Source organism: Erythrolamprus reginae, chromosome 8 (genome assembly GCF_031021105.1).
Source record: "Erythrolamprus reginae isolate rEryReg1 chromosome 8, rEryReg1.hap1, whole genome shotgun sequence".
Classification (NCBI taxonomy): Eukaryota; Metazoa; Chordata; class Lepidosauria; order Squamata; family Dipsadidae; genus Erythrolamprus; species Erythrolamprus reginae.
The window spans coordinates 11,008,095-11,243,155 of record NC_091957.1 but is presented as its reverse complement, the minus strand read 5'-3'; the positions used below and the strand labels follow the sequence as shown (position 1 = coordinate 11,243,155).

The 235,061-nt window shown below is 44.4% G+C and overlaps 8 protein-coding genes across 13 annotated transcripts in view; 5 read left to right on the top strand and 3 right to left on the bottom strand.

The window, feature by feature from the left end:
- Positions 1–28,112, top strand: part of STRBP (spermatid perinuclear RNA binding protein) — a 104,279-nt gene extending 76,167 nt beyond the window's left edge. Inside the window, 12 exon segments of the mRNA XM_070758858.1 lie at positions 86–217; positions 2,758–2,869; positions 8,774–8,871; positions 9,086–9,197; positions 10,574–10,666; positions 11,824–12,023; positions 12,146–12,307; positions 14,970–15,104; positions 15,185–15,325; positions 17,091–17,208; positions 20,364–20,417; positions 27,554–28,112. Coding sequence (XP_070614959.1) covers positions 86–217; positions 2,758–2,869; positions 8,774–8,871; positions 9,086–9,197; positions 10,574–10,666; positions 11,824–12,023; positions 12,146–12,307; positions 14,970–15,104; positions 15,185–15,325; positions 17,091–17,208; positions 20,364–20,417; positions 27,554–27,630 — 1,434 coding nt within the window. The 3' untranslated portion in view covers positions 27,631–28,112.
- A 14,909-nt stretch (positions 28,113–43,021) lies between these two features.
- RABGAP1 (RAB GTPase activating protein 1) lies at positions 43,022–137,877 on the bottom strand. The gene is made up of 26 exons (XM_070758842.1): positions 137,713–137,877; positions 131,293–131,497; positions 117,300–117,537; positions 116,384–116,588; positions 113,797–113,971; positions 112,970–113,127; positions 109,352–109,462; positions 108,908–108,974; positions 108,673–108,775; positions 105,565–105,734; positions 102,783–102,957; positions 100,764–100,857; positions 98,719–98,869; positions 69,536–69,649; positions 65,729–65,803; positions 59,944–60,069; positions 59,478–59,621; positions 58,354–58,395; positions 56,304–56,432; positions 52,815–52,907; positions 51,485–51,595; positions 49,079–49,183; positions 47,661–47,744; positions 47,377–47,448; positions 45,952–46,149; positions 43,022–45,409 (listed from the first exon to the last, which is right to left on the bottom strand). Exons 2-26 carry the CDS (start codon positions 131,440–131,442, stop codon positions 45,287–45,289), a joined length of 3,213 nt encoding a protein of 1,070 aa, XP_070614943.1. The 5' UTR covers positions 131,443–131,497; positions 137,713–137,877; the 3' UTR covers positions 43,022–45,286.
- GPR21 (G protein-coupled receptor 21) lies at positions 88,570–90,364 on the bottom strand. The gene is made up of 2 exons (XM_070758202.1): positions 90,323–90,364; positions 88,570–90,096 (listed from the first exon to the last, which is right to left on the bottom strand). The coding sequence occupies exon 2, from the start codon at positions 89,732–89,734 to the stop codon at positions 88,646–88,648; it is 1,089 nt and encodes a 362-aa protein (XP_070614303.1). The 5' UTR covers positions 89,735–90,096; positions 90,323–90,364; the 3' UTR covers positions 88,570–88,645.
- A 43-nt stretch (positions 137,878–137,920) lies between the features above and the next one.
- ZBTB26 (zinc finger and BTB domain containing 26) lies at positions 137,921–145,624 on the top strand. Its single transcript, XM_070758849.1, has 2 exons — positions 137,921–138,174; positions 141,291–145,624. The coding sequence occupies exon 2, from the start codon at positions 141,314–141,316 to the stop codon at positions 142,661–142,663; it is 1,350 nt and encodes a 449-aa protein (XP_070614950.1). The 5' UTR covers positions 137,921–138,174; positions 141,291–141,313; the 3' UTR covers positions 142,664–145,624.
- Positions 145,625–148,419: 2,795 nt separating this feature from the next.
- ZBTB6 (zinc finger and BTB domain containing 6) lies at positions 148,420–152,798 on the top strand. Of its 2 annotated transcripts, none has more exons than XM_070758759.1 (2): positions 148,420–148,584; positions 150,671–152,798. In XM_070758759.1, the coding sequence occupies exon 2, from the start codon at positions 150,685–150,687 to the stop codon at positions 151,945–151,947; it is 1,263 nt and encodes a 420-aa protein (XP_070614860.1). In that variant the 5' UTR covers positions 148,420–148,584; positions 150,671–150,684; the 3' UTR covers positions 151,948–152,798. The 2 variants fall into 2 exon arrangements, with proteins under 2 accessions (XP_070614860.1, XP_070614861.1); XM_070758760.1 differs by having other exon boundaries at positions 148,464–148,674.
- A 6,862-nt stretch (positions 152,799–159,660) lies between these two features.
- RC3H2 (ring finger and CCCH-type domains 2) lies at positions 159,661–207,853 on the top strand. Of its 5 annotated transcripts, XM_070758753.1 has the most exons (23): positions 159,661–159,762; positions 168,788–169,085; positions 171,142–171,259; positions 173,666–173,899; positions 177,232–177,407; positions 179,759–179,959; positions 181,165–181,297; positions 184,824–184,942; positions 186,640–186,752; positions 187,752–188,066; positions 190,472–190,722; positions 191,902–192,329; positions 193,441–193,614; positions 194,700–194,846; positions 196,131–196,347; positions 197,002–197,089; positions 198,813–198,894; positions 200,563–200,697; positions 201,137–201,244; positions 202,882–203,030; positions 205,183–205,372; positions 206,674–206,921; positions 207,551–207,853. In XM_070758753.1, the coding sequence occupies exons 2-22, from the start codon at positions 168,855–168,857 to the stop codon at positions 206,704–206,706; spliced, it is 3,642 nt and encodes a 1,213-aa protein (XP_070614854.1). In that variant the 5' UTR covers positions 159,661–159,762; positions 168,788–168,854; the 3' UTR covers positions 206,707–206,921; positions 207,551–207,853. The 5 variants fall into 5 exon arrangements, with proteins under 5 accessions (XP_070614854.1, XP_070614859.1, XP_070614856.1 ...); XM_070758758.1 differs by lacking the exon at positions 200,563–200,697; XM_070758755.1 differs by lacking the exons at positions 206,674–206,921; positions 207,551–207,853 and having other exon boundaries at positions 186,646–186,752; positions 205,183–205,471.
- Positions 207,854–213,759: 5,906 nt separating this feature from the next.
- PDCL (phosducin like) lies at positions 213,760–222,882 on the top strand. Its single transcript, XM_070758840.1, has 4 exons — positions 213,760–213,925; positions 216,395–216,578; positions 219,612–219,793; positions 221,422–222,882. Exons 2-4 carry the CDS (start codon positions 216,404–216,406, stop codon positions 221,953–221,955), a joined length of 891 nt encoding a protein of 296 aa, XP_070614941.1. The 5' UTR covers positions 213,760–213,925; positions 216,395–216,403; the 3' UTR covers positions 221,956–222,882.
- A 5,337-nt stretch (positions 222,883–228,219) lies between these two features.
- The window catches only part of PTGS1 (prostaglandin-endoperoxide synthase 1), a 46,944-nt gene continuing 40,102 nt past the window's right edge, over positions 228,220–235,061 (bottom strand). Inside the window, exons 10-11 of the mRNA XM_070759606.1 lie at positions 234,147–234,294; positions 228,220–231,064 (exon numbers count right to left, since the gene is read on the bottom strand). Coding sequence (XP_070615707.1) covers positions 230,706–231,064; positions 234,147–234,294 — 507 coding nt within the window. The 3' untranslated portion in view covers positions 228,220–230,705. The remainder of the gene's footprint in view (positions 231,065–234,146; positions 234,295–235,061) is intronic.

Here is a 235,061-nt window from a genome sequence, read left to right as displayed (position 1 = left end):
TAGCCTTTCAAAAGTATCTCTTTTTAAAATAACTGTAATAATAATAAAACAAACCGTAGTCATTTTAGGTTGGACAACACTGCAGGCAAGAACGGGACAATTCTGGGGTGTTTTCTTTTAGGCCAGAGCGAACGGGCTAAAATCGTGCGTGATTGTGCTGCGAATCCTGAGAGATTTATGCAACAGACTTCCTACCTGGGCGCCTTTGAAAGGTTGGGTGAGTGTTGCTTTCGTTGACTTTTTTTTTTTTGCAAAAATTTTGCTTAGGAGAAATGCCGTCCGCATTTTTCAGAGAATAAGATACGCCTTAGTACAGTGATACCTTGTCTTACGAACTTAATTGGTTCCGGGACGAGGTTCTTAAGGTGAAAAGTTTGTAAGATGAAACAATGTTTCCCATAGGAATCAATGGAAAAGCGATTAATGTGTGCAAGCCCAAAATTCACCCCTTTTGCCAGCCGAAGCCCCCGTTTTTGTGCTGCTGGGATTTCCCTGAGGCTCCCCTCCATGGGAAACCCCACCTCTGGACTTCTGTGTTTTTGTGATGCTGCAAGAGAATCCCAGCAGAGGAATCCCAGCATCGCAAAAACGAGCTTTTCGCTGGCGACGGAAGTCTGGAGGTGGGGTTTCCCAGCGAAGGGAGCATCAGTGAAATCGCAGCATCGCAAAAACATTGAAGTCCTCGAAACCCCACCTCCGGACCTCTGTGTTTTTGTGATGCTGTGATTTCACTGAGGCTCCCCTCGCTGGGAAATTCCACCTCCAAACTTCCTTTGCCAGCGAAGCGCCCATTTTTTCCGCTGCTGGGATTTCCCTGCAGCATCACAAAAACACGGAAGTCCGGAGGGGGTGTTTCCCATGGAGGGGAGCATAAGGGGAATCCCAGCAGCGCAAAAACAGGTGCTTCGCTGGCAACGGAAGTCCGGAGGTGGGGCATCCCAGTGACGGCGGTGGGTTTATAAGGTGAAAATAGTTTGTAAGAAGAGGCAAAAAAATCTTAAACCCTGGGTTTGTATCTCGAAAAGTTTGTATGACGAGGTATCACTGTATTTGGAGAAGAGAATCTGCTTACCAGTTATTCATCTGGCTATCGTCCTTAGTCTATCAGCTTCAGCACATTATTTTATCCCCTAGTTAGGGCTTTAAAAAACTTATTTGGAGAGAGTAACAATGAAAGAGCTTGCAACCCAGTAAGAGCTGGGAACATCATTAGCACCTGGAAAGAAAAAGTTGGAGCAAGTAGAGAGTGAAAAAAAAAAAATCTACAAAGACAGGGTTTGGAAACTATTCTTTGCAGAGAGTAACAATGAAAGAGCTTGCAAGCAGCTTAAAAGCTGGGAACATCATTAGTACCTGGTTAGGTCTGGAAAGAAACTTATTCGGAGCAAGTTAGAGCAGTGAAAAAAAGCCCTGCAAAATGTAAAATTAAACCTATAAGTAAAGAAGATAAAGAAATGTTAAACAAAGAAATAACTAAAGAAGAACTAGAAAAAATAATCATGAAACGAAAAAAACCCTGCAAAGACTTAGGGCTTGGAAAACATTCTTTGCAGAGAGAAACAATGAAAGAGCCTGCAAGGTAAGAGCCGGGAAGATCGTTAGTTAGGGCTTACATTCAGAGTGTGTAAGACGCACCCAAATTATCAACCTCTTTTAGGGAGGAAAAAGGGGCATCTTATACTCCAAAAAGCCTCTTCTAATTTCTCCTCCTCAGCACTTCAGATATCAGATAAACCGCCCTCAAACCCAGTTGTTTCCTTTTTGTAAAAAACAACTAAAAAAACCTAAAATTGCAGATTTTAGTACTTTCTGTGGAATGCAGATTAGGTTACCTGTTCGTAAAATTGAATCTTCAGGGAGGGGCAAGCACCCAGTTGGATAACCTTAAATTATCTACTGTTGACCTCTCCCCTTTGCTAAGAGGTCTGTAAGGGACGTGCATAAGCGCACTATTGTGCCTACTGTCCCTGTCCTTCTGTCCTACTATCATTTTTATCACTTCTTTATACTTTGTTATGTTAATACAAACTATAATTCTATACAGTGGTACCTCTACCTACGAACGCCACTACTTACAAACTTCTCTAGATAAGAACCGGGTGTTCAAGATTTTTTTGCCTCTTCTCAAGAACCATTTTCCACTTACAAACCCGAGCCTCCGAAACTGTAACCGGAAAAGGCGGGGAGAAGCCTCCGTGGGGCCTTTCTAGGGATCTCCTGGGAGGAAACGGGGCCGGAAAAGGCGGGGAGAAGCCTCTGTGGGGCCTTTCTAGGGATCTCCTGGGAGGAAACGGGGCCAGAAAAGGCGGGGAGAAGCCTCTGTGGGGCCTTTCTAGGGATCTCCTGGGAGGAAACAGGGCCTCCACCTTCCCTATGGTTTCCCCAATTGCACGCATTATTTGCTTTTACATTGATTCCTATGGGAAAAATTGCTTCTTCTTTTAAACGTTTCTACTTAAGAACCTGGTCACGGAACAAATTAAGTTCATAAATAGAGGTACCACTGTACTTGTATGACAAATATAATAAATGCAATAAATAAATAAGTCGCCAGAAGGGGATACGGTTCTCCTTTGGTGGAGCCAAACGTTCATATACATCCAAGGAGAAGGGCTGGATTTCGAACCACAGCTATGATGGATGGAAATTATTTGGTGCCTTTCTGACCTCGTGGATTGGGCTTGCCTTGCCTGCCCGTCCGTCTTTCTGTGATAATGTTTTATACCCCGAGCACTGACACCATTCAGTTTCTTCCAGCCCTTGGAGCTGCTGTGCGAGAAAGCCATTGGCACCTGCAACAGGCCGTTGGGTGCAGGGGAAGCGCTCCGGCGAGTGTTGGAGTGTTTGGCCTCGGGCATCCTGTTGCCAGGTAAGGTCCACAAGCTTTTCCTCAAAGGTTGACCTGTTGTGCGTTGATGGACCACTCTAGCGCAGTGAGGGCGGGCCTTTCCTTGGATCGCGTGCCGAAAGGATGTGTGGGGGTGTGCTAGCATGAGAGCACATGTCCACATGCCCTTCCCTGCCCCCCCCCATGCATGGGGGCACCCCACACAATGCCACTGCGCATACACACAATCACACACACACCCTCTGTGCATACGCACAGGCCTCACTGAAGCTTGGAACTGTGGAAAAAACAGCCAAACGGCCAAACCAGAAGTTTGAAAAAACAGGCTTCTGGTTTACTGTTATTTATTTATTTTATTTTATTTTATTTTATTTTATTTTATTTTATTTTATTTTATTTTATTTTATTTTATTTTATATATATATATATATGCCGCCCTTCTCCTTAGACTCAGGGCGGCTTACAACATGTTAGCAATAGCACTTTTTAATAGAGACAGTCTATTGCCCCACAATCTGGGTCCTCATTATACCCACCTCGGAAGGATGGAAGGCTGAGTCAACCTTGAGCCGGTGATGAGATTTGAACCGCTGACCTGCAGATCTATGTTAAGCTTCGGTGGCCTGCAGTACAGCACTCTACCTGCTGTGCCACTCCGGAAGCTCTCCTGAACCCTCCACGGTGCAAAAAAACCAGCACAATGGGCAAACGGAAGTGCATTTTCTGAACTTCTGGTTTGTCTGTTGGGCTATTTTTTGCATTCCGTGGCTTCAGGAAGCTTCCCTGACGCATTTGGAGGGTGAAACGGCCTTCCCCGAGGCTGAAAAAATCAACTGGAGCTGGCATAGCGCAACGTCTCGCATGCCCTCCGATATGGCTCCACGTGTTACCTGTGGCACCCGTGCCACAGGTTTGCCCTCGCGGCTCTTAGCATTGCTCAACAGTGAGGGATCTTGGAGTCCTGGTGGACAACCATTTAAACAGGAGCCAGCTATGTGCAGCAGCAGCTGCCAAAAAAGCCAACACAGTTCTAGGCTGCATTAACAGAGGGATAGAATCAAGATCACATGAAGTGTTAATACCACTTTATAAGGCCTTGGTAAGGCCACACTTGGAATACCGCATTCAGTTTTGGTCAGCACGATGCAAAAAGGATGTTGGGACTCAACTTGCAGAGAAGAGCGACAAAGATTATTAAGAGACTGGAGGCTAAAACGTATGAAGAACGGTTGCAGGAACTGGGCATGGCTAATGTAATGAAAAGAAGGACCAGGGGAGACATGATAGCAGTCTTATATAGAAATATAAAAGTCTGACGGCAGAAAAAGACCTCATGGTCCATCTAATCTGCCCTTATACTATTTCCTGTATTTTATCTTAGGATGGATATATGTTTATCCCAGGCATGTTTAAATTCAGTTACTGTGGATTTATTTACCACGTCTGCTGGAAGTTTGTTCCAATGTCTCAGGGGTTGCTGCAAAGAAGAAGGAGTCAAGCTATTCTCCAAAGCACTTGAGTGTAGAACAAGAAGCAATGGGTGGAAACTAAAAGAGAGAAGCAACTCAGAACTAAAGAGAAATTTCCTGATAGTTGGAACGGTTGATCAATGGAACAGCTTGCCTCCAGATGTTGTGAATGCCCCAACACTGGAAGTTTTTAAGCAGATGTCTGTCTGAAGTAGCGTAGGGTTTCCTGCCTAAGCAGGGGGTTGGACTAGAAGACCTCCAAGGTCCCTTCCAACTCTGTTGTTGAGTCTATGGAGAGGGGCGGCATACAAATTTAATAAATAAATAAATAAGTCAGTCAGTCAGTCCAATTTGGATGACCATCTTCTGGTTTGCTTGATCCTGTGTGTTTAGAAGACATCTCACCAAAGGGTGGTCTTCTCTAAGTCGGGGAATGAAACGGATTGTCTATCCTTCTTGAGAGCAGACAGAGGTCTTCTTCTAAGATCTCTTCTTGTGGGGTGAAGACACCAACATAAAACACAGTGCAGTTCTTCATGGCTGTTCAGCTTTCAGAAAACACGATCTCGTTTTTGAGGTTGGCTTAATGAACCTTGACTGCGTTGTAGCCTGCCAGAAGAGCTGGCGGCAGACTCAGACAGCGAGGAGGTTAGAGAGGAATATGGGTCAGTCCTGGAGTCTGGGGAAGGCTCTCATCGGAGCTCTACATCCGAGGCAGAGACAGGGCCAGGGCTGTCTGATAGTTATCAGCTACCTTCGGAGTCGGAGATAAGTGGGGCTGAAGAATAGCTGGAGCCTGTTCCCGATATACACATGCACAGAGCTCTCGGGATAAGGGAACAATTAAGAAACAGAGGTCGACTCTAGAGTAATGGCACAAGGGGACACTGAATGGGAAATAAATAGGAGCGAAAGAGGAGTGGTGTTTGCAGGAGACAATTAGTTCATTATTAATATGAAGGTTGGCTTATCTGAGACTCCTTACCAGGTATTTCCTTGTTCATCGTTGCACCTGGAAGCTATTTACCTGGCAACTCTACAAGGGCTAATAAGGTCTGTGTTTCCAACTCACCCTTTCAGTATGATTGTTTTTTTAAAAATTCTCCACCATAAAATAAAACAATACATAGTTACAAACACAACAACAATGCTTATAATCGTTCATATTTATTTATTTATTTATTTAATTGATTTATTTATTAGATTTGTATGCCGCCCCTCTCCGTAGACTCGGGGCGGCTAACAACAACAATAGAAAACAGTTCATAACAAATCTAATAATTTTAACGATTAAAAAAGAAAACATTAAAATCCCCGTTATTAAAACATACATACACACAGACATACCATACTTAAATTGTATAGGCCCGGGGGAGATGATTCAATTCCCCCATGTCTGACGGGAAAGGTGGGTTTTAAGGAGTTTACGAAAGGCAGGGAGGGTGGGGGCAGTTCTAATCTCCGGGGGGAGCTGGTTCCAGAGGGTTGGGGCCGCCACAGAGAAGACTCTTCTCCTGGGGCCCACCAAACGACATTGTTTAGTCGACGGGACCCAGAGAAGGCCAACTCTGTGGGACCTAATCGGTCGCTGGGATTCGTGCGGTAGAAGGCGGTCCCGGAGATATTCTCGTCCAATGCCATGAAGGGCTTTATAGGTCATAACCAACACTTTGAACTGTGACCGGAAATTGATCGGCAACCAATGCAGACTGCGGAATGTTGGAGAAACATGGGGGAGCCCATGATTGCTCTCGCAGCTGCATTCTGCACAATCTGAAGTTTCCGAACACTTTTCAAAGGTAGCCCCATATATAAAACTTTTCTTGTTACTCAGTCAATGGAGGCTCTTACCTCTCCTCATCTAAAAAAAATGTATATGAATTTTATACGGGATTATCAATTCTTAAACCTCTAAATAAAAATTATTTTTCTCCACCTTACTATGAAAGGTTACATTACACCAGTGTTTCCCAACCTTGGCAACTTGAAGATATCTGGACTTCAACTCCCAGAATTCCCCAGCCAGCATTTGCTGGCTGGGGAATTCTGGGAGTCGAAGTCCAAATATCTTCAAATTGCCAAGGTTGGGAAACACTGCATTACATCAATGTGAACATTAACAAAATCTCTTTATATTTTAAAACGGTATCATATAACTAAAAAAGATTCTATATGTATCTATAATAAATGAACTCACCCTTGAAAGACTCTTTGCCATGACTTTGCTGGATGTGAATGCTCGGAATTCACATTAGCCAAATAAAAAGGGTTTTTTTCCGGGACAAGAAGTCTTGTTTTAACCTATAAATGCTTTAATCCTTTTAATCCTTATCTAGAACTGAACTTTTATAGCAGCTAAAGAAAATTGAGCCACTTGCCTAACCAGTTACCATGCTGAACCTTGTGGGTTCAGGACAAAACCTTAAAATGTTACCATGCTCCACAACCAATAATGCTGTCTATCATTTGTCCCTTTTTGTGGCTATTCAAATAATGTGACTTAATCGACTGAAAAAGAATCCAAGCCCCTATTTGAAAACTTATCTTGGTCGGTAAGCCACTCCCACCCAGTCACATGACCTTTAAGCCAGCCCCCTGGTCACATGATTGTCAAGCCACTCCCACCCAGTCACATGGCCATCAAGCCACACCCACAAAACAAATGTGGGAAATGGCTAATTAAGAGATGGGCATCTCTTACAGAATGTGATCTTGTATCAGTTTTGCAGATGAATTTCAAAGGGAAGTCTAAAGCAGTGATTGTCTCCCTTTTTTTCTTAAAATAATTTTTAGTGACTTATATATATATTAAAACAAACAATAGAAAAAGAAAATAAGCAAAAGCAAACACAACAAAAACATAACAACAGCAAACAAAAAGGCATAAAATTTAAAAAAAAACATACATCCCTTAATTGATGGATCAATATTTTACATTTTACCCCATAAGGTTTTTTACAGCTATTTCTATCGACATATTAATTGTGTTGGTTATTTATATTATACCTAATATTGTTCTACTTTCACCACCTTTCTGTTATCATTTCCCAATAATTCCATTTAATACAAATCATATATTCTATCAAATACCATTTTTAAACAAAGTTATTCTTTAAACGAGATTAATTTCTATACTTCTATAATTATTCCATTAGTATGCTCTAATTTTGTATTTTCCTTGTTTCCAACCATAAAATATGTGATTCTCAACCTGGGGGTCGGGATCCCTTTGGGGGGGTCAAACAACTGTTTCACAGGGGTCGCCTAAGACAGACCACTTGGGAAAAGAGAAATTTCCCCCAGTGCTAGGAACTAAAGCTTCTATTCTGGCGCCTTGGAACATATTTTTACAATCCGACCAATCAGGCGTTGACAGTGGGGGTGTCCCTCTGATCTTCCTGCCAATCAGCTTCAAGCTCTGTTGGGAGAACTGGCGCTAGACTTATGGTTGGGGGTCACCACAACATGAGGAACTGTATTAAAGGGCCATGGCATTAGAAAGGTTGAGAACCAGTGGTCTAAAGAGAAAAGTTTTGTGGAGGCAGCCGGGAATGAAAATTTAAAGACTACTCCAACCATCCTTAACTTGTACCAGCCTGATCTAAGCTGGGCGTCACCAAATCACAAAACATACTATTTAACGATTCCCTATTTTAAAAATAATTAAGGATCATACTATGGTACTAGAGAAGGAAGGACAATAAAAAATTATTAAGTATTCAATAAATAGTACATAAACTTACTATCCCCACTGTGTTGTGTGTCGTCCTCCCCAATAAATAATAATAATAATAATAATAATAATAATAATAATAATAATAATAATGGGTCGATTTCTACAACTGGGTTAACGTCAGGGAGAGAGAGAAGGAAAACCCGAAATGAACAAAAAAAACAAATTTGGATACACAAAAACATCACAAACAGAGAAAAAGTAATATTTTATTCATTTGTTGACTCCTTTTTAGAGATTAAAATTAATTATAATTGTGACAATAATAATATAAAATGTAATACTTAGAAAAGAAAAACTGAGATAAACAATTGTATAAATGTATAGATAGAGAACCTCGCTGTTACACAACACCGGGAAAATAAATTTAAAGCATAGCTGCAAACTGGCAGCCGGGGGAGGGAGGGGGGAGGAAGGGTGTTAGTTTGATGTAACTAAAAACAACGATTGTACTCACACTCCTTGAAAAATCTGTTATGTCAGTGTATTGTTTTATACCGTGTAAATACTCAATAAATATTATTTTTTTAAAATAATAATAATAATAATAATAATAATAATAATTATTATTATTATTATTATTTATTTATTGGATTTGTATGCCGCCCCTCTCCATAGACCCGTAGCTTTTTTGGTGGTTGTTGTTGGTCCGTGGCATCAGGATGATGGTTTTGGGGATCCATTGGGAGAGGGTCGAGAGTTGAACTCCTTCCTTGTGCCTAGGTGGGCCCGGCGTGCATGACCCCTGCGAGCGAGAGCCAACGGATGCCTTGTCTAGCGTGACTGTTTCACAAAGGGAAGCCATAACCCATAGTGCCCAGGTAAAAGCATGCCAGCCACCTAGGTGCGTCTCCTTTCCCCTCGGGCAGTGGAGAAGGGGATTAAATGTTCATGGGTTCAAGGCATGCCACCGCTTGGGTGATGGGTTGAAAGCTGCCCAACCTCTGGAGCAGAGTTCCCTTTGGCGTCGGAGTGGGGTTGACTCACCAAACAATTGTCCTTTTGTCTCCGACCAATTTTCATGCTTATCCGCAGCATGCCCTGAGACTGTCGGCTTTCGGCCAAATCTACAAGGTGCTGGAGATGGATCCTCTCCCTTCCAATAAGTCGTTCCAGAAATATTCGTGGCTGGGGGCCGACAGAGAAGGTACGTGGTTTCCGCTCCCTACTGGTTCGCATTACGTCGGACGTGTGTGCATTTTGCCCATGTCACGTCGGGGAAATAGCATTTAGCAATTCATTGACATCCTTCAGTCTCGAAAGACCATGGCCACAGAGTGTTGTAGAAAAGTGGGCGAATCTAGGAAGCCCCACGATAGCTCTTGCGGCCACATTCTGCACGATCTGAAGTTTCCGAACACTTTTCAAAGGTAGCCCCATGTAGAGAGCGTTGCAGTAGTCGAGCCTCGAGGTGATAAGGGCATGAGCAACTGTGAGCAATGACTCCCTGTCCAAATAGGGCCACAACTGGTGCACCAGGCGAACCTGGACACATACAAATGTTCCATCATTTTTCTATGTTATACATATCCATGTTTAACCTATCACTTAACCATACATTGCATTGCTTTCATGAAACCACAATTCATACATTGTAATTTACAATTTCATATTTTCTGTAGTGATATTTCTATCTTACCGTCATTTAATATTTCTAGTAGTATGCACATTTTATTTTACATAGGTCTTACATCGGTATCTCTTCTATTCCTATATTCAACCGATCCTCTTTTCTCTGTTATTTAAGTTAGTTGACTATTTCATTAGTTGCCTTTATTTTATTTTTAGTTTTTCCTGACTTTTTTTATCCTTTTTTTTTCATGGCTCAGCTGCATCGTATTTATTTATTTATTCATTCATTCATTCATTCATTCATTCATTCATTCATTCATTTATTTATTTATTTATTGGATTTGTATGCCGCCCTCTCCGTGGACTCGGGGCAGCTAACAACAGTAATAAAAACAATATGTAGTAATACAATAATAAAACAACTAAAAACCCTTATTATAAAAACCAGACATACATACTGACATACCATGCATAAACTGTAGAGGCCCAGGGGGAAAGAATATCTCAGTTCCCTGACGGCAGAGGTGGGTTTTAAGGAGCTTACGAAAGGCGAGGAAGGTGGGGGCAATTCTGATCTCTGGAGGGAGTTGGTTCCAGAGGACCGGGGCCGCCACAGAGAAGGCTCTTCCCCTGGGTCCCGCCAAACGACATTGTTTAGTTGACGGGACCCGGAGAAGGCCCACTCTGTGGGACCTAATCGGTCGCTGGGATTCGTGCGGCAAAAGGCGGTCCTGGAGATAATCTGGTCTGGTGCCATGAAGGGCTTTATAGGTCATAACCAACACTTTGAATTGTGACCGGAAACTGATCGGCAACCAATGCAGACTGCGGAGTGTTGGTGTGACATGGGCATTTTTGGGAAAGCCCATGATTGCTCTCGTATACATCAGCGATGCTCACCTCTTCCTTTTATGCAATTTTAAAATATGTATATATATATTTTCTTTCTAGGTGCAGGTTCCTCTGCCTTAAAGAGGCCTTTTGAAGATGGGCTGGGGGATGACAAAGATCCCAGTAAGAAAATGAAGAGGAATTTGAGGAAAAGTAAGGATGCTTGCTTGCTTCTTCTTCGCTTTCTCTTTTTTTTTTAGTTTTAATCTTTATTGAGTTTTTTTAGTTATAAACAAATCACATATAAACAAGATATACCAAAAATACATGAAATATAAACAAATAAAGTAAATAGAAACATAGAAGTCTGACGGCAGAAAAAGACCTCATGGTCCATCTAGTCTGCCCTATACTATTTTCTGCATTTTATCCTAGGATGGATCTATGCTTATCCCAGGCATGTTTAAATTCAGTTACTGTGGATTTATCTACCACGTCTGCTGGAAGTTTGTTCCAAGGATCTACTACTCTTTCAGTAAAATAATATTTTCTCATGTTGCTTTTGATCTTTCCCCCAACTAATACTAACCACTTTTGCAACTATTTCATTTCCAGATATATGCTCAAAAATAAAGGGAACATTCAAAAAATATCTGAATGAATGAAACATTCTCATTGAATACTTGGTTCTGTACAAAGTTGAATGTGCAATTGGAATCAATGTAAAAGCAAATAATGCGTGCAATTGGGGAAACCACAGGGAGGGTGGAGGCCCTGTTTCCTCCCAGGAGATTACTAGAGAGGCCCCATGGAGGCTTCTCCCCGCCTTTTCCAGCCCTGTTTCCTCCCAGGAGATTACTAGACAGGCCCCATGGAGGCTTCTCCCTGCCTTTTCTGGCCCTTTTCCTCCCAGGAGATTCCTAGAGAGTCCCCACAGAGGCTTCTCCCCACCTTTTCCGGACCGTTTCCTTCCAGGAGATTCCTAGAGAGGCCCCACGGAGGCTTCTCCCTGCCTTTTCCGGCCCGTTTTCTCCCAGGAGATTCCTAGAGAGGCCCCACGGAGGCTTCTCCCTGCCTTTTCCGGCCCGTTTTCTCCCAGGAGATTCCTAGAGAGGCCCCACGGAGGCTTCTCCCTGCCTTTTCCGGCCCTTTTCCTTCCAGGAGATTCCTAGAGAGGCCCTACGGAGGCTTCTCCCTGCCTTTTCCAGTTACAGTTTCAGAGGCTCGGGTTTGTAAGTAGAAAACGGTCCTTAAGAAAAGGCAAAAAAATCTTGAACACCCAGTTCTTATCTAGAAAAGTTCATAAGTAGAGGCATTCATAGGTAGAGGTGCCACTGTATCGCTCTTTTCTTTGGCTTCTTTCCTGACAGTCCTCGATAGCAAAGCAATAGATCTTATGAATGCCTTGATGCGGTTGAATCAGATCCGGCCTGGCCTGCAGTATAAGCTGCTCTCTCAGTCGGGGCCCGTCCACGCTCCGGTCTTCACCATGTCGGTCGACGTGGACGGGACGACCTACGAAGCCTCAGGACCTTCCAAGAAGACGGCCAAGCTTCACGTGGCCGTGAAGGTGAGCTGGGTGCCTCCTCCCCTTCTCTCTGCCAGGCCTTGGACGTCCGTGGGAAGGGTTGGGGGGCCGGGTGGAATCCCTGGCCGAAAGAAAAGGTCTCCTGATCATGCCCATCTATACAGGTGTTGCAAGCGATGGGTTACCCCACCGGCTTCGACGCCGACATGGAATGTACGAGCTCCGATGAGAAGTCGGACACCGAAGGCAAAAACGAGACTCTCTCGTCAAACACGAGCAATAATAATAATGGAAATTCCACAGTTGATACCTCTGCAACCTTAGAGGTGGGTCTCCTGCCTATCTCCCTCCCATTCTCTTCCTTCCTTCCTTCCTTCCTTCCTTCCTTCCTTCCTTCCTTCCTTCCTTTCCTTCCTTCCTCTCATTCTCAACTCCTTCCTCCCTCCCTCATTCCCTTCCTTCCTTCTCTCCCTCTCTCCCATTTTCATTCTTCCTTCTCTCCCTCCCTCCTTCCTTCCTTCTTTCTTTTCCTTCCATCCTTCCTCTCATTTTCAACTCCTTCCTTCCTTCCTTCCTTCCTTCCTTCCTTCCTTATCTTTTATGTGTAAACTGAGAGCATGTGCCCCAAGATTAATTCCTTATGTGTCCATGATTAACTCCTTGTGTGTCTACTTAGCCAATAAAATTCTATTCTGTTCTGTTTCTATTCTATACTGTACTGTACTATACTATACTATTCCTTCCTTCCTTCCTTTCTTTCTCTCATTCTCCTTAATTCATTCCATTTTCTTTCCTTCCTCCCTCTCTCCCTTCTTTCCTCATTCTCATCTGCTTCCTTCCTCTCATTCTACTCCCCTACTTTCCTCTTTTCCTGCCTTCCTGCCTTCCTCTCATTCATCTTAATTCCTTCCATCTTCCTTTCTTTTCCTTCCTCTCATTCTCCTCTCCTACTTTTCCTTCCTCCCTTCCCCTCATTCCCCTCTCCTCCCTCCCTCTCTGCCTCCCTCTTTGCATTTATTGTTTATTCTCTTTTGTGATCGAATTGTTTTTCCTTTTTGAAAAACCAAACGTGCCCTGCCAAGTTCTGGGCCCGGAGAGAAAGCCCAGGGAGGCCACCATTTCGGCCCCTCTAGGCACCAATGACCGACACTCAAAACCGAGTTGTTGTCGTTTCTTTCCACCTGAGACCTGCAAAGGTCTGTTTTCTACTCCCATCCCTTTTTCTGCCATTCTCTTTTTTCCTTTCCCTCTGTCCTTTTCCAAAAAGGAATAGAAATAAGCTGAATCAGGGGCTAGGTCGGACCAGAACGATTGCACCCACCCTAGATTTTGCGTGAGACCGTTTCGGTGGGTCGAGGGACAATCTCCCTGGGACGGCCGGCAGGTTACGTGACCTTCCTCTCATTCAGCATCCGAGCAGGCGCCTCCGAGTAACTGGAAACTTGGGCCTTGAGTATTTCTGGCCCAGGCGGGCAGAAAGGGTGGTGGTGTGAAAGATGCCAAGCTAGTCAGGCATTTGGGCAGCAGCCATGAAGGAGCCTCGGGCATCGCAGCCTGCACAGCCCCCCATACCAGTTGCCGTTTCCTGAAAATAGGTGGGGTGGGGAGAGAGAGAATCAGGTGTGAAACCATGCAGGAGGGGAAGGTTGGTGGGGGTGACTGCCTGCCCTTCTTGTATTAATTTCGCCAGAGCACTTTCTGTTCGGCTGATAGACAGATCTGGAGCTGTCCCTTCCTTCCTTCCTTCCTTCCTTCCTTCCTTCCTTCCTTCCTTCTTTTCCTCCTTCCTTCCTTCCTTCTTCATCTCTCTATCCATACATCTCTTTATCATCTCTATTTGCCTGTCTTCCTTCCTTCTGTCTATTCATCTTCACTTTTTGTTTATCTGTCCAGATCTCTCTCTCCTCCCCATCGCTCTTCTTCATCATCTCTTCCCTCTATCCATATTCTTTTCCTCCTTTCCTTCCTTCCTTCCTTCCTCTTCATCTCTCTATCCGTACATCTCTTTATCATCTCTATTTTCCTGTCTTCCTTCTTTCTTTCTGTCTATTCATCTTCCCTTTTTGTTTGTCTGTCCAGATCTCTCTCTCCTCCCCATTGCTCTTCTTCATCTCTTCCCTCTATCCATATTCTTTTTCTCCCTTCCTTCCTTCCTTCCTTCCTTCCTTCCTTCCTTCCTTCCTTCCTTCCTTCATCCAATTATTGCTGTATCACTCCCTCTCTATATCTCTTTATCTCTCTATCTACTTATATCTCTCTCTCGCCCTCTCTCTCTCTCTACCCTTTCATCCATCTATCCCCATATGTCTGTCTATCTACTGTTTTTCTTTTGACCTCTGAAATATATGGCTTTGGCTTTATTTTTTTTGGGGGGCATGCATATTATTTTGGGGGTGCAGTAGGTGAGTGTGGGACTGTATGTCCTATCGCCGCCACCTCCCTTCCCTTTTCTTGCTGCTGGCCAAGCGGCTGGCCTAACTATCTGGTCTGTCTGTCTGTCTGTCTACCTATCTTATCTATCTATCTATCTATCTTATTTATATCTGTCAATCTATCTCTAATCTACCTATCTATCTATCTATCTATCTATCTATCTATCTATCTATCTATCTATCTATCTTATCTATATCTGTCAATTTATCTATCTCTAATCTACCTACCTATCTATCTATCTTTCTATCTATCTATCTATCTATCTATCTATCTATCTATCTATCTATCTATATCTCTCTAATCTATCTATTTATCTATCATCCATCTATCTGTCAATCTGTCTATCTATCTCTTATCTATCTATCTATCTATCTATCTATCTATCTATCTATCTATCTATTTATCAATCAATCAATCACCTACCAACACACCTACCTATTTCCCTTCTGATTCACACCAATTGCGGGAGAAGAGAGTAGCCCTTCTCACCCAATGTTGCTGGGGATGAAACCAAGGCCCCTGGGCCTCCCCTCAAGCCCACTTTCCTCCTCCTAGGTCCGAACTCAGGGTCCCATCCTCACAGCCAGCGGCAAGAATCCGGTGATGGAGCTTAACGAGAAGCGGCGAGGCCTGAAATACGAGTTGATCTCCGAGACGGGCGGAAGCCATGACAAGCGGTTTGTGATGGAGGTGAGGAGGGAGGGTCCCCACCGGGCGTGGGGACTTCCCTCTGGCCCAGCCAAGGGGCCAATTGCCAATCTCGCTTCCAGGTAGAAGTCGACGGGCAGAGGTTTCGAGGGGCTGGCCCCAACAAAAAGGTAGCCAAGGCCAGTGCTGCCTTGGCGGCTCTCGAGAAGCTCTTTTCGGGTCCCAACGCGGCTGCCAATAAGAAGAAGAAGATTCTCCCACAGGTGAGAGGGAAGCCGTTCCCGTTTTAGGTATGGTTTGTATGAGACGTATGATTGTTTTTTATATTAAGGATTTTAAATTGTTTTTAACTATTGGATTTGTATTATTCTGTTGCTGTGAGCCGCCCCGAGTCTTCGAAGAGGGGCGGCATACAAATCTAATTCAAGATAGATTAGATAGATTAGATAGATTAGATAGATGGATGGATGGATACATAGATTAGATTAGATAGATAGATAGATAGATAGATAGATAGATAGATAGATAGATAGATAGATAGATTAGATAGATAGATGATAGATATATAACTAAATAGATAGATGATAGATAGATAGATAGATAGATAGATAGATAGATAACTAGATAGATAGATGATAGATAGATAGACACATAGATAGATAGATTAGATAGATAGATAGACAGACACATAGATAGATAGATAGATAGATAGATAGATAGATAGATAGATTGATTAGATAGATAGATAGATAGATAGATAGATAGATAGATAGATAGATAGATAAGATGGATAGATTGGATGGATGGATGGATAGATAGATAGATAGATAGATAGATAGATAGATAGATAGATAGATAGATAGATTGCGTCAGATGGAGCCGTGTCCCTGTGTACGCTTCCGAAATCAGCAGGAACCGAGAAGAATTGGGTGGGCGGGGGGGGGGGGGATTTGAGATGGAGAAGAAGGGAAGGAAGTTGAGTGGTGGCGGTGGCCTTGGGGTGGAGCTCTTGCTGCACGTTCAGGAGGCTGTGAGTTCAATAATAATAATAATAATAATAATTTATTAGATTTGCATGCCGCCCTTCTCCGAAGACTCGGGGCGGCTCACAATAATAATAAAAACAATGTTGCAGTGGAACAAATCTAATATTAAAAGGGAAAAAAACATAAAAAACCCCATCATTTAAAACCAAACAACACATACATATCAAACATAAAATATAAAAGCCTGGGGGAGGTGTCTCAGTTCCCCCATGCCTGGCGATACAGGTGGGTCTTGAGTAATTTATGAAAGACAAGGAGGGTGGGGAAAGTTCTAATCACTGGGGGGAGTTGATTCCAGAGGGCCGGGACCGCCACAGAGAAGACTCTTCCCCTGTGGCCCGCCAAACGATATTGTTTGGTCGACGGGACCCGGAGAAGGCCAATGACGAACTATGAATCAGATAAACTTCCACGAGGCTAAACCAGCACACTGCTCTTTTTATCTGTAGCACTAATTACAGCAGCCCCACCCAACCACAGGTGGCCTCACTTATCTCCTGTAATAATCCTTCAGTTGTTCTCTCCTATGCATCACTCTACACATGCGTGGATCTGTCATAAGTTCTTGTTCAGAATCCAGGGATGATAAGGATGATTGATCTCCTCCTGGGCTGTCTGCCAAACTCCCCTCTTCCCTGCCACTCACGCTTCCTTCGTCAGAGGAGCCTTCGTCGGTAGATTCTATCGGGAGCAAAACAGGCCTGTGGCATGTGGAGGTTTCCCCCACATCCACCTCCACATTCCTTGGGGCAGGAGCTGGGCCAGAGCCAACCACCAAATAGGACTGAGCTGGTCGCTCTGCTCTTGGAACAATCTCATTCTTCTGAATTGCAGCCCAATCGGTCCTGACCCTCCCCTACCTGCCTTCCTCAGGACCAGAATCCCCCCCCCCCTTTGAAGATTACAAAACGAAAGGAAGAGAGTCAACAGCAGTTAGGACCCTACTTTGTTGGGCTTCATCCTTCTTCGCCTCTCTCCACAGACCAAAGGAGGGATCGTCAATACAGCCATGTCTGCAGCGGCGCGAGGAAGAGGACGAGGGTCTCACATGCGGGGGGCGTTTGTCGGGGCAGCAGCGGCCACCAGTTACCTGGCACCAGGTAGAACCAGTCTGGGTTGTCCTGTGGTTGTAAGAGGGGAACAACAAGCTGACCTTCCGGGAATGAAAAGACTTTCATGAGTTGTCATGGCTGGTCCATATCTTCTGCTGAGATCTTCTAGAGCAGTGTTTTTCAACCAGAGTGCCGTGGCACACTAGTGTGCCGCGAGACATGGTCAGGTGTGCCGCGAAGTTCAGAGAAAGAAAACGAGAGAGAAAGAAAGAGAAAGCAAGCAAGAGAAAGAAAACAAGAGAGAAAGCAAGCAAGAGAGAGAAAGAGAACAAGAGAGAAAGCAAGAGAGAGAGCAAGAGAGAGAAAGAAAGCAAGCAAGAGATAGAGCGAGAAAGAGGGAGGGAAGGTGGGAGAGAGAAAGACGGAGGGAGGGAAGGAGAGAGAAAGAGAGCAAAAAAGAAAAGAAGGAAGAGAGAAAGAAAGAGGGATGGAGAGAGAGAAAAAAAGAGGGAGAGAAAGAGGGAGAAATAGAGCGAAAGGGAGGGATAATTTTTTTGTCCAATCTTTTTTTAGCTGTCCCCCCTCCCCAATGTGCCCCATGGTTTTGTAAATGTAAAAAATGTGCCGCGGCTCAAAAAAGGTTGAAAATCACTGTTCTAGAGAGCTGGAGTCCCATTTTTACCATATTTGGCATAGAAGACACATTTCCCCCCCACCCTAAAAGAGGGTGGAAATGTTAGTGTGTCTCATACAGCCGTTTTTTGTCCCCCAAATCCCCATCCCTCATGTCTTGTTTTTGCAAAAAATGGGCCAGTTTTTCACAAAAATAGGGTGCGCAGAGAGTTTGTGAGGCCTGCAAAGTGTTCCTGGGGGCTAGGGAGGGCAAAAACACGATGCGTGGGTGGTTTGGGAGGCCAAAAACTGGCAAAACTTTTCACAAAAACAGGACTTTCAGAAGGTTTTGGAGGCCCTTGGGAGCTAGAGAAGGCAAAATTGAGTGAAAAATGGGCCCAATTTTTTTTGCAAAAATGGGACGTGCAGAAAATTTCGGAGGCCTGTAGAGTCACCCTGGGGGCTGTGGAGGGCAAAAACGAGTGAAAAACGGGCCATATTTTGCAGAAGTGGGACGCGCGGAGGATTTGGGAGGCCTGCAAAGTGATCCTGGAGGCCAAGGAAAGCAAACCCTTTTATTTTTGGTTACCTCTTCAAAATCTTGGTGCTTCTTACATAGTCCAAACAATTAAATTGAGGTGCCCAAATTCCTCTGATCACACAAACACACACACACACACATCTTTTGTGCATTGGTCACACACTCAGGTCTCTTCGTACACGAGACAGCCCACACCCTTCTTGGAAAACAGCACAATTTTGGGGAGCTGACAGCACCCTTCATACTTGAGTTTATTGCAAGTATTTGTTGATGTTGGATGGTGTTGGGAATTGCTTCGTGTTTCATGCCAGGGGTGTCAAACTCAATTTTATTGAGGGCCGCATCTGGGCTGGGTTTGATCTTGGGGCCCAGGATGGGTGTGGCCAGTTTGGTGTCACTTGTGTCGGGAGCGCCTGTGGCGATCTGAGCACTCTACCAAAGAAAACAGGCTCCCAAGCTCCGATTTTCGCTGCGGTGGCCTCCTGCAACCCTCTGCCGGCAAAAACAGAGCTCCGGAGGGCCGCCCTCAGCCCTCCCAACCTCCGTTTTCAGTAGCAGTGGCACTGCAGCCCGGCCCTTCATTAAAGTCCCCAAATCTTAAAAGTTGCCAAATTTGGAGACCCCCCACTATATACAGTGATACCTTGTCTTACAAACGCCTCGTCATACAAACTTTTCGAGATACAAACCTGGGGTTTAAGATTTTTTTGCCTCTTCTTACAAACTATTTTCACCTTACAAACCCACCACCACCGCTGGGATGCCCCGCCTCCGGACTTCCGTTGCCACCGAAGCACCCGTTTTTGCACTGCTGGGATTCCCCCGAGGCTCCCCTCCATGGGAAACCCCACCTCCGGACTTCCGTGTTTTTGTGATGCTGCAGGGGAATCCCAGCAGGGGATTCCCAGCAGCGCAAAATTGGGCACTTCGCTGGCAACGGAAGTCCGGAGGTGGGGTTTCCCATGGAGGCGAGCCTCAGGGAAATCCCAGCAGCGCAAAAATGGGCGCTTCGGCTGGCAAAAGGGCTTGCACGCATTAATCGCTTTTCCATTGATTCCTATGGGGAAAATTGTTTCGTCTTACAAACTTTTCACCTTAATAACCTCATCCCGGAACCAATTAAGTTTGTAAGACAAGGTATCACTGTACTTCATCTGACCGAGAGCTACTACTAGTAAGTCCTTGGACTTATGATGATATAAGTCGCTAAACAATGTGTTCATTCAGCGAGCCATCACATGAACGGACCTGATTTTTCAACCACGTTTACAGCGTTCGTTCAATGAATCATGCATTTGTTAAATGAATCCTCTTGATTTTTAATGGTTGAAAGCTGGCTTGGATAGTGGTGGGATCCCACCGGGTCGGTAATCGTGCGCTTGGTGAACCGGTTTGCTCCCAACCGATCGTCAGAGCATCCGGTTGGCCCGAAGCAGCCCAAACCGGTAGAATCCCACTCCTGGGATTGGATGACCACAGGATGCTGGTAGCCTCCTAAAATATGACCGGTGGGCATCTCTGCCATGCCCGTTTTCATTTCATTTTCATTTTATTGGATTTGTATGCTGCCCCTGTCCGTAGACTCGGGGCGGCTAACAACAGTGGTAAAAACAACATGCGACAATCCAATACTCAAGAAGCTAAAAACCCTTATTTTAAAACCAATCATACATACAAACGTACCATACATAAAGTGTAAGAAGCCTAGGGGGAAAGAATATCTTAATTCCCCCATGCCTGACGACAGAGGTGGGTTTTAAGAAGCTTGCGAAAGGCAAGAAGGGCGGGGGGCTATTCTAATCTCTGGGGGGAGTTGGTTCCAGAGGGCCGGGGCCACCACAGAGAAGGCTCTTCCCCTGGGTCCCGCCAAACGACATTGTTTAGTTGACGGGACCCGGAGAAGGCCCACTCTGTGGGACCTAATTGGTCGCTGGGATTCGTGTGGCAGAAGGCGGTCCCGGAGATAACCTGGCCCGGTGCCATGAAGGTTTTTGTCCTCCCTGTCCACTTGGGAGGATCTGTCACCGTGTCTCGTCTGCTTCCCTTGTAGGGTACGCAGCACCGTATGGATACAACGCGGCAGCCGCCGCTGCACCAGCTTACGGTACGTCCTTCCCTTTTCCTTGTCTACGTGTATCTTCCCATTTTAAGGCCAGCTTTTTGGGGGGGGGGGAAGGGGAGGCCTAGCAGGGTCCTCTCTAGACGGCCATCAGCCAAGCTGTCCTTCTCGCCGTGGCTTGTTCCTCCCTGATTTGCTTCTGCCTGACTGCGAAAGAGCTGCTCGACCTAACTGCCTGCTCCCTCGTTCCCCTGTGCCACAACCCATAGAACCGTCCCCTTCCTGCCTTCTGAACGGCCACCTTGCGCGCCATTCAAAGCTGCTCAAAGGGCCAAATCTTCCTCCCATCTCAGAGTTGTTGGTGTTCTGACCCAGCTCTCCAAACACAACAACCCTTCAAAGATTCCTTTATCAGGAGCACCGACAACCCCGGCCAAAAGGTTTCTCTCTCAATGCAGGCTAAAAAGTCGGTTTGTTCGTCCGGGAGATGAATACTGTATTTTTCGGAGTATGAGACACATTGGAGTATAAGAGGCAGATTAATTTTGGGGGGAGGAAAATAGGGAAAAGAATCTGCTTCCCAGGTATTCATCTGGCTAGTGTCCTTAGTCTGGTCAAACTTCAGCACATTATTTTATCCCCTGGTTAGGGCTTTAAAAAAAACTTATTTGGTGAGAGTAACAATGAAAGAGCTTGCAAGCCAGTAAGAGATGGAAAGAAACATTTGGAGAAAGTAGAGCAATGAAAAAAAAAACCCTGCAAAGACTTAGGGCTTGGAAAACATTCTTTGCAGAGAGTAACAGTGAAAGAGCTTGCAAGCCGATAAAAGCTGGGAAGATCGTTAGCACCTGGTTAGGGCTGGAAAGAAACCTATTCAGAGCAAGTTAGAGTAATGAAAAAAAAAACCTGCAAAGACTTAGGGCTTGGAAAACATTCTTTGCAGAGAGTAGCAGTGAAAGAGCTTGCAAGCCGATAAAAGCTGGGAAGATCGTTAGCACCTGGTTAGGGCTGGAAAGAAACCTATTCAGAGCAAGTAGAGCAATGAAAAGAAAACCCTGCAAAGACTTAGGGCTTGGAAAACATTCTTTGCAGAGAGTAGCAGTGAAAGAGCTTGCAAGCCGGTAAGAGTTGGGAACATTGTGAGCACCTGGTTAGGGCTGGAAAGAAACCTATTCAGAGCAAGTTAGAGCAATGAAAAAAAACCCTGCAAAGACTTAGGGCTTGGAAAACATTCTTTGCAGAGAGTAACTATGAAAGAGCTTGCAAGGTAAGAGCTGGGAAGATCATTAGCAGCTAGTTAGAGCTGGGGGGGGGAGCTACATTCAGAGTATAAGACGCACCCAAATTATCAGCCTCTTTTAGGGAAGAAAAAGTTGGGTCTTATACTCCAAAAAATATGGTAGTTGTCCACCACATCTATTCATCTCCGTCCCCTGCCTTCTATCCCCAGAGCTTCGCTAGCAGTGGTGGCTCTTCCGTCCCAAGGTCCAGCCCATAGATTTCCACTGCTCTCCTCTCCTCTGCCTTCCGTGCATCAGGCACAGGACCCAGCTGTTCTTCTTTATCATCACCCACCTCAGATCTCACTCTTCATCCAAGAGTTGACAGACAGACCCAGGCTCCGCCTCTTTCTACCAGCTCCATGCCCTCTTCCCTCTCGGAGCTCCCAGGTTGCCTTGATGCTGGTCCTGACTGCCACGCCACTTCCTTGTTGGGGCCGGCAGTCCACAGGCCACAGCAGTTGGCTTCTCTCCCGCCTCCCCTCTGTAGTCCTGGCTTGCAAAGGGCAGGGTCACCTCTTGGACTGAAGTCCCGAGATACTGCAGGCTACCCTTTGGCCATCTGGCACCTCCTCTGCAGGGCTGGGCCTTCCATTGCATTTCCTATTGTCCACCAATTTGTCTGGGGATGGATGGGAATTCTCCACCATCCCGCCTGGAGAGGCACCAGATTGAAGAAACATAGCCAGTGCAGTCCTTGATATTTGTGCCTCTACCCCCCCCCCCTGCAAGGAGAGTAGAGGAGGGGCTGTTAGTTGCTGCTCAGCCTAATTCTGCAGAGTCCAGAGCCCCCAAAATTTTTCAGCTACAAGGCACCAACTGGCTTTGCTTTTGTTTCAAGAGTCAGCGAACCAACTTTTGAATTTGTAGAAGCCAATGTTTTCTAACTCGGAATTCTCTTTAAGAATTCCCCTGCGCCTCGGACTTTTGTCCATGATGGAGCCCCAGAATTTCTCCTGCTAAGTGAAACGTTTGTTAAGTGAGTTCCCCCCCCCTTTTACGATCTTGGCTTGCCATTATTGTTAAGAGAATCCCTGCAAGCTGTTAAGTTAGCATCACCGTAGTTAGGCGAATCTGACTTCTCTGCGGATTTTGCTTGTCAGAATTGACCCTGGGACGCTGTGACCACCATAACTATTGAGTCAGTTGCCCAGCAGTCTGACCATGGGGGGAAAAATGGCCGTAAGATTGAAAAATGGCCGTAAGTCCCTGTTTTCCAGTGATGTTACTTTGAACGGTCACTAAATTTATTATTTATTTATTGATTTGATTTGATTTGATTTGATTTGATTTGATTTGTATGCCGCCCCTCTTCGTAGACTCGGGGCGGCTAACAACAGTAAAAAGACAATATGAACAAATCTAATATTAAAAGTAATGTAAAAAACCCCAATTTAAGAAACCAATCATACATACGGACATACCTAATTTTATAAGCCTAGAGGAAGGGAATATCTCAGTTCCCCCATGCCTGACGACAGAGGTGGGTTTTAAGGAGCTTACGAAAGGCAAGGAGGGTGGGGGCAACTCTGATATCTGGGGGAAGTTGGTTCCAGAGGGTCGGGGCCGCCACAGAGAAGGCTCTTCCCCTGGGTCCCGCCAAATGAACTATTGCAAGTTGAGGACTACTGTCCTGACTCCACCATTGTTGGAAAACCCACCCGTTGCAATGCCCAGGAGCCCCCACCCCTATCGTTTTCTCCTCCCCAAGCCAGGGGAGGAAATGTTCTTACTCCCAACCTCAACAGATATTTCACTGCCACCCTCCTGGCAATCCTCGGTTTAAAAAAAACAACAAAAAACTTTGAATAATTTGGGTGGGTGGGGATGAAAACAAGCAAGAATTGGCTCTTTGATGACTTTGAATGTAGTTTTATGCAGCAAAGGGGGGGGGGTGGATAGGCTTTGGAGTCAGCGATGGCCGGTCTCGCGTCCAGTCGCTGGGCGCTTTGGTGGGCCCATGGGAGACGGGGAGCTGCCCGTTGTGGTCTGTGCGTGGTCTGTGCTTTGATGGGTTTGTGTGCCAGATTTGAAGCGCGACAGCATTGCCCCGAACTCCTCCGGAAGTGGAGCTTTGAATCTCCCTCTTCTTGGGAGTTCTTTAGCCCGGGGACACCCCGCCAAAATCTAGAACACTGTTGGCAAACCTTATCAGGATTGAGTGCCGAAATGGGAGCGTGCGCATGTACAGGAGAGCACCGGGAACCAAAAGAGCAGCTCCCCAGCGTACACACGCGGTGGCGCAGAAAAACCGGAAGGGGAACTGGAAGACCAGTTCTCCGTGACGCATGTGTGCGCTGGAAAGCTGAGTTTCCGGTTTCCGCTGCACGAAGACTAGCGGGCTAGCATGCCAGAAACTCAGCTTTCCGGTGTGCGCATGCACGACGGGGATCTGCTCTTTGGTTGGTTGGTTTGTTTATTATTTAATTTTGTATGCCGCCCAATCCCGAAGGACTCTGGGCAGCTTGCAATAAAAGTTTTAGAGGCTGTCCAGGCTGAAAATAAAATGCAAGGGCCTGTGTGCAGCCCCCATGCCCCATTTTGGCCAGCAGGGTGCTGCAGGAGGCTGTCCAGGCTGAAAATAGAACACAAGGGTCCGTATGTAGCCCCCACGCCCCAATTTGGCAAACAGGGTGCTGCAGAAGGCTGGAAATAAAACATGAGGGCCCGTGTGCAGTCCCCGCACCCCATTTTGGCCAGCAGAGTGCTGCAGGAGGCTGTCCAACCTGAAAATAGAACACAAGGGCACGTGTGCAGCCCCCACGCCCCATTTTGGCCAGCAGGGTGCTGCAGGAGGCTGTCCAGGCCGAAAATAGAACACAAGGGCCCGTGTGCAGTCCCCACACCCCATTTTGGCCAGCAGGGTGCTGCAGGAGGTTGTCCAGGCTGAAAATAGAACACAAGGGCCCGTATGTAGCCCCCACGCCCCATTTTGGCAAACAGGGTGCTGCAGAAGGCTAGAAATAGAACATGAGGGCCCGTGTGCAGTCCCCGCACCCCATTTTGGCCAGCAGGGTGCTGCAGGAGGCTGTCCAAGCTGAAAATAGAACACAAGGGCCCGTATGTAGCCCCCACGCCCCATTTTGGCAAACAGGGTGGTGCAGAAGGCTGGAAATAGAACATGAGGGCCCGTGTGCAGTCCCCGTACCCCATTTTGGCCAGCAGGGTGCTGCAGGAGGCTGTCCAAGCTGAAAATAGAACGCAAGAGCCAGTGTGCAGTCCCCACGCCCCATTTTGGCCAGCAGGGTGCTGCAGGAGGCTGTCCAGGCCGAAAATAGAACGCAAGGGCCTGTGTGCAGCCCCCACGCCCCATTTTGGCCAGCAGGGGGTTGTAGGAGGCTATCCAGACCGAAAATAGAACGCAAGAGCCAGTGTGCAGCCCCCACGCCCCATTTTGGCCAGCAGGGAGCTGCAGGAGGCTGTCCAGGCTGAAAATAGAACACAAGGGCCTGTGTGCAGCCCCCACGCCCCATTTTAGCAGGGCCCTGCAGAAGGCACCTGTCTCATCTGCCATCCGTTCCATCTGTCCCACCCCCACCCCCGTCGGCCCACGGAGGACAACTCCAATTTCGATTCAGCCCGGGAAGAAATCCACTTTGATACCCCCTGTTTTAAATGCTATTGCTAAAATATATTGAGCCAGTGAGAAGGGGCGCTTGTGGATCGGAAGGTCAGCAATTCAACTGTTTGTATCTCTAGTGTCGCATAACGGGGGGGGGGGGGGGGAGGAATGCCTCAAAATGGCCAGAGGTCCAACTTTGGGTGGGGGACTGACATGCAGCTGTTTTCCTCTGCAGCTTCCCCACCCCTGCTAACTCAGGCGGCCCATGGCTGACTCCAACAGGCTTACGTAGAGAAAAGCTGCCCTCCTTTACTGCATAAACATTTCCCATGGGTCCCTCCGTTGGTTTGGTTTCTGTCCTTTGGAGAAATGCCTGCCTGGTTGGTTGTGGTGCTGAGTTTTTGGGGCTGTGGGGCTGATCCTTGATTTTGCAAAACCTTCCTTTCCTTTTCCCCCCCCCCCCTCTCTCTTCTTCTTCTCTGCCTGCGTGAAGCTGTTTTTGCATGTCGGGGATGGGTGTGGGTGGGAAAAATTTCACTCGGACCATGTCGTTCCTTTTGGAAAACCTTGCTGTTGCTGCTTTCTGATTTCTAAAATAAAAAATAAATCCCCAGACACGTTAGATGGGGGGGGGGGAGGGAACACGATTCAGAGAGATCATCCAACAGAGGGAGGGGGAAAGCTTCTCGTTTTGGGACTTTAAATCCGAACCCGAGCATCTCCCAAAGATTCTCGCGAGGCCACAAGAATTTTTTTTTTTTTTAAAAGAAATATTTAGGCAAAAGAAAACCTTCAAAGTCCCCTGCCCCTCCCTCTCCTCCTGCCCTTGATCCATCCGAGGAAAGAATCGGTCACCCTGGGTTGGAAGTCAGGCTGTGCCGTATGGGTTTGCTTGTCCGCAGCTTCAGAGGTGGGCTGCTAAGGTGGAACATAGAAACTTAGAAGACTTGACGGCAGAAAAAGACCTCCTGGTCCATCTAGTCTGCCCTTATACTATTTCCTGTATTTTATCTTACAATGGATATATGTTTATCCCAGGCATGTTTAAATTCGGTTCCTGTGGATTTACCAACCACGCTTGCTGGAAATTTGTTCCAAGCCTCTACTACTCTTTCAGTCAAATAATATTTTCTCACGTTGCTTCTGATCTTTCCCCCAACGAACCTCAGATTGTGCCCCCTTGTTCTTGTGTTCACTTTCCTATTGAAAACACTCCCCTCCTGAACCTCTTATTTAACCCTTTAACATATTTAAATGTTTCGATCATGCTCCCCCTTTCCCTTCTGTCCTCCAGACTATGGTGGTCACAGGAACAGTGATGTGTGCTGCCCCCCCCCCCCGTGGCTCTGAGTGCTAGCTGAGTCCAGCACAATTACGCTACTGCACCTGGGCAGGTAGCAAAATCGCGCATGGACCTGCAGGGGCGCCCACGGCTCCGCTAGCACTCAGAGCCATGGAGACGAGCACCCGTCACCGTTCCACCTTAGCAGCCCACCTCTACGCAGCTTAGGAATCAGGATTGGGGATGGGGGACATGCCAAGCTCTTGAATTGGAAACTCGTTGGATCCTTTTCCTTATGAAGAGTCCGTGGGGAAGGAATGGACCACTTTGGTTTTTGGGAATGGTGGCGGATGGGACTAACTGACCCATAGACTAGGGGTCAAATGCTTCCGGTTCGCTCGTGCTTGTCGATCATTGAAGAGCCGGTCGCGAAGAGCTGCAAATTTTTTTACTACCACACTGTGGCCGTGGCTTATTGTGTGGGTGTGGCTTAAAGGTCATGTGACTGGGTGGGAGTGGCTTATCAACCAAGATAAGTTTTCCAATAGGGGCTCGGACTCTTTTTCAGTTTATTTATTTGAATAGCCACAAAAAAGACAAATGATAGCGTTATTTGTTGAGGAGCAGTCACATTTGAAGGTTTTGTCCTGAATCCTCAAAGTTCACAGATTAGGCCTGGTAGGGGGCAATATCCCATTACTGGAAGACAGCGCGAGACTCCGCCCACCTGCCCAGACACCGCCATTTGGGCTCTTCCACAGAACACTTTGCACATGTGCAGAGGGTAAAAGAACCCAAATGGCGGCATCCGGGCAAGTGGGCGGAGCCTCACAGTGCCTTCGCGAGTGGCTCTCTGATCATCGACAGGCACGAGCGAACCAGGAGCAATTCATTCGCTCTACAGCCCCATCTGTCGTCTGATGGTGAGATGAATTAGGGGACCAAACCCATTTGCTTTCCTTCCCCTCCTCCTCTTCCTCCTCCTCCTCCTTCTTCTAGCTTACCTTTCTCGGATACTTAGATTTACCCAAGTGCTCTCGGTTTCTTCCTTCCCTAGGTCTTCCCAAGAGAATGCTCCTGTTACCAGTTATGAAATTCCCAACTTTTCCAATGCCCCATTATTCGTTCTTTTAGCCTTCGGCTGAGACCAACTCTCTCTCGACCGGCTTCCATAAACCTAAGACAGGATGTTAGAAGGAGATGGGAAACAGGACACTCAAGCTAGCCTAACCTACCTTTTAATCCTGGTTTTCTTGGAAACACACGACACACTTGAGCAAAAAGCATTTGTAAACAATCCACCTTTTTTCCAGTCTTTTTTTAATTTTAACGGAACGCGAGCTTAGTTCTATCTTTAAAAACTTGAAGAAAAGAAAAACAAACCAACATACATGAAACTATGGTCTGTGAAAATGGTTACCTCATTTTTTTCCCCCTCCCTCTTCACCTCCAAAATAACTTATATATATATATCTCAACCTTCTGTGATAGGGAATAAATTTAGATGCTCTGTTTTTAACTGAACGGAATCCGAATTATGTAAAACCTTAAAACTTGTGAAGGATGTATAGAATATATATAAAAAAGATCACAAAATAAAACCAGTTTTTGTTGTACAGTAATAGAGTTTTTTTTTTAAAAAAAACCTGTTTCCTAATACTAAGCCCTGGACCCACATTTTACAATTTTAGGGTTATGTGATGCATTGCGTTTTGTTTCGGGGTTCTTTTGGTGGTGTTCTTTTTTTTAAAAGAAACTGACATGCCAATAAATTACTATTTAAGAAATGAAAGGAACCTAAAGGGTTAGTTTTATAATCAAGGAAATTTGTCTTAAGCAGTGCATAAGACCTCCTAGGATGCCTGTCTTCAAATCAAGAATATCTTTCTTTGCACATATCTGGCATATGAGCCACGGTGGCGCAGTGGTTAGAGTGCAGTACTGCAGGCTACTTTCTGCTAACTGCAGGCTGGCTGCAATTCGGCAGTTCGATTCTCACCATCTCAAAGTTGACTCAGCCTCCTGTCCTTCCATCCAAGGTGGTTGAAATGAGGACCCCAGATTGTTGAGGGCAAGAGGCTGACTCTGTAAACCGCGTAGAGAGGACTGTAAAAGCACTGTGAAGCCGGATATAATAAGCGTTAAGTGCTATCGCTATAAGTAGGACTGCCTATCTGTGTTCTGTACCTGGCCATCCATACCTGTGGCTTTCTCCTAAGCCAGTGATGGCGAACCTAGGCCACAGGTGGCACGCAGAGCCATATCTGCTGGCACGTGAGCTGTTGCCCTAGCTCAGCTCCAATGTGCTTCTGTGTGCCAGTCAGCTGATTTTTGGCTCACACAGAGGCTCTGGAGGGCATTTTTTGCTTCCAGAGAGCCTCCAGGAGGATGGGAGAGAGCGTTTTTATCCTCCCACAACTCCAAGGAAGCCTTTGAACCTGGGGAGGGCGAAACATGAGCCTACTGGGCCCACCAGAAGTTGGGAAACAGGCTGTTTCCAGCCTCCAGAGGGCCTCTGAGGAGTGGAGGAAGCTGTTTTCGCCCTCCCCAGGCATTGAATTATAGGTGTGGGCACACACATGTGTGATAGCACACGCCCACATTCTTTCGGCACCTGGGGAAAAAAAGGTTCGCCATCAATGTCCTAAGCCCTTTTGAATCGGTTTTTTTTAAAAAAAAATTGGGATTCTCGGTTCTGATTTCTTTTTGACTTGGAACCAAAAACAAGGGCTTGGAATCCATCGAGGGTTTCTATTCATCAGTTCCAAAAATTTCATGAAAGCCGCTTTGCATTAAGCCAGCCAGAATATTTGACGGAAAACCAATTGCAGAGATCAAGGTCGCCTCCAGACCATTAGATTGCATCGTGTAATGCAAGGATTCCAATTGCTCAGACTTTTTTTAAAAAATCAGACCTTTTAGTTCAAAAGCTGTTAAAAGAAACCCACCTCGAGTAAATCAAAACGGTTCTTGTGGCCTCTTTTTAATAGCCCGTCAATGCGTTTCTCCCCATCCACCAGGGCTTAAAATAAAAACACCATGGTTTCACTGCTCGGCAGCCTTGTTCAATTCTAAGAATCTGAAGCAGCAACAGCCCCCATGAAAACTCGCTATTTTAATTGTCCGGTCTCGTCCAGCACTGCTGTGAATAGTTCAGTGTTTCAGCCATAGGCCGGTATCGTGCCTCCACCTCCTCCTCCTCCTCCTCCTCGAATTTCCATACTCAAAAACGCTCGTTCACGCAACAGGGCAACCCCCAAAAAACATCTTTCCCTTCTTCCCAGCAAGGTCCCCGACTGTCCTTGGGGGTGCCCTACCGATATTAGCGGCCGTGAACGAGGGAAGGATGATTGGTTATTAAGGCATCACCTCCCCACCCGAACGCAAGCGACCCGTTGTGGCTCTTTTCAAAAGTCACCCAACTGTGGTTCCTCTCCCCTTTCAAAGCATGTTGACTTTCCAAGGATACGATGGACAGACTTTCTGGGCAGCGGGGGGTTACGGAACGGAACCGGGGTGGGGGAATGGAGAGAACAGGAGCGGTCCGTCCTCTGAGCGAGTCGAGGTGACGGAGAACCTCGGGGCCAAAAGAAAGGAACCACAGCTGGTTTTTGGAAAGGAGAAAGGAAAACGCAGCATAAGCTGCCCATGTTGGCTGTGCTTCTCGGAATGTGCTCCATTTATTGTCCCCCCCACTCCCCCGTCCTCCTTGGTGGTGTAGTTCCTTCTCGCTTGCCGTTTGGGGTGGCGATGCTTTTAATCCAACCTAGGAATCCTTCTGTTCCTTCCTTCAAAGGGGAAGGGTGGAAGACGGGGAGGGCCGAGACCCTAACCCTCCCTCGGGAGGGTTGTCTTTTCCACACATTGGTTAAAGAAACACGGACTGCCTGCTGGCCTATGGATGAAAAGGCGCCCATCGTGGAGCTTGGAAAAGCATGGCGGTCGATCGGAGGATCCCCAGGTCAATTCGTTCCTTTGCAATTTGGCGGTTGCATTGATTCCCGGAGGGGCGGCCGTTCTGTGAAAGGCCACCAAATTCTTCCCGCCCACTTTTCTAAATCGTTTCCCCAAGCGCAAAAGTTCTGGAGAAGTTGGTTCCTGGAGTGGTCCTCTCGTGGCAGCCGGTGGCTCTTTTGAGCGCTCTGCTTTTTCCAACGCAATGGCCGTCATTTCCAATAATTGACATGAAGTCATTTTCCCCCCTCATCCCCCCCCCCTTCCTCTCCATTTATTTATCGATTGATTTGTCATGTTGGGAGTTTTTACTAACCACATCGTAACTTTTGCCGAGTTGCTGCATATTTTACATTTCTCTGCTTTAAATCGGGATGGGGAGGAACAAATCCATTATTCCTAAGTTACTTTAGTTGTGGTGTTTGTGTGTGTGTGTGTGGTGTGTTTCAAATCCAGAACAATCTTTGCCTAGAAAAGGGAGGGGGTGTGGGCATTTGGGAAGTGGCAAGAATTGTATTTCCCGCATACTCTGTTGCAATGGAAACTCCACCCACAGCTGGAAAGAGCAGAGAAATTGAAGGAGCGCTGTCCCATTTTTTAAAATTAACCTTCCTTTTTTTCTTCTTCTTCTTCCTCCTTTCCTCCCCCTTTCCTGCCTCTCTGCTCTTTCTTGTGCCGTAGGTGGCTGTTTCATTGACAGTCCTTACTGCCAGCCACTTGATGTAACACCTTTTATAATTCACTTGGGGCCTCAGGAATTCTTCTCTGACTTCTAAAGCAAAGAGGTTTGCCCACCTCCAAAGGTGCTTTTCCCACCCGCGAATTGCTAACGGACACTTGGAGGGAGGGGAGGGAGGGAGGGGCGGTTTGTATTGGAATCTTTTAAAAATCCTCAGACTTCCTCCAGCACCCCGATAGCAATAGGCCACCTTCACCTCTCCACAACCCTGGCTCTTGAAAATCACAGCAATAGTAGATAAGATAAGAGTGGCGTCTTCCGACGGCCTTTTTTAATGCTTTGCACTACGGATCAGGTCTTGGTTCAGCGGTAAGCCTCTCCCGTCCAGTCGAATCTAGCTAGCTGAGCTCAGGAGGACGCGAGCGGATATTTTCAAAGGCAGAACACAGGACGTTTCGGGGAAACCGAAAATAGCCGCCGTATTCCTGGCTGGTGGGAAGTCGCTGGAATGGTGGCGGTCCTGCGGAACCTGAAAATAGCCGCCACATTCCTGGCTGGTGGGAAGTTGCTGGAACGGTGGCGGTCCTGCAACTCGGAATTTGCTCCGGAAGGTGACATGGGCTTCGTTGAGCGATTAGATGACGTTCAACCCAGCAGAATGGACTTAAAAGGAAGCCCAACTGCCCCGAGAAAAAGTTGAGAGGAGGATTTTGCTATAACGAAAAGGCTACCCGGAGCTCGCAACCGGAGCGATGGGCTCAGGGAAGGTAGAGAGGGCGAATTGAGAAGGTGAAGTCCTTGTGATGGGCTCCTTCGTTGACTCTGGCGGGAGAAGTTGCCCCTGGATTGTGCCTTCACTACCAAAAGAGAGGTAGACTTCTACCTGTGAATCTTTTTTTTTTGAAGCAGTTCCTTTTTCCATTCGCCCGGAGCCATTCGTATGATGAAAATAAGCCGAAAGGTAGAAACCGTAAAACTAAAGTCACAGAGAATTAGAAAGGGTGAGCAGCTTAAAAACACTAGAGATTTATTTATTTTCCTGCATTTTTGCTATCTCGCAACTTCTTCGTACCCAACGCCAATGTTTCCCCCCTCCATGTCCTTCTCAATGAAATGTGATGTAAATATTTACAGGGGACATGCTGGATTCTAAAACAAAACAAGCTTACTCAGATATTTTTATGAGGTGGGGGGAGGAGGGAGGGGAGAATATATTTATTTATTGGGATAAAGACCAAACAGAGTTGTATCTTGACTTTCCAACTGTTAGTTAGCAAGTCTAACAGGGATTACCTGGGCAGGAATGGGCTTTACGGTGGCATACAATGCTCCCTGGTTGAGTTAGGGTAGGACTTAAGTGGTTTGAGTTGCACCCAGAAGGGATTTGCTTGGTGCTTTCTGCAGGCGGCTGCCTGAGTTCTCAGCTATCGCGGCAAAGGTTGTGGGAGATTTGAAGCAGGAACAGAAGGCCCAGTTTGCATCCGTCAGTCAGGGGTCTACTACTACAGTGGTACCTCTACTTACGAATTTAATTCGTTCCATGGCCGGGTTCTTAAGTAGAAAAGTTCGTAAGAAGAAGCAATTTTCCCCATAGGAATCAATGTAAAAGCAAATAATGTGTGCGATTGGGGAAACCACAGGGAGGGTGGAGGCCCTGTTCCCTCCCAGGAGATTCCTAGAGAGACCCCACAGAGGCTTTTCCCTGCCTTTTCCGGCCCTGTTTCCTCCCAGGAGATTCCTTGAGAGGCCCCACAGAGGCTTCTCCCTGCCTTTTCCGGCCCTGTTTCCTCTCAGGAGATTCCTTGAGAGGCCCCACAGAGGCTTCTCCCTGCCTTTTCCAGCCCTATTTCTTCCCAGGAGATTCCTTGAGAGGCCCCACGGAGGCTTCTCCGTGCCTTTTCCGGCCCTGTTTCCTCCCAGGAGATTCCTTGAGCAGCCCCACGGAGACTTCTCCCCGCCTTTTCCGGCCCTGTTTCCTCCCAGAAGATTCCTAGACAGGCCCCAGGGAGGCTTCTCCCTGCCTTTTCCGGTTACAGTTTCAGAGGCTCGGGTTCGTAAGCGGAAAATGGTTTGTGAGAAGAGGCAAAAAAAAATCTTGAACACCTAGTTTGTGTCTAGAAAAGTCCATTAGTAAAGGCCTTTGTAGGTAGAGGTACCACTGTACTTGTCTTTGGTTCATGTTGAGATGCCTTCTTTGGCTAACGGGAGCGAATGCGGGAGGGAGAAAAGGTTTTTTTACGAAGGTGGTGGTGCCAGCTGTCCAGCCGAACACCCAACGTTGCCGACGGCCTGCCAACATTGTTAGCTTGAAGAACAGAAGAGGACAACCCATTATAATATATGCTTCCAACTAAGACATTCATATTTTCACTATCAGTCATTAAAAAATGGATCTCCCAAACTCTGATAGGCTGACCTGTTTTCTTTCTTTCAAAGATCTACCTTAAAGCTTAAAAATCGATGGGCCCATCCGGCTGTAAATAGAACCAGTTAATTCTCGGGGGCTGATTTGAAACCAATTCATTCTCGGGGTTGATTCTTCGAACGAGTCTTTTAGTGCCACGTTGACAAGTAGCAGTTGAGAAAGCACACTGCAGGGAACGGGTTTTTAATTAACCCAGAAGGAGAAGAAACCAGTGTTGGATTGGGGTTCAGACTTAAAAACTAGGGAACAATTTCACATCCAGGACAACACAGGTGAGTTTCTAGCCATTCGGGGAAGGAAATGATAGATGGATGGTTCATTAAGAATGTCTAAAAATGGAGCAAAGGTCACCGCCATTTGGTAGTGTCCGCAATCAACATTGGTCCACATCTGCCCGAGAAGGACGAACATCACGTGCTGTGGGAAACCACATGTCCCGCCCCCTTCAATTTATCACTTGTTGCTTGCATGTACACCGAGAGCTTATGCACCAAAGACGAAATCTTTCTATGTCCAATCATACTTGGCCAATGAAGAATGCAGACATTATATAAGGAATGCACTAGGGGAAAAGGAATCCTCAATCTGAGTATTGTATTGTGTTAGCAAAAACTTCAGAAGAAAAGGATTTAGGGGTTGTGATTTCCGACAGTCTCCAAATGGGTGAACAGTGCAGTCAGGCGGTAGGGAACGCAAGTAGAAACATAGAAGTCTGACGGCAGAAAAAGACCTCATGGTCCATCTAGTCTGCCCTTATACTATTTTCTGTATTTTATTTTAGGATGGATATATGTTTATCCCAGGCATGTTTAAATTCAGTTACTGTGGATTTATCAACCTGTCTGCTGGAAGTTTGTTCCAAGGATCTACTACTCTTTCAGTAAAATAATAGTAGGATGCTTGGCTGCATAGCTAGAGGTATAACAAGCAGGAAGAGAGAGATTATAATCCCGCTGTATAAAGTGCTGGTGAGACCACATTTGGAATACTGTGTTCAGTTCTGGAGACCTCACCTACAAAAAGATATTGACAAAATTGAATGGGTCCAAAGACGGGCTACAAGAATGGTGGAAGGTCTTAAGCATAAAACGTATCAGGAAAGACTTCATGAACTCAATCTGGATAGTCTGGAGGACAGAAGGAAAAGGGGGGACATGATCGAAACATTTAAATATGTTAAAGGGTTAAATAAGGTCCAGGAGGGAAGTGTTTTTAGTAGGAAAGTGAACACAAGAACAAGGGGACACAATCTGAAGTTAGTTGGGGGAAAGGTCAAAAGCAACATGAGAAAATATTATTTTACTGAAAGAGGAGTAGATCCTTGGAACAAACTTCCAGCAGACGTGGTAGATAAATCCACAGTAACTGAATTTAAACATGCCTGGGATAAACATGTATCCATCCTAAGATAAAATACAGAAAATAGTATAAGGGCAGACTAGATGGCCCATGAGGTCTTTTTCTGCCGTCAGACTTCTATATTTCTATGAATGCAATAATAATAATAATAATTAGATTTGTATGCCGCCCCTCTCCGAAGACTCGGGATGGCTCACAACAATAGTGAACAGTATGAACAAATCCAATGCTTAAAAACACTTATCTAAAACCCCTATCATTAAAAATAACCACACAACCCAGTCATACTATACATAAACCTTATTAGCAGGGGGATGTATCAGTTTCCCCATGCCTGGTGACACAGGTGGGTTTTCAGCAATTTACAAAAGGCAAGGAGGGTGGGGGCAGTTCTAATCTCTGGAGGGAGTTGATTCCAGAAGGTTGGGGCCACCACAGAGAAGGCTCTTCCGCTGGGTCCCTCCAGACAACATTGTTTAGTCAAGATGACCTGGAGAAGGCCGACTGTGGGACCTAATCGGCCACTGGGATTCATGCAATATTTTTAATGTGGGAGAAAATTAGAGAACAACATTGCCTAAGGATACCGGTTTGACTTTCAACAATAGAAACATTGATTCGTCCAAATGTTATTAACGTGGGAAATATTGTTAAGATATTTTGAATGAAAAGGGGCAACTCAAAACTAAATCAGCGATCAAGGGATCAACACAGCATGGTATGTGCAGGTGCAGATACATTCTAGATACGAGAAAGATGTCAAATTATATGGTTTCTATAAAGAATACAGAATTAGATATTTACTGGGACAGAAGAAAGATTGATTTTTTAAAACAAGCTATACGATGACTTACTAGCTATTAAATTGGAAGATGAACAAGTGAAGGAGACGATAGCATGGAGAAAAAATGTTTGGTTATATAATAGAATTAGACAAATGGCAGAAGTTATGGGACCGGAATCGCCAATGTTAATATCAACTGCATATAAAGAAAATTTGTATGAAATGTTTTGTAGATGGCATTTTGCACCGGCAAGGTGGAAAAAAATGTTTAAAGAAAAAATCTGCTAAAGGTTGAAAATGCCACAAGAATAAAGAACGAACTTACTGAAGAATGTCAGCTAAGGAAATGCTGCTTTGTTGTGGCCTACAGACAAAAAATTATTCTTGAAGGCAGTTTAGGTTAGATTGTAACCATTTTGCCAGTCAACAGACAGTAGACTGTTTAGACTGGCAAAATTGTACCCAAATTTACCCTTTAAACTGTTGGAAATGTGGCTACAATAATGGAACTTACTTTCATATGTGGTGGACTTGTCCTTGTATTTTTTAAAAATGGTGTAAAATTCAGACCTGGTTAAGTGAAATCACAAAACAAAAGCCTGAAACCTGAAGTTTTCTTACTAGGAATTATTGAACAAAGAATGGGGAAAGAACACTTATTACATTGTACCGCATATTTTAACTGGTGCAAGAATCTGTCTCGCACAATACTGGAAGCGAGAAGAGATACCAATTAACAGTATTGTAATTTTCAAAAAATTGAATGTAGAGCATGATAAGATGACTAGAATTGAATGAGAACTCAAGATTCTATAAAGTGTGGAATGTATTTTTACGACTGATTAGCAAAGAGGAAATAATAGGAAGCTACTGTATATAGTGAATGTAAACATTTTAAATACTCAAATTGATAAAGGAATAGATACAGGATTGTATTATAAAGAAAATAAGTAAATATTTGACATAAGATTGAGGATAATTATAGGTTTAAGGTTATACAGTGTTCCCTCGATTTTCACGGGGGATGCGTTCCGAGACCACCCGCGAAAGTCGAATTTCTGCGAAGTAGAGATGCGGAAGTAAATACACAATTTTGGGCTATGGACAGTATCACAAGCCTCCCCTTAACACTTTAAACCCCTAAAGTGCAATTTCCCATTCCCTTAACAACAATTTACTCACCATTATTACTCGTACTCACCACTGAATAAGACTCTTAGTGATCCTGATATTTATAAACATAATTATTTATTAACAATAATTATTTTTTTGTTATTTATTTGCAAAAATTATTAGTTTGGCGATGACATATGACATCATCGGGTGGAAAAAACTGGTATAGGAAAAAAACTGCAAAGTATTTTTTAATTAATATTTTTTGAAAAACCGTGGTATAGGCTATTCGCGAAGTTTGAACCCGTGAAAATCGAGGGAACACTGTATAAATAAAGTAGAGAAAAGGGAATAGGAGCACTATCTACAAGATATGTTTTATATAAAAACTGACCGTTGTTATTTAGCATTGTACGATTAACCAAGAGGGAAAGGTTGAATTGTCACTATAGGCAGCACTTTTTTGTGTGTACAGTGATACCTTGTCTTACAAACTTAATTGGTTCCGGGACGAGGTTCTTAAGGTGAAAAGTTTGTAAGATGAAACAATGTTTCCCATAGGAATCAATGGAAAAGCAATTAATGCGTGTAAGCCCAAAATTCACCCCTTTTGCCAGCCGACGTGCCCGTTTTGCGCTGCTGGGATTTCCCTGAAGCTCCCCTCCATGGGAAACCCCACCTCTGGACTTCCGTGTTTTTGTGATGCTGCAGAGGAATCCCAGCAGGGGAATCCCAGCATCGCAAAAACGGGTGCTTCGTTGGCAACGGAAGTCCGGAGGTGGGGTTTCCCAGCGAAGGGAGCATCAGTGAAATCGCAGCATCGCAAAAACACCAAAGTCCTCGAAATCCCCCTCCGGACCTCTGTGTTTTTGCGATGCTGCAATTTTGCTGAGGCTCCCCTTGCTGGGAAACCCCACCTCCAGACTTCCGTTGCCAGTGAAGTGCCCGTTTTTGCGCTGCTGGGATTCCCCTACAGCATCACAAAAACACGGAAGCCAGGAGGTGGGGCTTCCCATGGAGGGGAGCCTCAGGGGAATCCCAGCAGTGCAAAAACAGATGCTTCGCTGGCAACGGAAGTCCGGAGGCGGGGCATCCCAGTGGAGGCGGCTTGGGTTTGTAAGGTGAAAATAGTTTGTAAGAAGAGGCAAAAAAATCTTAAACCCCAGGTTTGTATCTCGAAAAGTTTGTATGACGAGGCGTTTGTAAGACGAGGTATCACTATTGTCTTATTTTTTCTTTTTCCCTGTATTGTCTATTTTTTCTTCTTGGGTTGGTATATTGTATATGCCAGTTTGCTTATGTTTTTTGTTTCTTGTTTGTGTATGGTCTTTTAAACGTATATAAATTTAATTAATTAAAAAAAAAAGAGTAGGGCTGTCCAACCTTTGCCGTGAAGACGTGGACTTCACCTCCCAGAATGGGTTGAATTTGTTCCTTAAAGTTGGCAAGGTTGGACACCCCTTGGTTTAGGACAGGGGTCGGCAACCTTAAACACTCAAGAAAGCCATTTGGACCCATTTCCCACAGAAAAAAGAACACAGGGAGCCACAAAACCTTTCCCGTGTGTGACTACTTCCTGAGTGGACACAAGACTAGCATATGTCGTTGAATTAAAGGTTCTGCTTTCTTCTTAAACTTTTCTTGGATTTATCCATGGTTAGCTTACTGAGGATCAAAAAGCTCAATAAATTGCGGTGCCAGTGGGTATCGCACATTGGTAGTTGTGATGCATATTTTGATCGATGGAACTGCAGCAGAGGGATGAAAGATGAAAGAGCCACATGTGGCTCCAGAGTCGCGAGTTGCTAACTTCTGGTTTAGGAGAAAATTCAGAAGGCTGTTCGGTTTCCAAAGAACGTCTTCCCCACATCCATCCGTTCCTGGAGCATCTCCCCCCCACCAACAGAGCCATGCTGCAATCTTGGCTCAGGTGCTTTGCTGAAAAGTGGCCCAGATGTAAGACTCATCAAAAAAGTCTTTTATTTCCTCCAACACGTTACGCTCAAAAGTCCGTTTTCCTTTCTCATTCACCAGGAGTGGGAGAGTGCTGGCATTTCTGGCTGTCCTGCTTTCCTTTCCCCTCCTTCTCTATAAAACAACAGAGGGAAATATATATATATATATATTGTATATATTTTGCTTTTCAGATCCAGGCATTGGAAAATAAAAATGGGAAAGAGGCGGGAGGTTTTCCATTCTGGGGGGTGGAGGCAGCCCAAGTGAAAATAGAAAGGATGGCCACTCTCAAAAGCCAAATGGAATTGTTTTGGATTTCAAATACCTGCAATTCACACCTTTCTTGGGTAAGTAGATAAGCTGCAAAGGAATTGTGCAGAAAGCTGGTAGAAGAGGGCATTTTAGGACACACACAATAGAATGTTTTCTATTTCCTTAATGTTTCAAAATGTAAAATAATGCACTTGGGGAAAAAGAATCCTCAATCTGAGTATTGTATCGGCAGTTCTGTGTTAGCAAAAACTTCAGAAGAGAAAGATTTAGGGGTAGTGATTTCTGACTCAAAATGGGTGAGCAGTGCGGTCGGGTGGTAAGAAAAGCAAGTAGGATGCTTGGCTGCATAGCTAGAGGCATAACAAGCAGGAAGAGGGAGATTGTGATCCCTCTGTATAGAGCGCTGGTGAGACCACATTTGGAATACAGTAGTACCTCTAGATACGAGCTGCTCTACATGCGAGTATTTCAAGATACGAGCCACGAGGGGAGAGACATTTCTGTTCCATTCCCGAGCTGAAATTCGGGTTACGAGCCGAGCGTCCACTAGGTGGCGCAAGAATCCTTGCTTTTGGTTATCTCCGAGGGGAAAAACAACTTGTTCCAGATACGAGTTGCCTCGAGATACAAGCTCCCTTATGGAACAAATTATGCTCGTATCTAGGGGTACTACTGTACTGTGTCCCGTTCTGGAGACCTCACCTACAAAAAGATATTGACAAAATTGAACGGGTCCAAAGACGGGCTACAAGAATGGTGGAAGGTCTTAAGCATAAAACTTATCAGGAAAGACTTAGTGAACTCAATCTGTATAGTCTGGAGGACAGAAGGAAAAGGGGGCACATGATCGAAACATTTAAATATGTTAAAGGGTTAAATAAGGTCCAGGAGGGAAGTGTTTTTAATAGGAAAGTGAACACAAGAACAAGGGGACACAATCTGAAGTTAGTTGGGGGAAAGATCAAAAGCAACATGAGAAAATATTATTTTACTGAAAGAGTAGTAGATCCTTGGAACAAACTTCCAGCAGACGTGGTTGGTAAATCCACAGTAACTGAATTTAAACATGCCTGGGGTAAACATATATCCATCCTAAGATAAAAATACAGGAAATAGTATAAGGGCAGACTAGATGGACCATGAGGTCTTTTTCTGACCTCAGTCTTCTATGTTTCTATGAATGGACGTGGTGGCTCAGTGGCTAAGACGTCGAGCTTGTCAATCAGAAAGGTTGGCAGTTTGGCAGTTCGAATCCCTAGTGCCTCGTAATGGGGCGAGCTCCCGTTACTTGTCCCGCCTTTGGCCAACTTAGCAATTCAAAAGCACGTAAAAAATGCAAGTAGAAAAATAGGCACCACCCTCGGTGGGAAGGCAACAGCGCTCTGCGCGCCTGTGGCGTTGAGTCGTGCCGGCAATATGACCACGAAAATGTCTTTGGACAGCGCTGGCTCTTCAACTTAGAAACAGATGAGCACCACCTCCGTAGAGTTGGGAACGACTAGCACTTATGCGTGTAGGGAACTTTTACTTACAGAACAAAGGAGCTGAGCCCTATGGAGAAAGAGACACCCCCTCCTCGTCATCACCATACAGAAAAAGAAAACGCCAGGCGTATTTAGCGCATGTCGGGAAGGGGGAGAATGCATTTCCACCTGGGACCAGGTTTGCACCAGACTCCTTGAAGATTCCACACACCTTGACCTGTTTTAGGGGGGTGGGCTGCAAGTTCAGAAGTATTGCACGACTCTCACTTTGTTGTTTGGCGGGCAGGAGAAAAGGTTTACCTGGCTTTAAATCCTCCGTGCACACGTAGTCTAAAACCCGGAGCCAATTTTGACAGCTGTTCCTTGCATCTGGTGGAAGTTACGCTTAGAATTCCTCTTTTCCCAGTGAATTCCAAAGTGCTGACAACTCCTGGGTTATTTATGACCCGAGCAGGCAGCAAAGTGTAAGAGGAGTAGTAACGAGAGTGTTGTATTAAGCATCTGTATGCTATTAAAAAGAGAAGTTTGCTGCCTAGCTTCTCGTTAATGGAATTGGCGCCCTGGGACCAAAAAGACACCGTTGATTTTCCTCTGTAGCCAGAAAGCATGTTTGGTTTGCAAATATCCTGTCCCGCTCCTTGGAAATGTTTTTCCTCCAACTCTGGCAATGGCAGGACTCTGGTGAATGCCAGGCGGAGGAACAGCTTGCCAGGAGGGGGACTCGGTTGAGAAAGAGACACTCTTGCCTGTAGGAACGTCTTATCTGCAATCCCAAAAGCCGCTGGGCACTCCTTCACACGTCACCCGCCCCATCTCCCAACCTGTTCTGACCTAGGATCTGTATCGGGCTGCCCCCAGTAGGGCTGGGATTGCCCGATACGTTAGCGGAAACAGCAATGCATGCGCATCTGTGCATCCCCGATGTGCCCCCATGCAAGAATTTGCTTCTGTGCATGCGTGGAAGCAAAGAAATCGGCGATTTTTGGCCTTTGTCCATGCACGGAAGCAAAGAAATCTGATTTTCGGCCTTTATGCATGCACGGAAGCAAAGAAATTTGTGATTTTTGGCCTTTGTCCATGCGCGGAATCAAAGAAAATGGTGGTTTTCGGCCTTTATGCGTGCATGGAAGCAAAGAAATCGGTGGGTTTTGGCCTTTGTCCATGCGCGGAAGCAAAGAAATCTGTGATTTTTGAGCTTTGTCCATGTGCGGAAGCAAAGAAACCAGTGATTTACGACCTTTGTGCATACGCAGAAGCAAAGAAATTATGACAAGCAGCATTCCAGCAATACTCGGAGTCAGAACTGTCCGCGTGTAATTTACGTGCTCCCACGATCTCGTCTCCCCTCTCCTCCCTGGCCATATCGTAAATCACATTCTCCAAGGATGGACGTTGTTAGGCTGTGACATCTACAGCCCTCCTGCTGACTCTGGTATTATTATTATTATTATTATTATTATTATTATTATTATTATTATTATTATTATTATTATTAGATTTGTATGCCGCCCCTCTCCGTAGACTCGGGGCGGCTTACAGCAATGTTAAAAACAATATATAATGACAAATCTAATAGTTAGAATCTAAAATAACAATAATACATTTAAAAAGTCTAAAAAACAAGAAACCCCAATATATATATATATTTAAAAACATACATACAGTCATATCATATACAAAGAACTACATAGGCAGGGGGAGATGTTTCAGTTCCCCCATGCCTGACGACAGAGGTGGGTTTTAAGAAGTTTACGAAAGGCAAGGAGGGTGGGGGCAGTTCTAATTTCTGGAGGGAGCCAATTCCAGAGGGTCGGAGCCGCCACAGAGAAGGCTCTTCCTCTGGGTCCCGCCAAACGACATTGTTTAGTTGATGGGACCCGGAGGAGACCAACTCTGTGGTCGCTGGGATTCGTGCGGCAGAAGGCCGTCTCGTAGATACCCTGGTCCGGTGCCATGAAGGGCTTTATAGGTGATGACCAACACTTTGAATTGTGACCGGAAACTGATCGGCAACCAATGCAAACTGCGGAGTGTTGGAGTAACATGGGCATATTTTGGAAAGCCCATGATTGCTCTCGCAGCTGCATTCGGGGAACCTGTAGAAAGGCCTTTGAGGAATGTAGTTTAGGTTACAGCAACTAGTGTCAATGTTCCAGGTAGCATCCAAGCTAAATCGGAGTCCGAGTCAATCTCACTCATGCGATCATCCTCACAAGATTTAACCTGCTACACATGTGCAGAAGCCAAATCTTGTGCCTACAGGGGCGCCCGTGCCCGCCAGACACACACCCCGGGAAGCGCTGACGATGAGCAGCCCTTCACTGGGTGGGATCATCGAATAGTTGGAGCCCCAGCAGAGCGGCTGATGAGCCGTATTCAGCTCTGGAGCCGAAGGTTGCCGACACCCATTTTAATTCAAAGCAAGGCTACCTCCTGCCGTTTCCTGGGGGATGGGGGGGTGGGAAGGCTGGTCGAGTGAAATAAAAGACCACCAGAGGTAACAATACCGTTTTACTAAGTTTATAGATCAATCCAAAATGCTACACACGGCAAACTATTCTACCACAAGGTCCACACTTTTTTTGTTTTGGTTTTTATTATCAATGGAGTTACAGTAATATTGTAGTAAGGTTTTGTGTTTTTATTATTTTTCTTCTTTTCCCCCCACCCCTCATTATTAAAACAAGAAAGCTATTCATGTATACAAGTTTTTAAGGGGAGAGAAATCGTGAATGCTCGGGGATGGCGCTCTCACCTCTTAATCTCAGTTTGCGTCAGCTAGCGTTAAGTCTGGTCGAGGAGGGAAAGAAAACTCGAAAATAAAAAAAAATGATCTTTATATACAAACACTGCCTCTGAGGGGTTAACGGCCTACGCTCACACACACTGCAAACGGTTAGGTTCATCTGCTGGTTTAAACAGACAAAAAAAGCTATTCCATCGTAGGATAAATCGGTATAAATAGAAAGGTGCGCCCCCATTCCAAAAGGGAAAAAAAATAATTTAAAAAACTTTGTTCTTCAACTTTTTTGGTGTGAGGTTTTTGGCTACTCCATCCTTGACAACTTTCAGCGCCTTGTGGACTTCAACTCCCAGGATTCCTCGGATGAGAATTCTGGGAGTTGAAGTCCACAAGTGTTTACAAAGTTGCCAAGGATGGAGAACAGCGAGGGGCTGCCTGCCGCTGGCGCTACCGCAGAAGTGAAATCTCACGTGAGGACGCGCGAACGTGTGAGATTTCGGCGATTTTTGCCAATTTAGACAAAAGTCTAAAAATCACAAAATCTCACGTGTGCAAGCATCCTTGTGTGAGATTTAGCTTGCTGTGCATGCGCAGAAGCGGAATTTCACACGGGGGCGAGACGCGCACACACCGCCATTTCCGCTACCGGAACGGCGATCCCGAGCGTTTCAGTAGCGGCCCATTACTGATCGAGAACCCTGCTCTAAGCCCTCAGACACCTTAAGTAGCGTTATCACCTACTTGTAGTAGTTACAAAAACTAGGGAGTGTTGAGTGGGGAAGGGGGAACGGAGTGTGCCTGGCCCTCAATGAAAGGCGAGTTTAGCAGCAGCAACAGTGGTCAAAAACGAAGCTCCCTCCATTTCCTGGGGGCCGCGGGGGAAAACTCACCAAAAACGGAGATAAAAGCAAAATGGAAGCCAACACAAAGGGGACGCGACTTCCACGGAAGCCAAGCGGAGCTCAGAGCAAGCCCCCGAGGAGGTTGGTTGCAAACTCACAAACACGAGCCACGCCCGACCGCGCATGTGTGTGTATAAAACGGACCCTGGTGAAAAAAAGGCTGTCGTTGAATCTCAGCTTTTGTTCAGGGGGCGGAGGGGAAGGACTTGCCTCGAGAAGCCCCTCCCAGGCCCCGCTCAGTTGCATAGAAGTTTATTTCATGATGAAAAACTAAGTGCTGGACAGAGCGACAAAGAAAGAGACCTGGCCGAGGGGGGGGGCAAGAGGGGAGGACAAAGCATACACACAAATATTGGGGGGCGGGGAGCACAAGTCCCATTTCCAAACCATGCAAGCCCCTACTTTGGAAGGCATGTGTGTGTTTGGTGGGGAGGGGGAGAAGCTTTCTTTCGCTCGCTCTCCGGCGAGAAGAGTTGGAACTATTTTTTTTTTTCATTAAAAAAAGAGCGGTGCGGAGAGGGTCAGTTGGCGGTTTGGGTTCTGCTTTTGTTCCTCTCGAGCGCAATCTCTGTTTAAAAAGTTGTTAACTGTAAAAGCAAAAAAAGAAAGGAAAGAAAGCACTCGTTTGTAAACTCGGTTAAGTTAGAAGAAGGCGGCGGTCCATCCTTCGTACCTAGCGCTTTGCGGAATGGAGCGGATCGTCCTTCTCTGAGAGGGAGAAAGAAAGAAAGAAAGGAAAAAGAAAGAAGGAAAGAAAGAGAAAGAAAGAAAGAGAAAGGAAGGAAGGAAGGAAGGAAGGAAGGAAGGAAGGAAGGAAGGAAGGAAGGAAGGAAGGAAAGGGGAAAATAAAAGTGTCGGTCTACAGCTACATCCCCCTGGTTAAATAATCAGTAGTATGAAGATCCCTCGTCTCGTTATGAGCCGCGTGTCCGGCTTGGGTCTCCGGCCTGTAGGGGGGGAAATAATCCCACCGCCACGCGGTGTGTTTCGGAAGTCCTATGTACATCTGGTCCTCTCTCTCCTGCAGGCAGCCGGCCCAAGGCAAGCTCTGAAGGCAGAAGGTATCTCAGGGGAGGCCCCCGGGAGCTGTCCCTCTCCGAGGATGCTGCCCGGCTCCTTCAGCACGTCTCTTTCCCTTGGACACCGGTCACTGTCTTTATAGAGCTCAGCGTTCGGTTGAACCAGGTTTTGCGCGAGGCCTGCACCTCATTCAGCGCCTGTCCCAGGTCGTGCTCCAGGTCCTGCAAGGGAACAAGACGGGATTAGAGTTGGAAGGGACCTGGTAGGTCATCTAGAAAGTCCCTAGATGACCTACCGGGTCCCTTCCAACTCTAACGGAGTTAGATTTTGGATTGGATGGAGGATTTAAAACAGGAGTGTACTTGACTCAGCCTTCCATCCTTCCGAGGTGGGTAAAATGAGGACCTGGATTGTGGGGGAAGAGGCTGGTTCTGTTAAAAAGTGCTACTGGTAACATGTCGTAAGCCGCCCTGTGTCTAAGGAGAAGGACAGCATAAAAATTGAATGAATGAATGAATGAATGAATGAGCAAGCCAAACCGAGGATGGTCTCCATCAGCCTGCATCCTCCTGCGGGTACCCAGGAAACACATTTCCCCACACACAAAAATTTCAAACCCAGCTATCCCATTCTGAGAAACTAGCCGACTCAGGAACTCTGTCGGGAAAGAGAGCTCTGACCTGCGCCTGTCTACAATTCCCAAGGGGGCAGGGGCAGAATCCCTGGCTGAGCCTTAGCCCCCGGCTGCTCTCCTCCTCCTCACCTGGATTTTGCATTCGGCCTCCACCAATTGCAACTTGGTCTGGGCCAGTTCCAGCTCCATTTCTCGTAACTGGTTCTTCAGCCCCTCCTTCTCCTCGTCGGTGTCTTCGTCGGAACCCTCTCTGGCCACGCTGGCGACTTTCAACCGCCCTTCTTTGTTGAAGAACTGCCGGCAGTGTTCACAGTCGTCGACTTTTTGCTACGGCCAAGAATGGTATATAGTGAGATGGGGGCGGGGGTGTCTTCTCCTCCTCCTCCTCTCGGATGGACAGGTGGGCTGGTTTTGGATCCAACCCGGGCGGCTGGCAACAGATGACAAGGCCTCAAACTTGCTTGCCAACCCCCCCCCCCCCCAGCAATCTCTTTTCTCCCTCCTCTCTTCTCTCTTTCTTTGTCTTCCATCTCTTTTCTCTCCTCTCTTCTCTTTTTCTCTTTCATCTCTCTCTCTCTCTCTCTCTCCTTTTTCCTTTTATTTTGTCTCTCATTTATATTCTATTTCCTCTTCTCTCTCCTCAATCTCTCCTCTCTTCTTTCGCTCCTCTTCTCTTTCTCTTTTTCTCTTCTCTTTCTCTCCTCTCTTCTTTCTCTCATCTGTTCTCACTCCTTTCCTCTCCTCTCCCCTTTCTCTCTCTCCTCTTTTTCCTTTTATTTTGTCTCTCATTTATATTCTCTTTCCTCTTCTCTCTCTTCTCAATCTCTCCTCTCTCTTCTTTCACTCCTCTTCTCTTTCTCTTTTTCTCTTCTCTCTCTTCTTTCTCTTCTCTCTCATGTCTTCTCACTCGTTTCCTCTCCTCTCCCCTTTCTCTCTCTTCTCTTTCTCTCTCCTCTCTCTCTCCTTTTTCCTTTTATTTTCGCTTTCTTTCATCTCTTCTCTCTTCTCAATCTCGTATATCTTCTCTCTTTTTTCTTTTTCTGTCTCCTCTTTTCTCTCTTCTTTCTCTCCTCTCTTCTCTCTCTTCTCACTCTCATCTCTTCTCCCTCCTTTCCTCTCTCCTTTCGTCTCTTCCCCTTTTCTCTTTTTCTTTGTCTCTCCTCTCTCCTTTTTTTTTCTTTTGTCTCTCATCTTTCTCCCCTTCTCTCTCACCCATCTCTTCTCTCTCCTCGCTTTTTCTCTCATTTCTCTTCTCTCTCTCATTTCTCTCTTCTCACTCTCATCTCTTCTCTCTCTTTCTTCTCTCTCATTTCCCTCTTTTCACTCTCTCCTCTCTAATCTCTTCTCTCTCTCTCTCTTTGTGCAATCTGAATTCTTCCACCTTCCATTAGCCAAACAGGGACCAGGGTGGGTCTTCCACACAAACATGAGGTTGGAAAGAGTTGAGATGTCCTGGAATCTATCCCCAAGTCGGTGAATCGGAAAAGTTGCCCACCAGGTGATGCTAAGATCAGCCCCTTCCTTCCCACCCCGTTCTTCTGTGCCTCTACTTACCTGGATTTTCTCAATTTCAGCTTTGTTGGCTATCTGCTGCTTCTCCAGCCTGTCACTCAGTTGGGAACAGATCTGCAAGGCAAACCGGAGCAGTCAGCACAGGGCCAGATAGAGGCTCTCATCCCTCGCCCAGATTCCCATGTTGGCCACGTTTCCTTGCCACCAAATCTTCTCTTTTTGAGATGTTGGTTTTGTGTAAAAAAGAAGGCAAGGTGGTGAAGTTTTTCCCGGCCCAAGAGAGGCCTGATGCCAGGGTTGCTTCGGAGCAGCCCCGTCCTGCGTACCTGCTTGTAGTCCCCAATGATGGAGCTGTTCTTCTTAATCTCCGACTCGGCCTTGTCCAGTTCCCTCCGGCACATCTCCTTCAGCTAGAAGAGAAAAAGGCCAGTCGTTCATCTATCTCTCCCTCCGCCAGAGCCCCCTTTTCTCTCGCTAACCCACCAAAAGCCCTCTGGGGGGGGGGGAGAAGACACAAGTCACAAGGAAGCAGAGAGACCAGTCCTGTCGACCTGAGCAACTTGGGGCAAGAAGATACCATTTTGGGACACGGCTGCTCTCTTTCTAACAGGGACCGCCTTCTGCCGCATGAATCCCAGTGACCGGTAAGGTCCCACAGAGTTGGCCTTCTCCGGGTCCCGTCGACGAAACAATGTCGTCTGGAGGGACCCAGGGGAAGAGCCTTCTCTGTGGTGGCCCCGGCCCTTTAGAACCAACTCCCTCCAGAGATTCACACTCTCCCCCCCCAAGAGTCTAAAGACCCATCTTTGCCGATAGGCTTGGGGCCACTAAAACCAACATCTAGCCCCGGCCGACCAATGGATTCATGTTTGACTGCCTGACTATGAGTGACTGGTTTTTGGGGTTTTAGTATGTTTTTAAATTTTAGATTTCTACATGTTATGTGTTCTTTTGTTGTGAGCCACCCTGCGTCCGAGGAATTGGGTGGCATAGAAATCTAATCAATCAATCAATCAATCAATCAGAAGCTTCTTGGATGAAGAGCAAAACATCTTCAAAAAGAAAAAAATACAAGAATGTCCAGTTGCCTCCTGAGAGGGGGAGAAAAAACCACCTTGGGGACGACCACGATCTGGATGACTGAGAATCTCCATAGACATTTAAGGAGAGCTGAAGAAGCTTCTTGGATACGAAGCGAAAAAGGGAAAAAGAAAGAAAAAGCCCAGTGGCCTGGATGACCCAGGACCTCCATAGAAACATAGAAGTCTGACGGCAGAAAAAGACCTCATGGTCCATCTAGTCTGCCCTTATACTATTTTCTGTATTTTATCTTAGGATGGATCTATGTTTATCCCAGGCATGTTTAAATTCAGTTCCTGTGGATTTATCTACCACATCTGCTGGAAGTTTGTTCCAAGCATCTACTACTCTTTCAGTAAAATAATATTTTCTCATGTTGCTTTTGATCTTTCCCCCAACTAACTTCAGATTGCGTCCCCTTGTTCTTGTGTTCACTTTCCTATTAGAAACACTTCCCTCCTGGACCTTATTTAACCCTTTAATATATTTAAATGTTTCGATCATGTCCCCCCTTTTCCTTCTGTCCTCCAGACTATACAGATTGAGTTCATGGTCTTTCCACATGCTCAACTGCAGGAAGGATGGCCTTACAACTCCAGAACTGACTGTAGTCCCTTCCACCTCCTGCCTGCCCAACTTCCCTCCGGCCCCATCCTGTCCTGACCTGAGCCGATTCCTCCTCCAGCCTCCTCTTCTCATCCTCCGCGTCTATCAGCTTCTGCTTGGTCATCAGGAGCTCCTTGTTCAACGCATCGGCTTTCTCTTCCGCCTGGAAAGGGAAACAACGGTGGTCAAAGGACCAGAACGAGAGTTTACGGTTTGAAGAGAAGAGAATTCTGAATAGAATAGAATAGGATTCTGAATAGAATAGAATTAATAGAAGAGAATTCTGAATAGAATAGAACTGAATAGAATAAAATTAATAGAATAATATAGAATTCTGAATAGAATAGAATTCTTAAAAGAATAGAATAGGATTCTTAATAGAATAGAATAGGATTCTTAATAGAATAGAATTAATAGAATAGAATAGAATTCTTAAAAGAATAGAATAGAATTCTGAATAGAATAGAATTCTTAAAAGAATAGAATAGAATTCTGAATAGAATAGAATTCTAAATAGAATAGAATTCTGAATAGAATAAAATTAATGGAATATAGAATTCTGAATAGAATAGAATAGAATTCTTAAAAGAATAGAATAGGATTCTTAATAGAATAGAATTAATAGAATAGAATAGAATTCTTAAAAGAATAGAATATAATTCTTAATAGAATAAAATAGAATTCTGAATAGAATAGAATTCTAAATAGGATAGAATTCTGAATAGAATAGAATTAATAGAATAATATAGAATTCTGAATAGAATAACATTCTTAATAGAATAGAATAGAATTCTTGATAGAATAGAATTCGGAATAGAATAGAATAAAATAGAATACTTTATTGGCCAAGTGTGATGGGATACATCTGCTCTCAGTGTACATAAAAGAAAAGATACATTCGTCAAGAAGCATGAGGTATGACACTTAATGATTGTCATGGGGTCAAATAAGCAATCAGGAAACAATTGATATATATAAGGATACAAGCAACAAGTGACAGTTATGCAGCCCTAGGTTTGCCATCATGGGGATTATGAGGTCATTAAACGACAAAGGAGAGAGTGGCGATAGCAGCAGAGTCCATCCTTGGGAGAAGAAAGAAGACACCCCCAGGAAACAAGCGACAACCATGTCACAATGACCCGAAATCTGTGAATGCTCCAGTTGGTTCTGTGGGCGTTATGAGGATGACAAGACACCAAGCTTAAATCTTGCCCAAGATTAATCCTTGTCAGAATTGCAAAGCATGAGGGTTTATTTATTTTGTAGACCTCACCTACAAAAAGATATGGATCAAATTGAAGGGGTCCACAGACGGGCTACAAAAATGGTGGAAGGTCTTAAGCACATCAGGAAAGACTTAATGAACTCCATCTGTATAGTCTGGAGGACAGAAGGGAAAGGGGGGACATTTAAATACTTGAAAGGGTTAAATAAGGTTCAGGAGGGAAGTGTTTTTAATAGGAAAGTGAACCCAAGAACAAGGGGCCACAATCTGAGGTTAGATGGGGGAAAGGTCAGAAGCAACATGAGAAAATATTATTTTACTGAAAGAGTAGTAGATCCTTGGAACAAACTTCCAGCAGACGTGGTTGGTAAATCCACAGTCACTGAATTTAAATATGCCTGGGATAAACATAGATCCATCCTAAGATAAAATACAGGAAATGGTATAAGGGCAGACTAGATGGACCATGAGGTCTTTTTCTGCCGTCGATAAAGTACCTGAGAGTAAAACAAGAAGCTATGGGTGGAAACTAAGCAAGGAGCGAAGTAACTTAGAACTAATGAGAAATTTCCTGACAGTTAGAACAATTCATCAGGGGAACAGCTTGCCTCCAGAAGCTGTGAATGCTCCAACACTAGAAGTTTTTAAGAAGATGTTGGATAACCACCTGTCTGAAGCAGTATAGAGGGTCCTGCCTAAGTAGGGGGTTGGACCAGAAGACCTCCAAGGTCCCTTCCAACTCTGTTGTTGTTGTTATTGTTATTATTATTAAGTCATACACATAATAAGTCAGAATAACAATCCAAATATTACCAAGTACATACTTTTTTTAACTAGTTGTCTTTGTCATAATCATTAAACAACAATATCAAGACCTCCAACATTTCCAAGAGCAGTGGGGGGTTGGACTAGATGACCTCCAAGGTCCCTTTCAACTCTAGTAATCTAAATCTATTTTTTTCTAAATCTAAGGAGAAGGAAGAAGAAGAGGACGGGGAGAAGTTGGAGAATGGAACATGGAGATGTTGATAAGTGCATAGAACAGTGTTTCCCAACCTTGGCAACTTGAAGATATCTGGACTTGAAGTCCAGATATTTTCAAGTTACCAAAGTTGGGAAACACTGAGCTAGAAGATGCCCAGGAAAATTTCACTTCTCTAACAAGCAGTCAAGTTATACTAAGAATGTTGACCATGCAGAGGAGGGAAGGGGAGAGAGAGAGAGAGACAGGCTTACGTTGTCCAAGTCCTTTCGCAGGGCGATCTTGCTAGTCACCAGCTCGTGGGCCAGGTCGTCGTTCTCCTGCTCCAATCGCATGTTCGCTTCCTGCAAGCGTCGGTTTTCTCTCTGCAAGGATGCCAAAAAGGGGCAGGCGTGAACCCTGTTAGTACATGGTACTCGCCTGTACTTGGGGTTGCCATGTATTAAACTACCATTAGTAGTTTGTAGCTCTAAATGGGGTAATATGTCTTTAAGAGCTATGGCTGGTTTGGCCATAAGAGGGCGCCAGCACTCTCTCCCTTGGCCAGCACTCATTCTTTGCCTTTTACCTTTTGGGGGGGAGTGTACTTTGCTTCCTGCTGCTATATTATCTATTTCTGCTTTGTGCTTGTATATATGTAAATAATACTTGTTAGCATACTAAGTCTGTGTCTTTTACTGGCTGGATCTACACCCTTGCCTTTAACTCTGCTCTGCGTATGTCGAAGGTCTCGTAGCAAGCTGCACAGAGACATGCTAACAAACCCCAAACCCAAGAGAGAGAGAGAGAAAGACAGAGAGATAGAGAGAGAGATAGAGAGAGTTAGAGATAGAGAGAGACAGAGAGAGAGAGAGAGACAGAGAGAGATAGAGAGAGAGATATAGAGAGTTAGAGATAGAGAGAGACAGAGAGAGAGAGAGAGAGAGACAGAGAGATAGATAGATAGAGAGAGAGAGAGACAGAGAGAGATAGAGAGAGACAGAGAGTTAGAGATAGAGAGAGACAGAGAGAGAGAGAGAGATAGAGAGACAGAGAGATAGATAGATAGAGAGAGAGACAGACAGACAGACAGAGAGAGACAGAGACAGATAGAGAGAGACAGAGACAGAGAGAGAGAGATAGAGAGACAGAGAGATAGATAGATAGATAGAGAGAGAGAGAGACAGAGAGAGAGAGAGACAGAGAGAGAGAGAGACAGAGAGAGAGAGATAGAGAGAGAGAGAGAGACAGATAGAGAGAGAGAGAGACAGAGAGAGATAGAGACAGAGAGAGACAGAGACACAGAGAGAGAGAGACAGAGAGAGACAGAGACACAGAGAGAGACAGACAGAGACAAGGTGAGAGAGAGAGACAGAGGGAGAGACAGAGGGAGAGAGAGAGAAAAGCAAGGTCAGAAAGAGAAGATGAGAAGAGACTAGCAGGGAACTAAAGAATGATTCAAGGTCAGACTCTTGATTCTTTTTTTGTGGGTAAGAAATTGGTTTATTTTGTGTGTGGGGGCGCTAGTGAGACAGTCTGCATCCGGGTTTCTCTCTTTGTGCTACACCTTGTTTAGTCTATGCACAAGGGGGGGGAGAGCCTCACCTCGAACCTTTCGATGGGATCTTCCTGCTGAGCCTGCTGCTCCCGCATCGTATGATATTCTCGCTCGTATTTCTTCAACTTCTTTTGGCTAATCTTAAAAAAAAAAAACATATTAGAGCTCCATCAACAGAAGAATAGAATAGAACAGAAAATAGAATATAGAATAGAAAACAGAATAGAATAGAATAGACTAGAATAAAGAAGAGAAGAGCAGAGAATATAGCACAGAAAATAGGCTAGAATAGAAAATACTAGTATACAGTATAGTAGAATAGAATATAGAATAAAAACAGAATAGAATAGAAAATAGAATAGACTAGAATAGAAAATAGAATAGAATAGAAAATAGACTAGTATAGAAAATAGACTAGAATAGAAAATAGACTAGAATAGAAAATAGATTAGAATAGAAAATAGACTAGACTAGAATAAAGAAGAAAAGAGAATAGCAGATAACATAGAATAGAAAATAGACTAGAATAGAAAATAGATTAGAATAGAAAATAGACTAGACTAGAATAAAGAAGAAAAGAGAATAACAGATAATATAGAATCGAAAATAGACTAGAATCGAAAATAGACTAGAATAGAAAATAGATTAGAATCGAAAATAGACTAGAATAGAAAATAGATTAGAATAGAAAATAGACTAGACTAGAATAAAGAAGAAAAGAGAATAGCAGATAATATAGAATAGAAAATAGATTAGAATAGAAAATAGACTAGAATAGAAAATAGACTAGACTTGAATAAAGAAGAAAAGAGAATAGCAGATAACATAGAATAGAAAATAGACTAGAATAGAAAATAGATTAGACTAGAATAAAGAAGAAAAGAGAATAACAGATAATATAGAATCGAAAATAGACTAGAATAGAAAATAGACTAGAATAGAAAATAGACTAGAATAGAAAATAGATTAGAATAGAAAATAGACTAGACTAGAATAAAGAAGAGAACAGAATAGCAGATAATATAGAATAGAAAATAGAATAGAATAGAATATAGAATAGAATATAGTAGAATAGAATATAGGTTAGAAAATAGACTAGAATAGAACATATTAGAATAGAATAGAAAATAGAATAGAGAAGAGAAGAGAAATCAGAATAGAATAGAAAATAGAATATAATATAGAAGAGAAGAGAATTCGGAATAGGACGGAATGGAATGGAATAGAATTCTTCATTGGCCAAGCATCATCGGACACACAAGGAATTTGTCTCCAGCGTAGAAGCTCTCACTGTACAAGCAGCGTTTTTAAATCATGATCAGAATCCCAAAATACAATCATCATAAATCACAAGAGACAACACTCAAGTCATAGTCATCCGACATACCAAATGAGCAATCAACTAAAATCATGAGATACAAACCATAAAGTTACAGTCATAAGAAGCTCTTGAAGCAGATAATAGGAAAGGCGAAACGGATACTACTAACACAGCCATACTACATGGCTTAACATCACAGGGCACAAGACAGTGTTGTGCCTATTAGCTGTTTAGCAGGGTGGTTTTTTGCGTGCTTTTGAACTGTAGGTTGGCCAAAGCTGGGACAAGTAACGGCAGGGCTAGGGATTCGAACCACCGAACTTCTCTACTGTTGACAGGGTGGTTGTCTAGTATTGTGTAAGAGGTGATAGAATAGGAGGGCTTCTCTTAAAATCTTTTTGCTGTTGAAGATTTGAAAGTAAAGAACAGAACTGCTGGATTGGGCCCCTCTGTTGTGATTCCGTCTGAGGCCCCTCAGGGAACGGCTGACCCTCTGCCGGCTCTCTGCTCAGAGGGGGAGGATGAGGAACAGGAGGGAGAGGAGGAGGAGGTTCAGGCAGACGAGGAGGAGGAATCTCAGCCCGAGGGGGAGCTCTCCCCAGCAAGCAGCCTGGATTCTTTAGATGACCAGGCACAAGGAATAATAGATTTCCGGCAGAGAAGGGCAACCCAACGAAGGGGACAATTAGCCAGGTACTTCAAGCACTGAATGGGCAACAGCTGGGTTTGGGTGTGGTGCTCTCCGGAAAGGCTAAAAAGGCAGACCCACCCTTCCTGGTTTGTGGAGAATTATCTTTGGGAGTCGTGAGACCTGGCTGTGATCTTTGGCGTCGTGGAATTCTGGCTTGTGACTTTGAATACTGAAACCTTGAGGGGAAAAGGTGGGTGTGCCAGCAAGAGGTCTGCTGTGAAGGCTCATAGCCTGCCTGTGGGGAAGAACAGGTTTTCCTCTGTGTTTATTTTCAAATTATAAAGTGCTTTTGTTTCTACCAGCGTGTCTGGCTGCTTTTTCCAGTTGGTGCTGAAGTCTGGGGGCACCCAGACAGAACACCCTCTTGGCTGTAGAGATGTCAAAATTGGGTCAGAAAAAAAAGGTTGTGTGCATTTTGCTAAGCTTGTCTTGGTGCTCCCTCTAGTGACCCTGAGGTAGAAGAGCTACTCGGGAGTGTGTGTGTGTGTGTGTGTGTGTGTGTGTGTGTGTGTGAATTCCTCATTTTGGTCTTCCAGTGTAAGGCAGCCCGAAAGGACCGATCAGATAGACAGACCAGCGTTTTTAAACCGTGGGAACTTTAAATCCTGGTGGACGTCAGCTCCCAGAATTCCCCAGTTAAAGTTAAAGTTAACAAGGTTGACAAACACCAAGAGACAGTCTCCAAGGGAAGGCAAGCAGCTCCCCAGGAGGGAAATTAAGATCTCATTAGGGGCTTTAAAAAACAACAACAGTCATCCCAAAAGCACACTACATCAGAGTGAAACAGAAGGTATGAGGGAGCGAGGAAGGTAGGTAGCTAGGTAGGTACGTAGGAAGGAAGGAAGGTAAATAAGTAGGAAGCAAGAAAAGGAGAAGCAGGGAGGAAGGAGGAAGAGAGGGAGGGAGGGAAGGAAGGAAGGAAAGAAAGACAGGAAGGAAGAAATAGGAAGAAGGAAGGAAAGGAAGGAAGGATGGAGGAGGGAAGGAAGGAAGGAAAGAAAGAAATAGGAAGAAGGAAGGAAGAAATAGGAAGAAGGAAGGAAGAAATAGGAAGAAGGAAGGAAAAGAAGGATGGATGGATGGATGGAAAGAAAAAAGAAAGAGAAAGATGGAGGGAAGGAGGGAAGGAAGGAAATAAAGAAGGAAAGAAAGAAAGAAAGAAAGAGGAAAGAAGAAGGGCTGGTGAAACAGACCTCCTTGAGAGACTCAGGTATCCCCAGATGCCCTCGGCCCTCCTTTCCTAGTTTCGCATTCACATTCACATGGCGTTTTTTTGCCAAGCGGGGCCATGCCTGCCTTTGCCTTGCCCATCTTGGTTTTCTTTTCAGACGTGACCCAAGGCAGGTGGCTCGGTCCCCCCAACACCCATCTCTCAAGAAAGCCTTCCAAGACAAGAGAGAGGCGGTGTGTGTGTGTGTGAAGAATCCCGAGATGCCGGGGAATCCAAACTGCAGCCCCCTCCTCGGAAGTGATGGACATCGCCCGCCTCTCCCTCCGCTTGGTTCTCCCCCCCCCCCAAGTTACCTTCATACTACATGCCAGCTCCATCAGTTTCTTGGCGTTCTCCTCCGAGCGGTACCTCTTGGGGAGCTGCACTCGGAAGAATTTTAAAGCCCCCTCAAAGTCTGTCAGCAGCAAGTCATCCCTGTTGGTCTAGGAACATGCCGGGAGGGGGGGGGGCAGGAGAGAGAGAGAGGAGAAATTACTGGTTGGCAAATCTTTCGGCTCCCCCACCTCAAACCCCCAAACTAGGCAATGTGTGTCACTTCACAGATTAACAAATTAACAGAGTTTAGTCCAAACCGCCACCCTGAGTCTACGGAGAGGGGGCGGCATACAAATCTAATAGATAGATAGATAGATAGATAGATAGGTAGGTAGGTAGGTAGGTAGGTAGGTAGATACGTAGATAGATAGGTAAATAGATAGGTAGATAGATAGATAGGTAGGTAGATAGGTAGGTAGATAGGTAGGTAGATAGATAGGTAGGTAGGTAGATAGGTAGATAGGTAGGTAGGTAGATATAGATAGATAGGTAGGTAGGTAGATAGATAGATAGGTAGATAGATATGTAGGTAGGTAGATAGATAGATAGGTAGGTAGGTAGGTAGGTAGGTAGATAGGTAGATAGATAGATAGGTAGGTAGGTAGGTAGGTAGGTAGAGAGGTAGATAGATAGATAGATAGATAGATAGATAGATAGATAGATAGATAGATAGATTAGAGAGGTAGAGAGATAGAGAGAGATATTATATAGAGAGAGATAGAGAGATAGATAGAGAGATAGAGAGAGATAGAGAGAGAGAGAGAGATACATGCATACATACATACATGAATACATAAATAAACCAACCCACCAACCAACCAACTCCCACTCTACACCATTTCTGACAGATGGCAGTTCCAATCTCTTCTCAGAAACCTCCAGTGAGGAAGCTCCCACAACTTCCAAAGGCAACTTCCGTTCCATTGGTTGTTGTCACTATCAGAAAATTCCTCCTTATTTCCAGGTTAAATCTCTCCTTCATCAGTTTCCATCCATTATTCCTTGTCTGGCCTTCGGCTGCACTAAAGAAATAGCTTGAGCCCCGCTCCTTTCTTTGGCAACCCCCCCAAATATTGGAACACTTCTATCCTGTCTCCCCTGGTCCTTCTCCTCACTAGACAAGCCATGCCCAGTTCCTGCAACCGTTCATCGTATGTTTTAGCCTCCAGTCCTTTAAACATCTTGGTTGCTCTTCTCTGCACTCTTTCTAGAGTTCTCAACATCCTTTTTTATAACGTGGTGACCAAAACCTGGATGCATTATTTGACATCCCTCCTCAAGGTGGACAATCACTGGCCCTTTTTCAGGTAGTCAGAATAACAGACCAGAGTAACAGAGTTGGAAGGGACCTTGGAGGTCTTCTAGTCTAACCCCCTGCTTAGGTAGGAAACCCTACAACACTTCAGACAAAGGGTTATGCAACATCTTCTTATAAACTTCCAGTGTTGGAGCATTCACAACTTCTGGAGGGAACTGGTTAATTGTTCTCATTGTCAGAAAATTTCTCCTTAGTTCTAAGTCGCTTCTCTCCTGGTTTAGTTTCCACCCACTGCTTCTTGTCCTGCCCTCAGGTGCTTTGTAGAATAGGTTGACTCCTTCTTCTTTGTGGCAACCCCTGAGATATTGGAACGTTGCTATCATGTCTCCCTTCTTTACATTAAACTAGCCATGCCCAGTTTCTGCAAGCGTTCTTCATATGTTTTAGCCTCCAATCCCCTAATCATCTTGGTTGCTCTTCCCTGCGTTCTGTCTGTAAGTCCTCAACTTACAAGCACAATTGAGCCCCAACAATTTACGTTGCTAAGCAAGACATTTGTTCAGTGAGTTTTGGATCCCCTTTACGACTTCTCCCACCATGGTTGTTAAACAAATCTAGCTTTCCCCATGGACTTTGCTGGAATATCAGCTACCCATGCTTCCCAAAAAGGATTCCAATCCCCAGGAAATCCGAATCCCAGCCGTCTCCAGCTCTGCCTGCCTTGTGGCTGAAGAGCCCGGCAGGAATGGGGCAGAAATGGCAATGCTCACCTTCAACAATCCAAGGGCGACATTAAAAATAACACTGATACCCTGTAAAAGAAAAGAGAAGATATTTTTTTTAAACACACCCTACATGTCCAAAGGTTTAACAGATTAACTGAGTGGGAAGGGACCTTGGAGGTCCATTATGACGAACCTATGGCTCCTCTGCCACAGGTGGCACGCGGAGCCATATCTGAGGGCAGGTGAGGCTTTGCCCTATATCAGCTCCAGTGAGCAATGGCCATGTGATTTTTGGCATTCAGGAGGGCAGGGGAAGGCCGTGGACACCCTTCCCAGGCTTCAGGAAAGCCTCTGGAGCCTGTAGATGGCAAAGAACAGACCCAACGGGTCTATCGGAAGGAAGGAAGGAAGGAAGGAAGGAAGGAAGGAAGGAAGGAAGGAAGGAAGGAAGGAAGGAAGGAAGGAAGGAAGGAAGGAAGGAAGGAAGGAAGGAAGGAAGGAAGGAAGGAAGAATAGGTGGGTGGATGGGAAGGAAGGGAGGGAGGGAGAAAGATAGGTAGATAGGTTGGTGGGTGGGTGGAAGGAAGGAAGGAACAGAGAAAGAGAGAGAGAGAAGGAAAGAAAGAAAGAAAAGGAGAAATAGCTAAGGAAGGAGAAAGGTAGAGGTAGGAGGGAGGGAGGAAGGAGAAAAAAGAGAAAGAAAGAAAGAAAAAAGAAAGAAAGAAAAACAGCTAAGAAGGAAAGAAATGTAGAGATAGGAAGGAAGGAGGAAGGAACGAAAGATAGGGAGGAAGGAAGGGGAAAGGTAGATAGGTAGGAGGGAGGAATGAAGGAAAGAAGGAGGAATGAATGAATGAATAAACAAAGAAAGAAAAAGGAAAGGAAGACAAATAGAAAGAAAGGAAGGAAGAAAGAAGACATGACGGACAACAGAAGGAAGGAAGGAAGGAAGGAAGGAAGGAAGGAAGGAAGGAAGGAAGGAAGGAAGGAAGGAAGGAAGGAAGGAAGGGCAGGTGAAACAGACAGAGGTCCCCAGATGCCCTCAACCCTCCTTTCCCAATTCCGCTTCTGGTCACAAGCACGAAACTTTTCCCAGGCCGCCGGGTTTTCTGTTTTTTGGGGGAGCTGAGGCCAGCTTCGGACAAGTTTGGGTGGGCGGGCCCACGTACCTCGCACAGCAACAGGTCGATGATGTGGAAGACCATGTAGAGGGGGAATTTCGCAGTAAAAAGGGTGAGGAACCACTGGGAGGCATACATGTGAGCTTCTAAGTTGATGTCAAGGAAGTGGCTGTAGAGATCAGGGATGTACTCCTGAAACAGAAACAGGGAAGACACGGAAAAACCTTCATCCGAATGCTGACGAGATAACGACGTATGGAAAGTCCTCGACTTGCAGCCGCTAACGGAGCCCGCCCCAACCTTTCTGTGGCTAATATTTCGGCGAGTTGTATAAGCAGCATCCTGAATAATGGGAAGTGATCTTCCTATAATCTTCTCCATTGTCCTCGTCACTCTCTGTAGGGACTTTCTATCTGAGGTGCTGCTGCCACTGGCTGGGGAATTCTGGGAGTTGAAGTCCAAATATCTTCAAGTTGCCAAGGTTGGGAAACACTGGCCTAAGGGACACCCTTACCTGCATGAGGCGTTCCAGCTGATAAAATTTGCAGTGCAGATCCTCAAAATTCTGTTTGAAAAGTTCCCTGAGTCCGTAGTCGAACATGATTTTGACCAGAACACTGAAGGCCTGTTCTTCAGGCATCTGTCAAAAGACGGGAGAATCAAACCTGTCAGGCGTTGTGGTTTTTTTAAAACAAACAGATCCTGAATCTAAACATCTGAGGGGGAAAAAAACCACGGCCTAGCTTTGAAACGGGCCAAGCAGATGGACAGCCAGATTTATCGGCAGGAAATCTCTATTTCTCCTCAGCAAGGAGCCCCTTCCTTCTTTTGGGCACCCCAGAAACTAATGTTTTGGCTTTCTTTTCTGAGAAGAACCTGGTCCTATAGGCTGGCAAACAGGCGGAACCCAAACCGGCCATTTTGGTTTTGAAACAGAGGTGAAGGAGCCATTTTGAAATGGATGGGATGCCCAACAACACGAGCCTCTAAAGTATCACGTACGGCCGAAAACCGTCCAACTTTTCCAAAAGGGGAATTTTTTGGGGGGGGATATAAATTGTGTAAACCAGGGGAGAATTTCTTTTCTTTTAGTCTTTCAGTTTTCCCATTAAAAAAAAGGACACCCTATAAAACAAACAAAACAATCTATAAACCTGCCGCACAAATCCCAGCGACCAGTTAGGTACCACAGAGTTGGCCTTCTCCGGGTCCCGTCAACTAAACTAAACAATGTTGTTTGGCGGGACCCAGGGGAAGAGCCTTCTCTGTGGCGGCCCCGACCCTTTGGAACCAACTCCCCCCAGATATCAGAGTTGCCCCCACCCTCCTAGCCTTTCGCAAGCTCCTTAAAACCCACCTCTGTCGTCAGGCATGAGGGAATTGACACTTTCCCTCCCCCTAGGCTTATAAAATTTATGCATGGTATGCTAGTATGTATGATTGGTTTCTAAATTGGGTTTTTTTAATTAACTTAAATATTGGATTTGTTTACATTGTATTATTATTGCTGTGAGCCGCCCCGAGTCTGCGGAGAGGGGCGGCATACAAATCTGATTAATAAAATAAAATTAAAATAAAAGAAATAAAATACAACAAAAGATACACACATCAAAATGAACACGAAGAATGATTACTCACTCTTACAGCTTTCTCAAGAGATTTCTAGATCTAATTTCATATTATAATATTATTTTGGGTTTCTTTTAACCTTCAGCCATATTTATTTAAAACTCATGCTATATTTTCCACAGGGGAGAATTTCATTAACTTTATTTTTTAAACAGTTTTGCTTATTAATTTTTCCAAATTTTTAAAAAACAGCATTGCTATAATTTAATACAGATCTATGCCCGTTTCTTATCTTTGTTACATTTCTTATAATTACCTCTTAATGAAAACATATATTACATTGCGTGTTTATATATTTTTTCGTTTTTTGTACGTCCTTTCACACTTTCTCCCAGTCTTTTGCCTTTATTGCTAATCCAATTACTTTCAATCCTGGGCCTAGAAAGTTTAGAACTAAGACGCCTTAAACAAGATCTAAGTATTGCCCACAAGATCATATGCTGCAACATCCTGCCTGTCGGCGACTACTTCAGCTTCAGCCACAACAACACAAGAGCACACAACAGATTTAAACTTAACATTAACCGCTCCAAACTTGACTGTAAAAAATATGACTTCAGTAACCGAGTTGTCGAAGCGTGGAACTCATTACCGGACTCCATAGTGTCATCCCCAAACCCCAAACACTTTACCCTTAGATTATCTACGGTTGACCTATCCAGATTCCTAAGAGGTCAGTAAGGGGAGAGTACAAGTGCACTAGAGTGCCTTCCGTCCCCTGTCCTGTTACTCTCCTATATCTCCTATACCTTTTTTCTATTCCTATATCTCTTCTTCTATTCTTTCATTGATATGTTCTATTACTTTATCTTCTTTTCTATTATTTCTTAGATATATTTTACTATGAGTATCTCCTCTATAACCTTCATCATGTATTTTACTATGTGTATATAGATATATATCACCACTAAAACCCTCATTGTGTATTGGACAAAATAAATAAATAAATAAATAAATAAATATATATATATATATATATATATATATATATATATATATATATATATATATATATATATATATTCTGAGTCACTAGTTCCCTTAATCTCTATAGTCATCCTATCAATTGCTGCACATCTGTATATTTTGTCTAGGATATTATTCTCTGGCGGGGACTCTTTATTTTTCCAAAATTGTGCGTAGGATATTCTTGCAGCTAAGTGTTAAGTGAATCTGGTTTCCCGCCGTTACCTCTGCTTGTCGGAAGGTCGTAAAAGGGGATTGTGGGCTGCTACAGCCTTCATAAATGTGAGTCAGCCGCCAAGCACCCGAATGTCAATCACGTGATCCATGGGGAATGCTGCAACGGTCGTTGTGTGTGAAACATGGTCGCTTTTTCCTCTGTGCCTGTTGTTAAGTTCAAACGGTCATTAAGTGGACCGTTGTAAGTTGAGAACTGCCTATGTTTTGAGTGATCAAAGGATCCATTTCTATCCCCAACTCAAGGAAGGTACCTGGGCTGGTCTAGAGAAGCCCAATCATGGTCTGGAGACAAACCGGCATTGCAGCGCAACCACCGAGGAGAAGCAGCTTGTGAGAACTGCCTTAAACGTGGTTCTCTCTCACACACACACACAAATCTCTTCTCTGCTTCAAACTGGCTTTGTGAGCCGGTTGGTGCAAAGCCCATCCTGTCCCTTAAATTTTGGATATGTTTGAATAACTTGACATGCAATTTTTGTGTGTGTGTTAGCGGGAGGGGGAGGGGAGAGGAATGCGCTCCTGTCAATCCAGCAGGAAGTCTGGTTTTTCACAGAAGCCTGGGTCTATTTCTGTTTAGCTGTCAAGGACGTATAGCCATTGTTCAAAAGAGATGAAGGGTGAGAGAGAAAGAAAAACAGAAAGAGAGAGAGAGGCAGAGAGAGACAGGAAGGAAGGAAAGAAGGAAAGAAGGAAGGAAGGAAGGAGGGAAGGAGAGAGAAGGAGGGAGGGAGAGAGAAAGAAAGAAAGGCAGAGACAGAAAGAAAAAGAGAGAAAGAAAGAAAAAGAAAGAAAGAGAGAGCTAACAAAAAGGAAAGGAGAGAAAGAAAGAATTAAAAAAGTGAAAGGAGAGAAAGAAAGAATTAAAAAAGTGAAAGGAGAGAAAGAAAAAGGAGAGTGAGAAAGAGAGAGAGAGAGAGAAAGAGGAGTGTGTGTGAGAGAGAAAGAGAGAAAGAAAAAGGACAGAGAGAAAGAAAGAGAAAGAGGAGTGTGTGTGAGAAAGAGAGAAAGAAAAGGAGAGAGAGAAAGAAAGAGAGAGAGAGAGAAAAAGAGGAGTGTGTGTGAGAGAGAGAGAAAGAAAGAAAAAGGATGGAAGGAAGGAAGGAAGGAGGGAGGGAGGGAGAGAGGGAGGGACGAAGGAAGGAAGGAAGGAAGGAAGGAAGGAAGAAAGAAAGAAAGAAAGAAAGAAAGAAAGAAAGAAAGAAAGAAAGAAAGAAAGAAAGAAAGAAAGAAAGAGGCATCCCACTGGGTGAGGAAGGAGCTGGAAGCCCTGGGAAGTCTCACTTGATATCTGACAGCAGAGGCAGGAGGGCGTTCTCGGGTGGGGGGAAAATCCACCCAATTTTGTGAAAGAGTTTAAAAATAACTCGGAAAGGCCGGAAGGGGGAAAAATATTTCAGGAATCCAATGGAAAGACCATGGAAAGTCGGATAGGAAGGGGACCGGACCTCCTTTCCAGCCAAAGAACCTCTCAACCTGGAAGCGCTGGAAGAGAAATTGTGGACTAGCCCCTTGCAAAGGATTCAAAGTCCCGAGGAAACCTGGCTGCTTTGGCCAATGAGACACCCACCACGCACAGCTACAACAGAAGCTGTTGCAAGGACATGCAACCTGTGAGAGGCAGGCGGGAGGGACGCACAGTGGGAAGGGTCTACAGGTTGTTCCAGAGTCAAAACCGTTCGCACTTACAACGGCGACTGAAAAAAACAGCAACTTGTGATCATTTTTCACACTTATGACCGTTTCAGCATCCTTACATTCGGATGTCTTGACACTTGACTCACATTTAAGACAGTCGCAGTGACCTTCTGACCAGACAAGTCAGCAGGCAAGCTAAATTCACTTAACAAACGGGTTATACTCGTTGAACAAAAGCACTGATTTGCTTAACAGCCATGGCAAGAGAAGTCATAAAAATTGCTCAAAACATCCCTTAACCAATGTCAATTTTGGGTTCCACTCTGGTCGTATGTCGAGGACTCTACTGGCCTTTGAGCCAAGCGGGATTGTCTGATTTTTCCTGGATTTGGGGAGCAGGCATGGTTTGATTTTTCTCATCTCTCTCTCTCACCTATCTATCTATCTATCTATCTATCTATCTATCTATCTATCTATCTATCTATCTATCTATCTATCTACCTACCTACCTACCTACCTACCTACCTACCTACCTACCAACCATCAGTCTATCATCTATGTATCTATCCATCCATCATCTCTCTCTCTCTCATCTATCTATCTATCTATCTATCTATCTATCTATCTATCTATCTACCTACCTACCTACCTACCATCACTCTATCATCTATGTATCTATCCATCCATTATCTCTCTCATCTATCTATCTATCTATCTATCTATCTATCTATCTATCTATCTATCTATCTATCATCTACCATCATTTATGCATCTATCCATCATCTCTCTCTCCCACTCTCTAATCCATCCATCCATCCATCCATCCATCCATCCACTGCAGAAAAAGCAATTGCTGCCAACCTGCCTTCCATTGAGGACCTGTATACTGCACGAGTCAAAAAGAGGGTGCGGAAAATATTTACTGACCCCTCACATCCTGGACACAAACTGTTTCAACCCCTACCCTCAAAACGTCGCTACAGAGCACTGCACACCAAGACAACTAGACACAGGAACAGTTTTTTTCCAAATGCCATCACTCTACTAAACAAATAATTCCCTCAACACTGTCAGACTTTCTACTAAATCTGCACTTCTCTTCTACTAGTTTTTCTCATCATTCCTATCACCCATTTCCTCCCATGTTGACTGTATGACTGTAACTTGTTGCTTATATCCTAAGATTTTTATTAATATTGCTTCTTCATTGCTTATTGACCCCTATGATAATCATTAAGTGTCGTACCACATGATTCTTGACAAATGTATATTTTATTTTATGTACGCTGAGAGCATATGCACCAAGACAAAAATTCCTTGTGTGTCCAATCACACTTGGCCAATAAAATTTATTCTATCCATCCATCCATCCATCTCTATCATCTATCATCTATGTATCTATCCATCCATCATCTCTCTTTGTCTCTCATAGCAAGAACTAATTGCATTGCTTTTGAGTTAAGACCGCTTGAACTTACGCCAGCTGCTAATCAAAATTAATTAGCAGCTGACTTTTTTTGCAAGAAAGGATTGCTTTTTGATTTGTGTGTGTATCTCCATTGCTAAGCCACTTATTAGCAGTGGGTCACCGATTAGATTTAGTTCATTCAAATGGTGTTTTGATACCTTGGCAACTGGAGGGGCAGAACAGGCTGCCATTCTGGGCAAACTGACAGAGATGCGGAGATGCTCTTTGCCTGAAGGCTTCCCTGTTTCAGGATTGAAGGTGGCTTTCACCCCAGCATTCCTGGGGTGTCCCTGGAGGGCAAGCCCCCATCCCCCCCACTCCCTTCTTGGAGCGGCCCTTTTAAAAGGGCTCGAGCGAGACTTACATGTAGAAGCAGCACCGCAGCCAGGAAAGACTGCCCTTGGCAGTAGCCGATCTCTTCGTCGTAGACAGAATAAGCCTGGGGAAGAAATGGAGAGAACATAGAAACATAGAAGATGGACGACAGAAAAAGACCTCCTGGTCCATCTAGTCTGCCCTTATACTATTTCCTGTATTTTCTCTTAGGATGGATATATGTTTATCCCAGGCATGTTTAAATTCAGTTACTGTGGATTTATCTACCACGTCTGCTGGAAGTTTGTTCCAAGGATCTACTACTCTTTCAGTAAAATAATATTTTCTCACGTTGCTTTTGATCTTTCCCCCAACTAACTTCAGATTGTGTCCCCTTGTTCTTGTGTTCACTTTCCTATTAAAAACGCTTCCCTCCTGGGCCTTATTTAACCCTTTAACATATTTAAATGTTTCGATCATGTCCCCCCCTTTTCCTTCTGTCCTCCAGACTATACAGATCTGTCAGGCAAAGTTGGGACTGGCCCACCAGTTGTGTCGCCTAGGCTACGCTCTGCAACTGATTATACAGATGAGTTGGAAGGGGCCTTGGTGGTCATCTAGTCCAACCCCCCAATCAATCAGACCCTACAGATGGCAGTCCAGTCTCTTCCTGAAAACCTCCAGGGATGAAGCTCCCACAACTTCTGAAGGCAACTTCTGTTCCATGGCTTGATTGTTCTCACGGTCAGAAAATCCCTCCTTATTTCTAGGTTGAATCTCTCCTTGTTCAGTTTCCATCCATTATTCTTTGTCTGGCCTTCAGGTGCTTTGGGGAAGAGCTCGACCCCCTCCTGTCTGTGACAGCCTTTCAAATATTGGAAGACTGCTATCCCATCTCCCTTGGTCCTTCTCTTCACTGGACTTGCCATGGCCAATTCCTGCAACTGTTCATCGTATGTTTTAGCCTCCAGTCCCTTAATCATCTTTGTTGCTCTTCTCTGCACTCTTTCTAGAGTCTCAGCCTCTTTTTTATAGCGTGGTGACCAAAACTGGATGCAGGATTCTAGGTGTGGTCTGACTAAGACTTTACAGAGTGGTATTAACACTTCGTGTGATCTTGATTCTATCCTTCTGTTAATGCAACTTCGGATTCCGCTGCCACTGCAAACTGGTGGCTCCTATTTAACTCGTTGTCCACTAAGACTCCAGCCACCGACTGGACTCGTTGGTTGAAAGAAGAGAAAGGGGTCTTGGGAGCCAAGTTCCTAGAAGTCAGAATTGTAGCTTTTGCCAAGGAAGGTGGGCATCAGCCTTGGCCACTGTGCCCTTTAAGCCTCTTGCCCAAAGCTCCGCCACTTTCTTCAAAGACAAATCAAAAGCTTTGACTGGCATCTGTCGGGCAGGGCTCATCTCCGCTAATGGCTCTTTTTGACAAAGGGCTTTGGAGGGGGCCAGGAAGATGAATGCCCCCCCCACTCCCCAGGGAAGGCAGAAAAGGCAGCTTGGGAAAGGCCAAATTCAAAGAGCTGGCCAGATGAAGGGAAGCTATCGAAAGAGAAGCCAGCCGGGCTTTCTACTTGCTAATTACCTCTACCTGCTAATTACCTCCGGCCTTCATTCCATCCACCGGCTGCTACCTTATAATGCAAATTTTTAAAAAATCTTTATTTATTTATTTGTTTGTCAAGCATATACAGTGTTCCCTTGATTTTCGCGGGTTTGAACTTCGCAAAAAGTCTATACCACGGTTTTTCAAAAATATTAATTAAAAAATACTTCACGGATTTTCCCCCTATACCACGGTTTTTCCCGCCTGATGACGTCATATGTCATCGTCAAACTTTCATCTGCCTTTAATAAATATTTTTTAATAAACTTTAATAAATAAACATGGTGAGTAATAATCTAAATAGTTGCTAAGGGAATGGGAAATTGCAATTTAGGGGTTTAAAGTGTTAAGGGAAGGCTTGTGATACTGCTCATAGCCAAAAATAGTGTATTTACTTCCGCATCTCTACTTCGCGGAAATTCGACTTTCGCGGGCGGTCTCGGAACGCATCCCCTACGAAAATCGAGGGAACACCGTACTGTATTTTTTGGTATTTATTTATTTGTTTGTTTGTCAAGCATATACCGTATTTTTTGGTATTTATTTATTTGTTTGTTAAGCATATACCATATTTTTGGACTATAAGACGCACGGTGTATAAGATGCACCAAGAGGTAAGTACCGTAAGTAAAAAAAGCCGTTGACCTTCCCGGACCCCAGAACTACTCGGCAAACCTTGCAAACCCTTTGCGCGCCCCATTTTTTGCAAAAACAGACCTGTTTTTGCAAACAGGGTATGCAGAGAGCTCCTTGGGGGCTGGGGGAAGGCATAAACGCCCCCATTTTTGTTGCGTTAACAGAGGGATACAATTATTTGCAAAAATGGGATGTACAGAGGGTCTAAGAAGGCTACAGAGAGCTCTTGGAGGCAAGGCATAGCTGCCCCTCTTTTAGCAAAAAAAGTCCCGGTTTTGCCCATTTTTTCCACAAAAACAGGAATGTTTTTGCTTTCCCCCAGCCCCCAGTAGCACTCTGCAGGCCTCCCAAACCCTCTGCGCACCCCATTTTTGCAAAAAGCAGGCCCATATTTTGCAAAAATGGGCCTTAGGGGTGGGGCTTCAGAAAGCCAAAAAGGGCTGTATTTGGTGTATATAAGACGCACCGACATTTCCAACCTCTTTTTAGGAGGGAAAAGGGTGCGTCTTATACTCCGAAAAATACAGTATAAGATGATAGATATTAGTATAAACGAGAACTGCAGAAAAAAACAATTGCTGCCAACCTGACTTCCTTTGAGGACCTGTTTACTGCACGAGTCAAAAAAGAGGGCAGGGAAAATATTGACTGACCCCTTGCATCCTGGACACAAATTGTTTCAACTCCTACCTTCAAAACGTCGCTACAGAGCACTGCACACCAAGACAACTAGACACAAGAACAGTTTTTTCCCGAACGCCATCACTCTACTAATTCCCTCAATACTGTCAGACCTTTTACTAAATCTGCACTTCTATTTCTACTAGTTTTTTCTCATCATTCCTATCATCCTTTTCCTCCCACTTAGGACTGTATGACTGTAACTTGTTGCTTGTATCCTAAGATTTTTATTAATATTGTTTCTTCATTGCTTATTTGACCCCCTGTGACAATCATTAAGAGTTGTACCACATGATTCTTGACAAATATATCTTTTTCTTTTATGTACGCTGAGAGCATTTGCACCAAAGAGAAATGCATTGTGTGTCCAATCACACTTGGCCAATAAAGAATTCTATTCTATTCTCTTTCTATTGGTTAGCCACAGATAAAACAACTCCCATGTTAAACAGTACAGTATTCAGTTTCTTCCTTTTCCTTAACTTTAAGTGTCCATTTCTGCACATTCTAGTATTTTATTTCAATTACTGAAATACTGTATTTTTCAGAGTATAAAACACACCCTAAAAGAGGCTGAAGATTTAGGTGTGTCTGAATGTAGCACCAAGACAAATTCCTTGTGTTTCCAATCATACTTGGCCAAAAAAATTCTATTCTGTTATGAATAAAGGGATGAAGGAAGGTGAGTTTTATCTCTGGATCCTCTCTGGGCCGAAGGAAGCATCCGGTCACAGCTGAGTTCTATCCCCAAAGCTCTCTGGGTCAAAGCTGGCTGGGGCTTCTCTTGGTGCTGCAGTCCCTGGAAGGCACACCAGGGGCAGCACCTGCTTTTCCATACGACTCTCTCACACTCACTATTCCCGAATCCCGTCCGAGAGAGACAAAGCGCCCCGTGTCCGTCCCCCCCGCCCCCTCTCCATGGATTGGTACCTTGCATATTTTATACAGAGAGTCCTGCCCATCTCCTCCGGTGTCCTTGAAGTAGTCGTGAGCAGGGAAGGTCCGGTTGATGTCCCGAGTGATGGCGCTGTCCTGGGGAGACTCCTGCAAAGCCGAAGGAGGAGAAGGAATAACAGAATGATAACAGAGCGGGAAGGGACCTTAGAGGTCTTCTAGTCCAGCCCACTGCTCAGGCAGGAAACCCTACAACAACTTCAGACAACTGCTTAGAAACATAGAAAGATAGAAGACTGGCGGCAGAAAAAGACCCTATGGTCCATCTAGTCTGCCCTTATACTATTTCCTGCATTTTATCTTACAATGGATCTATGTTTATCCCAGGCATGTTTAAATTCAGTGACTGTGGATTTACCAACCACGTCTGCTGGAAGTTTGTTCCAAGGATCTACTACTCTTTCAATAAAATAATATTTTCTCATGTTGCTTTTGATCTTTCCCCCAACTAACTTCAGATTGTGTCCCCTTGTTCTTGTGTTCACTTTCCTATTAAAAACATTTCCCTCCTGAACCTTATTTAACCCTTTAACATATTTAAATGTTTCGATCGTGTCCCCCCTTTTCCTTCTGTCCTCCAGACTATACAGATTGAGTTCATGAAGTCTTTCCTGATACGTTTTATGCTTAAGACCTTCCACCATTCTTGTAGCCTGTAAAAAGATGTTGGAGTTCCAGTATTGGAAGCATTCACAACTTCTGGAGAATAATTGTTCCGCTGATTAATTGTTCTAACTGTCAGGAAATTCCTCCTTAGTTCTAAGTTGCTTCTCTCCTTGTTTAGTTTCCACCCATTGCTTTTTGTCCTGCCCTCAGGTGCTTTGGAGAATAGCTTGACTCCCTCTTCTTTGTGGCAGCCCCTCAAATAATGGAATACCAGCATTATGTCACCCCCTCTACTCCTGGAGTAATGACTCACTGTCCAAATATTAATTAATTAATTAATTAATTAATTATTTGTTTATTGGATTTGTATGCCTCCTCTCTCCGGGGGCTCGGGGCGGTTCACAACCTATCAAAGAAAACATAACAGTACATCTAGATCCAATTAATATACACTTAAACCCTAAAAGTTCTAATGTAATTAAAACAGACACAGACTTCAGAGGAGAATCAGAACTGCAGAAAAAACAATGGCTGCCAACCTGCCTTCCATTGAGGACCTGTATACTGCACGAGTCAAAAAGAGGGCGGGGAAAATATTTACTGACCCCTCACAGCCTGGACACAAATTGTTTCAACTCCTACCCTCAAAACGTCGCTACAGAGCACTGCACATCAAGACAACTAGACACAAGAACAGTTTTTTTCCAAACGCCATCACTCTACTAAACAAATCATTCCCTCAACACTGTCAGACTTTCTACTACATCTGCACTTCTATTCTACTAGTTTTTCTCATCATTCCTATCACCCATTTCCTCCCATGTTGACTGTATGACTGTAACTTGTTGCTTATATCCTAAGATTTTTATTAATATTGCTTCTTCATTGCTTATTTGACCCCTATGACAATCATTAAGTGTTGCACCACATGATTCTTGACAAATGTATATTTTATTTTATGTACGCTGAGAGCATCTGCACCAAGACAAATTCCTTGTGTGTCCAATCACACTTGGCCAATAAAATTCTATTCTATTCTATTCTATTCTATTCTATTCTAGTCCTGCCCTCCAGATAATAATTTGACCCGCCCTCCCCTCTTCATGCAACTTATCTTGATCCTAGCCCTTTATTAGTGTAGAAAGGGTGGAGGGCAAATTTGGGGCCTTGGCAGCAGCCCGAAGATCATCCCACCCGATCGAAGGCCAGCTTTCTGAGCAACAGGTAAGAACATAAGAACCTAAGAAGAGCCCTGCTGAATCGGGTCAAAGCCCATCGAGTCCAGCATTCTGTGTCCCACAGTGGCCCCCCAATTGTCCATGGGGATCTTGAGCAGAAAGAGAAGGCAAGACCCTCCCTTTCCCTTGATCCCCAACAAATGGGACCCAAGGAAACCCTGCCTGCCTCAACCAACATAGAGGCAGCACTCGGATATCCCTTTCAATAATCACCGATGCACTTGGCATCCATGAATCTGTCTAATCCTGCCTTGGCATCCATGAAATCTGTCTAATCCAGGCTGACAGTTGTCACGACTCTTCTGGAAGTGAATTCCATAAACCAACAACCCTCTGGGGGAAAGAAATATTTCCCTTTATTTGTCCTCACTTTCTTACCTAGGAGGTTTAGCGAGTGCCCTCTCGTCTTAGTATTGTGGGATAGAGAAAATATTTTTTCCCTATCCACCTTTTCTATCCCATGCATGATTTTATACACTTCGATCAAGTCCCCTCTTATAAACGCCGTCTTTCAATGCTGAAGAGACCAAGGCGTTGCAACCTGGTTTCATAAGGGAGGGGCTCCATTTCCTTGATCATTCTTGTTGCCCTTTTTTGCACCTTTTCCAGTTCCATTATATCCTTCTTGAGGGGCAGTGGCCAGAACTGTACACAGTGCTCCAAGTGTGGTCTCACCATCGATTTGTTCAGAGGCAATGCAACACTTGGGTGACCATGATGGAAAGGATGAAGTTGAAATGCTCTGAACATGGTCATTTTGGATGGTTAGCAGTGGACTTGGAAACGGGCATCAATGCTACACACACACACACACAAACACACACACGCACACACACATACACGTTCTTGCTATTGGAACATGCTGTTTAGTGGCAAGAGAAAGTGACCGGAAAAGATAAACTTTAAAAAATAAATAAATAGCCAGCTGGGATTCAATAGTACAAACAAGGCCAACTCAACCCATTGTGTGCCTAGGAATCCTATTTTTATAGCTAGCTGGGAGAATGGTCCCTGCCAGGCCAGCTCAGGTTTCTAGGACTGAAGAAAGGAAGGGAAGGGAAGAAAGGGAGAGGGGAGGGGAGGGGAGGGGAAGAGGAGAGAAGGGCAAGGAAAAAAAAGAGGAAGGAAGGAGAAGGGAGGAAAGGAAAGGAAGAAAGGAAAGGAGGATGGTAGGAAAGGGGGAAGGGAACAAATAGAAGGAAAGAAAAGGAAAAAGAGGAAAGGGAAGTGAAGGAAAAAGGGAAGGGAACAGAGAAAAATAGAAGGAAAGAAAGGAAGGTATGAGGAAAGAAGGAAAGGGAAGGGAAGGAAAGGAAAGGAAGAAGAGGAAAGGGAACAGGGAAGGGAACGGAGAAAAATAAAAGGAAGGAAAGAAAGAAGGAAAGAAAGAAAGAAAGAAAGAAAGAAAGAAAGAAAGAAAGAAAGAAAGGAAGGTATTGGGGATTTATTTTACATATTTTCCCCTGACTTTTAAACATTTTAATACAATTTGGTTTCCCCCCCCTGATTTATTGTGTTTTTTTTCACGATTTCCCTGATATTTCCTGAACCGCCGATTTCCCTGATAATTGATATACCTCTCAGCTATTATGGTTTATGTATGGTTTGTTTGGGTTGTATGATTGCTTTTTACTACAAGGGTTTTTAAAACTGCTTTTTAAACATTGGATTTGTACACTGTATATTGTTTGTTGTGAGCCGCTCTGAGTCTTCGGGCAGCATACAAATCTAATAAATAATAATAATAATAATAATAATAATAATAATAATAATAATAATAATAATAATTCACCATGCACTGTTTTGTGTTGTGTGTATTTTATATTATAAAAATCAATAAAAAATTATTTTAAAAACCAGATTGATTGATTGATTGATTGATTGATTTGTTTGATTTATATGCCGCCCCTCTCCGAAGACTCGGGGCGGCTAACAGTAATCATAAAACAGCGTACAATAATAATCCAATACTAAAAACGATTAAAAAACCCTTAATATCAAAAACCAAACATACATACAAACATACCATGCATAAAATTGTAAAGGCCTAGGGGGAAAGGGAATCTTAATTCCCCCATGCCTGGCAGCAGAGGTGGGTTTTAAGTAGCTTACGAAAGGCAAGGAGGGTGGGGGTAATTCTAATCTCTGGGGGGAGTTGGTTCCAGAGGGCCGGGGCCGCCACAGAGAAGGCTCTTCCCCTGGGTCCCGCCAAGCGACATTGTTTAGTTGACAGGACCCAGAGAAGACCCACTCATTGATTCGTGCAGCAGAAGGCGGTCCCTGAGATAATCTGGTCCGGGGCCATGAAGGACTTTATAGGTCATAGATGAACCTGAGGGCACAGATCAACCTCCAAGCGTCCTCAACGACTCTCTAAAAAAGGAAGCAAACGGCCAGCTGCCTGCAAGGAGTATAAACCCTTCCGTTCCCCACCAACCATCCAGTCAGAACTGAAGAAGCTTCTGAGATGAGGAGCGAAACATCTTCAGGGAGAAAAAAACCCCAGAAAGTCCAGTTGTCTACCACGACCCCGAAAGACACAGGCTTTTTTTCAGCGATTTCCTTCTGATCGGGAATTGGACTGATTTCATCTGCAGCCTTTATTCTCTCTTTAAGAAACCCACACAGGAAATTTAGTATTCTTAAGATATGGAATTAGTCACTGTGGAAAAGGGGAAAAAAAAACCCCCTGGCCTTTCACACACACACACAAACGTTGGTTGGCCGGTTGGATCTCGCCAACAAAAGTGAGAGCAGGTGGGAAGGAACCGGGCCCCAGGCCGGGTGTTGTTGAGAACAATAAAGTCACAATAAGCCATTGTTTCAGGCCAAAAATGGCCATAAACCCCGTTCTAAAAATAAGAGGAAACCCTCAAGTTGATGCCAGCCTTTTCAGCTGCGCTCCGTTCCTTGTAGGGCTCAAGTTTCCCACAAGAAACTGGGCGAAAAACCCTCCTGGCCTGGTGGGAGGCAGGCAGAAGGCAGCTGTGGAAGGATCAGCCCAAGACAGCGGGAGGGTGGGTGTATGGGGGTCTCTTTATGGGTGCAGGCAGTGATGGGCTGATGCCCTTATGGGGTGGGTGGGGACAGTGGGGGTAGTAAGTTTATGCACTATTTAATAATAATAATAATAATAATAATAATAATAATAATAATAATAATAATAATAATAATAGAAACATAGAAGACTGACGGCAGAAAAAGACCTCATGGTCCATCTAGTCTGCCCTTATACTATTTCCTGTATTTTACCTTACAATGGATCTATGTTTATCCCAGGCATGTTTAAATTCAGTGACTGTGGATTTACCAACCACGTCTGCTGGAAGTTTGTTCCAAGGATCTACTACTCTTTCAGTAAAATAATATTTTATCACGTTGCCTTGTTTCCCCCAACTAACTTCAGATTGTGTCCCCTTGTTCTTGTGTTCACTTTCCTATTAAAAACACTTCCCTCCTGAACCTTATTTAACCCTTTAACATATTTAAATGTTTCGATCATGTCCCCCCCTTTTCCTTCTGTCCTCCAGACTATACAGATTGAGTTCATGAAGTCTTTCCTGATACGTTTTATGCTTAAGACCTTCCACCATTCTTCTAGCCCGTCTTTGGACCCGTTCGATTTTGTCAATATCATTTTGTAGGTGAGGTCTCCAGAACTGAACACAGTATTCCAAATGTGCTCTCAGCAGCGCTCTATATAAGGGGATCACAATCTCCCTCTTCCTGCTTGTTATGCCTCTAGCTATGCAGCCAAGCATCCTACTGCCCGACCACACTGCTCACCCATTTTGAGGCTGTCAGAAATCACTACCCCTAAATCCTTCTCTTCTGAAGTTTTTGCTAACACAGAACTGCCAATGCAATACTCAGATTGAGGATTCCTTTTCCCCAAGTGCATTATTTTACATTTGGAAACATTAAACTGCAGTTTCCATTGCTTTGACCATTTATCTAGTAAAGCTAAATCATTTACCATATTACAGACCCCTCCAGGAATATCAACCCTATTGCACACTTTAGAGTCATCGGCAAATAGGCAAACCTTCCCTACCAAACCTTCCCCTATGTCACTCACAAACATATTAAAAAAAATTATTGCCCTTACTTCGCTTAGCATGATCCCTACTTACTTTTAAAATAGGAAATAATTCAGCAGTATGTTTTTACCCCTAAGTGCTTTAATCATTGTAATCATCTAGAACTGAACTTTAACAGCAATTCAAGAAAATTCAAAATCCGTACGCTTGGCCACTTATTTATGACAGTCGAAGAATCCTGGGAGGCAGATGGGAAATCCCCTTTTGCGACCTTCCAATGAGCAGTGTCAACGTGGGTATGGGGGGAACCCCGATTCATTTAATGGTGGCATTACTGACGTTGCAACCCCAGCGATTCGCTTAACAAATACGGCAAAGAAGGTTGCAAAACGGGCGGAGGGGGGAGAAGGACTCGCTTAAGGGGCGTCTCGCTTAGCGATGGGGACGTTGTGCTAAATTGCGGTTATAAGCCGAGGAGTGCTTAAAGTTTAAAGAATAAAGAGTCACAACTGCAGCAGCGTCTGCCTTGCGTTTAAAGCAGCAAGCGCCCTTCACGCTTTAGACCCATAAAAGAAATTTACACACTACTCCCGAAAGGCTCCTTGACGGGAAGGCCGGGAATGATTTAAACCATGGTTTAACGACTGTTCTTCAGCTACCATGTGCTCCCCAGACACCCGTATTGAGCTCTTCCACCTGAGGAGAATATGCCTGCAATGTTAAGTGAGACATTATTTAGACCGCCATCTTAAAATGGAGAGGCCTTGATAGCTTTTTGGCTCTGGCTCTATCCTCTGAGGTAAAGCGCCTGCCATCTTTTTCTCCCTCAGGGCGTGAAGCCTTTTTGGAGACTTAGGCACAGCTGAGCAGTATTGGGATTTCTCTGAGGTAAAAGTCTGCCATGAAAATCTATGAGGGATTAGGAAAAGATGGAAAGGGGAAAAGGGAATTTATGGAGTCTTTTTTTAAAAAAAGTTGTCCCTCCTGAGCTGAATACTGGTCTCTGAGCTTGGTGGGTTTCCTTGTAGACGTTTCATTACCTAACCAGGTAACATCATCAGTGGGAGTGGGAGGAGGAGGAAGACTGGGGGGGTCCTTGGTGCTGTCTGAGCTTGGCGGGTTTCTTGTAGATATTGCATTTGCCAAACTAGGTAATATCATTAGTGGGTTGTGAAATATCTGCAAGAAAACCACCAGACTCAGAGAACACAAAGGACCCCACGGTCCTCCTCCCACTGATGACGTTACCTGGCTAGGTAAGGAAACGTCTGTAAAAAACCCTACAAAGCTCAGAGAGCACCAAGGACTCCACAGTCCTCCTCCTCCCATTGATGATGTTACCTGGCTCGGTTAGGAAACGTCTATTATTATTATTATTATTATTATTATTATTATTATTATTATTAATTAGATTTGTATGCTGCCCCTCTCTGAAGACTCCGAAGACCCCTCTCTGAAGCCTACAAAGCTCAGAGAGTATTTTTTTAAAAAAATTAGATTTGTATGCCGCCCCTCTCCGAAAACTCGGGGCGGCTCACAACAATAAAAAAAACAACATTCCAGCAAAAACAAATCTAATATTAAAAAGCACATAAAACCCTATCATATTTTAAAAAGCAAACAACATATACATACCCAAACATAGATATAAAAAAAAAGCCTGGGGGAAAAGTGTCTCAACCCCCCCATGCCTGGCGGTATAGATGGGTCTTAAGTAATTTACGAAAGACAAGGAGTGTGGGGGCAGTTCTAATCTCCGGGGGGAGTTGATTCCAGAGGGCCGGGGCTGCCACAGAGAAGGCTCCACAGTCTTCCTCCTCCTCCCACTGATGACGTTACCTGCCTAGGTTAGGAAACGTCTGTAAAAAAGCCTACAAAGCTCAGAGAGCACCAAGAACTCCACAGTCCTCCTCCTCCTCCCAGTGCAGATTGTATACTAGAACCTGCCTTTATACTTATTAATCATGTAACAGATACATTGTAAGAGGTTAAATTTGTAAAATATATTTAATTTCTAAGACATATTAGAATTCCCAGATGAGATAGAATTAGCAATTGTAAATAGAATATACTTAAAGTCCAGTTATGTTTGGTTGTGCCTGTTAGATATTTGGGAACTTTCTTTAGACATTTCATGACGTTACCTGGCTAGGTTAGGAAACGTCTATAATGGAAACAGCAGTTTAATGTTTCCAAATGTAAAATGATGCACTTGGGGAAAAGGAATCCTCAATCTGAGTATTGCATTGGCAGTTCTGTGTTAGCAAAAACTTCAGAAGAGAAGGATTTAGGGGTAGTGATTTCTGACAGTCTCAAAATGGGTGAGCAGTGTGGTCGGGTAGTAGGAAAAGCAAGTAGGATGCTTGGCTGCATAGCTAGAGGTATAACAAGCAGAAAGAGGGAGATTGTGATCCCCTTATATAGAGCGCTGGTGAGACCACATTTGGAATACAGTACAGTACTGTGTTCAGTTCTGGAGACCTCACCTACAAAAAGATATTGACAAAATTGAACGGGTCCAAAGACGGGCTACAAGAATGGTGGAAGGTCTTAAGCATAAAACGTATCAGGAAAGACTTCATGAACTCAACCTGTATAGTCTGGAGGACAGAAGGAAAAGGGGGGACATGATCGAAACATTTAAATATGTTAAAGGGTTAAATAAGGTTCAGGAGGGAAGTGTTTTTAATAGGAAAGTGAACACAAGAACAAGGGGACACAATCTGAAGTTAGTTGGGGGAAAGATCAAAAGCAACGTGAGAAAATATTATTTCACTGAAAGAGTAGTAGATCCTTGGAACAAACTTCCAGCAGACGTGGTAGATAAATCCACAGTAACTGAATTTAAACATGCCTGGGATAAACATAGCGTTCACAATCACTATTCCAGTGATTCATTGTTCTAACTGCCAGGAAATTTCTCCTTAGTTCTAAGTTGCTTCTCTCCTTGTTTAGTTTCCACCCATAGGCTTCTTGTTCTATAACTAGGACAGACTATAATTAGGGCAGAGCCCCAAAACACATAGCAGTTTCGGACTCAAGGCCGTCCCAATCCAGAGCAAAAGCCGAGAAGAGAAAATACAGGATTTTTCTGGGGTGTAGCATGGGGCTAATTGTGGGGTTAGCGCCGATAATCAAACCGAACAATGGGATCCACCAGGAGGGGACACAATCTGAAGTTAGTTGGGGGAAAGATCAAAAGCAACGTGAGAAAATATTATTTTACTGAAAGAGTAGTAGATCCTTGGAACAAACTTCCAGCAGACGTGGTTGGTAAATCCACAGTAACTGAATTTAAACATGCCTGGGATAAACTTATATGCATCCTAAGATAAAATACAGGAAATAGTATAAGGGCCGACTAGATGGACCATGAGGTCTTTTTCTGCCGTCAGTCTTCTATGTTTCTATGTTTCTATGTTTCTAAAAAACCCTACAAAGCTCAGAGAGCATCAAGGACTCCACAGTCCTCCTCCTCCAATTGAGAATGTTACTTGGCTAGGTAAGGAAACGTCTGTAAGAAAGCCTACAAAGCTCAGAGAGTACCAAGGACTCCACAATTCTCCTCCTCCCACTGATGATGTTACCTGGCTAGGTAAGGAAACGTCTGTAAAAAAAGCCTACAAAGCTCAAAGAGTACCAAGGACCTCTCATCTCGATCCTCAGTTTCAAATACCATCCTTTATTGGTAGGTAAGTACACTTTTTTCTTCCTTGCGCCCAAAACCGAAAGCTGGAGACCAAAGCAAGCCGAAGTCCCGGGGAGTATCCCACAGCCTAACCAGAGGAAGGACCAAGGGCCATGCAAGCATTTCGCATTCCAGACGCCCCTGCCAAGCAAAACACACACAAGTCCTTTTGGGGACAAAGCGCCGGATCTTTTCCTGCCAGTATGAATGGGGTGGCATTTAAGAGAGGTCTCCAGGGAGCTGAGAGCTGGGGTGGGAATAAAGCAATTTTTTTTTCCGTTTTGTTTTTACACTGAAACCTCCCAAGTCCTGCTAAGCTGGACTCTGAGAGACGACAAAAATCGATGCATCATTGTTGCCCCAAGAAACTGTGTCATAAAAAGTATGTATACCTGTTGTGGTTAGCTCTGGCCCTGCTCCTGCCCCAAGGACTGTGGATGTGGGGGAGACATCCACATGCTGCAGGCCTGTTTTGCCCCCGGTGGAATCTGCTGATGAAGGCTCCTCTGACCAAGAAGACATGAGTGACAGGGAGGAGGAGAGTGGGGCAGACAGCTCAGAAGGAGATCAATTATCTAGCTCCTCCTTGGAGTCAGAACAAGAGTTAATGATACAGCCACGCATGCGGAGAGCGATGCATAGGCAACAACAACTGAGAGATTATTATCAAAGAAAATGAGGCCACCTGTGGTTGGGTGGGGCTGTGGTAATTAGTGAGGCTGCTATAAATAGCAGTCTGTTGGGTTTGGCCATTGTGGAGGATTATCTGATCTTTGTGTTTCGTGACTGCTTTACTGACTTTGACTTTTTGTGTGCTGATTTTTCCCCGCTTTGAAACTAAACCAGAGCAAAGTGTGTTTCACTTTGTGAACGAAGAAGGACTGTGAATTGCTTCACAGCTGCAAGATAAGTATCACAGAACTGATAAGGGACTTGTACAAATTACCAGTTTGTTTGGAGATGAGTGCTCTTTGCTGTACCAAAAGAGGGCTTGGTTTAAGTGAATTTTCATTATAAAGAACATTGCTTTGAATTTTCAAACGTGTGTGTGTCTGAAATTTGTACCTGTGAATTTTTGGGAGGATTCTACCAGAGAGCCCGACAGAAACAAAATAGATATAAATTAAGAATTTTAATTAAGAATTTGGTGATTGATACTATACTGCTCAAAAATAAATAAATAAAGGGAACACTCAAATAACACACCCTAGATCTGAATGAATGAAAGAAATATTCTCATTGAATATTCCATTTGCACAACTATTCCATTTGCACAACAGCATGTGAAATTGACTGTCAATCAGTGTTGCTTCCTAAATGGACAGTTTGATTTCACAGAAGTTTGATTTACTTGGAGTTATATTCTGTTGTTTAAGTTTTCTCTTTATTTTATTTTTTTGAGCAGTGAATATTGTATTGTATTGAAATTTGAAGGTATGTGATTTTGTATGTTTATTTATTTATTTTATTTATTTATTTATTGGATTTGTATGCCACCCCTCTCCGTGGACTCGGGGCGGCTAACAACAGTGATAAAAACAGCATGTAACAATTCAATACTAAAACAACTAAAAAAACCTTATTATAAAACCAGACATACATACAGACATACCATGCATAAATTGTAGAGGCCTAGGGGGAAAGAGTATCTCAGTCCCCCCATGCCTGATGGCAGAGGTGGGTTTTAAGAAGCTTACGAAAGGTGAGGAGGGTGGGGGCAATTCTAATCTCTGGGGGGAGTTGGTTCCAGAGGGTTGGAGCCGCCACAGAGAAGGCTCTTCCCCTGGGTCCCGCCAACTGACATTGTTTAGTTGATGGGACCCGGAGAAGGCCCACTCGGTGCGGTCTAATCGGTCGCTCAGATTCGTGCGGCAGAAGGCGATCCCAGAGATAATGTTTGTAAGGATGGAGGGGAAAAAATTAAAAATTTATACACACAAAAAATCAATGCATCTTTATTGCTCCAAGAACCTGCTTCGTAAAAAGTTCCTACGCTATAAAGGCAGGAATTGGGTTTATTTATTTTACTACTTTGGGCCCTTTCAGTTGTTAGCAACGCAGCAAATGGATTTCTCCCTAGGAAATAAAAATCAGGACGACGAATGGTCGAAATGGCTCTGTTACCTGTCCAAGACGAATAAGCATTGCCTGGTTATTCTCCCCCACAGTTAGATAAACTTAGATATTTTTTTTTTCTTTCCCTTTTTAAAGGCTGGAGACTTCCGATGTCATGACAGGTATAAAAACAGCACATCCGGAACAGTTCTATTGCACAACTATAAATTCTGCATCAAGGCTTGTTAATCCATCCCCACCAAAAATGCAAAATACACACACACACACACACACACACCCCAAAAACCCACACAGACATCTTCAGGGACCTGGTTCACAGAAACATAGAAGTCTGACGGCAGAAAAAGACCTCATGGTCCATCTAGTCTGCCCTTATACTATTTTCTGTATTTTATCTTAGAATGGATATATGTTTATCCCAGGCATGTTTCAATTCAGTTCCTGTGGATTTACCAACCACGTCTGCTGGAAGTTTGTTCCAAGCATCTACTACTCTTTCAGTAAAATAATATTTTCTCATGTTGCTTTTGATCTTTCCCCCAACTAACTTCAGATTGTGTCCCCTCCTGGTGGATCCCATTGTTCGGTTTGATTATCGGCGCTAACCCCACAATTAGCCCCATGCTATACCCCAGAAAAATCCTGTATTTTCTCTTCTCGGCTTTTGCTCTGGATCGGGATGGCCTTGAGTCCGAAACTGCTGCCGTATGTGTTTTGTGGCTCTGCCCTAGTTATAGTCTGCCCTAGTTATAGAACAAGAAACAATGGGTGGAAATTAAACAAGGAGAGAAGCAACTTAGAAATAAGGAGAAATTTCCTGGCAGTTAGAACAATGAATCACTGGAATAGCTTGCCTCCAGAAGTTGTGAACGCTCCAACACGGGACGTTTTTTAAGAAGATGTTGGATAACCATCGGTCTGAAGTAGTGTAGTGCTTAAGCAAGGAGTTGGACTAGAAGACCTCCAAGGTCCTTCTAACTTCATTGTTGTTGTTATCATCATCATCATTACTTGTGAAGCTTGGAGGGATATTTCAGCCTCTCCCATCGAGAGAGAGGAAGATACTCTGAACTACTGCAAGCAGCGAGGTAGAGACTCGGTGACGCAGTGGTTAGAGTGTAGTTTGGCAGATCAAATCTCAATAGGCTCAAGGTTGACTCAGCCTTCGTCGGTAAAATGAGGACCCAGATTGTTGGGAGCAATAGGCTTACTCTTTGCAAACCGCTTCGAGAGGGCTGTAAAGCACTGGGAAGCGGTAGATAAATCTAAATGCTATTGCTATTCCATAGGAAGATACCCCGAGCTTCAAGCCTGGCATCGGGGTATCTTCCTGCCACCCCCCCAAAAAATAACGGGGGTGCTTTTGCATATTTCTTGCAATCGCTCTGTGATTCTGAATTTGAATTGGATCAAATAAGTCATAGATATTACTCGGTCTGTCATGTCGATGGTTGAGTGGTTCAGGATGGGGAATTTGTAGTGGGTGGGACATTTTATTCTATTTTTTATTCCATTTTTTATTCCATTTTTAAATTTATCTATTCTGATTTTAGGTATGATGGGACTGGTCTCTGGGTGTCACACAACTTTTGTTGCCAATGACAATTTGTTGTTTTGTCAATGACAATAATTTTATTATTATTATTATTATTATTATTATTATTATTATTATTATTATTATTATCCCCAATAAGGCGAAACATCAGCCTCTGCCAAGGTGTGCTGGTTAGAAAACTCCGCAGAAGGGAGAGAGATTTTTGGGACCCCATTGTCTTTTCTCTGCTCCCCAGGGCAGCCAGGAGAGCGAAGGGGCTATTTACGAAGCCCCCAGATCCAGAGAGAAGGTTCCTCTCTCATGTCTACCGTAAACACAGGCTAACCTTCTGGTGTTGGATCCAGCACAGCCTTGGACTCTGCTAAGTTCTCAAACTTAATGGGTAAAGAAATAAATAAATTACACCAGAAAGTGTCCCTGTAACAGGCAAACAAGGTTAACGCAAGATGCAAATGGCAGAAACTGGTTCCGAACTGCAGGACAAAAACCATCATGCCTTTTCCCCGTTTTTAGCTTATTGAAGCAACATTAATTAAGCAATTGCTAGAAACATAGAAACATAAAAGACTGACGGCAGAAAATGACCTCACGGTCCATCTAGTCTGCCCTTATATTATTTCCTGTATTTTATCTTAGGATGGATCTATGTTTATCCCAGGCATGTTTAAATTCAGTTAATAGTAATAATAATTTAATAATAATTTATTAGATTTGTATGCCGCCCCACTCCGAAGACTCGGGGCGGCTCACAACAACGATAAAAACAATATTATACTGGCACAAATCTAATATTAAAAAAAAGCTAAAAACCCTATCATAATTAAACACGAAACAGCACATACATACCAAACATAAATTATAATAAGCCTGGGGGAAAAGGTGTCTCAAATCCCCCATGCCTGGCGGTATAGGTGGGTCTTAAGTAGTTTACGGAAGACAAGGAGGGTGGGAGCAGTTCTAATCTCCGGGGGGAGTTGATTCCAGAGGGCCGGGGCCACCACAGAGAAGGCTCTTCTCCTGGGGCCCGCCAGACGACATTGTTTAGTCGACGAGACCCGGAGAAGGCCAACTCTGTGGGACCTTATCGGCCGCTGGGATTCGTGCGGTAGCAGGTGGTTCCGGAGGTACTCTGGTCCAATGCCATGTAGGGCTTTAAAGGTCATGACCAACACTTTGAATTGTGACCGGAAACTGATCGGCAGCTAATGCAGGCCACGGAGTGTTGTAGATACGTGGGCGAATCTGGGAAGCCCTACGATGGCTCTCTCTCCTGTGGATTTACCAACCATGTCTGCTGGAAGTTTGTTCCAAGGATCTACTACTCTTTCAGTAAAATATTTTCTCATGTTGCTTTTGATCTTTCCCCCAACTAACTTCAGATTGTGTCCCCTTGTTCTTGTGTTCACTTTCCTATTAAAAACACTTCCCTCCTATTTTTCATATTTTGTAGAATGTGAAAGTTCAAAGGTGTTGTGTGGGTTTTATAGGGTGAATGTTCTCACTCAAAAGAATTACATTTAAAGCTAAAATAAAATATTATCGCTCTGCCAGTTCATAAACCATAATTCCCATGGGAAAATCCATTAAATGGAAAGGAAAAGAGTCACCCATATTTATTCTTCTCTCTCTCTCTCCCTCATTTCCTCATCCGTGGAATTCTACATTATTCTTTTTTTCCCTTTGGCCTGCCACCTCCTGTTCTTAGATTGGATTCTACAGGAATTAATATTTAAGCAAACTTCTCAGTGGTATCAGTGAAAGCTGTTAAAAATCCTATTTGATAGCTACATGTAAGGGGGCGTGCATAAGTGCACCAGCGTGCCTTCCGTCCCGTCCTCATGTTTCTCTCTTACTAGTATCATGTATATAAACATTGTTACGTCTTTGTATACTACCAATACATACTTAACAAACACAAATAAATACCGGTAAATAAAGCTGGCCAATTATGTAGCTTTGAAAGGTCTTCACAGGCATGTAAAATATCTTTCCCCCTTGCCCAACCCCAAATCCCCTTCTTTCTCTGCCCATCTCGCATAAATCCCCGTCAACTAAACAATGCTGTTTGGCAGGACCCAGGGGAAGAGCCTTCTCTGTGGCGGCCCCGACCCTCTGGAACCAGCTCCCCCCAGAGATTAGAACTGCCCCCACCCTCCTCGCCTTTCGTAAACTCCTTAAAACCCACCTTTGCCGTCAGGCATTGGGGAATGGAAACATCTCCCCCGGGCCTATACAGTTTATGTATGGTACGTTTGTGTATATGTTTGCTTTTAATAATGGGGGTTTTAGTGTTTCTCTTAAATTATTAGATTTGTTATACATTGTTTATTATTGCTGTGAGCCGCGCCGAGTCTACGGAGAGGGGCGGCATACAAATCTAATAAATAAATAAATAAATAAAAGTTCATTTCTTCAAGCATGAGCTTGTCCTGTGATTTAAAGCCCCCCCCATTGGGAAGCAAGCCATTAAAACATCCCTCCATTTTGCACCCAGGATCTGTTTGGGTTTTTTAAAAAGATTTAGCGAGATGTCCAATGGTTGGTAGATGGGGGAAAAGACAGAGGAAACAGGTGAGGTTAAAGTTTGCTTGTATAAAGGAGGGTTGGCTTTTAAAATGGCAAGTTTAAAAACGGAAAAGAAAAGAAAAACTTTTTAGAAACATAGAAACATAGAAGACTGACGGCAGAAAAAGACCTCATGGTCCATCTAGTCTGCCCTTATACTATTTCCTGTATTTTATCTTAGGATGGATCTATGTTTATCCCAGGCATGCTTAAATTCAGTTCCTGTGGATTTACCAACCACGTCTGCTGGAAGTTTGTTCCAAGGATCTACTACTCTTTAAGTAAAATAATATTTTCTCACGTTGCTTCTGATCTTTCCCCCAACTAACTTCAGATTGTGTCCCCTTGTTCTTGCGTTCACTTTCCTATTAAAAACACTTCCCTCCTGAACCTTATTTAATCCTTTAACATATTTAAATGTTTCGATCATGTCCCCCCTTTTCCTTCTGTCCTCCAGACTATACAGATTGAGTTCATGAAGTCTTTCCTGATACGTTTTATGCTTAAGACCTTCCACCATTATTCTTGTAGCCCGTCTTTGGACCCGTTCAATTTTGTCAATATCTTTTTGTAGGTGAGGTCTCCAGAACTGAACACAGTATTCCAAATGTGGTCTCACCAGCGCTCTATATAAGGGGATCACAATCTCCCTCTTCCTGCTTGTTATACCTCTAGCTAAGCAGCCAAGCATCCTACTTGCTTTTCCTACTGCCCAACCACACTGCTCACCCATTTTGAGACTGTCAGAAATCACTACCCCTATATCCTTCTGTTCTGAAGTTTTTGCTAACACAGAACTGCCAATACAATACTCAGATTGAGGACTCCTTTTCCCCCAAGTGCATTATTTTACATTTGGAAACATTAAACTGCAGTTTCCATTGCTTTGACCATTTATCTAGTATTTATCCAATTTTTAAAATTGGAATTCCCCCATTTGGCACAGCATCCTGTTTCTAACAAATGCCATGCAAAAGGACACCCTCCGGCCATTATTCAGAGGTAGACTGCTCCTGTTCCTAGCAGTTCCATATAACCTTATGGACTAGCTCCCCTCCGTGTAGTTTTTTCAGCTGTAGTAAGTCGTCGTTACTGCACCTGGCAAATTCTCAGCCAGACACAGCAGCCTCAATCTTTCTGGGCCGGTTTCTCTCTAGATAAAAAAAAATGGGTATTTTGCAGAGATGGTTCGGTTGATTAACCACAGCAACGTAGGCTGAATACAAAAAAAACATATTTCCCACCACCACCACCACTCCAATGCAGAGGCAGCGTCTGAGTCGTATCCTTACTAGAATGCGAATCAGGTTGAATCACCTGGCTGCTTTGTTCAAAGGGACAGGTGAGTTGCACTCAAACACGCCCATCTGCATTCCACCGTTATCAAAATTAAGAAGTATTTTCAACAGATTTTCAAACTTCCGGGGTTTCAATCATGAACATAAATGTCTCCTAACTCGGCTTTTCCCAAAGTTCTCTCCTTCCCTATCACAGCAATCATGGAACTTAGAAATATTAATCTATCTATCTATCTATCTATCTATCTATCTATCTATCTATCTATCTATCTATCTATTTGTCTACCCCCCCTCTCTCTCATCTATCTCTCATCCATCCATCCATCCCTGTCTGTCTGTCTGTCTGTCTATTTATCTATCCATCTATCCATCCGTCTGTCTATCTAATTATTTATCCATACATACATATATACATACATACATGCATCTGTCTGTCTATCTATTTATCTATCCATCTATCCATCAATCTGTCTGTCTGTCTATCTATCTATCCATCTATCCATCAATCTGTCTGTCTATCTATCTATTTATCCATACATACATACATCTGTCTATCTATTTATCTATCCATCTATCCATCTGTCTGCCTGTCTATCTATTTATCTATCCATCTATCCATCCATCTGTCTGTCTATCTATTTATACATACATACATACATACATACATACATACATCTATCTATTTATCTATCCATCCATCCATCTGTCTGCCTGATTATCTATTTATCTATCCATCTATCCATCCATCTATCCATCCATCTGTCTGTCTGTCTATCTATCTATCTATTTATCCATCCATCCATCCGTCTGCCTGTCTATCTATTTATCTATCCATCTATCCATCTGTCTGTCTGTCTATCTATCTATTTATCCATCCATCCGTCTGTCTGTCCATCTATTTATTTATCTATCCATCCATCCATCTGTCTGTCTGTCTACCTATCTATTTATCCATCCATCCATCCATCCCTCATCCATCCATCAATCCATATCTATCCATCTATTTATCTATCTATTTTAAAAGAGAAATCTGTTTTGAGAAACTTCCACAAGACCAGCCAAAAAAAGCCAAGCCGTCCCAAGGAACAAGTGACTCCATTCCCAAGCGGCTCCCCTTACAAAATCAAAAGCAAGGAAAAGGGGACAATATAAATCTCCCCCCCCCACCCTTCCGCTAGCTTAAATAAATAAATAAATTAACAGTGGGGGGAGGAGAAGGGAGGGGAAAGGAAACACTTTTATTCATTTGCTAATTTTGGTCTGCTCCAAAGTCATTCCTTTTAACTACACAGACATTTCAATTATTTTTTCTTTTTTTTTTCTTTTTCTTTTTTTTTAAGAAAAAATGCAAATACGGTAACTTTTTAAATCACAAGGGAACAACCTTGGTGAGACAGAGGGAGAGGTGGGGTTGGGAAGAGCCCCCAAAAAGAGATATTGGAGAGAGAGAGGAATAACCACGTCTTTTTATAAAAAGCCTAAGAGAAATTATTGGCTACGGGCATGGGTGGGGGGATGTGTGAGGTGTAGGGGGGGAGAGAGAGAGAGGAGTTGGAGGGGGTGGGTGGCAGAGGGGTGGGGACAATCATTATTTGGACCCATAAAGATTTCGAAACAGACTTTGGCATATGCACAAAAACAAATCAGGAAAAAAAAAGAATACATTATATTTAAACCACACTCCTGCACTGTGAGACAAAAAGAGCACAGATCTCCAAACACAAGAGGGCGAGAGGAAGGGTCTTTTGGCCAGCGTTGGAGACCATCCTTTGAGTCAATCCAGGAAAGAGACCCTCCCCTCTTTCCCTCCATCCTTCCCTCCCCCCCTCCTGGTCAAAGCAGACGGTTTTCCTGAGGGACTCGAACCCAGAATCTCGGCCGCTGGAAATCCTTGGAAAATCCTTTTGAGATCAGTAGCATGGGGGGGAGGAAGATGTAGGTCTCTTTTTCTTTCTTTTTGCACATCTGGACATCCTGAGTTCGGGCACGGTGGGGGGGAAATAGGGGGGGGAGAGTCCCGTCAGGCGTGGCACCCGTTGGAAGGTCTTTTGCTGCGGGAGGCGGAGGAGTCCTTGGCCGCCCGGTGCCGAGCGCAAGGGGTGCACAGGGCGCCCGAGAGGTGCTTCAACCCTTTCTGAAAGACACTGTTGGACAGGCTGTAGATGATACAGTTGCAGAAGCTATTGCTGATGGCCAGCCAGGTGGTGAGGAAGGCGGCCAGGCGGTTGCGATAAACCGCCGAGCTCTCCAGGAGGAAGTAGACGATGTACGGGAGCCAGAGGATGTAGAAGACGCTGGTGATGCGCAGGAGGACCATGGCGTAGCGCTTGTCCGGGCACGGCTGCCCCTCGCAGGCCTCCCCTTCCTGGGAGCTGAAGCGCACCCGCCTCTCGTTGATCTCCCGCGTGTGCTGCTGGCAGATACGGAAGATGCTGAAGTAGGTGAAGCAAACCACCAAGGCCGCCGGGGCGTACAGCATGACCACGATGAAGAGGGTGAAGGCGGCCCGGGTGTCCCAGAAGTCGGCGCACCACCGGAAGATGTCGCCGTGGTAGCCGGGCTTCCCCCACTCGAAGAAGGCCGGCAGGAAGACGGCGCCCGAGTAGAGCCACAGGAGCAGGATGCAGGCCCGCAGGCGGCACGGGGTGACCAGCGTGCTGTAGGTGAGGGGCTTGGTGATGGCGATGTAGCGGTCCAGGCTGATGCAGGCCAGAGAGGTCATGGAGACGCTCTTCAGCACCGAGACCACGTAGCCGAAGGCCTTGCAGACCAGCGCCTCAGGCAGAAAGGCCAGCGGACGGTGGAGCAGCGAGAGGGACGGCACCAGGCAGCTCACCCCCACCAACAGGTCGGCGTAGGCCATGGTCTGGATGAAGTAGCTGGTGGTGTGGTGGTTCAGCAGCGGCGCGCAGTGGAAGACGAAGATGACCACCAGGTTGCCCGAGATGATGAGGACGGTGAGGAAGACGACGATGATGGCCTCCAGCAGGCAGACGTCCAGGCTGTCCGGGTAGCCGGACGATGCCAGGAGGCAGAAGGGCCTCCCGACGCTGTTGCCGCCACCGCCGCTTGCGTTGCCGGGGCTGCCGCCATCCAGGGAGGCATTCATCTCGCAAGGACGCCCACGGCCTCCCCCTCACACCGGCGGCCGCCGCCCGGCTGTCATTGCGGCAGCTCCTGCTTGCGCGACAGCGGCTGCTGCGGCTGCTCCTCCTCGGGAAAAGGCGAGGAGGATTGTATCAGCCCCCCGGGCATTGTCCGCAATGCTCCCTTTGCTTGGCTTGCTGCTGCTGCTGCTGCCAGCAGCCACCGCCCCCCTTCTCCGGGCTGGCAGAAGGCGGCTGGCTGCCGCTGGGGAGGGGGAGCAGAGGAGCAGAGGTGCGCTGCTGGCTGGGCTGGTTTCTGGCTAGAAGAGGAGGAGGCTGGCAGGAGGGGAGGAAGACCAGGGGAGCCACGTGGAGGCGGTTCCTCCTGGCAGCAGCCGAGGGAGGAAGAAAGAAGGGGGCGTTTTACAGCATCCCTCCCTTCCTCCCCGGATGAGCCAGGCGGCCTCCCTGCCCCCAACACTGCAGGAGAGGGGGGGGGGGGAGGAGAGGGGGGCCGGCTGCCCACCAGCTTCCCGGGATCTGGAGGAGGGATGCTCTGGAGACTGGCCGCCCTCTCTTCCTCCACCTCCTCCTCCCCCTCCGCAGCCTACCTGCCGTGTGCTGCTCCGGGAGGACAAAGACTTGAGCTCTCGTGGCCGGCTAAACAGCCAACCGTGTGTCGGGCTGGTGGAGGCAAGGCAGCTGCCCGCTCGCTGCAGGTTCAGGAGAGGAGGGGGGGAAAAAAGGCAGCGCAGCTCCTGGGCTGGTTTCTCTCCACCCAGCTGGCTCTGCAGATTCGGTGGGCGCCCGCCTGTGCACGCCTGCGTTGCGTGCGCGCCCAGCTCCTCCTGCCCGCTTAGCTTGCTTGCTCCCTTCTCCTCTGCATCGCCAAGCCCACTGCCCCTGCAGGACGGGGAGGGCTGGGTGGGAGGGAGCGTCGGCCAAACCCACCGCCTCTCGGCTCTGCCCAGGCTGGCAGGAGTTACAGAGGCAGCTGGGAGGTTCGAAATCTCAAAACAGCCCCAGGAAGCAGCCTGGCCCTTTGGATGGAGGGGAAGGGGAGGGATGCTAAGCCCCACTGTCGGGAGGGCTGCTGAAAGACCCTCCCTCTCCGCCCCCTCTCTCTGAGGCATTTTGGCAGTCAGCCAGAGAGGAATCCCGTAGAGCTGATCTTTCCCCCTGACCCTTCCCCCCCCCCCTCAAAAGAGGGAAAGCCAAAACATGGCATTCCCTTCCCCACCCACCCCCGAGGACATTGCAAAGAAGACAAAGGTGCTAGTCCTTTTGATGATAGTCAATGTGACTGAGAGCGACCCTTGCAGGACTGAAATCTGGACAGGCGCCTGATCCAAAGGGAGCCTTCACAGAAGTAAAAGCAGAAACTCTATCTTGGTCTCTTTTGAGGGAAGCCTCTGGATTAAACCAGGATTCAGTTGTGCTGCCAAATCCTTTTAGCCCCAATGGTTGCTGTTCCTGATGGATGGATGGATGGATGCATAGATGGATAGATAGATAGATAGATAGATAGATAGATAGATAGATAGATAGATAGGAGAGAGAGAGAGGTATAGATGAGAGAGATGATAGATAGATGAGAGAGAGAGATGGGTAGGTAGATAGATGGATGCTAGATAGATAGATAGATAGATAGATAGATAGATAGATAGATAGATAGATAGATAGATAGGAGAGAGAGAGAGGTATAGATGAGAGAGATGATAGATAGATGAGAGAGAGAGATGGGTAGGTAGATAGATGGATGCTAGATAGATAGATAGATAGATAGATAGATAGATAGATAGATAGATAGATAGATAGATAGATAGGAGAGAGAGAGAGGTATAGATGAGAGAGATGATAGATAGATGAGAGAGAGATGATAGATAGATGAGAGAGAGAGAGATGGGTAGGTAGATAGATGGATGCTAGATAGATAGATAGATAGATAGATAGATAGATAGATAGATAGATAGGAGAGAGAGAGGTATAGATGAGAGAGATGATAGATAGATGAGAGAGAGAGATGGATAGGTAGATAGATGGATGATAGATAGATAGATAGATAGATAGATAGATAGATAGATAGATAGATAGATGATAGAAGGATGAGAGATGGATGGGAGATAGATGAGAGAGGGATGACAGATAAATGACAGAGAGAGATAGGTAGGTAGATAGATGGATGGATGATAGATAGATATGAGAGAGAGAGAGAGAGATAGGTGGACAGACAGATAGATCTATATCCCCCCACCCTCCGCTGGCCCCTTTGACAGGAACCCAGGAGAAAGACTGTGCTTTGAATAACCATCCTGAGGGGATAAAATCTCAAGATTCGAACAGCAGGAGCTCAGATTTAAGGTCAGCCGAGAAGGGAGGGAAGGAGGGAAGGAGAGCTAACTGGACATCAAGAGCGAAGCAACTCAGGTGATTCCTTAGTCACTGAAGAGACGGGCTCCTTCTGAGCATCTCCCCTCCATCTTGCTCCTTCGGTTGCCATAGAAACTGGCTCTCTCTCTCTTTCTCGCTCTATTTTTCTCCTCAGAAGGCCTCCCTCGGATCCGGAGGATGTTAAGGCCACCTCGTTCCTGGCCGCTTTTCGGTCAAGAAATCCTCACGGGCCTCCGTCGACTGGATGCGGGTCGGGCGGGCCTTGCAAAAGCGAACCCGCCTTGAATTTAATCGAAAAAAGCTCAAAAAAATAAATAAAAACCGATCAATTTCAAGGAGGTCTAGATTGATGATTCCAAGGACGTTCTACAAACTGTGCGGCGAAAGACTCTTCATGTGTGTGTGTGTGTAACATTTTTGCTGATAATGAAAATGCATATTATATACAGTGATACCTTGCCTTACAAACTTAATTGGTTCCGGGACGAGGTTCTTAAGGTGAAAAGTTTGTAAGATGAAACAAATGTTTCCCATAGGAATCAATGGAAAAGCGATGAATGCGTGCAAGCCCAAAATTCACCCCTTTTGCCAGCCGAAGCCCCCGTTTTTGCACTGCTGGGATTCCCCCGAGGCTCCCGTCCATGGGAAACCCCACCTCCGGACTTCTGTGTTTTTGCGATGCTGCGATTTCACTGAGACTCCCCTCGCTGGGAAACCCCACATCCGCACTTCCGTTGCCAGCGAAGCACCCGTTTTTGCGCTGCTGGGATTCCCCTGCTGGGATTCCCCTGCAGCATCAGAAAAACAGGGAAGTCTGGAGGTGGGGTTTCCCATGGAGGGGAGCCTCGGGGTAATCCCAGTAGCGCAAAAACGGGTGCTTCGGTGGCAACGGAAGTCCGGAGGAGGGGCATCCCAGTGGTGGCGGTGGGTTTGTAAGGTGAAAATAGTTTGTAAGAAGAGGCAAAAAAATCTTAAACCCTGGGTTTGTATCTCGAAAAGTTTGTATGACGAGGCGTTTGTAAGACGAGGTATTACTGTATATATAAAGTAAGTTGACTCCTCCTCTTCTTTGTGTCAGCCCCTCAAATACTGGAAGGCTGCCGTCATGTCAACCCTAAAACTTCTTTTCGTAATCATCGGAATGGCATCACAAGCAGAATAGGGAATCCGAGTGGGAAGGGACCTTGGGGGTCTTCTAGTCTGACCCCCTCGTTCATGCAGGAGCCTGTATACCATTTCAGTCAAGTGGCTTTCCAGTCTCTTCTTAAAAACCTCCAGGGATGGAGCACTCACGTCTTGTGGCAAGCTGTTCCACTGGTTAATTGTCCTCACTGTCAGGAGGTTTCTCCTCAATTCCGGGTTTCCCTCCTTGATTAGTTTCCATCCGTTGTTTCTTGTGTTGCCTTCTGGTGCTTTGGAAAATAAATCGACCCCCTTCTTTGGGGAAGCTCCTCCAATACTGTCATGTATTCCTTAGTCCTGCATTCACATATTTTAATCTCCAGATGTTTCGTCATCTTAGCTGCTCTTCTTTGCATTTTTTTTTCCAAAGTAGGAGTGCCATTTTCAGGAACGTGGCTTGCCTGTTCCTTTCCAGATAAGTCCAGTCTCTTCTTTAAAAAACCTCCAGTGAGGAAGCACCCACCACCACCTCTGGTGGCAAGCTGTTCCACTGATTAACTGTCATATTTTGCGATCATGTCACCCTTGGTCCTTCTTTCCTCCAGATTAACCAAACCCAAATCTTGCAGCCGCTCTTCACATGTTTCAGTCTCCAGGCCTTTCATCATCTTAGTTGCTCTTCTCTGCATTCCCCCCCCCCCAAAAAAAAAAGTCTCAACATTTTTGTTGAGGCATTGGATGAACGCACACTGTAGAGCCCCCATTTTTTCTTTTTTTCACGGAAAACACTGGAGATCTATCTCCTGCCTCTTCCTATAGCAGGTTTAAGTCCATCCTTCCCAAAAGCAAGGAAGCCAAATTTGCCAAATGGTTTTTACGGTGGCTGGAAAGGTCTTAAAACGGGGCAAACCCCAAAAAATCTCCGTGATTCCAGAACGTCTGGAACCATTTTGGAGATGGTGCGAAGCTGCTTCCAGGATTCCTGCGAGGTGCATCATGCTGTTTGTCCAGGGAGCATGGCTGGATGACAGGGGTAGCGGCTTGGAGCAAAGCAGCAGCTGTTAAGACCACGGCACGTGTTGTTCACACAAAGGCCCCTCTGTCAAGGGAGGCAATGGGGAAGGACGACTTTCCAGACAAGAAGCCCCTTCCCATTGGAAGTCACAGGAATGCGCCGCTTAACAACTGTCCATTTGTAATCGAAATTGCTTATTTGTACCTGGACTATCATTAAGTGTTGTATCTTATGATTGTTGATGAACTTATCTTTTATTTTATGAACACTGAGAGCATCTGCACCAAGGCAAGTTCCTTGTGTGTCCATCACTCTTGGCCCATAAAGAATTCTATTCTATTCTATTCTACTCTAAATTCATATCTTATTTCTATTCCTATTCCCTTCTATTCTTCTTATTCTTCTTTATTTATTATTAGATTTGCATGCTGCCCCTCTCCCAGGACTCAGAGTGGCTCACAACAACTAAAACATCATATACAAATCCAATGTTAAAACAGTCTTTTTAAAAAAAAACCCTATTAAAAACAGTCATACAACCCAAACACACCATCCATAAATTCAAAGGCAGCTAAGGATATATCAGTTCCTCCATGCCTGGTGACATCCTATTCCTTTCTATATTCTATTCTATTCTATTCTATTCTAAATTCATATCTTATTTCCATTCCTATTCCCTTCTATTCTTATTCCTATTCCTTTCTATATTCTATTCTATTCTATTCTACTCTAAATTCATATCTTATTTCCATTCCTATTCCCTTCTATTCTTATTCCTATTCCTTTCTATATTCTATTCTATTCTATTCTACTCTAAATTCATATCTTATTTCCATTCCTATTCCCTTCTATTCTTATTCCTATTCCTTTCTATATTCTATTCTATTCTATTCTACTCTAAATTCATATCTTATTTCCATTCCTATTCCCTTCTATTCTTATTCCTATTCCTTTCTATATTCTATTCTATTCCATTCTACTCTAAATTCATATCTTATTTCCATTCCTATTCCCTTCTATTCTTATTCCTATTCCTTTCTATATTCTATTCTATTCTATTCTATTCTACTCTAAATTCATATCTTATTTCCATTCCTATTCCCTTCTATTCTTATTCCTATTCCTTTCTATATTCTATTCTATTCTATTCTACTCTAAATTCATATCTTATTTCCATTCCTATTCCCTTCTATTCTTATTCCTATTCCTTTCTATATTCTATTCTATTCTATTCTACTCTAAATTCATATCTTATTTCCATTCCTATTCCCTTCTATTCTTATTCCTATTCCTTTCTATATTCTATTCTATTCTATTCTAAATTCATATCTTATTTCCATTCCTATTCCCTTCTATTCTTATTCCTATTCCTTTCTATATTCTATTCTATTCTATTCTAAATTCATATCTTATTTCCATTCCTATTCCCTTCTATTCTTATTCCTATTCCTTTCTATATTCTATTCTATTTTATTCTACTCTAAATTCATATCTTATTTCCATTCCTATTCCCTTCTATTCTTATTCCTATTCCTTTCTATATTCTATTCTATTCTATTCTAAATTCATATCTTATTTCCATTCCTATTCCCTTCTATTCTTATTCCTATTCCTTTCTATATTTTATTCTATTCTATTCCATTCTACTCTAAATTCATATCCTATTCCTATTCTCATTCCATTCCATTCTACCCTTTCGCAAACTCCTGAAAACCCATCTATGTCGCCAGGCATGGGGAAATTGACATACCCCTAGCTGTTCCGATTTATGTATGGTTTGTCTGGACTGTATGGTTGTTTTTTATAAGGGTTTTTAAAAATTGTTTCTTTAATATTGGATTTGTTGGTTGTTGTGAGCTGCTCCGAGTCCTCGGAGAGGGGCGGCATACAAATCTAATAAATTATTATTATTATTATTATTAATTATTATTATCTATATCTCTAGCTGTGGCTAGGGGGGCTTTCGCACAGGTTCGACTTGTCCACCAGTTGCGGCCCTACCTTGACCAGGAGGCGCTCCACACAGCCACTCATGCCCTCATCACCTCTTGTCTTGACTACTGCAATGCGCTCTACATGGGACCAACCTTGAAGAACGTTCGGAGACTTCAGTTGGCGCAAAATGCAGCGGCGGGTGCAATAATGGGTGTACCTAGAAATGCCCGTGTCACTCCATCTTTACATGAGTTGCATTGGTTGGCCCCACCCTCACCTGGATCTCTGCCATGCACCTGCATGTGGGAGGTCTCGCCGTCTAAACCCCTACAAGGGGATAGAAATGGGCGGGACCCAAAGACGGGTTCCCCCCAAATGGTCAGATCGAGCTAAAGGCACCATGACCTTTGGAGAGAACCTGTCAATCATCCCCAAAGATGCCCAACGGAGAACACGCAGTCGCTAAACACCACCCAGTTTTCCGCCCCTAACCTGCCACGGAGTGGGGGTCAGATCTCTATCTTGGCCCCCCGACTCCCCCCTCTAACTGCACCAACTCGCGCAGTGACCTCTGCAGGTCTTGTAAGAAGATGGTGTTCCCCTGTTCTGACAGGTGAACGCCGTCAGCGCGGTAAAGCCACGGCTGATCCATGGTGATTTTGGGATGGGAAACCAGTACCCCACCCAACTCTCTAACCAACCGGACGCAATTCAAGGTGTTGGTTCTCACCTTTAAAGCCCTAAATGGCTCAGGGCCAGACTATTTACGGGCCTCCAACCTCATTACGGCCAGTAAGGGCCCACAGATTCAGCCTTCTCCAGGTCCCTTCCGCCAAGCAATGCTGATTGGTAGGACCTCGGGGAAGAGCCTTCTCTGTGGCCGCTCCAACCCTCTTGCAAGATTTTGCTTCCGCGCACAAAGCCAAAAATACACTGGGAGGTGTGTGCCCACATGCAAGAGTGCGCAGCGCACTGTTCACTACCGGTGCATCATCCTCTACTGTACTGGTAGCAACCCACTACTGCTACTGGAAGTTCAGGAAGGCCGCAGCCTCTGGAGCTTAGGGAGGCTGTTTTTGCCCTGCCGGAGGCTCGAGGAAAGCCGCCGGAGCCCAGGGAGAACAAAAACACCCCGCCCAACGGGTCATGGGGCAGGAAGCCAACTACGCCACACCCACCCTGGCCATACCCACCCAGCAACTGGGTAGAAAATCCCTTGTTAAAATTTTTGAAGCCCACCCCTGACTGTGTCCCGAGAGCATGTAATTGCTTAGAGCCGAGTACAGTGGTACCTCTACTTAGGAACTTAATTTGTTCCGTGACCAGGTTCTGTAGAAATGTTTATAAGAAGAAGCAATTTTTCCCATAGGAATCAATGTAAAAGCAAATAATGTGTGCGATTGGGGAAACCACAGGGAGGGTGGAGGCCCTGTTTCTTCCCAAGGAGATTCCTAGAGAGGCCCCATGAAGGCTTCTCCCTGCCTTTTCTGGCCCTATTTCTTTCCAGAAGATTCCAAAGAGGCCCCACAGAGGCTTCTCCCTGATTTTTCGGGCCCTGTTTCTTCCCAAGGAAATTCCTAGAGAGGCCCCACAGAGGCTTCTCCCTGATTTTTCCGGCCCTGTTTCTTCCCAAGGAGATTCCTAGAGAGGCCCCACAGAGGCTTCTTCCTGCTTTTTCCGGCCCTATTTCCTCCCAGGAGATTCCTAGAGAGGCCCCACGGAGGCTTCTCCCTGCTTTTTCCGGCCCTGTTTCTTCCCAAGGAGATTTCTAGAGAGGCCCCACGGAGGCTTCTCCCTGCCTTTTCCGGCCCTGTTTCTTCCCAAGGAGATTTCTAGAGAGGCCCCACGGAGGCTTCTCCCTGATTTTTCCGGCCCTGTTTCTTCCCAAGGAGATTCCTAGAGAGGCCCCACGGAGGCTTCTCCCTGATTTTTCCGGCCCTGTTTCTTCCCAAGGAGATTCCTAGAGAGGCCCCACGGAGGCTTCTCCCTGCCTTTTCCGGCCCTGTTTCTTCCCAAGGAGATTTCTAGAGAGGCCCCACGGAGGCTTCTTCCTGCTTTTTCCAGCCCTATTTCCTCCCAGGAGATTCCTAGAGAGGCCCCACGGAGGCTTCTCCCTGCTTTTTCCGGCCCTGTTTCCTCTCAGGAGATTCCTAGAGGGGCCCCATGTAGGCTTCTCTCCACCTTTTCCGTCCCTGTTTCCTCCCAGGAGATTCCTAAAGAGGCCCCACAGAGGCTTCTCCCTGCCTTTTCCGGTTACAGTTTCGGAGGCTCGGGTTTGTAAGTGGAAAATGGTTCTTGAGAAGAGGCAAAAAAACCTTGAACACCCAGTTCTTATCTAGAAAAGTTCCTAAGTAAGGCGTTTGTAGGTAGAGGAACCACTGTAATTGAAATTCTGCCTTAAAATGCCTCCAAAATTGTATTGCGCACTCTGTCTCTCTCTCTCTCCAAGGGGTTCCAGAAGCCCACCAACCCGAACAGCATACCCAAAGGCCGTCGTTGAAAGTATCTTCTTCGCCCAGCACCTCCGTTCGGAAACCAACCCACCTTGGTGATGAGAATGCGGTATTTCTCCACCAGGAAGTCGTTGTTGTGACATCCCGCCAGGAGCTGCCACACCTCTCCCCGGAGAGCTTCGGGGACGCCGCTCCTCACCAACGAAGACAAGGCTTTGGGCCGCACGCTCAGGTTCAAGTGCCTGCAAAGGAGGGAGGGAGCAAGAGCTCAGCTGGGGTATGGCACATAGGAAGGCACGTCCCGGCACACTTCTTGCCTCCACCAATCAGATAAACAGATTAACAGGGTTGGAAGGGACCTTGTAGGTCATGTTGTCCAGTTTTTCTCAACCTTGAAGATATCTGGACATAGTTGGCCTTGAAGATATCTGGACAGAGTTGGCCTTCTACGGGTCCCGTTGACCAAACCAGTGTTTCCCAACCTTGGCAACTTGAAGATATCTGGACTTCAACTCCCAGAATTTCCCAGCCAGCTGGAGAATTCTGGGAGTTGAAGTCCAAATATCTTCAAGTTGCCACGGCTGGAAAACATTGATGTAGTCCAACTCCCCCCACCCCTGCCCTACACCACTGATGCTGAACTTCTTTTGGCTCGGGTGCCAAAAGGATGTGCACACACACAATATTATTATTATTATTATTATTATTATTATTATTATTATTATTATTATTTATTTTTAATTAGATTTGTATGCCGCCCCTCTGCGTAGACTCGGGGAGGCTCACAACACAGTAAAAACAGTTCCTGACAAATCTAATAATTTACAATTTAAAATTTAAAATAGTTTAAATAACCCATTTTTAAGCAGACATACCTACAAGCATACCATACATAAATTATATAGGCCCGGGGGAGATATCTCAGTTCCCCATGCCTGACGACAAAGGTGGGTTTTAAGGAGTTTACGAAAGGCAAGGAGGGTAGGGGCAGTTCTAATCTCTGGGGGGAGCTGGTTCCAGAGAGTCGGGGCAGCCACAGAGAAGGCTCTTCCCTTGGGGCCCGCCAACCGACATTGTTTAGTTGACGGGACCCGGAGAAGGCCAACTCTGTGGGACCAACTGGTCGCTGGGATTCGTGCGGCAGAAGGCGGTCTCGGAGATATTCTGGTCCGATGCCATGAAGGGCTTTATAGGTCATAACCAACACTTTGAATTGTGACCGGAAATTGATCGGCAACCAATGCAGACTGCGGAGTGATGGTGTAACATGGGCATGTTTGGAAAAGCCCATGATTGGTCTCGCATAGCATGCATGTGCGTGCCCTCCCCCAAAATGCAATGCCCTCCCCCATGAATACACACAAGCCCTGCACTGCCCCATGCATGTGCACAACCCCCCCCTCCCGGTATTCCCCTCCCCACTCTCCGTACAAATCGATGGTGAGACCACACTTGGAGCACTGTGTACAGTTCTGGTCACTGCACCTCAAGGAGGATATAATGGAATTGGAAAAGGTGCAAAAAAGGGCAACAAGAATGATCAAGGGAATGGAGCCCCTCCCTTATGAAACCAGGTTGCAACGCCTTGAAAGACAGCGTTTAAGGGGTGACTTGATCAAAGTGTATAAAATCATGCATGGGATAGAAAAGGTGGATAGAGAAAAAAAAATTTCTCTATCACACAATGCTAGGATGAGGGGGCCCTCCCTAAAGCTCATAGGTAAGAAAGTGAGGACAAATCAAGGGAAATATTTCTTTACCCAGAGGGTCCTTGGTTTGTGGAATTCCCTTCCAGAAGAGGTCGTGACAGTTGTCAGCCTTGATAGCTTCAAGGCAGGATTAGACAGATTCATGGATGCCAAGTGTATCATAGGTGGTTATTGAAACGGATGTCCAAGTGCCGCCTCTATGTTGGTTGAGGCAGGCAGGACTCCCTTGGGTCCCATTTGTTGGGGGGACAGGGGAAAGGGAGGGTCTTGCCTTCTCTTTCTGCTCAAGATCCCCATGGACAATTGGTGGGCTCAATCAACAAGGCTTGGAGGGTGGAAAGGATTTTGGCCTCCTCCATGCCTCCCTTCCCCTGACTGGATAATCCGAATGAGGACAATTCCTGGAGCATGGACGCAGGATGCTTACCACTTGGAAAGTAGGTCTCCCCAGGTCTCCAGGATCTTTTCCGCACACTCTTTAGAGACGTCCCCCGAGCCACTGAGCAGAGGCTCGTCGTTATCTGCAAAAAAAGACGAGGAGAGGGTCAAGAAAGGGTGCAAAACACCAAAACGCCCCATCAGAATTTTCCCGAACTGAAATAAGGCATAGTCACAAGATCGGCCAATGAATAAGCATAGCCAATGGGTACTGTTTGGAAACTGAAACAGTATTTGAGGGAGGCAATGGGCGTAGCTTAGCAAACAAGTCTGTCCGCTGAATTGAAACCGAAAGTTTTCTCTAATCTGCCTGTACAGTGGTATCTCTACCTAAGAACGCCTTTACTTACGAACATTTCTAGATAACGACACTACTTGTGAACTGTTTTAGATAAGAACCGGGGGTTAAAGATTCTTTTGCCTCTTCTCAAGAACCATTTTCCACTTACAAACCTGAGCTTCCGAAACTGTAACCGCAAAAGACGGGGAGAAGCCTCCTTGGAGCCTCTCTAGGAATCTCCTGGGAGGAAATAGGGGCGGAAAGGGCGAGAAGAAGCCTCTGTGGGGCCTCTCTAGCAATCTCCTGGGAGGAAACAGAGCCAGAAAAGGCAGGGAGAAGCCTCCACCCTCCCTGTGGTTTCCCAAATCGCACGCATTACAGTGGTCTCTAATTACAAACTTAATTCGTTCTGTGACCAGGTTCTTAAGTAGAAAAGTTTGTAAGTAGAAGCAATTCTTCCCCATATGAATCAATGTAAAAGCAAATAATGTGTGCAAACGCATTAGGAAAGAAATAAAAGCTCGGAATTTGGATGGGAGGAGGAGGAGGAGGAAGAAGAGGAGGAGGACAGTCGCTGCCAAAAGAAAAAGGTAAGGTGAGGGGAATAAAAAAAAATCCAAAACTTTAAGACTTAAAAAAAAAAGAAGGACTCTAAGGCGGCGAGGAAGAGCACGCGCCTCCATATACCCGGCGCAAGACTGCCTCCCGTACACTGCGCCAGAGAGAGAAACCCAGAGGGAATGGCAGGAAACTCGTGCGGGGAAACCCCGATTCGGCTCCTCGCTGCTGCTGCGCTACCAAGCAGATCAGCTGCTGGGCGGCCGAAGGAACCTTCCCTGGGTCTTCCCGTCCGCCCACGCAAAGGGGAAACCCCGGCTCCTCGCTGATGCCCGCCGCTCGCCCGCCCGCCAGCAAGAGGGGGAAGACCCAGGGAAGGTTCCTTCGGCCGCCCAGCAGCTGATCTGCTCGGCGCAGCAGCAGCGAGCAGACGAAGATCGGGGTTTCCCAGCCGCCCACGCAAAGGGGAAACCCCGGCTCCTCGCTGATGCCCCCGCTCGCCCGCCCGCCGCCCGCCAGCAAGAGGGGGAGAGATAGAGAAAGAGAGAGAAGGAAAGAAAGAGATGAGAGAGGGAGGAAGAGAGTGTGAGAGAGGAAGAAGCAAGATAGAGAAAGAGAGAGAGAAAGATGAGAAAGGAAGGAAGAGAGTGACGTCATCGGGTGGAAAAATCGCGATATAGCGTTTCGCAAAGATCAAGATCGCGAAACTCGAGGGATCACTGTAGTCTGGAGGACAGAAGGAAAAGGGGGGACATGATCGAAACATTTAAATATGTTCAAGGGTTAAATAAGGTCCAGGAGGGAAGTGTTTTTAATAGGAAAGTGAACACAAGAACAAGGGGACACAATCTGAGGTTAGTTGGGGGAATGATCAAAAGCAACGTGAGAAAATATTATTTCACTGAAAGAGTAGTAGATCCTTGGAACAAACTTCCAGCAGACGTGGCTGGTAAATCCACAGTAACTGAATTTAAACATGCCTGGGATAAACATATATCCATTGTGAGATAAAATACAGGAAATAGTATAAGGGCAGACTAGATGGACCATGAGGTCTTTTTCTGCCGTCAGTCTTCTATGTTTCTATGTTTCTTATCAAAGGCTACAGCTATCCCACAGCCTGCCGATGACTCCTTGCAGGAGACCACCTGCCTTTCCGGTTCTCCTTACCTTCCTCTTCATCATCCTCGGGAGGGGAAGGGATCATCGATCCTTGGGAGCCGGACTGGGGGAGGCGGATGGCGGGGCTAGCGGTGGTTTTCTTCCTTTCCCTTTGGGACTCGCTCTCCAGGCACACCACTTCATAAAGAGTGTCGGTGCTGGTCTTTCGGTCCTTCTGCTTGATCTGGGCAACACAACAACACCCCGTCGTGAGTCGGGTTCAAAGCTTAACAGAAATGTCTCAAGGACCCAAGAGTGGCCCACTTTATTTTTTGTTTTTTTTCAGTATAAATTTTTATTTTTTTCCACCATAGAATAAAACACTAATTTTATTACATAATTACAATATATAATGAAACGCATATAAAACTTTTATTTTCCATGTTAAACCTTCAATGGAGGCTCTTATCTCTCAATACCCTTCTAGACAAAAAGTTCTGTAAAATTCCTACATTATCAATTATTAAACCTCTAACTAAAAAATCTTTTACTCCACCTTACTATAAAAACTTACATTGCATCCATATGAACATTGACAAAATCTCTTCTCTCTAAATCTTAATAAAATATCCTAAGGTATTGTTGTGGTTAGCTCTGCCCCAGCTCCTGCCCCAAGGACTGTGGATGTGGGGGAGACATCCACATGCTGCAGGCCTGTTTTGCCCCCAGTGGAATCTGCTGATGAAGGCTCCTCTGACCAAGAAGACATGAGTGACAGGGAGGAGGAGAGTGGGGCAGACAGCTCAGAAGGAGATCAATTATCTAGCTCCTCCTTGGATTCAGAACAAGAGTTAATGATACAGCCACGCATGCGGAGAGCGATGCATAGGCAACAACAATTGAGAGATTATTATCAAAGAAAATGAGGCCACCTGTGGTTGGATGGGGCTGGGGTAATTAATGAGGCTGCTATAAATAGCAGCCTGTGGGTTTGGCCATTGTGGAGGATTATCTGATCGTTGTGTTTCGTGACTGCTTTACTGACTTCGACTTTTTGTGTGCTGATTTTTCTCCGCTTTGAAACTAAACCAGAGCAAAGTGTGTTTCACTTTGTGAAAGAAGAAGGACTGTGAATTGCCTCACAGCTGCAAGCTAAGTATCACAGAACTGATAAGGGACTTGTACAAATTACCAGTTTTTTTGGAGACGAGTGCTCTTTGCTATACAAACAGAGGGCTTAGTTTAAGTGAATTTTCATTATAAAGAACATTGTTTTGAATTTTCAAACGTGTGTGTGTGTGTCTGAAATTTGTACCTGTGCATTTTTGGGAGGAGTCTACCCGAGAGCCCAACAGAACAGGTATATAGGTAATAGAGATTCTATATATATGAAAAATAAAAATCTCTCTTAAATACATCATATTTATTTATTTATTTATTAGATTTGTACGCCGCCCCTCTCTGTAGACTCCATAATATACTCCATTATATACTCCATTAAATACAATTCTATATATACTGCTCAAAAAAATAAAGTGTATATTGTTTATTGAAGTATAGAAATAACTCCGGAATAATTAATAATAATAATAATAATTTATTAGATTTGTATGCCGCCCCTCTCCGAAGACTCGGAGCGGCTCACAACAGTGATAAACAATGCAACAAATCCAATACTTAAAAACATCTAAAAACCCAAATCATTAAAAACATACAACTCAGTCATACCATACGTAAACTATATTAGCCTGAGGATACCTCAATTATCCCATGCCTGGCGACATAGGTGGGTCTTCAGTAACTTAAGAAAGGCAAGGAGGGTGGGGGCGGTTGTAATCTCCAGGGGGAGTTGATTCCAGAGGGTTGGGGCCACCACAGAGAAGGCTCTTCCCCTAGGCCCCGCCAGACGACCTTGTTTAGTCCAGTGTTTCCCAAACTTGGCAACTTGAAGATATCTGGACTTCAACTCCCAGAATTTCCCAGCCAGCAAATGCTGGCTGGGGAATTCTGGGAGTTGAAGTCCAGATATCTTCAAGTTGCCAAGGTTGGGAAACATTGGTTTAGTCGACGGGACCCGGATAAGGCCAACTCTGTGGGACCTTATTAGCCGCTGGGATTCGTGCGGCAGAAGACGGAATGAAAGTATTGTGACGAAATATAGATATGTGACTGTTTATTGTTCTTTCTTGGTAATGAACCAATGCAGAGTTACTAAAAGCATAATTATGTCATTGATTTTAAAGAAAATGTTTTTAAAAACCAATACAGTGTTCCCTCGAGTTTCGCGGGTTCGAACTTCGCGAAAAGTCTATACCACGGTTTTTCAAAAATATTAATTAAAAAATACTTCACGGTTTTTTTCCCTATACCATGGTTTTTCCCGCCCGATGACATCATATGTCATCGTCAAACTTTCGTATGCCTTTAATAAATATTTTTTTAAATAAGCTTTAATAAATAAACATGGTGAGTAATAATCTAAATGGTTGCTAAGGGAATGGGAAATTGCAATTTAGGGGCTTAAAGTGTTACGGAAGGGCTTGTGATACTGTTCATAGCCAAAAACAGTGTATTTACTTCCGCATCCCTACTTCGCGGAAATTCGACTTTAGGGGGCAGTCTCGGAACGCATCCCCCGCGAAAATCGAGGGAACACTGCAATAGAGAAAACCTAATAAGAGAAAATTCTGACTTTTTCTCCATTTCCTCATTCATAATTTCTTTCAGCCACTTCCCTATCGTGTCCCTGTAAGTTCTCGCTTTTGAACGCATCCACCATAGGTGATAAAACAGGTGTTTAAGGTTGCCGATCCTTTGGGCTGGGAGGAGGGAAGGGGCACCGATCTCTCACCTGCTTCAATTTCAGGAAGAAGTTTTCCGTCGAGCTCCTCTTGCTGAAGGGCCAGTACAGCCTCTCATTCGGGGGACAGACACGAACTTTACTCTCCAGCAGGAAGCGGACGGGCTCCTGCACCTCTGTAATCACCAAATCCACAGCTGTGGTCAGGAAGAGCACCTTGTCTGCAGAGGAGGAAGAAGGCAAGACCTAAGGTCTTAAGCATAAAACGTATCAGGAAAGACTTCATGAACTCAATCTGTATAGTCTGGAGGACAGAAGGAAAAGGGGGGACATGATCGAAACATTTAAATATGTTTAAGGGTTAAATAAGGTTCAGGAGGGAAGTGTTTTTAATAGGAAAGTGAACACAAGAACAAGGGGACACAATCTGAAGTTAGTTGGGGCAAAGATCAAAAGCAACCTGAGAAAATATTATTTTATTGAAAGAGTAGTAGATGCTTGGAACAAACTTCCAGCAGACGTAGTAGATAAATCCACAGTAACGGAATTTAAACATGCCTGGGATAAACATATATCCATTGTAAGATAAAACACAGGAAATAGTATAAGGGCAGACTAGATGGACCATGAGGTCTTTTTCTGCCGTCAGTCTTCTATGTTTCTATGTGACGCAAAGGGCACAAGAGCGCTTGTCCACAGGAGCATCTCCGGGCAGGGCAGGAAAACTCCTAAATCTCACCCAGAATATTCCACAGGGACAGGATGAATGGATGGATGGATTCCCCAGGCCTGTATTCTTCTGCTGGCAGTGGTTCCCAACCTTTATAACGCCGTGACCCCTAAATAGAGTTCCTCATGTTGTGGTGACCCCCAACCATAAGTCTAGCGCCGGTTCTCCCAACAGAGCTTGAAGCTGATTGGCAGGAAGGTCAGAGGGACATTCCCACTGTCAACACCTGATTGGTCGGATTGTAAAAATAGGTTCCAAGGTGCCAGAATAGAAGCTTTAGTTCCTATCCTGTTTCCCCGAAAATACGTCACCCCTGAAAGTAAGACACAGGAGAGGTTTCATAGAACTGCCTAATATAAGGCATCCCCCGAAAGTAAGACATCGGAGACCTTTCGTTTCGCAGCATTCCCGAACAGAATATATATAACACTGCTGTCCATAAATTGCATCCCCAAATGCTGCATCAATTAGTTTTAAAACACATCCAATACGCATCCAACATGTGGCTGCGTGTTTGGATGCATTTTTGCTGTAGCAGGATACAGGATACAATTAACTGGGGGGAAAATAAGACATCCCCTGAAAGTAAGATGTAGCACAACTTTGGGAGCAAAAATTAATATAAGAGGCTGTCTTATTTTTGGAAAAACACGGTAACACCGGGGGAAATTGGTCTTTTCCCATTTGGTCTTAAGTGACCCCTGTGAAACAGTCATTAGACACCACCACCCCAAAACGGGTCCCCCAGTTTGAGAACCAGTGTGTTTAGGTCACTGTTTTTCAACCAGTGTGCCGTGGCACACTAGTGTGCCGCGAGACATGGTCAGGTGTGCCGCGAAGCTCAGCAAGAGATAGAGAGAGAGAGAAAGAAAGCAAGACAGAGAGAGAAAGAGAGAGAGAGAGAAAGAAAGCAAGAGAGAAAGAGAGAGAAAGAAAGCAAGAGAGAGAGAAAGAAAGCAAGAGAGAGAAAGAGAGGCAGGGAAGGAGGGAGAGATAGAAAGAGCAAAAAAGAGAGGAAGGAAGGAAGAGGGATGGGCAGAGAGGGGAAGGAAGGAAGAGAGAGAAAGAGGGAGAGAAATAGAGCGAAAGAGAGGAAGAGAGATAATTTTTTTGTCCACACTTTTTTTAGCCCCCCCACTCCCCTCCCCCACTCAATGTGCCCCATAATTTTGTATATGTAAAAAATGTGCCGCAGCTCAAAAAAGGTTGAAAATCACTACCTTAGGTGACCTGGAGCATCCAACCTCCACTCTGGGAGCCCAAGGGGATTAAGGGGTCCTATTTATTTCAACGTCTCCCCATCAGGAGGCCGCTTATAGAGCGTTGCATATGCCAAAACAACCTGGCAGAGTTTTTTTTTCCACTGTGTCATCACACTGCCAACACTTACAGCATTGTCTCATTTCTCATCTTCTCCTACTGGTTTCTTACGATTTGGTCAATGGTTGTTTGTAATTTATGGTTAATGACTGTAACGATGATTTATGGCCTAGGACTTATTACTTGCTGTTTATAGGTATGCTGTGAGCTTCTGTGCCGGAAACAAGTTCTTTGTGTGTCCAATCACAGTTGGCCAATAAAAAAAATGTATTCTACTCTATTCTACTCTACTCTACTGTATTCCAGTAATCTGTTTTATTCTATAACCTGTGTTCTGTTCTGTTCTATTCTATTGCTGTAATCTATTTTATTCTGTAACTTCTATTCTATTCTATTCTATTAGTTTCTATATTCTATTCTATTCCTGTAATCTATTTTATTCTGTAACTTCTATTCTATTCTATTCTATTCTATATTCTATTCTATTCCTGTAATCTATTTTATTCTGTAACTTCTATTCTATTCTATTAGATTCTATATTCTATTCTATTCCTGTAATCTATTTTATTCTGTAACTTCTATTGTATTCTATTAGATTCTATATTCTATTCTATTCCTGTAATCTATTTTATTCTGTAACTTCTATTCTATTCTATCCTATCCTATTTCTATTCTATTCTTATATTTTATTGTATTCTATTCCTATAACCTATTTTATTCTGTAACCTCTGTTCTGTTATAGTCTAGTCTACTCCTGTAATCTATTTTATTCTGTAACCTCTGTTCTGTTATAGTCTAGTCTACTCCTGTAATCAATTTTATTCTGTAACCTGTTCTGTTATATTCTATTCATGTAATCTATTTTATTCTGTAACATGTGTTCTGTTATTCTGTAATATGTGTTCTGTTCTATTCTATTCCATTCCAGTAATCTATTTTATTCTATAACCTGTCTTCTGTTCTTTTCTATTTCTGCAATCTATTTTATTCTGTAACTTCTATTCTATTCTACTCTACTCTTCCACTCTATCCTGTAATTCTATTCCATTCCCATCCTTCACCACCGCTCCATGGATTGGGGTGGCACTATTACCCAGACCCTCACGAACCTTTGGGCGTTTCCTCATTCACTATTTGGAAGTGCGGAGACTTGCTGTTCCAACTCCCAGTGATGATGTACGATTTCCCATCCGAGCTTTTCCCCATCGACTCCTAAGAGAGCAGCAGCAGAGAGAGAGAGACCGGCATGAAAAACACAGCACGCCCCCATAGCACGCGGTTGGGGAGGGAGGAAGGGGGCACTTTCGGAGGGAGCCCGAGGGCAGGAACAGAAGGGCCGCTTACCAAATCCAGCAAGTGCATGTCTCCGCTCTGCACGTCTTTTCCGGGACTGAGAAGGAGGCCGAAACATCTGCAAACATGAAAGAAGGAGAAGCAGATTGGAGAGAGATGGCAAACATTGATAGGGTCCTCCCACGCCCTGATCAAATCCATAGGAAGCAAAGGGAGCCCACATACACACACACACACATTTTGAGACTCTACTCTGAAAACCCACAGTTCTTTATATACGAGGGTTATCCGGAAAGTAAGTTTACAAGGCACGTAGCTCTCGCGGGGAGTGTTCGTGGGGGAAGTTGGTTTTCCTTTCGTGTAGCGGGAAGCCAGCGGAAGAGAACGAGCAGTGCCAGGGGTCAGTAGATCATCATGTAGCACCAAAAGAGGCGAAGAAAAACAAAGAGCTCATTCTCTGACCTGGCCAGGCCTTATGCGCCAGTGCTGCCTTACCTCTCGATGGCCAATTCTTTGTTAGTGGTCTGTTGCACATAGATGACAATCTTCTTGTCGATCCCTTGCCGTAACTTGAAGCACTGCCTGTCTTTGTCTTTTGGAACAGCACTAGGAGAGGGAAGGAAAACCCAGGAGGTTACGTTCAAAGGGTGTCAAAGTTGAAGCACCCCAAGATGACTTCTAGACGGGTCTCCCCACTTGTTCATCATCCTCTTCTATGATCCCATAATCCCTTGCATTGGGGTGGAGTCTTGGGCAACTAAATGGAGCTGAGCGTTTACTTTTTTTTTTTCCTAATAATTTTTATTAATTTTTTAAAATATAAAACAAGACAAGACAAACAACATTTAACATGTAAAGGAGCTACCATTGCTCCGCTCAACATAGAAGTCTTATTAATATAGAAAAAAATGACTAGTTATAATATAGATCCATACAGAAAAGTAAAAGTTGTTAACATATTTCTTAACATACTACTGTAATGTAAAATCTGAATACTTCCGTATTTTCGTTATAGGATTGTAATTAAAATAATTAAAATCAGTTAATAAAGCTAAATTTTTTCCCGAACGCAATCACTCTACTAAACAAATAATTCCCTCAACACTGTCAGACTTTCTACTAAATCTGCACTTCTATTCTACTAGTTTTTCTCATCATTCTTATCACCCATTTCCTCCCATGTTGACTGTATGACTGTAACTTGTTGCGTATATCCTAAGATTTTTATTAATATTGCTTCTTCATTGCTTATTTGACCCCTATGACAATCATTAAGTGTTGTACCACATGATTCTTGACAAATGTATATTTTATTTTATGTACGTTGAGAGCATATGCACCAAGACAAATTCCTTGTGTGTCCAATCACACTTGGCCAATAAAATTCTATTCTATTCTATTCTAAATCTTATCCATTAAGTTACCGTATACAATTTATTCAATTTGGTAAATTTAAATTTTCTATAGTTTGTTTTTGTATCATTGATAATCTTTTTTTACATTCCACCAATTATATACTTTCTCCCAAGTTTTATAAAACTCTGTTTCCATTTGATTGTTTAACCGTCTCGTCATCATATCTAATTCTGCACATTCCATAATTTTCTTAAAGACGTCTTTGTCTTTTGGGATTTCCTTTCCTTTCCATTTTTGTGCAAAGGTAATTCTTGCCGCTACTAATATATGGATTATCAAATAATATATTTCTTTTTTGTATTTAATATCAGTAATACCTAATAAGACGAATTCTGGGGTCTTCTTAATCTCCTTATTTGTGATTTCCTTTAACCATTTTTCTACCTTATTCCAATAGATCTTAGCTTTTGGGCAAGTCCACCATGCATGAAAATATGTACCAATTTCTTTTTTACATTTCCAGCAAATAGGAGAAGCATTTGGAAACATCTTTGAAATCCTATACAGTGGAAGGTGTCATCTATAAAACATCTTAATTTGATTTTCCTTGAAAGAGATTGATTTAGTTATTTTCCATACTTTTTCCCATGTGTCTAAGTTTATTTCTTTTCCAAAATTTTTACACCAACTAATCATATTATCTTTCAATATCCAACCTATCGTTTTATAATTTATTAAATATTTATATAACTTCCCAATCAATTTCCCTTGGTTTTGATTCAAAACCAAGGAGCTGAGCGTTTACTGACCAGATGCTCGTCCTATTGCCAATGCAGCAGATTGTTCAGCAGATACCGTATTTTTCGGAGTATAAAATGCACTTAGTTTTTGGGGAGGAAAATAGGGAAAAGAATCTGCTTACCAGGTATTCATCTGGCTAGCGTCCTTAAACTGGTCAGCTTCAGTACATTATTTTATTCCCTTTTTAGGGCTTTTTAAAAAACCTTATTTAGCAAGAGTAACAATGAAAGAGCTTGCAAGTCAGTGGGAAGATCGCTAGCATCAGGTTAGGGCTGGAAAGAAACATTCGGAGCAAGTAGAGCAATGAAAAAAACCTGCAAAGACTTAGGGCTTGGAAAATATTCTTAGCATAGAGGAACAATGAAAGAGATTGCAAACCAGTGGGAAGATCGCTAGCACTTGGTTAGGGCTGAAAGAAACTTATGCAGAGCAAGTTAGAGCAATGAAAAAAACCCTGCACAGACTTAGGGCTTGGAAAATATTATTTGCAGAGAGTAACAATGAAAGAGATTGCAAGCCAGTGGGAAGAGCACAAGCACTTGGTTAGGGCTGAAAGAAACTTATGCGGAGCAAGTTAGAGCAATGAGAAAAACCCTGCAGAGACTTAGGGCTTGGAAAATATTATTCGCAGAGAGTAACAATGAAAGAGCTTGCAAGCTGGTAAGAGCTGGGAACATTGTTAGCACCTGGTTAGGGCTGAAAGAAACTTATGCGGAGCAAGTTAGAGCAATGAGAAAAACCCTGCAGAGACTTAGGGCTTGGAAAATATTATTCGCAGAGAGTAACAATGAAAGAGATTGCAAGCCAGTGGGAAGAGCACAAGCACCTGGTTAAGGCTGAAAGAAACTTATGCGGAGCAAGTTAGAGCAATGAGAAAAACCCTGCAGAGACTTAGGGCTTGGAAAATATTATTCGCAGAGAGTAACAATGAAAGAGGTTGCAAGCTGGTAAGAGCTGGGAACATTGTTAGCACCTGGTTAGGGCTGGAAAGAAACTTATGCGGAGCAAGTTAGAGCAATGAAAAAAAACCCTGCACAGACTTAGGGCTTGGAAAACATTCTTCGCAGAGAGAAACAATGAAACAGCCTACAAGGTAAGAGCTGGGAGGATCATTGGCAGCTAGTTAGGGCTGTAGGGGGGATGGGGACTACATTCAGAGTATAAGACACACCCAAATTATCAGCATCTTTTAGGGAAGAAAAAGGTGTGTCTTATACTCCAAAAAATACGGTATATACAGTGTTCCCTCGATTTTCGCGGGGGATGCGTTCCGAGACCGCCCGCGAAAGTTGAATTTCCGCGAAGTAGAGATGCGGAAGTAAATATACTATTTTTGGCTATGAACAGTATCACAAGCCTTCCCTTAACACTTTAAACCCCTAAATTGCAATTTCCCATTCCCTTAGCAACCATTTAGATTATTACTCACCATGTTTATTTATTAAAGCTTATTTTAAAAAATATTTATTAAAGGCGGATGAAAGTTTGGCGATGACATATGACGCCATCAGGTGGGAAAAACTGTGGTATAGGGGGGGAAACCGCGATGTATTTTTTTAATTAATATTTTTGAAAAAACGTGGTATAGCCTTTTCGCGAAGTTCAAATCTGCGAAAATCGAGGGAACACTGTATTCTCATTGTGCCGAGAGCAGTGATGGCGAACCTTTTTTCCCTTGGGTGCCAAAAGTGTATGCGCATGCACACTGTTGCATGTGTGTGAGTTCCGACATCCATAGTGCAATGCCCCCTTGCATGCCCTGCCCCCTCCACATGCCTGCGCAAGACCCCACCCCACCCCCGTTTTGGCTTCACATCCCAAAACAGTGATGGTAGAGGGGGGAAGCGTCCCATCTCCAAAACTATTGAGGGGGGGATCTGGAGAGTAAGATGTCTACGGATGGCCTGTGAAATTGGAAGCGCCTTTCGTCAAACGCTCCACGGGAAAACTAGATACCTGAAGCAGCCTTTCCCATCATCCTCCTTGATCTCCAGGGAGACTGTAAAGGTGAAGATGTCGCTGTCTGGCATCTCTGGAGTAACAGGGGCGGCGAGAGCGACTTGCTTGGCAGAACGGCGGAAAGCGGTGGCAAAACTGTACAGGATCCGGCTCACCTGAGTGAAGAGGAGGAGGAGGAGAAAGGAAGGAAAGAAGGGAGGGAGGGAGGAGAGAGAGGGAAGGAGGGAAGAAAGGAGAGGGAGGGAGAAAGGGAGGAAAGAATAGAAGGAGCAGTAGTGAAAAGGAAGGAAGGGAGAGCGGAGAGGAGAGGAAAGGGATGGATGGATGGATGGATGGAAGGAAGGAAGGAAGGACAGGGAGAGGGGAGAGGGGAAGAGAGGAAGGAAGGAAGGAAGGAAGGAGAGAAAGAAGGAGATGTAGAGGAGAAGAGAGGAGAGGGGAAGAGAGGAAGGAAGGAAGGGAAGGAAGGAAAGAGAGAATAGAGGGGAGGGAGGAGGGAGGCAGGGAAGGAAAGAAGGAAGGAAGGAGAAAAAGGAGAGGGAGAGGAGAGGAAGGGAAGGAACGAAAGAAAGAAGGAGAGGGGGAGTGGAGAAGAGGAAGGAAGGAAGGAATAGAAGTAGAGGTAGAGGAAAGGATGGAAGAGGGAGGGATAGGAGGAGAGGAGAGGACAAGAGAAGAGATAGGACGAGACAAGGAGAGAGACTAAGGATGGGGAAGGTGGACCTCCAACCTCCCATCCAAACGGAAGGAAGACAGGTCCCGTCACCTGCTTCCAGCCTAGGGACAGGCCGAGGCCTCACCCCAGCTCCACCCACTGAACTTACAGCTTCCTGGATCTCGCACCGGAAGACGTGAATTCTGAAGAGCTCGGAGTTGTAATGGCTTTCGGTGAAAGCAAAACAGTCGCTTTCCGGAGTCCCATCGTGACCTCGCACGCAGAACAGGATCTTGTAAATGGGATAGTTGGCTATTTCGGTGTTTGTTGGAGGCTCCAGCAACCTTTGGGAGGGAAGAAACCCCACGCAGAGGATAAGGAGAGAGGCAACGGGCAGCTTGGCCAAATACTTCCACTTCCGGCTTCATAATTATACTCGTTCATTTCATCCGACATCCGTTTTAAACTACTGAGATACCCACACCACATATTGTGGTGACCCCCAATCAAAAGTCCAGCGCCAATTCTCCCAACAGAGCTTTAAGCTGATTGGCGGTGGAAAAGAAAACACGTGGTTTCTATTTTAAAGATTTCTATTCACATGCATTTTGACAATTTGGGAAACCTACAAAATTACACGTCATTTTCAGAGCAAGTGTTATGCGAGCAATGATCTGTAATTGTTAAAAAGCCACAATATTCTATATGCAAATTAAGAAAAGAGAATGTACAATTCCTACTGTTATTTGAACCTTTATTTCGAGAGAGCCTAAGCCAGTGGTTCTCAACCTTTCTAATGCCACGACCCCTTAATACAGTTCCTCATGCTGTGGTGACCCCCAACCATAAGTCTAGTGCCAATTCTCCCAACAGAGCTTTAAGCTGATTGGCAGGAAGATCAGAGGGACACGCCCACTGTCAAGGCCTGATGGGTCGGATTGTAAAAATATATTCCAAGGCGCCAGAATAGAAGCTTTAGTTCCTAACACCAGGGGGAAATTTCCCTTTTCCTTTTTTGTCTTAGGTGACCCATGTGAAACAGGCGTTCGACACCCAAAGTGGTCCCAACCCCCAGGTTGAGAACCACTGATCTAGGGCTGGGGTCTCCAGATTTGGCAACTTTAAGGCTTGTGGACACGCCGGGGAATTCTGGGAGTTGAAGTCTTAAAAGTTACCAAGTTTGGAGATCCCTGGTTAACTCCCTGCTCCCTACCTTCTGATTCAAGCATTTGTGAATGGTGTGATTGTGCTGACCTGTCTGTTTTTCAGTAATTATGGGTTTTAATTTAGTTTCTCATCATTGGATTTGTATTTTATTGTATTGCTTTTGCTGTTGTGAGCAGCCCCGGGTCCTCGGAGAGGGGCGGCATACAAATCTAACAAATAATAATAATAATAATAATAATAATAATAATTATTATTATTATTATTATTATTATTATTATTATTTTGTGTTGTTTAAGTACTCCGTTTATTTTTATTTTATCACTATAATTGAGAAGCACTGCCCTAAAGAGACAGCAAATCTAATAAATTATTATTATTATTATTATTATTATTATTATTATTATTATTATTATTATATTGTGTTGTTTAAGTGCTCCCTTTATTTTTATTTTATCAGTATAATTGAGAAGCACTGCCCTAAAGAGACAGCAAATCTAATAAATTATTATTATTATTATTATTATTATTATTATTATTATTATTATTATATTGTGTTGTTTAAGTACTCCCTTTATTTTTATTTTATCACTATAATTGAGAAGCACTACCCTAAAGAGATAGCAAATCTAATAAATTATTATTATTATTATTATATTGTGTTGTTCAAGTGCTCCCTTTATTTTTATTTTATCAGTATAATTGAGAAGCACTGCCCTAAAGAGACAGAAAATCTAATAAATTATTACTATTATTATTATTATACTGTGTTGTTTAAGTCCTCCCTTTACTTTTACTTTTATTTTATCAGTATAATTGAAAAGCACTGTCCTAAAGAGACAGCAAATATTATTATTATTATATTATTATTATTATTATTATTATTATTATTATTATTATATTGTTTAAGTACTCCCTTTACTTTTATTTTTATTTTATCAGTATAATTGAGAAGTACTGCCCTAAAGAGACAGCAAATCTAATAAATTATTATTATTATTATTATTATTATTATTATTATTATTATTATTATATTGTGTTGTTTAAGTGCTCCCTTTATTTTTATTTTATCAGTATAATTGAGAAGCACTGCCCTAAAGAGACAGCAAATCTAATAAATTATTATTATTATTATTATTATTATTATATTGTGTTGTTTAAGTGCTCCCTTTATTTTTTATTTTTATTTTATCAGTATAATTGAGAAGCACTACCCTAAAGAGACAGCAAATCTAATAAATTATTATTATTATTATTATTATTATATTGTGTTGTTTAAGTACTCCCTTTATTTTTATTTTATCAGTATAATTGAGAAGCACTGCCCTAAAAAGACAGCAAATCTAATTATTATTATTATTATTATTATTATTATTATTATTATTATTATTTTGTGTTGTTTAAGTGCTCCCTTTATTTTTATTTTATCAGTATAATTGAGAAGCACTGCCCTAAAGAGAGAGCAAGCTTAAAAGTGACATCCCAGAGAGGGCAAAGCCCTGATATAAAGACAGCAAACAGGAAGGGCCCAACAGAGGCGCGAGGCACCACCACTGGTAAGGCCATGCCCTAAGGAAGGTGGGCACATTTACCTTACGGTGCCCTCGGACACATTTGGCACGGAGAGCGTCACGTCCACTGAGGTCTGGCCTTGGCTGCGCAGGATGGCCATCATCCGCAGGGCCTCCACCTCGCTGCGGGGGGCGTTGACGGAGGCGCAGCCCAGGTACGTGAGTTTGCTGAAGACCACGCTGTCCTCGTCGGCCACCGGGGTGAAAGGGCTGGACTCCTCTGAATCTGCCATACACAGACACACACACACCAAAAAAGGAAGGAAAGAGTCAGCGGAGAAATGGAACGAAAGAAAGGCATTTTATCATCGCTGGCTGTAAGAAACGTATAGGGCCTAGGCATAAAATCATTCTCCTAACGTACTGAACCTCCGAACCTTGGTTTCAGGAATAGCAGGTCTTGCCAGGAAGGGATTACAAAACAGGAGGGAACATGACTATGTTTGGATATAAAATTCTTAGGAACGATGTCCATGATGAAATATGGTGGAGTAACAGAAAAACAACCCCATATATGGACAAACAATGGACAGAAAGGAGGGGTGTAAGAAACCTATATAAGATGATCCTTGTAGTTGGGTACTTTACCTTCGGAGGCACCCGGGTACCCTTCCCCGTGACCTCTCCAGGTCCCTGTATGATCATGCCGGTCAAATGTGTTCTATGTTTTCTAAATATTTCTATATTATCTGCATTGTGTTGTTAATAAAGACTTTTGCTTCTATTCTCTTGCTTTTAGAATCTTTCTAACACTGGCCCAAAAGGTCAGTCTTCCATCTGCGGAGCCTCCCCACTCCCCTTCCTTAGAAACATAGAAGACTGACGGAGAAAAAGACCTCATGGTCCATCTAGTCTGCCCTTATACTATTTTCGGTATTTTATCTTGGGATGGATATATGGGGGCATTTTTCCTTCCTTAGCCTTGGTGGCTGCTCACCTCCCTGGGATGGCTTCACCGGGAGCCTCATTTCTGGCTTGGAGGGTCCTGTCACGGAGACGGGGTTGATGGTGGAGGAGGCGGAGGCCTCGAGGAGAACCGGCTCGTCCCCTTCTCCGTCGTGGGAGGGGCTCTCGTCCTCCCTCTCCCGGTCATTTGAAGGGTCCTCCATGGGGGGATCCATTAGGATGTCTTCCAGTTCCTTCTGCAGCTGCTGCTCACTCCCATTTCCTACGATCTGGGGGGAGAAGAGAAAGCATTGGCGGATCTCGGGCAGACACCAATTCAAAGTGCTGGTTATGACCTACAAAGCCCTACATGGCCTAGGACCACATTACCTACGGGATCGTCTTCTGCTTCATGTATTCCAGCAGCCGGTTAGGTCCCACAGTCGGCCTCCTCCAGGTCCTGTCGGCCAGACAATGTCATCTGGCGGGGCCTAGGGGAAGAGCCTTCTCTGTGGCGGCCCCGGCCCTCTGGAACAAACTCCCTTCAGAGATAACGTACCACCCGCTCCCTCCAGGTCTTTCGTAAAGCTCTGGAGACCCACCTCTGCCAGTGGGCATGGGGGCCGTATCGAGATCAATTCCGTCCCTAGCCATGAGTGATTGGTTAGGCGTATTTGGATGTTTGTGTTGGAATGAATGGGGTTTTTATTTTTTGTTTTTTTTAATAGTAATTTTTAATACTGGATTTCTATACATGTGTATTGTACTGTATTTGTTATGTTGTACACAGCTCTGAGCCATCTGAGAGGGCGGCATAGAAATAGAAATCAAATAAATAAATTTGATAGAAATCAAATAAATAAATAAATACATACATAAATCAATCAATCAATCAATCAATTAATTAATTCTGGGCTGAATTGTGGCCATTAAGTCAAGGACGTATCTTTCTCTCTTGATGCTGCTGGCCAGGATTCGCCGGGCTGATGTTAACAAAAAGAATGGAATGGAATAGAACAAGGGATTGAATGGAATGGAATGGAATAGAATAGAATTCCTTATTGGCCAAGTGTGATTGCACACACAAGGAATTTGTCTTTGGTGCAGATGCTCTCAGTGTGCATAAAAGAAAATATACGTTCGTCAAGAATCATGAGGTACAACACTTAATGACTGTCATAGGGGGGGTCAAATAAGCAATCAGGAAACAATATTAATAAAAATCTTAAGGATACAAGCAACAAGTTACAGTCATACAGTCATACGTAGGAGGAGATGGATGATAGAAAGGATGAGAAAAACTAGTAGCAATAATAGTGCAGACTTAATAAATAGTTTGACAATGTTGAGGGAATTATTTGTTTAGCAGAATGATGGCGTTCGGGGGAAAAACTGTTCCTGTGTCTAGTTGTCTTGGTGTGCAGTGCTCTGTAGCGACGTTTTGAGGGTAGGAGTTGAAAGAGCTTATGTCCAGGATGCGACGGGGTCAGTAAATATTTTCACAGCCCTCTTTTTGACTCGTGCAGTCTACAGGTCCTCAATGGAAGGCAGGTTGGCAGCTATTGTTTTTTCTGCAGTTCTGATTCTCCTCTGAACATAAAGAAGAGCCCTGCTAAATCAGGCCAAAGACCATCGGGTCCAGCATTCTGTGTCCCACAGTGGCCCACCAATTGTCCATGGGGATCTTGAGCAGAAAGAGAAGGCAAGACCCTCCCTTTCCCTTGACCCCCAACAAGTGGTACTCAAGGGAATCCTGCCTGCTTCAACCAACATAGAGGCAGCACGTGGACATCCGTTTCAATAACCATCTATAGGCTTGGCATCCATGAATCTGTCTAATCCTGCCTTGAAGCTATCAAGGCTGACAGCTGTCACGACTTCTTCTGGAAGTGAATTCCATATACCAACGACCTTCTGGGTGAACAAATATTTCCCTTGATTTGTCCTCGCTTTCTGACCTATGAGCTTTAGGGAGGGCCCCCCTGTCCTAGTATTGTGTGATGGAGAAAATAATTTTTCTCTATCCACCTTTTCTATCCCATGCATGATTTTATACACTTCGATCAAGTCACCCCTTAAACGCCGTCTTTCAAGGCTGAAGAGACCAAGGCGTTGTAACCTGGTTTCATAAGGGAGGGGCTCCATTTCCTCGATCATTCTTGTTGCCCTTTTTTGCACCTTTTCCAGTTCCACGATATCCTTCTTGAGGTGCGGTGTCCAGAACTGTACACAGTACTCCAAGTGTGGTCTCACCATCGATTTGTACAGAGGCCATACAACACTTGCTGACCCCGATTCCCTTCCTAATCATGCCAAGCATGGAATTTGCTTTTTTGTGTGTGTGTAAAATTTATTTATTTTTTTCAAATATAACAGAAAGAAAAAAAAGACATCCACAAAACATATACATACAACATTTGGCAAACGAAAGTTTCTCCACTTTTTTTTTGAGTGTTCGATCAGAGAATTTTGCTTCTTTCACATAATATTGGTTCTTTAATTCTCTTATTTGACGTGTTGCTTTGCATGAATTTTTAGTTAATTCTTCGCTGTTCTTTCCTTTAACCAGTTGTAAAAGTTTGCCTATATTTTATAATAAATCTGAATCTTCTTTTCCCTCTAATTTTTTGGATAATTTGTCCATTTCTGCACAGTCCAATATTTTTTTAATTACTATATTTTCTCCTGGTGCTTTATCTATTTTCCATTGTTGGGCATATGCTATCCTGGCAGCTGTTAATATGTGTATAACTAAATATCTTACCTCTTTTTCCAGGAGGAGGAGGAGGAGGAGGAGGAGAAGGAGAAGAAAAGGAAGATGAAGAGGCAGAGGAGGAGGAAGAAGAAGAAGAGGAAGAGGAGGAAGAAGAAGAGGAAGAGGAGGGGGAGGGGAAGAAGAGGAAGAGGAAGAAAAGGAAGAGGAAGATAAAGAAGAAGGAGGAGGAAGAAGAAGAAGAAGAAGGAAGAAGACTATTTTATGAGGGGTCCTTGGCATGTTCTGAGCTTTGGGTTTTCTTGCAGACCTTTCATTACCCAACTAAGTAACATCATCAGTGCTAGAAGACATTAGGGTTTGCAGGGAGGAGAAGAAGAAGAAGGAGGAGGAATACAACTGCTATGAGGGGTCCTTGGTGTTAAACCAAAAAATGGAATTTGCTTTTTTTACTGCTGCTGCTGAAGTCGGCCTCGGGCTTGTTGGGTTGCAGAACCGAACCTGACAGTTACAGAGGTGCAGACGACAGACTCAAGACGGGTTACATTTGCATCCCGGCCTCCTGGAAGACGCGACAGGTTTGGGCAAGAACAGCTTGCGCGCAGGGAGCTGGCTTCCTTCTCCGCACCGAGCTGAAGAAGCAGCATGAGGGCAAAGAAAGCAGCCAGATCTCGGGCGTAGGCGAGGGAGCCTAAGGCAAGAAGTCTCCGTGGCCTCACCCTTGCTCCACTTCCTGCCAGGACCTTCGAGTAGTCCTTCCTTGATCCTCACACCTTAGGTCCAGTTAGATTGTGTAAGGCAGCGATAAAAAACCTTTTTGGGTTCGCGTGGCGAAAGGTGTGTGTGTGTTAGTATACAGGGTGCATTCCAAAAGTAATGCCCTCATCACCTCGAGGCTCGACTACTGTAATGCTCTCTACATGGGGCTACCTTTGAAAAGTGTTTGCAAACTTCAGGTCGTGCAGAATGCAGCTGCAAGAGCCATCATGGGTTTCCCCAAATATGCCCATGTTACACCAACACTCCGCAGTCTGCGTTGGTTGCCGATCAGTTTCCGGTCACAATTCAAAGTGTTGGTTATGACCTATGAAGCCCTTCATGGCACCGGACCAGATTACCTCAGGGACCGCCTTCTGCTGCACGAATCCCAGCGACCAGTTAGGTCCCACAGAGTGGGTCTTCTCCGGGTCCCGTCAACTAAACAATGTCGCTTGGCGGGACCCAGGAGAAGAGCCTTCTCTGTGGCGGCCCCGGCCCTCTGGAACCAACTCCCCCCAGAGATTAGAATTGCCCCCACCCTCCTCGCCTTTCGTAAGCTTCTTAAAACCCACCTTTGCCGCCAGGCATGGGGGAACTGAGATACTCTTTCCCCCTAGGCCTTTACAGTTTTATGCATGGTATGTCTGTCTGTATGTTTGGTTTTATAATAAGGGTTTTTAACTGTTTTAATATTGGATTGTTATATGCTGTTTTTATTACTGTTGTTAGCTGCCCCGAGTCTACGGAGAGGGGCGGCATACAAATCCAATAAATAAATAAATGCATTTTTAAAAAGTAATTTATTGAACAGATTTGCACAAACACTTAAAAGTATTGTCCTTGGGCCTCTACACATTTTTTCCAGCGACTCTGCCATGACCGGTACGTGCCCTGGAAAGAGTCTTCGGAGACCTCTCGCAAGGTCTTCGTCACGGCTGATTAGATCTCTTCTATGGATGAAAAACAGGTTCCTTTCAGGACTGGGGACAAAAAGAAGTCTGCTCGGGCAACGTCAGAACTATTGGGGGGGGGGCAGCATTGGCACCTGGTGTTTGGCCAGGAACTCGTGACAAGGCGCGTTTTTCGTCCTTAGAAGAGATGCAATCAGCCGTGACGAAGACCTTGTGAGAGGTCCCCCAAGACGCCTTCCGGGGCGTGTACCGGTCATGGCAGTCGCTGGAAAAAAATGTGTAGAGGCCCAAGGACCGTACTTTGAAGAATTTTAAGTGTTTGTGCAAATTTGTTCAATAAATCCCAAGGCCGAACCCCAAGGCTAGCACACATATCCTCCCTCCCCATCACCAACAATTAAATATCAGTCCAGTTGCCTTTTTTTAAAAAAATAATAAATGCACTTTTCATACATAGAGAGAGAGAAAAAGGGAGAGAGGGAGAAAGAGGGAGAGAAAGAAAAAGAGAGAAAGAGAAGGGGAGAGGGAGAGGAGTGAGGGAGAGAGGGAGAGAGAAAAAAAGGGAAGAAAAAGGGAGGGAGAGAAAGAAAGAGAGGAGGGGGAGAGAGAGAAAAAGAGAGATGAAAAGAAAGAGAAAGAGGAAAGAGAGAGAGAAAGAAAGAGAAGGAGAGGGAGGGGAGAAAGAAAGAGAGAGAAAGGAGAGGGAGAAAAAAAGAGAGAGAAAGAGAGAAAAAGAGAGAAGCATAGGAGAGAGAAAGGAGAGGGAGAGAAAAAGAGAAAGAGAAAAAGAAAAAGAGGAGGGAGAGAGAGAGAAAGAGAGAAAAAGAAAGAGAGAAGGAGAGGAAGAGAGAAAGATATTTCAAGCAAGAAGGCGTGGCTATTTTCTCAAGCCAAGAGAGGCGTCTGTCCAGGCCTCTCTCCCCGTTGGGTCTGGGGGTTACATTCCTCCCTGCCAAACAGCCGCAGCGGCACAGATGCCTTCCGAATGGAGGGGGGGGAGGCTTTTAATGAAAAGCAGGAGGCTTGGCCTGTGGGGCTGGGTAGCGGGTGGGTGGAAACGGCTGGGAGTTGCTCGGCAAGCCAGGGAGGCCTGTGCTGCTGCTCTCCGCTGGGTTTCGTATGGGGGGAAAAAGCCTCGCGGTAAGAATTGGCAGCTGGGGGGGGCAAGGAAGACGGGAGGAGGCGGAAACAGCCTAGAAGGGAGAAGCGCTAAGGGGAGCTTGCCAGAGAGGCTGGGGTGGTGGTTGTGGGGCTCCCTTCCAAGAGGAGCCTCACCCAGCTGCGGCCGCCATGAAGCTGGACAGAGAGAGAAAGAGAGAGAAGGCCTTGGCCTCCATCCATCCATCCATCCATCTCATCTGTCTATCTACCTACCTACCCACCTCATGCCCTTATCCCCTCGAGGTCCAACTACTGCAGTGATCTCTACATGGGGCTACCGTTGAAGAGTGTTCGTAAACTTCAAATCGTCCAAAATGTAGCCGCGCGAGCAGCTTTGGGCCTTCCAAAATATGCCCACATCTCTCCATCGCTCCGTAGACTGCATTGGCTGCCGATTGGTTTCCAGACACAATTCAAAGTGTTGGTTATGACCTATAAAGCCCATCATGGCATAGGACCAGATTATCTCCAAGACCGCCTTCTGCCACACGAATCCCAGCGTCTGGTGAGGTCCCACAGAGTTTGTTTGTTTGTTTGTTTGTTTGTTTATTATTTAGATTTGTATGCCGCCCCTATCTGAAGACTCGGGGCGGCTCACAACAAGATAGAACAAATCCTAAATAATCCAAATAACTTTAAAATATTTAAAGATTTAAAAGAACCCCATATACTAACAGACACACACACAAACATACCATGCATAACTTGAACATGCCCGGTGGAGGTGTTTCAATTCCCCCATGCCTGACGGCAAAGGTGGGTTTTAAGGAGTTTACGGAAGGCAGGAAGAGACCCTGGTCTCCTCAGGGTCCCGTCAACCGGACAATGCCGGCTGGCAGGGCCTAGGGGAAGAGCCTTTGTGGCAGGCCTAAGTCTCTAACTCAAAATCGTGGCTTCGGCCTGACACTACCCCTCTTTATCTACCTGCCTATCTCTCTCTACCTCTATTACCTACCTCTCTTTCTCTAAATATGTACCCCACTTTATCTACCTGCCGATCTCTCTCTACCTCTACCTCTTTCTCTAAATACCTACCCCTCTTTATCTACCTATCTCTCTCTACCTCTATTACCTACCTCTCTCTTTCTCTAAATACCTACCCCACTTTATCTACCTGCCAATCTCTCTCTACCTCTACCTCTCTCTTTCTCTAAATACCTACCTCTCTTTATCTACCTATCTTTCTCTACCTCTATTACCTACCTCTCTCTTTCTCTAAATACCTACCCCACTTTATCTACCTGCCAATCTCTCTCTACCTCTACCTCTCTCTTTCTCTAAATACCTACCTCTCTTTATCTACCTATCTTTCTCTACCTCTATTACCTACCTCTCTCTTTCTCTAAATACCTACCCCTCTTTATCTACCTGCCAATCTCTCTCTACCTCTACCTCTCTCTTTCTCTAAATACCTACCTCTCTTTATCTACCTATCTTTCTCTACCTCTATTACCTACCTCTCTCTTTCTCTAAATATCTACCCCTCTTTATCTACCTGCCAATCTCTCCTTACCTCTACCTCTCTCTTTCTCTAAATACCTACCCCTCTTTATCTACCTATCTCTACCTCTACTACCTACCTCTCTTTCTTTAAATATCTGCCCCACTTTATCTACCTATCTCTCTCTACCTCTATTACCTACCTCTCTTTCTCTAAATACCTACCCCTCTTTATCTAACTATCTCTCTCTACCTCTATTACCTCCCTCTCTCTTTCTCTAAATACCTACCTCTCTTTAACTACCTCCCTACCTACTTACCTATCTACTACCCCTCTCCCTCTTTCTCTCTGTACCTCCCTACCTCTCTCTCTCGCTCTCTTGACTGAGGCCTGTAACTTCACTTCCACTCTTCCCCGAAGTGAAACAGTCAATGTTACGGGTGACTCGCAAGCTCAAACAGCTTCTCTTCGACTGCGCCTGGTTCAGATAAGCAGCAAAAACCGCTGGGGGAAGGATGCATGCTTTCCAAAGATTCTGTCCAGGCTGAACTCTCCCTGCTGGCTGGTTGAAGCTTCCTACGACAAGCGGAACGTAAACACAACACTCCTGGGTGCACCCAGAAGAGAAGTAGAGAGCCGGGTCGGTCAGCCGCCTTTCTCCTCCACGGCTTTCCCGAGAGGGCCGCCCTTCGTCCTTTTCGGCAGCAAACACAATTCCTTCTGAAACCGACTTGGCGGCTTGGAGACAGGGAGGAAGCCAGGAGACAGGAAACATCTGGTCAAGGGGCAGAAGGGGCTCACCGACATCGGGGCCGATTCCTTCAAGGTCAGACGCAGGAGGCCAGCCAAAAACTCTGGCTGCAAAACGAGGGCAGGGCTGCAAGAGTTATCTCAGCTGAGCAAACCAACCCAATATTTATTTGCAGTTCTGAAAACCGGTCTTACGGCAAACAAGGATTTCTGATACTTCAGCCATTGGGGAATCACGCACCCCAGCCAAGGGTGGGCTGCTGCGCGGACCAGGGTGTGTGTGTGTGTTGCATGCAGTGGAGTATTGACAATGGAGCTCCACCCCAGAGCATCCAATTTGCACCAAAAGATTTTGAAAGAAAATGCAGGGCGTCCTCTTTGGGCAAGCCTCTGCGTTGTTCCCCGAAAGCGTTTAAAAAAACCCAAAGCCGGAGATTCTGCTACAATCAAAAGTGTCTAGGAAAACTATGAGGAAATAAGAATTAATTCTATGTGATCTGGGTGTCTGCCTCTCCCTCCTTTCTGAATAGTACAGTGGTCCCTCTACTTAAGAATTTAATTCGTTCCGTGACCAGGTTCTTAAGTAGAAAAGTTTGTAAGTAGAAGCAATTTTCCCCATGGGAATCAATGTAAAAGCAAATAATACGTGCAAACACATTAGGAAAGAAATAAAAGCTCAGAATTTGGGTGGGAGGAGGAGGAAGAAGAGGAGGAGGACAGTCACTGCCGAAGGAAGAAAGTGAGGTGAGGGGAATAAAATAATCCAAAACTTTAAGGCTTAAAAAAAAGAAGAAGGACTGCCCAGAGCAAACGGAGTGTTTCTTTTCTCTGGGAGCTGGCAAAGGTTTATTCCCTCTCCAAGCGCCCAGAGAAAGGAAAACGCTCCGTTCGCTCTGGGCTGCCAAAGCTTCCTTAAGTGCCACCAAAAGGCTCCTCTGGCAGCCCAGAAAAGCCCAAGATGGCTGGGATTAAAGGGGAATGGCAAGAAACTGGCCAGGCCTTCATGCTGCTCTCAAATTTCCTGGGAAATTTTTCCAGGCTTGGGTTCTTAAGTAGAAAATGGTTCTTAAAGAAGAGGGGGGGAAATCTTGAACACCCAGTTCTTATTTAGAAAAGTTCTTAGAGCCGTTCTTAAGTAGAGGTACCACTGTATTCTCTAGAACAGTGTTCCCCAACCTTGGCAACTTGAAGATATTTGGACTTCAACTCCCAGAATTCTGCAGCCAGCCTCCAAATATCTTCAAGTTGCCAAGGTTGGGGAACACTGATCTAGAACAGAGGTCTTCAGAGCGGGCTGGAGAATTCTGGGAGTTGAAATTCACAAGGTTTTTTTTTTGGTAAATTTAATTTTCCTCCACAAAATTTCCATATATGTATACTGCTCAAAACAATAAAGGGAACACTTAGACCAGTGTTTTTCAACCAGTGTGCCGAGGCACACTAGTGTGCCGTGAGACATGGTCAGGTGTGCCGCGAAGCTCAGAGAGAGAAAGAAAGCAAGAGAGAGAGAAAGAAAGCAAAAGAGAGAAAGAGAACAAGAGAGAGAGAGAGAAAGCAAGAGTGAGAGAAAGAGAACAAGAGAAAGAAAGCAAGAAAGAGAGAAAGAAAGCAAGAGAGAGAGAGAAAGAGAGGGAGGGAAGGAGAGAGAGAGAGAGAGAGAAAGACATAGAAAAAGGTAGGGAGAGAGAGAGAGAAAGAGAGCAAAAAAGAGAGGAAGGAAGGAAGAGAAAGAAAGAGGGATGGGGAGAGAAAAAGAAAGAGGAAGGAACGGAGAGAAAGAGGGAGAGAGAAATAGAGTAAAAGGGAGGAAGAGAGAGAGAGAATTTTTTTTTGTCCAAACTTTTTTTAGCCCCACCCCACCCTGCTCAATGTGCCCCAGGGTTTCGTAAATGTAAAAAATGTGCCGCGGCTCAAAAAAGGTTGAAAATCACTGACTTAGACAACACAATATAACTCCAAGTACATCAAACTTCAGTGAAATCCAACTGTCCACTTAGGAAGCAACACTGATTGACAATCCATTTCACATGCTGTTGCGCACATTCAACTTTGTACAGGACAAAGTTATTCAATGAGAATATTTCACCCATTCAGATCTAGAATGTGTTCTTTGAGCGTTCCCTTTATCTTTTTGAGCAGTGTACAGTGTTCCCTCGATTTTCGCGGGTTCAAACTTCGCGAAATGGCTATACCACGGTTTTTCAAAAATATTAATTAAAAAATACTTTGCGGTTTCCCCCCCTATACCACGGTTTTTCCTGCCCGATGACGTAATATGTCATCGCCAAACTTTCGTCTGTCTTTAATAAATATTTTTTTAAATATACTTTAATAAATAAACATGGTGAGTAATAATCTAAATGGTTGCAAAGGGAATGGGAAATTGTAATCTAGGGGTTTAAAGTGTTAAGGGAAGGCTTGTGACACTGTTCATAGCCAAAAATAGTGTATTTACTTCCGCATCTCTACTTCGCGGAAATTCGATTTTCACGGGCGGTCTCGGAACGCATCCCCCATGAAAATCGAGGGAACACTGTATATATATATCAATGCATATTCCTTAAAATATATCAGGAACAAATGTAATTATACATTTTTACCCAGTCGATCATAATTCAATATCCTATTTTGCATCTATTTGTACTATCATTTATCAGTCTGTTTTTCTTCCCTCCCTCTGTCTCCATCTCCTCCTTCTACCTTCTTAATCCTTCTCTCCCTTTTCTATTTCCCTCCTCTTCTTCCTTCCTCTTTCTACTTCCTCTTTCTCCCTCTTTACTTTTCCCGGAATGATTCATATCCTAATTCATCTTATATTCAACAGACTGATAACATATTCCTGTACTTTAAAATATTGGTCTCTCTTCTAAAACCCTAACCTTTTGTATCATTTCTATACATAAAGCCTCCTTAAATCTAGTTTTGTCACATTTATTCTCCCTTTTTTTCTGATATGTTCATTCTATTTTAATTTCTATGAATATTCCAAAAGAGCCGGGGTGGTGTACTGATTAAGAGTGCAGCACTGCAGGCTACTTCAGCTAACCGCTAGCTGTACTTCAGCAGTTCAAATCTCACCACTGGCTCAAGGTGGGTAAAATGAGGAACCAGATTGTTGGGGCAAGAGGCTGATTCTGCAAAAACTGCTTAGAGAGAGCTGTAAAAGCACTATGGAGCGGTATACAAGTCAAAATGCTACTGCTATCCATTTATACTCATTTTCTAGCCAATCACAAAAATCGCAGCATCACAAAAACACGGAAGTCCGGAGGTGGGGTTTCGAGGACTTCCGTGTTTTTGCGATGCTGCAATTTCGCTGAGGCTCCCCTCGCTGGGAAACCCCACCTCCGGACTTCCGTTGCCAGCGAAGCACCTGTTTTTGCGCTGCTGGGATTCCCATGGGAAAAGACAAACTTCCCCCAGTGCTAGGAACTAAAGCTTCTATTCTGGCGCCTTGGAATATATTTTTTACAATCCGACCGATCAGGCATTGACAGTGGGGGTGTCCCTCTGACCTTCCTGCCAATCAGCTCAAAGCTCTGTTTGGGAGAATTGGCGCTAGACTTATGGTTGGGGGTCACCACAACACGAGGAACTGTATTGAAGGGTCGCGGCATCAGAAAGGTTGAAAGTCACTGGATTAAGTGAATCCCAGCGAATCCTTTTGACTTGGCTGGCCAGGTCACAAAAGGGGATCCCATGATCCCAGGACACTGCGGATCGCAAAATAAAAAATAAAAACCTCTGCGCATCGCCAAGGCTTCTGAGGGTCTTTTTCGGGAAGGGATGCATGCACATGCAAAATGTACACTGGTGATAAGCAGCGGGGAAAGTAAGTAGAACCAACTCCTGTCGGGAACTTGAAAAACGGCTGAGTCACTTTTTTCCCCAGCGCCACTGTTAAATTCAAACAGTCGGTAAGGAAACGGTCGCAAGTTGAGGACTATCTGCGAACCCCTTCTGGGGGGGAGGGTGTTTCTCCAGCTGCGAATCTGTGGGAGCAGCCTCCCAGCCCTTGGATGGTCTTTGGCTGACATTCCTGGCGTGCCAGAAAGCAGGCGGATGAGAGGCAAAGTTTTGGCTGGTTTCCAAGCCGAAAAAAAGCATTTGCGCTTTGCAAGGCCTGAAGTTTTTCCAAAGTCTGCCGTTCCTTTTTTTTCCAGGAATATTAAGGAGTGGGGGAGGTAGCACTGGCAAAAGTGATACGTCCAAGATAATCTTCGCTTAGATTAAAAATAATGAGATAATAAAAGTTTGAAGAATTTAGAAACAAGATAATAGAAAGAAACTGTCAGTCTGTTCCAATAAATCAGTGGTTCTCAACCTGGGGATTGATTAGAAAGAAAGATAGATAGATAGATAGATAGATAGATAGATAGATAGATAGATAGATAGATAGATAGATAGATAGACAGACAGACAGACAGACAGACAGACAGACAGACAGACAGACAGACAGAGAGATTGATAGGTAGGTAGGTAGGTAGGTAGATAGACAGACAGACAGATTGATAGGTAGGGAGGGAGGAGGGAGGGAGAGAGATAGAGATAGGTAGGTAGGTAGGTAGGTAGGTAGATACAGTGATTCCTCATCTTACAAACACCTTGTCATACAAATTTTCAAGATACAAACCCAGGGTTTAAGATTTTTTTGCCTCTTCTTACAAACTATTTTCACCTTACAAACCCACTGCCACTGCTGGGATGCCCCGCCTCCGGACTTCCATTGCCAGCGAAGCACCCGTTTTTGCGCTCCTGGGATTCCCCTGAGGCTCCCGTCCATGGAAAACACAGAGCTCCGAAGGTGAGATTTCAAGGACTTCGGTGTTTTTGTGATGCTGCGGTTTCACTGATGCTCCCTTCACTGGGAAACCCCACCTCCGGACTTCCGTTGCCAGCGAAGTGCTCGTTTTTGCAATGCTGGGATTCCCCTGCAGCATCGCAAAAACACAGAAGTCTGGAGGTGGGGTTTCCCATGGAGGGGGGCCTCAGGGGAATCCCAGCAGTGCAAAAACGGGGGCTTCGGCTGGCAAAAGGGGTGAGTTTTGGGCTTGCACGCATTAATCACTTTTCCATTGATTCCTATGGGAAACATTGTTTCGTCTTACAAACCTTAAGAACCTCGTCCCGGAACCAATTAAGTTTGTAAGACAAGGTATCACTGTATATATATATATATATCGATAGGTAGGTAGGTAGATAGATAGATAGATAGGTAGATAATGGATGATAGATAGATAAGAGATTAGATAATCGATGATAGATAGATAAATAGATGAAACAGAGATAGAGAGAGATGCTGGGTGATAGACAGACAAGCTTACAGAGAGAGAGTAGATCAGTGGTTCTCAACTTGGGGGTCAGGACCTTTTGGGGGGTTGAACAACCGTTTCACAGGGGTCGCCTAAAACCATGGGAAAAGACAAATTTCCCACAGGGTTAGGAACTAAAGCTTCTATTCTGGCGCCTTGGAATATATTTTTTATAATCCCACCAATCAGGCGTTGACATGGTCTTCCTCCTCCTCCTCCTCTAAGTCAGAACCTACTGTCATTGGCATCTCTGCCACCTCTTGTAGTCTTTCAGGTTCATCCATGTCTATCTCTCACTCACTCTCACTCTCTGCATCAGCTGGCAACACCACTGGCCCAGGGTACCAAGATGGGCCTGGCTCAACCTACTCAGAATCTGTCATTATTAATAATAATTAATAATAATTTATTAGATTTGTATGCCACCCCTCTCCGAGGACTCATTACCAGAGTTAGACAAGGACCATTCACAACAGATAGTAATTGGACTGAAGTCAAAGCAAGATATTTTTGGCGGGGGTTTTGTATTAATATGTTTGGTTTATGTGGATGGAATTATTTGATGTATGGTGAAGAAAAATAAAAAATATTTTTTTAAAAAAAACAACCCAACCCATTTCCCGAGGCACCAAATATATAGATCTATCCTAATCTCCCTTAATTTTCAAATTCAGCAAAAAAACATGTGACATATATGTCACAACCTTTTTTGCTGAATTTGAAAATTAAGGGAGACTAGGATAGATCTATTTCGGCCTTATTTTGGCCTCATCAGCTAGCCATACCCACTGGGACTTGAACCTGCAACCTTTGCCTTGTAAGGCAGAGAATTATCCTCTAGGCTACAGTATCCAATCCCTTCAGCTCTGCACCAACGAAAGGTTACATATTTTTGTGTCAAATCACCCTGGTGTATTGCAGGAACATAACAGGCAGTTAATTTTATTGATAGCCGACAATTCTATCTGTATGTGTCACAAATATATACCCACTCTTACCTTCAACCCTGTCTTTTCGTCATCGCTACCGTTATTGGTGGAAGGGGTGTCGTCGCCTTGCCTGGAAATCAAGACAAAATCTTCGCTGTTGAGGGTCGAAACCGAATCGGAAGACACGCTGATTTTGCCCACCGAGGCCTTGTCATCCATTTCTTTTTTTTGCGGAAAAATAGGGGGATCGTAGGTGACCTGGAGGAGGAAGGACCTGGAAGACACAAACAGCACAAGAGTCAAGGTCACATCGTTTTCAGGAGGGCTCAGGGGTTCCTCAACGCAGGTTCCCTCCAAAAATCAAATTCTAGATAGCCATTGCATTTAGACTTATATACCGCTTCTATTCTATTATTTCTATTTATTGGATTTGTATGCCGCCCCTCTCCGTAGACTCAGGGCTGCTAACAACAGTGATAAAAAACAGCATGTAACAATCCAATATTAAAACAACTAAAAAAAAACTTATTATAAAACCAAACATACATACAAACATACCATGCGTAAATTGTAAAGGCCTAGGGGGAAAGAATATCTCAGTTCCCCCATGCCTGACCCCAGAGGTGGGTTTTAAGAAGCTTACGAAAGGCGAGGAGGGTGGGGGCAATTCTAATCTCTGGGGGGAGTTGGTTCCAAAGGGCCGGGGCTGCCATAGAGAAGGCTCTTCCCCTGGGTCCCGCCAAATGACATTGTTTAGTTGACAGGACCCGAAGAAGGCCCACTCTGTGGGACCTAACCGGTCGGTGGGATTCGTACAGCAGAAGGCGGTCCCTGAGTTAATCTGGTCCGGTGCCATGAAGGGCTTTATAGGTCATAACCAATACTTTGAATTGTGACTGGAAACTGATCGGCAACCAATGCAGACTGCGGCGTGTTGGTGTAACATGGGCATATTTGGGGAAGCCCATGACTGCTCTCGCAGCTGGATTCTGCACGATCTGAAGTTTCCGAATACTCTTCAAAGGTAGCCCCACGTAGAGAGCATTACCGTGGTTTTGCAACCCTCTCTAAGTGGTTGACAAGAGTCAACCTCTTGCCCCCCAACAATCTGGGTCCTCATTTGACCCACCTCGGAAGGACGGAAAGCTGAGTCAACCTTGAGCTGAGATTTGAACTGCTGAACTACAGCTAGCAGTAGCTGAAGTAGCCTGCAGTGCTGCACTCTAACCACTGCGCCACCCCAGCTCAGATGTTTGCGGAGCTGGCGCCAAAGGATTTAGAGCGGTCCTTGGTGGACTCTGTGCTTGGGGGTTTTCTTGCAGACATTTTGTTATCAAACTAGGTAATAGCATCAGTGCTCCAAGGGAGTAGGGTTTGGCAGAGGGGAGGAGGAGGAAGGAAGGAAGAGAACTGTGGGGTTCTTGGTGATCTTTGACCTTGAGTTTTTTTCTTGCAGACCTTTCATTACCCAACTAGGTAACGCCATCAGTGCTAGTCATCATTTGGGTAATGGAAGGTCTGCAAAAAAAATAAGGACGACTCGGAGTATTATGAAATTTAGGACTTCTTTTACAATTCGTCGGAAAGGAGGAAAAGAAAATAATATAATGATAATAAATAAATAAAATATATAAAAATGTAAAGGAGGCTATATTTGTCGTGACGGAGTTGTAAAGATAAGATACTATTGGGGGGGGAGAATAGTAGAGAAATATGTAAGTTACAAATATATAAATTACTGTGTGTGTGCTTTGCTGGCGCCCGTAGCTCACACACCTGCGCACAGATTAAAAACATGCAGAAATAGAAGATGTGGCATAGGTCGCCACTACCAGTTTAGCTGAACTGGTAGAATACCACCTCTGATGCTCTTTGGATGACCTGCATGTAGTTCATTGCAGCTTCTGGTGCATGCTCAGAGAGAGGCAAGTCTGACTCAATCAATCCACAGGGCGGAAACCACAAATAAATACTATATTTTTCGGAGTATAAGACACACCAGAGTATAAGATGCACCTTAGTTTTGGAGGAGGAAAATAGGGGGTGGGAAATCTGTTTACCAGGTATTCATCTGGCTAGCGTCCTTAGTCTGGTCAGTTTCAGCATATTATTTTATCCCCTGGTTAGGGCTGGGGGAAAAAACCTTATTCAGAGCCAGTAGCAATGAAAAAATGGCTGCAAAGACTTAGGGATGGAAAAACATTCTTCGGAGAGAGTAACAATGAAAAAGCCTGCAAAGACTTAGCGGTGGAAAGCAATGAAAAAAGCCTGCAAGCTAGGAAAATTGTTAGTGCCTTGTTAGGGCTGCGGGGGAAAAGTTTTGAAAAAGCTACATTCAGAGTATAAGACGCACCCAAATTTTCAACCGTTTTTGCAAAAAAGGCCCATTTTTCACCCGTTTTTTTGCAACAACGGGGGTGTTTTTCTCTTCGGCCAGCCCCCAGGAGCACTCTGCAGACCTCCCTAACCCTTTGCGCACACCAGTTTTGCAAAAAATGGGTCCATTTTTAGTAAAAATGGGATGCAAGGGCGGGGCTTTCGGGAGGCCAAAAATGGCTGTATTTGGTGTAGAAGATGCACCGACATTACCACCTTTCTTATTCTCCAAAAAATAGAGTAAATTTCAATGTCCACAAATAGAATATTAAAAAATCAAAAGAAAAACAAACCAGCAAAATCCAGGTCATGAGAGTTAGTAATATAATTAACTCCAGATAAGGCTGGTGCCATGATGGGGCTGATCTCCAGACACAGATATAAAAAGCCTGAATCTACTGGTGGATTACTTCATCCGGCTCCTTTCTAAAATCAGAGATACAAAGGGGAACTATTTACCGGCAGAATAAAACAGTCCGTTTTCTGTTTTAAAACATGAGTGGCAGAATTTAACCACTCCCGGATTATCGCGTATTAGAAAAACAATGGCTCAACTACCATATTTTATTAGTTATTTTGACAGCTCTTAAATGGCTTTGAACGCCTATCAGGAAAGGAGGAGAGATTCTGAGTCACATATTGTACATGCATGTTTATTATCTGGATGAGGAAAATGCAATTTTTTTTGCTTGTTTTTTTTACACAATAGCCTTTTGCAATTTCTGAGGGTCATTACGTAATGTTTGAAACTCCAAAAGCGTTCAAGAGTTCCCCTTCAGTTTTCTTAACTTTCAAAACCGCAAATGGCAACCCTGGTTTTAAAAAGAAATATGTCGAAATGGATTTAAGCAGTTCTTTCCAATCCTACTGGCCTCCGAGATTGTCGTTCCTGCGCTGACAAAAGATTTTGAAGATGGGATATCGTTACACAGGGTGTTCATTAATATCAGCAATAGTCACATTTCACAATCACTTTTTGAAGCATTTGTCAATGTGAGTCGCCCCAAAAAGAGCGACCCCAACAGATCACAGGTATTAGTAAAAGCACATTAAAGTTCATCCGTTTTATTAAATTTCAATTGCAAGAGCTGTTTCGTACAACATGCAAACTATGAGCTTTAATAGCAGATCTCTCTCGTAAGATGAACGGACAGTAATAATTAGGTTTCCTTCCACATTTCCATTAAATGGAATTTAAGAGCCAGCTCCAAGTTATCCATATTAACCCCCAACACAATAAGCTTCATCAAACGTAATGATGGAACTTGTATCCATTTTGTTTTGGAAAGAAAAATGACTCAAGGAAACATTGCTTTATGAAATCCAGCATGAATAATAACATTTAGAAGCTTTCACTAGATGAGCTGACTTTCATTGCATGCAAACAGGGCAGATTCAATGGAATTATGAGGGTTTTTCTTTCCAAAAGAAACGTCTGAACAGAACACTCTCATTCCACTCCAATAATCCACAATAAACTCTGATGATGTTACCTAGTTGGGTCATGAAAGATCTGGAAGAAAACCACCATTCTTCAAGAGCACCAAGGACATCACACTTCCAACAATCCCATCACACGCATCAGTGGCAATGTATTTATCATGAGAAACACTCTCAGTTTCTCAAAAGCAAAAGCCTTTAGGATTCCAAATAAAAAGAAATATGGATATTCTTATATTTCTCTTCTCCTTCCCCCACGCTCTCTCTGTATGTGTTAGTGTGTATATATATTTCTCAAAAGCATAAATAAGATTGCAACTCAAAATAATAATAATAATAATAATAATAATAATAATAATAATAATAATATATGGCCCAGATGCTCCATTGGAATCTAGGCCACAACTACCATCTACCAGTGGTAAAGAACTGAGAAAGTAGTTGAAAACAAACATGCCAAAATACTTTGGGACGTTCGAATTCAAACTGACAAGATTTTGGAACACAATAAACCGGACCTCAAGATTGTGGAAGAGAAAAAAGCGTGGATCATTGATGTTGCAATACCAGGTCATGGTCAAATTACTGAAGCCGATATCAGGATCTTAAAATTGAACTATGACTCTGGCATAAACCAGTACAGGTGGTGCCACTGGTAATCATCACACTGGGTGCTGTGCCAAAAGATTTGAAAACAATAAACGTTGACAAAATCACGATCTGTCAGTTGCAAAAGGCCACCGTACTTGGATCTGTGCATCATACAAAAATACATCACACAGTGCTAGACGCTTCGGAAGTGTTCGACTTGTGATATTGTGATATGAAATCCAGCATATCAATCTCGTTTGCTGTGTATTACTGTTTTTTTGTGAATAAAATAATAATAGTAATGGTTAGGGTTGCCCTGAGTCTCAGGAGAGGGGCGGCATAGAAATATAAAAAATAAATAAAATGTCACAACCCCAACTGCCAGCCTTGGGATCTCCTGGTGGTCCCCCATCCAAGGCATGCCAAGCCCTGGCCAGGATCAGGATCTATAAAGAGAGGAGGAAAGGGGAGCACAGACCTCCCCTCCATTCCCCCTCCCCCTCAATAGATATGTCTGTTTCATTTCTGGGGGGGAAACCTTCCCACAAATTAACCCCATTGACTCCCAAGGCCATTGGATATATTTATGTTAGTTGCCCAGGAGTTGAAACTAGGAAGGCATTCCTGTTTGGGTGATTCTTGTATACCCCTTCAGATGTACTAAAGTTTCTGTTGGAATGGCTCTTTATTTATGTCTTGTGTGTTTATCACCAGAGGACGCCCTGTTTATAAACACAGACACATACATTAATCTATGGACATCCACACACATATGTACGTATAATTGCACAGGATGTGCCTGTGGGTGGGTATTCATATTCATATATTCCTCTGTGTCTGTGTGTGTAGATAGATAAGGAGTGTGAGTGTGTGTGTATGTCATATGTTTTTGCTGAATTTGAAAATTAAGGGAGACTATGATAGATCTATTTTGGCCTTGTTCTGGCTTCATCACCTAGCCACATCCTCACTGGGACTTGAACTTGCAGTCTTTGCCTTGTAAGGCAGAGAATTAACCTCTAGGCTACAGTATCCAATCCCTTCAGCTCTGTACGGAATTGGGGGGGGGGGTAAAATACTTGCAACTGAGTTGTTGTTGTTGTTATTATTATTAACAATACTGCAAACGAGATCACTATACTGGATTTCGTATTTCATCACCAGTCGGGCGCTTCCCAAGCACCTAGGACTGTGTGATGTAGCGGTGAATTATGTGTGCCCAGTAAAGTGGCCTTTTGCAGTTGACTGATGGAGATTTTGTCATTTCCGATGGTTTTCAAATGCCTGCTGAGATGCTTTGGAACTGCACCCAGCGTGCCAAGGACCACTGGGACCACTTTCACTGGCTTATGCAGCTCGATTTTCAGATCTTTGTATTTTGCAAATTATTATTATTTTAAAAAATTTAATGTCGCCTTTCTCCTTGGACTCAGGGCGACTTACAACATGTTAACAATAGCACTTAAAAAAAAAAAAAGAGCCAGCATATTTCCCCCAACAATCCAGGTCCTAATTTTACCCATCTCGGAAGGATGGAAGGCTGAGTCAACCTTGAGAGGGTGGTGAGATTTGAACCGCTGACCTGCAGAGCTAGCTGTCAGCTTTAGTGGCCTGCAGTACTGCACTCTACCCACTGCACCACCTCAGCTCAATTACTACTACTACTACTGCTGCTGCTGCTGCTGCTACTACTACTATTATTATCAAATGCCCAAACCCATCTGCCAGCCTTGGGATTAGAATAGATTATTAAGAGTTGGAAGGGATCTTGGAGGTCATCTAGTCCAACCCCCCAGGATCCCCTGGTGGTCCCCCATCTAAGGAAATGCCAAGCTGTGGAACAGGATCTCCAATAACAGAGAGGGTTCACCCCAAAGCAGCAGCAGCCTCCACCCCACCCCGATCCTGACTGCTGGAAGAGCTCCGATGATCGATAATGGATTATTGGCTCTCCTGCCTACCCCCCCTTAGCCTGGCTGAAGCGCCCCGCCCACTATTCTGGGCTCCTCCCCTTCCCCTCCAACGCCGACCCCGCCCCCCTCCGGCGCCCCTCATCAAGTGGGGGACTCCTCTCCGGCTCACCCTCATCCAGATGGGCCGGGCCGCCGCCGCCGCCGCCTCCCCTCTCGCCCGCCGCGGGAGCAGCAGCGCCGCCGCCGCCGCCACTGACGGGCCCTCCTGTCAGGCCGCCCCAGCCGCCCGGATCCCAAGCCCAGTCACGTGACCGGACCCGGCCGGAAGCGGCGTATGCCTCTTCCGGCGACTGGGCGGGAGGAGAAAAGACCAAAAAAACACCACCAGGCGGTGCGCACGCGCACTTTCGTCTGGCCGGGCCCCGCCTCTTCCTTAGCAACCTCGCGTCGGACCCGCCCCTTTCTTTTCTTCTTGGGGCGGGAGAGAGAGAGAGAAAGAAAGAGAGAGGCGGCGCCGGAAGTGGGGCAGAGAAGCTTCCGGTGGCGGCGAGCCGGTCTCTCGGCCAGGCGGGTCTTCCCCTCCCCCCCGGGCGGACCCCCATCAGCGGCGCCGGGGGGAGGTGGAGAGGAGGTGAGAGCCCAAGCTTGGGTGCCGGTGGAACTCGCGGCCACTGGAGCCCTTCACCTCCCCTTTTCCTTAAAAATCTACCCTGGGAAGAGGGCGGGGGGTATGGAGAAGGGACGTCAATTGTGGAGAGATGGAGGTTCGGGGGGTGCAGGGAAGTCGGGGAAGCCCCAATGCCACCCCAACAGGGAAGGGAGGGCGGGGTGCTCGCTAATGGGGGTGGCCCTTCAGGCCTCGCTTGGGAGAATGGCTCTTTCTGATAGGACAGGATAGAACAGAGCTGGAAGGGACCCTGGAGGTCGTCTAGTCCAACCCCCAGCTCAAGGAAGAGATCCTACGCCACTTCAGACAGGTAGTTGTCCAGGATCTTCTTAAAAACCTCCAGTGGCGGAACACCCATATACTGGTGGCAAGCAGTTCCACTGGCTAATTGTACTCACTGTTAGGAGGTTTCTCCTCAATTCCGGGTTGCTTATGAGTTTCGATCTGTTGTTTCATGTCCTGCCTTCTGGTGCTTTGGAGAATAAATTGACCACTTTCATAGATAGCTAGATGGATGATAGACAGACAGATAATAGATTAGAGAGAGTGTGTGGGTGATAGATTGGAGAAAGAGATCGGATAAAGAGTGTAGAAGATAGATGGATGGATGATAGACAGACAGATAAAAGAGATTATAGAGTAGATGATGGATGGATAGATAGATAAATAGATAGTGGATGATAAGAGATTAGAGAGAGTAGAAAGATAGATAGATAGATAGATAGATAGATAGATAGATAGATAGATAGATAAGAGATTAGTGAGAGAAAGTCGATAGATGATGGAGGAACTGGATATGTCTAACCTAATGAAGAGAAGAATCGGGTGAAATTATAACTGTGTTCCAGTACCTGAGTGGCTGAAACAGAGAATCAAAATCAGAATAGAGACAGAAGGGACCATTGAGGTCTTCTAGTCCAGCCCTCTGCTCAAGCAGGGGAACCTATACCATCTCAACATAAGTGATTGTCTAATCCTTTCTTAAAAGCCTCCAGTATTGGAGCACCCACAACTTCTGGTGGCAAGCTGTTCCACTGGTTAATTGTCCTCACTGTTAGAAAGTTTCTCCTTAATTCCAAGTTGCTTCTCTCCTTGTTTAGTTTCCATCCATTGTTTCTTGCGCTGCCTTCTGGTGCTTTGGAGAATAAGTTGACCCCCCTCTTCTTTTTAGGAGTCCCTCAAATATTGGAAGACTGCTCTCGTGTCCCCCTAGTCCTTCTTCTCATTAGATTACACAGATACAAATCCTGCAACGGTTCTTCACATGTTTTAGTCTCCAGGCCTTTGATCACCTTAGTTTGTTCTGAAACAACTAAGAAGAAGTGGGTGTCAGCCTAGTTTCCGGAGCATTTGAAGGCAACGTAAAAGAACCGAGGGAATTGAGAGAAACAACTTTAGCAATACAGTGGTACCTCGAGATACGAGTTTAATTCGTTCCGGACCTGGGCTCTTAAGTCGAGCAGCTCTTATCTCGAACGACTTTTCCCCATAGGAATTAATGTAAATAATTTTAATTGGTTCCAGCCCTCAAAAAACTCACAAAGTTAGTCTAAATTATGCAGAAAGACATGTTTTTAATGAAGAAATGTACATGTACATATAAATGAATAATGAAGTTTCTTTCACTTAACTTGTAAACTTTCTTAAACTTTTAAATTTACATATGTTCAACTTCTCTGCCACCCAATCCTGTAGGACAGAGGTCCCCAACCCTTTTTGCACCAGGGACCGGCTTTAAGCGATCAAGAGAGGAATGGGTGAATGAATGGACGGAGGGTGGGAAGGAAGGAAGGAAAGAGGGAAGGGACAGGAACAGAGGAAGGAAGCAAGGAAACTTATGAAAGGGGAGAGTAAGAGAGGAATGAGGGAAGGGAGGGAGGGAAGAAGGTGGGAAGGAGAAAGAAAAGAAATAGAGGAAGGGAAGGTAAAAGAGAGAAAGAAAAAGAGCAAGAAAGAAAGAAAGAAAGGGGGAAGGGACAGGAACAGAGGAAGGAAGCAAGGAAACTTATGAAAGGGGAGAGTAAGAGAGGAATGAGTGAAGGGAGGGAGGGAGGGAAAAAGGTGGGAAGGAGAAAGAAAAGAAGAAATAGAGGAAGGGAAGGTAAAAGAGAGAAAGAAAAAGAGCAAGAAAGAAAGCTGCAAGCACCCCCCCGAGCCCCCCAGGCCGGCTGCAACCTTTTAAAACACGCGCGCCGCTTCGCAGCTGTCTCCTGAAGCCGAACGCGGAAGTTAGCGTTTGGCTTCAGGAGACAGCTCCTTGGCGCTTGTATCTCGAATTTGGGCTTGTAAGTAGAACAAAAATATCTCTCCCCTCCCAGCTCTTATCTCGAGTTGCTCTTAAGTAGAGCAGCTCTTATGTCGGGGTTCCACTGTAAAGAGAAATTTCCTGACAGGGAGAACAGTTCAACCCAAATACCGACCGTTTGCATTCCTTTAGGCATGCACTGATGATATAGTTTAGTTGGGTCATGAAATTTCTGCAAGAAAACGTCCATGTTTGGAGAGTATAGTGGACCTCACTGCTGTCCTCTTCTTTCCCCCACCCCCTGGTTCTTCCTACTCCCACCTCCTCCTCCTTCATAAAACCCACTCCCTCCTGCACTGATGTTGTTCCCTAGCTGGGTCATGAAACGTCTGCGAGAAAATCACGAGGATCAGAGAACGTTGAGGATGCCATAGTCTTCCTCTTCTCCTTCCCTTCCTCCTCCTGTCTGTAAATCCCACTCCCTTCCATTACCTAGGTCAGTGTTTCCCAACCTTGGCAACTTGAAGATATTTGGACTTCAACTCCCAGAATTCTGGGAGTTGAAGTCCAAATATCTTCAAGTTGCCAAGGTTGGGAAGCACTGACCTAGTGAAATGTCTGCAAAAAGACAACCAAGCTTAGAGAGCACCAAAGACTCCCCCAGTTCTCCTCCTCCTTCCTTCAAACCCAACACTCCCTTTTGCACTGATAATGTTCCCTAGCTTGGTAACGAGACGTTGCAAGAAAAAACGTCCATAATCAGAGTTGCGCAGCAGACCCCCTTGCGCAAACCCTGAGCTTACCCGATATTCTCTTCTGGTTGATACCCTTTTAGGGTTTGTTTGTTTTTTTGTCAACATGACCGAGGGGACGGAGAGCCTCCACTTCCAGTTTGACAACTACGGGGACTCGATGCTGCAGAAGATGAACAAGCTGCGGGAGGAGAACAAATTCTGCGACGTCACCGTCTTCATCGACGACCTGGAGGTCCACGGCCACAAGATCGTCTTCGCCGCCGGCTCGCCCTTCCTGAGAGACCAGTTCCTGCTCAACGACTCCAGGGAGGTCAAGATCTCCATCCTGCAGAGCTCGGAAGTCGGGCGGCAGCTGCTCCTCTCCTGCTACAGTGGCGTCCTGGAGTTCCCCGAGATGGAGCTGGTGAACTATTTGACGGCCGCCAGCTTCCTTCAGATGAGCCACATTGTGGAGCGCTGCACGGAGGCCCTCTGGAAGTTCATCCGGCCCAAGCAGAAGCTAGAAAGCAAAGGGGACGGCCAGGCCAAGCCGAAGGAGGCCGTCGGAGCCGGTGTGGGAAAAGCGGAGGAGGAGGAGGAAGAGAAGGACGATGAGGACGACGAGGAAGTGGACTCCTTGCAGCCCGACTCGCCTTGCCTCCAGCCCTCGGAGGACAGCCTCGACGATAACGACATCCAGATCGTGAAAGTGGAGTCCATCGGGGAGGTGGGCGAAGTGGGGAGCAAAAAGGACCCCGGTCCCTTCGTTTCCTCCGAGCAGCAGGAGAGGTCCCTCCCTTCCTCGGAGCCCCAGCACTCCTTGATCAACTCCACCGTGGAGAACCGGGTGGGCGACTTGGAGCAGAGCCAGCTCCACAACTACGCCCTCTCCTACTCGCCGGCCGAGAACCTCATCATGGCTTCCAAGGAGCTCTACGGCCCCAGCTCCCGTGGGTCGGACAAGGGCCTGCAGTGGCACCACCAGTGCCCCAAGTGCACCCGCGTCTTCCGCCACCTGGAGAACTACGCCAACCACCTGAAGATGCACAAGCTCTTCATGTGCCTCTTGTGCGGCAAGACCTTCACCCAGAAAGGCAACCTCCACCGGCACATGAGGGTCCACGCGGGCATCAAGCCCTTCCAGTGCAAGATCTGCGGCAAGACCTTCTCCCAGAAGTGCTCCTTGCAGGACCACCTCAACCTCCACAGCGGCGACAAGCCCCACCGGTGCAATTACTGCGACATGGTCTTCGCCCACAAGCCGGTCCTCCGGAAGCACCTCAAGCAGCTGCACGGCAAGAACAGCTTCGACAACGCCAATGAGCGGAGCGCCCAGGACTCCGCCGCGGACTTCGAGTCCTTCGGCTGCAGCGCGGGGGCCGACTCGAAAGGCTGCGCCGCGAACGAAACCGGACAGGTATTGGACGCGGGGAAACTAGCTCAGGCCGTGCTCAGTTTACGGAGCGAGAATTGAGGGCTTCTTCTCCCCGCCAACACCAGCCTCTCTTGACCGCCAACTGCGGGAGGAGAGACGCGGGTTAGCTAGCAGAGGCGCTCAGGTCTGGAACGGCTGCTCCCGTTTGAGCTCCGGGGAGGGGTTTGAATTGACATTGTAGCAAGTCTCTCTTTGCCTCTTGGCGTGTCTGGGCGACTTTGGTAGCCTTTTTTGGCGAAGGGAACCGCTTCCTGTGAATATTACAAGAGCCGGCGCCAAGGGGATAACACCCATCGTTTGCCACTCAAAAGAATCCGCTTGGATCTGAGCCGGCCAAAAGGCATTAAACAAAATAAAACAAACCCCAGGAACGGACACGCTGCCGTCGCGGCGGAGTTTTTAAGCTAAAGACAGGACCATGTTTTTTTAGAAAAAGGAGAAATGTTAAAAAAAAAAAACACCTAACCCCACACTGGATTATTTTAAGTGTCTTTTTACTTGGGTCATCTTCTTTTTGTAATTCTTTATTAAAACCATCAGCTACCTTTCCCTCTTTTTGGCTCCTTTCCTACATCGAGGAGCATCCACTCTTAAGATGTAGTAGTTTCTTTTTCCAATAAGATGGCAGGCAGGAGGAATTGGGGGGGGGGGACAATTGGATCGGTGGACCAGTGTGGTGGGCCTTTTTCGGCTGTAGGATGGACCCTTCTCCTTTGTCTCTTTGCTGGGGCTCAGTTCCTACCCTCCCCACCAGAATAGGGTTCATCACATCCTTTGTAGTGCTTGTGCGTAGGCTAGGATGGTTGAAGTTTGCATGCCTGCCCTCTCACTCCCCGGGATTCTTTATGACACAAATTGGCTTTTCTCCGTTAACGGTTTTAATATCCCCTCTATTTTCTTATGCATATATGCATAGCTAGAGGTATAACAAGCAGAAAGAGGGAGATTATGATCCCGCTATATAGAATGCTGGTGAGACCACATTTGGAATACTGTGTTCAGTTCTGGAGACCTCACCTACAAAAAGATATTTACAAAATTGAACGGGTCCAAAGACGGGCTACAAGAATGGTGGAAGGTCTTAAGCATAAAACGTATCAGGAAAGACTTAATGAACTCAATCTGTATAGTCTGGAGGACAGAAGGAAAAGGGGGGACATGATCGAAACATTTAAATATATTAAAGGGTTAAATAAGGTCCAGGAGGGAAGTGTTTTTAATAGGAAAGTGAACACAAGAACAAGGGGACACAATCTGAAGTTAGTTGGGGGAAAGATCAAAAGCAACATGAGAAAATATTTGACTGAAAGAGTAGTAGATCCTTGGAACAAACTTCCAGCAGACGTGGTAGATAAATCCACAGTAACTGAATTTAAACATGCCTGGGATAAACATATATCCATCCTAAGATAAAATACAGAAAATAGTATAAGGGCAGACTAGATGGACCAGGAGGTCTTTTTCTGCCGTCAGACTTCTATGTTTCTATGTTTCTATATCCCTGTGATCAGTTCCTTCCTTGTCCCGGAAATCCCAAGTCCGTTTTTTGTGTTTTTTAAAAGATTATATATGGTGCTTCAAATACTATTGGCATTTGGCAAAACCATTAGAAATAAAGCCGTGATATTTGTTTTAAAAAGGAAAGGGGAGATCTCAACAGCAGACAATAGGGTCTTCCCTCTTTGGAATTATTCCTGGAGAAGGGAAGAGGGATTCCCAAAAGCAGTCAAAACACAGTTACTAGTTGAAGGCGGGTTATTAGCTTATTGTCTGAGCCGTATTTCAGCTACTCTTAGCCATGGTTCTGACGTAGGAGGCCCCGGGTATGGGTTTTTTTTCCCTATATCGTGGTCGTAGTCTTTCCTGAGCTGGCAAATCCTGCAATATTTACTCCCCTAATAAACAGTTTCCTCTGGGAAAACCAAGATTGGGATAGTGTCGTTCAAGAGGCTCAGGATGGGGCTTAGGATGGGGCTGCTACAAAGAGACCTCCCAAGCGTTTATGTTATTTCAAGAAGAAAAGTTTGTCTTTTGGGCAGAGAGTTTTGTGTGAATGCAGTTTCCTTGCTTCGTGTCCCATTTCTTTCTTTCTTTCCTTCCTTTCCTTTTCCTTTCTTTTCTGCCTCTTCTCCCATCTTCCTTCCTTCCATCCCTCCCTCACTCCCTTCCATTTTCTTCCTTTCCTTTTTCCTTTCTTCTTTCCTTCCCTTCGTTCCTCCTTCTCTTCCAGCCTTGCTTCCGTTCCCTCCTTTCCTTCCCCTCTTCTCATCTTCCTTCCTTCCCTTCTTTCCTCCCTCCCTCCCTTCTTTTCCTTTCCTTCTTTCTTTCCTTTCTTTCCACGTTTGTCATCTTCCGTTCATCCTTAAGTCAGACAGTGTGGGGGGGGGGGATTGTTAGTAATTGTGTGCATAGAAAGGTGAAGTTGACTCTAAGCGAGCAAGTGGTGGAATACAGGCCCCTCAAGTGCTCGATCACCCCAAGTGGGGTTGGATCTAGTGATTGTAGCGATCCGTAGGTAGAACCACATAACCAGCATTATTGCTCCTTCCTTCCTTCCTTCCTTCCTTCCTCTTTCCTTTTTTCTTTCCTTCCTTTCCTTCCTTTCTTTCCCCATTTGTCATCTTCCGTTCATCCTTAAGTCAGACGTTGGAGTGGAACGGTAGCAATTGTGCGTGTAGAAAGGTGAACTCAAACCTTGAAGTGAGCAGGCGGTGGAACACTGGCCCCCTCAAGAACTCCCATCACCCCAAGCAGGGGTTGAATCTTGTGACTGTAGCAATCTGTAGGTAGAACCACACAACCAGCATTATTGCCCTTCCTCCCTGTTAGGGGTTGTTTCCGCCCCCCAAGGAGAGGGGATCCCCCGCCTTGCCCTCAACCCCTTGCCAACCTCTTGGGCAGAAGGTGGTCATGACCCGTGAATGCATTCTAGTGTCCAGAAGATCTCCTTGCCCCTTCTGTTTGTGTACTGAGTCAGAATAAAGCGATTATTACACCACCTTCCAATTTGTCGTTTTCCTTCCTTTTTTTCTTTTAATGGTACAGGTGCCATGATGACCATGATGGAGCCCCCCAATTTCTGTCGCTAAACGAGACACTTCTAAAGCCTAGCTTCGCCCCATTTTATGACTTTGTCTTGCCACCGTTGTTAAATGAACTAGGAATAGTGTCTAGATTTATATACCACTTTACAGCCCTCTCTAAGCGATTTAAAGAATCAGCCTCTTGCCCACAACAATCTAGATCCTCATTTTACCCACCTCGGAAGGATGGAAGGCTGAGTCAATCTTGAGCCGGTGGTGGGATTTGAACTGCTGAACCACAGCCAGCAGTTAGCTGAAGTAGCCTGCAGTGCTGCACTCTAACCACTGCGCTGTTATCTGGCTGTTATTTAAATAACACTGCACTGTTATTTAAGTTAGTCACCTTAACTTTGCTGTTTCAGAAGGCCGTAAAACGGGGATCGCATGAATCCAAGGTCACCACAGCCGTCATAATATGAATCCGTGGCCAAGTGTGCCTGAATTTTGATTGTGGGGACGCTGCAAACGGTCGTTAAATGTGAAAAACACATCACTTTTTTTCTTGTGCTGTTGGGACTTCGAATAGTCCCGAAGTGAACTGTTGTAATTTGAGGACTTACCTGTACAGGAAAAGTCCCATAAAAAGAGTCAGCATTTCAGTCATTAAATGAAACAGTTTAGGAATACTGTCGTTTTGAAAATTTGTTGGCAGGCTCAGCTGGTCACAAGATGAGTTGTATGCAGGGTGGATTTGATTTAAATCAAGTCAATTTAAACCACGATTGAAATCACTAGTAAAAGGCTTGATTTAAATCATAATTTTTAAACAGTAACCATCATCTCTTGTCTGGCAGCGGCTCTTCCTCTGACCTGTATATTAAGGAATATACAGCCTCGGGTTACATAACTATGCTCCATTTCATAGCATTCAGCAATAGCATTTAGACTTATATACAGTACTGCTTCATGGTGGTTTTACAGTCCTCTAAGCGGTTTACAGAACTGGCCTCTTGCCCCCAACAATCTGGATCCTCATTTTACCAACCTTGGAAGGATGGAAGGCTGAGTCAATCTTGAGCCAGTGGTGAGATTTGAACTTGGCAGTTAGCCTGCAACACTGCAGGTTATACTGCATTCTAACCATTGCGTACCATGGAAGGAAGGAGGGAAGGAAGGAAGGAGCAAAAGGAGGGAGAGAAAGAAGCAATAGCACTTAGACTTATATACTACTTCACATTGCTTTAAAACCCTCTCTAAGCGGTTTATATTGTCAGCCTGAAATAAGGAAGGATGGAATAGTAATAGCATTTAGACTTATATATCGCTTCATAGTGCTTTGACAGCCCTCTCTAAGCAATTAACAGAATCAGCCGTGCAGACTTGGTAAATAAAGTATTTATTTATTTATATGTCTAAAGTGCTATTGCTATTGGAAAGACACTTGATCCCAATGCAGAGCCATGTTCTGCCTTTGCCAGCTTGGTGCTGTCCATGGTGCTGGGCTCTCTCCCAAACCCTTCGGTTAGAGCAGTATTTCCCAACCTTGGCAATTTGAAGATATCTGGACTTCAACTCCCAGAATTCCCCAGCCAGCATCCGCTGGCTGGGGAATTCTGGGAGTTGAAGTCCAAATATTTTCAAGTTGCCACGGTTGGGAAACGCTGGGTTAGAGGGTGGGAGCTGTAGTCTGTAGATCTTCTACCCAAATCTGCACTCCATGCAAAAGCTCCAGCCGTAGGGAAGAGCAAAGCAGGGCATAGGTGGGATCCTCCCAGTACGGACCAGATCGAACAAACCATTAGCGACCCATTGGTGACGTAAAGATGTCAGGGATCCGGTTCATGCACCATGTCATTTTTTATTTTATTTTATGTAATTTTCAGCAATTTTTTTTCACTGTCTGGTTGGCTTGTCTTCCGCTTTGAAAAAAGACAAGGAAAACAGTAAAGGAAAACTACTGGAAAGGGACCGCATTTACAGTCACTAAGTGAACCGTTATAAATCGAGGACTGCCTCTTAAGGAAAATTCTTTTAAGAAACCACAACCCCCTCCCTCCCCCAGCCTGCATAACCCGATGCCAGATACAGGGTACCTCTACCTAAAACGACTATACTTGTGAACTTTTCTAGATAAGAACTGGGTGTTCAAGATTTTTTTGCCTCTTTTCAAGAACCATTTTCAATTATAAACCCGAGTCTCTGAAACTGTAACCGGAAAAGGCAGGGAGAAGCCTCAGTGGGGCCTCTCTAGGAATCTCCTGGGAGGAAACAGGGCCGGAAAAGGTGAGGAGACGCCCCCGTGAGGCCTCTCTAGGAATCTCCTGGGAGGAAACAGGGCCGGAAAAGGCAGGGAGAAGCCTCCATGAGGCCTCTAGGAATCTCCTCGGAGGAAACAGGGTCTCCACCTTCCCTATAGTTTCCCAAATCGCAGCATTATTTGCTCTTACATTGATTCCTATGGGAAAAATTGCTGCTTCTTACAAACTTTTCTAATTAAGAACCTGGCCACGGAATGAATTAATCCGTAAGTAGAGCTACCACTGTACTAGCAGGGCGACCTTTCACCCACCCTTCCATCGCGGGGAATGGACCCACATTCCGGTATCCATTCTCCTCTCCCCTTCCCAAAAGTTCCTTCTCACGTTACGCGGCCCCAAATAGCATAACCGAGCCGCGCGCGTGCGCCTCAGCGCCTCTCCCTCCCATTGGCTGAGCACCTCCCCACTCCAGGGGAGGGGTGAAAACGGCGGCCAATCAGGAGCCGGCGAAGCACATGCTCGTTGAATGGTTCTTCTTCCGGGTCGCGAGGTGAGAAGGAGGGCGGGCGTTCGGCACTTCCGGAAGTCGCTGCCCGCCAAGCTAACGAACCGTTCCGCAGCCGAGGCCGGGCAGGAACCTGGTTGGGCCTCCCCGTTCCTCCACGACGGCAGCCGACCGGTGAGCGGAGGGGGGAAGCGGGGAGGGCCGGGTGGTCGTTCTGCTACCCCTCCCCCCCTTATGCCCCCCCTATAAACGCCCCCAGCCCAAGTAAGCTTATAAGGCATTGAGTACAAATTGCTAATAACCGTAGTAATCTTAATAATATTTAATTTAAGTCATAAAGGTTTCTATGGTAAGCTTATTAATAACTATAGTAAGCTTAATATTTATTTAAGTAACATTAAGTATACTATGATTATTAGCATTGAGTACAATGCTAATAACCATAGTAGTCTTAATAATATTACTTAAAGGTACATAATATAACCACCTTTCAGCCACTATTATTATAGTAATAACAATGTATTAATACTAATAATCATAGTAACCTTAATATTACTTAAAGGTATGTAATACAATCACCTTTCAGCCACTATTATTATAGTAATAACAATGTATTAATACTAATAATCATAGTAACCTTAATATTACTTAAAGGTATATAATACAATCACCTTTCAGTTACTATTATTATAATAATACATTAATGCTAGTAACCATAGTAACCTTAATATTACTTAAAGGTATATAATACAATCACCTTTCAGCCACTATTATTATAATAATATGATATATTAATGCTAATAACCATAGTAAACTTAATCTTATTACTTAAAGGTATATAATATAATCATCTTTCAGCTACTATTATAATATATTAATGCTAATAAACATAGTAGCCTTAATAATATTACTTAAAGGTATATAATACAATCACTTTTCAGCTACTATACTATTATTATTATTATAATAATAATATATTAGTTAATGCTAATAACCATAGTAATCTTAATATTACAATGTGCGGTCAGGCGGTAGGGAAAGCAAGTAGAATGCTTGGATGCATAGCTAGAGGTATAACAAGCAGGAGGAGGGAGATTGTGATCCTGCCGTATAGAGCGCTGGTGAGACCCCATTTGGAATACTGTACTGTGTTCAGTTCTGGAGACCTCACCTACAAAAAGATATTGATAAAATTGAACAGGTCTAAAGCTGAGCGACAAAAATGGTGGAAGGTCTTAATGAACTCAATCTGTATAGTCTGGAGGAGAATCTGTATAGTCTGGAGGACAAAAGGGAAAGGGGGGACATGATCAAAACATTTAAATATGTTAAAGGGTTAAATAAGGTTCAGGGCGGAAGTGTTTTTAATAGGAAAGTGAACACAAGAACAAGGGGGCACAATCTGAGGTTAGTTGGGGGAAAGATCAGAAGCAACATGAGAAAATATTATTTTACTGAAAGAGCAGTGCTTGGAGCAAAATTCCAGCAGACATGGTTGGTAAATAAATCCACAGTAACTCAATTTAAAAATGCCTGGGATAAACATATATCCATCCTAAGATTAAAAATAGATAATAGCATAAGGGCAGACTAGATGGACCACAAAGCCTTTTTCTGCCATTAATCTTCTATGTTTCTATAATAATATAAAATATTAATGCTAATAACCATGGTAATCTAATAAATAAATAAATCTACAAATCAAATAAATAAATAAAAATCTCATTAATATTACTTAAAGGTATATAACACAATCACCTTTCAGCTACTATTGTTATAATAATAATACATGTTCCCTCGATTTTCGCGGGTTCAAACTTCGTGAAAAGTCTATACCACGGTTTTTCAAAAATATTAATTAAAAAATACTTCACGGGTTTTCCCCCTATACCACGGTTTTTCCTGCCCGATGACGTCATGTGTCATCGCCAAACTTTCATCTGCCTTTAATAAATATTTTTTTAAAATAAACTTTAATAAATAAAGATGGTGAGTAATAATCCAAATGGTTTCTAAGGGAATGGGAAATTGCAATTTAGGGGTTCAAAGTGTTAAGGGAAGGCTTGTGACACTGTTCATAGCCAAAAATAGTGTATTTACTTCCGCATCTCTACTTTGCGGAAATTCGACCTTCGCGGGCGGTCTCGGAACGCATCCCCCACGAAAATCGAGGGAACACTGTATATTAGTTGATGCTAATAACCATAAGTAATCTTAATATTACAATGTGCAATAACCGTATCGAATTCCTCATCCCCAGCAAGGATCCTCAATATGGCTGCCGATTCCGACGTGCTCCACTTCCAGTTTGAGCAGCAGGGTGACGCCGTGCTACAAAAGATGAACCTGCTGAGGCAGCAGAACCTCTTCTGCGATGTCTCCATCTACATCGACGACACCGAGTTCCACGGGCACAAAGTCATCTTCGCCGCCTGCTCCACCTTCATGCGGGACCAGTTCCTGCTCACCCAGTCCCAGCACGTCCGGATTACCATCTTGCAGAGCGCCGAAGTCGGCCGGAAGCTGCTGCTCTCGTGCTACACGGGGGCCCTGGAGGTCAAGAAGAAGGAGCTTTTGAAATACCTGACGGCGGCCAGTTACCTCCAGATGGTGCATATCGTGGAGAAGTGCACGGAGGCCCTTTCCAGGTACCTTGAAATCGATGCTTCGGTTGAAGGCAACGGCCGGGGCGCCGAGAAATGCCACTCATCCGACATGGAGCTGGGCAGCTGCCCCGATAAAGACTGCGAAATCATCGAGATTTCCGCCGACAGCCCCGCCAGTGTCGACGAGCACATAAAACAGGAGAAAGGAGACATTCAGCAAGGTTTAATGTCCGAGAGAAAGGAGGTCAAAAGCCCGGAAATATCCACCGTGGAGATCGGCTACAAGGACGACGAAATCTGCATTTTCCAGATGGATTCCATCGACGTGCCCAGCGTGGACGGCGAACCGTTCCCGCAGCCTTGCACCTCTTCCAAAACCAACTTGTACTTCCCGGAAACTCAGCACTCCTTGATCAACTCCACCGTGGAGAGCCGGATGAGCGAAGTGGCCCAGTTCCAGAGCTTTGGCGGTGGCGAGAACCCGGAAGGCGGCGTTGGCGCCACGCAGGCGGACTTCCCAAACTCCGAGGAGGCCGGCTACAACTGGCGGCACCAGTGCCCGAAATGCCCCCGAGGCTTTCTCCACCTCGAAAACTACCTCCGCCACTTGAAGATGCATAAACTCTTCTTGTGCTTGCAGTGCGGGAAAACCTTTACCCAGAAGAAGAACCTGAACCGGCACATCCGCGGCCACATGGGCATCCGCCCGTTTCAGTGCATGGTGTGCCTGAAGACCTTCACCGCCAAGAGCACCCTCCAGGACCACCTCAACATCCACAGCGGCGACCGGCCTTACAAGTGCCACTGTTGCGACATGGACTTCAAGCATAAGTCGGCCCTGAAGAAGCACCTCACCTCCGTCCACGGAAGAGCCGGGGTGGACAAATCTGGCTTCGATGCCATCACGGAAGTCAGAATAGACTATGAGTAGAGGTCGTTTGGGGAGGGGAAATTCTTTTTTTGATTTGATGCTGAGTACCAAGACCCCGCCCCACTTTCTCCACCCACAGGTTCCAACCCTGCATCTAAATATCCCCTGTCTTATCGGTGTTCCTGCAGGCTTTCGAATAGTTGCCCTTCTTCCCCATGGTACGAGCCGCGGTGGCACAATGGTTAGAGCCGGTATCGCAGGCCACTTCTGCCGGCTGCCTGCAGTTTGGCAGGTCGAATCTCACCAGGCTCAAGGTGGGCTCAGCCTTCCATCCTTCCGAGGTGGGTCAAATGAGGAGCCATATTGTTGGGGGCAAGAGGCTGACTCTAAAGCACTGGGAAGCTTTAAATAAGTCTAAATGCTATTGTTATTTTCCTTCCTTCCTTCCTCCCTTTCTTCTTCCCTCCCTTCCTCCTTCCCTTCCTTCCTCCCTCCCTTCCTCCTTCATTCCTTTCTTCCTCCCTCCCTCCTTCCCTTCCTTCCTTCCTCCCTTCCTTCCTCCCTCCCTTCCTCCTTTCCTTCCTTCCTCCCTCCTTCCCTTCATTCCTTCCTTCTTTCCTTCCTTCCCAGTGGTTAGAATGAAGGATTGCAGGCTAACTCTGCCCACTGCCATCAGTATGATCTTGACTGGCTCAAGGTTGACTCAGCCTTCCATCCTTCCCAGGTGGGTCAAATGAGGACCCTTGGTTTGATACCTAGGATGCTGGTAGCAACCAGAATCAACCCTCAATGCCAGTGCTGTTTGTGATACCTTTTTTAAATGTCCAGTTGACTTGAGCTCCATGGTACAACCAAATGAAATGCCGTCTTCAGCGTACATTATAACTGTAAAAATAAAAAACACAAACATATATCTTTTACATTCTATATAATTGAAATTGAAAACCTGATATTGCACTACACAGTAGAATTCGACATACCGTATATACTCGAGTATAAGCCGAGTTTTTCAGGCCCAAAAATGGGCTGAAAAACCCGACCTCGGCTTATACTCGGGTCACCACAAGAGGGCGCCGGATCACCACAAGAGGGTGCACCGCGGGAGCCTGTCAGACATTGCTGGCTTGGGCGGGTGTGGGAAAGGGCAAAGTGCGGCGGCAAAGGGCGCTCCAACCGAAGCGGCTGTGGCAAGAGTGGGGCAGTTGCCTCCTCCCCAGCTCTAGCAAAGACGCCAGCCCTTTGCCTTTGCTCTTAGAGCTGGAGCTTCAGTCTTCTTGCAGGTGCCTTCCCTTCCCTGGCTCCAGCAAAGGCGCCAGCCAACTGCTCCGATGGCGTGCGAGTGGGGGAAAAGGCGATGGTGAGGTCGGGGGGTGGATTCCTGCTTCACGAGTCCCCCCCCCACCTTGCCGGCTTCCCCTCGCCTTTTTCCCCTCGCACGCCATCGGGGCAGTCGCGGGGAAGAAGAGAGAGAGGGTGCAGCCCCACTCGGAACCGCGGCTGGCGGCGGCGGAGGAAGGCTCTCTTTCGCCCAGCGCTGCTTTGGAAGGCGCGACGGGAAAGCGCTCCGGCGTTGTCCGGGCTTCTCCCGCCACGCGCAGCCCAGCAGCGGCGGAGGAAGGCGAATGCGGTTTGGAAGCTGGGAGGGGGGCGGAAGCTTGCCACCAGGCTCGGCTGGGGGGGGCTTGGCTTCTACGTGGGGGGGGGCGGCCGGGTCCGGCTCCCGCCGCTGACGCGCCCCTCTGATGCACCAGACCTCTTGTCTGCCCGGCCCGAGGCACGAAATCGCTGCTTATGCCAGGCGGCATTGCTTGTGTTCCAGGCGAGCCGCCCGGCATAAACAGCGGTTTCGTGCCTCGGGCCGGGCAGACAAGAGGTCTGGCGCTCCCACGGGGAAGCCGCCAAACGCCGTCAGAGGGGCGCGTCAGCGGCGGGAGCCGGACCCGGCCGCCGCCCCCCCCCCCCACGTAGAAGCCAAGCCCCCCCCAGCCGAGCCTGGTGGCAAGCTCGCCCCCAACTCCCGGAGATCGAGCGCACGAAGAGGCATCTCTTGCCTTCTGCCGCGGCGGAGGAAGGCGAATGCGGCTTGGAAGCTCTTCCGTCCCAGCTTCCAAGCCGCATTCGCCTTCCTCCGCCGCGGCAGAAGGCAAGAGATGCCTCTTCGTGCGCTCGATCTCCGGGGGTTGGGGGCGAGCTTGCCACCAGGCTCGGCTGGGGGGGGCTTGGCTTCTACGTGGGGGGGGGGCGGCGGCCGGGTCCCGCCGCTGACGCGCCCCTCTGACGCGCCAGACCTCTTGTCTGCCCGGCCCGAGGCACGAAATCGCTGCTTATGCCAGGCGGCATTGCTTGTGTTCCAGGCGAGCCGCCTGGCATAAGCAGCGATTTCGTGCCTCGGGCCGGGCAGACAAGAGGTCTGGCGCTCCCACGGGGAAAAGACGGCGGCTTAAGCCCTTCCCTGTGCTCCGGAAGCCGCTGACGCGCCCCTCTGACGGCATTGAAAAGGCGCGATGCCGGAGAAGCGAGCGATAGTTTTGCGCGAAAACGGCAGCAGGGAAAAATCAGCCGGGCTAACGGCCGCGGCTCAAAAAAGGTTGGGAAACACTGAGATAGAGAGAGAGTGAGAGAAAGAGGGGGAGAGAAAGAGAAAGAGGGATAGAAAGAGAGAGAGAGTGAGAGATGCTCAGTGAGCCTTTCTTTGAAGTTGCCTTTCTTTCTTTCTTTCTTTCTTTCTTTCTTGCTCTTTTTCTTTCTCTCTTTTACCTTCCCTTCCTCTATTTCTTCTTTTCTTTCTCCTTCCCACCTTCTTCCCTCCCTCCCTTCACTCATTCCTCTCTTACTCTCCCCTTTCATAAGTTTCCTTGCTTCCTTCCTCTGTTCCTGTCCCTTCCCCCTTTCTTTCTTTCTTTCTTTCTTGCTTTCTTGCTTTCTTTCTCTTTTTCTTTCTCTCTTTTACCTTCCCTTCCTCTATTTCTTCTTCTCTTTCTCCTTCCCACCTTCTTCCCTCCCTCCCTCCCTTCACTCATTCCTCTCTTACTCTCCCCTTTCATAGGTTTCCTTGCTTCCTTCCTCTGTTCCTGTCCCTTCCCCCTTTCTTTCTTTCTTGCTTTCTTTCTCTTTTTCTTTCTCTCTTTTACCTTCCCTTCCTCTATTTCTTCTTCTCTTTCTCCTTCCCACCTTCTTCCCTCCCTTCACTTATTCCTCTCTTACTCTCCCCTTTCATAAGTTTCCTTGCTTCCTTCCTCTGTTCCTGTCCCTTCCCCCTTTCTTTCTTTCTTTCTTTCTTTCTTTCTCTTTTTCTTTCTCTCTTTTACCTTCCCTTCCTCTATTTCTTCTTCTCTTTCTCCTTCCCACCTTCTTCCCTCCCTCCTTCCCTTCACTCATTCCTCTCTTACTCTCCCCTTTCATAGGTTTCCTTGCTTCCTTCCTCTGTTCCTGTCCCTTCCCCCTTTCTTTCTTTCTTTCTTTCTTTCTTTCTTTCTTTCTCTTTTTCTTTCTCTCTTTTACCTTCCCTTCCTCTATTTCTTCTTTTCTTTCTCCTTCCCACCTTCTTCCCTCCCTCCCTCCCTTCACTCATTCCTCTCTTACTCTCCCCTTTCATAAGTTTCCTTGCTTCCTTCCTCTGTTCCTGTCCCTTCCCCCTTTCTTTCTTTCTTGCTTTCTTTCTCTTTTTCTTTCTCTCTTTTACCTTCCCTTCCTCTATTTCTTCTTCTCTTTCTCCTTCCCACCTTCTTCCCTCCCTTCACTCATTCCTCTCTTACTCTCCCCTTTCATAGGTTTCCTTGCTTCCTTCCTCTGTTCCTGTCCCTTCCCCCTTTCTTTCTTTCTTGCTTTCTTTCTCTTTTTCTTTCTCTCTTTTACCTTCCCTTCCTCTATTTCTTCTTCTCTTTCTCCTTCCCACCTTCTTCCCTCCCTTCACTTATTCCTCTCTTACTCTCCCCTTTCATAAGTTTCCTTGCTTCCTTCCTCTGTTCCTGTCCCTTCCCCCTTTCTTTCTTTCTTTCTTTCTTTCTTTCTCTTTTTCTTTCTCTCTTTTACCTTCCCTTCCTCTATTTCTTCTTCTCTTTCTCCTTCCCACCTTCTTCCCTCCCTCCCTCCCTTCACTCATTCCTCTCTTACTCTCCCCTTTCATAAGTTTCCTTGCTTCCTTCCTCTGTTCCTGTCCCTTCCCTCTTTCCTTCCTTCCTTCCCACCCTCCGTCCATTCATTCACCCATTCATCTCTTGATTGCTTAAAGCTAGTTTACTGGTTTTCTTTAAAATAAATATTCTAAAACATGTCTCAATTAATGTAATTTTATTGGTTTCTATTTTTATAAGTTACCAGTAGCCACTGCATTTTCTAACCTCGGCTTATACTCGGGTCAATAAGTTTTCACAGTTTTTTGTGGCAAAAATTGGTGCCTCGGCTTATACTCGGGTCGGCTTATACTCGAGTATATACGGTAGTTACTGCCCTGAGATAGAAATTGTTTTTTCAGCCTGTTTGTCCTTGTTTAATTGTCCTGTACCGTCTGCTAGATGGTAATAGTTCGAAAAAAGGGGGGGGGGATGACCAGGATAAGATGGATTTTTAAGAATGTTCTAAACTTTCTTAAGACAATGGGAAGAGCTATAAAACTCTGGGCAATGGCGTTAACCCTCTGCTACTGCAATTGGCAAACCATTGGCTGTCCTATCAGGTTGCTGCCATTTTGAGAAGGCGGTTTTATAGACGTTACAACCGCTTATCCTTGATGTATTTTGTAAATGTGTATGCGTCTGCTTTTTTCAATGTGCTTTCATGTTAACCAGAGGTTCTGTTCTTGATTGGCGTGCTCCCAATGTTGTAAAAGACCCTTTCTCTGACTCCAGGTGTTTGTAAGCAAATTGTGGTCTGTAACACGGGTGGAGCCGTGCAGGTTTTTAGGAGGAAAAAATGCATTCGCTTGGCCAAACGGCTCCAAATTATGACATTGAGAGCTTCGATAATCTTGTTTCTGTGGCTGCTTTGTGTATGCCAAGTTTGGCCATTTTGATTTGTGACGGGAATAAAGTTTTGTTTCTGGATGACCGGATTTGTGTAATTTTGAAACAAGGAGATGCCCCGAACTGCTTAAAGCTTTTCCTGCTGACTTTATAAAGTAGCTCCTAAATCTTGCAATATCTGGTTTTTTTGGAGGGAGAGCATCTAAGAGAGCAAAATTCGGACAGCTGAAATTTATTTATTTATTCATTGGATTTCTATGCCGCCCCTCTCCGAGGACCTTTTAGGCATACTTTTTTTCCCTCCACAATTTCCATTATTATTATTTGTTTGTTTGTTTATTTGTTGATTGATTGATTGATTGATTGATTGATTGATTGGATTTGTATGCCACCCCTCTCCGCAGACTCAGGGCGGCTAACAACATTGATAAAAAACAGCATGTAACAATCCAATACTAAACAACTAAAAAAAACCTTATTATAAAACCAAACATACATACAAACATACCATGTGTAAATTGTAAGGCCTAGGGGGAAAGAATATCTCAGGTCCCCCATGCCTGATGGCAGAGGTGGGTTTTAAGAAGCTTACGAAAGGCAAGGAGGGTGGGAGCAATTCTAATCTCTGGGGGGAGTTGGTTCCAAAGGGCCGGGACCGCCACAGAGAAGGCTCTTCCCCTGGGTCCCGCCAAACGACATTGTTTAGTTGACGGGACCCGGAGAAGGCCCACTCTGTGGGACCTAACTGGTCACAGCAGAAGGCGGTCCCTGAGATAATCTGGTCCAGTGCCACGAAGGGCTTTATAGGTCATAACCAACACTTTGAATTGTGACCGGAAACTGATCAGCAACCAATGCAGATTGCGGAGTATTGGTGTAACATGGGCATATTATGTCAAAACCTATACCTTGAAATGTCAATAACACACATATTTATACATTTTTATTCAATCAACCAAAAGTCAATATCCTGTTTTGCACCTATTTTTATCCTGTTCATCAGTCTGTTTTTCCTTCCTTCCATTACACTCCCCTCCTTTCTCCATCTCCTCCTCCTTCCTTACTCCTTCTCTCTCTCTCCTCCTTCCTTCCATTCTTTCTTCCCTCTCTTCACCTTTCTACTTCCTCTTTCTGCCTCTTTACCTCTCTCTGAGTGCTCCTTGTCCTAGTTCACCTCATATTTAACAGACTGATGGCATATGCCATGCATTTTTAGACTAACGGTGTCTCTGCTACAATCATTATGTTTATAACTTTTCTGTGTATATAACTCTTTACTCTAGGTATATGTTACTCATCTGATGCTGCCACTTCCAAGCCTGGTTTTGTCTGTGTCTACCATCAATTAATTTTTAACTTTATTCTCAAATTAACCACTATAGCTTCCAGAATATGTATTGTCTCTTATTCCTATTAATTCTAAGCCGGGAATAACACATACTTAGGTATAATAAGCAGGAAGAGGGAGATTGTGATCCCGCTGTATAGAGCACTGATGAGACTACATTTGGAATATGTATTTATTTATTATTTATTTATTATGGTGTCCAGTTCTGGACACCTCACCTACAAAAAGATATGGATAAAATTGAACTGCTCCAAAGATGGACTACAAAAATGGTGGAAGGTCTTAAGCATAAAACTTATCAGGAAAGACTTCATGAACTCAATCTGTATAGTCTAGAGCAGTGTTTCCCAACCTTGGCAACTTGAAGATATTTGGACTTCAACTCCCAGAATTCCCCAGCCAGCGAATGCTGGCTGGGGAATTCTGGGAGTTGAAGTCCAGATATCTTCAAGTTGCCAAGGTTGGGAAACACTGGTCTAGAGGACAGAAGGGGAAGGGGGGACATGATCGAAACATTGAAATATGTTCAAGTGTTAAATAAGGTTCAGGAGGAAGTGTTTTTAATAGGAAAGTGAACACAAGAACAAGGGAGTACAATCTGAGGTTAGCTGGGGGAAAGATTAGAAGCCCCGTGAGAAAATATTTGACTGAAAGAGTAGTAGATGCTTGGAAAAAACTTCCAGCAGACGTGGTTGGTAAATCCACACGAACTGAATTTAAACATGCCTGGGATAAACATGCATACATCCTAAAATAAAATACAGGAAATAATATAAGGGCAGACTAGATGGACCATGAGGTCTTTTTCTGCTGTCAATTACAGTATACACAAAAATCCCCCTCCCCCGCTGTCTCTGACAGCATATTCCTTTCCTTTTTCATATTCTACACTGCATGACATCAATGGTTCATATTTGTTTTCATCTATTACCTATTTTTCCCAGTTCCTTTTCTTATTAACTCTCAGATTCCCATACTTTATATCCGGCTATTTAGTTATAATAAGATATTTCACTTTTCTAACCACAATTTCCAGTGGCAGGCAGTTCCACTGGCTCATTGTCCTCCCTGTTAGGAAATTTCCACTTAATTTCAGGTTGCTCCTCTCCTAGACATGAAGCAGCCGCAACGTGTTGAAGGCAACTCCTGCCCCACGGGTTGCATCGCCCACTTAAATCCTCTTTTACAAATATCCAAATATTCACTTGAATAAAACAAAACTCTCCTTCCTGCATCCTTCGACCATGGCTCCGCCGCTCCGAGAGTTGGCGGTATCTATGCAAATGTGAGTCACGCCCTCTCCAGGGCGGGGCTGGAGGAGTGGGGGGGCCATAGAGAAAGAGCGTCCTGTCTGGCACGCGCGCCTCGTCTCTCTCTGACGGGAGAGGCTCGCGCGAGCGATAGAGATAGAAGTCTCGCGAGAGGAGGGGGGCGCGGCTCGGGTGGGCGGGCCTCCCGGCTGTCACCGCGATGAGGAGGAGGAGGCGACGCCGCCGCCGTCGCCGACGGGCCGCTCTGCGGTTCGCCCCACGGGGGCTGTAAGAAGAGGCCTGGCCCCTCCCGCAAGTAAGGGGAGGAGGCTGTGGGGACGTGGAAGGGACTTCGGACCGTGGGGAGAAGGGGGAGGGGAGCGCCCGGGAGACCCCTCCTCCACCCCTCAGGAAAGAGACAGCCCCTCTCGAGGCCTTTTCAGGGAGGGGAGGGGCCCCCCAAAGAAGGAACAGCCTTGAAGGGCCGGGGGAGGGGTCTCTCCTCCCCACGACCACCCAGAAAAGGGTCGCTTGATTTTGGGAGTTGGGGGGGTGTCTTTGCTGCTCCTGGACAAGGGAGGGGTGGGGGGGGTCCCTGCTGATCCAAAGTTCGGGGGGGGTTGTCATGGGTTGCACGTGACGCCCCCCCCCCGGGCTTTGCAAGCCGGTGGGGGGAAAGCCTTGGATTGTTGGGGAGGAAGCAATAGTGCATGCAATAGTGGCCTCCCTCCCACCTACATGCTTGGTAGGTTATTATTATTATTATTATTATTATTATTATTATTATTATTATTATTATTATTATTATTATTATTATTAAGGGAGTGCATGCAATAGTGGCCTCCCTCCCACCTACACCTTTGGTAGGATATTGTTGTTATTATTATCATTATTATTGGTTGTGGTAGAATTATCTCTTTTATTCATTGAAGGTGAAACTCAGTCAACTGAACATTTAAAAAGGTATCACAAATATCATTGACTGGCGCTGATGGTTGATACTGGTTGGTACCAGCTTCGTAGGTATCAAGCCAAATATCTTTTTAAAATGTATAATTCTTCTTCTCCTCCTCTTTCTACTACCTCTTCCTCTTCTTCCTTCTCCTCTTCTTCATTATTATTATTCATTATTATTATTATTATTATTATTATTATTATTCTTTTATTCATTGAACATGAAACTCAGTCAACTGAACATTTAAAAATGTATCACAAATATCATCGACTTGCGCTGCATCCTTAGGTATAAAACCAAGTGATGTTCTGAGTAGCTCAGGTGATTATTTTTAATAATGGTTTTTTCCCCCAATTAACAATACATATTTTCTGCACAAAGTGTTGTCTGGCTCAATCTCATATAGCTTTTCATATCCATAATCCATTCCATTACCATTTCACTGTTCCAACCTATAACAATTCTCATTATGTATTTCTCTTAACATATATTCTTCTTAGTACATACATAAATATTACTAACCCAAATTCCTATTCCCTTGCAATAACATAAATTAATGATCTTATTTACTACATACATTTTTCATATTTACTATCCCACTATTTATCTTGTCATATTTTGATTACCTTAATTTAAATTATCTTTCAAAGTGAAACAAGTTACCTTTTCATTTTCACATTCATCTACCGTTCTGTTGCTGTAATCAGTATACATCGTCATCCTCAAATCTTACACAAAACTCTTATAATTTGATTAATAATTCACAATTTTAAAAGTATCATATTCCCCATCCTACTTTTTCCACTAAATTTTAACATAAACCTTAAACTTGCTCAACTATTCCCCATTACAAATATTACATTTTTCTTAAGTCTAAATATGAACCTTTTCTTTTCTTTTTACTCACCCTCCTTTTTTACCCATTTTCCTTTGGTCTCTCACCAATTCTACTTCTTTATTTTCTCCTTTTATCGCATCCCCTTAGCAGCTTCTCTTTTTTTTTAATGTATCTTATATCTTTTCTCCTGAGTCTTTTTTCTCTCTTTTAAATTTATTATTCATTTGATTCTCCCACTAGTCTCTAATATCTTTCCACAATTTCCCATTTTACTCTTTGGTTGATTCTTTTTTAAGTAATATTACCCTTATATATATATATATTTTTGCCACTGTAAATCCCAGTGAAATCATCCACTTTAAAAAAAAAAAAATCCACTCCCTTCATCTTCTGTATTATTTTCTTGTTTCTCCTTTCTCTCTTTTACCACCTCCTCTTCTATTTTCTGCTCTGTGTGTTCCTACAAAATGTCTGACTCTTCTACTGTTTCATATTCTATGTATTCCAACAAAGTTTTGAGGGCGGGGGGAGTGTCGCCTTTTAGTTTTGCACACATTTTTTAACATAACAAATACATCCAAATCGCCATATTGCCAATTTAAGCTTTTTATATTATCACGCTAAGCTAACACTTAAGGTCCCTATAACCTCTTTTTTATTTTCAATTTCTATTAAATCCAATTCAAATAATAATGCAATCCAATTCAATGCCAAAGTTTGTTATCCTCCACCAGCCAGCGTAGAAAAACAAAGCCAAACAAACACACTCCTTTCACAACACAGGCTTTCATTATCCTCTTTCAGTCAAGGCCAGACAGCCCTTACTTTCTCTTTTACAATCCACATATTACAATCATTGCAATATTTTCTTCCGTCCAGTAGATGGCAATGGTTGCAATATTTTCTTCTGTCCAGTAGATGTTAACAGTTGCAATATTTTCTTCTCTCCAGTAGATGGCAGTGGTTGCAATATTTTTTCTCTCTACTCCACAATACACTCCCAGTTGATTGTCAAAACTGTCAAATAGCTTTAAATCCACAAAAAAGAAGAATTTTTTCACCAATTTCTTCCGTCTGTTATTTGTGTTTGTCCAATTCATATTTTATCCAAAATACAAATTATCTTCTTGGGCTTTAATGCTTTAGCCTCCTTTTTTCCCCCTTTGTACCATTCCCAAGTGCCAAATAGCCACTATTCCAGCTTGGGAAATTCTTTAAAAATCCAAATTAAAAGTTGCCTTTACCTGTGAGTTGGTCACTTTCTCACCCGGTTTCCGCAATTTGTCCAGACACCGCTTGTGCACATAAATGTGGTCCAGTTGCCCCAGCTTTGTAGCGGTCATCCAAAAATGGCCTCCCTGGCAGCAGTTCGTCGAGCTGAATTTCGCGAAGCTCATCAGACCGCCACTATTTTCCAGCCTGTCTCTCCGTAACATTTCCAGTTCTCGTTCTGAGTACCACAATTTTATTCCAGTTCTGGTATTATTGCAGGAAGCTGCAATTTCTTGATGAATTTTGTAAAATTCTTGGATGTGGTGCATTATATATATATATATATATATATATATATATATATATATATATATATATATATGTGTTAAATGTTTATAGCTACAACATACACATACAAAATATAGTTTGTCGGCTATAAATATATTACTGCCTTGCAGTGGCCCTAGGTTGGGCCTATAGGCAAAAAAGAGGAGCTGTGACGTTCCTTAAAAAAAAAAATATACCAGGGTGATCCGACATAAGAAAAAAAAATATATATATATATACACATGCCGCCCCTCTCCGAAAACTCGGGGCGGCTAACAGCAATCATAAACAGTATAGAATAATAATCCAATACTAAAAGCGAATTAAAAACCCCTTAATATAAAAACCAAACATACATACAAACATTGTAAAGGCCTAGGGGGAGAAGGAATCTTAATTCCCCCATGCCTGGCGGCAGAGGTGGGTTTTAAGTAGCTTATGAAAGGCAAGGAGGGTGGGGGCAATCTCTGGGGGGAGTTGGTTCCAGAGGGCTGGGGCCGCCACAGAAAAGGCTCTTCCCCTGGGTCCCGCCAAGCGGCATTGTTTAGTTGACGGGACCCGGAGAAGACCCACTCTGTGGGACCTAACTGGTCGCTGGGATTCGTGCGGCAGAAAGCGGTCCCTGAGGTAATCTGGTCCGGTGCCATGAAGGGCTTTATAGGTCATAACCAACACTTTGAATTGTGACCGGAAACTGATCGGCAACCAATGCAGACTGCGGAGTGTTTTTTATTATTATCTCTTTTATTCATTAAACATGAAACTCAGTCAACTGAACATTAAAAACTGGAGTTGATGGTTGACATGGATTGCTGCCAGCATCCTAGGTATCAACCAGGTATCTTAAGATATATGTTGTTTTTGTTGTTGTTTTGCTATAGGTGTTCCTGTAGAAAAAAACATTGCAGAGTGCCCTGTGGTTTTCTTATCCTCCCATCTCTTTCTTTTTTCATCAGTTCTTGTAATTCAGATCTGGGGGATGGATTGCATGAGGACTAGTTCCCCTAATGTTAAAATGCAGGCAGTAGATTTTTTTTTCCCTGATGGAGCAAAAGGCTTCTCAGAACTGAACTTGGAATAACTTTATTGTCACTTTGAATGTACAGTGTTCCCTTGATTTTCGCGGGTTCGAACTTCGCGAATAGCCTATACCACGGTTTTTCAAAAAATATTAATTAAAAAATACTTTGTGGTTTTTTCCCTATACCACGGTTTTTCCCACCCGATGACATCATTCGTCATCGCCAAACTAATAATTTTTGCAAATAAATAACAAAAAAAATAATTATTGTTAATAAATAATTATGTTTATAAATATCAGCATCACTAAGTGTCTTATTCAATGGTGAGTACCAGTAATAATGGTGAGTAAATGGTTGTTAAGGGAATGGGAAATGGTAACTTAAGGGTTTAAAGTGTTAAGGAATGGCTTGTGATACTGTCCATAGCCAAAAATGGTGTATTTACTTCTGCATCTCTACTTCATGGAAATTCGACTTTCGCGGGCGGTCTTGGAACGCATCCCCCGCGGAAATCGAGGGAACACTGTACACTGATCACCATACATTAAAATAAAATTGTGTTGTGTTTGGCAACTCTCAAAGGGTCACCACCTCCAATAGGCACTCACATAAACATGACAAAATAAATACTAAATTATGCATATACCGTATTTTTTGGAGTATAAGACATACCTTTTCCCACCCTAAAAGAGGCTGAAAATTTGAGTGTCTTATACTCCGGATGCAGCTTTTTCCAAAACTTTTTTCCCCACTCCTAACAAGGTGCTAACGATCTTCCAAGTTTGCAGGCTTGTTTTCATTGCTACTCCAAAGTTTTTTTTCCAGCCCAAAATCCTTGCAGGCTTTTTTTTTAATTGCTACTCCCTCTGAATAAGGTTTTTAAAGCCCTAACCAGGGGATAAAATAATGTGATGAAGCTGAATAGACTAAGGATGCTAGCTAGCCAGATGAATACCTGGTAGGTAGATTCCCTCCCCCTTTTTTTCTTCCTCCAAAACCAGTGTGTCTTATACTGTAGTGCATCTTACACTCTGAAAAATACGTTAGTTTTTTAATGTTAAGATTCTTTTCCTTGTGCAGACTTTTGAAGACTTATCCTGCATACTTTTTTTTAAGCGTTGCTTAAGGCTCAGTTAAGTTAAACATTATGAATTCTCTATTGTTCCTAGCACTTATTTGCTTGAAGATGGTGAAACGACGCCTCTGGGCACGGGTGTTCTTCTAACCGTGGGTAATTGTAGTAGAGATCTCTGGCGGAGCAAATTCCCCAGTCGAGAGAGACTGTCTGCAACAGCTCTTAGCAATAGGTGCCAGAAGCCAACTTTCGCGGCTCTGAAGCAGTATTTCTTTCGATGCCAGATTGCTGGTGGTAGTTTTATAACGCCTCCTAAAAACCCCATATAAACGTAAGTGGAATTTGTCGGAGTGGCTGAAAGAGAAGATGTTAGCAATGGGCAAAGTAGCTTGGTACTTTGATACAGAAATCATTGACTTACAGTCCTAATTGAGCCCAAGGGAGGCCAGGGCATTAAATAGTTTCTTAGTGCTTGATAAACATCGTGTTGTCTGGGTGTTTTATTTGCTTAACAATTCAGATTCCATTGAAAAAAAAGGACCAGGGGAGACAGGATAGCAGTCTTCCAATATCTCAGGGGTTGCCACAAAAAAGAGGGAGTCAAGCTCTTCTCCAAAGTACCTGAGGGTAGAACAAGAAGCAATGGGTGGAAACTAAACAAGGAGAGAAGCAACTTAGAACTAAGGAGAAATTTCCGAACAGTTAGAAAAATTAATCAATGGAACCAGCTTGCCACCAGAAGTTGTGAATGCTCCAATACTGGAAGTTTTTAAGAAGGTGTTGGATAACTGTCTGTCTGAAGTGGAAACTCCCCCCAGAGATTAGAATTGCCCCCACCCTCCTTGGCTTTCGAAAGTTGCTTAAAACCCACCTCTGCCGCCAGGCATGGGGGAACTGAGATATACTTTCCCCCTAGGCCTTTACAATTTTATGCATGGTATGTCTGTATGTATGATTGGTTTTTATATAATTGGGCCTTTAACTGTTTTTAGTATTGGATTTGTTATATACTGTTTTATTGTTGCTGTTAGCCGCCCCGAGTCTGCGGAGAGGGGCGGCATACAAATCCAAGAAAAGAAAGAAAGAAAGAAAGAAAAGTAGGGTTTCCTGCCTGAGCAGGGGGGTTGGACTAGAAGACCTCCAAGGTCCCTTCCAACTCTTTCTATTCTATTCTATTCTCCACTCCACTTCTCTTCTGTTCTGTTCTATTCTCTGTCGATTCTAGTCTAGTCTAGTCTATTCTTCTTACTCTCCACCCTTTTTTCCAATCACTGGTAAAATAAAATGTCAAGGTTCCAAACAGCATCAAAAATTAAATCAGAGTCAGAGGCAAAGGATTCCTCAAAGTTCAGATTTATTAATAGAGCCATGTTGGCACATCTGGGTGAAACCCAAATCTGAAGTCCTCCAGGTTTCACACACCCCTCCCCCAGTTGAAAGTTCAAATCCTTGCCCCCACACCCACAAATCCATCAAGTTGTCCAATCTTCAATTGCCATGCTGGCAGAGTCCAGCCATTTCCTTCTGTCCAGGTGCAAGAGATCAGAGACAAAGGATGACCTTGGCTTTCTAGAAAAAAATTTGTTATGGCTACATAACAAATGCGTTGGAGTTGGGGTGGTGCAATGGTTAGAGTCCAGCACTGCAGGCTATTTCAGCTAACAGCTAGCTGCAGTTTCAGCAGTTCAAATCTCACCACCAGCTCATGGGGGACTCAATCTTCCATCCTTCCAAGGTGGGTTAAATGAGGACCCAGATTGTTGGGGGCAAGAGGCTGATTCTGTAAATTGCTTAGAGAGGGCTGTAAATGCACTATGAAGTCTAAGTGCTGTTGCTATACTGTACTAACAACCTCATTCAACCCCCCCCCTCCCATTTCTCCACCATAGAAAATGCATAGTATAAAGTTTGGCAGACCAAGGATCCAAAATAAAATGGTTTAAGCCTGAAATGTACACTGTTCAAAAAAAATAAAGGGAACACTTAAACAACACAATATAACTCCAAGCAAATCAAACTGTCCACTTAGGAAGCAACACTGATTGACAATCAATTTCACATGCTGTTGTGCACATTCAACTTTGTCCAGAACAAAGTAGTCAGTGAGAATATTTCATTCATTCAGATCTAGGAGGTGTTCTTTGAGTGTTCCCTTTTATTTATTTGAGCAGTATATGTTTGATAATATTCTGTGTTTTCTTTCTGTTTGGTTTTCAGTGTCAGTCTATCCATTTCTGCACAGTAGTATCTTCTTAATTATCTCTTCACCTTGCAATGTTCTTCCCCTTTCCAATATAGTGGTACTTCTACCTAAGAACACCTCTCCTTCGAACCTTTCTAGATAAGAACCGGGTGTTCAAGATTTTTTTGCCTCTTCTCAAGAACAATTTTCTACTTACAAACCCGAGCCTCTGAAACTAACCGGAAAAGGCAAGAAGAAGCCTCCATGGAGCCTCTCTAGGAATATCCTGGGAGGAAACAGAGCCGGAAAAGGCGGGGAGAAGCCTCCGTGGAGCCTCTCTAGGAATATCCTGGGAGGAAACAGGGCCGGAAAAGGCGGGAAGAAGCCTCCGTGAGGCCCCTCTAGGAATCTCCTGGGAGGAAACAGGGTTTCCACCTTCCCTGTAGTTTCCCCAATCGCACACATTATTTGCTTTTACATTGATTCCTATGGGAAAAATTGCTTCTTCTTACAAACTTTTCTACTTAAGAACCTGGTCATGGAATGAATTAAGTTCTTAAGTAGAGGTACCACTGTATTCTGCGAAGATCATCCCCAGCCCCGTTAAGATATGAAATTCTTTTTTTTTAAAGTATTTTTATTAATTTTTAACAGATTTAATACACACACAACATAAAACAGTGCATAGTGAAATGTGCCCAGCACCCCAACACACACACATACCTCACCACCAAGTCGGGGGTGTTTCTTATTTTTTTATTTTATTTTATTTATTCATTTGTCCAATACATAAATACATAGGAAGAGAAATAGACATGTGATAATATAAATGAGGGTGAAAGTGAACTTAGAGGAGAGGATATATGAAAGGAAGAGAGTATATAAGATAGGAGAAAGAAAGGAAAGACAATTGGACAGGGGACGAAAGGCACACCAGTGCACTTATGTACGCCCCCTTACTGGCCTCTTAGGAACCTGGAGAGGTTATGGAGAGTCTAAGGGAGAAGTGTTGGGGGTTAGGGGTTGACACAATTGAGTCTTGTAATGAGTTCCACGCTTCGATAACTCTATTGTTGAAATCATATTTTTTACAGTCAAGTTTGAAGCGGTTCGTATTAAGTTTGAATCTGTTGCGTGCTGTTGTGTTCTTGCGGTTGAAGCTGAAGTAGTCATTGACCGGTAGACCTTGCAGCATATGATCTTGTGGGCAATACTCAAATTGTGTTTTAGGTGCCGTAGTTCTAGGCTTTCTAGGCCCAGGATTGTTAGTCTATTTTCGTAGGATATTCTGTTTCTAGTGGAAGAGTGAAGGGCTCTTCTAGTGAAATATCTTTGGACATTTTCAAGGGTGTTGATGTCTGCGATGTGGTATGGGTTCCAGACAGATGAGCAGTAGTCTTATATAATCCACTTTGACCCAAGAGCAATATATCTATTTACATATTATAGAGTGATTCCAATTTATTTCTTGTAGCTTGGTCTCGGATTCTACTCATCATATATCGTCTTACCTTGTCCCACCGTCCCATCAGTTGTCTCAGTTCAGTTTCATTATCCAAATTTATCCTTTTATCCATAATTTCAAATTGAATATGGTCCACCGTGTACCTATACCAATTTTGCCTTGTCCATTTTGTCGCATCCTTCCAACCCAAGACATGTAATTCTGAATGCCTACCGGTACTTTTCTTATCAAAGTTTTTCTGGCACGGTTTTTGTTTCTCTCTCAGCTCCCAACCTCTGGGCGGTGCCAACATGGAGTGCTAGCGGCTGAAACGGGGGGCCCTGCGTTCCACAATGCCCGTGCAGGCCGCCCAGTGGACGGAGTTCCTCTCCTGCCCCATCTGCTACAATGAGTTTGACGAGAACGTCCACAAGCCCATCAGCCTCGGCTGCTCCCACACCGTCTGCCAGAGCTGCCTGAGTAAGCTGCACCGCAAGGCCTGCCCTTTCGACCAGACCGCCATCCACACTGACATCGAGGTGCTGCCCATCAACTTCGCCCTGCTCCAGTTAGTGGGAGCCCAGGTAAAGGGAGAGGCAAAACACACACACACACACACAGGGACGTTGACTTGGTGCAGAGGCTGGGAAAGGAGAATGGAATAGAATAGAATAGAATTTTATTGGCCAAGTGTGATTGGACACACAAGGAATTTGTCTTGGTGCAGATGCTCTCAGCGTACATAAAATAAAATATACATTTGTCAAGAATCATGTGGTACAACACTTAATGATTGTCATAAGGGTCAAATATGCAATGAAGAAGCAATATTAATAAAAATCTTAGGATATAAGCAACAAGTTACAGTCATACAGTCAATGTGGGAGGAAATGAGTGAAAGGAATGATGAGAATAACTAGTAGAATAGAAGTGCAGATTTAGTAAAAAGTCTGACAGTGTTGAGGGAATTATTTGTTTAGTAGAGTGATGGCGTTCGGAAAAAAACTGTTCTTGTGTCTAGTTGTCTTGGTGAAAGAAATCTGCAACCTGCAATCAAACAGGAGAAGGAAGATTTATTTATTTGCTTATTTACCATATTTTTCAGAGTATAAGATGCACACACACACATACACACACACACCGGCAAAAGAGCCTGAAAATTTGGGTGCTTTTGAAGATTACTTTCCCCCAACCCTAATGAGGCACTGACGATCTTCCCAGCTTGCAGGCTTTTTCATTGCTACTTGCTCCAAAGAAGGTTTTTTCCAACCCTAAGTTTTGCAGGCGGCTTTTCCATTACTGCTCGCTCTGAATAAGAGTTTTTTAAATTTCTAACCAGGGGATTAAATAATGTGCTGAGGCTGACCAGACTAAGGACGCTAGCCAGATGAATACCTGATAGGTAGATTTTTTTTGCCCCTATTTCTCCCCCCAAAAAACTAAGATGTGTCTTATACTCCGGTGCGTCTTATACTCTGAAAAATACGGTATGTAGCCAGATAATAATAATATTAATAATAATAATAATAATAATAATAATAATAATAATAATAATAATTTATTAGACTTGTATGCCACCCCCCTCCAAAGACTCGGAGTGGCTCACAACAAAATACAAAGCACAAATCTAATATTAAAAACAATTATAAAAACCCATTATAAAACAGTCATACCATCCAATTAAAACGAAACAGCTAAGGGTCAGTTATGTCCCCCAAGCCTGGCGGCATAGGTGGGTTTTCAGTAGTTTGCGAAAGGCAAGGAGGGTGGGGGCAGTCCTGATCTCCAGGGGGAGTTGATTCCAGAGGGCTGGGGTCGGCACAGAGAAGGCTCTTCTCCTGGATCCCGCCAGATGACATTGTTTGGTCGATGGAACCCGAAGAAGGCCGACTCTGTGGGACCTAATCGGTCGCTGGGATTCGTGCGGCAGAAGGCGGTCCCGAAGGTATTCTGGTCCAATGCCATGTAGGGCGTTATAGGTCATAAGCAACACTTTGAATTGTGACCGGAAACTGATCGGCAGCCAATGCAAGCCACGGAGTGTTGATGAGATGGCATATTTAGCAAAGCTCATGATAGCTCTCACGGCCGCATTCTGCACGAATGCTTGATGAATAGCAATAGCATTCTGCACAATGAATAGCAATAGCACTTACTTATATGCCACTTCACAGTGCTTGACAGCCCTCTCTAAGCGGTTTACAGAATCAGCCTCTTGCCCCCAACAATCTGGGTCCTCCTTTGACCCACATTGGAAGACTGAGTCAACCTGGAGCCAGTGGTGAGATTTGAACTGCTGAACTCCAGATAGGAGTTAGCTGGAGTCCCCTGCAGTGCTGCACTCTAACCCCTGCGCCACCCCGGCTCTTAAAACAAATAACAATGCTAAAGCACAAAATAATAATGCCCCACAAATATACAACCGCCCCCCACAGCTGCAACACACACTCAAATGAGCCATTTAATGGGCTTAAACCTCAGACTTTGAAACAAAAATCTTGTAAATCAAGGGCGGCGGTGGGTTGGTCCCAGTTCATCCAGTTTGGCAAACTGGTAGCAGCAGTAGCGGGAGGCTTCTGGGGCATCCTTTCCCTGATCGCATTTTCCCCTCCTGTCCCCCTCCCCCTTTTATAAACGTAGGTGCCCGATCGCCAGGCTCTCAAGCTGAGCAACACCGGAGAAGACAAGCACTACGAGGTGGCGAAGAAATGCGTGGAAGACCTAGCTCTTTATTTAAAGCCACTCAGTGGAAGCAAGGGTAAGTTTATGTGCCCCACCCCCAGCTTCCTCTGGGCCAAAGCCGGGTCTCCCCTTCAGCAGGCAGCTTGAATTGGGACCTGAACATAAGAGTCCCCTGTTCTTAAGCAGTGGTTGTCAACCTAGGGGTTGGGACCCCTTTGGGGGTTGAACGATCATTTCATAGGGGTCCCCTAAGATCAAAGGAAAAGACAAAATTTCCATGGTGTTAGGAACTAAAGCTTCTATTCTGGCATCTTGGAACATTTTATTGTTTGTTTGTTTGTTTGCTTGCTTGCTTACTTTATTTATTTATTTATTTATTTATTTAGATTTGTATGCCGCCCCTCTCCGCAGACTCGGGGCGGCTCACAGCACAACACAACAGTTTGTAACAAATCCAAATATAATTTAAAACATTTAAAAGAACCCCATTTTGTTAACAAGCATACACTCAAACATCCCATACATAAAATGTGCATGCCCGGGGGAGGTGTTTCAGTTCCCCCATGCCTGACGACAGAGGTGGGTTTTAAGAAGTTTACGGAAGGCAGGGAGAGTAGGGGCAGTTCTAATCTCCGGGGGGAGTTGGTTCCAGAGGGTCGGGGCCGCCACAGAGAAGGCTCTTCCCCTGGGGCCCGCCAACCGACATTGTTTAGTTGACGGGACCCGGAGAAGGCCCACTCTGTGGGACCTAATTGGTCGCTGGGATTCGTGCGGTAGAAGGCGGTCTCGGAGATATTCTGGTCCAGTGCCATGAAGGGCTTTAAAGGTCATGACCAACACTTTGAATTGTGACCGGAAATTGATCGGCAGCCAATGCAATGCTTGCTTGCTTGCTTGCTTGCTTGCTTGCTTATTTATTTATTTATTTATTTATTTATTTATTTATTTATTTATTTATTTATTTATTTATTTATTTATTTATTTATTTATTTATTTATTTATTTATTTATTTATTTATTTATTTATTTATTTATTTATTTATTTATTTATTTATTAGATTTGTATGCCGCCCCTCTCCGTAGACATGTAACAAATCTAATATTTAAAATAATTTTAGAAACCCTTATTTAAAAAACCAAACATACACACAAGCATACCATGCATAAATTGCATAGGCCTAGGGGGAAGGGAAAATCTCAGTTCCCCCCATGCCTGACGACAAAGGTGGGTATTTTTACAATCCGGCCAATCAGGCGTTGACAGTGGGCGTGTCCCTCTGACCTTCCTGCTTCAATCTGCTTCAATCCCTGTTGGGAGAATCGGCGCTAGACCTATGGTGGGAGGTCACCACGACATGAGGAACTATATTAAGGGGTCACAGCATTAGGACAGGCTGAGAATATAGAGCGTATTTCGACATAGAGCGTATTTTAAGGAGAGTTTCTGAAGGCGAAGCACGGAATCCTCACCCTGATACCAGAGCTGAAATTCAGCAGGTTTGGATAGGTTCTATAGAGGCAATGGCAGCAATTATGTGTAGTTTGGAGATTAATCCCACCATTGACTGGCCCCTCCCTGCCCCTCCCACACCAGCAAGCATGAGAAAGAGGTGAGAAGCAGCCAGATTGAAGGCTAGAAGACTTGGACAAACTTTTATGTCTGTTCTATGGGTGTGGCTTGGTGGGCATGGTTTGGAGGGGGCAGAGGGAAAGAGGGAGGGAGGGGGGAAGAGAGAAAGAGAGGGGGAATAGAAAGAGAGCAGGGGGAGGGAAGGAGAGAGGGAGAAAGGGGGAAGAGAAGAAGGGGAAGAGAAAGAGACGAAGGAGGAAGGAAGGAGGAAAGAGAGACGGAGAAGAGAAAGAGGAAGGTGAGGGAGGGAGGAAAGGGAGAAGAGAGGGAGAAGAGAAAGGGAGAGAGGGGGAAAGAGCAAAAGAGAGGGAAGGAAAAGAGAAAGGCCAGGGAGGGAAAGAGGGAGAGGAAGAGAAAGGGAGGAAGGGGGAAAGAAAGAAGGAAGGAAGAGAAAGGTGAGGGAGGGAAAGAGCAAGGAAGGGGGGGGAGAAAGAAAGGGGGAAGAGAAAGTAGCGAGGGAGAGAAAGAGGGAAAGAGAGAGAAAGAGGTGAGGGAGAGAGGGACGAAGCAGGGAAGAGAGAGAAAGAGGTGAGGGAGAGAGGGAGGAAGCAGGGAAGAGAGGAAGAGAAGGGGGAAGAGAAAGATGGAGGGAGGGAAAGGGAGAAAGAGAAAGAGGTGAGGGAGAGGGAGAGGAGGGAGTGGGAAGAGAGAGAAAGAGGGAAGAGAAAGAAAGAAAGGGAGGGGGAAGAGAAAGAGGGGAGGGAGGGGGGAAGAGAAGGTGCCACCTCACCTTACCATGAGTGATGTCGAGATAGTCACATCCACTTACCACACACCCTCAGAACCGGTAGTGGGGGGGAATTGGAATTCCACCCCTGCCTGATAAACGTCACTCTCTTTCTGTTCCTCAAAGGTGTGGCCAGCTTAAATCAGAGCGCGCTGAGCCGGCCGATGCAACGCAAGCTGGTGACCCTGGTGAACTGCCAGCTGGTGGAAGAAGAAGGCCGCATCAGGGCCATGCGAGCAGCTCGGTCCCTGGGAGAAAGAACCGTCACCGAGCTCATCTTGGCACACCAGAACCCTCAGCAGCTCTCGGCCAATCTCTGGGCCGCTGTCCGGGCCAGGGGGTGCCAGTTCCTCGGGCCGGGTGAGTGGCAGGCGGAGAACACAGTTCCTTTCGTTATTTTATCAGCTTTAAAACTGAAGATCATGTCTGCAGGAAGTTTACCAACCACGTCTTCTGGAAGTTTGTTCCAAGCATCTACTATTCTTTCAGTAAAATATAAGCCTCACCTACACAAAGAGATGGATGAAATTGAACCAGTCCAAAAACAGGCTACAAAAATAGTGGGAGGTCTTAAGCATAAAACGTATCAGGAAAGACTTAATGAACTCAATCTGTAGAGTCTGGAGGACAGAAGGAAAAGGGGGGACGTGATCAAAACATTTAAATATGTTAAATGTTAAATAAGGTTCAGGAGGGAAGTGTTTTTAATAGGAAAGTGAACACAAGAACAAGGGGACACAATCTGAAGTTAGTTGTGGGAAAGGTCAAAAGCATTTGTTTATTATTATTTTACTGAAAGAGTAGTAGATCCTTGGAACAAACCTCCAGCAGACGTGGTTGGTGAATCCACAGTAACTGAAGTTAAACATGCCTGGGATAAACATATATCCATCCTAAGATAAAATACAAGAAATAGTATAAGGGCAGACTAGATGGACCATGAGGTCTTTTTCTGCCATCAATCTTCTATGTTTCTATGTTTCTAAGCCAGTTTAAAGAAAAGGGCTGGAGTGAGAGGTATTAGCCCCCCAAAATCCAATCACAATCATTTGGGTGTCTAGCAGTAGCAGTAGCAGTAGCATTTAGACTTATATACCGCTTCACAGTGCTTGACAGCCCTCTCTAAGCAGTTGACAGAGAGTCAACCTCTTGCCCCCAACAATTTGGATCCTCATTTTACCAATCTTGGAAGGATGGAAGGCTGAGTCAACCTTGAGGCAGTCAGAATTGAACTCCTACCAGTAGACAGTCAGTCTGCAATATTGCTTTCTAACTACTGGGGATCATGGATGGATGGATGGATGGATGGATGGGAGGGAGCGAAGGCAGAAGGAAGGAAGGAAGGAAGGAAGGAAGGAAGGAAGGAAGATTGCAATAGCTCTTAGACTTGTAGACGGCTTCACAGTACTTTATAGCCCTCTCTAAGCAGTTTACAGAGAGTCAGCCTCTTGCCCCCAACAATTTGGGTCCTCATTTTACCAATCTTGGAAGGATGGAAGGATGAGTCAACCTTGAGCCTACTGAGATTCGATCTGCCAAACAGCTGAAGTAGCTTGTAGAACTGCACTCTAACCACTACGCCACCGAGGATCTGTCTAAGAGTCCTCGGAGAGGGGCGGCATACAAATCCAATTAAATAATAAATAAATAAACAGAGGCATAGAATCAAGATCGTGCAAAGTGTTAGTAGCGCTTTATCAAGCTTTTAGTAAGGCCACCCCTAGAATACTGTATCTACTTTTGGTCACCAGGTTACAAAAAAGATGTTGAGACTTTGGGGAAAGGCCAAAGAAGAACCGTTAAGATAAGTAGAGGGCTGAAGGCTGAAACATGAAGAACATTTGCAGGAATTGGGTGCGCGCAGCCTTGAGAAAAGAAGGACAAGGGGTGACATCATAGCCGTACTCCAGTATTTGAGGGGCTGCCACAAAGACGAGAGGGGTCCACCTATTCTCCAAAGCACCTGAAGGCAGGGCAAGAAACAATGGATGGAAACTAATCAAGGAGAGAAGCAACCTGGAATTAAGGAGAAACCTCCTAACAGGGAGGACAGTTCACCATTGGAACTGCTTGCCACCAGAAGTTGTGGTTGCTCCATCACTGGAGGTTTTTTTTTAAAAAAAGAGACTGGAACTTCAAAATGTCAATTGGAATGGAACTGGAAGGGACCTTGGAGGTCTTCTAGTCCAACCCATTCTTGAAGCAGAGTACCCCATCCCATTTCAGCCATTTGTCTGAAATCGTATAGGGCAGTGATGGCGAACCTTTTTTGGCTCGGGTGCCAAAAGGGTTTATTTATTTATTTATTTTGTCCAATACACAATGAGGGTTTTAGTGTGTGTGTGTGTGTGTATATATATATATATGTCACATGTTTAAGCTGAATTTGAAAATTAAGGGAGACTAGGATAGATCTATTTCGGCCTTATTTTGGCCTCATCAGCTAGCCATACCCACTGGGACTTGAACCTGCAACCTTTGCCTTGTAAGGCAGAGAATTATCCTCTAGGCTACAGTATCCAATCCCTTCAGCTCTATACACACACACACACACACACAGTAAAATACATGATGAAGGTTATAGAGGAGATACTCATAGTAAAATATATCTATGAAAAAATAGAAAAGAAGGTATAGTAATAGAACATATCAATGAAAGAATAGAAGAAGAGATATAGGAATAAAAGAAAGGTATAGGAGATATAGAAGAGCAATAGGACAGGGGACGGAAGGCACTCTAGTGCACTAGTGTGTGCACATGCGCACACCCACATCCATAAAACGTATCAGGAAAGATTTAATGAACTCCATCTGTATAGTCTGGAGGACAGAAGGAAAAGGGGGGACATGATCGAAACATTTAAATATGGGTTAAATAAGGTTCAGGAGGGAAGTGTTTTTAATAGGAAAGTGAACACAAGAACAAGGGGACACAATCTGAAGTCAGTTGGGGGAAAGATCAAAGGCAACATGAGAAAATATTATTTTACTGAAAGAGTAGTAGATCCTTGGAACAAACTTCCAGCAGACGTGGTTGGTAAATCCACAGTAACTGAATTTAAACATGCCAGGGATAAACATATATCCATCCTAAGATAAAATACAGGAAATAGTATAAGGGCAGACTAGATGGACCATGAGGTCTTTTTCTGCTGTCAGTCTTCTATGTTTCTATAATCCAATGCCTCACCCCGCGCACTGCCCTCCTGTGCATGCACATAGACCTAGGCCCGTTGGGCTGTTTTTCACTCTTCCCGGGGTTCAGGAAAGCTGCCTGAAGCGTGGGGATGGTGAAAAATGGCCAAAGGAACCAACCAGACAATGGGAAATGAACTTCCGGTTGGTCCGTTGGGCTGTTTTTTGCCTTCCACAGGCTTCAGGAGGCTTTCTTGAACCCTGGAGAGCGCAAAAATAGTCGAAAAGAAGCCCCCAAATCAGCAGGAGCTGACTTAGGGCAGTGTCTTGCATGCCCTCAGTTATGGCTCCATGTGCCACTTGTGTCACACTTGCCATAGCTTCACCATCACTGGTATAGCTGCTTCAACAGGTATGGACTAGAAGACCTCCAAGGACCCTTCCAGTTCTATTCCGATTGATATTTTGAAGTGCTCCGGGCAAGGAAGAGAAAGGAGACAGCTCCATTTCTTCCGGTTTGGCTCTCCCCACCTTAACGCCATCCTTTGGTCTCCCAGCGATGCAGGAGGAAGCCTTGAAACTGGTCCTGCTGGCACTGGAAGACGGCTCGGCCCTCTCCCGCAAAGTCCTGGTGCTGTTTGTGGTCCAGCGCCTGGAGCCCAGGTTCCCCCAGGCATCGAAAACCAGCATCGGCCACGTGGTGCAACTACTCTATCGGGCGTCCTGCTTCAAGGTGTGACTTTTTGGGTACCTTATTGAGTTTATTGTGTGTTCTGTCTGGGTCCCCCCAGACGCCAACACCAACTAAAAAGAGTATCCAGACACATTGGTAAAAAGCAAAGGCAGTTTATATATTTGAAAGCAAACACAGGTAACAAAAACTGTTCTTACAGACAGGAACGTTATGAAGCTTCACAGAGGTTTCACGATGGCCAGGCAATAAAACAGGATTCTTGCTGGCAAAAACAACACTGGAGGTAATAAAACCCACGCCTCCCCCAAGTCTTCAGCCTTCGAAGCCACAAGCCAGGATCAGAGACGCCAAGAATCGAAGCAAGGTCACAGGACTCCCAATTGATAACTCTCCACAATACAGTAAGGGTTGGCCTGCCTTTTCAACCCTGCTGAGGAGAACCACACCCAAACCCAGCTGTTACCAATTCAGGGATGGAAATACCTTGCTAATTGGCCCCTTCTTTGGGCTGCCCGTCTCTGCCTCATATCTATGATAGCCTGGGCGTCTTCATCTAATGAATCCAGGCTACTCACTGGGGAGAGCCCCCCCCCGGGGGGTCTCAGGTTGCTCTCCCTCCTCCTCTTCCTCTTCTGCCTGGTCCTCCCCCTCCTGTTCATCGTCCTCCCCCTCTGAGCATGGATCCGGCAGAGTTCCAGCCGTTCCCTGAGGAGCCTCAGGCTGAATCACAACATTGTGGCAGCAGATTTGGACAGTGAGAAGGTTGGGGAGGAACATGGGCCAGTCCAGGCATCTGGGGAAGGTTCTGTGTCCGAGGCAGAGATGGGGCCAGGGCTGTCTGGCAGTTATCAGTTGCCTTTGGAGTCAGACATCGGTGAGGCAGACAAACAGCCTGTTTCCAGTGTGCGCATGCGCAGAGCTGCCAGACGAAGGGAACAGCTAAGGAACAAGGGTTGACTTTGGAATAAGGCCACAGTGGATGATGAAAGGCCCCTTCCATAGGGAATAAAGGAGGAGCCCAAGGGGAGGAGAGTTTGCAGGAGACAATTAGTTCGCTTAATTGGTTCATGACTCTCAGAGACTCCTTCCCAAATCTTTGAAGATGTCGGCCTGGCAGCTCTACAAGCCAGATAAAGTCTGTGACTGTAAATTCGCCCTTGAAAGACTTTGCTGGATGTAAATGAGAGGAATTCACAGTTAGTTTAAAAAGTGGGGTTTTAATGTAAAAAAGACGTAGGTACCTTCTTTCATATGTGGTGGTTGTGCCCCAAAGCAAAAAAATACGGGAAAAAGATTCATGACAGTTTACAGAAAGACAAATAGAATACACTCCAATTTTTTTAAAAATTAGGAATAATAACCATTAATTAGGAATAACAACCAAGGGATATACAATATCTATCATTACATATCATCACGGCAGCAAGAATCGCTTATGCCCAATATTGGAAAGAGAGAGAGAGAAAGACTGTGAAACAATGTGGAAAAAAGGCCAAGAAATGGGAGAATAAAAATATATGAAGTATTGTAAATGGATATGTAAAAATGTATGAGATTTGGATGTAGACCTGTGTAAAAATGACATGATGTTTAAAGACAAAAAAGTAATAAAAAGTAAATTTAAAAAGTGTGGGGGAGGGAGTTTGTCCGGACAAGGCGTCTGCTTCGTGGTGCAAAAAAGGGTAACAAGTATGATCAAAGAAATGGAGCCCCTCCCTTATGAAACCAGGTTGCAACGCCTTGGTCTCTTCAGCCTTGAAAGACGGCGTTTAAGAGGGGACTTTATTGAAGTGTATAAAATCATGCAGGGGATAGAAAAGGTGGATAGAGAAAAATTCTTTTCTCTATCACACAATACTAGGATGAGGGGGCCCTCCCTAAAGCTCATAGGTAAGAAAGTGAGGACAAATAAAGGGGAAATATTTCTTCGCCCAGAGGGTCCTTGGTTGATGGAATTCACTTCCAGAAGAAGTCGTGACAGCTGTCAGCCTTGATAGCTTCAATGCAGGATTAGACAGGTTCATGGATGCCAAGTGTATCATGGGTGGTTATTGAAACGGATGTCCATGTGCCGCCTCCATGTTGGTTGAGGCAGGCAGGATTCCCTCGGGTACCATTTGTTGGGGGTCAAGGGAAAGGGAGGATTTTACCTTCTCTTTCTGCTCAAGATCCCCATGGACAATTGGTGGGCCACTGTGTGACACAGAATGCTGGACTCGATGGGCTTCGGCCTGATTCAGCATGGCTCTTCTTATGTTCTTGTGTTCTTATGTGGTTTGAGGAAGCCTGGGACAGAACAGGTTAGCGAAACAAAAGTGTATGTGTGCAGTGACTCCGGGCGAATCTAAGAACGGATCGACTTGAGCGGGGCTGTGTGTCTCTTTACGCAGGTCACCAAGAGGGACGAGGACTCTTCCCTGATGCAGCTGAAGGAGGAATTCCGCAGCTACGAGGCCTTGAGGAGGGAGCACGACGCTCAGATCGTCCACATCGCCCTGGAAGCCGGTCTCCGGATCTCCCCCGAGCAGTGGTCCTCCCTCCTCTACGGCGACCTGGCCCATAAATCCCACATGCAGTCCATCATCGATAAGGTCAGCTCCGGCGGTCCAAAGAAGCTGCTTTGCCCTCTCTCTCACACACACACAGACAATACCCGTGGCAAGGGGCTACCTTTGAAGAGTGTTCGGAAACTTCAGATCATGCAGAATGCAGCCGCGAGAGCAATCATGGGCTTTCCTAGATATGCCCATGTCTCGTCAACACTCCGCGGCCTTCACTGGCTGCCGATCAGTTTCCGGTCAAAATTCAAAGTGTTGGTAATGATCTACAAAGCCCTACATGGCTTCGGACTAGACAACCTCCGAGACCGCCTTCTGCCGCACGAATCCCAGCGACCGATTAGGTCCCACAGAGTCGAACTTCTCCGGGTCCTGTCGACAAAACGATGTCGTCTGGCGGGACCCAGAGGAAGAGCCTTCTCTGTGGCGACCCCGGCCCTCTGGAATCAACTCCCCCCCGGAGATTCAAACTGCCCCGACCCTCCTCGCCTTCCGCAAAATGCTGAAGACCCACCTTTGTCGCCAAGCGTGGGGGGATTAATGCCCTCCCCTTTTCTGACTTCTGTATTATGACTAGTTGGATTGAGTGTGTATGAATGTAGATGATTTTTATGATCATGTATTTTAAATTAGTTTTTTACGTTTTTTAATATTAGATTTGTACTATATTGTATTGCCGTTAACATTGTGAGCCGCTCCAAGTCTTCAGAGAGGGGCAGCATACAAATCTAATAAATTATTATTATTATTATTATTATTATTATTATTATTATTATTATTATTATTATTATGGAGCTTTGATGCATCCGATGATGAAGTTGCATAGGGCAGATTCTGAGCTAGGGGCTGCGGCTCCCTAAACGCTGATCTTCTCTTTATGCGGACTGAAGGATGTGAGGTTTCCCTCCGTGCTGCCCTTCCCTCTGAGAAACAAAAGTTTTCTAAAGGCCAGAATCTTGGAAGGAAGTCTGTGGAGGTTCTAAGTCAGTGATGGCAAACCCATGGCACGGGTGGCAGAGGAGCCGTATCTGCTGGCAAACGTGTGTGTCCTCAGGGTCCCCTGAGTATTGCTTGTAATGAGTGAATTTAAACATGCCTGGGATAAACATAGATCCATCCTAAGATAGAATACAGGAAATAGCATAAGGGCCGACTAGATGGACCAAGAGGTCTGTTTCTGCATTCTCTGTGTTTCTAAGATGGGTGCAAATCACGCGTGTCTGTTTCTTTTCACTTAGCTCCAGTCTCCAGAGTCCTTTGCGAAAAGCGTGCAAGAATTAACCATTGTCCTGCAGCGAACAGGGGACCCCACCAACCTCAATCGGCTGCGCCCCCATTTAGAATTCTTGGCTAACATCGATCCTAATCCAGGTACGTCAGTGGAGAGAAGGCAGAGCCCTATGCACTCCTGTGGTTCAGTTCCTTCGCCTTTCTTTCCTCCTCCGCTAAAGGCAACATTTATTTATTATTTATTAATTGGATTTATATGCCACCCCCCTCCAGGGACTTTGTTTGAACCTTTCCACACGATGCTTTTCGCAGTCTTTGTTGGTTGCAAAAGATGATATAGCAATAGCCCTTACCAGTGGTTCTCAACCTTTCTAATGCCGCGACCCCTTAATACAGTTCCTCATGTTGTGGTGACCCCCAACCATACGTCTAGCACCAATTCTCCCAACAGAGCTTTAAGCCGAATGAAAGGAAGGCTAGAGGGACATCCCCATTGTAAATTTATTTATTTATTTTATTTATTTATTAGTTGGACTTGTATGCCACCCCTCTCCGAAGACTCGGGGCGGCTCACAACAAGTAAAAACAGTCACAACAATCCAATTAATTAAAATATTTAACGATTTAAGAAAAACCCCATGTAATAGCAAACACACACAAGCATACCATGTATAAATTAACATGCCCAGGGGAGATGTTTAGTTTCCCCATGCCTGACGGCAAAGGTGAGTCTTAAGGAGTTTTCGGAAGGCAGGAAGAGTAGGGGCAGTTCTAATCTCCGGAGGGAGTTGGTTCCAGAGAGCCGGCGCCGCCACAGAGAAGGCTCTTCCCCTGGGACCCGCCAACCGGCATTGTTTAGTTGACGGGACCCGGAGAAGGCCCACTCTGTGGGACCTAATCGGTCGCTGGGATTCGTGCGGCAGGAGGCGGTCTCGGAGATATTCTGGTCCGATGCCATGAAGGGCTTTAAAGGTCATAACCAACACTTTGAATTGTGACCGGAAATTGATCGGCAGCCAATGCAGACTGCGGAGTGATGGTGAAACATGGGCATACCTAGGTAAGCCCATGACTGCTCTCGCAGCTGCATTCTGCACGATCTGAAGTTTCCGAACACTTTTCAAAGGTAGCCCCATGTAGAGAGCATTACAGTAGTCGAACCTCGAGGTGATGAGGGCATGAGTGACTGTGAGCAATGAGTCCCGGTCCAGATAGGGCCGCAACTGGTGCACCAGGTGAACCTGGGCAAACGCCCCCCTCGCCACAGCTGAGAGATGGTTTTCTAATGTGAGCTGTGGATCGAGGAGGACGCCCAAGTTGCGGACCCTCTTTGAGGGGGTCAATAATTCCCCCCCCAGGGTAATGGACGGACAGATGGAATTGTCCTTGGGAGGCAAAACCCACAGCCACTCCGTCTTATCCGGGTTGAGTTTGAGTCTGTTGACACCCATCCAGGCACCAACAGCCTCCAGGCACCGGCACATCACTTCCACCGCTTCGTTGACTGGGCATGGGGTGGAGATGTAAAGCTGGGTATCATCGGCATATTGATGATACCTCACCCCATGTCCTTGGATGATCTCACCCAGCGGTTTCATGTAGATGTTAAATAGCAAGGGGGAGAGGACCGACCCCTGAGGCACCCCACAAGGGAGAGACCTCGGAGCCGACCTCTGACCCCCCACTAACACCGACTGCGACCGGCCAGAGAGGTAAGAGGAGAACCACTGAAGAACAGTGCCTCCCACCCCCAGCCCCTCCAACCGGTGCAGAAGGATACCATGGTCGATGGTATCGAAATCCGCTGAGAGATCGAGGAGCACCAGGACAGAGGATAAACCCCTGTCCCGGGCCCGCCAGAGATCATCCATCAACGCGACCAAAGCGGTTTCCGTGCTGTAACCGGGCCTGAAACCCGACTGCTGGGGACCTAGATAATCAGCTTCTTCCAAGGACCGCTGGAGCTGGAGTGCCACCACCTTCTCGACAACTTTCCCCATAAAGGGAAGGTTGGAGACTGGACGATAGTTGTTAAGTACGGCTGGGTCCAGGGAGGGCTTCTTGAGGAGGGGGCGCACAAGCGCTTCTTTATAGAGTGATGGAGTAAGTAAATGCCTGATTGGTCAGATTGTAAAAATATATTCCAAGGTGCCAGAATAGAAGCTTTAGTTCCTAACACCAGGGGAAATTTCTCTTTTCCTATGGTCTTGGGCGACCCCTGTGAAACGGTCGTTTGACCCCCAGGTTGAGAACCACTGCCTTAGACAGTGCTTTTACAACCCTCCCTAAGTGTTTTACAGAATCAGCACAAAAAAAACCCTACAAAGAAAGGGTTTGGAAAACATTTTTTGCATAGAGTAACAATGAAAGAGCTTACAAGCCAGTAAGAGCAGGGAAGATCGTTAGCACTTGGTTAGGGATGGAAATAAACTTACCGGGAGCAAGTAGAACAATGGAAAAAACTCTGCAAAGACTTAGGGCTTGGAAAACATTCTTCACAGAGAGAAACAACCAAAGAGCCTGCAAGGTCAGAGCTGAGAAGATCATTAGCAGCTAGTTAGGGCTGGGGGGAAAAAAGCTACATTCAGAGCATAGTTCCCTCTAAGCTGAGCAATCGCTCACGTAAAAATCATCATCAACTCAGAGTTTTCCAAACCTGCCCAGAAGCCGAGAGGGAAAGAGTGAGAGGGAAGGAGAGAGAGAGGAAGAGAGGAAGAGAGAGAAACAGATAGAAAAAAGAGAGGAAGGAAAAGAGAAAGAAAAAGAATGGGAGTAAGGAAGAGAGAAAGAAAATCAAAATCTAGTTTGAAACTAGCTCAACTATTTAAGTGGCATTTTGATATTGATAGAGTTGCCCTATTATGAGCTCACTGTTATAGACACACAGTACAGTATTTTATTTTGAAATTCTCTGAGGCAAAACAGGGTGGGTTTTTATTTGTTTGTTTGTTTGTTTGTTTGTTTATTTGTTTATTATTTCTGTGCCATCCAGTCCCGAAGGGACTGCCGCTCAGACACTATACTTTTCCGCCCACCCCAAAAAAAAATTAGAGGGAACACTGATTCAGAGTATAAGATGCACCCTAACTATACAGTACAGTAGTCCCTCGCTATATCGCGCTTCACCTACTGCGGCTTCACTTCATTGCGGGTTTTCAAGAAATATTAATGAGAAAAATCATTCGTGGATCTTCGCGGGTTTCTGAGGAAGTCGATCGGCAGGTTTTTCAAAAAAAATATATCTAAAATTGTAAATACTGTATTTAAATACTGTATCTAAAATAAATACTGTGTGGGAAGGGTTTATAAACACTTAAAACAATGAAAACTTACCAAACAATTACAATATAAATACTTAAATAAGTACTATCAGTCGATAAATTCCCCATCGCGGATTTCACCTATCGCGGCCAGGTCTGGAACGTAACACCAGCGATAGGTGAGGTCTTACTGTACATCGAAAAATACGGTAACTAACAAACACACTCAACGTTCCAACTAACCCTAACCCTCCCGATTGTTGTCAAGCCTCCAGCGAAAAAGTAACTATGGAAAAGAGTGAATCACTCTTTGGCAACCTGCAAAATGGAAACCGACACAATTGCGACGTGTTCCTGGTGACTACTGAGAGTTCATTTTAATTCTTCCCCTTTTCGCACCCTACCAGATGCGGTGTCTCCAACATGGGAGCAGCTGGAAAATGCCACGGTGGCCGTTAAGACTGTGGTGCGTGGCCTTGTAGATTTCATCCAGAACCACAGCAGAAAAGGTCCTGAAATTCCACAGGTGGGTCGTTGCAGTTTGGTTTGTCGTAACACGGCACTTTGATTCTCACACAGACCCATACAGGGTGTCCAGTATACCTGGAAATGAGGGAATTATTAGGGAAATTGACGGTTCAGGAAATATCAGGGAATAATCGGGGAATTCATGAAAAAAACAGAATAAATCAGGGGGAAAAAACTATTAAAATATTTAAAAGTCAGAAAATCATGTAAAAAAAAAAACAGATCGCGCTGCCTGGCAGAGTCAAGCAAAAATGAACATAACTGTGGCAGCATGGAAACATAGAAGACTGGCGGCAGAAAAAGACCTCATGGTCCATCTAGTCTGCCCTTATACTATTTCCTGTATTTTAGCTTACAATGGATCTATGTTTATCCCAGGCATGTTTAAATTCAGTTACTGTGGATTTACCAACCACGTCTGCTGGAAGTTTGTTCCAAGGATCTACTACTCTTTCAGTGAAATAATATTTTCTCACGTTGCTTTTGATCTTTCCCCCAACTAACTTCAGATTGTGTCCCCTTGTTCTTGTGTTCACTTTCCTATTAAAAACACTTCCCTCCTGGACCTTATTTAACCCTTTAACATATTTAAATGTTTCAATCATGTCCCCCCTTTTCCTTCTGTCCTCCAGACTATACAGATTGAGTTCATGAAGTTTTTCCTGATACGTTTTATGCTTAAGACCTTCCACCATTCTTGTAGCCCGTCTTTGGACCCGTTCAGTTCTGTCAATATCTTTTTGTAGGTGAGGTCTCCAGAACTGAACACAGTATTCCAAATGTGGTCTCACCAGCGCTCTATGTAAGGGGATCACAATCTCCCTCTTCCTGCTTGTTATACCTCTAGCTATGCAGCCAAGCATCCTACTTGCTTTTCCTACCGCCCGACTGCTCACCCATTTTGAGACTGTCAGAAATCACTACAACTTGCTTCCTCAGCTACCAATATTTCTCCACGGCTTAGCCGTTTGGTATGACATCATCTACCACCATGCCTTAACTAGAATCCAGGTTACAGGGAATTTCAAAATGCTTTCCCCCCTGGACACCCTGCCCATAAAACAGCAAGTAAGGTTAAAACTAATCCCTCATGCACAAAATTAATTAATGCACAGATGATTCTCTGATTTAATTTTTTTTTAAATATTTTTTATTATTTTCAGAGTAAAACGAACAAAGACATACAACATTGAACATTTAAGGAGCTACTATTGCTCCGCTTATCATAGAAGTCTAACTAATACAAAATATAAAAAGCTCTAACTGTTACAAGATCTAAGCAGAAAAGGCACACTTGAAGATTACATTATCATTAAATTTAATTATAGATTTTTAAAATTAAGATTGTTGATTGAGTTTCTTTATATATATATATATTTTTGAACAAAAAATAATAATATACTTATATGTATATATATATCAAAAAGCAATAAACAAATTATTAGTAATACAAAAAGAAGATAATATAAACACTTCTAAGTTAGTTATAATATAAACTATATAAACTATATAATTCTATCTTATGATTTTTAATTTTTTTTTAAAATGCCCGGATGAACTCTCCCATCTTTTGCTAGTTGACAGTGGTGGGCACTGAAAGTCAGAAAGCCACCAGCTTTAAGAGAAATAAATCTGGATATTGCGCAAGAGGTTGGTAGCGCCTGTTCACTTCTTTTTTCTCTTCTCTTTCGAAAGCCACAGCCAAACAGCAAGTATAAAACCAGCCTGTGCCGCGACCTCAGACAGCAGGGAGGGTGTCCGCGCGGAACCAACTGCACCTTCGCTCACTCACAGGAGGAGCTGGAGAAGTAAGTCTTTGGGGGGAAACAACACCCCCATCCCAATCTGCACCCCCATTTGGGGGGCTTTTTCAACCCGTTTTTAAGGCTTTTTTTGGCCCGATTTGAGACTTTGGGGGCCGTTTTTGAGGCATTTTCCAGCCCATTTTTGACACTTGTTCTGGCCTTTTTTTTAGGCTTTTTCCTGACCTGTTTTTGAGGCTTTGGGGGCCATTTTTGAAGCATTTCCAGCCCTTTTCCAAGACTTTTTCTGGCATTTTTCTGAGGCTTTTTTCAGCCCGTTTTTGAGGCTTTGGGACCTGTTTTGAGGCTTTTTTTGGCCCATTGTTTAGGGTTTTTTGTCCATTTTTGAGGCATTTTCCAGCCCCTTTTCACAACCTTTTTGGGCTTTTTTCAGCCTATTTTTGAGGCTTTTTAAAGCCAATTTTCACATCTTTTTAGCCCATTTTTTCCTGAAATGGGCTAAAAAGCCTCAAAATTGGGCCAAAAGGGCTCAAAAAGAGGTTGGAAAAAGCCTCTAAATTGGGCCAAAAAGCCTCAAAAATGGGTCAAAAAAAGCCTCAAAAACAGTCAAAAAAAGGCTAGAAAATGGGACACTCAGAAGTTTTCATCTTCAAAATTTAGGTGCGTCTTATAGTCTGAAAAATACTGTAGTCGTGTCTGAAAAATCTGACGACAACTGCAGGTTTGAGGAGATTAAGGGGCGCCTGGGCTTTTCAGGTCACCCAGCTGGGTGAGGATAGGAATCTTGCTGGTTTGGAAGGAAGGAAGGGTTATTTGTCCAATTCGTCCAAAGATAAGGGGTCTCCAGACTTGGCAATTTTTAAAACTTGTGGACTTCAACTCCCAGAATTCTTGGCTGAGGAATTCTGGGAGTCAAAATCCAGAAAACGTCGCCAAGTTTCTGAAATTCCCAACGCCATCTTGGATCTGGATTCCTGTCTCTATCCAGGTTTCTGAGGGAGGGTATATTCAACTGAACTCTGCTGTCTTCTCTATCCGCTGCAGGTATCGGTTACGAAACAAGAAAATCGGTGCCACCACCGCGAGGCCCTTCCCTCTGCTTGGGAAAGCCAGCATCACAAGCGCCCTCCCCCTCACCGCAGGGAATGTCATTCCCATCCTAGGAAACACGGACCCGGCGGGAAAAGCAGCGTCCAGCACCAACAGAAGTCCCAGCCCGGAAAACATCGGCCCGCAGCTGATTCCCCGTTGTATCAACGGCCCTTCGTTACGAACTCTGGAGCATGTGAAAAAAGCAGGGAAGGCCATGGCGAACGGCCAGAACCCTGCTTTGTCTCCCAACGAGTCTCTGGCTGAACAGTAGGTTCTGGGGCTTCCCCCACCCCCAGGAAAAGGGAAGGCCTCCTCTGGGTTGACCCCTTTCTTGTCCCTTCTTTTCTTTTCTCTATCACACAATGCTAGGACGAGGGGGCCCTCCCTAAAGCTCATAGGTAAGAAAGTGAGGACAAATAAAGGGAAATATTTCTTCAACCAGAGGGTCCTCGGTTGATATAATTCACTTCCAGAAGAGGTCGTGACAGCTGTCAGCCTGGATAGCTTCAAGGCAGGATTAGACAGATTCGTGGATGCCAAGTGCATCATAGGTGGTTATTGAAACGGATGTCCATGTGCCGCCTCTATGTTGGTTGAGGGAGGCAGGGTTCCCTTGGGTTCCATTTGTTGGGATTGGAGGGAAAGGGAGGGTTTTGCCTTCTCTTTCTGCTCTGTTGTGAGTGATCGTTGTCCACCTCAGGTCATGCCTGATTCGGAAAAGGATGAGCCAGGCCACTCAAGGGTATTGTGGGCCAGGGAGGCTGTCCGAGGAATCTGAAAGCGAGAGTGAGGCAGACAGTGACTGGGGAGAGCCTGAGAAGGCTGATGTGACAATGGGAGATTGGCCTATGTCAGACATTGGGGAAGATATATTAGGGGAAAATACTTGGATTAGATGTAGTGATTTCTGACAGTCTCAAAATGGGTGAGCAGTGTGAAAGGCAGTAGGAAAAGCAAGTAGGATGCTTGGCTGCATAGCTAGAGGTATAACAAGCAGGAAGAGGGAGATTGTGATCCCCTTATATAGAGCACTGGTGAGACCACATTTGGAATACTGTGTTCAGTTCTGGAGACCTCACCTACAAAAAGATATTGACAAAATTGAACGGGTCCAAAGACGGGCTACAAGAATGGTGGAAGGTCTTAAGCATAAAACGTATCAGGAAAGACTTAATGAACTCAATCTGTATAGTCTGGAGGACAGAAGGAAAAGGGGGGACATGATCGAAACATTTAAATATGTTAAAGGGTTAAATAAGGTTCAGGAGGGAAGTGTTTTTAATAGGAAAGTGAACACAAGAACAAGAGGGCACAATCTATGGTTAGTTGGGGGAAAGATCAAAAGCAACGTGAGAAAATATTATTTCACTGAAAGAGTAGTAGATCCTTGGAACAAACTCCCAGCAGACGTGGTTGGTAAATCCCCAGTAACTGAATTTAAACATGCCTGGGATAAACATATATCCATTGTAAGATAAAATACAGGAAATAGTATAAGGGCAGGCTAGATGGACCATGAGGTCTTTTTCTGCCGTCTGTCTTCTATGTTTCTATGTTTCTATTAATCCACGCTATAGAAGAATGGCTAGAAAGCGAGAGCCTTAGGTGTGATGTCACTTCCAGTCAATATAAAGGAAGGGTTGTGGGAAATAGGAGCATGGACTTTCAATGCCATTCCATGGAAAGAGCCGAGGAACTGTGGTGTGCTTGAAAAGATATTCTAAAAATCATGATCTCTGTCTCCAAAGACATTCTGTGCTGGGTTCCTGGGTTAGCAAAAGTATTTTGGTGAGCTTCTGCCTATGTTTTGATTAATGAGATGAGATAAGGATTCGGTTTGGCGAGTCGAAGATGCTTTTGATGAGGCAGAATTCTGCTTCTATGCTACTTTTAAACTATGCACTGCATTCATGTATCCTGCTCGAGTGAAATAAAGAGTGAGTTTTTTTACTAAGAAGTGATTTTCCAGGAATTGGAATTTATCGGAAGCCCGAGAGCAGAACTATAGGGTTCCTGCTTGGGCAGGGGGTTGAACTCGATGGCCTTCATGGTCCTTTTCAACTCTAACAATCAATCAATCAATCAATCAATCAATCAATAAATAAATAAATAAATAAATAGTATGTTGCTTGAGGCAGGCAGAATTCCCTTGAGTTTACCCTTTGTTGGGGGTCCAGAGAAAGGGAGGGTCTTGCCTTTCTGCTCAATATCCCCAAGGACAATTGGGGGGCCACTATGCGACACAGAATGCTGGACTCGATGGGCCTTGGCCCGATTCAGCATGGCTCTTCTTAGGTTCTCAGGTTCTGCTTGGATCGACTCATTGAATGGCGATGGGGGCAACCCTTAAAACCCACCTCTGTCGTCAAGTGTGGGGGAACTGAGACATCTCCCCCTGCCTATGTAGTTTTTTATGCATGATATGACTGTATGTTTTTTATATTGGGGTTCCTTGCTTTTTAGACTTTTTAAATGTACTATTGTTATTTTAGATTCTAATTATTAGATTTGTCATTATGTATTGTTTTTATCACTGTTGTGAGCCGCCCCGAGTCTGCGGAGAGGGGCGGCATACAAATCTAATAAATAATAATAAATAATAATAATAATAATAATAATAATAATAACAACAACAACAACAACCCTAATGTAATCTTTCTGATTCTTTGCAGTCAAAGCGGCTCCTCTCCGAAACCGCCTGTGAACCAGACCGCAGCTACCTCAGCAGGCTCCGTCCCTCCTCCCCCCCCTCCTCTCCCTCTCTCCCCTGCCCTTTCGGGCAGCGACATGAGCCCCCTGCCCCCCAAAGCCGGCCTTTTCCCCTCCCGCCTGCCCATCTACCCTTCTCACTCGGAGAGCCTTCCGTATTTCCAGGATCCCCGGGCTCACCTCGCGTACGAAGCTCCGCCTTACCGACAAACAGGTGAATATCCGGCTCGCGAAAGGTATTTAAAACAGCCTTCCTAGGTTGGCAACTCGGGCCAACTGTGGGAAGGAGGAGCGTGGGAGAGGCAGGTACAGACACATGTGTTGTGCTGTTTTTTGCACTCCGGAGGGTTCAGGGAAGCTTCCCGAAGCCCGAGAGTGCAAAAAACAGCCCAACAGGCAAGCTTGAAGTTCAGAAAATGGTATTTTTTGCACTCTGGGGCTTTAGGAAGCTTCCCTGAACCATCTGGGGTGCAAAAAATACCATAACAGGAGCCCCAGCAACTGGTCAGGTCCCATAGAGTCGGTCTTCTCTGGGTCCCGTCAACTAAACAATATCACTTCATTGAAAAAATAATAAAACATCCCCTGAAAATAAGACATAACACATCTTTGGGAGCAAAAATGAATATAAGACGCTGTCTTATTTTTGGGGAAATAGGGTATATACACACACATACATATGCCTACATACATACATACATACATACGTATTTCTGTCAAGTCACCCAGCATATCCAAATATTTCTCCTGGCTCAACTGATAAAAGGGAGCAGAGCCTGTGGCCTAGAAGTTAAAATGTTGAGCCCGGGTTCGAATCCTATAAGGGTATGACTAGCTGACAAGAGCTAAAAAGCTCGAAATAGATCTATCCTCGTTTCCCTCTATTTCTTTATTAGATCTTTACAAGTTTGAATATGCATGTATTTTTTTGTGTGTGTGTGTGTGTGTATGTATATGTATAGGCATTGAGGTTGTATTTTTATAGTTTAAATATTTTTAGTTTTTAATTAGTTTAAATATGGGAGAGATGAAGCTATGATAGTTTAAATGAAAATAGAAAGCTAAGATACTCCATTGAGTGTTGCTTAGGTAAGATAACAAAATTTTCTACATTTTAAAAAAAATAAAGTTTATTAATTTTTCCAATTTTTTAAAAACAACATTTTAAAAGTTTCTGAGTTTTTAAAAGCAACATTTCAAAAGTTTCCAAGTTTTTAAAAACAACAAATGTTTATTGTTGGGCATTGTTGTTGTGTTTTTATTCAGGTATGTTTTATTTTAAGGAGGAAATTTTTAAAAAAAGTTATACCCCAAAGAAATATCCTCAGCAAGGGTTCCTAAAGTCTTTCTTTCTGGGCGTGTAAGAACTTCATCTTTGCTTTTCCTTCCGTAGGATACTATCCAGGCCCCCCAGCGGTTCCTGCGGCTGTGCCGCCGTGCCTCCCTCGCTTTGTGAGGTCCAGCAGCATCTCGGACTCTCCCCTCCCGCCAGCCTCTCTACAGTATAGTGAGCATTACAGCACATTTCCTTCTCGGGAGAGACTCACCGCCGCTTACCAACAGGCGCCACCGCAGCCCTACGGGCCGGTGCCTCCGGTTCCTTCCGGGATGTACACTCCGGTTTACGACAGCCGGCGTATTTGGCGACCGCCGATGTACCAGAGGGATGATATAATCCGGAGCAACTCCTTACCTCCCATGGAAGTCGCCCACCCCTCCGTCTATCACAACTTTCTGCGGGAAAGATGCGGCTCTTTGGACAGCTACTGTTCTGTGCCCTGCCAGGTGCCGGCGGAGCAGAGAGCTGTGCCTTGGGCTAGGGTAGGTGCTCCGAAGCTTAGCCAGGGTGATCGCTGTTTTAACAGATTTAACAGAATTGGAAGGGACCTTGTAGATCATCTAGTCCAGTGATGGTGAACCTTTTTCCCCCGAAAGAGCGTGCACGCATGCTGTCGTACAGGCGTGAGTGCCCACGCTAATAATAATAATAATAATTATTATTATTATTATTATTATTATTATTATTATTTATTAGACTTGTATGCTGCCCCTCTCTGAAGATTCAGAGGGCAAAAGCAGTTTCCTCCACACACTGGAGACCGGAAACAGCCTGTTTCCCAACTTCTGGTGGGCCCTGCAGACTCGTGTTTCACCCTCCCCAGGCTCCAAAGGCTTCCCTGAAGCCGGGGGAGGGTAAAAACATAGAATAGAATAGAATAGAATAGAATAGAATAGAATTCTTTATTGGCCCAGTTGTGGTTGCACACACAAGGAATTTGTCTTTAGTGCAAAGGCTCTCAGTGTACATAAAAGAAAAGATACATTTGTCAAGAATCATGAGATACAAAACTTAATGATTTTCATAGGGGTCAAATAAGCAATGAAGAAACAATATTAATAAAAATCTTAAGGATACAAGCGACAAGTTACAGTCATAAGTGGGAGGAAATGGGTGATAGGAATGATGAGAAAAAACTAGTAGTAATAGTAGTGCAGACTTAGTGAATAGTTTGACAGTGTGGAGGGAATTATTTGTTTAGCAGAGTGATGGCATTTAGGGAAAAACTCCTTGTGCTCTGTAGCGATGTTTTGAGGGTAGGAGTTGAAACAGTTTATGTCCAGGATGTGAGGGGTCAGTAAATATTTTCATTGCCCTCTTTTTGACTTGTGCAGTATACAGGTCCATTAAACGAAGCCGTCATGGGGCGGACTGCCCTACTCAATGACCTCAGCTCTGGTCATCCTAGTTGCGGTTAAGACACAGAGCCCTTTTGTCCTTCTGCTTGAATACTTTGAATGCTTGAGTCATGGGATACGAGATGGGCGGCAGTAAATAAATTTCCTAAATCAATAAGTAAATAAGCTCAGAGCAAGTTGTCGGATGTCTCTTGGCTTTCAAAAACACTGACACAACTGTTGATTTTCCTTGCAGGAACCTTGTGGTCATCTGAAGCCTGCCTACGAGGACCCACTCAGAAAGAAGCCAGAGCAGTGGGCTCCTTGCCACATCCCGAAAGTGCCCCTGGTGACAACTTCCACTCTTCCTGCAGCCGCCCCTTCCCCGTCCTCACCTTCCCCTCTCTTCTGTGTGGACTTCAGTTCTGAAGTAAGGCCCAAGGACCTCTGGGAAGGGCGGGAGAGTCTCTTTCTTTCTTTCTTTCTTTCTTTCTTTCTTCCTTCCTTCCTTCCTTCCTTCCTTCCTTCCTTCCTTCCTATCTATCTATCTATCTCTTTCCCCTTCATTCTTTTTCTCTCACCTTCTTCCTTTTTTCTTTATTCCTTCCTCCAGTCTTCCTTCCTTCTTTTTCTTTTTCTCCTTTCTCTCCTTTCCATCCTTCTTTTCTTTCTTTTTCTCTCCTTTCTTTTTCCTTCCTTTGTTTCGTTCTTTCTTCCATCTTTTTTTCCACTTTTCTTCTATCTTTCCTTTATTCCACTCCCCCTCTTCTCTCTCCTCTTTTTCTCCTCATTATGTTAGACAAATCCAGTTTCTCTATCTATCTATCTATCTATCTATCTATCTATCTATCATCTATACTCTCTCTATAATCTCTTATCTGGCTATCTATATCATCTTTCTTTGTTTCTTTCTTTCTTTCTTTTTTTCTTTCTTTTTCTTTCCTTTTGCAGCCTGGCAGCAGGTAATATTTAGCCTGGGGAAAGGACCCAAAGGATGAAATATATTCATCCTTCCCCCCCTCCCCCCATTCTTTCTCTTCCCCCGATGTTTTCCACTACATGCAATCAGATCGCTTTCTTTTCCTCTTTCATTCCATCCATCACTACCCTCTCTTGTTCAGGGATGTCAAACTCGATTTCATTGAGGGCCAGGGTTACCTTCGACCTCAGGGGGCCAGAGTGGGCATGGCCAGCTCAACATCACTGCTGTTGGGGGCGCCTGTGATGGCCTGAGCGCTCTGCCAATGAAAATGGGCTCCCAAGCTCCATTTTCCTCTGACATGGCCTCATGCAATCCTCTGCTGGTAAAAATGGCGCTCTGGAGGTCCGCCTTCCCGACTCCGTTTTCATTTTCAGAGAGTTGCAGGAGGCTGTTGCAGACGAAAAGGAACTCGGGAGCCCATTTTAGCTGGCAGAAGCACTGCCAAACGGTCCTTTGCCATTTCTAGGGCTAACCCCGATAGTTTTCTGAAAGATAGTCAGGGTTCCCCCCCTCTCCCCTTCTGCTTCTTGCAGTTCAGTGAGAGCTCCAGTAACACCAAATATGAAGATGGGCAGCTGTGCCACTACTCGCCCTGGTCCTGCAGCACCATCAGTTCCTGCATCAGCACGGTCGAGGCTGAACCGAAGGACGTCTTGGCTAAATCCACCACAATCCTCCTGGTAAGGCCCGCATCCAGTGGAGAATTCACAGTCATCCAGACCACTAATGTCCCAAAAGTGGGCTTTTTCAAAACACAACTCTTTTTCCTAAATATTACGTGTTCCCAGGCTGCAAGAGGAAAGAAAAAGAAGGAAGGAAGGAAGGAAGGAGAGAAGAAAGGAAGGAGGGAAGAAAGAAAGAAAGAAAGAAAGAAAGAAGATATAGATAGCCAGATATGAGATTAAAGGGAGAGAGTATAGATGATGGATGGAAGGATAGGATAGGTAGGTAGGTAGAGAGGTAGATAGATAGATGATAGATAGATAGATAGATAGATAGATAGATAGATAGATGATAGATAGATAGATAGATAGATAGATAGATAGATAGATAGATAGATAGATGATAGATAGATAGATAGATAGATGATAGATAGAAGATAGGTAGATAGATAGATAGATAGATAGATAGATAGATAGATAGATAGATAGATAGATAGATAGATAGATGATAGATAGATAGATAGATAGATAGATGATAGATAGATAGATAGATAGATAGATAGATAGATAGATAGATAGATGATAGATAGATAGGAGATAGATAGATAGATAGATAGATAGATGATAGATAGATAGATAGATAGATGTTAGATAGATAGATAGATAGATAGATAGATAGATAGATAGATAGATAGATAGAGATAGATATAGATAGATAGATAGATAGAGAGAGAGAGAGAGAGAGATTAGATAGATAGATAGATAGATAGATAGATAGATGATAGATAGATAGATAGATAGATGATAGATAGATAGATAGATAGATGATAGATAGAAGATAGGTAGATAGATAGATAGATAGATAGATAGATAGATAGATAGATAGATAGATGATAGATAGATAGATAGATAGATAGATAGATAGATAGATAGATAGATAGATGATAGATAGATAGAAGATAGAGAGATAGATAGATAGATAGATAGATAGATAGATGATAGATAGATAGATAGATAGATAGATGTTAGATAGATAGATAGATAGATAGATAGATAGATAGAGATAGATATAGATAGATAGATAGATAGAGAGAGAGAGAGAGAGAGATTAGATAGATAGATAGATAGATAGATAGATAGATAGATAGATAGATAGATAGATAGATAGATAGATAGGTAGGTAGGTAGGTAGGAAAGGCCATAGGGTGTCCTACAGGTGACCTAAAATGATCTTGAGAATCCAGAAGGATCCTTTAGCGCTGGCATTGCCATGTACCCCTGTCAGCTTTCCCTTCCGTGCAGGATCTGGACAGCGGAGAGCCCAGGAAGCTGGCGGCGCACCTCTTTGAACCCCAGAGGAAGGTCAAGGACGAAGACCCCATCATCCCTTTCAGCGACGGGCCAATCATTTCCAAGTGGGGCGCCATCTCCAGGTCATCCCGGACGGGCTACCACACCACGGACCCTGTCCAGGCAACTGCTTCCCAAGGAAGCACTACCAAACCCATCAGCATGTCAGGTGCGGGCGGCAGCACCTTCCAGGGGAGGGAGGGAGAGAGGCATTCTTCCGGTTCTGTCCGGCTTGCCCAAACCGGTAGCAGAAATCGTGGTTGGCCCTTCCTCTCGCCCCAACTCTATTCTATCGAAACATTTAAATATGTTAAAGGGTTAAATAAGGTCCAGGAGGGAAGTGTTTTTAATGGGAAAGTGAACACTAGAACAAGGGGGCACAATCTGAAGTTAGTTGGGGGAAAGATCAGAAGCAACATGACAAAATATTATTTTACTGAAAGAGTAGTAGATCCTTGGAACAAACTTCCAGCAAACGTGATTGATAAATCCACAGTGACTGAATTTAAACATGCCTGGGATAAACTTATATCCATCCTAAGATAAAATACAGAAAATAGTATAAGGGCAGATCATGGACCATGAGGTCTTTTTCTGCCGTCAGTCTTCTTTGTTTCTATGTTTCTATCCTGTTTTTGAGACTGGGCGCATAGGCGGAAGGCTCACCTGCAAGTAATAGCGCATGCCTGGGTAACTATGCACATGCGTGCATACTCACATTTGTGAACTAGTAGGGAAGGTGAGGGAAAATCATCCCTGGAGTGGGGAGGAGGAGGGCAAGGCCCTCCCCATGAGCTGTGCCCCTTCCTTTTTCTTCTTACAGATTATATCCCCAGCATCAGCTCAGTGGACCTGAGGTGGAGCTGCTCCTATGCATCCGATTTGACTTCCTCGGCACCTTTCATAGAACGGTAGGCAGAATGGACTTCCCGCTCCAGGCTCCCCAGCCCACTTCCTTGTTCGTGGAGGAGAGCTAAGGAACCCAGGTCTCCTTGGCATGTGAGAACAGCCTCCCTGATGGCAGGACACAAAGTCTTTTAGACCAGAGTTTACCTGGGGAGAAAATGCAGCTTTGTTCTGACTCAACCTTAGCAGTTACAAGAAACAGGCTCATAATAATAATAATAATAATAATAATAATAATTATTATTATTATTATTATTATTATTATTATTATTATTATTATTGATTGGATTTCTATGCCGCCCCTCTCCGTAGACTCGGGGCGGCTAACAACAAGGATAAAAACAGCATGTGACAATCCAATAATAAAACAGCTAAAAACCCTTATTTATAAAAACCAAACATACACACAAACATACCATGCATAACTTGTAATGGCCTAGGGGGAAGGAATATCTCAACTCCCCCATGCCTGGAGGTATAAATGAGGCTTGAGTAGTTTACGAAAGACAGGGAGGGTGGGGGCAATTCTAATCTCCGGGGGGAGTTGGTTCCAGAGGGCCGGGGCTGCCACAGAGAAGGCTCTTCCCCTGGGGCCCGCCAAACGACATTGTTTAGTCGACGGGACCCGAAGAAGGCCAACTCTGTGGGACCTTATCAGTCCTTATCATGAAAAACCCTCCTTATTTATCTCCTGTAAACTAACGGCATTTCACACACTTGAAAAATCTAAGTCATCATCCTTCAAAGAGTTAATCGCAGTAACAGACCTTGTTTCTTGAGATAATTGCCAGGCCGGGAGCTTTGGGCAAAGCTGTAAATTAAGTTCTGGCAAGCAGACTCTAAGCCAAATCTTCAGAAATACGAACTGTTGTCTCCTACGACCACCAACTCCCTTTTCCATCTATCGATTCCCCTGCCAGGAAGAGGCCATTCAGCGTCCACCTGTGCCTTTGCTTCCCGACTCGACTCCTTGTCCTCCGTTGTCCTCCTGCCCTAACAGCTCTGCGCACACGCACACTAGGAACAAGCCCCAGCCGTTCTTCCTCCCCACTTATCTCAGCTTCCATAGACAGCTGGGAAATGCTGGACGGCTCTGGTTCTATCTCTGCATTGTTTGTTTGTTTGTTTGTTTGTTTGTTTACTTACTTACTTACTTACTTACTTACTTACTTACTTACTTACTTACTTATTAGGTTTATATGCCGCCCCTCTCCGTAGACTCGGGGCGGCTCACAACAATAACAAGAACAATGTAAGAACAAATCTAATAATTTAAAAAACACTAAAAACCCCATTATTAAAAGCAAACACACACACAAACATTCCATGTATAAACTGTATAGGCCCGGGGGAAATGTGTCAGTTCCCCCATACCTGATGGCAAAGATGGGTCTTAAGAACTTTACGAAAGGCAAGGAGGGTGGAGGCAGTTCTGATCTCCGGGGGGAGCTGGTTCCAGAGGGTCGGGGCTGCCACAGAGAAGGCTCTTCTCCTGGGTCCCGCCAAATGACATTGTTTAGTTGACGGGACCCGGAGAAGGCCAACTCTGTGGGACCTAACCGGTCGCATCCGACACAGAGCATCCACCACACTCCAGAACTGGTCCAAGTCCCTCCCCAACCTCCTCATCCTCCGAGTCTGGGGGGCCACCACACAAGAGGCCTTTTTTTGCAGAGACCTCCAGGGCCCAAAGGTCGACCTCTTGGCTTTCTCTTCTCTCTTTCCAAGGGACCAGTTTGTCGCTCCCGAGGAATCCGCTCCCAAAAAGCACTCGAGCACCGGAGACCTCGTGAGCACTGAATTACAACAGGTACAGCTTTCCCCACCTCTCCCAAAGGCTGAGTATTTGTACGGATGGGTGCAATTGATTTTAATAATATCTAGGAATTTTAAATAGTTATGCCATTTTTAATTTAATTGGATTGATTTTCATTGTAACTTACTGTTTTTGTACGTTTATTTATTTATTTATTTATTTATTTATTACTTAGATTTGTATGCCGCCCCTCTCCGAAGACTCGGGGCGGCTCACAACACGTGGAAACAAATCATAAATAATCTAAACAGATTTAAAATATTTAACGATTTAAAAAAGACCCCATATACTAACAGACATACACTCAGGCATACCATATATAAATTAAACATGCCCAGGGGAAGATGTTTCAGTTCCCCCATGCCTGACGGCAAAGGTGGGTTTTAAGGAGTTTTCGGAAGGCAGGAAGAGTAGGGGCAGTCCTAATCTCCGGGGGGAGTTGGTTCCAGAGGGCCGGTGCCGCCACAGAGAAGGCTCTTCCCCTGGGGCCCGCCAACCGACATTGTTTAGTTGATGGGACCCGTTGTACGCCACCCCGAGTCTTAGGACAGAGATATATACTGCTCAAAATAAATAAATAAAGGGAACACTCAAATAACACATCCTAGATCTGAATGAATGAAATATTCTCAATGAATACTTGAAGTTATATTTTGTTGTTTAAGTGTTCCCTTTATTTTTTTGAGCAGTGCATATATATATATTGTGTGTGAGGATGCTTGCCCGAGTGAGATTTCGGTGATTTTCAGGAATTTTTATTTTTATTTTTCATTCCAATCACATATACAAAATGAAATACCATCAATATTGAATTTGTATTACAATAAATCATTTTTAAATTTTCGCTGTGCATAATCCATCCAATGCTACCTTCTTTACATTTGACATCTGGACAAAAATAATTACTCAAATTTCTTATATGACAATAAAAAAGCTATTAGCTAATACACTTTTTAGGCTGTTTCTAATCTTAATTACATCTAATTAATTAAGCCCTAGTGCTTCAATTTTCTCCATATATCCTCAGTATCAATTTTCATGTATGTTTCTTAACCTTCTCATAATAAATGCCCATTAAAGGATTTTTTAAAAAACCAAGAAAAAAAAATTCTGACCACATCCAGCAGTTTTTGGGGGTTTTAAAAATTAAATGTAACCCTTACTAAGAAAAAAATATAACAATTTGGAGTGGGAAAATCACAAATATCATCATAGACCAAATTAACAAACCCAATTAATAATAATTCCTTCTACTGTAATAGGTAAATAAAAGCATTAAAAAAACAAAATATAATTGGAAAGAAAAAAAAGGAGGAAGGGGGGGAAGCACGGAAGCCGCCCCGAGTCTACAGAGAGGGGCGGCATACAAATCTAATGAATGAATGAATGAATGAATGAATGAATGAATGAATGAATGAATGAATGAATGAATGAATGAAAATATTGGCCAAAATCGCCAAAATCTCGCTCAAGCGCACACCTTCACACAAGATTTCATTTGCTGCACATGCACAGAAGCCAAATCTTGCGCCGGCCTCAGAGGGCGCATCGCTAGTGCCTAAGACGAGCGGCCCTTCACTGATCCAGGGCTGTGGGTAAGGGGACCACGCAGCCATCTTCCTCTGACCATTCAGTGGGGGCCTGCTCTGCTTTTCCACACAGGCCAAAAGTAACTCAGTGCTGCTCCAGAGAGAGGCCCATGCCCTGGCCACCCAGCAGGAGTGGGACTCCCTGAGCGAAGGCCAGGCCCTCACCTTAAAGCTCTTAAGCAACGAAATAGAGCTGAGGAACGGCCAGGTAAGGCGGCTTTTCCTCTTTCCCCCGCCCACTCCATAGCTTCTGTCAGGGTTACAGGTAAAGCATTCCTCAAAGTTTCAATTTGTTTCCGGAGCCATCCAGGTAACCCCACCGGGGAACCTGAATCTGAGCACCCCACCCAATTGAAAGTTCACATCCCTCGCCCCCACTCCCAAACTTGTCACATTGCCCACTCAGGTTGTGCCAGGGTGGCAACTCCTTCCACTTCCACCCAGGTGGGTGGACATAGGATGGCCTTGGACCCCTCGAAAGAATGCTTTGTGGCTGCATCTGCTCACTCATTAAAATCCCCCCCTCCCAAGTTCCCATAAACATCGGGACTTCTACGGACAGTGTGTCAAGCCGTTGATTTACCACCAACTTCTGCACCGGCTTGACATCTGTGTAATGTTCCCTTCCTTTCCTGCTCTCTCCCTAGGCCGACTCCCCCGAGGACAGCACGGGCAACCAGTCCAACCGAGACATTGAACTGGAACTTTCATCGCTTGACACGGACGAGGCCGACGGGCAGGGAGAGCAAGTGGAAGTACGTTCTCTCGGTTCTAATCCTGACCCTGAATGACAAGAGTGGTACCAGTTCTTCCAGTTCGGATAGCCCACTGTCTCAGGGATCACAGTTCCTTACAAGGCTGAATTCAGATGCCCATTGTAACTATTTATTTATTTATCAAATGTATGTAGCCACTTATCTCATAATAGCAATACTACTTAGACTTATATGCTGGCTTCGTGTTGCTTTACAGTCCTCTCTAAGTGGTTTACAGAGTCAGCCTCTTGGCCCCAACAATCCAGGTCCTTGTTTTACCCACCCAGGAAGGATGGAAGGCTAAGTTAAACCTGAGCCGGTCAGGATCAAACTTTTGGCAGTGGGCAGAATCAGCCCGCAATACTGCATTTTAATCACCGTTCCACCATGGCTCATGGATTAGAGAGAGAGGGGGAGAGAGAGAGATTAGGTAGGTAGGTAGCTAAAGTAGGTGGATGGATGGATGGATGATGTAGGTAGATAGGTAGGTATGTAGGTAGGTAGAGAGCGAGGTAGGTAGGTAGGTTAGGTAGGTAGGCATGTTTGTAGATAATGTAGATAGATGGATGGCTTAGTTAGATGGCTTAGATAGGTAGATTAGGTAGGTATGTAGGTAGGAGGATGGATGGGATAGATGACATAGGGTAGGTAGGTAGGTAAATACTGCAGATAGATGGATTAGGTGACTTAGACAGATGGATTAGGTAAGTAGATAGATAGATAGATAGATAGATAGATAGATAGATAGATAGATAGATAGATAGATAGATAGATAGATAGATAGATAGTAATAATAATAATTTATTGGATTTGTATGCCGCCCCTCTCTGTAGACTCGGGGCGGCTAACAACAATAATAAACACAACATATACAATCCAATAATAAAAACAACTACAAACCCCTATTAAAAAACCAAACATACACACAAACATACCATGCATAACTTGTAATGGCCTAGGGGGAAGAGCTATCTCAACTCCCCCATGCCTGGCGGTATAAATGAGTCTTGAGTAGTTTACGAAAGACAGGGAGGGTGGGGGGAGTTGGTTCCAGAGGGCCGGGGCCGCCACAGAGAAGGCTCTTCCCCTGGGGCCCGCCAAACGACATTGTTTAGTCGACGGGATCCGGAGAAGGCCAACTCTGTGGGACCTTATCAGTCGCTGGGATTCATGCGGTAGGTAGGTAGGTAGGTAGGTAGGTAGGTAGATAGATAGATAGATAGATAGATAGATAGATAGATTATAGATAGACAGACAGACAGACAGACAGACGACAATAGATAACAGACATACAGATAGCAATAGCACTTATATACCGCTTCATAGTGCTTTTATAGTCCTCTCTAAGCAGTTTGCAGAGTCAGCCTATTGCCCCGAACAGTCTGGGTCCTCATTTGACCCACCTTGGCAGAACAGAAGGTTTAATCAACCTTGAGCCAGCGAGAATCGAACTGCCGACACTCGTCAAGTCAGCAGAATTAGCCTGCCATGCTGACTTCTAACCACTGCACCCCACGTAACGTGAACTCTGGGGCAGCTCTAGAAGAATCAAATAAAAGCATCGTTATCAATGCCGTCCTGGCCAAAACATCCTACCAATAATTGTCCTTCTTTTTTCCCCCTTCCGTGTTTTCTAGGAGATGCTGGGCCTGCAACTTGGTAGTAACAATCAGAACAATCACCGCTTCAGTGGGTCAGCTCTGGAGAACGGTCACCCTGTGGAGCCGTCCCCAATGGATGCCAGGCAAGCCAAGAGGAACTTCCTGCATGAAGAAGTTGCTCTTTTGTGAGTGTGGGGCAAAATGGCACGGTCCAGTCTAGCTTAAGACCTCACGGCAAAGTTTCTCTACACCAGTGGTTCTCAACCTGGGGGTTGGGACCCCTCTGGGGGGGTCGAGCGGCCATTTCACAGGAGTCACCTAAGACAGTGTTTCCCAACCTTGGCAACTTGAAGAAATTTGGACTTCAACTCCCAGAATTCCCCAGCCAGCGAATGTTGGCTGGGGAATTCTGGGAGTTGAAGTCCAAATTTCTTCAAGTTGCCAAGGTTGGGAAACACTGACCTAAGACCATGGGAAAAAGACAAAATTCCCATGGGGTTAGCAACTAAAACTTCTATTCTGAACCTACTTTTACAATCTAACCAATCAGGCGTTGACAATGGGGGCGTCCCTCTGACCTTCCTGCCAATGAGCTTAAAACTCTGTTGGGAGAACTGGCGTTTGACTTATGGTTGGGGGTCACCACAACATGAGGAACTGTTATTAATGTGAAAAATAGAAGGAAAAGAGACGGGAGAAGAAAGTATAAAAGGTGCAAATTTAGGATATTTGTTTATGACATTTTGAATAAAATATGTAAGCATGTAATGTTCTGATATTATGGTCTATGGATGGATAGTGAGGTGAGGCCACATTTGGAATACTGTATTCAGTTCTGGAGACCTCACCTACAAAAAGATATTGACAAAATTGAACGGGTCCAAAGACGGGCTACAAGAATGGCGGAAGGTCTTAGGCATAAAATATATCAGGAAAGACTTCATGAACTCAATCTGTATAGTCTGGAGGACAGAAGGAAAAGGGGGGACATGATCGAAACAATTAAATATGTTCAAGAGTTAAATAAGGTCCAGGAGGGAAGTGTTTTTAATAGGAAAGTGAACACAAGAACAAGGGGACACAATCTGAAGTTAGTTGGGGGAAAGATCAAAAGCAACTTGAGAAAATATTGTTTCACTGAAAGAGTAGTAGATCCTTGGAACAAACTTCCAGCAGACGTGGTTGGTAAATCCACAGTAACTGAATTTAAACATGCCTGGGATAAACATATATCCATTGTAAGATAAAATACAGGAAATAGTATAAGGGCAGACTAGATGGACCATGAGGTCTTTTTCTGCCGTCAGACTTCTATGTTTCTATGATATAAAGTTGTTGGGGGGGGAGAGAGAGCGAGAGAGAGAGAGAGCAGTGATTTTCAACCTTTTTTGAGCGGCGGCACATTTTTTACATTTACAAAACCATGGGACACTTTGAGGGGGGGGCGGCTAAAAAAAGTTTGGACAAAAAAATCTCTCTCTCTTCCTCCCTTTCGCTCTATTTCTCTCTCCCTCCCTCTTTCTCTCCCTTCCTCTTTTTTCTCTCTCTCCATCCCTCTTTCTTTCTTCCTTCTTTCCTCTTTTTTGCTCTCTTTCTCTCTCCCTCCCTACCTCCCTCTTTGTCTTTCTCTCTCCCACCTTCCCTCCCTCCCTCCCTCCCTCTCTCTCTTTCTTTCTTTCTTTCTCTCTTGCTCTCTCTCTCTTGCTTGCTTTCTCTCTCATTCTCTTTCTTTCTCTCTCTCTTGCTTTCTTTCTCTCTCTCTCTTGCTTTCTCTCTCTTGCTTTCTCCCTCTTGCTTTCTCTCTTTCTTTCTCTCTCTTGTTTTCTTTCTCTCCCTCTTGCTCTTTCTTTCTCTCTCTCTTGTTTTCTTTCTCTCTCTGAGCTTCGCGCCACACCTGACCATGTCTCACGGCACACTAGTGTGCCGCGGCACACTGGTTGAAAAACACTGCAGTAGAGGATGGCAAACTGGTAGCGCTCAGTGCGCAGAAGCAAAATTTTGTGATGGGGATGCACACGTGTGAGATTTTGCTGATTTTTTTTCCTTCCGGGCATGCGCAGAAGCAAAAAAATTGCCAAAATCGCGCATACACACGCATGTCGCCTCGCAAGATTTCAGCGCGTTTTTGCAACACTGGGGCATGCACTCACGAATGAGAGCCGGTAGCAGCGGTAATGGTAATCCGCCCCGTCTAGTACTTGTAAGGGTTCTATTCATCTGCCTACCGCCACTTGTGGAAGACCTCTCTAGGACTTGAGAACTCTCCTTTCCACGGGTGAAGAAGCTCGCGTAACCGGGTTTCCTTTTGCTTTCCCCACCCACCCACCCACCCACCAGGGAGAAGCGGAAGGGAGCTTTGGCGGCCGCCTCCTGTTTCAGCCAAGTGACAGAATCTTCCGCAGGCGGCAGGATCTCCCTGCCCATCATGACAACGTCGGCGGGCATGCGCAGCCTCCTCCTCAAGACAGCGCATGGCATCGTGGAAGGGCAGACCGACTTTTTGAGGCCGATTGCAAACGGCAAAATGGTGAACACGTGAGACCCCTGTGCCCGGCTTTCAGGCTGGGGATCATGCTCAGAAGTGGTTGAACTTTGTTTTGTGCTCTCTCTCGTTCTCTCTCCCCCTGCCTCCCTCTCTCTTTCTCTCTCTCTTTTCTCCTTCTCTTTCTGAACACATTCTCTCTGCCTCTATTCTCTTCTCTCTCTTTTTTATCTCACTCTCATTCTCTTTCTCCCTCCATCCTTCTTCTTTTTCTCTCATACTCTCATGCTTTGTTTCCCTTTCTCTTTCATACCATCTCTTTCTCTCTCTTTTTCTCTCCTTCTCTCTTTTATTCTCTCTCTCATATTATCTCACTTTTTCTCTCATTCGTCTTTCTTCTCTCTCTTTCTTTCTTTCTTTCTTCCTTCTCTCTTTCTGAACACATTCTCTGCCTCTATTCTCTTCTCTCTCTCATGCTCTTTTTTCTCTCACTCTCATTCTCTTCCTCTCTCATACTCTCCTTCTTTCTCTCTCTCATACTCTCTCATGCTTTGTTTCCCTTTCTCTTTCATACCATCTCTTTCTTTCTCTTTTTCTTTCTCCTTCTCTCTTCTCTTCTTTCTCTCATATTCTCTCACTTTTTCTCTCATTCCGTCTCTCTTCTCTTCTCTCTCTCTCTCTCTCTCTCTCTCTCTCTTTCTTTCTCTCCCTCCCCATCCTTTCGGGCTCATTTGTTTCCTGTGGACCTTTTGATACGTCAGACTCTTCTCACATCTTAGCTTTCGGGATCACACAAAGAGAGAAGTGACGAAGCCAGAAACTTTGCTCGGTTCACTTTCCACGCACCAGCCGTGTAGAATCTGGAGGTGTTTTTCCTTTAAAGTGGCTTTTCCATGAAGTTGTTAGACACACACACACAGGCACACCAAGTCATTCTTGTTTTGCAATGCCTTTTCTAACGAAGCAATCCAACATCTAAATCCAGTCGTTCAAGGGGACTGTTGTGGCTGCGCTTCAGTTGCTCACCTGTCCTTGTTTCGAGAGGAAGGAATTCACACTGATTCGAAGTTGCTTGTTTGTTCAACGGAGGGACGAGGAAAGAGAGGGTGGACGAAGAACGAAAAACCCCTTCATTCAAGGCACTTAAGCTTTGCAACTGGTTCCTCCGCGTGTAGCAGTGGGTCACTCCTTCTGGCCCTGCCCTACGGCTTCCCCTTCTCTTTGGCAGCTTGGCCTTTTGTGGGCATCGAGTGACTTTTCCTGTACACAAATGTATTTGGTAACGAAGCCAAACCAAGTGCCTGGTTTTTCCCCCCACTTTACGTACTTGGTTCTTTCTTGCTCAGAAGTTGCAAAGCCGAATTGCGACGGTCCGTTGACACCTGAAGAACGCACCTGGCGAGAGCACCCCATCCTTCATCCTTCCATCCTCTGGAACCCGCATTCAACGCCTCCCCAATTATTCTCTGCAAAATTGATGCAGCTATCACCCGTGTTTGTTCCCCTTTTCTCTTCGTCAAAATCACACGGTGGATTCGCGCTCCTTCGGATACTCCTGATATTGAGTTGCTGAGAATGCCAGTATTTAGAATTGGTAGTGATTTAACTCCGATGATTATCTTGAAGACTTCATGATGTAGCTTGAGCTGGGCTTGTACCGAACCGGGGGAAGGGGAGGAAATAAGTCCTCTTTAAAATGTGATTATTATTATTATTATTTTTGAAAACCATGGAGCTCTAAAAGAGCTTTCCCTATGAATTCTGTGCTCTTTTCCCTCTTTAAAAAAAATTCAACCTGCTTCTGCGGAGCAAGAGGATACTAAGCTATCAGGCAAGAATATTCTCTACATCGGTCCTCTGCAGCTACCTTTTTATAATTTTTACATTTTTCTTCCTTTTCTTTTTTGTTTTTGTTATAAGAAAATGTTTATTAATTAACTTCTGTGAAGTTGTTTAACTCTGGAAATCATACTGGAATATTTTAGCCAAGCAGCCCTTTCACCAGGGTGTACTATATATATAAATATACACACTCACACACACATCCTTTTCTGTGTGTGTGTATCTGTGTGTATGCATGTATATATATATATACAAGGGCTCATCCTCCTATAAAATGCATGTCAAAGGAAAACATCAAAAGTGATCATGTGAGCAGAATAAAGCTGGTATTGTGGCATCCCAAGTGTTTTACACTTACAACGTTGTGGCATTTCTCTGCAGGTTACAGCTCTAATGTGGATCGTTGGTAAAACCCAAAATCTCACTTCTGATCTATGTGTCGTTTGGAAAATTATGTTGCACACGTGGATTGAAAAAATACAAGGACTATTTGTGTTGATCATTCCAGCAGTGATGTGAAAGGATTTTTTTTTAATCAGCACATTTAATCAGTGAGGTGCAAAAAAAAAAGTGTATTTCTATAGCAGCCAAATTCCTTTCCTTGGTTTCCTAACAGTTCCCAAAGTTTTCCTTTCTACCTTCTTAAACTAAAGGGAATTTAAAAAATCAAGATTTTTGTTACTGTATTTATCTCTTCATTTTAACTGGTGACTGTTAGACAAATTTTCAATTTAATCAAGCAATTCTTGTATATATGGAGAGTTTCCCCCCCAAATAAGACATCCCCTAATAATAAGACCCATCGGGCTTTTGAGTGCATGGCAATAAAGCCAAGCACTTATTTCAAAGTTCAAAAAAAATATAAGAAGGGTCTTATTTTCGGGGAAAGACAGTATACATACATAGATACATATATAAATACATGTATGTATATATGTATGTATGTATGTATGTATGTATGTATGTATCTATGTACGTCAAGGGGGTCTTCCACACTGAAGGCAAAATGATTTTTCCAAAAAGAGAAAGAGGTAGGGGAAAAAACTGCATTTCTATTTTATTATTAAAATAGAATAATAGAAGTTGGAGAGTTCCTTATTTTTGTCCCAAGGGAAATTAGCCCCTTTTGTAAAGCTGAGTGCCACCAGTTGTCAGCACAGTCTTGAGGATCAACTGTTCATTACCTGAGCAGATTTGTCTGTATTTTAGCTGTTAAGATATTTTGATTGCTTTTTAATGAACAGGACTTGGCTATTTGCAATCCATTGTTGACACACCATTCTCTCTTTTCTCTGGTGCGTCACAGTCAGAACGCTAAGGTATCTAGGGCCCTCGTCATCTTCCTTTAAACCACCCCATAATAATCCCTTGCAGGGTGGAGTCTGGGCAACTGAATGAAGCTAGCAGAGTGTTTACTGGCCCATTGCCTTTCCTGTCGCCAATGCAGAGTTTTGCTCAGCTAATATATACACTTTTTTTTAAAGAATTCTTTAGTTTGGAGCAAGCAGTGGACCCACCCACCTAATAGGAACTTGATTTTTAAAAAGAAAAACCAAGAGAGGGAGAATTGCAGATCAAAGAAAACAGCTGAAGTTTGATCAAGGACCCCAATTTTCCCCACCAGGTTTTTCAACAAGCCTTGGCATCTTGCTGTGATATTGGGCACTGATTGTGACTTAGTAGCACCTCCAGTTGTTTTATTCTCTTTTTTCCAGGCAGAGCGATGGTCCTGAGGCAGCTTTGTGAGAGCAGAGTCTGTTTTAAAGCTCTGCGTTTACAGGAGTTGGACAGGTGAAAAAATTTTGGCTCTCAGGTGCACGCAGGCAGACACACACTTACTGTAAGAGCAGAAAAGAGTTGAAATCGGTTTATTTGCCTTCTGACTCAGCCTTTCCGTTAGCAAAGTTTGAGCAGGAGTGGAGGAGTGGCCACTGTTTGTATCGGCTAAGGCTTAAGGGCAGATTTGCAAAGTCTTGCAGTCTTGCAAAGGCATTAGAGATGTTTGGCATTTGCTGAAACTGTTTGGTGCTATTCTTTTCGGTAGACAAGTTACCCTCAGGTTTCCCATCAGCAGTGAGTGGTTGAGCCGTGCTTCAAACACACACACACTGCAACTGGAAGATACTTCATCCTTGACAAATATGTTCTTTTGCCCAGACAAGCAGTTCAAAAGTATATCCAGACACCTAAATAGAAGTACGTGGTAAACACACAATAGCCAGAATAAATGGGGGAATCTTTATTTTTTAAAAAAGAGAAACCCAGACCAGTTGCTGTGAATGTTATCTTAAAGAAATAAATAAATTGTGTGATTTTTGCAGAGCTTGGCCTGGCTAGGTTCTGTACTGTGCAATCGGAAAAGAAAGGTACTGATCATTTTTTTTGAGACTTCATTTTTTTTGGTCAGCGGGTATATTTTTTTCCAGAATTTATAATCTTGTGCATTCAGATTTAAACTCTGCCAAAAACATCTTTGCAGAAAGTGGAACGATGCACTATCCAGGGGTTAAGTTTGTTTTTGAAGCACCTTGTATTTAGGAAGACACATTATCTCCTACGGGCTAGAATCATCCTTTACAAATGGGATAAACAGATAACGCCAGCTTTTTCAATATTCAGTTATGTCTTTCACATGGAAGGAGTCCCCACACCTGGTCGCACATGTTCGTGCTTTCCAGAGGTGTTGGACTGCAAAATCCATCATTCCCAGCCAAGATATCTACTTGCTTTGGTCAGATAGCTGGCAGGTTGTAGACCAAGGTATCTTGTTCGCCTCCTATAATAAGGAGATGTTAAAAGGGTACGTGACAAAGAAAATATTTTTTTCTACACACATTCACACAACTATGCTTTTGCAAAGCTTTAATGAACTTTTTTTATTGTACTTGACAAATGTTTGACATTAAAGAACTCCTGACTGTGTCGTGCAAGTGCCAGACATGGGACAGAAGTTCATTTGCAAAGATCTTAGTCCTCCCCTAACGAATTCTCAGTCAATTACTCCAAGGCATAAGAAATGCATGCATTTCTCTTTTATTTTGGGGTGGAAAAATCCATTGCACAGTAGTTGTGATACAACACCTGTGATTCTTTTATTTCTACTGCACAGGCCGATTGTACAGCCACTCCAGAGTATTGTAATTTAGCATGCAGCATCTACCTTCCACGTTTACACTATCTACTGCATATATTCTTTTCCCTAAAAGTTAAAAAGAAAGAGGAAGGGGGGGGGGGGGAAGACTTTGTTTTCTTTAGTTGATTTAAGAATTTTATAAACCTGCTTAATCTGGAACCTTTGGGAAAAGAGGCCAGTTTTTCTTGTCAATTGTACAACCGCTTGTAAAACTCAAGTGTGAATTATTCTTACGTCTGTATTAGACATTTTCTTTGCGAATCTATTGTTCGATTAAAATGTAAATGAGATAAAAGATGGTGTACTTCCATCATATATAATAAAGCCGATTCCATCGCTAAGATGGATTTAATGCTCATTTTTAATGGTGCATTCTCAGCTTCTATTTAAAAATATAATTTTAAAAAAAAATCTGTAAAACAAAATGGGGGATATATTTCAGGGTGGGGTAATGAATTCTATTCCATTTTGTTTTGTTTTATATCTTCAAATTGTATTGTTATTTTTTTCTTTCTCTCTTTTGTGTTAGTGGAATAGGATTTACACCAGGGATGTTTAGACCGTAGGGTCTGTATTTTTGGGAGGGGGAAATGGGAAACGGCTTTGTGATTTAGCCTGAATAGTACATACCTGTATGTTTGCTGTAGCACCGAAGTAGAGATTGTTAGCTTTAAGGCTGGTCACAGACTTTAGCTACCGGTAATTGTGGTCTGTCCTTTTTTTCCCAGTGTTTCAAGAGAGACTTAATAGAATCAATTTGCAATACTTGAAATGTATTTGCATGCCGTAAAATAAAAATTGTAAAAAAAAGAACTATCTGCTTAAACTTGTTTTGTTTTCATCTTATTGTGGTGTTGGGGCAGGAAAATGTGTATTTTTGTATACAGGGACAGGGGAAATTATTATTATTATTATTATTATTATTATTATTATTATTATTAATTGGATTTGTATGCCGCCCCTCTCCGCAGACTCGGGGCAGCTAACAACAATGGTAAAACAACATGAACAATCCAATTAATAAAAACAACTAAAAAACCCTTATTATAAAAAACCAAACATACACACAAACATACCATGCATAACTTGTAATAGCCTTGGGGGAAAGGATAACTTAACTCCCCCATGCCTGGCGACAAAGGTGGGTCTTAAGTAATTTGCGAAAGACAAGGAAGGTGGGGGCTGTTCTAATCTCTGGGGGCAGTTGGTTCCAGAGGGCCGCGGCCGCCACAGAGAAGGCTCTTCCCCTGGGGGCTTCCAAACGACATTGTTTGGTCAACGGGACCTGGAGAAGGCCAACTCTGTGGGACCTTATCGGCCGCTGGGATTTGTGCGGTAGAAGGCGGTTCCAGGTGTATTCTGGCCATGTAGGGCTTTAAAGGTCATTACCAACACTTTGAATTGTGACTGGAAACCGATCGGCAGCCAGTGCAGGTGTTGGAGAAATATTAAGCAGATGTGTTTTTATGTGGTCCTCCAGAAGTTTAGGAATGCGTAAAGGCAGTTAAGTACCTGACTAGAATTCATAGATGGTTTTGTGTTAGTCCCTGTCTTACTCAACAACCTTGCACTAAAAATGTGGAATGAATCCAGCCATTGAATTTCATTCAACAAACCAAGTTTCAATTACAGGCTGCTGCAGTTGCCAATGAAGATGTTGCCTAATGCGGTGCTTGCTTTATTGGGGGGAAAAGGGTGGTAAAATTTAAAAGGAAGGGGGTAAACACAAGAAAATTAATCGAAACACAATTTTTCCGATTGCCAAAGATCAAGAATTTTAAAGCTCCACGTGGGATGGGATGGGATATGATGGTATGAATGATGTTCATCCATCGTGTTCGAGGAGGGCCTTGACATCTAATGGGTTGTGGGCTGTACATGATGTGTCTGCAGGTGGCTGGAAAGGCTTATACCGGCATGAAATGTTCTGCCACATGTTGGACAGATGTCACAGCATTTGCATCCCTGGCTTTGCGAAGTACTCACTTCTCTACTGTTGTATTGCATCTGTACAAATTGAAAGTGTTGTATTGCATCTGTACAAATTGACGGTGAGACTATGTTTGGAGTGTGTACAGTTCTGGTCACCGCACCTCAAGGACATAATGGAACCGGAAAAGATGTAAAAAAGGGCAACAAGAATGATCAAGGAAATGGAGCCCCTCCCTTATGAAACCAGGTTGCAACGCCTTGCTCTCTTCAGCCTTGAAAGACGGCATTTAAGAGGTGACTTGGTCGAAGTGTATAAAATCATACATGGGATAAAAAAAGTGGATAGAAAAAAATTATTTGCTCTATCACACATTACTAGGACGAGGGGCACTCCCTAAGGCTCATGGGGGTAAAAAAATGAGGACAAATAAAGGGAAATATTTATTCCCACAGAGGGTCCTTGGTTGATGGAATTCACTTCCGGAAGAGGCCATGACAGCTGTCATCCTGGAGAGCTTCAAGGCAGGATTAGACAGATCCATGGATGCCAAGTGTATTGGTGGTTATTGAAACGGATGTCCATGTGCCACCTCTATGTTGGTTGAGGCAGGCAGGATTCCCTTGGGTCCCATTTGTTGGGGGTTGAGGGAAAGGGAGGATTTTGCCTACTCTTTCTGCTCAAGATCCCCGTTTTATTTATTTGTCAAACATGTATAGGATAGTAGTAGCATGTATAAACATGATTAAAAAGTAAACATAAAAGAGGGCAAGTAGACAATGCAAAGAGAAGTTGGTTGCTTCTCAGTTGCAATTCAACAAGTTAGAATAGAATAGAATAGAATTTTATTGGCCAAGTGTGATTGGACACACAAGGAATTTATCTTGGTGCATATGCTCTCAGCGTACATAAAAGAAAAAGATACATTTGTCAAGGATATGTGGTACAACACTTAATGATTGTCATAGGGGTCAAATAAGCAATGAAGAAATAGCAATAAGTTGCAATTACATTAACGTGGCTTTGGGGCTCGACCTCAATCGTTTTCCGTCTATAACGTCGGAGTGGATACGAAATAAAAACAATCCAGTCTAGGGCCGGCTGGGGAGTTGGTTATTGTTTTGCTCTTCGCAAGCAGGCTTCAGGCTGAGCGACTAGGCCCAAATCACCATAGAAACCAGCTTTATTTATTGATGGTTTTCCCATATCCCGCAGGCGGAGGCCGAGCGGGCGTCCAAACTTCACTTTTCCTCCTTCCACCGACGACTACCAGTTGTCAAGCGACAGTGCGGGGCAGAGGGGAAAGGGGGGCTCAGCCAGCCAAATGGAAGTGTTCATCGTGCAAGAGCTGGCTGGAGACTTCCCCCGTGCAGCCCGCAGCTCCGGGGAGCAAAAAAAGAAGCGGAGTGAACGGGGACGGGAAACTAAGAAGCAGCACAGCGCTTGCTGGTTTCTCTCCCTTTTTTGGGGTGGTGGTGGTGAGTGGAAGTGTCCAAAGGAACCGGAAGTGGTGTGCACTGCGCGAGCGTGGGTCTCTTTTTTTCCTCTTCTCTATGGCCTGGCCCGCCTCTTTTTCCTTTCTTCCTGCCCCTCCCCCCTTTTCCCCTCCTCCTTTGCGCGACTTCCTTGGCTTCGGTTGACGGTGGGAGGGGGGGAGAGAGAGAGAGAGAGGAAGGAAGACGCCCCTCGAAGGGTGAGAAATTGGGGGAGGGGGTTAAAAAGGGGCCGGGCTGCCCCACGGAGGGGAGGGCGTATTAGAAGCGGGGGGGTGGGGTGGGGGACTGCGAAAGAGCGCCTACTACTCCATTAGGGCTGGGAGGGGGGCTGGTCTACTCTGCAGGGTGGGTGTTGGAAAATAGGGTAGGGGGGCTAGGCTGGGCTTACGCAAAGGGAAGAAATGGGGGAAAGGGGGGGCTGATCCTCAGGGAGGGGGGCTGGGAAAGAGAGGGCATCTATTTCCATAGAGCTGGGAAGGAGGGGCTGGTCTACCCCGCAGGGAGGGTGTTGGAAAAAAGGGGGGGCTTAGGTGGGGTTATCCAAAAGGAAGAAGTGGGGGCTGATCCTCAGGGAGGGGGCTGGGAACCTAATCTCCATCAGGCTGGGGGGGGGGACTGGTCTACTCTGCAGGGAGGGTGTTGGGGAAAAAGAGGTAGGGAGGGGGGACTTGGGGGGGAGCTTACCCAAAGGGAAGAAATGGGGGAAAGGGAGGGGGGACTGATCCTTAGGGAGGGAGCTGGGAAAGGGGGGACTGGTCTACTCTGTAGGGAAAGTGTTGGGAATAGGGGAGGGCTTAGGTGGGGTTACCCAAAGGGAAGAAATGGAGGAAAGGAAGGGGGGCTGATCCTCAGGGAGAGGGCTGGAAAAAGGGGACAGTGTCTATCTCCATAGGGATGGGAAGTGGAGGCTGGTGTACCCCGCAGGGAGGGTGTTGGAAAAAAGTGGGGGCTCAGCAGGGCTTACCCAAAGGAAAGAGATAGGAAAGGGAGTGGGGCTGACCCACTAGGAAGCGCCTAGCAAACATGAGATGCTTCCCCCATAGGGCTGGGAAGGGAGGAGCTGGTCAGGTGTAGAAAAGGAAGTGACTCAGGAGGGGGTTGGCCTCCTCTGCAAGGAGGGCGTTGGGGAGAATCTGGCCTGGCCTACAAGCAGGAGCTGGGAAAGGAATGGGGGGGGGGGGGGCCTTTCCCTACAGGAAAAGCTTAACCTAGTGTTTCCCAACCTTGGCAACTTGAAGATATTTGGACTTCAACTCCCAGAATTCCCCAGCCAAGGTTGGGAAACACTGGCTTAACCCACAGGGCTGGGAAGGGAAGGCTGGTCTGCTCTAACAGTAAAGGGTGTCTACCCCATAGATTTGGGGAAGGAGGCTAGTCTGCCCCACAGGGAGGGTGTTGAAAAGGAGAGGGCCCCAAAGGGACTGGTCTGCCCCACAGGAAGTGGGTTGGAAAGGAAGGGCTGGTCCAACCCCAAGCAGACCATTTCGGATAGGTGACTGCCCTGTCCTTCCTTCCTTCCTTCCTTCCTTCCTTCCTTCCTTCCTTCCTTCCTTCCTTCCTTCCTTCCTTCCTGTTTTTTTTCTTTTTCTTTCTTTCTCCATTCCATCCTTTATTTCCCTCCTTTGTTCCTTTTTCCTTCCTTTTTTTGTTTTCTTCCTTATTTCCATCTTTCTTTTTTCCACCTTTCTTCCATCTTTCCTTTCTGCCCCTCTTTCTTCCTCCCCTTCTTCTCTCTCCTCTGCTCCTTTTCATTAGGTTAGACATCCAGTTTCTCTTATCTGTCTGTCTATCTGTCTGTCTGTCCATCTATTTATCTATCACCTCTCTCTAATATCTTATCTGTCTATATCATTCCTCCTTCCTTCCTTTCTTCCTTTTTAAAAAAGAGCAGTTTTAGCTTCAGGCCAGCAGTCGTATAATTCCTCAGCCTGTTTAATCTCAGCATCCCGTAGAGTTCCTCGGATGGCCTTCTCTCTCTTCTTCGAGCTGCTCCGGAAATCCTCCTAAAAGGCCCCTAAGCTGGAGTTGAGACACAGAGTGGCCTGCTTTCCTCTCCCCCCACCCCTCAAAAATCCCTCATTTTCACCAGGAAAAAAAACAACCCACATGCTTTTCTTCTCGGCACACAATTCATAAGCCTGGAGAAATATCCCTCTTTGAAAAATTAAAAAAAATTTTTTTTTAAACGATTCCCCTGCCAGATGGCTTTTAAAATTCCTGCTGGCAAATCCAGAACCTGCTGAGAGGATAAAGAGAGGGATTAAGGCGGTGGGGGTTTACTAATGCTCCTTTTTGCGACTGTTGCTTCTATCGTTCATATCTCTATATTTGACCATTTTTAGGGGGCTGGGATTAAAAATATCGAATCTGTTAAGCAGGAGAGAGCGTGATGCTAAGTATTAATCCGCTGACTGGATTGGGGCTGTTGTTAAGAATCCCCCTGTCGGAATCGAACATATAATTTTGTGTTCCTGGTAGGTTGCTGGTCCCAAAGGTTCCCAAGCTGTCGTGTGCTCTGCAGTTGTTATTTTCCCCTGTTGTCGTCGGCTTTATTTTCGCTCTCTCGGTGACGGACGGCGACGTGATATGGTGGCAGCAGGGACTGAGGCTCCGTTCCACCGCGTCCGTCCGACTTCCCTGTGACTTTGCTCTCCTTTCCTTCGCAGCCCCCCACGATGACCACCCTGGACGATAAGATGCTGGGCGAGAAGCTCCAGTACTACTACAGCAGCAGCGACGAGGAGGATAGCGAGAAGGAGGACGAGGACAACGAGGGGTCCGCCGTGGCTCACGATGCCGCCGTGACGGAAGAGATGGCACTCAGCGCCGACGGCAGTGCCATAAACACAGGTACCACCAGGGGTGGACTACTGCCCAATCTATCATCTATAGCGAGAGCTATCGTGGGGCTGCCTAGATCTGCCCACGTCTCTTCAAAGTTTCTATGTTTCTAAGGGTCTGTTCTGGGTCCTATTCTTTTTAGTATGTTTGTGAGTGACATAGGGGAATGTTTGGTAGGGAAGGTTTGCCTATTTGCCGATGACTCTAAAATATGCAATAGGGTTGACATTCCTGGAGGCATCTGTAATATGGTAAATGATTTAGCTTTACTAGATAAATGGTCACAGCAATGGAAACTGCAGTTTAATGCTTCCAAATGTAAAATAATGCACTTGGGAAAAAGGAATCCTCAATCTGAGTATTGTATTGGCAGTTCTGGGTTAGCAAAAACTTCAGAAGAAAAGGATTTAGGGGTAGTGATTTCTGACAGTCTCAAAATGGGTGAACAGTGCAGTCAGGTGGCAGGGAAAGCAAGTAGGATCCTTGGCTGCATAGCTAGAGGTATAACAAGCAGGAAGAGGGAGATTATGATCCCGCTATATAGAGCGCTGGTGAGACCACATATGGAATACTGTGTTCAGTTCTGGAGATCTCACCTACAAAAAGATATTGACAAAATTGAACGGGTCCAAAGACGGGCTACAAGAATGGTGGAAGGTCTTAAGCATCAATCGTATCAAGAAAGACTTCATGAACTCAATCTGTATAGTCTGGAGAACAGAAGGAAAAGGGGGGACATGATCGAAACATTTAAATATGTTAAAGGGTTAAATAAGGTCCAGGAGGGAAGTGTTTTTAATAGGAAAGTGAACACAAGAACAAGGGGACACAGTCTGAAGTTAGTTGGGGGAAAGATCAAAGGCAACATGAGAAAATATTATTTTACTGAAAGAGTAGTAGATCCTTGGAACAAACTTCCAGCAGACGTAGATAAATCCACAGGAACTGAATGTCAACATGTCTGGGATAAACAGATCCATCCTAAGATAAAATACAGGAAATAGTATAAGGGCAGACAAGATGGATCTTGAGGTCTTTTTCTGCCATCAGACTTCTATGTTTCTATGTTTCAACACTCCATGGCCTGCACTGGCTGACGATCAGTTTCCGGTCACAATTCAAAGTGTTGGTTGTGACCTATAAAGCCCTACATGACATCGGACCAGAATACCTCCGGGACCGCCTTCTGCCGCATGAATCCCAGCGAACGATTAGGTCCCACAGAGTTGGCCTTCTCCGGGTCCCGTCGACTAAACAATGTCGTCTGGCGGGACCCAGGGGAAGAGCCTTCTCTGTGGTGGCCCCGGCCTTCTGGAATCAACTCCCCCCGGAGATTAGAACTGCCCCCACCCTCCTCGCCTTTCGTAAGTTATTGAAAACTCATCTTTGTAGCCAGGCGTGGGGAACCTAACATATCCCTCAACTATCTTGGTTTGTGTATGGTTTGAATGGATTGTGTGGTTATTTTACTATAAGGGTTTTTAAATTGTGTTTTAAATATTGGATTTGTACACTGTTTATTATTGTTGTGAGCCACCCCAAGTCTTCGGAGAAGGGCAGCATACAAATCTAATAAATTATTATTAATTATTAATTATTATACTGTTATCTTTATCTATCATCTATTTCTTCTATCTATCTATCTATCTATCTATCTATCTACCATCTATCTACTGTATATCTATCTATCGTCTATCTCTTCTCGCTATCTATCATCTATCTATATCTATCCATCCATCCCTCCATCCGTCCATCTATCTATCTACATCTTATCTCTCTCGTTATCTATCCACCCATTTCTAAATCTTTCATCTCTATTCTCATTGATCTATCTTTATTTGTCTGTCTGTGTACACATACATTACATAGATATCTGTATCTCCTATTTTCTCTCATCTCTATATCTCTAGCTCTATCTATCTATCATCTATCCAGGGGTGGGCTACTGTCCGGACGGGGGCGGGGGGCGGGGGGGACACAGTAGAGTAGTGAAAACGGAGCTCCACAATTTCCAGTCCCGTCTCTTCCCCCCACCTTTAAACCTCACCGTTTTCATTTAAAACATTTAAATATTAATTTAAATATTAAATATTAATATTTTTGACTTGGGGCTTATTTCATCAACAGCTAGCTGACAAAAACAGGAGTTAGAAACAGAGAAATACAGGGCAAGATCAGCGATATAAGGAAGATACGCTAACTTAGTTAAACAAATATAATGATAATTATTTAATATTAATATCATTGATATTAATGCAAGGAATATTGTTGTAAACACTTAGAAACATAGAAGACTGACGGCAGAAAAAGACCTCATGGTCCATCTAGCCTGCCCTTATACTATTTCCTGTATTTTATCTTACAATGGATATATGTTTATCCCAGGCATGTTTAAATTCAGTTCCTGTGGATTTACCAACCACGTCTGCTGGAAGTTTGTTCCAAGGATCTACTACTCTTTCAGCGAAATAATATTTTCTCACGTTGCTTTTGATCTTTCCCCCAACTAACTTCAGATTGTGTCCCCTTGTTCTTGTGTTCACTTTCCTATTAAAAACACTTCCCTCCTGAACCTTATTTAACCCTTTAATATATTTAAATGTTTCGATCATGTCCCCCCTTTTCCTTCTGTCCTCCAGACTCTACAGATTGAGTTCATGAAGTATTTCCTGATACGTTTTATGCTTAAGACCTTCCACCATTCTTGTAGTCCGTCTTTGGACCCGTTCAATTTTGTCAATATCTTTTTGTAGGTGAGGTCTCCAGAATTGGACACAGTATTCCAAATGTGGTCTCACCAGCGCTCTATATAAGGGGATCACAATCTCCCTCTTCCTGCTTGTTATACCTCTAGCTTGGATGATTATTTCCTAAAATGATTTGTACTCAGACAAACACGCATTCAATTGAAATTGGATTTTCTTTGTATGCTATAAAAGGAAAGAAAAACCCGTAATGGGGATATTGCGTTGTCCTTTTTTGTTTTTCAACTGAGATCAATTAAGTTTGAGTGGTGGGGACACATTGTGATTTTTTTCTCAGGCCCGAAAGGTGTGATCAACGACTGGAGGAGGTTCAAACAGCTGGAAACGGAGCAGAGAGAGGAACAGTGCCGGGAGATGCAGAGGCTGATCAAGAAACTCTCCATGACCTGCCAATCACACCTGGATGAAGAGAAGGAGAAGCAGAAACAGAAGGAGCTGCAAGAGAAATTGAACGACAAGGTACACAATTCTCCCAATGGATTTCGGATCGGTTTTCCGATGTCGGCAAGGGGTGCGGAGGTTGTGGGGGATTTTTTTGTTTTGTTTTGTACAATTTATTAGCTTCCCCATCTTGAGCTAGGGTAGAGGTAGGATTCACCGATGGTTCTCACAAAACTTCCAGTCTTTTGAATTTCAGGAATGAAGGCAAAACTTTCATAGAGACAAAGGGAGGGAGGGAGGGACGGAGGAAGGAAGGAAGGAAGGAAGGAAGGAAGGAAGGAAGGAAGGAAGGAAGGATGGAAGACAGGATGGAAGACAGGATGGAAGACAGGATGGAAGACAGGATGGAAGACAGGATGGATGGTAGACAGATAGATTAGAGAGAATGTAACACTGAGTTGATAGATGATAGATAAATAATAGGCCCTAAGTAGCAGCTGACAATCTTCCCAGCTCTTACCTTGCAGGCTCTTTCATTGTTTCTCTCTGCGAAGAATGTTTTCCAAGCCGGTTTTTTTTCCCATTGCTCTAACTTGCTCTGAGTAAGTTTCTTTCTAGCCCTAACCAGGAGCTAATGATGTTCCCAGCTCTTACCTGCTTGCAATCTCTTTCATTGTTACTGTCTGCAAAGAAGAATGTTTTCCAAGCCCTAAGTCTTTGCAGGGTTTTTTCCATTACTCTACTTGCTCCGACTGTTTCTTTCTGGGTGCTAATGATGTTCCCAGCTTTTACTGGCTGGCAAGCTCTTTCATCGTTACTCTCTGCAAATAATGTTTTCCAAGCCCTAAGTCTTTGCAGGGGTTTTTCCATTGCTCTAACTTGCTCAGACTGTTTCTTTCCAGGTGCTAATGATGTTCCCAGCTGTTATTGGTTGCAAGCTCTTTCATTGTTACTGTCTGCAAAGAAGAATGTTTTCCAAGCCCTCTTTGCAGGGTTTTTTCCATTACTCTACTTGCTCCGACTGTTTCTTTCCAGGTGCTAATGATGTTCCCAGCTCTTACCTGCTTGCAATCTCTTTCATTGTTACTGTCTGCAAAGAAGAATGTTTTCCAAGCCCTCTTTGCAGGGTTTTTTCCATTACTCTACTTGCTCCGACTGTTTCTTTCTGGGTGCTAATGATGTTCCCAGCTTTTACTGGCTGGCAAGCTTTTTCATTGTTACTCTCTCAGAATTTTTTTAAAAAATTAAGCCCTTAACTAGGGGATAAAATAATGTGCTGAAGCTGACCAGACTAAGGACGCTAACCTGGGAAGGAGATTCTTTTTGCTATTCTCCTCCCCAAAAACTTATATTCCAGTGTGTCTTATACTCTGAAAAATACGGTAACTTCTTCTGTGCCATTTTAAAAACCCTGCGTTTCATTATGCGTGCTTGCGTTCGAATCAAGATGTGGCTTTTATCATAAGTGATTTCTGAGTTTGGGGTTCGCTCCGAGAGCCGTTGCATGGAACAGTGTTTCCCAACCTTGATAACTTGAAGATATTTGGACTTCAACTCCCAGAATTCCCCAGCGAGCAAATGCTGGCTGGGGAATTCTGGGAGTTGAAGTCCAAATATCTTCAAGCTGCCAAGGTTGGGAAACACTGGCATAGAACACCTCCCACCCCATTAAAAGCCGCCGTCTCTCTCTTCCCCTCCCTCCCCAGCTGGCCCTGCACCAGGAAGCGGACGACGAGGCCTTCCTCCAGCAATACCGCAAGCAGCGCATGGAAGAGATGCGCCGCCAGCTGCACCCGGGCCAGCAGTTCAAGCAGGTCTTCGAGATCCAGAGCGCCGAGGCCTTCCTGGAGACGGTGGACCAAGGCAACAAGAAGGCCCCGGTGATGATCCACATCTATGAGGACCACATCCCCGGGGCCGAAGCCCTGGACGGCTGCCTGCTCTGCCTGGCCGCCGAGTACCCCACCGTCAAATTCTGCCGGGTGCGCAGCTCCCTGATCGGCGCCAGTTCCCGCTTCACCAGCAACGCCCTGCCGGCCCTGCTGGTCTACAAGGGCGGGGAGCTGATCGGCAACTTCATCCGCCTGACCGACCAGCTGGGCCAAGACTTCTTCGCCACGGACTTGGAGGCTTTCCTGCAGGAGTTCAGCCTCCTGCCGGAGAAAGACCTGGTGCTCTACACCTCCATTTGCAACGCCGCCTCGTGCTACGGCGAGGACAGCGACTTGGAGATCGACTGAGAGCCGGAGCCACGGCGGGGGCAGGGGGCTGTCCATCCGGTCGTCCGTCCTCTTCCCCCGGAGCCCCTGGCTGGCTTGGATAGGGTAGTCATTCATCGTAGAGCCCCCCCCCCCCCAGACCCATCCGCCAGCTCTGCCACCTGTGGCTGTTGCTGCTTCTTTGGCGGCGTCCTCGAGCCCCGCCCTCTTCCTGGGCGTTGCATAGATTCAGAAATAGGCCTTTTAGTTTGGGGTCCTGTCACTGCAGCCACCTAGAGCAGGGGGGGGGGCAGTGGGTCAACCCCATTGTTTCTTTGGAGGGAGCAAGCCTCTCTTTCTTCGCTTCAAGCCTGACCGCGATCGATCGATCGACAGGACATGGATGTAATCCTGAGCCGAATTCTATCGTGTGAAATTTTTTTGGAAATGCCTATCTTCATCTCTCTCTCTCTCTTTCTCTCTCTCTTTTTCTTTCTCTTTTTTTCTCTCTCTCTCTTTTCTTTCTTTTTCTTTCCTCTCTTCATCTCTCCGTCCCTCTTCCTTCCTTCGTTCTTTTTCTTCTTTCCTTCATTCTCTCCTTTCTTTTTTCCCCTTTCTTCCTCCGTCCCTTTCTTTTTCTTTCTTTTTCCCTCCTTTTCTCTCCTTTTTTCTTTCTCTCCCTCTCCTTCCCTCTCTCTTTCTCTCTATTTTCTTTCCTCTCCATCTCTCCCTCCCTTCATACTTTTTCTTCCTTCCTTCTTTCCTTCATTCTCTCCTATCTTTCTTCCTCCATCCCTTTTTTCTTTTTCCCCTCCCTCCTTCCACCTTTCTCTCTCTCTCTTTCTCTCTCTCTGGATGTGACTGTCCTGAGTTCTCTCCCTCCCCCCCCAAAAAAAAAATATTGTGCAGTTTGTCGAAGACTTCTCCATGACCGTGTTTTCTTAACGCAATTAAAAATTAAAACCAGAAGCTTTGCCACTGGAGTGTAGTTGCTTGATCAAACCGAGGTGAGAAATGGCCATTTGGGCAAGGTGCGTGTTCTGTCCCAGCGCCGTCCCCCCCTCCAGACATCAGATGCACACCACCCGATTAACTAATAAATGTTTTAACTATTTACAAAAGTCTTGCGCAGTTTGAGACTTTTCGGAAAGAAGGTGAAATGTAGCCAATTATAAAGTCTTAGCAGCTGGCCAGAGTCCCAGGGATAGATAAATACAGCAAACAATTACCAGATTGCTATAGGTTTCTTATCGTCGACTTACGGAATTTGTCTGGAAGCCCGGCTCTCATCAAGAAAGCCAAGAATGTGCTGTTTTTAAAACACAAGCCAAAACCAGGAGCGGAATCTAGATTTTTAAGGCAAACAACATTGTTCTCTGCACCAAAGGGATGCATGACTCTTAAATAGCCTGAGGGTGTAACCCAATAGCCAGCAGTACTACTCATGAGTAAACCTAACTAGCCATTCATGCCTCCTAGCGGCCCTGCACACCCTAGCATCCAGAAGAGGCTCTTCAGGAGGAGGAGCTGCATAAGGCCCTGGTTGCTCTTCAGCCTCTGACACCACACCCTCTTTACTGTCAGTCTTGAGTGCCAGGAACACAGATCGTTTGTAACGCACCTTCACTGTCTCTTGAGTATTCTGGATCCATTGCTAATTGCGCGGGGTGCAAGCAAACGGACCACAACTCTTGGTTGCAAAGCTCCTTCTAAACCGGGGACTTCCAGTGAAGAAAGCATCTTGTCTCCTTCAGGAACGGTTGGTGATGTCTGAGCGGAGTTGACTTATTGCAGACATTTCGTGACCCAACTAGGTAACGTTATCAGTGTTAAGTGCTGATGATGTTCCCTTCTTGGGTCGCGAAATGTCTGCAAGAAAACAGCCAAGCTAAGAGAGAGCATCAAGGACCCCACATGTCCTTGGTACTCAATCTGTATAGTCTGGAGCAGTGTTTCCCAACCTTGGCAACTTGAAGATATCTGGACTTCAACTCCCAGAATTCCCCAGGCAGCATCCACTGGCTGGGGAATTCTGGGAGTTGAAGTCCAGATATCTTCAAGTTGCCAAGGTTGGGAAACACTGGTCTGGAGGACAGAAGGAAAAAGGGGGACATGATCGAAACATTTAAATATGTTAAAGGGTTAAATAAGGTTCAAGAGGGAAGTGTTTTTAATAGGAAAGTGAACCCAAGAACAAGGGGTCACAATCTGAGGTTAGTTGGGGTAAAGATTAGAAGTAATGTGAGAAAATATTATTTTACTGAAATTGTAGTAGATGCTTGGAACAAACTTCCAGCAGACGTGGTCGGTAAATCCACAGCAACTGAATTTAAACATGCCTGGGATAAACATAGATCCATCCTAAGATAAAATACAAGAAATAGTAGAAGGGCAGACTAGATGGACCGTGAGGTCTATTTTGGCCGTCAATCTTCTAGGTTCCTATGCGCTTATATGGAAATAACCACATCAACACAATTTACCGAAAAAGGACTAAAAAGATTTAATGGGGTTTTTGTTTTATTTCTTGGTATGTTTCGACGGGTGGTCTGTCTTTTTAGTGTCTTTTTTTAATGTTTACAGTATATTCAATTTTTTTTTGTTTTAAAGCAAGAGCTGAATTTTGCCGAATGGTCAACTCTGCTGTGTTTATCCCTGATTTACGATTCCTACAATGCCAGGAAGCAGGACTTCTTAGCAAAAAAATAAAATAAAATGCAGCCTGCCCCGAAGTTTCCTCTGGGTCAGGCGAGGTGTGCGTGCCACGAAGGAGAGAGCGGGTGGGCGAGAGCCATAAACATTAATTTATCTGCGCGGGTGACTCAGGCGGTAAACATTTGTTTATGTCCGGGCATCCTTCCAGCCTGAAATTAAGGATATTAGCAGCTGCTCAGGCAAAGCCCCAGGGACTATGTGGTAGCAGCCTGTCTCCAGCTGTCGGGCCCTCCTGATGGGTTACGTAATCCCTCCCTTCCCAGCAAGGGTGCTGAATGGGGGATGATGGGATGATAGCAATCTCTGGAAGGCGGCACAGGTACACACACCTGCGCCCGACCGAAGGGCATTTTTCGTTTGGGTTGAGAAAACCCGTCAAGTTTGGCCTTCCGGAATCTAAGGGTTATGTTTACTCTGGCCCACCCTAAAGAGGAAGGAGCCAGAGGTGAGTGAGTATTCACACACACAATACACACACACACACACAAAGAGGGGCCTTTTTGTTGAATTTCAGGCAACCAAGGGAAGAAGACGAGGATTGAACAAGGGGGCTTGGGAAAAAAAACCCAGGCTTGTAGGGATAAAATTAATTTTTTAAAAAGAGAGTAGAGTGAAGATGAAATAGGTGCTATGGGATTTATATATTATAATATGCTTTTGTTGTTTTGCTTTGTTTCTTTTTTCTTTCTTTCTGTTCCATCCTTCCTTTCTTCTCAACTTCCTTCATTTCTTTTCTTTTTCCCTCCCTCTCTCCCTTTCTCTCTCTTTCTTTCTTTCTCTTTTTTTCTTCCCTCTTCATTCCTTTCTATTTTCTTTTTCTTTCTTCTCTCCATCTCTCCCTTCTTCTTCTTCCTTCCTTCCTTTTCTTCTTTCCTCCCCTTTCCTTCCTTCTTTCTTCCCTCTCTTCCTCTCTCCCTTTCTTTTTTCTTTTTCTTTCTTATTTCCCCTCCCTCCCTCTCCCTTTGTCTTTCTTTCTTCCCTCTTCATCCCTTTCTGTTTTCTTTCTTTTTCTTTCCTCTCTCCATCTCTCCTTTTTCTTCCTTCTTTCCTGCCTTCTCTCCTTCTTTCTTTCTTCCCTCTCTTCCTCCCTCCCTCCCTCCCTCCCTTTCTTTTTCTTTTTTCTTTTTCCCTCCCTCTCCATTTCTCTTCCTTCCTTCCTTCCTTCCTTCCTTTCTTTTTCTTTCTTTCTTACCCCTGGTTCTCATTCCAGGTAAGCACCGCGAAAAGAGCAGCAGCTGGGCAAGAGATGTGGGGAGAGGCAACCCCTTCCCCCCCGGCATGCAACTCCTATCCAAAGGAGATTGCTTCTGGTCTCATGCTCAGATGGGCTAACACAGAGATCCGCCCCTGCCTCTCCAATGCCAGGAAGCCAGCTTATAAAATATTAAAAGGGATGGGTGTGCCGGCTTTGCTGAGAGTCCTTTTTCGGTAAATTGTGTTGACAATATATATCCCAGCAGCCGGTCAGGTCCCACAGAGTCGGCCTTCTCCAAGTCCCTTCCTGGCAAGGCCTAGGGGAAGGGCCTTCTGTGTGGCGGCCCCGGCCCTCTGGAATCAACACAGCCCGTAGATTCGTACCGCCCCCACCCTCCCTGCCTTCCGCAAAGTTCTAAAGACCCATCTCTGCCGACACATTTGGGGCCATTAAGTCTAACATCTGGCCCCAACCGAAGAATGAACTACAGTATATGTTTGTGTGATGGGCTGGTTTTAGGAATTGGGGTTTTAGAATGTTTTTAGACTGAGATTTCTATATGTTTTTTATGCATTTGTGTTGTTAGCTGCCCTGAGTCTGAGGAAAAGGGCAGCATGGGAATGTAATAAATAAATAAATAAAATATAAAATAATATAAATATATAATATATAATAATATAAAATAATATAAAATATAAAATATATAAAATATAAAACATGAAATAATATAAAATAATATAAAATATAAAAAATATTAAATATTAAATAATATAAAATATAAAATAATATAAAATATAAAATATAAAAAATATTAAATATTAAAAAAATAAAAAATAAAAAATAAAATAATATAAAATATAAAAAATATTACATATTAAAAAAATAAAATATAAAATAATATAAAATATAAAATAATATAAAATATAAAATAATATAAAATATATAAAATAGGAGGGTATAACTCAGTGGTAGAGCATTTGCCTGCAAATATAAAATATATAAAATATAAAATAATATAAAATATAAAATAATATAAAATATATAAAATATAAAAAATATAAAATATTAAAAAAATAAAATATAAAATAATATAAAATATAAAATAATATAAAATATAAAATAATATAAAATATATAAAATAGGGTATAACTCAGTGGTAGAGCATTTGCCTGCTAATATAAAATATAAAAATAATATCAAATAATAATATATGTTTTTAGACTTAGATTTCTATATGTTTGACATGCATTTGTGTTGTGAGCCGCCCTGAGTCTGAGGAAAAGGGCAGCATGGAAATGTAATAAATAAATAAATAAAATATAAAATAATATAAATATATAACATATAATAATATAAAATAATATAAAATATAAAATAATATAAAATATAAAATGATATAAAATATAAAATAAATATAAAATATAAATTAAATATAAAATATAAAATAATATAAAACATAAAATAATACAAAATATAAAATAATATAAAATATATAAAATATAAAATATATAAAATATTAAATATTAAAAAAATAAAATATAAAATAATATAAAATATAAAATAATATAAAATATATAAAATAGGGTATAACTCAGTGGTAGAGCATTTGCCTGCTAATATAAAATATAAAAATAATATCAAATAATAATATATGTTTTTAGACTTAGATTTCTATATGTTTGACATGCATTTGTGTTGTGAGCCGGCCTGAGTCTAAGGAAAGGGGCAGCATGGAAATGTAATAAATAAAATATAAAATAATATTAATATAAAATATAAAATAAAACATAAAATATAAAATATAAAATAAATATAAAATATAAAATAAATATAAAATATAAAATAATATAAAATAATATAAAATATAAAATAAATATAAAATAAATATAAAATATATAAAATAGGGGGGTATAGCTCAGTGGTAGAGCATTTGCCTGCAAATATAAAATATAAAAATAATATCAAATAATATCAAATAATAATATATGTCTTTAGACTTAGATTTCTATATGTTTGACATGTATTTGTGTTGTGAGCCGCCCTGAGTCTGAGGAAAAGGGCAGCATGGAAATGTAATGAATAAATAAAAATAATATAAAATAATATATAAAATAATATATAATATAAATATATACTATATACTGTATAGCAGGGTTTCCCAACCTTGGCAGCTTGAAGATATTTGGACTTCAACTCCCAGAATTCCCCAGCCAGCAAATGCTGGCTGGGGAATTCTGGGAGTTGAAGTCCAAATATCTTCAAGCTGCCATGGTTGGGAAACACTGCAGTATATACTATATACTATATAATAATATAAAATATAAAATAAAATAAATATCTCTCCCCCCACCCAAACCTGGAGAAGAAGAAATGCGAATTTATGAGTGCTTTAGCTCAGCAAATCAGGTTTTCTGTTTATTTCGAACATCTCCTCCCCCCCCCCTCGTGATTGTCGGTTTTCCCCCCAACACATACCTGCACCAATAGCTTTGAAAGCAGAGACAGAGGTGGGTCCTCTGCCCCCCCCAAAAAAATTCTCAGTAGAGCAGGTTTGTTCCCCTCCGTTTCCTGTTTGCGGAGGTTCCTGGGGGCAGCTATCACAGGCAGAGATAAAAGAGATCACGGGTGGAGCTGAAGAAGACCACCAAGGAGACTCACCGGAGATGGATTCCTCCTGCTCCGTTAAGCTGGTGGTCCCAAAAGTGCTTTTTGTTTTGTTTTGTTTTGTTTCAAGAGATAACTGGACTTTCTGGGTTTTTTTTTTTTCTTTGAAGACATTTCGCTTCTCATCCAAGCAGCTTCTTCAGTTCCGTACTGGAACAAATGACCAACTGTGCCAAGATGGTGCAGAAGTTGATGATAAATCAACGACTTGCCACACTCTCTGTAGAAGGTCTGATTTTGATGGGAACTTGGGAGGGATGATTTTCATGAGGGAGCAGCCACAAACATTCTTTCGAGAGGTTCAAGGCCACCCTATGTCCATCCTCCTGGGCGGAAGCGGAAGGAGGACTGGTCCTGTTGACACGATCTGACTGGGCAACGTGACAAGTTGGTGGGCGAGGGGACAAGGGATGTGAACTTTCAACTGAGTGGGTGTTGTGGTTAGCTCTGGCCCTGCTCCTGCCCCAAGGACTGTGGATGTGGGGGAGATATCCACATGCCGCAGGCCTGTTTTGCCCCCGGTGGAATCTGCTGATGAAGGCTCCTCTGACCAAGAAGACATGAGTGACAGGGAGGAGGAGAGTGGGGCAGACAGCTCAGAAGGAGATCAATTATCTATCTCCTCCTTGGATTCAGAACAAGAGTTAATGATACAGCCACGCATGTGGAGAGCGATGCATAGGCAACAACAACTGAGAGATTATTATCAAAGAAAATGAGGCCACCTGTGGTTGGGTGGGGCTGTGGTAATTAGTGAGGCTGCTATAAATAGCAGCCTGTGGGTTTGGCCATTGTGGAGGATTATCTGATCGTTGTGTTTCGTGACTGCTTTACTGACTTTGACCTTTTGTGTGCTGATTTTTCCCCGCTTTGAAACTAAACCAGAGCAAAGTGTGTTTCACTTCGTGAAAGAAGAAGGACTGTGAATTGCCTCACAGCTGCAAGCTAAGTATCACAGAACTGATAAGGGACTTGTACAAATTACCAGTTTGTTTGGAGACCAGTGCTCTTTGCTATACCAAAAGAGGGCTTGGTTTAAGTGAATTTTCATTATAAAGAACATTGTTTTGAATTTTCAAACGTGTGTGTGTCTGAAATTGTATCTGTGAATTTTTGGGAGGATTCTACCAGAGAGCCTGACAGAACAGTGGCAAACTCAGATTCAGATTTCCCAGTGGGGGTGCCAGGATGGCTCCAGAAATAAATTTATTATTATTTATTTTATTATTTGGATTTGTATGCCGCCCCTCTCCGAAACTTGAAACTTTGAAGGAGTACTTTGACTTGGACTCTGATTTAGTTTGGAACTTTGACAAGCTGTCTGCAAGAAGGATAAATCCTTCCATTCCCCGCCACCACCCAGTTAGAATTGAAGAAGCATCTTCGATGAGAAGTGAAACGTCTTTGAAGAAAATCCAAGTTGCCTCTCAAAAAAAAAAGCATCTTTGGGACAACCATGGATGATGGAGAATCTCCATAGACTTTCTGGGTTGTTTTTCTCGAAAAGGTTTCGCTTCTCACCCAAGGAGATTCTTCAGTTCTGGGTTAAGGTTGAACTGAAGAAACTTCTTGCACGAGAAGTGAAACGTCTTCAAAGAAAATCCAAGAAAATCCAAGTTGCGTCTTCAAAAATAAAAGCATCTTTGGGACAACTCTGACCATGGATGACAGAGAATCTCCAGAAACAGTTAAGATGGTGTTTCCTCTCCTCTGGACAGGATCGTGGAAGGCATTTTGCAGAATGTGAGGAGGGGGCTAGGCTAGAAGCTGAGGGAGACAGGCCCACAAGTCCACCCTGATGTCCATTTTCCTTGTTGCTCTCATGCCCTCATGACCCCCTGGTCTCAAGCCTGAAGGAGGAAGAGAAGTACGGGTAGTTCTCAATTTACCTCAGCAATTAAGCCCAAAATGGCTGCCGTTCGGTGAGAAAGATATTGATTTTTTTAAAAAAACTTTACGATTTTTCTTGCCACGTTTGTTAAATGTCACACAGTTGTTAAGTGAATCCGACTTCCCCATGAACTTGCTTGTCAGGAGGCCATGACACCCTCCCCAGGACACCGCATCCTGAGGTAAATCGCATCACCATGGTGAGGAGGCTGCAAAGGTCATCCATGTGAAAAAACGGTCACAAGTCATAGTTTTCAGGGCCGTGATAATTTGAGCAGTCATTAAGCGAGCTGTTGTTATGCTGTTAACTCGACCGAAGATAGCTTTGTTAGAGTTCCGTTGAAGGCCTTCTCTTCTCCTCAGAGCCTTCGGCCTCCCCGCCATCAGGCGTGTGGAAAGCCACATAGGGACACCGTTTCACGTTGAGGCAAACCAGCTTTTGCAAGCTGGCCGTATTCACAATTTGGAAGCCGGCGGCGCCCCCAAAAGTGCTGGGCTTCCAGTATTCGGGGGAGCAGATGGGGTTCCCCAGGAGCCCCTTCAAGGAGAAGGGAGCCCCCATCTCTATCATGCTTTGTCCAAAGATGCCGTTGGGGTAGGTCTTCTCCACCAACAGGCCGGGAAAGAACTCCAGGGCGTCGATGTCTCCATAGAGCTCTTCCAGCTTCGCAACCAAGTTCTCGTCATCTGCGCCAAGGAAAGAGAAAGGAGGAAATGAGGTATCTCAGTTCGTCAAGGACCTACAAAGATTATCTATGTCTGGATTTGGCTTTCCAGCTGCTCCACCCACTGCAGAAGAGCAACTTTGGAAGGAAGGTGCGATGAACTGGGGTGTAGCACAAATGCAACACAGCCAGAAAACTGGAAATGAGTCCCTTTATTGGCACCAACTTTGCCCCTAATGTCCCATTTACTCTCCAGCCTGGAGAAAAACTCGCCCACAAACCTGTAGCAGCTTTTGCTGTAAGCAGAATGACTGCAAATCAATCAATCCAGCAGGGCAAGATAATGACTCCCAGAAGCGAAGAATTCACGGCAATAATCCCAGCAAGACAAGAGAAGCACACGGAAGCATCCAGGAATGCAGGCCACAACTCTCAACACTCAATGCATCCAGTGTTTGTTCCTGACAAACACCCCTCCCAACTGCCTGTCCTTTAAACTCCATCCCCAGGTGTGCCTTGTGAAGGGAATCGAATCGCCATCACTGCCCTTGTATGAGGAGGGGGTGGGCCTTGGTCTTCATCTGAGCTCCCTCTCCCTTGTTCTTCCTTCTCCCCTGCTCCACCCAGTCTGATTTTGCCCTTCCTCAGTTTCCTCCACAGCCAACTCTCCCACTCTCTGTCAGCTGTCCATCTTTTGTCTGATGCGGGCATGACAGAGGGGTCCATTGATGCTTTCAACACTCAACCTATGCCTTAGGGTGGAAGGAATTGCTACAGCTACACAAGCCATCAGAACTTTTCCTCTGGGCTCCTTATCATCTCCATAAATTCATCTTCAGAACCAAACTGCCTTTGACTCTGAAAGTCCTGTTTAGCTTTCCAGGACATACATAGAAACATAGAAGTCTGACGGCAGAAAAAGACCTCATGGTCCATCTAGTCTGCCCTTCTACTATTTTCTGTATTTTATCTTAGGATGGATATATGCATTGGCTGCCGATCAATTTCCGGTCACAATTCAAAGTATTGGTTATGACCTTTAAAGCCCTTCATGGCACTGGACCAGAATATCTCCGAGACCGCCTTCTGCCGCACGAATCCCAGCGACCGATTAGGTCCCACAGAGTGGGCCTTCTCCGGGTCCCGTCAACTAAACAATGTCGGTTGGCGGGCCCCAGGGGAAGAGCCTTCTCTGTGGCAGCCCCGACTCTCTGGAACCAACTGCCCCCTGAGATTAGAACTGCCCCTACTCTCCCTGCCTTCCGTAAACTCCTTAAAACTCACCTTTGCCGTCAGGCATGGGGGAACTGAAACACTTCCCCCAGGCATGTTCAATTTATGCATGGTATGTTTGTGTGTGTGTTTGTTAGTAAATGGGGTTCTTTTTAAATCTTTTAAATCTTTTAAATTTATTTGGATTTGTCATGTTTTGCTGTATCTTGCTGTGAGCCGCCCCGAGTCTGTGGAGAGGGGCGGCATACAAATCTAAATAATAAATAAATAATAAATAAATAAATATGTTTATCCCAGGCATGTTTAAATTCAGTTACTGTGGATTTATCTACCACCGTCTGCTGGAAGTTTGTTCCAAGGATCTACTACTCTTTCAGTAAAATAATATTTTCTCATGTTGCTTTTGATCTTTCCCCCAACTAACTTCAGATTGTGTCCCCTTGTTCTTGGGCTCACTTTCCTATTAAAAACACTTCCCTCCTGGACCTTATTTAACCCTTTAATATATTTAAATGTTTCAATCATGTCCCCCCTTTTTCCTTCTGTCCTCCAGACTATACAGATTGAGTTCATGAAGTCTTTCCTGATACGTTTTATGCTTAAGACCTTCCACCATTCTTGTAGCCCGTCTTTGGACCCGTTCAATTTTGTCAATATCTTTTTGTAGGTGAGGTCTCCAGAACTGAACACAGTATTATTCCAAATGTGGTCTCACCAGCGCTCTATATAGCGGGATCATAATCTCCCTCTTCCTGCTTGTTATATCTCTAGCTATGCAGCCAAGCATCCTACTTGCTTTCCCTACCGCCTGACTGCACTGTTCACCCATTTTGAGACTGTCAGAAAACACTACCCCTAAATCCTTTTCTTCTGAAGTTTTTGCTAACACAGAACTGCCAATACAAGGCAATACATAGGAGGCTTCCCCCAGTTCGGACCACATTTCCGCGAACCATTAGTGGCCCGCTGGTAATATAATTTTGGTGTCACATATCCAGTTCTGTCTGCTGCTATCTTTTTTCTGAATTTTCAGCCAAGTTCCCTGTATTTGGATGGCTTGTCTGAGTTTCGGTCTGAAAACACCTTCTGAGCATGCAGGGAAGTGAAACCAGACGAAGGGATACATGCGAAACGTCACAATATGCACCCATGGTGAAGGTTAAGTGAAAACCAGTGACGGGGACATACAGTGGGGGTAGTAAGTTTATGCACTATTTTTCGAATACTTAATAGTTTTTTTATTGTCCTTTCTTCTCTAATGCCTTAGTATGATCCTTCGTTACTTTTAAAATGGGAAATAATTAAATAGTATGTTTTTATCCATCGTTGTAATCATTATCTAGAACTGAACTTTTATAACATTTAAAGCAAATTGAGCTACTTGCCTAATCTGTTATCACACTGAACATTATGGGTTTAGTACAAAATCTTAAAATATTACTGTGCTCCTCAACAAATCATGCCGTCTGTCATTTGTCCTTTTCGTGGCTATTCAAATAATGTAGGTTAATCAACTGAAAAAGAGTCCAATTTATCTTGATCAGAAAGCCACTCCCACCCAGTCACATGACCTTTAAACCATCCCCGGTCACATGATTGTCAAGCCTCTCCCATCTGGTCACATGGTTGGCAAGCCACTCCTACCCGGTCACATGACCATCAAGCCACACCCACACAATAAGCCACACCCACAGTGTGGTAGTAAAAAAAATTGCAGCTCTTCACTGAGAGGAACCCAGCCCTGTGTGACACGTCCTCAATTCTTGCAATCAACATGGCCAAACCAGTTTCTTTCAAGAAGGTTCATAGGTAGTGACAGTATCTCAAGGAGATTTTGCCGCCCTTGAGATTTCTTCTGGGGATAGTAGTACCTGTCAGTTCCCGGAAGGACGTGTATGGCTTAAGGTGGAACTTCTTTCGGTACTCATTAAAAGGCTGGAAACGCAACAGTCGTGATTCCTTGATCGTTCCGATTGCCACTTTTAGAAGGTTCTTGTTGATATTTGGCTTCCCACCGATCTGAAAAGGAAAACCAAAGAATTTCTTGGTCAAAAAATAATTGTCCGATATTGTTAGTACTATGTCCATAACTGGTTGGGTTTGGCAATATATAAACAAACCAACAAGGTATGCTTAAATGTATTGGAACACTATTGCTTTAAGAGTTAGTGTTACAAATGGCCACAAGAGGGAGCCAGAAGCATGATTCTCCCTCTCTCTGACTCTCTCTGCTATTTTCTGTTATTTCTCTGTGACTGCTGTAGTAAGAACTGTGCGTTCAAATGATGGTTTATGTATTTGTAAACCGAACAAGTAAAGCTTATAGTATTATTAACGTAAAGAGAGTTATTGACTCATTTAACTGTGTATGACTGGACTGTTCAACTTGACTAAGGTATTTGCCAAAGTGCCATATTTTTCTAAATATAAGACGCCCCTTTTTCCTCCCTAAAAGAGGCTGATAATTTGGGTGCGTCTTATACTCTGAATGTAGCTTTTTTTTTTTCCCCCAGCCCTAACTAGTTGCAAACGATCTTCCCAGCTCTTACCTTGCAGGCTCTTTCATTGTTTCTCTCTGCGAAGAATGTTTTCCAAGCCCTAAGTCTTTGCAGGGTTTTTTCATTGCTCTAACTTGGCTTGCAAGCTCTTTCATTGTTACTCTCTGCGAAGAATATTTTCCAAGCCCTAAATCTTTGCAGGGTTTTTCCCCATTGTTCTACTTGCTCCGAATGTTTCTTTCCAGGTGCTAACAAAACTCTAACTGGCTTGCAAGCTCTTTCGTTGTT

Excerpts from the sequence above, each read along its gene's own strand:
- GPR21 (XM_070758202.1), bottom strand. The coding sequence starts at position 89,734 with ATGAATGCCTCCCTGGATGGCGGCAGCCCCGGCAACGCAAGCGGCGGT.
- RABGAP1 (XM_070758842.1), bottom strand. The coding sequence starts at position 131,442 with ATGGATGACAAGGCCTCGGTGGGCAAAATCAGCGTGTCTTCCGATTCG. Across the intron at positions 108,776-108,907 it reads ACATGCACTTGCTGGATTTG|GAGTCGATGGGGAAAAGCTC; the intron begins GTAAGCGGCCCT and ends CTGCTCTCTTAG. Across the intron at positions 58,396-59,477 it reads TCGACCTGTTGCTGTGCGAG|GGTATCAGTGTTATTTTTAA; the intron begins GTACGTGGGCCC and ends TTTCTTTTACAG.
- ZBTB26 (XM_070758849.1), top strand. The coding sequence starts at position 141,314 with ATGACCGAGGGGACGGAGAGCCTCCACTTCCAGTTTGACAACTACGGG.
- ZBTB6 (XM_070758759.1), top strand. The coding sequence starts at position 150,685 with ATGGCTGCCGATTCCGACGTGCTCCACTTCCAGTTTGAGCAGCAGGGT.
- RC3H2 (XM_070758753.1), top strand. The coding sequence starts at position 168,855 with ATGCCCGTGCAGGCCGCCCAGTGGACGGAGTTCCTCTCCTGCCCCATC. Across the intron at positions 192,330-193,440 it reads GAGCTGTGCCTTGGGCTAGG|GAACCTTGTGGTCATCTGAA; the intron begins GTAGGTGCTCCG and ends TTTTCCTTGCAG. Across the intron at positions 201,245-202,881 it reads GGCAGGGAGAGCAAGTGGAA|GAGATGCTGGGCCTGCAACT; the intron begins GTACGTTCTCTC and ends CGTGTTTTCTAG.
- PDCL (XM_070758840.1), top strand. The coding sequence starts at position 216,404 with ATGACCACCCTGGACGATAAGATGCTGGGCGAGAAGCTCCAGTACTAC. Across the intron at positions 216,579-219,611 it reads CGGCAGTGCCATAAACACAG|GCCCGAAAGGTGTGATCAAC; the intron begins GTACCACCAGGG and ends TTTTTTTCTCAG. Across the intron at positions 219,794-221,421 it reads AAGAGAAATTGAACGACAAG|CTGGCCCTGCACCAGGAAGC; the intron begins GTACACAATTCT and ends CTCCCTCCCCAG.